Source organism: Vigna umbellata, chromosome 1 (genome assembly GCF_029865625.1).
Source record: "Vigna umbellata cultivar VRB3 chromosome 1, Vumbellata_1.0, whole genome shotgun sequence".
Taxonomy (NCBI): domain Eukaryota; kingdom Viridiplantae; phylum Streptophyta; class Magnoliopsida; order Fabales; family Fabaceae; genus Vigna; species Vigna umbellata.
In genome coordinates this window covers 12501466-12785802 of record NC_142165.1, presented here as the reverse complement: position 1 = coordinate 12785802, position 284337 = coordinate 12501466, and the positions used below count along the sequence as shown (strand labels likewise).

General features: G+C 31.9%; 35 protein-coding genes, 3 long non-coding RNA genes and 2 pseudogenes across 58 annotated transcripts in view; 16 read left to right on the top strand and 24 right to left on the bottom strand.

Annotated features, from left to right (window-relative positions):
- LOC124822203 (uncharacterized) overlaps nt 1-440 on the bottom strand; it is a 5233-nt gene extending 4793 nt beyond the window's left edge. Inside the window, exon 1 of the long non-coding RNA XR_007027526.2 lies at nt 293-440. This is a non-coding gene — a long non-coding RNA (uncharacterized LOC124822203). The remainder of the gene's footprint in view (nt 1-292) is intronic.
- Nucleotides 441-5075: 4635 nt separating this feature from the next.
- On the top strand, nt 5076-13740 carry LOC124832903 (uncharacterized). Of its 3 annotated transcripts, none has more exons than XR_015781095.1 (4): nt 5076-5261; nt 5363-6599; nt 10289-13274; nt 13487-13740. XR_015781095.1 is itself a non-coding variant. In XM_088095583.1 (3 exons), the coding sequence occupies exons 1-3, from the start codon at nt 5230-5232 to the stop codon at nt 13160-13162; spliced, it is 4143 nt and encodes a 1380-aa protein (XP_087951709.1). In that variant the 5' UTR covers nt 5076-5229; the 3' UTR covers nt 13163-13636. The 3 variants fall into 3 exon arrangements, 1 of the variants encoding a protein (XP_087951709.1); XR_015781089.1 differs by having other exon boundaries at nt 13371-13636; XM_088095583.1 differs by having other exon boundaries at nt 10289-13636.
- Nucleotides 13741-14666: 926 nt separating this feature from the next.
- LOC124832892 (HVA22-like protein f) lies at nt 14667-16513 on the bottom strand. 2 transcript variants are annotated; one of them, XM_088095584.1, is made up of 5 exons: nt 16251-16513; nt 15697-15723; nt 15366-15488; nt 15033-15282; nt 14667-14928 (listed from the first exon to the last, which is right to left on the bottom strand). In XM_088095584.1, the coding sequence occupies exons 1-5, from the start codon at nt 16391-16393 to the stop codon at nt 14902-14904; spliced, it is 570 nt and encodes a 189-aa protein (XP_087951710.1). In that variant the 5' UTR covers nt 16394-16513; the 3' UTR covers nt 14667-14901. The 2 variants fall into 2 exon arrangements, with proteins under 2 accessions (XP_087951710.1, XP_047163174.2); XM_047307218.2 differs by lacking the exon at nt 16251-16513 and adding an exon at nt 15904-16182.
- A 1138-nt stretch (nt 16514-17651) lies between these two features.
- On the bottom strand, nt 17652-22397 carry LOC148204680 (uncharacterized). Of its 6 annotated transcripts, none has more exons than XR_015783167.1 (5): nt 22071-22397; nt 21349-21483; nt 19659-19744; nt 19407-19543; nt 17652-19329 (listed from the first exon to the last, which is right to left on the bottom strand). It is a non-coding gene; the product is annotated as an uncharacterized LOC148204680 (long non-coding RNA). The 6 variants fall into 6 exon arrangements; XR_015783162.1 differs by having other exon boundaries at nt 18203-19329; nt 19426-19543; XR_015783200.1 differs by adding an exon at nt 19847-20290 and having other exon boundaries at nt 18215-19329; nt 19426-19744.
- Nucleotides 22398-27139: 4742 nt separating this feature from the next.
- On the top strand, nt 27140-33301 carry LOC124832909 (agamous-like MADS-box protein MADS1). Of its 4 annotated transcripts, none has more exons than XM_088095568.1 (9): nt 27140-27661; nt 27940-28189; nt 30113-30194; nt 30916-30977; nt 31058-31157; nt 31330-31371; nt 31665-31706; nt 31804-31970; nt 33033-33301. In XM_088095568.1, the coding sequence occupies exons 2-9, from the start codon at nt 27960-27962 to the stop codon at nt 33034-33036; spliced, it is 729 nt and encodes a 242-aa protein (XP_087951694.1). In that variant the 5' UTR covers nt 27140-27661; nt 27940-27959; the 3' UTR covers nt 33037-33301. The 4 variants fall into 4 exon arrangements, with proteins under 4 accessions (XP_087951694.1, XP_047163201.1, XP_087951703.1 ...); XM_047307245.2 differs by having other exon boundaries at nt 27933-28189; XM_088095577.1 differs by lacking the exon at nt 33033-33301 and having other exon boundaries at nt 27450-27661; nt 31804-31974.
- A 1073-nt stretch (nt 33302-34374) lies between these two features.
- On the bottom strand, nt 34375-36958 carry LOC148204679 (uncharacterized). Its single transcript, XR_015783655.1, has 3 exons — nt 36403-36958; nt 36208-36294; nt 34375-34636 (listed from the first exon to the last, which is right to left on the bottom strand). It is a non-coding gene; the product is annotated as an uncharacterized LOC148204679 (long non-coding RNA).
- Nucleotides 36959-37446: 488 nt separating this feature from the next.
- Nucleotides 37447-43024, bottom strand: LOC148204678 (putative galacturonosyltransferase 15). Its single transcript, XM_088095559.1, has 6 exons — nt 42548-43024; nt 41369-41412; nt 40097-40246; nt 38996-39577; nt 38318-38620; nt 37447-38140 (listed from the first exon to the last, which is right to left on the bottom strand). Exons 1-6 carry the CDS (start codon nt 42750-42752, stop codon nt 37841-37843), a joined length of 1584 nt encoding a protein of 527 aa, XP_087951685.1. The 5' UTR covers nt 42753-43024; the 3' UTR covers nt 37447-37840.
- An 11767-nt stretch (nt 43025-54791) lies between these two features.
- LOC124832904 (uncharacterized) lies at nt 54792-56489 on the top strand. Of its 2 annotated transcripts, none has more exons than XM_047307235.2 (2): nt 54792-54943; nt 55086-56489. In XM_047307235.2, exon 2 carries the CDS (start codon nt 55087-55089, stop codon nt 56131-56133), a length of 1047 nt encoding a protein of 348 aa, XP_047163191.1. In that variant the 5' UTR covers nt 54792-54943; nt 55086; the 3' UTR covers nt 56134-56489. The 2 variants fall into 2 exon arrangements, with proteins under 2 accessions (XP_047163191.1, XP_087951676.1); XM_088095550.1 differs by having other exon boundaries at nt 54810-55010.
- Nucleotides 56490-58011: 1522 nt separating this feature from the next.
- LOC124832901 (uncharacterized) lies at nt 58012-60315 on the bottom strand. Its single transcript, XM_047307231.2, has 3 exons — nt 59736-60315; nt 58650-59523; nt 58012-58559 (listed from the first exon to the last, which is right to left on the bottom strand). Exons 1-3 carry the CDS (start codon nt 59920-59922, stop codon nt 58229-58231), a joined length of 1392 nt encoding a protein of 463 aa, XP_047163187.1. The 5' UTR covers nt 59923-60315; the 3' UTR covers nt 58012-58228.
- Nucleotides 60316-62173: 1858 nt separating this feature from the next.
- LOC124832906 (11,12-secotaxane synthase) lies at nt 62174-65690 on the top strand. Its single transcript, XM_088102254.1, has 4 exons — nt 62174-63672; nt 63799-64953; nt 65064-65251; nt 65353-65690. The coding sequence occupies exons 2-4, from the start codon at nt 64002-64004 to the stop codon at nt 65647-65649; spliced, it is 1437 nt and encodes a 478-aa protein (XP_087958380.1). The 5' UTR covers nt 62174-63672; nt 63799-64001; the 3' UTR covers nt 65650-65690.
- Nucleotides 65691-73090: 7400 nt separating this feature from the next.
- Nucleotides 73091-75485, top strand: LOC148204677 (uncharacterized). Of its 2 annotated transcripts, none has more exons than XM_088095529.1 (4): nt 73091-73360; nt 73631-74343; nt 74445-74537; nt 75310-75485. In XM_088095529.1, exons 1-3 carry the CDS (start codon nt 73264-73266, stop codon nt 74529-74531), a joined length of 897 nt encoding a protein of 298 aa, XP_087951655.1. In that variant the 5' UTR covers nt 73091-73263; the 3' UTR covers nt 74532-74537; nt 75310-75485. The 2 variants fall into 2 exon arrangements, with proteins under 2 accessions (XP_087951655.1, XP_087951660.1); XM_088095534.1 differs by lacking the exon at nt 73091-73360 and adding an exon at nt 73384-73543.
- A 2184-nt stretch (nt 75486-77669) lies between these two features.
- On the bottom strand, nt 77670-79245 carry LOC124832900 (uncharacterized). The gene is made up of 2 exons (XM_047307230.2): nt 79085-79245; nt 77670-78863 (listed from the first exon to the last, which is right to left on the bottom strand). Exon 2 carries the CDS (start codon nt 78853-78855, stop codon nt 77917-77919), a length of 939 nt encoding a protein of 312 aa, XP_047163186.2. The 5' UTR covers nt 78856-78863; nt 79085-79245; the 3' UTR covers nt 77670-77916.
- A 3007-nt stretch (nt 79246-82252) lies between these two features.
- On the bottom strand, nt 82253-83126 carry LOC148204676 (uncharacterized). The gene has a single exon (XM_088102025.1). The coding sequence runs from the start codon at nt 82947-82949 to the stop codon at nt 82515-82517; it is 435 nt and encodes a 144-aa protein (XP_087958151.1). The 5' UTR covers nt 82950-83126; the 3' UTR covers nt 82253-82514.
- A 3744-nt stretch (nt 83127-86870) lies between these two features.
- Nucleotides 86871-92666, bottom strand: LOC124832899 (mitogen-activated protein kinase 20). The gene is made up of 10 exons (XM_047307226.2): nt 92217-92666; nt 90753-91161; nt 90259-90386; nt 90091-90150; nt 89657-89806; nt 89397-89552; nt 88983-89194; nt 88752-88853; nt 87645-87802; nt 86871-87558 (listed from the first exon to the last, which is right to left on the bottom strand). Exons 1-10 carry the CDS (start codon nt 92238-92240, stop codon nt 87122-87124), a joined length of 1836 nt encoding a protein of 611 aa, XP_047163182.2. The 5' UTR covers nt 92241-92666; the 3' UTR covers nt 86871-87121.
- Nucleotides 92667-95966: 3300 nt separating this feature from the next.
- Nucleotides 95967-101212, bottom strand: LOC148204675 (uncharacterized). Its single transcript, XM_088095508.1, has 16 exons — nt 101097-101212; nt 100930-100980; nt 100460-100635; nt 100207-100284; nt 100004-100115; nt 99132-99216; nt 98993-99044; nt 98858-98919; nt 98664-98779; nt 98459-98580; nt 98151-98219; nt 97933-97990; nt 97643-97716; nt 97262-97310; nt 97003-97082; nt 95967-96725 (listed from the first exon to the last, which is right to left on the bottom strand). The coding sequence occupies exons 1-16, from the start codon at nt 101149-101151 to the stop codon at nt 96663-96665; spliced, it is 1302 nt and encodes a 433-aa protein (XP_087951634.1). The 5' UTR covers nt 101152-101212; the 3' UTR covers nt 95967-96662.
- Nucleotides 101213-109275: 8063 nt separating this feature from the next.
- LOC148204674 (glycerol-3-phosphate acyltransferase 1-like) lies at nt 109276-112281 on the top strand. The gene is made up of 2 exons (XM_088101458.1): nt 109276-110780; nt 111184-112281. The coding sequence occupies exons 1-2, from the start codon at nt 110049-110051 to the stop codon at nt 112069-112071; spliced, it is 1620 nt and encodes a 539-aa protein (XP_087957584.1). The 5' UTR covers nt 109276-110048; the 3' UTR covers nt 112072-112281.
- Nucleotides 112282-115570: 3289 nt separating this feature from the next.
- LOC148204673 (uncharacterized) lies at nt 115571-119179 on the bottom strand. Its single transcript, XM_088101328.1, has 4 exons — nt 118740-119179; nt 117201-117704; nt 116279-116309; nt 115571-116121 (listed from the first exon to the last, which is right to left on the bottom strand). The coding sequence occupies exons 1-4, from the start codon at nt 118798-118800 to the stop codon at nt 115947-115949; spliced, it is 771 nt and encodes a 256-aa protein (XP_087957454.1). The 5' UTR covers nt 118801-119179; the 3' UTR covers nt 115571-115946.
- A 2568-nt stretch (nt 119180-121747) lies between these two features.
- LOC124832896 (pentatricopeptide repeat-containing protein At2g42920, chloroplastic pseudogene) lies at nt 121748-123947 on the top strand (annotated as a pseudogene). Its single transcript, XR_015781059.1, has 2 exons — nt 121748-121764; nt 121860-123947. The product of XR_015781059.1 is annotated as a pentatricopeptide repeat-containing protein At2g42920, chloroplastic pseudogene (transcript).
- A 143-nt stretch (nt 123948-124090) lies between these two features.
- On the bottom strand, nt 124091-125344 carry LOC148204672 (AT-hook motif nuclear-localized protein 16 pseudogene; annotated as a pseudogene).
- Nucleotides 125345-127697: 2353 nt separating this feature from the next.
- On the bottom strand, nt 127698-133108 carry LOC124832894 (uncharacterized). Of its 3 annotated transcripts, none has more exons than XR_007028389.2 (5): nt 132813-133108; nt 131972-132171; nt 129788-130272; nt 128315-129613; nt 127698-128213 (listed from the first exon to the last, which is right to left on the bottom strand). XR_007028389.2 is itself a non-coding variant. In XM_047307220.2 (5 exons), the coding sequence occupies exons 1-4, from the start codon at nt 132988-132990 to the stop codon at nt 129577-129579; spliced, it is 900 nt and encodes a 299-aa protein (XP_047163176.2). In that variant the 5' UTR covers nt 132991-133108; the 3' UTR covers nt 127698-128213; nt 129540-129576. The 3 variants fall into 3 exon arrangements, 2 of the variants coding, with proteins under 2 accessions (XP_047163176.2, XP_047163177.2); XM_047307220.2 differs by having other exon boundaries at nt 129540-129613; XM_047307221.2 differs by having other exon boundaries at nt 127698-129613; nt 129788-130266; nt 132813-133103.
- A 5112-nt stretch (nt 133109-138220) lies between these two features.
- On the top strand, nt 138221-140647 carry LOC124832893 (WRKY transcription factor 71-like). The gene is made up of 3 exons (XM_088095473.1): nt 138221-138897; nt 139390-139530; nt 139897-140647. Exons 1-3 carry the CDS (start codon nt 138437-138439, stop codon nt 140291-140293), a joined length of 999 nt encoding a protein of 332 aa, XP_087951599.1. The 5' UTR covers nt 138221-138436; the 3' UTR covers nt 140294-140647.
- Nucleotides 140648-148100: 7453 nt separating this feature from the next.
- Nucleotides 148101-152853, bottom strand: LOC148204671 (putative receptor-like protein kinase At2g42960). Its single transcript, XM_088095457.1, has 8 exons — nt 152358-152853; nt 151160-151956; nt 150966-151070; nt 150722-150844; nt 149913-150083; nt 149700-149829; nt 149381-149590; nt 148101-148598 (listed from the first exon to the last, which is right to left on the bottom strand). Exons 2-8 carry the CDS (start codon nt 151822-151824, stop codon nt 148485-148487), a joined length of 1518 nt encoding a protein of 505 aa, XP_087951583.1. The 5' UTR covers nt 151825-151956; nt 152358-152853; the 3' UTR covers nt 148101-148484.
- A 1765-nt stretch (nt 152854-154618) lies between these two features.
- LOC124824379 (cellulose synthase-like protein D4) lies at nt 154619-158371 on the bottom strand. The gene is made up of 5 exons (XM_047296809.2): nt 157914-158371; nt 157389-157778; nt 156498-157302; nt 155656-156416; nt 154619-155582 (listed from the first exon to the last, which is right to left on the bottom strand). Exons 1-5 carry the CDS (start codon nt 158369-158371, stop codon nt 154619-154621), a joined length of 3378 nt encoding a protein of 1125 aa, XP_047152765.2.
- A 2246-nt stretch (nt 158372-160617) lies between these two features.
- Nucleotides 160618-161277, top strand: LOC148204670 (uncharacterized). Its single transcript, XM_088095465.1, has one exon. The coding sequence runs from the start codon at nt 160976-160978 to the stop codon at nt 161159-161161; it is 186 nt and encodes a 61-aa protein (XP_087951591.1). The 5' UTR covers nt 160618-160975; the 3' UTR covers nt 161162-161277.
- A 4943-nt stretch (nt 161278-166220) lies between these two features.
- Nucleotides 166221-171107, top strand: LOC148204669 (conserved oligomeric Golgi complex subunit 5-like). Its single transcript, XM_088095447.1, has 3 exons — nt 166221-167388; nt 168636-169109; nt 169779-171107. Exons 1-3 carry the CDS (start codon nt 166303-166305, stop codon nt 170715-170717), a joined length of 2499 nt encoding a protein of 832 aa, XP_087951573.1. The 5' UTR covers nt 166221-166302; the 3' UTR covers nt 170718-171107.
- Nucleotides 171108-173572: 2465 nt separating this feature from the next.
- LOC124832905 (putative galacturonosyltransferase 15) lies at nt 173573-179150 on the bottom strand. The gene is made up of 6 exons (XM_047307238.2): nt 178674-179150; nt 177495-177538; nt 176223-176372; nt 175122-175703; nt 174444-174746; nt 173573-174266 (listed from the first exon to the last, which is right to left on the bottom strand). Exons 1-6 carry the CDS (start codon nt 178876-178878, stop codon nt 173967-173969), a joined length of 1584 nt encoding a protein of 527 aa, XP_047163194.2. The 5' UTR covers nt 178879-179150; the 3' UTR covers nt 173573-173966.
- Nucleotides 179151-190918: 11768 nt separating this feature from the next.
- Nucleotides 190919-192616, top strand: LOC148204668 (uncharacterized). Of its 2 annotated transcripts, none has more exons than XM_088095427.1 (2): nt 190919-191070; nt 191213-192616. In XM_088095427.1, the coding sequence occupies exon 2, from the start codon at nt 191214-191216 to the stop codon at nt 192258-192260; it is 1047 nt and encodes a 348-aa protein (XP_087951553.1). In that variant the 5' UTR covers nt 190919-191070; nt 191213; the 3' UTR covers nt 192261-192616. The 2 variants fall into 2 exon arrangements, with proteins under 2 accessions (XP_087951553.1, XP_087951559.1); XM_088095433.1 differs by having other exon boundaries at nt 190937-191137.
- A 1521-nt stretch (nt 192617-194137) lies between these two features.
- Nucleotides 194138-196441, bottom strand: LOC148204667 (uncharacterized). The gene is made up of 3 exons (XM_088095422.1): nt 195862-196441; nt 194776-195649; nt 194138-194685 (listed from the first exon to the last, which is right to left on the bottom strand). The coding sequence occupies exons 1-3, from the start codon at nt 196046-196048 to the stop codon at nt 194355-194357; spliced, it is 1392 nt and encodes a 463-aa protein (XP_087951548.1). The 5' UTR covers nt 196049-196441; the 3' UTR covers nt 194138-194354.
- A 1875-nt stretch (nt 196442-198316) lies between these two features.
- LOC148204666 (11,12-secotaxane synthase-like) lies at nt 198317-202005 on the top strand. The gene is made up of 4 exons (XM_088095420.1): nt 198317-199811; nt 199938-201092; nt 201203-201390; nt 201492-202005. The coding sequence occupies exons 2-4, from the start codon at nt 200141-200143 to the stop codon at nt 201786-201788; spliced, it is 1437 nt and encodes a 478-aa protein (XP_087951546.1). The 5' UTR covers nt 198317-199811; nt 199938-200140; the 3' UTR covers nt 201789-202005.
- A 7472-nt stretch (nt 202006-209477) lies between these two features.
- LOC124832890 (uncharacterized) lies at nt 209478-211871 on the top strand. 2 transcript variants are annotated; one of them, XM_047307214.2, is made up of 4 exons: nt 209478-209746; nt 210017-210729; nt 210831-210923; nt 211696-211871. In XM_047307214.2, exons 1-3 carry the CDS (start codon nt 209650-209652, stop codon nt 210915-210917), a joined length of 897 nt encoding a protein of 298 aa, XP_047163170.1. In that variant the 5' UTR covers nt 209478-209649; the 3' UTR covers nt 210918-210923; nt 211696-211871. The 2 variants fall into 2 exon arrangements, with proteins under 2 accessions (XP_047163170.1, XP_047163172.1); XM_047307216.2 differs by lacking the exon at nt 209478-209746 and adding an exon at nt 209770-209929.
- A 2186-nt stretch (nt 211872-214057) lies between these two features.
- On the bottom strand, nt 214058-215631 carry LOC148204665 (uncharacterized). Its single transcript, XM_088095411.1, has 2 exons — nt 215473-215631; nt 214058-215251 (listed from the first exon to the last, which is right to left on the bottom strand). The coding sequence occupies exon 2, from the start codon at nt 215241-215243 to the stop codon at nt 214305-214307; it is 939 nt and encodes a 312-aa protein (XP_087951537.1). The 5' UTR covers nt 215244-215251; nt 215473-215631; the 3' UTR covers nt 214058-214304.
- A 3016-nt stretch (nt 215632-218647) lies between these two features.
- LOC124832907 (uncharacterized) lies at nt 218648-219517 on the bottom strand. Its single transcript, XM_047307240.2, has one exon. It carries the CDS (start codon nt 219342-219344, stop codon nt 218910-218912), a length of 435 nt encoding a protein of 144 aa, XP_047163196.1. The 5' UTR covers nt 219345-219517; the 3' UTR covers nt 218648-218909.
- Nucleotides 219518-223142: 3625 nt separating this feature from the next.
- On the bottom strand, nt 223143-229045 carry LOC148204664 (mitogen-activated protein kinase 20-like). Its single transcript, XM_088095406.1, has 10 exons — nt 228596-229045; nt 227132-227540; nt 226638-226765; nt 226470-226529; nt 226036-226185; nt 225776-225931; nt 225362-225573; nt 225131-225232; nt 224036-224193; nt 223143-223949 (listed from the first exon to the last, which is right to left on the bottom strand). Exons 1-10 carry the CDS (start codon nt 228617-228619, stop codon nt 223513-223515), a joined length of 1836 nt encoding a protein of 611 aa, XP_087951532.1. The 5' UTR covers nt 228620-229045; the 3' UTR covers nt 223143-223512.
- Nucleotides 229046-232356: 3311 nt separating this feature from the next.
- Nucleotides 232357-237588, bottom strand: LOC124832908 (uncharacterized). Its single transcript, XM_047307242.2, has 16 exons — nt 237473-237588; nt 237306-237356; nt 236836-237011; nt 236581-236658; nt 236380-236491; nt 235508-235592; nt 235369-235420; nt 235234-235295; nt 235040-235155; nt 234835-234956; nt 234509-234577; nt 234291-234348; nt 234005-234078; nt 233624-233672; nt 233365-233444; nt 232357-233087 (listed from the first exon to the last, which is right to left on the bottom strand). The coding sequence occupies exons 1-16, from the start codon at nt 237525-237527 to the stop codon at nt 233025-233027; spliced, it is 1302 nt and encodes a 433-aa protein (XP_047163198.2). The 5' UTR covers nt 237528-237588; the 3' UTR covers nt 232357-233024.
- Nucleotides 237589-246368: 8780 nt separating this feature from the next.
- Nucleotides 246369-248688, top strand: LOC124832911 (glycerol-3-phosphate acyltransferase 1). The gene is made up of 2 exons (XM_047307246.2): nt 246369-247188; nt 247592-248688. Exons 1-2 carry the CDS (start codon nt 246457-246459, stop codon nt 248477-248479), a joined length of 1620 nt encoding a protein of 539 aa, XP_047163202.2. The 5' UTR covers nt 246369-246456; the 3' UTR covers nt 248480-248688.
- A 3296-nt stretch (nt 248689-251984) lies between these two features.
- Nucleotides 251985-255608, bottom strand: LOC124832891 (uncharacterized). The gene is made up of 4 exons (XM_047307217.2): nt 255154-255608; nt 253615-254118; nt 252693-252723; nt 251985-252535 (listed from the first exon to the last, which is right to left on the bottom strand). Exons 1-4 carry the CDS (start codon nt 255212-255214, stop codon nt 252361-252363), a joined length of 771 nt encoding a protein of 256 aa, XP_047163173.1. The 5' UTR covers nt 255215-255608; the 3' UTR covers nt 251985-252360.
- Nucleotides 255609-258775: 3167 nt separating this feature from the next.
- On the top strand, nt 258776-260893 carry LOC124832897 (pentatricopeptide repeat-containing protein At2g42920, chloroplastic-like). Its single transcript, XM_047307224.2, has one exon. It carries the CDS (start codon nt 258873-258875, stop codon nt 260469-260471), a length of 1599 nt encoding a protein of 532 aa, XP_047163180.2. The 5' UTR covers nt 258776-258872; the 3' UTR covers nt 260472-260893.
- Nucleotides 260894-261022: 129 nt separating this feature from the next.
- On the bottom strand, nt 261023-262290 carry LOC124832898 (AT-hook motif nuclear-localized protein 16). The gene has a single exon (XM_047307225.2). It carries the CDS (start codon nt 262011-262013, stop codon nt 261267-261269), a length of 747 nt encoding a protein of 248 aa, XP_047163181.2. The 5' UTR covers nt 262014-262290; the 3' UTR covers nt 261023-261266.
- A 1969-nt stretch (nt 262291-264259) lies between these two features.
- Nucleotides 264260-269602, bottom strand: LOC148204663 (uncharacterized). Of its 3 annotated transcripts, none has more exons than XR_015781034.1 (5): nt 269291-269601; nt 268479-268678; nt 266348-266832; nt 265686-266173; nt 264260-264775 (listed from the first exon to the last, which is right to left on the bottom strand). XR_015781034.1 is itself a non-coding variant. In XM_088095395.1 (5 exons), the coding sequence occupies exons 1-4, from the start codon at nt 269466-269468 to the stop codon at nt 266137-266139; spliced, it is 900 nt and encodes a 299-aa protein (XP_087951521.1). In that variant the 5' UTR covers nt 269469-269602; the 3' UTR covers nt 264260-264775; nt 266100-266136. The 3 variants fall into 3 exon arrangements, 1 of the variants encoding a protein (XP_087951521.1); XR_015781035.1 differs by having other exon boundaries at nt 266348-266826; nt 269291-269594; XM_088095395.1 differs by having other exon boundaries at nt 266100-266173; nt 269291-269602.
- A 5124-nt stretch (nt 269603-274726) lies between these two features.
- LOC148204662 (WRKY transcription factor 71-like) lies at nt 274727-277731 on the top strand. The gene is made up of 3 exons (XM_088095392.1): nt 274727-275394; nt 275887-276027; nt 276398-277731. Exons 1-3 carry the CDS (start codon nt 274934-274936, stop codon nt 276792-276794), a joined length of 999 nt encoding a protein of 332 aa, XP_087951518.1. The 5' UTR covers nt 274727-274933; the 3' UTR covers nt 276795-277731.
- Nucleotides 277732-284337: the final 6606 nt, after the last annotated feature.

Sequence of the window (284337 nt, the reverse complement as noted above, 5' to 3'; positions counted from 1 at the left end):
CCAGAAAAAAGAAAAAGAAAAAGTGCTGAGCTAGAACTGCAAATCCATATTTTTTTATCACCAAGTCCATACTCCATCAGAATATTAAATTATATTTATTTTTCCTTACAGAAACAGCAGAATGATCCCTTGATTATGGATTGGGGGCAGCAGGTATCATAACAAAAATTAAGAACTAATATATATTATCATATCAATAATCTTATTATGGTAAAGAAATAGAAAAACATAAAATCGAAAATGTAAGACCTTGCAACCTAGAAATTTAAATATTAGTATTATATGCACATACCTAAATATAGAGAGCTTTGAGGAGGAAGATTGAGAGTGAAGAGAGACAGAAACAGAGAAAGAGAGAGGTAAGATAAGAGCTGAAAATTGGAATTGGAATTAGAAAGCATGATGCAAAGGAAAGGAAACCAAAGTGTGAGATTAGATTAGAAAATACTAGAGAAAGAGAAAGGGTGAGAGAATAATGTGTGCACTAAACGACAAGAATAGAATTATGATTAGTGGGTGGGTCCTACGTTGTTGTCGTTTTGTTTGATCGCATGCATCTATGTTATTTTCAGTCACTTCCTCCATCATTGTGCCACATCTCCAACCCATTTTCTTCACAGTAATTATATTCTAATTTTCATTTTTTCTATTTTTAATCCACTACACTATTATAACCTAAAAATTATATATATAAAAACTAATAAATGTATCTTATACGTATTATAAATAAAAGTATATTTTTTATATTGTTAATACATGGTAATTTATAACTGAATGATAATATATATTAATTACTTGTACTCAATCAATTAAAATAAATTGGACTAACTGTAACATGACTTCCATTACTATTAACTTTTTTTATTACAATAATTATCAATAAAATTAAAGGAGAATATATCTTCAAAATCATAAAAAGTTTTTTTTTCATACCTTCTTATTACATAAAATAAAAAGTATTCATACTAATAATACAATATTATTAACTATATATATACACATTAATCTTATTGAATGATATAACAGTACCATATACAATAATAGTAGTAACACGAGACTCTCTGTGCTAATAATGCATGTCCATAATAGAAATAAAATTCTGAGACAGGATTTTTTTGTATGATTGATTAAGATTAAATTAATTATTAGTATGTATGGTTTCTCGTTTTAAATATGATTTGAAGAATTTAGTTATAGGGGAAAATTGTAAATACATTGTTAGAACGTATATTTCTTCCATATTAAAATCAAATGTTATTTTCTTTTATATTTTTCACAAAGTAATGTCATAAGATATAACTTTTAAATAGACTTAAAAGTTTCTCATGCATGTTGTTAATAAATAATAAACATATTACTGTAAAAAGATCTTCAATGTTTGTATTAAAAAACATTAATTTTTAATTTTCACAAATTTTGCTTAAATTTTAGCTGATATAATATATTTAATTAACTCATTTATTCTGAACGAACATAATATAGGAGTATATAAGAATAGTAGTTTAACAGAAGTATGTATAATTTGATGTATGATGTTTTTGTTAATTATGTATATTAAGATAAAAGATAAAGATGGTGCGATGGAGAAGTTGGTAATTTGCAGCGTACGTTACTTTAAAGTTTAAATAACAAAAACCTCCTAAAGTCAAAATGATGCGTGCTGTAACTGTGCGTGTGTTTTAGTGGACCCGTCTCATATTCTAACCACGATCACACGCCACATACCGCGTCATTCTCACGCGCTTCTTCTCCTTCCATGTCCATCTACTGTCACTTCAACACACCTGCATAGTTGAAAAATAATAATAAAATTAAACAGCAGCATCATTATATTAATCTCTCCGTTTTTTTATTTGTCTATTTTGTCCTTATTTTTATTACATTATGTACTATTATAAATTAGAAGAACCTTTGATTTCTTTTTTATATCATTTTTCACGTAAATTTTTTGAAATAACATATTTATTTATGTATTTCAAATTTTAAATGTCAATTTTTAATTAATTTTTTAATATTTTTTGTCAATTAAGTATTTAAAATGTTTATATTGTTCAATTAAATTTTTATTAGTTCTTTTTATAAATTGACGGGATTATTAAATTATTAAAAACATAACATTTTGTATTTAATATAAAAAATTTTATCATCATCATGTTATTAATGTAATATAATAAGTAGTTTTAATATTTTGATCAAATATGTTAGATATCAAAGAATTATAGTTATTATCTAGATCAATAGTGATAACATCTAATATTTTTAATAAATATTTCTTACGCTGTGTTTGCATGAACAGATTTTACTGTTTATGCGAATTTGCAAGCGAGAAATAGATTACGTTGTGCTGTTCGTTTGAGCGGATAAGAAGGAATCAACGACGATGAATTTGCGGGATGCAGTCGATTTTCGTCACTCACATAAACGAATGAGATTTGCGCGGATTGTTACGGAAAAGTCATGTGTGCCCTCCACTTATTACATGATTTATGTGCAACGTATTTTGATGTATGTGCAACCATTGGTTTTGGTTTTGATTTTGCAGGTTTGTAGACTGAGAGGAAGAATGACGTTGTGTAGTGTTGATGGCATGAAGAAGCAGCTGAATCCGCGTGTGTGAGAGCCGCAGAAGATGATGAACAGTAGGAAGAGGGTGGCGTAACCTGTTACAGCAAAGTCGTAACCGGTTACAGCGCTATGTTCATTTGGCTGGCACATGTGTAATCGGTTACGCAAACGGGTAACCGGTTAGAGGGCTATGGGGGCATGTTATATTATAAGTAGGGGCATTTTGGTAATCTTTTACTTTTACCAATTAAACTATTTTTTTAAATCTATCACATCAATCAAATCCTACACTAATTCTCACAAACTTTAGTTCCAAATCCACTCTCAATTACCCAGAAATCCACTAAAAAAAATAACTACAAAATTACTCTCAAATCCACCCAAATCATCTCCCCCAAATCATCACCCCAATTAATTCCAAAAGAACAAAGCCTTAGTGTGATGTTATAAAAATTGTTAAATAGTATGATCATTTTGTTATTCAATAATTTCTTTATTAAATTAATACAATGATTATTTGTTTTTTATATTAATTGTACTATTGGTTTAAATTAATTATATAATTTTATATTATTTTAATATATATAAATAATAAATAAAAGAATAGTTATATAATTCAGTTTAAAAAGAAAAATTACAAAAATTTAACTAAAAATATAAAATTTTACACATTTAAAAATACTTTTCAATAAATAGTAATTTAAAAATATTTAAATTTATAAAAAAACTTGTAGCATAGTTAAAATAATATTATTTTATTTTATTTTAGCATTTAATTATGTTAATAATTGAGCAGTGAGAGAATGAAAGCACAGTGATGTGACAATGCTAAATTTTTACATAGTTTTGAGAGACTACACACAAATTTTATTGTTCGAAAGTTTTTTGTGCATTTGAAGCAAACAACGTGTTCAATTTTGGTTCAGAAGCGTCCAAATAATATAATTTATAGTTTCATTCTAAAATGATCCTTACATGAGAAAAATATTTAAAAAGAGTTAGGTTAATTAATTGTAAAATAAACACTTCACTCTTTCATAATATACACATACAATAAATAACATAAGTTTTCATTAAAAATAACTAATCTATAATAGATTTCATGATACTTGATTGTACCATTAAGAATCATTATTTCAATAATATATAAAAGAAAAAACATAGTCAATAAGAAAAACACATTTGCTTTGTTATGGACTCAACTAAGTATTTTTTTCAATTACTATAGTTTAAGAATTCAGAATTTGTTTTTATTTTAAATTTAAATATATTTTAGTCTTAAACTTAAAAAGTAAATAAATATTATTTTTTTATTAAAAATATTATATTTGTTAATTTTTAAAATTTGGTGATGAAAATGTATATAAAATTTATTACAAAGACAATTTTTAATTATATGTCAAAATTTAAAGATTAAAAAAATATGTTATATATATATATATATATATATATATATATATATTATAACACATAAGTGATAATATGGATGCTTGAAAATAATAAAAGAGAAAATGTTTTGTAGGTGTAGGATATAATTACTCAGTGGAATGACGTGACAATGCAAATTCTCTTGTTATTTAGAGAAGACAAACAACTTTACAGTCAGGGTAGATTGATTTACTTTTCAAAATCAACTGGTAACACATTAATATACAACATTTATCATGTGAACATGCAAAATTAACCATGTAACATTTATTATCCTTGTCCTGTTCAAAAAGATTTATGTTTTAATTTATTTTCACCTTATTTCATTAATCTTCAACAAATTAACTTTTATTAATCTACTACGTTTTATCTTCTTATTTATCGTATTTATGTCATTTTCTTTTTACTCACTTGGAATATCAATTTATTTTTATTATTTATTTATTTATTTCATATTATTTAAGTGAACCTCAAAAACCAGAAAAGAAAACATGATGGAATGAAGGTAAAAAGCGCGTGGACAGGTAGTGGGTGATAGCATATGGTGGTTTGTCTGTGCTCTTACAGCAGAATCTTTGTTTCATACGAGTGAGTACACGAGCGTGGCCATATAACACAACAGATCATACAACAAATCTAGCATTAACATTTAACAAATACCATACCCTATATATACTATTATATGCTCATTATACAATACACACATCCCCTTTAATTATACTATCATTAACATAGATTAAAATAAAACTAAAATACATTAGGAACCAGCAAGGCACCAACACATGACCTAATTAATTCAATGATGAAAAAAACATGCATGGAATGAAAAAAAAAACAAAGGGAAAGAGTTGATTAGCAATAATAAAATATTTAACAAGCACCAACGTTAAACATTAATCATAAGATTAATAATAATAATACTATTATTATTATTATTATTAGGAGTGTTAATTAATAATTAATAAAATATTCTTTCACCTTCGCTTCCTCTGTATCTGTCGTCACTTTAGAGCCCTCCCTCTCTCTCATACGTCCCTTTCAGTCATAAATTAGGGAAAAGCAAACAGACAGCTACACACAACACACACACTCTTCCATTCCTCCTTCTTCCCTAGCAAAAGGTTAATTACTCTTTACCCTCTCTCTCTCTCTCCTCTCTCATCTAATCATAATAATATGTTCTTCGCTTCTCTTTCTTCTTCTTCTTCGTAGAGGAACTCTCTCTGGTCACTGATCATGGCGGCTACGTTTGATAGATTCTCCATAAGGTATCTCTATCTAATAACCAGTGTTCTGTTTTCTTGATTTTGTTTATTTTTACTTATATATTGTAGTGAGCTTTGTTATTGCTTTGGATTCGGTGTTGCAGGGACTACACAACTAAGATGAGGTCGGTCGATGTTTTCAAGTGCTGGCCGTTTTCATCCACTGTCTCACGTGACGCATCGCGTGAGGAGCTTCAGTCCTGGCTTCCTCCGATGACGCTGTGCCCTAGATCCGACGATTTAAACGACCACACGCAAAATCAGGACGATCCGCCTTCGCCTGAGGAAGTTTCTGGAACCGATGACGAGGGTGACGCGGATTGCAGCGAAGAGGACTCCGAAGAATCTGCGCCTCCTTCTCACGCTGCCGATTACAACAACGAGGATGAGAAATTGGAGATGGTTTGTCCAGTTTGCCGCGAATTTAACGCTGCTACGCTCACGGCCGTGAATGCGCACATCGACGGATGCCTCGCGCAGACGGTGAGAGAGGAGCAACGTCGCCACATGAGGATAATGAATTTGAAGTCGTCGTCGTCCTCCTCTATATCGAAGTCGAAGGCGCCGAAGAAGCGTTCCATAGCGGAGATTTTCAAGGTAGAAGAGCAGCAGCAACAACAGCCACCACAGCTGCAGCCGCCGCCACCGCAAATCGAGAGCGTGTTGAAGTTCTGGCCGTTCCGAGAGGATGTGGCGGACGAGGTTTCGAATACCGTTTCTAAGTTCGAGTGGCTCTCTCGGCGCCTCGAGGCGCTGAGATCCACGCGCGGAAGTGGCGAGTCGTCGAAATCGGACCGAAGAGATTCCGCCGAAGAGGAGGAGGAGAAGTTGGAGATGGTGTGTCCTGTTTGCCGCGATTTTAACGCAGCCACCGTAACGGCGGTGAACGCGCACATCGACGGTTGTTTGGCGCAGGCCGTTAGGGAGGAACGACGGCAGATGAGAAGGACCGTTAATTGCAAGTCCAAACCTAAGGCTCCGAAGAAGCGTTCGATCGCGGAGATTCTCACGGTCGCACCGCCGATCGAAGCAGGCAAAAGCAAAGGGATTCAGGTTAAGGAAAACGAAGAGAAATCCGATTATCGCTGTGAGGATTCAGCTTGTGCTCCTGCTCCTTCCGCTTCTACGGCTGCTCCAGTTGTTTCGGTAATTAAGAATAGGAAGAGTACGAACAAGAATAGGAAAAAGAAAAAGATGAAGAAGGCGAAGAAGAAGAAAAGCAAGGTGGAGAAGTACGGTGAGAGTGGCGTGTTATTCGTAAACAATGAGAAGAAGACGGTTCTGAGCAAGAAGAAGAAGAAAAAGAGTAATGTCTTCAACAATGGACCAACTGGGAGGAAGGTATGTAGACTGTGTCTCATAAAATACAACTCAGTCTTTCGTTATTTGCTGTGTTTCCGCGATTTGCAGTTAATTCCGGGCAGAATCCCTGAAATTTGCGCATAAAATATTACCCAACACTGTAGATTTTGTGTAGATGTAGTTGCTTATGCCATGCGATTATGCTTTTGCTTACTCTATATCTTGCTTTTTCTGCATAAAATTACCGCTGAAAAAGCTGATAAGAGAGAGCTTGACATTTGTCGTCGAAAGTGAGTTTGTGTTTTTTTAATTTAGTACTTCAGCGAAATACGCGGCAAGTAAAAGTTGGGAAAGGGGAGTTATGAAAAACGAAAATTAAGACAAGTGCCTTCGTGAGCGGAAGGAATTCAGATGGTGGTGAAGACTGCAAGAATGTTGCTCCAGCTGTAAGGTGTATGTGTGTTTGTGGTGTGTATAATCAGTACAAGGTACCCTAGCTAGAAGGGGCCACTCATGGGTTACGAGGTAGAAGAGGTGAGCCTAATGATGAGGGATTTTTCTAGCCCCGTCACTATTAACTAATAATTTGGGGGGGGGGAATTATCATATGGGCCATGGGTAGATCAACAGATTCTCATCTCTTGTGGCTAGTTTTTCGGACTTGGAGGTTTATACACAGCTTACAGCTGGATGTATTTTGGCTAGTGGGAGATCTGCAAGTAGAGGTCCAGAATTTGTTAGATCATTTATTGGGTGTCAGAAGTTTATATATAGTGATTTAGATTGATGAATGTTTGCATTTGCAACTCCAGATGGGCGTGTATCATCAGAAAAAGAATACTCTGACTTGGTTTGATATAGTTCATATCGCATGGGCATATTTGTGACGTATTAGTGAACTAGAGGGTGGTAATTTATGGTATAGTGCTTTGGACTATCTGTTCTCTTGTAAGACACCTGATCATATTCAAGAATTGTTGGTCTTTGGGTAGAATAACTTCGATGTAATCGGTCAATAAAAGTTCGTGAGTAGTGTTGTTTTGTACATATTTATGTGCAGACAGTTTTGAGATACCCAATCAAACCAATGTGAATGTGTCAGAACCCAACCTATAGGAAGTATATAAAACCATGAGAGGACCGGAACTAATGTCGGTTAATTGTAATTGTGGCCGAAATTTGAAAGTGGAAGTAATGAAACATATATGTTATCCTTATTATATCTATAATAATGGCATCTAAGGATATTGTTTTGAATAACATCTAGATTAATCTAATTAAATGTTTTATTTTCCAAAATATTCTCGAACTCTGGTTCTACAATCATAATATTTTTTCCCCGCCTGTCATTTTTTTATGATTCGGCGTTGAGATTCTACGGGAATTTCATGTTTGGAATGGTGATATGTGATCTGCAGAGGTGTATCATATGCGTATTTCAGCAGTGAACAATTTTACGTAGCAGTTTTATATTTATGTTAAAAAAAAAGTATTTAAGCACCATGATTGATGCATTCACTTTGAATTGTCCATCCCTCCCCTTTTAATATAATTCATTTTAGAGAAAAGTATTACTTAATGTCCTAAATTTTAATAAAATTAAAATAAGTGACTTTAGGAATATTTTATTTAACCTTCTTTATAATTGTGGCTCTTCTCATTTTAAAAGATTTATTATTCTCTGTACTTTAAATTCCTTTCTAAACGAATTAGGAAATCATCATAAAAACTATTTTACAATAATAATTTACACAACATGGTGACATTTTAATTTACGAATCTGTAACAATTGTTTGTCAACAATATTTTCTACATCGATGCATGTGTTTTTCGTTAGCTTCTGCTTCGTATAAATAATGATAAGGATGTATATGCTGTTAGATAGAAGGACAATTTTCTCTTGGATATTAGTTTTAGAAATAATCTTTTTTGACATCAAAACAAAAGTTTCCCTACATGATTCCTCGAAGTGGAATTGTACAAGGGAGAAAATTTGTGACAAAATATAGGGTTTCATCATTACAATTTTCGTTTATCTTAACATGAGGTGTAATCGGGAACCAAGGTAGAAAATTTGTTATTAGAACTTTAGAAGGGTACTCCATTATGAAAAAAAAGGAACTTACGAAGGTACTGAACTGAAAACTTTTTCGTCTTACAATATAGGATATTTAATATCTTACTATTAGTATTATAGTATATAATTATTTTTACGGCCCAGCTTTCAGTTACACCTAGATTTTTTTTTTAATATTTGTACGAATTGTTGAATGTTTGTTTAACATTCTGTTTCTAAAGGAAAAATCAATTTTAGGATTACTACATAAAAAACTTTAATTTATTTTATTGTTAATAAATGAGATTTTAAATTGAAGTTTTCATGCATTCTTCTTGTTGGTATTCCTATAAATGGTTACTGGATTTTGATTTTTAGTTATTTCATGTACATTGAATCGTTAAAGCTTAAGAAAATGATAGTGTATTTGTACGAGAATATATAAAGCTCAGATAATCTACGAGCATTTTCTGAGATGTATTAGTAACAAAAGTTGGGTTGTTTTCCCTAGTACTTAAGTGTATCATATGGCTACTAAAACATATGATCTAAACATTTATTATATATACATATACAGATTTATATGTTTCGGTCTTCCGAATTTTGATACTAATGGAATCGAATTCAAGAATTTTGTTTTGAAGTTCTCGTGTAATTTTTTATCATGATAAAATAAGGATAAAGTTTAGGTCTTAATTCAATTGTTCCAATCTTCTAAGCTTCTACTCGAAGTTTTCGCGGTACACGGAGGAACTTTATAATTGATCTTAACGGATTTCAATTTTCAGACATTTTGACATATTTCTAAGTGAATGACGGGGCAGTTAAAATCCCAGTTAAATTGTTATTCAAATGACACTAGAGTCTTTTATTCAATATAATGATTTTTTCCCACTTAATAATCAAAGTGTTTGTTTATCTAGAAGTATGAATCATGATTTTATAATTAATGCTGGAAATATAGCTGTGTAGTTTCCCTGAAATTTTTTCAATGATGGAATTGTTCTTTCGTATTAAATCTACTTTTACTTGACCATATTTCCATCTGAAAATGTCTCTGCCTTTTTATATTATGCAGTCACAAGGTATAGGCATGAGCGAGTTTCCTTAATCTTTTACAAAAGCTATTTTATGACGGACAAACTAAGAATTAGAAAAAAAAAAATGAAAAACCAATGCTCCGAGTAATGGTATCATGGTTCTGGACTGTTTAACTCCTTTCTGATTTGCCGGTTGGAATTGTTAAGAGTATATGAAATGCTGGTGTTGTATATGGACAGTTTATGAAACAGACCTGTTGACATCACAAGCATGAAATGCTGTTGTAATCTTATTTATTTTCTTTTTCATTCATTGGCATAGCTGTATCCTGATATAAAAAATTGCATATAATTTGTTAGCAAATCTATTGTGCTTTTTATTATTATTATTTTCTTTGGAGGGTGACAGTGTCATTTTATTTATTGCTGGAAACTCCTTCATAAAAAATGATAAAAGCTACAGAATGTATTATTATATTCTAGTTTTTGTATGGGATTGGAGATATTCAGTGAATTCTCTTTGGCAACAAGTATTTCATATTTTGTATTTCAAAACTTAATCATCTTATTCAGATACCATTATAATAGGACATGCACAATTTTGTTAATTTTGCGACTCTTGTCTATATCAGGGTGATGCTTACGAGCGCATGGTGCAAAATGTAGCAAATAGTTCCAGAAAACTACAAGGTACAGTTGGTAATAAAATGGTTCCGCTACATGGGGTTGATCCTTCTATTGATAGAAAGAAATTGGGCTTAAATTGTATATCGGTAGAAAAGAAGCAACACGTTAAAATTTTTGACTCAGTTGGAAAGCAACAAAAGGCCATATCTCCTGTTCATGGAAGTATTCTTAAGAGCCACTTTAAACATGTTTCTGGAAAGACATCAGGTGTCAGTAACATTCGAAATGGTCCTGAAAAAAGCCATTATAATGATGAAGAGCCAACCTCTGACAGACATGTTAAATTCTCTGGTAAAGATGATATACTTGGTCCAAAAAAGACAACTTCATTTGATGAAGCCATGTTCAACATATCTTCAGATGCGCTGGCTTCTTCAGTAGTAAAGGAGAAATCCTCTGGAAGTGATGAAGAAACTGCGAGTATGGAGCCAAATAGAAATTATGGCCATGTTCATGTTAATATAGACAGAGACAAGAGAGAGGAGGAGGTTTGCCCTATAGTTGAAAGTAAACAGTTTTCTAACACTCTGGAACAAGATACCGTACAAAGCTGCTTGAAGCCATGTACTGATCAAGATAAGTCAAATCACTTAGAAGAGAAGTCAGAATTGTTGACAAAGGTGGCAGTTTGTGACAATAATAATTCACACTTTTTTTGTGGAAGCAACAGAACTACCCTGCATTGTTCTCCGTATACAGAAATTTCTGGTCCTCTTTCTGCAGTTCATGAAGAGCAGATGTCTGGTATAAATACACAAGCATGTGAATTTGGATCTTTCGACTACAGTGGAAAGTTGGACCATTTCGATGATCCCCAGGTTGATTTTGTTGATTCAAATGCCAATACGAAGACATTTCTGGAGCCTTCGTCATCTTATTCTGCTTCATATAATGCAAATGAAAAACCAGAATCTCCATTGCAAGCTTGTGGAGATAATGATAATAGTGATGAGGCCTCGGGTGACAGACAGTTTTCTCGCATGTTTTCTGCAGATATGATTGATAACTCATTCCCCTTTACAGGCTGGGATAAAGGAGGTGTGAAAAATTCCTGTTTGGATCCCAGTTTTTTTGGTTTGCCCCTCAATTCTCATGGTGAGCTTATCAATTTCAGTTCAAGTGTAAACTTAGGGATGAACCAGCCAGAGACATCAACTGCAGTACGTGGTTCTTTAAGTGGTTTACCCATTAGCAATATTCTTCACCAAGGTAACCTGGAAAATTTATGCGCAAATGAGAGTCATGTTCAGAAGACATTTACAAGAGATGGTCTTAATCCATTTCCACACCATCCAACCAGATTATTCGTTACTGAGTTACAAAGTAGAGAGAGAGAAGATATCCACCAACCTAATTCAGATACGAGTTATCTCCCACCTCTTAATTCAAAGCCGAACCTTGAGAAAAACGCATTCATTGAAAAGAATCAATCCGACCAAGTACGGAATCACAGTGGAAATGGGGCGATTTCTCTGAAAGAAGGTTCAGATCATATCTCACTAACTTCCAGCCAACCAACAATGAGGTTGATGGGTAAGGATGTTCCAATTGGTAGAAGCAGCCAAGAGATGCAACAATTTGCCGGAGATGTTTGGACAGATGAGCAATCCAGAAGAAGGAATTATTCTGAATATGCAGCTTTGGAGCACTCTTTGTTGGGAAGAAGTTCTAAGCAGGATTGGGTATCTGGTTCACCTTTACAAATATCTGCTGACGGTGTATTGCAATCAGCCAAAATTCAAAGCAATCAAGCACTACAAAGCACCATGTTGATGCCCGGTACAGACTCTGGATTTTCTCGACAGTTTATTGATCTGCAAAGGAATCCTGTATCTCAAAATGGAAGTGTTGAAGTCAACAGAAATGCAAGTTCTTTTTTCAATCCCGTTACTCCAAAGTCTACATTGTATGCAGTATTTAATGGGGCATCAGACGATTTTCCAGAGCAATTTATACATGGAGCTAAACCTCTAGGATTGAGCTCTCAATCGGTGGTACTACCTACTCCTGGCAATTTTAGACACTCCACTAGTTTAAACAATGGTGAGCTGAACGACGGGAATAAAAATCCCCTTGTTACCAAATCAGCCTTCGGATTTCCTTTCTTGCAGCCAACTGTCGCTGAACAGACCAAAACATCTTGGTTTGAAAGGCCTTACAGAAGTTCACCATCGTGGTTGTCAAGCTCAACAGATGAAATGCTTCCAGGGTCCTTCTCTCAGCAATTTTCAGGCACAAGTAGTCAAAGTTTTTCTCAAAATCTGTGGGGAAATAATTTCACTACGCAATCCGTGAATCATTCACCTGAACTTCGCTTCCCTTCTAATCATCTGACTTCTTTGCGTCCCATGCAGACTACTCCTCTTTCTCCAGCATCAATTGTTCGACCTTTACATGTTCCGGCTACACCTTCTACCATAAATAGTGGCAACAGAAATATAAACCATGTCTCTGACAGATTGAAGTTGGATGAACATCATCCGTGTACGAATGCCAGGAAGAGACCCACAGCCGTGGCTAATCTTGATGATTCCAGAAAACCTACCAAGTTACCGAATATACAGGTGCAAGAAAACTTCTGTAGTGTGACTAGGTTGACTGGTGAAAAGTCAAGCGTGGAATTGCAACGGAACACAAGAGCACCCGAACTGGATCCACAAATGGGTAGTGCTAGGAGTAAGTGTTGTCAGCGTGAGGCACAAAATCTAAATCCTTCAAGGTATCCTGCTGTGAATTCTTTTAAACTGGACGGCATGGTAACATCAGGTCCTGTCCGACTTGGTCCTAAAAGAGCTAAGCACATCCTAAAATCCTCTTGAAATGTGGATCATGATGACAAGCTATTCTGCCATATTCTCACTTGCAATTACTGACAGTGATAGTGATGTAGAAATTCAGAGAAAAATTGACAAAAGTATACTGATTTTAGGTGTAAGTCACGTCATTTTATCATATCTGTTTTTCCTCCTCCATAGTATATATCCATTTGAGAACATAACAGGAATGTATATGTATCAATATTGCTAGGTTGCTGAAGCCAGTGGAAAATTGATATATAATTCCATCCAGCTCTCAATTTTGAAGTTTTATGCCTTTTACAGAATTTTGTCACCAAAGCTGATGCGTTCCATATCTATTTTCAGTCAGGTATTCCACATGGTATCTGTTCAATGACTATGGCAAAGATGTGCTTATTTTTTATACAGAAGAAAGGAAAGAAAGATTTGGGGGCTAGAATAAGAGAATAATAGTTCATCTCTCTTACCTATTCAATAAAACTTTAATTTGGGGCTTATTTGTTCCCTAACCATCTGATACTAACTCATTGATTTGAACTGGCACAATGTTACTGAAAAATAATTCTATTACCTTTGCTTTAAATATTTTTCACTAAAAACTTCTCAAATTTTATTTCAAGCTGCTTTGGATCTGAAATAAGTTAATCACAAGAACTTGTCTTTGGTGGAAAAATAATTTTAGTTTGCTTTCCTGTCTTAAGTTGTGAGAGAATTTAAACTGAATTGTGTTTTGTAATCCTTAAAATATGTTAAAAATAAATCAAGTTCACTTACTCAATCCAAATTCAAACGGATTTCGTATTCATGTGAGTCGAAACGAGCTAATGATGTGTCAGATGTTCTTTAATTGCTGCTACACCAGCAATTATTATATTATTAATGCAACACGAAATAAAAAATAAAAATTTATAAAAGTTCAACGGAAAAGTTAGTGGGCAAATTATGGCAGTCGATCCTCGTGTCTGATTCTTTGTCGTATAGATCATACTTCTCCAAGTATTCTATCAGTCAACTTGTATCTTAAACTGAAGCATTACTGAGCTGGAAGTCATGCTAATAACCGACGGTACCTTTATAGGAGGGCGTGAAGTTGTTACGATTTAGAATGTACACATATACTGAAGACTCTAGAATAATTACCAGTGCATGATTTTATGTTTCAATTTCTATTTTCTGCCTCACAAATAGCATTTGGTTGAAAACTTTGATTCAGAACAGTATTAGTTACTGTTCAAAGCGCTGAAGGAAAAAGGTTGAACTAGTTTATTTTATTACAAGATTGGGTTTCAGCCACTTCAGTCTATGATAATCATTATGACGTCGCTTTGTTTGAAGATAAGTATTACCCACTATCAAATCATTTTATATATGGTTTATGCGATCGCCAAGCTTTATCACGATCGCTTATATATGTTTGTGACTGTTGCAGCAGTCATCCCAATTAAGCATGAGTTTCTGGGTATGAGTCTTGCAGAAAGAGCTTCGGAGAAAACTGATTATAAATAGTAGAATTCTATTCAAAGGATTGAAAGAAAAAAACTTACTTAATTTAACCATATACTTTTTTGCTCTTACGTGCATTTTTTAAACCATGGAAAGGTACATATAAAATTTATATCAAGCTTACAATTGCTGTCATTTAATTAAACTATAATTGTGAGACTCCGTCTCCATCATGTTGAAAATGTACACTGGAAGAAGTATCGTTTGGAGCATGTTTACGTTCTTTTCATTCCAAAACCGGTCAAATCGATACTCACTCAGCGCTTTTTCGCTTCTTTTTCAGCCTGCACATATAAAAGTTGAAAACAAAATTGTCAAAAACACAGACAGACGAGCTTTATAATGAAGCAATTCAGTTTTAGCACCACAGGTATATATATATATATACCGCTCTGATTACTCTCTCAAAAGCTTCAGGGCCATGTCTATCGATATAGCGTTCAACTGCTTTCCTTGCATCGAAGGTCATCATGTGAAGGACCTTCTTGTACTCCTCAGGATAATTGGAACTTCTGTAGCTTCCAATATTCTTTATGTATTGCCTCACATATTTTTCATATATGTAAGCCGCTCCATTGAACATTGGCAGCACCAACCAGATGCAAAACACAAGCTTCAGGTATCCCCAAATTGGAAACCTTCATTTATATTAATTAACATCAAATTACTGTGACTCTGTCTACATATAGTTTAATCTCACGTGAAATCAACTTTAACGTACCAACATAGGATCCTATGAGTGGAAAGCTCAAAGAGAGTCAAGAAGGAGTATAAAACCCAATACGTTAGCCATTGTTGATCATCTAAGGTTGAAGGACTTTCAATCGCCTTCATTGATGCATATCTATGATAGTTACTCGAAGCCAACAGGTTAATGATTAGTCTTATGGTGAAAATAATCTGCATGCATGGCACTGCGTAGGATGCTTGTTTTCTTTCTAAATAATTGTTAATTAATCAATAAGAGCCATGAGGAGGTGTGAAAATGAAAATGATACATACACACACACACATATATATATAATCGCATGATATGGCATATAGTTACTTACAGAGGATAAAGAAGCATCACACCAGGCCTGGCATGCAGAAAACAAAAAACTCACTGTTATCACGGGAAAAACATAAAATGGAAAAACAATATTTACAGTGTGTTTTTGCAGAATACATATTCTGGTGAATATGTTTCTGTAATATCAGAGGTATTGTATGAAACATTCCGATAAGCAAATAATTATAATAAAGAGAGATTTGATCACCCTATTATTGTGTCCAAATGTCTTGCCATTGTTCCAAGGACCATGATGATGCAGAATTTTAGGAAGGAATAAGATTAAATAAATTGTAATGAGAGATATAGGTGAGTTGTGCTGTGGATGCATGCAATAGTGTTTGGTGATGTGTATATATTTATATATGTGTGTGTGTGTGTGGTGTAGCAGACGAATGAAAGAAGCAAGGAATGCTTGTGGGATGATTCAAAAATCTTCTTTTCTGTGAAGAGAGGAAAGAGAGAATAAAGATGAAGGTTATAAGGATGGAAAAAGTTTTGGGTTTCACGTGGTTTTGTGAATATTCGAGAGTTAGGATTAGCCGTATACCTTACCTTTTGAAGTGTAAGCTTTTTGTGGCATTAAATGTTGAAGAGGATGATGATAGAGTATGCGGAGGAAGGTGCCTACACCTTTCAATAGGTTTTTCCAGACTCAGTAGAGTTGCGTAAAAAGTACTACGGCCTTTGGTATACATGAATAGGACAAAATAGTCCCACACCTATCAAATTCAATTCATTTCAAACCCTACATTAATAAGTTTAGGGTCCCAAGAGAATCTTCTTCTTTTTCTTTCCTATTTTTCTTAGAGATTCTCAAACAAGGTTTTTGTCTGTGTATATATGAATTTAATTATGTACTTTTCAATAACTATTCAAATTTCACCACTATCGTTATTCCAAAAATATTTTTATTTTATCTTCTCTAATAATGGAAAGTGAGAAATGAGAGGTAACATCTTGACCGTAAAAATATGAGAGATGGTTTGTAATATTTTTGCATTAATTTAAAAAGGTTAAGATAACTCTTTTTTCCGATTATTTTTGTTATGCTTCTAACTTCTTGTTGTTTGGTAGAGAAAAGAGAAAATAAAAAAAATAAGGAAATAAATAAAAAAATAAAGGAAAAATTAAAGGGTTTTGTTTAAGAGCAATAGAAAAAAAAAAGAGAAATAATATACTCAATATCACCGATTTTAAATTAATTATTCTCTTAGTCGATCATAGCAAACATTACCAACTGGTTTCCACCCGCCTAAAATCATTTTCAATTACATATCAAACAAAGGCCTTACATTTTGCGAATGTTGAATTTCTTTATGTTTGTTAAATTGATTTTATTAAAAACATTTAAGTTTATAAGCATTGCCATTGACATAATTTAAAAACTAATTAATACATAAGAAAATTGCTTTGTTTAAATTTAATATAATTTGAAATATAAATAAGTACTATAGTATTGTATGTGCGTGAATTTTAATAGTTAAATAAATTAAATTCATATTATACCCAAAACCTTGTTTAATAGCGTAAGAAGAGTATTGAACTTTTGTTATACATGACCCAATACGTAATCACGTTATCGATAATAACAAAGATGAAAAGAGAAAGAAGTTAACGACCTTGAAATTTCATGTTCGAATAACATTAATTCGATAATGGTAATTTTTGTCCCTTCATAGGGTTTACCTTTTTTAATGTTGTTCGAGCATAAAACTTCAAGGCACTTAACTTCGCATAAAATCAGGATCCAGACAATATACTATCTTTCCTTGCTTCACTTTTTCATTGGAATGTGGATGCACATCACCTTTTTAGCCCTCAATCATCAACTACCTTCAGAACCATCCTCGTCTGTATGAAGGTCTGTTGCTGCTGCAAAATGGACACAGATTCTTTCCTCAGTCATGCATCTATTCACCAGAATTTTGCATAACAAGGTTCTTTACATCTTTAAGGCGCCGCTTGAACAGATTGTACTGTTCAGAGGCGAATGCGAGCGAGTATTTGAAAAGCAAGTGGTGTTCGGATGAGAGGAAATGCGAGTGTTGGTGAAAACGGATTTGCGGGATGCGATGCTTTTTCATCGCCCGCCAAAGTGAAGAGATTTGGAGGGATTGTTGGTGAAATGTCATAAGTACCCTGAAGCTATTAAACAATTCCTTGTGTGTATATCAGCTTAACGTATGCGGAAAAGTACAGAACCGATTCAAACAAGTTTAAAGTAAAAAAACGTGAAGAAGAACAGTGGGCTTACGCTTTTACTAGGGCTACTGTAGATTCACGAAGAAGGAGTTGATGGCATGAAGAAGAATGGGTTTACTGGAAGTGTGTGTTCGAAGGTGAAGAAGACGATGAACAGTGCTGTTGGAAACAAAAAAATGAAAGTGTATTCAGTTCCATAGATGGAGTACTCGGTTCCAGAGGTTCGACCCATTGATGCATGACATGTATCTTGTTCCATATCTGGAGTATTAGGTTCCACATTTTCGAACAATTCATAGACGAGGTGTATCCGGTTCCAGCCGCAAGAGTATTCGGTTCCCCCTTCGTTTCCCTTCAGATTACACCTCCGTATTCAGTTCCAATAAGACGAATTTGGTTCCATCTTTGTGTGGCGTCAGTTGGAGGCGGTGTTAAAAGTTCAATGATGATGACGACGCCATCAGAGGGAAGCTTGGCATGGAGGTGGAGGCCGCCTGAAGTGCAAGGAACATGGACAATGCAGACAGGCTAAGCTAGAGAAGCTCCAATCCACCATTGCAGGCATTGTAGGGAGCTCCATTCCATGGTTGTTGAAGCAGTGAAGGAAGCTGGAGAAGGAGACGCTGGAGAAAGAGAGGACCCTGGACAATGCAGAGAATAGTGAATGATCTCCTGTGCATGGTACCTCCGCGCCTGTAATCTTCAGTTCCTTCGTCCTCCGAACCGTAATCATTCACCTCACTCCGGTCCTCCGCCATTGAAGAACCTTCAAACACAAACCCGCTATGAGAAGGCGACGGAAGAAGAAAGAAATCAAGGAAGACAAATAGGAAAATTTCAACGAAGATGAATGGATTTGAACATTGAAGAGAAATATTGGGGTGAGAAGGAGGCGATAGAGGGCCTTGAATTCGGTGAAAGGTGAATGTGGAAAATCAGGGTTTTTGAGTTGGTTTTGTTGCCGGGAAAACAACATAAGAACTAGAAAGGGAATTCATACATAAGCTACGTTGTTTTCAAATAAAATAAAACTAAGATAAATGCTTATTTTTTATGTTTTTCATCCCTTAAGTATCAGTGATTTTTGGTTTTAGTCTCTACTCAAAACTTTGATGGCTTAGTCCTCATAGTATTGAAACATGTAATATTAATCCTTAAAAATGAACGGCGTCAACTTTTTATTGATTTGGCAAACGACGAGGCCACGTCTTCTTCTTAAGTATTTGCCACGTTGCTTCTTCATCATCTCAGTTGGGGGCAAAGCTGGGTTCTTCTTCTGGCTAGCAGGATGCAACCTTGTAAGCCCCATTCCTCCTTCTCTAGAAAACTTGACGAAGCTCACAAACCTCGACTTGTCCATGAACGAACCTCGACATTACTTTGCTTGATGAGTCTCCAACATTGTTTGCGGAGTTTCTCATACTGCTTTCTGTGTATAAAGATATGGAATAAAATTAAATTGATGTTAACACCCTTCCCAAGAAGGAAAAAATCCAAACAATATACATTTTAAGTCTAACAGTACATGATGGATTGAGCACAAGCAATAAAATGAATCAAACATTTGAAGATAGAACTTGCATTCCCAACTATTTTGAGTTCTTATAACATCTCTTTCACCCTTGGTGCTGCCTAAGTCATACCTGCATGTTTAAAGTATAATCAATAGTTGTATAAATTTTATCTGAATAAATTTCAAATATATACATGATGAAAAAGTATAATCAAGGAACTTATTTCCACCATCACAGAATTTACCATCTTCTGTAAACAAGGATTTCCATTGATGAGATGACAAAGCGTGTTTTCTTCTCCTTTGTGACCATGGTGATTTAAGCCGACCCCTAAAACACGGGGTAATTAATTACTACTTGCAGGTTAGAGAATAAAGGATAAGGAGCCAATTAATCATGAAAGTAACGAAAGTTGCAAAAAAATGCACGTACAATTGTATCCCAAAAAATAAAAAGCACAAAGAGACATTCTTCCACAAGTAAACAACAGTACACTAGCATGAAAGACAACTTCTACAAGTAGTTGTGTCGGTGCAGGGGAGCTTGCGAGATGAAGGCGAGGCGAAGAGGCTTAGGCGATTTAGGGTTCGTCGCAACACTCGCGATTTGGGATTTTGCTTGGCCGTGGTTCTCGATTGGTCGGAGCGAACTCATTGTTCCGACACGGTGCGATTTAGGATTGAGGTTGCTCGCGTTTTCTATATTTGTCTGAGTTTCAGGTGATTCTGGGAATGCCATGGATGACTCGCAAGGAAGAAAAATGGGCTCGGCTGTTTGATTCTTTGCAGGTGAAGAATGGAGATGCTTGCTTGATCTGCGACTTGGGCTGTTGCGCGATTGGGGTGATGGTGCACGAGAAGCGAAACCGTGATTGTTCTGCCGAAGAAGATGAACGAAGTTCAAGCACAAGCAACGTGACAGAGGGTGAAGAGGCAAGTTGACATAAGACGTGGCCTTGCCGTTTGCCAGATCAATAAAAAGTTGATGTCATCCATTTTTAAGGACTAATATTACATGTTTCAATACTATGAAGACTAAAAGCCATTAAAGTTTTGAGTAGGGACTAAAACCAAAAATCAGTGATACTTAAGAGACGAAAAACATATTTAACATTTTTTTATAACTACAGGTTATAGTTAATTTTTTTAATATATAAATTATATTCAATTAAATTTTATAAAATAATAAATTTATGATAAATAGTGTATAATATATTCAAATTTTATTTTAAGTTTTGATATTTTAAAAGATTATAAAATAATAAATCTATTTTACTACATTATAATTTTTTAAATTTTTATAAAATAATTTAAATAATTATTTATAATTTGGTCTTTTTATACAAATTTTAAAATTTAAATATAACAATGATAAATAACATTTTTTATAACTTTAATAACTAGGGACATTTTGGTAATCTTTAATTTCTACTAATTATATAAATTTTTTTAATTAGTCACATCAATCAAATTCTATACTGATTCTCACACATTTTACTTTCAAATTCATTCTCAATTACCCACAAAATCCACTAAAAAAACAACAAACAACAAATAAATTAATGAGAATCCATTCAAATCAATGCAAGCGCAACAAAGCATAAATGACCAAGTTTAGTTAAGATAAAAGAATAACTGACACAACGTTGAAAATAGGACAAAATCTTAGATATATTGTACTGCTTTATTATATTGCTTTGTGTTATTCTTCTATCAGAACTGAAGCTTCATTTGGGGTAATATGCATAATTCTTCAATCCAAATCTTTCATTATGCAGATCAATGAACTGAAACTCCAGTTCTAATTAGATGATAACAAATACAACCATAACATTGTCCTCAGAACTAAGGAATTATAAGCAGGGTTTGTCCTCAGAAGTATCATTAATAAACACAAGTTTGCAACCATAACATTGTCATAACTCATACACTCACCTGGATAAGAAATTGGATGATGTTATTTCATGTCATCATAACGAACCGGAGAAGCTATTGCTCAATCAACCAAACATAGAACGACCCACTAGTTTGGTTTTCAACGAGTAAACCAAAGCAAGTTAATTACTTCACCTGAAAAATTCAGCTCATCCATCATCGATATGAAAAAAATGGTACTAACCTAAACCAACCTACACTGCTGAATATAACATATTCTGCAGCTTTTTAATTACAATAAAAATGTTAAGAGGAAGTAACCGTGACATGAATGCATACTTAGGGCATCCCAGTTACAGACCTTAATGTACAAAATTTAAGGTCTTCAGGTTTGCCTTTGCAAAACTCAATTTGCAGACATAAAGAACCAACAACGTTTACCTTTTTTCATTTTTTAACATTTTCATTTTTAATTCTTTTTAAGAAAAATAACTTTTAAAAGTGAAAAACAAAATAAAAATATGGAAAATATTTCAACAAAATAAGTCTGAAAGGGGCAAACTACAAGAACTAAGAGTGTCAGAAATCAGTAACAATCAAAGGAAAAATGTAGTTAGTTCTGTAAACTGTTGAAGCATTCTTTTGCTTGATCTAGCAGTGCATGGTACAATAATTTGGTGAAGAGGGAAATAACAATGTAAATCAGCCATGGTAAAATGCATGCTTATTACCCTAAAATGACTCTAAAATAAGAGAGAAAGCAACAGAAATTACTTTAATACCTAAAATTTGGAAGCTTTTATGAAAACTCATGAGGAAAAACCGGTGATGAGGTAGAATAAAAATGAGTAAAGGTGAAGGCACACGAGAGAAGATCTAGAAGTTAGAATTGCAGCCATGGTTGAAACTTGGAGCGTTTCTCGTCGACCCAAAACGCAACACGAAGAGCCACCAATAATGGAAAAGAAAGTTTGGAACAATGTGAAGAAGAAGAAAAAGAAATCACAGTCACAGTGACAACCAATGAAGAGGAAAGCGCAGTGAAGAACGAAGAACAGGAGCGAAGCTAACGAAATATGCCCATAACATTATTGGGCCGATTCAATCAACCATGGAGGCCCGTTAAAACCAGCGGTTTATTTATAGTTAGTTTTAACTTAAGATTCTGTTGTTAGTTAGGTTAAACAATTTTTTCGTACAACATTGATAATAGTTTGTATAATGATACATAGTAACGACTTTTTTAATTGTTTTAAGTAAATACTATATTTTTTAATGTTGTGTATTACTGATTCTGATCATCAACAGTAATAATAACACAGCATTGTTATTTGTTATGAGAATATATATTTCAACTATATATTTGTGTAACTTTCACACAACAAAATAATAAATAAGAAGAAAAGAGAGAAAATTAATGTAATTAACAAAAAAGAAATTAAAAAAAAATGCTGTTAAAATGTTCTGGGATCATATAGAGTAAAATGTTAGAAGAAATATCATTAGCAACTTCATATATTAAATTATAACGTGTTTAATATTATAATAACTATTAGTGGCTTTGAATAGTTTATGAGGTTAAAAATTATCATCGTACACCAAAATAGTTTTATAATATTTTGTATAAATTAATTCGTTAAAAATAAGATAATATAAATGGAAAATAGTAAACATAAAGGGTTATATATATGCACACATATGACTAAAACATAAAACAAAACATTCGTAATTCTTAAACTAGAATGAAAGAATTATATTTGAGATGTAAATAACATAAATCAAACACGTCATTGCATGATAAGATTTGTTTTATCTAAATCACACCATCATGGTTTTGTGTGTATAGAGAGATGTTCTTTCTGTATTGAAAGTGAAAAAATACTATTAGATTAGTTGTGAAAAGAAAAATGAGTAAAAAATGTTTGGTGAGGAAGTGAAAAAAGAAGTGACATTGAGTTTCCTTTTATGATTGGAACAAAGAAAAAGAAGGAAGAATTAGGGTTTGAATGTTGGAAGTATAGGAAACTAATAGTGAGGTGAATGAATTGGAAGGAAATGAAAAAGTAATAGAGTGATGTTTGGTGGTACCTACACAGTACACAGAGAATGATTCCCATGCTAGACTCTGAAAATTTCATGGTCTCCATTTATGGAAGGATGATCATAGCATCTTCTTCAACTCCTCACGTATTTTGCAGTGCTGGTCCCTCACCTAATCAATAACTATAATTTCCATTTTGACTTATGCTCCACTGTGAATCAACTATATATCATCATCACAATATTGCTGCTCTGCATTGTGTGGTCCTACGTTATGCATTAATTGCTATCACTATTTCACTCTCAATTACCAACTTAAATCATTTAGGGCAATTCAAAGACAAAAACTGGAGTAAAACAACCTTTTTCTTACCTTTTACCACCCTGGTTTTGTTTTCTGGACATGACAAAGCACATATACATTCTCATTTTAACATTACCAATACATGTATAAGGATAATACAAATTTTATATTATAAAATGACCTTCTAAGGTTTAGCTAAGTCTATGAAAACATATTTTAGTTGTTATTAATTGTACTGTGAGTTTAAATTTTACATTGAATAGTTAATGGTTTATTTTAATAACTAATTTCATCACATATCATTATTGAGCTACATGTACATTCTAACAAATTTCATGTTCAAGTATGATATATATTTTGAATTTTTTATTCGTACTTCTTCTATATATTGAAAGTTTTTTTTTCACTAAAAAAGTAGTATTTCCTCTACGTTTTCGCAGCTTGTTTACAAATAACGCTAAATATTAAAGACGATACATAATTCTTAATATTAATTTTCTGATTCATCTGAGACTATTTCGATAGATGAGGATAGAAAGAAACATTCTCGTTGTAACTTAGTGATGGGAGTTTTTTTATAATGTAGGGAATTTAACTGCAGAGTTAGATATTTTATATTGAGTGCAAGTGAGTGACATTAACTACATAAAAAAATACTATAAATTAATGATTTTAGTTGAAAGTGATACTATTTATCTAGGGATGGATTCATTGGATTTAGATATCGATTCTGATAATTTAAGATGTTTATGAATTATATATTTTACACGAAACACTTGAATCTTAAGAGGAATTTCTAAAATGGAGAGAACTTACAAATATGGACAGAATGGTTTGAGTCAAATTACAGAAATAATATGATGCTTCGCAAGCAAAATTAACAACGAGCATCATTGTTCAAAGCAAGAACATTAATTTTCATACATGACAGATTTTAAGAATTCTTGTTTGCGCGTCCGTGCTTGTTTCAATCTTTGTTCCTAAGATCACATTCTTCGCTTTGTCCCATGAAAAAAGAAAAAGTCCTTCTTTTTTTTCTTATGTATAAGTAATTTTCCTTGTCGTTTTCGTAGAAAATATTCTCCAAGTTTGATAGTGTTACATTTAGCCATACATAGAGAAAATGACTTATTTAACCAAGCATTTGTAATTTGTATAATGGTGATATAAATACATGGAAGGAACTTTAATCAGCTGGCATGTGATGGATCAGACATTGTCAAGGAGAAGATGATTGTATGCCCCAATTTCAGACACTATGATTAGGAGTAGGTATGAAGGAATAATTGCACTTATCAATGGCTTATCATCAAACCCTTTTCCATCTTTGAACAACGTTGTCCTTAAAGAAGAAACTTCAAGGATTCTATTTTTTTTTTCATGATTTTTGGTCGCCTTAGGACATAGAACATGACCTTAATTAATATTTTCATTAAATTTCTCCCAATAGAATTTGAGTGTGATATAAGGCTCAAAACAACGGTGAAAATAACTTGGCTGTAATGGTTATGGTTTACTCACACACATAGTCAAATGTTAGAAATATAATCATGTGAGTGTAAATCTTACATTATATAAAAATGACAAATTATATATCATATAAAATAAATAAAAGATTCACATAAAAATCTCATCACCAATACGAAGATGCTAAAAGAATTTATATGGAATTATAACTAGCAATTTATGTTTGAAAGAATGAATATGCAACTAATTTTATCTTTTACGTTACTAGCTAGTTAGTGTATATTAAAAGAATGAAAATGCAACTAATTTTGTCTCTCGTTCATTTAATATACTAATTCATATATTTTCTTATGACGTTTGATTAAATAAAAATGAACCAAGTTTATTTACAATTTGTTATTTATATTTTTAATTTCAGAAATCAATTTAATTTATCGTTGTAATTTTATTTACTATTTCAATGATAGTTCATTTTATTAATTTTTAAAATTACTTGTGATAATATATTATAATTTTTCTTAGTGTATAAACAAAGATTTCATTAGAATTTAATGAATATTGTTGGAAAGAGACATTTAAATTTTTTAAATTTGATTTTTTTTGTTTTCTTTTCCTAATTTTATTTTAAAATATTTTAAACTTTATCAATTTTGTTTTATGATTTTTGTATAAATTTAATAAATATTTTGGTTTCATGAAATTTTATTTAGTACTGTAATTTGAAATGTATGTCATTATAATTTCTTTCTAAATATTCGATATTGAAGAAACCAGAATACATCCTTTGATATTAAATATTTTTTAATATTATGTTTTTTGTAAGAAATATTTATTATTTTCCAAAAATTAATTAATTGATATTGTAAGTTTATACTCGTTATGAGACAAAAAATTTATATATTCATTAGGTTTATGGAGATGAATTTTTTTCTTTAGGAATAGATATATATGAAATAGAGAAACTTGTCTTCGTCTTGCGTCCCTCCTCACCCACTCTCCATTCTCTTTTCGACATTCATTAGTGAAACTGGGTTTGATCTTGAATCGATTACATGTATTTGACATTATCTTCTTCCTCCTTTGCAGGAAGTTCCTAAAACTAATTTAGAATATATAAGTGAGTGTAAATCTTATCTTACAAGCTAATTTTGTATAATTAACTTAGACTAAAAAAAATCACTTTTTAACCTAGTAGGTTACAATGTGATCCTCATATATGGTTTCACAGTATTTTGTACTATCTGAGGCGTGGTCTCCTCCTACATCGATGCTCCATCATTGAAGCTTTTGTTCTTCACTGTTTCTACGAATGTATCTCTCTTGTGAATTTCAGTAATCTTTTATTTCAATTTCAATTCTTTTTTTCTTTTACTCGAAAACGGATGGTGGTGACTTTTTGTTCTTCCATGGTCTGGTTGAGGTATTAAAGGATGGGCGATGAGTAGCAAAAAGAGCTTCCGGATGGTTAAGAAAGTAGTGGTGGTGATGGAGGGTGTCTTTTCATCTTTCTAGTGGTTTGACCGTCAAACTAATGCCATATTATTTAAATTATTACATATATAACATGTTTTTATTTATTTCACGTGAATATTTTTATTTATTTCATATGGAAGGGTATCAAAACTTATTTTTAAAGTCACGTTCAATTAATAAATAGAGGAACCATTTTTAAAGTGGTGATATAAAAGAATAATACTAAAATTCACAAAAAATAGAAGTGTGTAGCATAATTAAATGTTGAATTAAGTGTTCACATAATCAATATCATTGACTATAACCATACTACTATAATTGTAGAAGACTTTACTTTGATTTAAAAACTGCCGTTATTCTTTGTCGATTCTAAATCATGTTTTCATCTCTTGTGTGTATAAAAGAAGAAAAAGACACAATCAAACTCTGATAATTATATACATGAATATGACAACATGGGAAGTTTCAAGGATTACAAATTCATATTTTGTAATTTTAATATGATTAAATTCACATAATCATATTTATATAATCTCTCGGGTTGTTGATATAAACCGATCCCTTAAGATGTTAAAGCAGGAACTGAGAAAAGAGGTTTGAAGTAGAAGAGAAAGAGAGTGGATTCTATGTGGATAAAATGCCAAAACTCAAAATCCAAGAAGCAACCTGAAGCCATGCCTAAAAAATCAAAGGGTTGTAAGTTTTTGCGTGCAAACTTACGTTGACGTCCCTCTCATAGGCCATGAATAATGAAAGCCCACCTCATACAAAGTCACTTTCAAAAAGACACTTTCATTGTCCCCCTTCACCTTTTTCCCATACATACATCAACAAATATGAAAGCTTCATACATTGAACATCAGACTTAACAGCTGAATCCCAGGCCAAACCCTTCTCTTCTCAACCTCCTTTTTCTTTTTATTCTCCAAACATCACACATATCCCTTCACCAAATTACTATTTTCAGTGCTCTCAATCAGTTCCACCGTCTATTTTCACTCCATAAATACCTTTCTCCTAGGCCAACCCACTTCCATATTTTGCATCCTTTTTCTCTTCACCATAAATACTGCTATTCTCATTGCATAGGTACAACACCTACCCATCATCTACTTACAAACACACCCTTTCTTTCTCTCCGTTCTCTCTTTCATTATTATATAATATGTTCGTCTTAGGGACAACAAGCTTAATATCATAGTGTGTGTATATGTTCAGTACAAATCATCAAGCTTAATGACCATTTCTTTCGAAGCTTCTTTGGTTATCCTAAAAGATTTCATCCATTCTTGAAGTGACCCAAAGGGAAAAATATCTACTTTTGGTGTTTTATGTTTTCTTTTCTGACTATATTTTGTAGTGGGTAGGTTGTTGCGGCGAGAGAGATATGGAGTTTCCGAACGAAGCAATATCAGAAGGGTGTTCTCAGAAGAAAAGTGGAAGAGGGAAAATAGAGATCAAGCGGATCGAGAACACCACCAATCGGCAAGTTACCTTCTGCAAACGTCGCAACGGGTTGCTCAAGAAGGCTTATGAATTGTCTGTTCTCTGTGATGCCGAAGTTGCTCTCGTTGTCTTCTCAAGCCGTGGACGCCTTTATGAGTATGCAAACAACAGGTTCAAATTCTTTCAAACATCTTCCTCTCTGTCACTCTCATTTCATATATCATAACAATCTTCACACAACTATTTTAAAACATTTTCTTTTCTTTTCTTTTCTAGTGTTACACACACACACACACACACATATATATATATATATTCATTCCTTAAACAGGAGTCAGTATTTTCAGAAATTACTCTCTAAGTCTTCCCTGAGATATCTACCATTCTGTCTAGATCTTGTATACTCGTTGCTCTTTTTCCCTGTTTAGAAGGGTGCAGATCTGTTTAAGCAATAGAAATAGAGACATTGAAGTGAAACTATATAAAGTAGCATATATATTTATATATGTGTATACATGTATATCAGAAGAAGAGAAAGCTTTATTTAGGGTTATAAAGATTTGCAGGCGAGGGATCTTAGCTTCCTTGTGTATGTTCTCATTCAATGACCATGCTGTGATAAGCTTTACCAATCTCTCTCTCTCTCTCTTTCATTGATTTCTCTCTCTACTTGTCAACCATCAAATCTTAAAAGGGTCTTCTGCACAAAGCTGTCACGCACTCAATGAAGCCTTCTTGTTTTTCTTGCTGTCGTGTCTATCTTTGACTCTTCCTTAATATCAGTACTTGTTCAACTTATTTGTCAATGTATAGTGATATAACACGAGCACCTCATCCAAATGGGAGCTAGGGTTTTCGACTTTTTCACTCTTTGGTCACACCTCAACCACTTCAATTCGTTTTCACGTATGAAAGAAGTTCGATTCTAGTTACATGATCGCATTACATGGTTGTGCAAAAACTGCAAATCCAGGTTATCTTCCAACTAAATACCTTTTGGGGAGGAAAAGAGGCTTTTTAAAAAGAGATCACTTATTCGCACGGTACATTTATATGTGATATCATTCATCTTGTGTTTTAGCATCTCTTTTTTTCTTTAACATCTTTGATTGTATATCTTTTTATTTATACAATTTCTTTTGGTAAATGCAGTTTCTCTTTTAAACATACCCTTTTTTATTTCCATACAATATCAAATAAGATATTAGGGTCTCCATTGGTTGTTATACGTGCATTTTTAGTGTATAACGTTTTTCAATATCTTGAAAAGTCTGAATAAAGTTTTCATCATGAATTGGTTGTCGACAAAGTAAATGAATTTAAAGCAATAAGTATTTCTAGAGATTCGTGGAAGTCAGAATTTGTTTCCCATTTTAGTAAATTTTGTCCTTTACATAAATAGAGGAAAGTATTCTCTGGTTAGGGTTTTCCACCCCATATGGTGGTATTATCAATGTCCATCGGCAAGAGTATTGTCTACGGTTTTCCATCTTCATCTCCATTGATCTTTTATTTTCATCCTTATCTGTATTTCTAAAAGAATGTAGAATCTTTGAAAGAAGAACAAAAGGATTTAATGTGAAAGAGGTTACATATCAGAGTGATTATATATTATTCTGATTTCTTTACCCTAAATAGCTAAAAGTAACGTTATGATAACAGATTCTAAGAATGGCTAAAGGTTAATCACTTCTCTCTTTCCCATTTATTTGTATTGTTTTCATCTTTTTGTGGAATAAAGCTTAGCATTCCTCACGTCAATTCTATACCCAACTCTTTCCATTATGAGTTTTGGACTCTTCAATTAAAGGGAAAGATAAACTTTCACCTACTGATGCAACCATCTACCTCTTCCTGCATATTCCGCATTATCTCTAACTATGGTTATACAAGTTAAGCAGTTTGTGTTTGAACTTTAGTGGGATATGTTACACGTTTAATGGGATATTATAAGATTAAACCTTTTTCCAATTCGAGATCAGAGCTCTTTGACCTAAAAGTTTAATGTCGATAGAAGATGAGTTCATAATTTATTTGTAAAACACAGATAAATTTATCAACTTTTTATGCTTCTGTTTGTTGTATTGTTTGCAGTGTTAGAGGAACTATCGATAGGTACAAGAAAGCATGCGCTGCTTCCTCAAATGCAGAATCTGTCTCTGAAGCTAATACACAGGTAAATTTCATTAGTGAACAAATCAAAGAAAACTAAGAAAATGCTTTCTCTCTCTCTCTCTCTCTCTCTCTCTATATATATATAGTTAGGGTAATTTTTGGTTCAAAAATTGTTTATTGTTTTAAAATATGGCAAGTTTTCTTTATACAAAATATTTATAACTTTCTATGGAGATTAGATATTCTAAAACTTAAATATATTAACCCTTTATGTCAACAGTATCTCGGATTATATGATTAGGGACTTGTTAGATCTATATAAATCTTAGGATTTACAAAAATTGATATATTTAATAAAGAGTAATTTAAATAGTAAAAAAGATGACAAAAAGAGACACGATTGAATAAAATGTACTACATAGTTTCTTAAAACAAAAACCAATTTAGAAACAAAATAGACAATCTCAGTATTTTCTTTTCTTTTCTTTTCTTTCCTACAAGACCTTCTGCTTCTAGTAACAAACATGATTTGTGTTTGAATTTGGGATTTCTTTTTTGTGTGTGAATAATGTAGTCTTTGGTAAAAAGAATCTGTTTGAGTTTGGTGACTTAATTCTCATCATCTTGAGTGATAAATTCACTGGTTCTTTGTTTCTCTTAAGAAAATTAACGATATTAACTATTAAGTGTTCTGGTTAAATCTTATAAATTTTTTCTATCACCATGTTGTTATATATATGTTGTAACCTCTTGACAAACATTACACTATTTATGAATATCAGTTTTATCAGCAAGAATCATCCAAGTTAAAAAGACAAATCAGAGACATTCAGAATCTAAACAGGTCAGCTTCTTCTCTTGAAAAGTTTTCCAACAAGTCTCTCGCGAAAAGATCACCGGAATTTCTTGCTTAATTAATTCCAGGCACATCCTTGGTGAAGCTCTTAGTTCTCTAAGTCTGAAGGAATTAAAGAATCTTGAGAGTAGATTGGAGAAAGGTTTGAGCAGAGTCAGATCCAGAAAGGTATTATAAGAGAATTAAGCCACTAAACATAATTAGTAAAAAACTATAGCAACTTATACAGACAATTTAAGTTAGTATCTTGAATAAAACTATATATGCATTATTTTTCTTCCAAGTTAGAATTCTCTGTATGTATATTCCTTTGAACTGACATACACTCGACTTCTTTCAGCATGAGACATTGTTTGCGGATATCGAATTCATGCAAAAGCGGGTACGTATACTCATCCTTCCTTCAATGCATGCTATATATGAGTTTCTGCTTTGCTTTCTTCATTATTTAGACATATACTTATATATATATATAGTATCTGAAGAAAATGAATATATACAACAATATTGAACATGATTGTGTAACTCTAGTGACAGGACCAAGAATATGAAACTGAAGCCGAATAATCCTGAAAACTAACTTAAAATTTGATAGATTAATACAAACTTTACCGAAATTATGTCTGATATTTGTACATGGTCGACCTCTTCTAACATATGCATGAAAAAACGCAGGAAATAGAGCTGCAAAACCACAATAATTTTCTGCGAGCTAAGGTCTCTCATCATTCTCCAAGACTTTTTCTCGTTGTATATATAGATAGATATAGATATAATGTAACTAAGAATACATGGTTGGTGTGATGATTGGTAGATAGCTGAACACGATAGAGAAGAAGAACAACAGCAACATATGACAGGAAATGTGTGCGAGTCCTTACCAGCTTCACAGTCATATGACAGGAATTTCTTCCCTGTAAACCTCATAGATTCCAGTCATCATCAATACTCACGTCAAGACCACACTGCTCTTCAACTTGTGTAAGCACATTATTCATCTTCATCACAAGTTAATTGTTTTTTAATGCATCGATGCATCCATGATCAAATTTTTACACAGCAAGGTAAAGCAGCAATGAACATTTTGTCAATCTTTGTATAAGCTTTTTAATTCATGTCATCCATACACTCTATTATCAGAAAAATAAATCAGTAGTAAGTAATGTATTGTAAAGTCCTCTGTGTTGTTTTCTTTTCTTTTTTTTCAGTCCTTATATATATATCATTAAAACTAGCTGTGAAGTGAATGTTTTCAGTCTCAAAGTATATACTTTTGTTATATTTACACACTTATTTTATCAAACAGCTCAATTATAATTTTACTTCAATTTTTTTGCTTTTCTTCTTTTCTTCTATTCCTCTCCTTTTTTTTCTCTTAAATCCCAAATTTGAGGGGCCTCTTTAGATTTTATTTTATTTTTTTTATGACTTTAGGGTTTATTTACATAAATTATTTATGAATATAATGAAATTAACATTTTCATAATATATAAGGCATAAACTAATTTATAGAACTTTTCTTATAAAATTTTTATAAATTCTTATTTTTGAATTGATTATAAGAAATTCATTAAATAGAATCTGAATTAGAAATAATGAATATTTAGTTGTTGAATAATTTAACTTGTAAACTATTTTTTTAAAATTAAGGATTGTTAGTTTTGAAATTATGTTTTATTTCCATATATAACTGGTCATTAAACCAGTCTCTAAAATTAATAGTCAAGTTAGTGACTATTAATTTTTTATAAACATTTTTTCGCGTTATGTGTAAACTGATTTCAATCTATAGAAAAATATTACGGATTTTATTTATGTAATCTCTCCTACAAACCATATATATATCATCGATTTTTAGAAATGTGATAAACTCACTTACACAAAACTATAGTTTATAAGTAAAATTAATATTAATTTATATATTATAATTTAATCTTATTTTTGTTATTAAATTTGTATGTAATTGGTTTCCATGAATCTGATTATAGAAGTTGTGCATTATTTTCTAACAGTTTCTCCCTTGATTTTGACCTTTGGATGCAGCTGATAACCCTATTTAAAATTATGGCATAGCCTTTCTATGATTTGGAAGTGGTGTGGGATACATATCCCTAAGTCTCCTGAAGGGTGCCCTTCGAATTTCCTCTGCTAAACTTCTTCCCATGAAAACTTTAAGAAATTAAAGCAAGAATCACCATTTGTACTAATACATCATATGTTATATATATATATATATATGATATTGTCTGTGTATCTTCCAATATGTATAATTTCCATACATTCAGTCCTACCATATTAATTTGTGTTGTATCTTTGGTTGGCCCTACTATATACTATAAATTTAATGAAAAAATTTGTGGAGTGCACATAACTAATCAAATATCACGTGAAAGGGAAACAAAAAAATATCAATTTCTTTTTCCTTTATGTACATTGGGAAAACTAATTTTCGTAAATTGTCGAAAAAGTAGGGATGTGAAGAAATATTATTTGTTTAATTTGTACAACTAAAAAAGGTTAAAAGATAAATTTGAATGTAACAAACAAGAAAAATTAATTTGACGAACTCTAAAAACAATACACTCACCTATCTTACAATTTAATTTAGTAATATAATAATGTGAATTTGAATTTTAAGTTAAAAAGTAAAGAAAATTTAATTAAAACATTCTTGATTTGAATTGACAAGTGTTTTTTGTTTCACGGATGTCATCTTTCCTTTATGAATATATAAAGGCAAAAATAAAAATTGATGTAAAGTGTGAAGGGAGGTGTAGATAGCATGGGCCGGAATGAATTTGACACCTAAGTATTACAGATTGGGCTTTATTTGGGCCTAATATTTTATCAAACCCAAAACTCTCTCACCCGTAAGACCAGCTCCAAAGTCAAAACACAAACTAAGGCAGAGTAATCCGAAAAGTGTGTTTTGTTCAAAAAGCAGCTATAACGAGATATTGTTTAGGAACAATAATTAGTCATTTAAATTAATTATTTACCGTAAATTTGTAAATTTTACTCTAAAAGAATTTTATAAAAGATCACTCATAAAATAAATATGTTGGGGGATTTTGTATGATGGCATTGGATCATATTCATTGAAACTCCGAAATAGTTGATCTTATAGGATTATCTTTATAACATCATTGAACCTGTATAAATCAACTTTAGGATTCAGTTGTATATGTTTCTAAAATATCATAAGATCATTAAAAAGATACTATATATGTAACCTAGTTAGTTTATAGTGTTAAAGAAAAAAAAAAGGTTGAGAAAATGTTTGGTTATTATAATATAATTTCCTTATTTATATTTGTAACATCCCAAAAATACAGTAATAAACCATATAATAGAATTAATTACATTTAATAATATATCAGTTCAATCTTACACTAAAACGATGCATACATACGGCCGAACGGCCTTACATAGTGCTACAAACTAAACTGTATAAGATAAGCAATATTTGACCGAACATTTTACAAAACCAACATCGAACGGTCATACAAAACGAAAGAAAAAGGTGATCGAACGACCACCTTACTAAATAACTAAAACTACTAACCGAACGTCCTACTGTTCGGTCTTCACTTCTACCTCTACCAAATTCTCTTCTTCCAACGCCTCTTCCAGCAGCGCGTCTCCTTCTGCTCACATCCACACGGATGATCATTGCAACGACAAGACGAACGTACAAGACGAGACAACACAAGGAAAACACAGGGTAAGCTTATGTAATTTAATTCAAGTATAAACATACACTTCAAGCAATCAAACGCACAAGGCAAATCCAGTGTACGTAACATATAATTCCTAATACTAGACTGACTGTCCGGACTGTATGAAGTCTGTGTAGCTACGACGTTCGTGCACCCGGGTGATGTAGTAACTGAAATACTCTCATCAGCTGCCACCCGAGGTTAGTCCTATCTGTCCAAAGTACCCCTAAGGACTAGGACCTCCTGCCGTTCCCACACATGACCTACCATCCTCTACGTGAGGACGAGTACTCACGGAACATCAGGATGAATCGACAGCTTAGCATTACCACAGTCATACTTTACAAATTTCAAATATTCACTCATGAGTTGTTCCTCCCCGGAACACTCGTTCAAAATCCAACATTTTCAATCCATAACACATTCTTAATCATTCTTAACTTCATCTCTCATTATCAATTTTTCTCAAATTCATCTTTCATTAGTAATAAGTTAAATCTCATCTTTGTTCAAAGATTCTTACGGATACTCGATACCGAACGTTCGATCCTCACTCAGAACGAGGATGAACACTTGGAACGAGACCGAGAGGTCTCCAGTTCTAGAATAAAATAAGACTGAGAGGGTCACTAATGGATTATGGAAAGAAACCGAAATCAACTGCATATCGCAAGAATGACTAAACCGTACGTTACTTAAAAAGTGAGTCAATTAGATGAACTGACCCTTAAGAGTTCTAACCGAACGCTGAAAAATACTTAGTTTATTTAAATTTTACATCAATAAATCTGTATGCCAGTCAATGACCGAGCACGATAGAGAAGAAAGTTCTTATTGAAGTTGGACGAACGTCATTTTCGTAAAGATAGATTGTAAGAGAAACGAGTACGAATGCTCAGTGTAAGACCGAGCGCTACTCCGTACGAGCATTTGGGGTGAGACCAAACACTTACTTAGAACAAACACTTGGTATAATGCCAAACGTTATTAAGCTTATAGAAAATGGGTTTGATTAATATAGTCATATACTATTTGAGTGGGGTTTACGAATAATCAAGATATACAAATACATATATTTACCACATTCAGGTTCATCACCGAATACTCAGATGCAACTACGCTTGGCCGAACGCTCAAGCCCAGTACTATCACAAGAAGACGCTCGTCCTCAATTAGAATTCTTTCCAAATGAAAGAATTCAATTTCAAAAGAGTCTACTAGAAACACCGAACGGTCAAAGACCGTTCAATGACGAACGTATATTATCATAGGAAATTTCATATTCAGGAGTCATTTATCTTCAAGTCATTTCTCATTACATAATTTCATAACTTTATAAAATTCATATCATAATCAATTTGCCTACTTCGTATAATCCATATCAACATTCATACAATCCAAACATATCAATCATCATGCATTATTTTCATTTCAGTCCATTAACAATCGTTCATTCAACATAATACACATACAGATTAAATTAAATAAGCTTCCCTTACCTCTGAGCGTGAACGATCGTCCTAGAGACAGGATACGCTTCGTCTGACTACAGATCTTTGTACCCTGACGTTCCACAACTCTTCAAACTAACCAAACAGCCAAAAACCAATAGTGGTTCAGACAAGGTAACAACATGCAACCGATACTTGGTTTGCATGTACCAGAGAACGGACGGCTAAAGATGGGAAACTTACCAGTTCAGAACTCGAAGCTGTTCGGTTCAGAATGAAGCTCAGGGCGCCGGAAACGACGCTTCCACGGTGCCTGAATGGTGATCGGAGAAAAGAAACGGTAAGATTTCTTAGAGAGAAGGGAGAGTTTTCTAGTGAGAAGGGAGAGTTTTCTAGTGAGAAGGAGGAGAATTTGAAAAGATCAGAGTTTGGAGGAGAAGATGCATGCAGAGAGTGGGACGTGATTTTTCTAAAAACTCAGTTTTGCTTAAGACGAACGTCCGCTCATCTGCTGACACCTGCATTTCACTATCTGATTTTCGAATCCTCGTTGCTTGACACCTGGCGTCCGTTCAGAGGGGTTTTGGGTGCGTTTTAATGAGCCTAACGGGAGTGGCTTTGGGTGCGTTTAACGAGGCCTGACAATATTTAATTAAACTTAAATATTGTATTTAAAGTTTAATTATTTTTTGAATACATAAATGTATCTTTTTTTTCTTTCATTTCTTATAGTAATTTTTTTTTATATTTTTAGTTCATCTATTATTATGATAAAAATATATGTACTTTAATACTTTAAAAAAACATATACTTATCATTCATTTTAATAATATAATAGTATATTAATACTTTAAATTAAAAAATTAGAAAATATAATTAAAACATACATATATTGAGTGTAAAGTGGTTGGTTTTTATTGATACTTAAAATATGGCTTGAATGTTGAAATGTAAAATGATTGATTGTGATACATTTTAAGGTTATCATGTTATATATTAATTTTATGTGTTATTAAAGTGAGAATTACTTGTTATTCTAATGGTTTGTCGAGTATTTACACCATTATCATATATTTTAATCCCTTTTAACGTTTAAATAGGATAAGATTCATCCTTTTCAGCTTTTCACAATTACGCTGGAAATAGATAATATCTAAAATGGTTTAAAGATCAAGCCCAAATAATTAATGTAGAAAATATTTTTTTTAATAAAGTGTAAGGAATTTGAGAACCCTTGCTATAAACTTAAAAGCCAAGAAAGAAACTTAAAATCCAACAGGATACAAATGCTGTCTACTAAGACGATTAATATCATAATTTTATAAAGAAATTACATTTCATACTTAACTGCTGTAGCTTCTTCTGGCAGAGTATTTTCATGTATAGAATAATTAAGCTATTTGTATATGTATGGACGATTATATATATGCATGAATGCATGTTACAGGGACTGAAGGCAAAACCTTCTTCTCTCTTTTTTCATGCATTATTCATCATTAGAATTTTTCATCTCGTGAGACTTTTTTATTTTTTTCAGATTTTTCATAAAATTATAATTTCTTATCTATATTTTTTTTTTAAAATTACAGAAAAATATTAGTAAAAAAGTCCCACAACTATGAAAAGTTCTGATAATGATTATTGGTGGTATCTGAAGATGAACTTTGGATCTGTAATTTCTTCACTCTATAATGCTACATTTCCTAATAAAGTTATGGGAGAAATTTACGTATCTATTCCATAAAGTTCGAACCTGAGGTAAACCAATTTCGAGCCAGGGCTTTGCTGGGCCATTGAAATGAACAACAGAAGCACCTTCAACTCTCTCTAAGCTATTGCTCATTTCTTCTTCTGATCGATACTCATAACCCAAATCAGTGACCAGCCATAATGAATCTATGGGCTGCACTTCACCCTCAAAAGCAATCAAAGCAGGTCCAACAACTCCAGGATTCCACAATGTCAACCCAGACTTCACGTTCTGCAACAAACCAAATCGTATGCATGTAGTTTAATATCATAATCACAAAATTAACAGAACTAAACAGCACCCTTCATGATATAATGAATTTAATGAATATCTAAAGCACAATATTTCTTTCTCTCTCTCAAACATTTATGAATGCAATCATACATGAACGCCTCGTACAATACTTACAAGCTTCAACCAGTAATGATAAGTCTCAGTAATATCGGATCTCCTCCAAGCTTCAAGATCAAATATATTCACGCCAAAGAGCCATGCACACTTGTCACCATCAAAGTTGGATGATATGATAGGATGCGAAAAGTTCAAGAAGTTGACGTATTTGTTTCCACGGCAGCAGCTATTCTCACACCATGACTTGAACACGGAACCACTCACTTTGCCATTAAGATCTAGTTCCCACAAAAAAGATATGTCCTTCTGTACTACAACATCATCGTCCACCAGTACAACCTTGTTTAGATCTGGAAACAGCTGTGACGGACCACAAAAATCACGAAACATGTCAAGTTCTTACTAAGTCCTTAAGACAGCACAAAAACCTTGACACTGCTGCAATTACGGTCGCTGACATTTTTTAAAACCTTGACATTTTTTGCCTTGGTCCATAAAATTCACATTATGAAACAGTCATGAATAATCACTGAACATTTGTTTTGTTTAATCTCTAAAATCATAGGAAAGGTTTTATATTGAGGTAACAGTGATCTCATATCATTCCTTAATATATTGCAGATATTTGTGGTGGCAGACGCCACAAAACCCTTGAAACGCTGACACCATTTTCAAAATCCTCGATGTTAGGGCTAGCAAGAAAAAATAAGAAAGAAAAGATAACTAATTAGTTACCTCAGGGACATAGAGACGGAGTTGATTCAACGAGGAAAGGCTGCTTGGCATTAAAGCTTCTAAATATCTGTTATCCTCTTCATTGTGCTCAAGCTCCTTCTTTTTATAGTTGTTGTAGTAGTGCTTCCAAATTAAATCATTAGTTTCCAGCATCTCTGTGACACCATCATTCACTTCTTTAGACCAATCATATTGGTGTAAGCCCCTAACCTCAATAACTGCTGAATTAATAGAGTTGATGGCAAACCAGGTGTGCATCGGAGTATAAGTTTTCTTGTCGGTGACAACGTGAAAGACTAATCTTCCAGGGTTGGCTGAGTTTTCAAGGGTGGAAGCTACAACAACTGAAGCTGCAAGGACGTTGTCTGTGAGGAGAACTATGTGGTGAAGTGTAGGGTCAACAAGGCGAGAGACATGTAGAGGAGAAGGTAGACGAGATCTGGCCATGGCATTTACAGTGTATTCTTCAGCCAACTTCAGACAAAGACAGTGCAAACCTTTGGGAACTCCCTGCGACGCTATATACCAATTAAGTGACTCCTTCTTTCTAGCTGATTGCACCTCACGTTCCATCTCTGATAGCTACGTATACATATCAACATAATCAGTGACATTTCTAAGTGTTATATTAGTTAAATTAGTAAGTATTTGTATAATTTTACTTGTTTTTAAAGTTCTCTGTCAAACGTACTTATAAGAATATGATTCCGCTTCCCAAATAATTTAAGACCTAGCATAGCTCAGATGGATTTTGCCATTCATAGTTGTAAACAACGTTGTGTTCAACACAACAGTAGCAGTACAGTACAAGCTGCATGGCAGTCCATAATTGAAGGAAGAATTACATATAGAATAATAGTTAATAAATGACAAATGTAAAAGCTAAAGATATTTTCTAAACACTGATTTTTGTCTCACCCCTAAGGTTTCTTAACCTATATTCGATATATCGAAAATTTTCAAAAGAGCTATGAACTCGATGTTTATATTATTTTTAGTCCATTGCAAACTACCTTCTGGTGGATCAAAAATTATGGAACAGTGAATGATACGTAGTTATCTTAAGAAGAAGTGGCTAAAATAAAGTGGATATTTGTGTACCGTGGCTTTGGTCTTGAAAGCAAATGCCTTAAGGTCTTGTTTGGACGCCAACACTTTGACAAGCTCGTTAAATGACTGTGTTCCTCCTTCATTTGCCTTATTACCATCATTTGCCTCTATTAGTGCTCTGGTCAGCTCTTCTCTCAGTTTCTTCATGCATGTATATACACACAGTATCATCGTAAAAACGGGAATGAAAGTCACGGGAATGTAAAATATGAGTTCTCATTACTCATTATTTGTCCATGCATACATTTTTTTTTACTATAAAAATTTAAATGCATTATAAACTTCACTTATTTACAACATGTTATTATAAATAAAAGCATTCCTCTTCTTTTATCAAAGTGTTTAAGTTTTTCCAGTCAGCTTTATAAAATATTGAGATAGCAAAACTGTTTTATAAGGATGTAAAAAGCAAGTACCTGGGTGATACTTTTAATATTTGAATTTACGTCTAATAACATACCATCTTAAAAATTAACACCGTAAAATTTAATTTTACGTTACAAAGAAATTATGAAGATTTGATATTTTATTTAATATTTTCTAAGCATGGCAATCTAAAAATTAAAAAAGTTCTAAGGACAACGGAAATGGAAAAGTACTTATTATTATCAAAATACATCTCTGAATCTTTGTAACCAAATTTCTGAAGTTTAATTTATTGAAATTTTGTATCAAACAATGGATTACAGTTGTTTTGTTGTGACCTATAATTATCATTTGAAGTCTCTCTTCCAATATCTTATCTTGCCTTATTAATTTTAATTAATGTCATTACCATATTTGAACGCCCCGCGAATGCCTATGGCGGAGATTCTGAATCTTTCACGTTCTTGTTTATAGTGCTCGTATTAAAATCCAATACTAACATGTTATAATGTTTACTCTTCCTTCAATATAATTAGACTTCAATATAACATTAACTAAATAATTCACACACTTAATTATATATATGTATCTATATTAATAAAATAATATAGCAAAATTAATTATTCAAATCATATTAGGAATTATTCATGACTGCACATTTTAATAAATACGAAAGTTAAAAACTTGAAGAAAATAACAAATATATATTTTAGTGTCCTGATGATTTCATAAAAATAAAACATAAAATATTAATTTCAACATTATCCAGCTCACCCTAAAACGAATTAATGATAATAATTTATTAAAATAGGTTATTCAAACAATACGTGTTTATCGAAATAGTGATATGATACAAAATGTCCATCAGAAAGGATTAAAATTATAGATTGGCTCTACCAGATTGTCGTCACCTCCGCCGAAAAATGTCGATCCCACGCAATCTGTGACAATTACAATGGTCACAAATGTGAGCTCATTTTAAAGATGATTTTATCTTTAATCGTTCAAGGTTTTTTTTTTTTGTCGTTGAAAGATAGAAGAATGGAGGAGACTTTGAAAACTGTGTGCGTCAACTTTCGTTTTATATAAACTGATAAAAATAAATACATAATATGATACATTTATAAAGTAGATTGTAATTAATTTGATTCCAATCGAATACTTTTTGGTATTTTGGAAATTAGAAATGGTAAGACATTATGACCTAAAATATAAAAATCAATTATTGATTTAGATTTAATACTGATTAAGAATTATTACACATTAATAATTTACAATATTATTAATAGTTAAAAGATAAATCTAAATTGCACTTAATATTATAATGATTATATTCTTTCATTAAAATTAGAGTTTTACCTGACTGACATATATTAACCTTTAAAATCAATTTTTATTATTTCTTATTGAGGAATAGTACCAAAAGCATTTATAACGCTATTCCAAAATATTAAAGATATCCATATACATGAAACTTAAACTATTATTTTCACTTTTTTTAGTAAAAGAAACATAACATTTTAAAATGCAAAACGTATTTAAATAATACTATCATTTGAAAATATAATAACTGATTTAAAGTTTCGACATTTTTAATTTTTATATTTTCGTATTTAAACTGTGTACAAAATTTTTTTTTATCTAATTAAATTGAAACAAAAAATGTGAATGCATGTGTTTAAAAGCTCCAATTATACAAAACATATTCAATGCATTAAAAAATATACTTCTCATTAAATAATTCATTTAAAAAAGTTTCCAAATAATATTATTAAAGAAATCATCAACAGAATTTTAAAAATGGTAAATTAAAAACATTATGTTTGACGAAGAGGAGAAATGGAGAAGAAAAATAAAATAGTAAATTTATGCATTTATTATCTTGAAAATAAGTTGAAAGAAGAGGTCTTCTCCATCATCATATGGTGCGGTAGGTCGTTACAGATTCGGTGGGACTTTTTTCAACACTCAAATTCATATGTACTTTACTTGTCCCACAATTAGGTTAACCGTTAAAAAAAAAGCAGATATAATTCAAAATTATGAGCGAAAATTGAAAAGGAGTCGGAAATTTACCAAAGGTGGAGCACGCCGCAGAAGATTCCACCACCAAAACAGCTACTCTCACAAAGCCCAGCAGCAACACAATTCCGAGAGCCACCACCGTCCGGTAGGAAACCCGGCGACCGACGATGGTGTCGGCAGGAGCAGATGTCTTTGCGGCGGATTTGGTAACAGCGACAACTCTTTTTATCTCCTTCGCAGATACATAGAACTTCATCTTCCGAATTCCATTCGTCTCTACCGAACTTTTTTCTTAGTTCCTCCAATATCAAATCAGCACCAGATCTGAGCCACTTACACTCACAAGGAGATGTGCGTGTTGCATTCGCATGATTTCAGGGTTTCGATCGTTTTTTCTGTGAGGACGACGAAAAGAGGATATTGAATCGAATCGAATAGAAATGAAACGAGGTTGAGTTCTTAGGGCGATAAGAGAATAGTTGTAGTTGCAGACAAAAGAGCTAGAAAGCGAGTGGAAAATGCGAAAATCAAAGTCGCGGGAAATGATTATATTGCAGAGACAAGTTGGTGTTTGAGGGGATTTACAAACTCACTTTTGCCACTGCTTTTCTCCTTATTTACTATTTTGACACTCCTTCACCGACACCTCTATTACGTGCTGTGGCCACGAATTCTTTCTTTCAAATCTTTTTCCTATTACCACTATTTTCATTTTCTGTATTTCTCGATTAATAAATTATTATATTTTTATTTTATAATAATTCCTCTTATTTTCCATGTAACAAATGATAGTACGATGCCAAAAGCTGTTTACTAACTTCAATTAAATTTAACCATTTTCTTGTTACAAGAAACTCCCAAATCCTTAGATTAATTTGCAAATATTCAATAAAAATCAATATTTTTTATTTAGATTATAATTTATTCGCTTACAATTTTCATTAAAATTTCCAAATGATACAGTATGCTAAATGTAAACTTGTAATACTGTATTTTGGAAATCCAATGAATAGTTGACAAATAAGTACTGTCACTGTACCACTTTAACTTCTTTATCATTTTCGAAACTAATGTTGACAGGTCGGTGATTCTATCTGAAAGCTCCACGTGTTGTTCCATTTTTCAATGTAGAATTGTGCTCTTGTAAATCATGGCAGTATTATTGAATTGTATGAGCGGAGTGCAATAACGCGCATGACTGAATAAGGGTTGAAAACGATCATAAGCAAAATTTAAGTGCTAAATATTTTTATTTTATTTTAGAATAATTATTAGTTATTACTAAAAGATTAATACAGTAAATAAATGTAGGACATTTCCATAAATTACGAAGGTTTTAAACTACAAATTTTAATATTTTTTTCATAAGTAATACCTATCTTAGAAAAAGTAGCCAAATTTATATTCAGAAAATATAATACATATTTATAATAGTAAACAACATTTTAAATTTCTGGTATGTAAAGAAATATTTTAAACTAGTTGGAAATTTTATAATTAATTGAAGTTGCTAATTGACTGTCAAGAGCTGGACAACTTGGCATGGATTTTATCAATGTTCTAGTAATTAACAATTGAGTTTTGGATGGAGATATGAGAAGGAAGGAATCTACCCCTTAGTGGTTTAATTATGATTAAATTAGTAATACTTAAATAACAGTGAACAAAAATAAAATAATATCTATAATTTGTAATATTAAAGAATAACTCATAATACTTGAATTTAATAACACATAATGACATTTATTTCCACATATAACTAATATAATATCGGATTAGAATTGTTTCAATCATTGTGATTTTGTGTTTTTAATTTTAAGAAAATTATATAGAAAGGTTTTTTTGGGTAAACAGGTCCAAACAATATTAGCCAACTAATTAATTATAAAATTAGTTCTATGACAGTTTTTCTGTAAAACGATGAGTAAATGAACTGGTTTGATAATGAGTTTCTGTTTGAATCAGTCTAATCCGACTATTTATTTTTTAATATATATAATAATAATAATAATACAAAAACGTGATTATTTCGTTTTGTTTAAACATTCGTAAAACTATCCTTTAAGGTAGTAGTACTGTTTTCATCTTTTCACATATAAAACTATTTAAAAAATCCGAAATTTATAAAACTGTTACAGGATAAATTAATGCATTAAAATTAAAAACATAAATAAGGTTGATAAAACAAGCCTAACTTAAGGAATTAATCACATATGATTCAAAGTCTGATTTCAAAAATAATTAACTAAATAAAAATAAGCTAATAACAAGTTGATTCATTTACTCTTTATACATTAATTGAGAGTTTCACGAGAAAAATTGCAGACAAAATTGTTGTGCATTTGCAGGCATGATGGCAAAAAGGAGAAAACAAAACTTACAAACTGAGATTGAAAGAGAAGAATAACAGACACAGCGCTATGAGAAGATAGATGAAAAGTATTTTGATTAATGTGAAAAAAAACAATACAAAGATATAGGCGTTAATGCCTATTTTTACAGAGAAAAAGAGAAAAACAGAAAAAAAATAAACAGTTACACATAACAATAAGTAGTTGGTTAGGGATGATGATCAGGAAACCGAGCGTTGGAATGAGGAACCGAGTGGTGAAAGATGGAACCAAGCAGTGGAGATGAAGAGCCGAGTGGTGAAAGATGAAACCGAACGGTGATGAAGAACTGAGTGGTGGAAGATGGAATCGAGCGGTGATGAATGAAGAGCAAGTGGTGAAAGACGGAAGCATGAATGAGACTGAGCGGTAATGAGTATGATGGAGACCGAGCGATCGATAATTAAGTTGAGACCGAACAGTAATGAGTATGATGGAGACCGAACAATCAATAATTAAGTTTTTGAATTCTGAAAGAGTTTATCTTCTATAGTAAACAAATGTCGAATTGATAGAATTGTTTAGTTATTTTTTAAAGTGCTTAATTGTTATTTTGTAGTGTTTTAATCAATTTCATAAAATAATGTTAGATTTTTGTCTGCTTTTATCAATCTTTATTTATTTTAATTATACATGTTATGAATGTAGGAGACACAAACAAAATTGTTTCAAGTAGTATTAAAATTTTTAAATAAATAATAATGTTATAAACAAGTTGTAGTTTTTTTAATGTCAATTAGATGAAAATATTAATCTATAAACCTAACCTAGAGTAAGGTTAAAAAATATAAATATATATATATAGAAAATAGACTGGAATATGAAATAATTTTAACTTAGGATGAGACCAAACTGGGCAAACATAACATCAATTTTATGGGCACCTCTCATACCTATATTTTATCTAATTATAGTAATATTGATCTAAGTTAATGATGATTTGCGTGTGAAATATCAGTAACTTGTTATTGAACGCAAACTTAGAAAACAAATAGTGACTGTAGGTTGGATCTTACTACACTGGGGTTTTATCCCAACCAAAAAAATTATTACTAGTAATGCGTGTTTAGCCAAATTTTGAAAAAACGTAGAGTTCTAAAACTTACGGTAAGTGGTAGTGGTTGTATACTTAGAAAACTAGATAGTGCTGCAAAATCAACCCAAATATAACACTGCATTTTGTAATATGTAAAAACAAGAGGAAGAAAAACAAATGTACATAAAAAAAAAAAAAAAAAAAAAGCGTGCTATTCTTTTTTGCGTGATTTATCTTCTTCCTTTTTTTTAATGTTTTAATTACAATAAACAACAAATAAAGTTATATAAAATAAAAATGAAGGTTATTCTATATATGTAGAATTAGGTATATGGTTTGAGTTAAAAGATGGTTCATTTTATCTGCAAAAAGGTTGTAATTGACTGAAATGCTAGTTCATTTAAAAACAAATATATTTTATCTATATTTATTTAATTTGTTTAACATGAGAGTTTACGATTCGGGTATGTGGTTTACTTTTGGTAGAAATATAAGATAAAGTTAAAAGTTTTATATTAAGTAAACGTCAAAAAGTTAAATAATATATAAAAATAAATACATTTTCTTATATAAATAATTCATACCTTATAAGTGATAAATCTTCTAATTTATTCTAATAAAAAATTTCAACTCAATATCAAACTTGATGGTTTATCTTAAATGATAGTATGTCTCAATAAAAAAAAATTCCAAATCCTTACCGATTCATGCAACAATTACTTGTTTCAAATATTTAATGTGTGACTGAGATTACTGAATATTTGGATAATTACTACTTGGACTTCATAACATAGGGAGTGATTTGAATATTTATATTTTTTTTATGTGGAAGATAAGGATATTGAGTAATTTGTGTTGGAGTTTTTTTTTTTTGTCTTTCTCAATTAATTAGTATATTTTTAAAAAAATATGAATTGAATGTATGACTTGATGTAGTTTATTTTACCCAACTAATGTATTAGATATAAATTTAAGTTTTGGAAATCAGTATATATTTATTTAGTAGGTTAAACAAAAAATTAAGTGTGCTAAGTTTATGTTTGAGACCTAATTTATGTTATCTTTCAATTTAAATAAGGCTGTATAATTCCCTCTTTCACTCTACCCCAAAACAATATATCAATGTGAGAAGAAATGGGTTAAAAAATATTACTTCTGACACGTGGGCTTGTGATTTAGAGAATTCAAACCAAATTTTTTGGTTCATGAAAAAGTAAATAAAAAAAATACAACTAAATTTTAGTTTTGCTCAATCTTCTATTTTTACTGCTTTTTTATTATTCTCAAAACTTCCAAAACTTAGAATATAACAAAATTATTCTCAAAACTTCCAAAACTTAGAATATAACAAAATTATTCTCAAAACATACAATATTTAATTTTTAAAATTCAAAGTATGAAAATAGTTTCGAGTTTAGTTATGTTAGGTGGATCATGGTGGATTGAGGTTTCAGAGATGAACACATTACACTACAAAAATAATGATGTGATGTAACATGGGTTTATTTCCGGCGGTTTTAAGAATCTCTTGAAAATTCTAGTGGTTTTATTAAAAACTCCAGATAAATTAAAAATATTTCCTTTTATTAAAAAACACCTCTCTACTTGCTGCAATTTAATAAACCATCTTAAATATTTATATCGTCTAAATTGTGACACATATGGGAAAATAATTATAAAAAAATTGATTTTATAGAAATAAGTAAGTTATTATTAAGTGAAAAAACTAACATTGTGCTCGTAAAAGGTGATTTTACTGTTGATAAAAACCGTGTGAGATCTGTGTAGTTCATTTCAGCATGTGTCATGAGGATGGAGCAACGAAGAATTGAAGGATACCATGTTTTTGGGTCACCCGCGAAAGGTTTGGATTTTGAGTGATTTATGTCAAAATGTCACGTTTGTCTTCTATTATTTCTAAAATGACCAAGGGTATTTGATTTCAACGACACGTATTTGGTTCTATTACAAGAGTATTCGATTCTAGTTGCACATGTTCGGTTTTATACTTAACGTTCCAAATAATTATATTAAAAAAATATTTTGATAATCTTTAATTTTTATCAATAAATTATTATTATTTATTTGTTTCATTAGTCAAGTATTAAATTTTACAAACTTTATTTTTAAATTTATTTTCACTCACCTTCAAATTTTTTAAAAAATTAATAATTAATTTATTCTTAAATCTCTTCAAATTCACCTGTTCTCTTTTTGAAATCCATTATATAATATGAACACAAAAAAAAAAATAAAATGAGAGATGTTTGTTGACGAGACAAAAAGCTAATTACAAGTGATATGTGAAGTAATTGAAACAATGTATAACAATCTCCACCAACTTTAAGATTGTGTTCGCATCAGATTGTACTATTCAAGAGGAAAAACTAGGACGGATTTGCGAGATAACTGCGTTCGTTTCAGCCGATATACGAAGATGAATTTAAGTTGATTTGTGAGATATGCACATTTTCATCACCCCGCTAATACATTCAAATTTGCAGTAATTTTGATTGAAATCTCAACTTAAAATACCACATTAAAATGTAAGCAGATCAATTCCGAAGGCCAGAGATAATGGCCGGGAGAAGGTTGGTATATGGTGATTGGAGGTTGATGGTTGTTATCATGTTAAAGATGAAGACGAAGAGTTATTGAAGATGAAGAAGATAAAAAAACAAAGCTCGAAGGAGTTGAAGAAGAATTGTATTCAATTTTGAGGGTGTTGATTTGTGTTCCCATCTTTTAGCATTCAGCTTCAGTAAACAGAACAAATGCAACTGATAATTTTGAGGGTGTTAATTCGGTTCCATTAAACTCCTTAATCGATTCTCATGGTAATTTATTCAATTCCAACCTCTCCACGCTTTCTCCACTTGTTGACGTGTGTCCATGCAACAACCCAACTTTTCTCCATTTCCTTCTTATTTCTATTCTTAAAAACAACTTTTTACTTTATTTCTCTTTTACTTCCATCTAATACTTTATTTCTCTTTTACTTCCATCATATATATATTTTTTCAATGTATATTTTACTTCAAATAATAATAATAATACTAATAATAATAATACAATTTTTTTCATTTTAAAAATTAATTTTTATTTTTTATCATTTTATAATAATTTTTACAATTATATATAATATTAATAATTATCATTTTATATTATTTATAGGTTTAATAGGTTCGGAGGTCCCTATATTTGTGGGTTTCGTTTCAATTGGGTCCTCCAATTTTGAAAGTGATCAATTTGGTCCCTAATTTAACAAAATTGAGTCAATAATACCCTTTCCGTTAAATGCAATGGACGACATTAACGTTTTAAACATGTGGTATGTTGAAGTATCCTTCAAATAAAACTGTGCAACCTGCAAATAAAAGGATGCCTCAACATGCTACATGTTTAAAAAGTTAACGTCGTCCATTACATTTAACGGAAAGGGTATTATTGACTCAATTTTGTTAAATTAGGGACCAAATTGATCACTTTCAAAATTGGAGGACCCAATTGAAACGAACCCACAAATATAAGGACCTCCGAACCTATTAAACCTTATTTATACTACTAAAAATACTTTAATAATATTCAATTTTTATCAATTAAATTATTTTTTTTATCTCGATCAAAACTTACACTAATTTTCATAAATTTTATTTCTAAATTCACTTTCACTGTTTGTTTTCTCTTAAATTCATTTTTCAAAAGAAAAACAGCCTGAAGTGTAAATGTAAAGAAACTCTTAAACTTACTTAACTTGTGTTTCTGAGTGATATGATAGCCAAGCATTGATGTAATATTTGCGTCAAATTGCGTATATCATATTAACACTTCTCCAATTGGTAGGTTGAGTAAGTACTTTCAGTATCTTATTAATTCTTTATTTAAAATAATTTAATGCCTTATAAATATTTTTTCTCTATTTCATTTTTTTGGACCAGTGAGGTTGTTATGAAAATTCTCTACCATAATGAAACACCACCATAGTCAAGATCATCGCACAAAGTTAAAAAGCATTTTCTCACTTTCTCCTGTTCAATATGAATTAGAGTAACAGTTATTTAATCTGAAAAAAAAATAATTATTTAATACTCTTTTCATTATTTATTAAATATTTATTTAAAAATATTTGAGTATTTTAAAATTTACGGTATTCTCATGATATTCACAAATATTTTAAAAAATATATTTTACAAAATTTTAAAATAAAATATAAATAAAATAACTTTAAAATATAAAATATAATATAAATTAAATATAAATTTAATTTTAATTTTAATTTTTTAATAATAAATATCTGTCATATGCAAATATTATAATAATACATATACTCGATTCGTTTATAAATAAAGATTAAAATAATCATATACTCGATTGGTTTATAAATAAAGATTAAAAGAGTCATTATTCATACGTAATAAATATTTATAAATATCAATTATATTTATAAACATAAGTATTTTTATATTCTTAATCAAAATCATTGTATGCATTTGATTTTTACATGTCTGGATCAATAATCACACATATAATTTTGATGAATACGAAAATTCATCACTACTAAGATAACATTATTATTTATCATGGACACGATTGATTTGACGAGTACAATGGATGTTATATATATATATATATTATGTAAAAGAAAAAGAAAACAGTCAATTCACAATAATTTTTAAGAATTTTTATTTTATATCACTTACGTTGACAACTTACTTTAACGAATATTTTAGTCATTAAAAAAATTAATTTTTATATTTATAAAATAAGGGAAATTTTGAAAGATAAAATAATGAAGATAAAATGTGTATAAAAATATGTTGGGTGGCAAAATAGTAGTATCCAGTTTATAAAATAAGCAGAAATTTCTTATTTGTTTTAGTACTGTGTAATAGATGTGGCTCATATCAGAAAAAAAATAGAGAAAGAAGGAAGAAAATTGAGCTTATTTTTAATGAATGAAAACTTTAAACTCGATCTTAAAATTTTCAGACTTTTAAGCTTATTAACGAGATAGTTAATACACATTAGAAGTCTTTATTTTTTCCGTAAAGATATAAGTTAGTCAATTAGTTTAGTTTACTAAGTTTATTTTTTAATAAATTATTGATTTTAAAAGTATGTAAATGTTTCTTTTAAGTTTTAATAGATTAATAAATGATTTTTACTAGATGAACTAACATGAATATTAATTTTTTTATATGTTAAATTATTTGATTGAAGTTTAATCTGTAAATATTTATGATTTAAGGTATAATCTTATTATGTATTTTCATATTTCAAATAACATATAGAAAATTGTAAATTTTGTAGTCTGTTTTGACATATATCTACTTGTAGACTGATGAGCTATCGTTGTCTGTGGCTTCATCCGATGATGTTATATTACGTCACCATTTCAATGATTTGTCAGGCATTATTTATTGGCTGAGAAATTTTATTTTATACAATTTATTTATAAAATAAGATAGATATTTAAATAGTTGTAGTAATTTTTTAAAAATAATATTACTACTTTTAGATTTTTGTGAGTAAATAAATAGTGGAAGTAGTTCACTCTGCCTATGGAACTAGTATTCTGTCTCAAGAATGAGAATGTAATTGGAAGGAAGAATAAAAAAATGGAAATGGCTTTTTATAGTTTGAGAAAAAAGAAAAATATGAAAAAGAGGAACGTGATGGAGGACAGAAAGTCAAAAGGCAAAATTTGTGGAGTAAAGGATGCACATGATTGAGGTTTTTTCGTCTTTGGTTATTCTCTTGAGTAAGCATAGAACATGCCACTTTCCGCTGTGCCACCGCTGGCCCACTAAACGGTTAAGTAGTCTCTGTCTCCACACTCCACTACATTTTTATTTTTTATTTTTTATGGCTTAATACTCTTTTTGTTCCGTGAAAAAAGAATGATTCAAAGTGATTCTATTTTTTTAAAAGTTCGAAGCGATCCTAACTTGTAAAAAATCGGGTCAAGTTAATCATTTTTTTGTTACGACTTCAAATTTTTAATGGTGCAGATGCCCTCTGGACTGGACAAAACATAACGAGATGTTCACTTTTTGTGATTGCATGGCACTATGAGGGTGAATGAGGTGTAAAATAAAAAATTGGACAAAAAAAATATATTGTGTGACAATGTACTGGGACAAGTTAAAAAAAGAGGGGTTAGGGTTACAATGAAATTGCGATTTGTGATTAAACATTATGGTGATCATGGGTAAACACTGATCTCCCTCAGGAACTCTTTTGGTTAGAGAATTTGATCGCTTGATGTCAGAAATCAAATTCAAAAACTCTATGCCTGAAAAGAAGTGGCCAACAACAATTAGTAGGAAAACCCAACTGGCATTGGATGTTGTTAAGGCTTCCATTCAAAGGAGTTTTGAGACTATTTATATTCAGGAGTAAACAACTCTCCACTCAATTTGCTTCTTTGTCTTGCTGAAGTCAGATTCTCTGTTCTGCGTTCCAAATAAAAATCCCTCATGCATTTTTGAGTTATTCATTTCTGTAATGTTAATTTCATTTCTTTAGAGAATTATTAATTATTAATCTATGTATGGAGTTACTTTTCACAAAATCTTCCAAATTTTGAAATACCACAAATCTATCAAAAAATTTCACTTATATGAGAAGTGGAGGAGTTTAATTTTCGTGTCAGAAAAAAGTGGTCAAGAAACTTTTTATGGTAAACCAATCGTTGGGATAACTATTCCTTGGTATTCATCTTCAAATAACTAGTTAGGTTATTTTCAGTGCCAATGACCAAACACAACCATCACAAACACTACCAAGTACCCAATCCCATCTGTCATCACAGCCACCAAGTCCCCAATCACCACCACCATGGGACGAACGTGAAGATCCTTTGCCTCATATATTAGAACACGAAGAACACCCTTGGGAAGAAGTCATTCCTATCTCGCCAGAAACACTTTCCTCACCTCAAGGACCAAGTTCAACGAACCCAGTCCCTAACCCCTCTTTTTTTAACTTCAGTCATAAAACTACCACGTAATCTATATTTTTTTTTTCACAATTTTAACCTCATAGTGCCACACAATCACATAAACTGGACACGTCATTATGTTTTGTCCAGGGGGCAATTGCGCCGTTACATTTTTGACGCCGTAAGCAAAAAGGATTAACTTTACCCGTTTTTTTTACAAGTTGAGGTAATTTTTAACATTTTTTAAAAAATATGATCAGTATGAACATTCTCTCTCTTTCGAAGGACCAAAAGAAGTATTAAGTCTTTTTGTATTTATTTTGAGTTAGATATAAAATCTCAAAATAATTTTAAATATATTTTGAATTATCTAAAATATATTTTTTAATAACAAGAGGAGATGTCATGTCCATGGAAAAAAAAAAGAAAGAAGGAGGGAGAAAGGATGTCACCCGAGGAGAGGAAGAAGGGGAAAGAAAAATGCCCCAATGATAGAGGAAGAGAAGGCGAAAGATGAGATGAAGCATAGGGTGGGTTGAAGATGAAGACATTAACATATTATTACGATAGATTTTCTGAAACTGAATTTAATATTAGTATATTATTAAATTATTATTTTTTAATTGAATTTGGTTATAATTGTTACTTAAAAGAATTTGTTATATTATGTTTTCTTTTTATTTTTTAGTCATATTTATATATATGGCTTGTAATACATTTAATTTAGTTAAGTCTTTCTAATTCGATAAATATAAATTTTATCACATAAAGATGATATTTTCCTTTTTTATTATGAGATCAAAATTATATAGTGACTTTCACACTAATTTTTCAATTTTTTTTTGTAATAAAAGGGAAAGATGATAAAGGGAAAGATAACAAAGTTAAAGCTTTTAATGCACGAGGGTAAAAGTGAGATTTTAAAAGTTAGGAAATGCAGAAAGAGAAAAAGGTGGGTGCAGGAAGAAATGGCCATACATGTATCAAATGTGCAAGCTGGGTCCACGGATGGCATGTTCCGCAGAATAACTATTTCACATTAGCATATTTTAATAAATTCTGTGTATAAAATGGTGGTTTTAAATTTAAAATTCAATGTCAGGTTCATTTGAGATGTTTTAAATAAATTAAGCCTGTTGTTTTTGCGTAATCAGTTATTTATTACTGTTCATTTTGTGAACTATTTTCTAAAATGTTATAAATAACTGTTTTGGTGAACTATTTTTCTATTTTCCGGTTAGAGTGGCGAACTACAAAATATACAATACAGACATTTTTTTTCTTTTATTATTTTAAAAATTAAAAATTAATTATTAAATAACAATTGCTTTATAAATTCATATAACAGTTTAAGATGAACGCTTATGGGTAAGAATATTTGGGTTTGTTTCTGAAATATATAAATCACACTTAAAATTTTTTGGAAGCTTTAAATAAATGTTTTACTTATTGAAATACTAAGTTTCCTTAGTTTTGAATTTTTTTGGCACTAATAATAGTGGACTAAAAAAAAGTATAATAAATACTTACAAAAAAGATTATAAATTTTACATTGTAAATCAAGAAATTTCAACTAAAAAATTACTATGTGAAGCGAAAAGTTATATTTTATTGTTCTCATTTTAAATAATAAAAACACCATTAGATAGTTGTTATTTTCTCTAACTCAATTAAAAATACTTACAATTTAATCAAACATTTAAAATATTTAAATTTTGTGTTATAATTTTAAAATATTGTAAAAATAAAACAAAATAAATAAAAAATTGTAACGATCCAAGACGTCTTTAGATCTCGTGGACAACTCCGATCTCGTCGCCTTTCTCTGACGTTAATTTTTGTTTTTTATTATTCATTTTGTCTCTTCACTGACGTGGATCCGCTGCAGTTAGCCGATAAGTGCAGGGTAAGCAGTTAAATCTCTGACCGTCAATTTTCTATATCTATTTTATTTAAGTTCTATGACCCTGAGTGCAAATAACACAACATTTCTGCTATTCACCTAATGGATTTACGTTGCGCTTGGAAATTCAACAATTGCAGTTTATAGACTGTGGAGTTTCATGGTAGAATTCCATGTGAGTATGTGTTCGACACTGTAGTCTTATTTGAATGATGCAATTGATTCTGAATCGACCCTTCACGGTTTTTCAACTTCTCTCAATTAATTTTTGTAAATTTTTTATTTTTTCCACCCTTTAATGTCATCCCTTCTTGCAGCATGTTGAAGCGTGGATACAAACCAGTGCCATGGACTGGCGCTCTCAATTGCCGGGTCTCTGTTTTTCTCATGTTTCTTACATTAATGCTGGTTTTCTTTTTAGTATTTCATAATGATAGTGATGGTGCCAATCCCAGTTTAACTTATGAACGTCCTAATAAAAAAGAGAATAGCTTTGACTCGTTGGTGCATTTGCATCCTACAAAAGAGTTCCGGAATGGAACTGATTTGATATGGCAAGTGCCAGAATCACCTAAAGGTGTTCTCTTTCTGGCTCATGGATGCGATGGCAGGGCCCTCAACTTTTGGGATAAGTCCCCTGAATGCCCTGATTGCATTGGTTTACCTGAAGAAAGGTTGCTTGTACTCCATGGCCTTGCCCAAGGTTTTGCTGTTATTACAATTTCAAGTGCTCAGAGATGTTGGACTTTTGGCAAAGAGGTGTTGGTTGTTAAAAACATTATAGAATGGTGGACTGGTAGAAGGAAGCTTGAGAAGCTTCCCCTTGTGGCTTTGGGTGCTTCTTCTGGAGGGTATTTTGTTTCAGTGCTTGCCACTGCTATGAAGTTTAGTAGTATCGTGATCATGATTGCGGAGGGGATGTTTGAGCAAATTGATATTAGAGGGGACTACCCACCTACCCTTTTTGTTCACATGCCCAAAGATCTTTACAGGCAGCAGAAAATTGATGAGTATGTAGAGGTTCTAAAAGATAGAGGGATTGATGTTGGTGTTGTTGAATGTATAGAATTCCCGTTGTCACCCAATACTTTAGCCGATAGAATTCCAGGGCTTGATCTGCCTCTTTCTAGAAAGATATTCGAGTTATTTCAGGAAAAGGGCTTTATTGATAAAAATGGTTACATGAAAAAAGATGGGCGTAAAATCAAATGGAAAAAGGCTCTTGAGGAGAAGAAAACTCTTGTGCTGGATAATAATCTGGTCTCTCATGTCCAAGAGGAGCTAAACCTTGCATTTGCTTACCATGAGATGACTAGCTTGCATTCCGACCAAATTTTTAAATGGTTTGAATCTCACAGGAGCTGATCAAAACTTTCCTGCACTGAAACCACTTGAATATGATGTAGCTATCCTTCTTCTCAATTTCTTTTTCTGAAATTCAATCAGAGATCCATTGACTTCATGTAGAAACTGTTACAGTGGTTTCTTATCAGATACCAAGTCTCAAGGGCTGAACTTTCTTCATGGGTGTGGGACATGTGAAAGGTATGACTCTGAACCTTTTCACCAATCCCTTTGCGCTTTAGCAAGCAGTATGCTGAATGTTATCCTAGATTTGGTTAAAATTGTAATATTTCTACCATTTTTCTTGAGATTTGAGGCACCAATCCTGGTTTAATCTTTGAAATTTGAATACTCTAGTGGAGTTGCGTTTTATATTACCCTTGTGGCTGTCAAATTATGAGCCTGACCTTGCACGCTTGACTACTAGACTTATTTATCCTGTGATCTAAACCCAAGTTGACATCTATAACCGGTGAAAAATGTGGAAATATTTGTACGATGCATTTATAATGCCAAAGGCTAACATAATGTTGAATAAGAAAGGAAGTTAATTTAATTGAAACAAATTCTGCAGGAGTGCTTATAATTTTTTCGAACGATGAGGGGTGGAAAGGAGAAAAATTATACGAGATAGTAAAGGATGACATTGTTGGAATTTGAATGTTTAGAAAGGTCAGCCAAAACGAATGGAATCAGGGAGACTCCTTTCACTCCTCTCTGTTCCTACGCTTCCTTTTACCCTCCAAGTTGACAGGGAGGGGGAGAGGATGGAACAGATTATAGTTATCTTTTGCTTTAAATCCAAAGGTTTAAGGTTTTTGAAATAAGGGAGCACGGGACTATGAACTGAAACTTTCTTCCCTTTTATCAGTTAACATCCAAATTCTTGTCATGATCTAGTGCTGCTGTTGTTCCTGCAAGTGGAGGTTCTAAGCTCAAGAATGCTCCCGAAAAACGGCAGTTATGTCGCTCAAAGTACAATCTAACTTCTCAAGTTTTCAGTTCATTCGGATAAACTAATATAAATGTTTTGCAAAAAGTACAATCTAACTTCTCAAGTTTTTTTTCTCCTCATCGCCCAAAACGTATTTAACTCTTACTGTTTCATACATGGATTTTTGAATTAAAGTAGAAAACGATGCATGATTTTTTTATTGCTTATTATCAAGACAAGTGTGTTTAGGTATATGTACACAAGCAATTTTCAATTCTTACGAACTACTCTAATGTAGTAGAGGTGTTTTAAGATCTCAGTTATTATCTTTATCAATATTTGGTAAGTTGCAGTAACGTGTAGGGTTTTGCCTGTATGTTTGTGTTTTACAACTATAATGAATCTTTTTACATTACACTGGGAAGACTACCCTCCTTTTATAGTCTTTACCTACCAATGCAATTGTTTTGGACCATTTTCACAGCCTTGTACACTTCTCGTTGAGGCACTTAAAAGGCATTAATTAGAGCCCACATGACGCCTTAATACTTCCTCTGCCACTATAACTCATCATTCCCAATTCACATAGGGGCACCCCTGCTATCATCTTGGTCCATCTGTTGTCTTTGTTTTTTTATATTATATTGGCAACAAATCCATTCTCCCTTGCTCTTCACTAGGAAACAATTCTAGAAAAATTCAAACTTTATATTGTGGACCTTGGTTATGTTTGTAAAACTCCTTAAATCGATCTTTTAACTTGAATGCAATTCATGTTGCATGAAGAATCAACATATCTAGTATAGGCCTAGTTCTAGATTAAACTTTATGGATAATCAGTATCCTTTATATATTATGCATAAAACAATCGTCAGTTTTTATTTGATGAATAATATCGCAATTATGATTTTATCTTCCGTTTCAGCGGAGTTGATGAGATTGTTATATAATGAAAATAATCTGACTTAATAAAAACTTATCATTTTATCATATATAGTGAAAAGAAGTAACGATATATATTACTTTTATTACAAAATAAGGAACCATAAAGGCTAACATAAACTTGAAAAGTAAAACGATATCCATCCTACCCATGATAAGAACCTAAATAGCACACTCTTTGAAGTCTTGGATATTACATTCTTAACAAAAGAAACTGACACACAAACCAAATTGACTGTATCATGTTCGAGGCTTCATTCGCCCCTCATTGGCCATCCTGAAGAGGTTGGCTTGTGCTGCTGCATCCTTGTTTGAGCGAAGAGATGCTACAAAACTGTCTCTGACTTGCTGAGTTGTGTAAGGGAACCTGTTGTTCACCAAGGAGTTAAGAAAGGAAGCTGTCCCTTCTCTGTAGAGTGCTCCTATTCCATCAGTTCTGGTGTTGGAAAGTGCTTGTGGCAAGCTGAGACTGGCACCAAAAGCTGGCACGTTAGAGACACCGAATGCATTGCCTAAGGTTCCCCACCAGCCTAGCAATCCCCAGATGATTCCTGGGTGAGTACTCCAGTAGCTGCAATTTAGAGGACAATCAATTGGTTACTTAACAGTATCTGTATGTCAATATGATAGTTTACCGTGCAATGTAATGAAGGGAACTTACTTGCATGTACCAGTGAAAGGAGTTGGCGAAGGAAGGTAAGGGGGTGTGGAGGGGATAGTGGGGGAGCCTGGGTCAATAGGGACCGAAGGTGGGCTCACAGTGATTGGGGGGCTACCACCTCCATAAGTTGGTGGTGAGTTGTAGTACCCACCACCTCCTGAGGGAGGATTTGATGGTGTTGAAGGGGTTGATGGTGTCGTTGGGACTGAGGGCGTTGGAGTAGAGGGTTCTTGTGGTGGAGTTCCACAATTGCTACCATCAGGTGGCGAGGGGGTTGGATTGTAACTTCCACCACCCTCAGGTGGCGATGGGTTTGGATCATAGCTTCCACCTCCTGGGGGAGTTGATGGGGTTGGATTGTAATATCCACCGCCTGAGGGTGGTGATGGGTTTGGGTCATAGCTTCCACCACCAGGGGGAGTTGATGGAGTTGGAGTGTAACTTCCACCATCAGGGGGAGTTGATGGGGTTGGATTGTAACTTCCACCGCCAGGAGGAGTTGATGGGGTTGGATTGTAACTTCCACTTCCACCACCGTCTGAGGGTGGTGATGGGGTTGGGTCATAGCTTCCACCACCTGGAGGAGTTGATGGAGTTGGATTGTAACTTCCATCACCACCTGGGGGAGTTGATGGGGTTGGATTGTAACTTCCACCACCTGAGGGTGGTGATGGAGTTGGATCATAGCTTCCACCACCTGGGGGAGTGCATGGGGTTGGAGTGGAACTTCCTCCATGTGATGGGGATCCATGATGTGATGGGGATCCATGATGTGATGGAGTTCCATGATGAGAGGGTGATCCATGATGATGAGAATGCGGTGTGCTTCCATGACCACTGCCTCCAGAGCCATGAGATGGAGAGCAGTATGAACCTTCAAGAAGTAAAAGCAACGTATAATATTAGATTAGAAAGTTAAACTTCAAAGAGGTATCTTTATGAGCTTCTGATCATTTCATACTTTCAAATTTGAATAATGACCTACTGTAGCTATCAAGGAAAGTTGAAGAGCTCGTTAATGTTATATATCTTTATATATTTTGCACAAACGATGAAACAAAAAGTATTATTCGGTTAGAGAATTACACAGAGAAGAATTTGATGAATCTGTGGGAGAACCTCCTTCTGCATGTGGACGTGAAGAGTGGTTGTTCTTCTGGTCCTCAACGGGGGTAGTGGAACACATCACAGGGATGACAAGGTTCTGGGAAAGCATCCCAACTAGCAATGTGAAGATAGTGATAGAAGTAGGACTGTGTTTTTCCCTACCCATTATCACTGACTGCTTAGAACACTCTGAGAAAGAAGAGAAGGGAAGGTTTGAGTGTGGAGAGGGGAGTGAAGTAGGAATGCTATATAAGATGGTTCACAGAGTGGAGTAAATATTAGCAGGTGGAGGAGTATGAGAGTTAGTTGATGTTTTGCAGGTGCATTTACTCCATATTTACTACTACTTCATGCAATAATGCCTGAATTTTCTAAAATAGCTTTAAACGCTGGACGTGAATTCAGTTCAACACGTACCCCTATGATGTGCACTCTCTCTTAACTACGGCATTCTTTCTTGTCGATCACGAGCTTCTGCTGGATTCAACTGAAATTACTCATTAGCTTGGTGAGTGTATTTGGCATATAATGCTACAAATCACATCCAAGCTTGCTGTAACTTACCAATTTTCCTCCCTTTTCTTCTTTCTTTATGTCTTATTTCTTGTACTTTATCTCTCTAATAGATGTATAAAGTAGGAAAGTAAAGATACATTTATTGCTGATTTTTACTAAGATAAGTTAATCCAAATCAATGATGAATATGTGATACATTATTTCATTTTATTTTTTCACTTTACATAGATACCTAGCTTAGAGAAGTAGTTTTGTTGGATGCATGTTTGACTCAGTATTCACGGTGGTTACTGTTCACTATTCTGTTTCCATGTCAAGCACATAAATGGTAATGAATACCGGTATAGTGATATTTATTAAAATGTATGTGTATTTATGTTATTATCATTTTGCACACCAGCATAAAATTCCTATTTAACTTAGCCAATTGAAGAATTCAAAGGATAAAAAGAAATCCAAATATGTAAAACTAGAAGTGAGTCATTTCGAACTAAATGAGAATGGCAGAGGGTAGGTGAGTTTACTAAAATATGTGGGGAGAGTAGTGAATACGAGTGCCCTTTTCCTTTTTTTTTGCCGGTAAGATTACAAGCTGTCCTCACATTTTCATGAATGTATTATTAATCAAACATAGTATTAATTTCCACATTACATACTTATGATATTGTAACACAGTTGTGATTGTAAGACATTCCATTTTCATGGTATTTTGCTGCAGAGGAAATACGTGTATATACATAACTATTGTGTATTACAAGTACTTAAAAAATAACAATGACCTTATGTTATATAATAACATAAGGTTTGTGTGGGATGTTGAAAGTGTATATATATATATCTGTAAACCTGCATTAGAAGCTGTCAACAGCTAAAAAGATAAGTACTTGCAGACAGTTAAAGAAAAATTCAACTGGTTATACAAACATAAATGTGTAGCATATATGAGCAAAACGAGTTGACTATGTAGGCAAAGATACAAGCGAGAAAGCTGTTGTTAATTGTAAGGAAGTGAAGTGGTTATCGATGTTGTAACTGGAAAGTCTATCATCAATAGGGTTGTTAAGTTTTCATGGACCGTTACTGTTTTGGAAAAGGTGGTTCGGTCCCTTTTGAGATCATTCGTTACCATGGAAGAACTAGGCAAGTCTTTTTATGGAGAGAAGCTAATTTTTTTAATTTTAGATAGTTTTTTTCTACCTTTTTTTTTTTAAATTTTATCCTTGCTTATTTTATTGCTATTCAACTTGAAAAATACCTCTACCTAGCCATTTTTACTGGTTAGAAAAACGATGGAGTCAAGTCTAGTCTAGTTCACTTTGTCATGTCTTGAAAATCATAAAATTTTTATTTTTGACTCAGGAAACAGTACCTTTTTTTTAACTAAATATTCATGAAGCATAAACCTCTTTATATCAGTATAGTATAGTAGGGTTGTACATAGTTCGGTTTTTCGAAAAATTCAATCTAACTACTTCACCATTAAAGATTTAGCTGAGAGTGAACTTTTTCCTATAGAAATTATTTATTTCATTTGTTTTTCTCAAATTACTCAGTATTTTGATTTAGTTTAGTTTACTTTTAGTTTGTTCCCTTCGTGCATAGTTTAATTACAAACAAATTTTAGCATTTTACAAAATTTATACATATATATATATATATATATATATATATATATATATATATATATATATATATATATATATATATATTCAGTCAAGCTAATTCTGTCAATCAAGATGAATTTGGATTATAAATTCAAGATTCTTTGTAATGTTTATGAGATATGACTATCTTCAAATTTCTTTTTATCAGTATCACGATCTTCAATGTTTTGGACGAATTGATACATTATACATGTAGTTGTTTGAAAACTAGTATTCATTATTCTATTATACTTTTACTTTAAGAATAGGTAGATATTCATATAGAAACTCATTATGTACATTTTAATCAAACGAGAGCCTTGTACATTTTAATAATTTATTTTTTAATTATATTTAGTGGAAGATAAAGAGATAAAAGAAAAAAAAACTAAAGTAATTTTAAGGTAAATATTGACTAAATTTTGATACGTAATACTTTCAAAGAATTAATGTTAATTTAAGAGAAGAAATAAAGTTTATTCTAGTTGACAAATACGAAGATTCAATTAAATAAAATTTAAATGTAAATATCAAATTACTAATTAAATTTTCTTTTTCGGACTATTTTTTAAGAGATCCATTGGAAGTAGATACTTCGATTTCTCTACTTTTGTTTTCATCTGTTAACCATCTGTTTGTCACATTGGTTTTTCTTCAGTTATTATTTTTTTTTTGTGTAATTGTACTGTGAAAGTGTGGTATATAATTTGTGAAAGAAAAATGATTCTTTAATACATTTATATATTTATATTTATTTGACACTACCTTACTTTTTATTTTATTTTATTTCGAAAAAATATAAATTTTTTATGACTATTTTATCTTATAATTTGTGTGAAATGAAGTAGAAGTGTTTTACATACCCTTGCTATTTGTGAAAAGATAATATTGGTGATTTGTATTCTGAGTAGGAACAGGTTTGATAAAGAAAGTGTTGGGGGCATTGAATGCAACAGTCTAAGGTGTCTGAGTGCATCACATGCAAACAATGTCCTTCACATAAACGCTGTTGCTTTCTTCCAAGTCCTCAGTCTCAATCCATTGGCAGCATTTTCGGTGGTTATCATGTAAGATGTTGACATACAATCCTTAAATTTCAATGGAAGCCAGCTCAACGTTTCATCACTAAGCCATTTTTGCTTTTGCTTCTATTAGTGAAACCACCATAGCTCCATAATTATCTTAATATCAATTTAAGTCAAACAACAATTATCTGGTGTCATTAAGCAAATGCAAATCTTGCTATAAATGTAAACGCAATATTTCTTCTAAAAGAACAACAGTGTCTATTACAATTCATTCACAGCTTGTGTTTGTTTCTTTTACACATGCAACCATGAACCTTCTCTGCTAAACATTCCCCAACAACCAATTAAATTCGCAAAGTCCAGCTTTCTAACGTGAGAAAATTATGCTGATTTAATTTAAACCACCTCCAAAAACTTTGTTTAAGATAATTCATGGCTTAGGCGGTTCCAAACAACATTATCTCCAACATGATCAGCCTACCTTTCTAATTACTTTAAAAAGATATTGTAAAGTAGAGATTTAAAGATGGTGATCTGACCCATCATCACACATTAATCAGTATTTACATTGCTGCAATGATCAGCAATCATCATGACTAAAACACGATGCAAAGTCACATAAAATAACGAGACTTCACCAGATTTTCAGGGATTCTTGGTTAACTACAAAGCTTCTAGCGTTGACCGGGAAGAGAAAAGTACTCTTTTTTTCTACAATAAATTTCTCAGGTATGTAATGATGATTACGTGTCATTCTTCTGGAACAATTAATGAATCTATCACTAGTTCAAGGATTCAACTTTGTATTTCTTTTCACAATAGTATTGTTTTTCGCTTTTCTGTTAATTTGACCAGGATCACAGGCTTGCATATGAGAATTTTATGTGGAAGGAATTGACTTTAAGGATGATCAAGATTATAATTATCATAAATTTCATTTGGGTTTGACTTACTCCACATATTACAGATTCCTATATATATAAAGATGTGCTGAACTAAACAATCAGTATTCGAGTTTACAAAAATATATACGAGTTCAGAATTATCAAATCCTTACAATGTTCGGGGACATTATCTATTTTATTTTGTGGGGTTTGTTTCCCCTACTACTTTTTCTAGTTTCTTTCATTTTCTTGAGGCACGAGCAATGCTGCAAAGACAAAAGAAAGCTGCCACCAGGGGAAATGGGGTTTCCACTGATAGGGGAGACCATGGAATTCTTCAATGCTCAGAGGAGAAACAAGTTATTTGAAGAGTTTTTTCATCCTCGAATTCTGAAACATGGGAAGATCTTCAGAACAAGGATCATGGGGTCTCCAACTGTGGTTGTCAATGGAGCTGAGGCCAATAAATTCTTACTGTCCAACGAGTTCAAGTTGGTGAAAAGCTCTTGGCCTTCTTCATCGGTTGAGCTCATGGGAAGGGACTCTATAATGGAGAAAGATGGTGAAAGGCACCGGTTCCTCCGTGGTGTCATTGCCACAAGCCTTGGTTATGCTGGACTTGAGCTACTGGTTCCAAGATTATGCAACTCTGTTCAGTTTCATTTAGCTACAAACTGGAAGGGCCAAGAGAATATCAGTATTCACCGTTCAACAAAAGTCCTCACTTTTAGCATAGTGTTTGAGTGTTTGTTGGGAATCAAAGTGGAGCCAGGTATGTTAGATACCTTTGAAAGAGTGTTGGAAGGAGTGTTTTCCCCAGCTGTTATGTTTCCAGGTTCTAAATTTTGGAGGGCAAAGAAGGCCAGGGTGGAGATAGAAAAGATGTTGCTCAAAGTGGTGAGAGAGAAGAGAAAGGAAATGGAAGGAAGCTCAGAAAGAGAACAAGATGGAATGCTGCTGTCCAATTTGGTATGTGGGATGATCCAAGGGGAGATAAGTGAAAAAGAAGTCATAGACAATGTGGTGTTACTAGTTTTTGCAGCTCATGATACCACTTCTTTTGCTGTTGCCATGACATTCAAAATGTTGTCTCAGCATCCTGATTGCTATGGAAAAATTCTTCAAGGTAAACTAATATCAACAACATATTTAAAACAGTGCTTAGTTTTTATGACTGTACCTTCTAAATAATCAAAAAAAGTTTATTATTGAAAAAGTACACTTAATTTTATGCAGAACATGTTGCCATAATGAGCAACAAAAACCGGGGTGAGAATCTGACAATGGAGGATATAAAAAAGATGAAGTATACATGGCAAGTTGCGAGAGAAAGCATGAGATTGTTCCCTCCTATCTTTGGTTCTTTCAGAAAGGCTGTTACTGATATTGAATATGAAGGATTCGTGATTCCTAGAGGATGGAAGGTGAATACTACTTTCTTCTTTCATTCTAATACATTTTGAATCCATGCACATGGATACATTGTGAACTGAATCATATAATTGGTTTTCTTGGTTCTTCTCAGATGCTATGGACAACATACGGGACACATTACAACGAAGAATATTTCAAGGATCCTATGAATTTCAACCCAAGTAGGTTTGAGGAGGGAGTACCCCAATATGCATATGTTCCCTTTGGAGGAGGACCAAGAGTTTGTGCAGGGTACCAATTAGCCAAGTTAAACATCCTCGTATTTGTGCACTATGTTGTGACACAATACGAGTGGTTCTTACTCCATCCAGATGAACCTGTGACAATGGATCCCTTGCCTTTCCCTTCCCTCGGAATGCCCATCAGAATTTCTCCCAAACATGCATAAAAGCAACCTCAAAATGAATTTGTTTTGCCATACAAAAAGTGTTCAACCATTCACATTTGTTTCGGTTGGTTTCTGAGTTCAAGGTTAAGTCTTTTCGCGCAGATTATACTCTTCAAGCTTAAGTCTCAATATGATCCTATTCTTATATAGTTCGGTTTACTCGGATGTCACCTAAAAAAATATTTCAAAGCTCAAATCAACGTTTGTTTGAATATTCTGACAATAAATTATAATAAAAGTATTAAACTATCTTAGTGTTAAACTTGACTTTTCGTGATGGATTTCTAATTAAAGCTGCACAATTATGATATATGATAGTAACCGTTTAGAATCATGGTATATGATACTAACTTAGTTTAGGTTTAATCTAATTACTTTTAATAGTTTATCTTGTTTATAGTTTGACTGAGTGTTTCGTTGTTAACTGGTCTATCGTTCCATCCCTAATTAACCAACAACCAACGGTCATATATATAGTACAACATTATTAATAAGGCAATAGTTAATGTTACGTTGCCGTCCAATGTTATCCTTGAACTGAGGCGTTTGCACATGTTACTTGGATATGGATCAAGTTCTCGATCCCATTTAGAAGAATATTGAGCTCAACATAAAATATGAACACGAGCAGCATCTTTCGAATATACTAGATGAGCACAGATACATAATGTTATATGGTAAACACATATCCATTGAAGATCACAGATCGTGAAAAGATATTGGGGTTACCATTTCTACATTTCCAAGTATCTGGTTGACAGAAAAATTGCTGCGAGTGCTAAAACACATTATTTGTTGTTATATATGTTTCTTTTAAATTATTAAATTCTGAATCTTTTGAAGCCTTCTAATTAATGTTTAATTAAACAAGTTATAAATTGAACATAAAACTAAGTGGGCACGATCATTTATTATTATTATAATACGTGCTAGAGTGTTCCAATGACGCTGTTTATAACAGACAAACTCACATGGTCTTTCACATATACTATATAGGAATGCGTAATTAATTGCCTTGAAAAAGCAACCAATTTAGACAACTAAAATGGATTTGCATTTCAAAAGATAATGCACTGATGTTATATAGTTTAGAATGAATCTAGCTTCTAGGCAGGTGAAGATCCTCACTTATTTCCATCATCAAGTATTAAATATCAAAACATAATAAGAAGATATGTTGATCATCAAGTATGATGAACATATATATCTTCACTTATAAAAATATCTTCACTTTAATAAAATCTTCATAATAAAAGCAATGATAACATGAACTTATTTTTAAAAATATCATATTATATTTGTAAGTAAAATAACTTTCTTCTTCTTTTTCATTTTTGGACCTTCTTTTCATTTTTAAAACCTACAGAAACCCTCCCTGTTTTTGTGAATGATACACACGAAATTAAAACCTTCGTTTTTTTAATGGATAAAAAAATTCGTTATTACATATGTTGACCATTTTACATATTCAATCTCCTCTATTTCTTTAGAAAGACATTATAAAACTCCCTTTTACTGTAAACACATACCAATAATAAGGCCTAACTTTGAAAAGATTAATATTTAAACGATAAATATTTTAAGATGAAATTAAATAATAGAGGAAATAATTGTAATAATCAGACGATAGAAAATACTATGTAAAATGTTTACCAAATACGATATTTGTATATAATGAGATCAAATTTATAAACAGAGATACTATTAATTTTAAAGAAAATAAATAATTTATATATTATATATAATACTTATTTTGATTTTTTATTAGTTTTGTTCAAAGTGGTTCTCCTATCTATGAGTTGTTCAAAATAGTTTCATCTTTTGTAAAAATAGTTTTAATTTAGTCATTTTGGCTGACTACGTTTAAAAACGCTAAAGGTGTAATGTCGACCTCAGCCAATTTTGAATGACATATACAGTTTTGCAATATGTGGCAACATTAGTCCAATTGACGTGACAATTTTCCTGTTTTTGGGTTGTTCGATTTATGCGATTTGGGTTTGAACATTGGAGTTTTTTGTGTTTTGTGGTTCTTGTAGGTTGAATCGTGAATAGGAGGCGTGATAGTGGTTAGGGTTTCCTTTGTGTTTGAATTTGTAGGTCTATTTGTAGTTGCAGGTAGCTCGATGATGGTGACGGCACAATTTAAGAGTTTTGTTGTCGTGGATTTCATGGTGGAAGAGGATGTTTGCATGAGAATGGTGTTGCTCGAAGGTTAAAGGAGAATAATGGTTCGTGGTGGTGCTCGCGAGGTTCTTGTGAGTGCAATTTGGCTTTTGATGAAGGAGAAAGTCGCAAGATTGATTCACAAATTTGTGGGTTCTCATGGTTGACGATGAAGGTTTCTGAAATTGGGGATTTGGTTTCTGATGGAGGATAAAGTCGCGAGATTAATTCGCGAATTTGAGGGTTCTCATAGTTGACGATGAAGGTTTCTAGAAATTAGGAATTTAAAGTTTCTGGAAACTGGAGATTTAGGGTTTGCTGTATGTTATGGAGGATTCGTGGTTGATGGAGGAAGGAAGGAGCTCTCATGTCACGTATTGTAAAACTGGACATGTCATTTAAAATTGTGTGAACATTATGCGGTTAGCGTTTTAAACGTCGTCAACAAAAAAAGATCAAATTGAATATTTTATAAAAAATGGGACCACTTTAAACAAAACTAACAAATAAGAAATATATATGATTTTGTAAATTAGAAGAAATTTTATAAAATAAATATTTTTTATGTAATCAAATAGAAATAGAAGTTAATTATCATGTCTACACACTAATGTATTAGAAAAAGAACACTATAAAACTTATGTATATTAAACTATAAAGCGTCGTCACCAGTAAAAAAGAAAGGAGAACACACTGATATTTCAAAAAATTATTTATACACAAAATAAATTGATCAAAATAAAAGAAAATCATTCCTAAAATATTCAATAAACGTGCATGTGTTAAATAAAAAAAAATATTACTTTTGATGGTCACAGAAATATCCTTCTGAGGTGTTCGCACTGTGGAAGAAGGGTTTGCATAGAAAAAGTGAAGGAAACGAGGTTGTCGACAAAATAAAATGCAATAGAACGTTAGACCTCTAACGACCGACGCCATATAATCATTAGACGTGGGACACCTCTAACGATAAATGTTTAATTAGCTCAAAAACTCATTTCGCACTTAAATTTTTTTTATTTTTTAACATCATTAAACGTCGAACTTGACTTTCATTCTAATTGGTCATAAATACTAAGTACGTCTTTTTAATTCATGTTTTTAATGACTCAGACATTTATTTGAAATATACATCAAAATATATAGAATATGATGTCGGACAGGTGAACCACCGATGTCAAACAACTATATTACGTTAGATTTGCATATTACCAACATCAAATAATTGATTTTGTTTACCAAAATTTAATCAATCATTCTTAATATTAGCTTAGTCATCTGACATTAAACGCATAAAGTTGAAGGCAAGTTTCGCACCAGTGAAAAAATGGAGATAATCCTAACACTAAAAGCATATGTTACATTACCCTTTTAATCATGTCTACTGTTCCATCAAAAGAAACAAATGTGCTCCCAACACTTTCAACTTTCTTTTGGAATGAAAAGACAGTTAACAGTTCCACGAGCCCCAATAAATTTTACTGAATAAGTCACTCCATTAAATTATCTATACATATATATAAGTTAAGTATAATTTGAGTTAAAATATTATCTTTATACATTTTTAAATTTTAAAATGAAATTATGTGAAAATTTAAGATAAAAATAAATTTTAATTTCACGTAAAAATTTAACTAAATGAAATATACCCATCGAAATTAATGCTTCAATTATCAAATATTAATAGGTCAAATTACCTTAACCTTTATAAATATACCGTATTAATTATTGATTATTAGGTTTGATTTCCTAAAAATATACTGATAATTAATCAATGGACTTCGAATACCACAAACATATTTAACTTGAACATCGGATTTTTCTGCAAGTCAATGGACTTGAATGTCACCATCTCTATAAATAATACAACTTATGTGAAAGTTACAATCATCATTTTCTATATTAATAAAATATAAATTTTTTTATAAAACATACTTAACTTCAACTTCGAATTCTTTTACAAATTAACAATTCATTAAAGTGAATCACATTATAAAATAAGATTAAAAAAAAATAAAACAAAACAAGAAAGAACGTCCATACCAATTCAATCGAAACATTAAAAAAAAATATGTATAATTATAAAAAGTAAAGATGAGAAGCCCCACCTGCATGTGAGGAAAGGAAGGACATACATTATGAAAAAGTGAGATTTGAAAAGCAGTACATGTAAAAATAGCATGGAGATGAAAATCAGAATCGTAGAAAGCAAGTGATATTACTACCTTGTTTGCAGTCGATGTGGGTCTGGGGAGTTTTCTGATATACTTTTGACTAAATGCACTGTACTGCATACTCTGATATCTTCCAGACTTGTCAGTTTTCTCTGATACCATTGTCTGCATAGTTGACACTTGCCACCAGCTGGGAGCACTGTATCTAACACCTACCATTGCACAATAACTACTTCACTCTCTAAATTTATATTATATATATCTTTTCTCCTTCCACCGTCAAACTCCCTCAGGGTCACCATCATGCTGCATTCATTTCAAATGGGGACACAAGGAAACAACAACAAGAAGAATTGCTTAGATTTATATCTAGTATATAATTATAATTGATTTCATTAATACGATAATATAAAAAATTAAATCAATTAAATAATATGATTATTACTATAGGACCATCAATTAAATTTCAGTAAGAATAAAAATGAACTAAAATTGCAAAATAAGTGATTATTTTATAATATTAGAAATTATACTAAATAAATTATTAAAATTTAGAGTTTTTTATTTCAATAACTAACTTAAATTATGTATACTTTTTTTCATATACCAATTTTAAAAAATGATAAAAAAATTTACAAATAAAAATGGAAGAAATACATTGAGTTGACAAATATAAAAAATAAATAAAACTTTAAACTAATTTGCACTACAATAATTAAATATTTAAGTAAATCATATTCTGTTTAAAATAACTTGAATTGTATGATGAAAAATATAAATTTACGTTCTAAAAATATTTAAGTAAATGTAAGTACCGGAAAATTAATGTATAAAAAAGAACTATATTTATATTAATGTATAAAATAATTATATTTATTAAAGACATAATTATGTGAGTTTTCATTATATAATTAATTAATTAGGCAATTCTTACGTGAAAAATATCCTATTCAAATTAAACCTCCCAAATTTATATACTAAAGGAAGAAGAGTGGAAGTAAGGGAAGAAGAAGAAGGGTGAAAAGGATGCACTGGTGGAGGAAGAAGATGAAAAAAAAACAAAACAAGGGCAAAAATGTCTTTTAAAATGGGTCATGGAGGTGAGGCAGAAATGTATGGAGTTACAGGAAGAAGTTACCTTTTTTAGCTTCAACGTGTTTTGGGCTTTAACTTGTTTGTTAAGAGGGAGCTATCTAAAGCCCAAATTATTTTTCTTAAAAAATTTGGGCTTTTTTGGTGATTTCAAAGTTTTTTAAATTCGTAGCTGAATGACATGAATTTATGAAATCTGGTTTATGTCTGTGTTTATTATAGTTAATTAAGTTGTAGTTTATTTTCTTGCATCTAATATAAGCTGCATTTGTTAATGCCGTAGCTGGTATTTGAGATGAAAACCATACATTTACTTTTATCAATCATCTATTCAAACAACTTAATTTAGTGAGTGTCACTTTAGAATTATGATTTCTATAACTTCTTACACTTGATTTGTAGAGAAAAAATAATGAAAATTTAGAGAAATAGTTTATATAATAATGAAATTATGATAGAATACAAAATGAAATTGTAACAACACATCGGTGGATCTTTTCATTATTTTTATTAAAATTATATCTTTAAAGAAAACTATATATCTTACAAAATTTAATTACTTTACGATATCATTCAATACGAGTTAATATAAGAATTTTGTGAGCTACTTTCTTCCTAAATTGTTTTTTGTAGAAGATATATTTTTGAAAAAAAAAGTTAATTTCTCTATACAGTAATTGTTGTACTCACGTATACAGTTGTGGAAATAAAATTGTCTATTAATAATATTCGGTATAACTGAAGACATAAAATTATATATTATATTAGATGATTATACAAATTATTTCCAATAAGAAACTAATAAAAATCAACTCTAAAAATTCGATATTGACATTCAGATTGTTTGAGGAAATAAATTTAGTTTTTATTTTGCTTTATGTTATATATGTTGTGTAAATATAAACTGGTTTATTATGTATATGATCTTCTGTAAATATAAACTATTTGTTACTTGTTTTATATGTATAAAACATATTAAATCTGTATGATGTGTAATATATAATAAATTTGAAAATACTTTTTATTCTATTTTACATATTATGTAGTTTGTAAATATAGACTATTTGTTGAAATCTTTAGTTTATTTTTTCCCATTAATTTGTAATGTGCTGAAGACTAATTATAACCATTTATTAGCAAAATATTTCAATACTTACAAGTTACAAAAAATAATTATGATTGACATAGACAACAAAAGGTGCTCTCGTATTTTTGTATTAATACTTCTTCTTTCATATTTTTTTTCATTTCTTAATTTTAAAGAAAAATATTTAAGATATAAACTGGGATAAAAAATATATTTAAAATATAGTTTAAATAAAATGACATAATATATGCATATATATATTTGACTTTATAAAATTTAAATAATTTACAGGACAATCTATAAGTTTTAAAAATTAATATTTTATAAATTAATAACTAAGGTTTTTTTTTCTAGTTAGTAATCGGTCTATAAAACCTGTTTTAAATATTGCATTATTTTTCAAAATTTTTAAAAATAATGGAAGTTTTAAAATATTATAAAAATAAATAAATTGTGTTTCCTTTCGACTTTAATTAAAATTAAAAAAATTATAATAAAATCGAATCAAATTGACAATTTAACACAATGTATATCAAATTATCAACATTTTAATTATAATTTAAAAACAATTATATCACGCTTAAGTCGTATCAAATTCATACCATTTGATTTGAGTGATTCAAAATTCATGTCAAAATATTATAAGATTAACTGTATTACGATACATTTTTATATTTATTTGACATATAGATAAAATAGTTATAAATGTAAAGTTTTGTATTTTTAAAAAAAAGTAAAAAAAAAATAGAATCAAAGTAAAAAAAAATTTGTGCATATGAAAATATCATTTTTCATATTACAATTTGTTTTGGACCATTTTTATAATTCTTTTTGAAAATGATGATTTTTTGATTTTGCCAAAGCTGTTGAAGTACTTGGTAGTTTCATTGAACAGTGATGATGGTAGTGGTAAGCCTCATCATCACTTGAGCTCCCTCCATGAGCGTTTCAATTCAATTTAAAGGCACTTTTTTTCTTTATAATGAGTAAACAGAAGAAGCAGAGAAAGGGAAATCACATACCATTTTCATTGCCATTGACACCACCAATCTTCATCCACCATTCTCTGCTCTCTGCAACAACCAGTCAGCATCTATGCCTTCTTTTTCAAGAAGAAAGACAAAACAACCAAAGAAACACAAAACTTGGACCATTCTCAACCACCATTCTTCTCCTCCTCATCAAATCCAAGGTACTCACTCACTCTTCTCTCTCCATCTATCTACCATCCCCACCTACTTCTCTTCTTTTTCTCCATCTCTTCTCTCTACATTCTTCTTGGTTTTCCTGTGTTTTTTCTGCTTACTTTTCTTTTTGTTTTTCATTCAATAACAATTAACATTATACTGGTTTAGGCTACTCATGCAACATAAAGGTTTTATGGCACCCATTTGCTAAGCTATTGTATCTTTTCTAGTATTTGAGGAGGATAGTTATAAAGCTTCGTTCTTTTTGCCTGCAGGGGAAGCTGTTTCGGCAAACAACACCGAGAAAATGGAAGGATTTGTGAATGGAACAATACAAGAGAACCATAAAGCACAATCACAATCTTTGAGTGAAAATAAGGAGGTGGCCGTTGAAGTTGATGATTCCCAAGATGGTGATATTGTCATCACTCATGAAGAGGAAGCACCGCAAAATGAGGAGAATAAGATGCTGGTTGAGTCAGGCAAAGTTGAAGAGACACGAGAGGATGTTTCGGAATCAGTAGTGTCTGAGACTTTTGAGCCTGATACTGTGAAAGATGCTCATGTGGAGAACACAGTGGAATCAGACACTGTTATGTTAGAATTTAATGAAGATTTTGAATCTGATCCAGATGGGGTTAAGGAAACAGACTTGTATCCTTCAGTTTCGAGGAATGAAGGATTGAGAGAGACTGAAGTTGCAGAAGAGGAGAAGAATGTCGTGTTTCATGCTGTAGGTGAGGAAGCAAATGATGTTTGTGGTGAGTCTTCTTTAGTGGAAACTTCGGAGACAAGTGTTCCAAAATCATGTGAGAGTGACAAGGTTACTCCAACCATAATTGAAAAATCATTGGATTTGAAGCAAAGTTTGGAAGAGAAAGTAGAGGAATCATCAGGTGGTCTAGAAGAGTCATCCTATGAAAGTGCCAAGGAATCATTTCAACCATCACCTAGTGTTGTTCCTGATGCTGAAAGCAATGAAAATCAGGTAGGTGATTTACACTTTATGATAGTTTCATACAGACATAGCAAGTGTGCTTGGTTATGCAGTTGTCTTTGTTATTTCATATTATTTTTTTGCTGTGACAGACCACTGTCCCTATGGCTCAAAGGGAATTCTCCTCTTGGAAAAGTTGCTGTGGACTCATTGAGATTATGAGGGGTGGTCATAGATAATTCAAGGTCAGTAAACCTCAATCAGATAATTCAAAGGGCTCATATGAACCTTAATTCAAAAATGTATACCTAATGAAAGTATTTCACTATATTATTATACATTACATTTCCCCTTTTTTAAGACTGTGTTGCCCACTAAAGAGAACAGTCTGGTTGGCATCAGAATCTTTTCTTGCTTTTTGTCTTGTTAAGTTTCAATAGCTTATGGAAATAGTAATACTTTAGAGCTGTTGTGCTTTATTGGATCCAAGCATAAAGGTTTATTTTGATATATTTTTTTATTACATTAAAATTAAAAGTTATATACATAGAGGGACCTAGTTTATTAGTTTAGATGATATTTAAAAACAATTGTATTTAGATGTTAAAACTAAATTTTATATATAGCATACTCTTGTGTATTAATTTGTCGTGAGTACCTAGACAATAATAAGTTGTCACACAAATGAAGACTTGAGGTTGAGTGTTGAACTGAAGTAGATGAATATAACAATAGTACATCTGAAAACAAGTCAAAATAGAACTATGCTATATTGATTTCAACAACAGTATATACTCATGGATGCTCATCAAGAATCAACAGCCTTAGACAGAGATTGGTTTGGTAAACTTATGATTCTTTTTGTGAACTTAGTATGCAATCAATCATTTTAGGAATTACTTTTAGCATGATTTTTATGATCATTCTTATAAAAAATGAACAAATCTAATAGTACTAACTGATAATGTAAAATAGTTTTTGACTATTATAGTTTGAAGCATTTTGAATTTTTTACAGGGAGGAGTCATTGCACATTCTTCGAGGGGCATCATCTTCTATTTCTTCTCTGCTTTCCTGCTTCGTTTCATTTCAAAAACGACAAACAGATGCTACATTTCAGTTGTGGCATTTTGTGGAGTTCCATTAACAACAATTTATTATCTCACATTATATTAAAAATTACTTTCTGTCCATTTTTACATTTTCTTTGATTTTGTGGTATTTTACACTGAGCAGTTTCACGCCTTTCTTTCTTTTGTTGAGTCGATTGTTTTCTTCCATGTACTGACATATTAAACACTTTATGCAATTGCGTTTTTATAATCATTAAATAAAGATTTATAACCTAATAACTATTACTAAACCCAAACCCAACCAAATTAATTTTAACTTGCCATCGCATGTTTTAAGATTCGGTCAATTTACAAAATAATTGGTGGAACATTTTAAAAATTATACTCGAATAATTCATGAATAATTATAATTTACACTACACTATTTATCAAAGTAATCCATCTTAACTTTCGGCTATAAAATTTTTATGATTTTAATTTTTTTAATAAATCTTAATCAATAATAAAAATGAGTGTATTGAAAATGTACTGCTGGCATTTTTTTTCACAATTTTTAATACGTACGAATCGTGTGGATACATATGTAAAGATCATTGCACGTGCATGGGTTAGCTTACTAATTTTAAAGTAAAAAAGGAAAATTTTGGTGGTTACAATGGGGTTTTATACCATCAATAAAATTTTCAACTTGAGCTAGTTTAGTGATTTAAAATTAAACTACACAAATATAGTTCAAAAGCTCCATGTTGGCGTTAATAATTTATGTTGGGCTCGTATAAAATTGAAATTAGAATATTTATAATCCAATAAAAAAAAAGTAATCTATCTAACGTAACCATTTAATTTTGTTAGAAATAACACTTTTTAGATAAATAAGTCAGATAAAAGGAAATAAATAAAATAAACAGCTAAGAGGGGTGTATTTGGACAAATAAAAATGAGAAGAAAATACTTTATACTACTCAGGTCGAGTAAAAGATAGACTTTAAAATAATAAATTTTTAAAAAATTAACAAAATATAACTTTTACCTTCCGAATTTTTATCAACATATTTTTTGTTGTAATAAATTTATCTGATTCTTAGAAAAGTAAAATTGAAAAGAGTCATTTCCCTCATATTATTGTCTGTGAAACGGATACAAATATCTCTCTCCTTTCAATTTCGCCGTCAAATAGAGTATAAAAGAATATTTTCATGTTGTTGCTCTATTTCTCTGTATCTATTTTCAGCCACCTAAACGCGATGCAAGTGTGAAAGGTGGTCTTAGTGATAAGATTTATCCTGGCCTGGTACTGGGCCCAAAAATTAAAGGCTGATACTACCTAACCTACAATTCTCTCCGCTTACCACACACTCACCAATTCAAAACGGAAAATCATCATTCTACTTATCATGTAATTTAGAGTAGCTTTGTTTCCATTTTCATTCCTTTTGGTAAAATGACTATTTAAAAAGAACCGTAAACCTAAGAAGCGTGTTCTAAAAACTAATGACTTGATTTTTGGTGCAGTTTTCTGGGGTATAGAATCTTACACATCAGAATCAAATTAAAAGATAGATAATACAAATAATTGGCGCATTGGATTTAGGTTAAAAAAGACACAAAATTCATTGTGCCTCACTGCAGAAACCAAGATAAATTGCAACAAACATGTTACCGACACAAAATTTGGCCTCCTAAAGAACTCCTTCAAAAGTATCTAAAAGTATCTATCTAACGACACTGTTCGACATTCATATTAAAACTAACAAAATGGACTATTGTGTCTCTTTAACTTAAAGCAAATGGTTTGATAGTACTATTCAAACTAATAGAAAATATTAAAGGGTGGATTGAAAGGGAGCAATCCAAGCCAACGCTTTCGTACCCCCAAACAAGTCAACTACAATTGAAAAAACTTTCAACTAAATCCGAACTTCTTCGGAATACAATCGCCACAAATGGGGTATAAGCAATGAAAAAAAAGGAACAAGACCAGAAAGAGAAAAACTCTCTCTGAGCACATTGCAGTGACTTCTCCAAAGTCATCAAACCCAACCAAAATGACACCAAGCAAGACAAAAAGGCAATTGGGCAACAGCACAAACAAATCAGTGTTATCATTTAATCCTAAAAGATCATATGATTCACCAGGTGGGTTCTACATTCAAAGACATGCTGTGAGAATCACTGTGGAAAAGACAAATTACAGAGAAATCAACTTCAGAAACTGCCGAAACTGCCGAGTGCTGCCTTAAACTGCCAGCACTACCGAATGCCTATCCTCCAAACAAATAAGGTGAAACTAAACACAGAAACATCTAATATCAATTTTGAAACCTATTTATTAAATGCAACACACAGTGGTTCGATCCTCGTGAAAGGAAACTAACAATCAAACAAGTATGCCAACTTCAACGTACATAAAAATTTCACAGGCTTCAAAAATAAAAGCCAGAGAAGAAGAGTTATTTTATGAGAAACAAAATTGCAGCATATCTGTGACTAAAGGGCTGGTAAATCTAACCTCTACAACCTCCTCTTCCAATCGATGATTGGTCATATGAAATCACTTCCGTTTCCCATAGCACACATAGATTACGGCAGCCGCCGCAACAACAGCTCCTGTAGACCCTGCTGCCACCACCGGCCACTGCAACTTCAATCCTTTCCCTTCATCATGTATGCCATTTAAACCTCTATCAATATTCTCAACAGTCTTAACCGCCTTCTCATTTAGCGATAAAATCACCCTCTCAGCTTCCTTTGCTTCCTCACGCAATTGAAGAATACTTGATTCCAAAGCCGCTACTTTCTCCTCAGATTCTTTAAGTGCCTCCTCCAACCTTAGTTTCTGCTTAACCGACTCCTCCAACTCAGATTTTTTCTCAGCAGTAACCTTCTCCAATTCCACCAACTTCTGTTTGAAACCATTGATCTCCTTCTCCTTTTCATCAACCTTATCTCTCATCTCCTCCTCGAACCTAATCCTCTTGTTCCTTTCCTCAATTTCCTTGGTTTCCAGAACTCCAATCTTCCTCTCCAAATCCCTAACCCTAACCTCACCCTCTGCCTTTACCTTCTTCAAAGCTGTCAGTTCCTTCTCCAGAGACTCAACCAACGACTCCTTCTCCCCTAAATCCTTCCTCAATTCAGAAGCATCCGCCCTCGCCTCCTCCGTCGCAGTCATCTCCGATATCAAATCGTGCTGTAGCTTCGCCACGTCCGTCTCCAGGTCCGCTGCCCTCGCCGCGATAACCTCGGCCGCCTTCACCGCGTCGCGCGACTGCACCACCTCTCGCTGCATCTCCTCGATCTTCTCGCTATTCACCGCGCCATCTCTTCGCAAAATGTCAAGCTCCGCCGTCAGCTTCTTGATCTCCTCCTTCCTCGAGGCGTTCTCGTTCACCAATTCATCGCGTTCGCGTTGCAACACTTCAATCTTCGTCGCCGATTCCTCACCGTACTGATAATCTACGCCGCCGTTGGCAACACCGTCATCCGCCATGGCTGATTCTGCAAAACAAAGAAAAATAGCACGCTGTCAGTTCATCAACTAAGTAAGCCAGAAATCAAAGTCGAGAATGAACACGCTGTTTCTTGCCAATAATTTGAAAAATAATGAAAAATAAACTGTAAAAAGTAACTTATGAATCGAATTATACAAGCAACTAAACAAAATTAGCAATATATAAATACATATAAACATATTATTGCGGATGTGTAAAGGACAGTACGAAGCGAGTGAAGGCGTTTAGAGAGTGTGCGGTAGTGTCAGCGAGAACGGAAGATGAATTTTCCAGAAAAAAATGGAGATGATTTTCCGTAAAAGGGAAAGAAGAGGTTTGTGTTTAGCGAACGATATGTGACTAGGGTTTTGAGTAGTGTATGTGAAAAATATCTTTAACTTTACCATTTTCTTTTCACCTTTTCTGATGGAAAAGGCAGAAGAACACAGAAAGTAAGAGATCAGAATCATCAACCAACGGTTCAGATTTTAGGTTGTATTCCGGTTCTGGTGCGCCAGCGTGTCAAATTGCATCGGTGTAACAATATACTTTTTCTTACAACAAAAATTATAGATTGAAAATTTATTAAAAAACATAAAAATGTGTATGCCTTTTCTACTCTCTAACTTTTTTTTATTCGGAATAAATTCTAACTAAAGTTTGAACTATCATGTCATGTATCAATCAATAGATAAAACTAAAAATAACATACACAAACCAAATAATCGTAACTTGTAGTCACTTGAAAAAGAAAAGGAAGAAAAATATAATATGTTGCCATAATATAATATTAAATTGCTATGATAAACACAACTATGATATGTCAATTATAACTTCGTAAAAGTTAATAAGAAATATTTCGTTATTGTTTTCTATATTAATATATTTATAATTGCAATATAACTTTTAGTAATTTTTATTTCAATAATTATTATAATATCAAGCTTTTCAGAAAAAAAATTTATTTTTTACTGTCTGAAAAAAGTAGATATACCAGCGCCTACAAGTTGTGTTTTCACATGTAAAAGTGTAATTTACATTTTATATTTTTGGACACATTTTAATTAATTGCAAAACATATTAAAAAAAGTTCGTTAATATTCATCATTTTATTAATGGTAGAAATATGGTATTCATCATTGTCTTGAATAAACGGTACAAACATACTATTCATCATTTTATCAAAACGGGAATTTTAAACAGTGTTGACGGGTGGCAATAGTAATCTTCTCAGTCCTTTACTTCTCTGCAACTATTTTATTCCAGCCCAATAGGCCCAAGCCACAAATTATCCAACGTGTCTATTGCGTAAGATTGAAATTATTTGGTTTGCTTTATAATCTAAATCTCCATCATTTTTGTTAAAACGGAACTGTCAATTATTTTTCTTAAATACAACCATTTTTTGTTTTAATTATTACTTTTACCTGTTAATTTCACGTTTAAGAAACAAACCTAACTAACGTAATGTTTAATTTTATTGTTAACAATAAACAAAAATTATAACATTTTTTTAATAATGTGAACTTTAATATTTTAATTTGAATATAAATTATTTTAGTTACCATTAAATGTAAAATTATTTTTTAAATATCAAATAATTGTTAATTCATCTTTTTTTTCAATCATGATGTTAACTTTTGGTCAAGATTCGTCAAAAGAAAACATTGACTTATATTTGTAAGACTTTTTTCACAGGTTAAAAATTTCCCAATTATCATTGGAAAAAAATTATAGTTAATATTATGTGTGAATTTTTCTAGTTAACACTAACAAAAGAAATTTATAGTTACATATATGTGTACATGATAACTAAACCATTACTAACTAACATTAATTGAAAAAAAATCAATTATCACATCTGAAAAAAAACCCTAACTAACATGAAACAAGAAATAACATTGATTAAAAAACTTTAGTAATATAAATTACAAAACTAATCAACATTAATCAAAAGTAATAATTCTGAAAATGTTTTGATCTTAATTAAGTTGAAGAAAACCAAATCAAAATTGAATGAAGAAGAAAATAAGAATTTAAAAAAAAAAGCATAAATTTCATAATAATATAAAGAATTCCAAATTCTTGATTTTTTAGATAGAATTTAATGTCCTAATTTTAAGTAATTCAATTACTATGTCAAAATTGTATAATTTTAATTTCTGCTAAATTTGCTTACTATAGTTAATCTATTTTCAGTCCATAATTATGAAAATTTACTCCAGTGGATGAAGTGACACCGACACTCATATAAGTGATACGGGAACGCTAATCTCCTAGAATTTCGTACATGAAACAATCTTCATTATATATATCAATGTGATCTTTGGTTAATATATTATGCAGATGAGATAAAGTTGCATGATCTGTCTTGATGGCGATGCAGCATTTATGCATGGTTTCTGTGTAGTGATGGATACACATTGTAGTTGTGCACATGCCCAATAAGGCTTTTCATGATTCTCGAAAAAATTGTGGTGGCTGTGACTGTGATTGTGACTGCTCCAGGAAGTTGGCAATTGGAGAATGCAGATGAATGTGTTGGATCTCCAAAACAGTACACAGATTGCAGTGCAAGTGCCTGTAACTGTATTCTCAGAGCACCCTTGGTTTTATCTCATTATTACCATCACCTCAATTCCAACTTGTTTTTCTTTCATAGGACATCACATTCTTAAATTTAAGGAAACAATGATTTTGTTGGAATCTTGCTGCAGATGTACACGAGAACAAAATCACTGCTTGAAAACGTTTTGTTGGTTTGAGAGAGTTGTGATTATATTTGGTGTTCCATGTTTGAAAGAAAGATGGAAGGAAAGAATTAAGAGAGTTAAGAGTGATGATAATGGATGGTTGCTTTTAGCTTAAATCATGGAAGATGATCCTGAGGCATGTGAAATTTAAAAGCATTGAATTCAAGTGGGGTGGTCTCTTTTTTGTGTATACCGCATTGTAAGTGTAAGTTATTGTGGTAGTAATGGCTAACTGCCAAAAAAGTCAAAGAACCCTATTCCAAAATCCCCAAACCAAAGTTTTCACAAGAGAAAGTGACCAATGCCAACATGTGTATGTGCCATGTTACTTTAAAAACCTCTGATCTCATCCAGATTTTAAGACCAAATAGGACTGGCCCACTGGACCGAGATGAACAAAAAAAACCTGTCACACATAGCCCACGTACATCCACCACAGACACACCATAATGTCATACACTTCCACCCACTCTACCTTCACTCCAGATCATCATCATCATCGTCATCCAACACCTTAAGATTCCTACAACACTTCCCCAAAATCAATTCTCTAACACTAATCTGCGGCGTAACATTATCAACTTTCAGGATATATATATATATATATAGATATAGATAATAAAGTCATCAGCAAAAGAACACAGTGAGAAATTGAGAACTTCGAAATAAAAAATAAAAAAATGAAAATCTAAGAACATGGGAGACATTTTCCTTGATCCCAACCTCCAAAAGTACAGCCAAGAACAGAAAAATTAAAAGTAAAAAGAAAAAGAAAAAAATATCTAACTAAAGGGTCTGTGGGAAAAACCAAAAGATCCTAACCTAGGCTGCTGCTTCCATAATCCATCATGCAGCAGCTTCATCACCGTGGATTATTGATTCATTCATTCATTTTGACGATGATATCAACCTCCAAACTTTGTCTTCTCCTTCTCCAACTTCTCAAAGAAACCAGTGAGAGCCCTCAAGGCTTTGACTTGGTACTGCAAGGCCAGAATATAGCCAGCAGTTTCATCAAAGAGTTTGTCCACCCCTAATGACTCCCCACCAGGCACAATCCTCTGCAAAGTGTGAATCTTCCTCTCTATCTCTTCTCTGTCATCAACGTCACCACCATCTTCGTCTTCTTCTTTTTCCTTCTCCTCATCTTCATCACCTTCCTTGGCAGGCTCTTTCGCAGTGAGTTCCTTCCTACACCGCCTCCTGCTGTGGCGGAAAACATGCAAAGATTTGTGAGAGGAGACGGCGGAGTTGGCCTGGTCGTCTGAAGGTTTTCTGAGGAATGTGGGTATGATAGTGTGCTTTGGGGTGTTATCTTCTTGTTCCATGGATGATGACATGTAGAAGTAGTAGCAGTGGTGGTGACAGTAGCAGTAGTAGCAGTAGTAATGTGATGTGTGTGTAAGAGGGTTAAGAGAGAGATAGAGAGAGAGAGAGAGAGGAGAAGAGAAGAAAGATTAATGTGTGAGGGAGTTATATGAGAGGTGAGGTTGTCTTGTGGTGGCTGCAAACAAGGGAGGGTGGGAGGGAGAAAGATGTTAAATTATTGTTGAGCTCTAGAAATGTCAATGCCAACGAAGCTGGCCCCACTGGTTTTGGCCTCACAACACAAGAAGAAGAAGCCCCCAAGTTTTGGATTGGGGCAATGAGGTGGCCTTCACGCTCCACACCAACACCCTCTTCCACCTCATCAATTTTTTACCTTCTCTTCATGCAGTAACCACACTTCTACGCTATCAGTTTTTACCATTTAGTATTATGTTACATTTTCATTGCTTATTGTCTTTGTTTTCTTCCGAGGATCATAGAACAGATGAAATATTTAAGGTTGATTATAACATGTTAAACACATGCATGATGGTAATAGTCTATGAAGTGTGTGTTGGCATTGGAAAGAGAGGATTCTTAGCTAGTAAGATTGAAATGAGGTAAAGGTGAAAGTATAAAGTTTACAAGTGTGACTGAAAATGCAACCCCGTTGAGGAGTGGAGATGTGAGAGCATAAAAAATGGTCCCACAGGACACAAAACAAAGGGAAGAAAGCACATGTGCTCACATGAATTCCTTGAACCTAACACCCACCCATGTGCCTCTCCACTCTCTTCTCTTCTCTTTCATATGCCATATGATCTGCATCACCACCCTTCGCATGACTGCCACGTGTTTTCTTTCCAGTGACCCCACCTTGAGCCCCACAAAACCCCCTTCTAACCCTTTTAGGCCAAATTAATCATGCACAATGCTACAATCATATCAATCCCAACCCATATTAAACTAACAACTTGTCATTTGAGGGAAATCAAACACTCTGCTTAGCTAATTCAGGACAACTTGGTTCTGTGGATAAACAAGTTAATTGAACATGACTACAGTATTTTATTAAATGATTGATTATGTCGCATCCATAACAATAAATGCCTGTAAAAAAAATCAGTAATACGAACGAAAGCTATCAACTGCCTTGAATGACAGTTTTTTTTTTTTCTCATAAAGAAAGTTTTCCAGATGGTAAATTTGACGGTCAGAACACAGATAAAAATTGAGCCATCATATGATGTACAAGCCAAAAGAAAATCATTATTTGATGGTGAGTAAAGGATAAAGAAAAAAATAAAAGTGAACGGTGCTTAAAGCTGGTGATGTTTGTGAGAAAGTAATTTATACAGATTTTGAAGGCAGTAGCTTTTTAACATTTGCAATTACATTTGATTATTTGAACACAAGGGGTATTACTTACTAGTAGGGGTGGATTAAAAGATTTAGAAATGTTGTAATTTTGATTGGGAGAGAGTGAAAAGAAAAGATGATTGATGCATGTATGTATGAGTGTTTGTTAATATGGTGGTGATTGGTGTTGCAGCTTTAGTGAGGGTTCCGTAATTAGTGATGGATGGTGTGGCCCTGAGAGAGTGTGGTGGAGAATCAGAGAGGGGAGGTGGTGGTGTTTCCAAGAAGGAAACCAATCGGCGGATTGGGTCATTGGGATTGTATGAGAGATTTGGTTGTGTTGGGCATATGGGACTCCATGTGCTCAGACCCACTCGGATCCCTCTGTTCTTGTCACATTCACACACTACACTACTCTTTTTATTTAATGCCACACAATTTTTTCAATCCTTCATTATTTTTCTTTTTTGCTTCCGGGAGGTAAGGTAATGGGGTCCGTACCACCATTTCTTGTACGAAATTTCAATGAAATTGTTACACAGGGCCTTGGCATGTATATCATTGATGAGAGAGCTATTGTAATTCAATATCATACATCTAATCTAACTCCAAAACATGTGTGGACATCCTACCTGAGTTTTGTTTCTGCTCACCATTTGCAACAGACCCTGTTTCCCGGTTATTTATTCATCCTCCTCTCTCTTCTTTTGGACATATTACTATCTTCAAAATCATCTTACTGTGCAAACAAACGAAACTCTCACATGGTAGGCCTCTATGGCTACCTATTGACACATTTCCATTATTCCCCCTACAAGCTAATGACCACACAAATATTAACCACATTCAACTTAAGAGCAAAACTTGTACATATTTCTTTTGCTGCTATTTTTATATCAAAATCAGAATTCCATTTTAATAGTTTCTGTGATCCTTTAATGCATACATTTGGTGTACAGCTTTAGTTTAGTGGATGTTTCTTTGTTTTTTGTTTACTTATTTAACTGTGGTGTGAATGATGATAGCCAAATAGTGAATTAAACATCTTTAGTTAAAGAAAATTCTGTGAATAGGAGTGACTAGGCAGGCATGGCATCACAGAAGGTTGTAACAAGAAAAAGGGAAGTTTTTGTCATCCATTTTAGGGTGTGTAGGTGAATGAAAGAAGATATCAGTGGAGAAAAACTTATTGCAACAATATCAGCAATGAGGTTTAGAAAAAGAAAAATAAATGCTTGCAGCTGGTGAGGAATATTCATGGAGGGAGGGAGGAATGAGGATTTTCTCAACCTGTTTATAACTTAATGGTCAGCACATGAACTGACTCAGACTTTTATTGGTGAGCCCCGCCTTGTTTGCAGTTGCATATGCAGTAAATGCCAAACAATAAACAAGCGACCAAATCATTCAAATGCATTATCTCAACTCTCTTTCAAATTCAAATTTACCTCATTTTCTAGGACATTCTCGTCCAATGCTTTTAATCCATCACTTAAATGAATGATTAATGTAAATCAACCAACCATGTTTTACATTCAGAGCCCTGCAATTTTTCTTGTTTCTTTATCTTCAATTCTATTTTGTGGGCTGCAATGCAACATTACAGTGACAGGAGTGATCCACCAGGTTTTGTGATAGGATAGTAACTAGTCACAAGTTTCTTTGCATCACACTTTCCACCCTTACCGATTTAACTATTCTGAAGTAAGAAGAAGGAAAAAAGGAAGAGTTATAAGTGGATGTACATTCTGAAAGCTAGCCTCCACATAAAGTTAATCTTATCCTGTGTAGGTAGCTAATAGATAGAGCTTCCAAAAGGTAGCTGCAGTAACTTCCTCCACATGGAAGGGCAATGTGGCTCCAAGAGGCTAAAGGTGGCCACATGTTTGTTCATATTTTCAAAACCATATGAAATACAGTGATGTCGCATTCAATCAAATGCTAAGACTATTTGTTCGAGGGATTCCATTTGAATAAAAACCAGTGGTAGCAAAACACATTCTTTTAACATTTTCCTGACTAAAAATTATTACTTAATTTACTTGGATCACCACCTATCTATAATTTCAACTAAATTTTTCCATATAAAGTATATTCAAAATATGAAAGTAATCTGAACCATTGATCTAAAATCACTTGGCATATTAATCTGAAGCATATGATCCAGAGTTACATCTTAAAAAAGGGTATGTTACGGGTATTTCTCTTTCAATAAAATAAAGACATGTCTGTTTCTTTTAGTAACATAAAAAAACAAAAATAGAAGCAAATCATGCAAACATCAAACCTACTTTCAAGGATGAATAGTTATTATGAGTAGGTGAGCAAAATTCAATAGGAATTTGAGCCATTGATAATGTTTTAAATGGAATCCAGTTGTTTAAGAAAGTTGTGAGGAATATGTTTTTATAATGGCCAAAGGGGATTAAACCACTATGGTTAAACAATGAATCTCCTTTATATCCCGTGAGCATAACACGCATAAAACAAATAGCGATTTTATCATTTTTACAAGTACATGTACCAGTCTGATTTATTTATTTATGTCAATTTGCAAAATAGGCATTGCAGGAAATCTAAAAAGGAAAAATATGTAGGGAAAAGGTTGTGTGGATTGAATTACAAGATAGAACTCAATTTCAATTGTTCAGTTTATTGATAACTGAAACCAATGTTTACAAGGTTTGACAAGAGAAAGCTGGTTCTTTCTGGGAAAGTAGCACTAACTCAATCATCTTACACAAAGCACCACCAGAGACTACTACTTCTCCACTGTAAAGAAACTTCTCTTGTGCTCGACAAGGATTGCTCCACCTGGCCAAACTATTCACAAGCCAACATTCTTCTAGAACAACCTTGTAATACCATACTGTACTGGTCCAACCTTTCTATGAGCAGTTGTACTAATCCCACCATATTGATGAGCTTTTGTTTGCAGCAACTTTGTATCAATGGCTATTCGGTCATCCTGCTCTATCTTGTTCACTCCTGCTCGTGTCATGAAAAAGGGGTTGGAATCAATATTTATTGCTATTTCTGGTGCTATTTGGCCATTCACACAACATTGCTGTGCAAGTTTTGATTGTAAAGATACACACTTCTCAGCTTCTGTTGCTGACCTTTCTTGTTTCCCAGAGGTTAATCTTTGATAATGATTCGTTGGGGGAGTAGGTTGAGAAGGAGGAACAGAACCTCTCATAAATGTCCTCGGCTCGTATGAACCCTTGACAACACTTGCATACTCGTATGGAATAACCGGCCCAACAACTTTACCAGGTTTCGCTGAAAACAAGAATGTTTGCTAGCTGATTACTGACAATGCTCATAAACTTGACAAAGCACGATGATATATGATAACAATGACATACCATGTGAAAATTTTTGCAGACCCTGAATGGACCTTGGCACAGGATTTTCTGTATCCCTGGAATTATTGCTGTATTCCTCAGTTGTTTGCCTGATTTTGCTGGAAGCAATATTTGATTGCTCTTTTGTGGGTACTGTATTTGAATGTATAATTGTTGACCTGTCGATAATTCCAAAAGGAAAATAAGGAAATCAAACAAGAAAAATTTAGTGTGATGTAATCTAATTAAGTTCCCCATTAATGACACTAAATTATGGCTCAGATAAATATCAATAACAGGTTTGAAATAATTGAGTGCATTTGCAACTCGTGCACGTCACTTCATCGACGATATAGTCAACAACATCTTACATTAATGCATCTTAGAAAAATGTATAGTAATTCCCTATGATCTAAAACCAACACCAAATTCACCGATTTAATTGAAAAATCAGTAAATCCGTCTTGCGTCCAGTCCAAATATACCACTAAATCAGCCATAAGACAAATCAGTCAATGAGCAAGAAAATCAATGAGAAAAAGCCAAAAAACAGTTCCCAATGAACCTATAAAAAATACTTAACAGACACCTTTTTTACTTCTAAGAAAAATGAAAAAAAAAAAGGTTCAAATATTAATCATCATTTTTTAATTATAAATGTCAAATTGATACTGTTGTTAATAGACATTGCTGTTTAATGTTGAAATTTAGACACAAGTATAATGATATATTTGATTTGGACTTTTTTATAAAATGCCGTTTCACCTTTAGCTTTTAGCCTTATAAAATTAAGATATCAGGTTTCTTCAATATATTTTATGCATTTATGATATTATTATTTAATACCTTGACCAGTCAAGTTTTAAACAGTGATAGCATCTATGCACATGGAAGATGAAATTAGAACAGGTATCGCGTCAAAACCAGTTGTCTGTATGTGTCAGTTCCTATTTGCACATAGCATAATTTTCTTAAGCATCTCATATAGACATCAGTGTATTCAACAATCATCATAGAATATTCAATCCTGTGTTAAATATAATATAATCAAGAGAACTTTTTTCCAACAACGCATGATAATAATAAATGACAATTAAAATCCAATGAGTTACTACATTAACGAATTACCTGGGAAGTGATACATGCTTTCTTTCAGGTGGCAGAACTGGACTACTTTTGCCACCAGTTTCCTCAAGATGAGTAAATTGCTTCTTGAATTGATCAACAGCACTGTGAAGAATAAGCACCAATTACGATAAGGAGAAGAATAATAGGGTAGAACGTGAAATATATATATATATATATTAAGGAAAATAAGATAACCAGTTGAAGAATGAACCGAAAACAAATAATAAAAACCTTGGGTAAAGAAAATTAGTTCTCTCTGTTCCATTCATGTAGTCTTTCAATAGTTGAGGATGATACTCTAGAATCTCACGAAAGATTAACTCTCCAATTTCTTCCTTTGTGACTCTTCTCCTTTCGAATTCAAACTCCATTTTGGTAATAGGCTGGCATGATGGCTCCCTCTCAACTTTCGCAAGTCCCTTGAAGTAAGGATCAGCTAATGCCTGAAAATGCCAAATCCTTCAAAATTCTTGAGCAAGAAAATCACAAATTATTGCACACAATGAAACTGCTGTGTGATTGATTACACATTTCTATTTGTCCAAACTCCAAAAGAAAAAGCGTAAGTTCTAGAAAAAGTTACTAATGTAACTAGAATAATTTTTCAACTCACACAAACAAAGCATAGAGAACAATATAACAAACCTCTTCAGCAGTTGGCCGGTCTTTTGGATCAAAGGCGAGTAACTTTTCAAGTAGTCGTAGGGCTAAAGGATCTGCATTAGGAAACTTTTGTGCAAATGGTATAGGCTGTTTTTTCCTCATACTAGTCAGGTATCTCCGTGCCTTATCATTGCGTACCTGCATCCAACACAAAGATTCAAAATTGTCACAAAAAAAATGATGTTGGAAAAATGAAGTTAAGCAAATGCTGACAGTTTCCCTCTACAGAGAAAAATAATTACCCGAGATATTGTATCAAGCGATGGCGTACCAAGCAGATCTGTCATCAGATCCAACTGATGCACAACATTTTTTCCAGGAAAAAGAGGCTTTCCTATCAATACTTCAGCAAAGATGCAACCTATACTCCAAATATCAATTGCTGGAGTATACTGCATTCAATACCTTAGTGTTAACCCACCAGAAGACACAAAACTAACAGAAACTAGAAACCAGTGGATTAATAATTAATAATAAATAACAGATTGGTCTTGGGTCTTACTTTTAGCTATTGAGGGGAAAGAACATAACAGAAAGCATGTATCATGTGTTGATATGAAATTTCTACACAAAACTATTGAGCATGAATTAGGGTATGGAGATTCAAGACTATGCAGAATTTGGTTCTCTTCTTTTATATTCAAGACTATACAAAAGAATCTTGAAAAAGTCATACCCTTGAGTAAAAGGATCCACAGAGCTCCGGTGCTCTATACCACCTTGTAGCAACATAATCCTATAGAAATAATATATTAAGTAAGCAAGAAAAACATCAGCCATCTGTTATCTAGCAAACCTGTAAAATGGGTGTGAAACAAACAGAGGAAATTTTATGATGGAATACCGTCCAAAATACAGTTGTTGGCGTGTCACTAAAAGCAACTCTAGCTAACCCAAAATCACATATTTTAAGTTTACAGTTTGCATTGGCTAATATATTCTTTGGCTTCAAGTCTCGATGATAGACATTTGCTGCAATGTGTTGATAAATATTAGATCAGCATTAATACTGGCATTGAAGTCAGCAAAATTAAGTTGATTAATACACAGTAAAATATATAAAAAAAGGAAAATGAATAAGTAAAACATTTTGGTCAAACCACACAAGTTTAAGGAAATCCAGCCACGAGGTAAAAACAAAGTCAACAGCAACAGTTAGAAAAAAAAAACTGATATACATAATGCTGACATCTGCGTAAAGAGAAATGCAAAGGAATGATGCAATTTCAGTCACATTCCATTCAAGTGCTGAAAACAAGGTATAGCTATTATTAGCAACACAATGTGCATTCTAATAAGATATTGATAAACAAGTAAGTATCAGATATTGAAAAATACCAGTGTGAATATACTTCAGTGCTCGAAGCAACTGGTACAGAAAAAATTGATAGTGCTCTTTTGTTAAGTCATCATTGGCTTTAATGACTTGATGCAGATCAGACTCCATTAGCTCAAAAACGACATAAATATCCTTAAAGTCCCTCCTCGAAGGTGGCAACATAACATGCTTAATTTCAACAATATCAGGATGTCGAAGAAGTCTAAGCAACTTTATCTCACGGAGAATACGTGCAGTATCAGATACATGCTCGAAGATATCATGAATCTTTTTAATTGCTACTTTCTCGCCAGTATGAGTGTCTATAGCTGAACAAACAACACCATAACTGCCTTTCCCAATGACTTCTTGAATTTTGTACCTGTTGGCATCGCCATAATCGGAGAAAAATTCCATCTCCATTGAACACTGTTGCAAAGATATAAAAGTAATCCACATAGGAAAATCAGGCATGCCCAAATTTGGTCATCTACAAACGTTAATAAATCAAGCTAAAGCAACAAACCGGAAATAGGTTTTCAAAGTAGATAAATTGAAATTAAAATAATAAATAAACATTCTTTGCTATATCTCAGAATCCATGATCCATCCATAAGTTCAATACACATTAAACAAACAAAATTGCGTGTGCCATATAATTTACATTATGGAACTAACTCGGTATTGAAGAATCATAGACTCAGATTGGAAACTATATTTTCAGTAATTTGGTCATGTCAGCAACGTAGATTGGACTAACACAAGCAAAATAACAAACAATAAACAAAAAAACACATTGTCACCATAAACAGCGTCACTCCCCGTCCCCAGCTTGTTCCAGCCAAAAGGAGAAAATATAGCGCTTAAAACCATAAACACATCACAATTCTTAGACTATAACTTTTCTCTTCCCCAATTAACCATTTGTTGTCATTCACCGACGTTTATTTGGGAGAGTCAATCTCGTACAATGCACCTAACGCGTGCGAAACACATCTCAGAAGACGTAGAAACAAAGAAAAGCAAAAGGGTGGGTTGATTGAGATGGAAGATCAACCCCAGGAATGCAATCTAGCAAGTAAAAAGAAGAACCACGCAAAATTCATGAACATATTAGAGTACTGCAGAAATGGTGAAAAAAAATAAAGACCCTGTCAACCAAACGTCACGTGGGGGAGAGAAATTATGTCACTGGTGGACTAAATATAAGAGAGCTAACTAACATCATAAGAAGGCCCCATGGAAGAAACTTGGCAGAGCCTCGCTACCACGCCTAGACTTAAGTAATCTAAAATTCTGAGAAGTAACCCACCAACACAGAAGGAGACAAAATTTTAGTTTTATCATTCATTACTCTGCTTAGATACAAAAAGGGCACCCTCATCATTCATTCAGGGACAGAGAAAGACTTGAAAAAAGCAATACTTTTAGTGAAGCAACTAATAAGAGTAAAGCATAATGAAGAAAACAAACAACAAATCCACCTTTTTTCTGTGATCTTGCTGCATTCTGAGACAAGAGCCACTACAAATTAAGCCACCAATAGGAAAGACATAGAAAGGTAAGGTTCAATTTTGACATAAAACAAAAGCCAAGCACATTTACCCCCCCTACCCCAGCTCCTTCAACCCACACAGAATCCAAATACAACCCCACCTCCAATCCCAACACCAAACTGGCACATGAAGCGACGTAGATCTAACTCAGAGACAAAACTCACCCATCTCTCTCTCACCCCACACTCAGATCCCAGAGGAGCTTCTTCAACCAAAAGCGCGTTTGAGGAAGCTAAAACGAGTGGCCCGGAAGAGGAGTACACCGACACAAGGAGAAAGAGTGAAAATTTTGAAAGGCTTCGTTGTTGGAATGAGTTGTTTGTTGAGTTGTATGAGAGGGTGGCTCTTCTCTCTCTCTGCTTCGCATTCGCTTGTGAGATACGGATATGGTATGATTCTTATTATACCCAAGTGGCGTATTTGATATTTAGAGAGAATATGGAGGGTGTTTTCGTAAATTCAGGTTCCTAAAACCTGGTTACGAAGTAAGATGGCAGATACTGTTCTGGAATTACCTGTCTGTCTCCTCTCCAACTTACATGGCATAGGGAATGTGCCAAACACGTGTCACCTTCCAAAATATTAATCTCACAATTTTCATTTTCAAAGATATAATATTTTTTTTTATTTACATGGTTTTATTTTTTTGATATTTTTCACAACTTACAATTCAAAATGTATATCTTTTTTCCAAATAACCCTTAAATATTTATAAATAAATAAAACGTCTTCAAAATAAATTTTTTCTTCTACATTTATCTTTCATTTTAAACATATTATACTTATTATTATTACTATTAAAATATAATGTAATTCTTAAATATATGAACTGAATTGCATTTTAATAATAATGTATATAAACTAAATTTCATTTTAGTGACAACGTGTAAGAATCTATCTGAAATAAGGGACAAGTATAAATAATTAAAATTATTTTTAGAGACATTATTTTAATTTATTAAAATTCCAAAACTAGATTAAAATTTGTGTACAATTTTAAGATTCAACTTTACCATTTACTAATTTATTAGTGTAAAATCACGCAGAACAAATAATAACCATTCTTAAACCAAGATTAAAAATGATTCGATGTTAAAAGTAAAAGTACATATAATAAAAATATTAAGAAATAATCATCATAACAAATATAGTGATATTCTTTATAATCAGGGAAAGTATCTCGTTGATTTAGTCATGTTAGTTTAATATATTATATTTATCATTTACTTCCATAAGAACAAAATTACAAACATTTGTCTAGCCATATACTATCATGCTATTATTAGCTACAAACGTCAAACTAATGATCACACTAATAATATTAAAAGTGACCCCAAATAGTTAATAATACCCACGACATTAATAATCTCACAGAAATGTATAATTAAAATCCAACTCTATTAATCCATTTCAATTAGATGTTAATTAGGTCTTATAAGATTAATTAGTTATTCAATTAAAAAAATTAAAGTTAATTTTCTTTTATTCAAAAGATATATATATATATATATATATATATAACCTCTAAATAAATCATGTGAAATATGGATGAGACTTGCTTTAGACAGATCCCAAGACATTCATCGAACATAATAAAAGATCACATCAAAAATGTTGTCTTATACATTAATTAACTTTAACCTTTTTTCTATTAAAGCTGTGCATCACAAATAGTGCACATTTAGCAATTAATTAATATATTCGTATAAACTTTAACCTTTCTTTTACTTTACACTTACTTTACTTCCACAACAATACCAGACATTCTAATTAACCACAGGATTTAGCAACACATCCAACAGAGACAGAGTAAATCGTTTTCAAAATCAAAACAATGATATATCCACTGCAAATTCAGACATTTACTATTCAATAAATCAAATTCTTCTTAATTTTCATCAGTGTGTATCGATATCATCTTCGAGATCTCGTTAGTGTAATATCTTTGAAAATGAATTTTTCGATTTAACATAATTTAACAAATACTTTGGAAAGTAAGTTTTATATCTATTCTTAGTTGTCTTAGAATTGAAAAATATATATTTAGTTTTGTTCTATGTAAGATATATTAAAACTTGTCTTTAATCTCCCAAAGGATCACGTTCTATATTTAAAATACATGCTGAAAATATATACCATTTATATATGTAAATTGTTATCCTTTTAAAAACTATTGGTTACACTATGCTATAAAGGACTTAGCATTTTACATAACATGTATAATCTTAGTTATAAAAATAAAACATTCAATAGTTTTCCACTTTGCTATAAGAAGTAAATTTAGTGATGGAATTGAATACATTAGTGTTTTCTCTTACTTTAATTTAGTGTAAATTTAAGCAATATTAAAGTGGGGAACATCATGAGCATGCTTACATGACACGTGTAAGGCATATTTCACGCTTACGCTATATGGATTCATGAGTCATGCATCAACATATGGTTTCATAAAACTATAATTATTTTAATTCAAAAAGTCTTATTATCATTCTAGAAATATAGTGTTGCAGATTATTGGCATTTTAAATTAAAATAAAATGTAACAAAAGACATCACAGGAATCTACTAACCTGGGTGTTAGGTTGCATGAAAGGTTGTCCATAACCTCCAAAATGGACATTTTATCTGCACTGAAAACGCATTCTTGACAACATTGCCTCCAAAAAGAAAGAAAGAAAACAATAATATAATAATTAAGGGTTAAATGGATTGAAGGTTATGCAAAGTGACGTAACAACAACAGTAAAATAGTATTAATAAATCCAGGTTGCGTTTTTTAATTCAGACAACAAGGAACCAGAATTTAGCAATTCGAGATTTGGATTTAAAAATTCTTTATAATAAATACATTCTATATTTTAAAAGTAAACTTCTTTGGATTTTCTTAAATAATGTTAAAATAAACAATCAATATACACATACTGACAAAAAAATCTTGTATTACCCAATAAAATATTGACTCAACAGAACATTAATTTATTTAAAATTAAGAAAATGGAGAAAGAAAGGATTGTGGCGTGGCACAATAATGAAACACAAGAATTTTGGCATCCCGATACGTTATTACTTTTAATTTTGTAAGTTTTATAATTTTCTAAAAGTTATTTATAGTTCATTCCATATTAATTAATATTTAAATTATTTCATTAGTTTCAATTTGAAGCAGCTGTTTAGTAAAATTGATTATAATAAACTATAGAGTATTAGATTTTATTTGGTAGACCAAAAAAGAGAAACCTAATTTGGATGATGAAGGATCGAGGTTTAGAATAGTGATTCACGTATTTGACCTTCCCTTAAGTTAGGTGTCTAAATACAGGTAGGCGTATTTTAGTAGAAGAATAAACGTAGAGGTATAAATAGGCAGCAAGAATATTCTATTAGGAGCAGAGCAGATGTGGGACCTTCTCACTGTCGGTTGCATTGCACCTACCTACCCGTGCTTGCTATCTCTCTATTGCAAAGGATATCTATCTTATTTCCATCTTCTGTTTTTCTTTTCTTATTCATCTATCAAACTTCACGTAAGTTTAAGGATTCTTACCATGTTTCACCCTTTCCATATTCTGCATTCAAATCTCATATCATGATTGAACAACCCTTCTCACTAATTATCCGAACCTAAACGCCGCTTTAGTGGCCATTCACAACTGAAAAAAATTGTAGTTTGGACCTGTGTAAAAATTCATAACCAGGTAAAGTTTCCTTTAAATATATTATCAAGTTACATTCATAATAGCCGAGACCGTCAATTGGAATTGTACAACAGATTGCTGTATGAAACCATAACTTTCAATTTCAGTACAATCATTGTAAGAAAAACTATAACTGTAAAATGTCTGAGATACATTACCATCTGCCGACTTTTTCCCTTAATTGCTACGTAATGTGGAACAATCTAGCAGATTCAGCAGTGAGTAATTACAATCATTTTTTAGATGTCACGACAACACCTTGCATGGTCATTGTACCAGAATTTCTGGAAAGATAATTTCAGTTTCACTCACCGTACAGAAGTGTTGTGATCATGCTAATGAATTTTTCCTTCATAATTCAATACCTGGGAAACTATATAATAAATCACTTGTAATCCTTCACAAGACGATACATTAAAATTACTGCTAATTTCCATTTACTGGCAGAAATATCTTTTACGTAACACGGGCCATCCAAAATTTTATACAGTGGATGAATGGAAAGGTTCAAATTAATTGCCTTTCTCTCACCAGAAGAACGGTTGCAGTTGTATTAAAATACAAGAGTTAAAATGCTTCTTTATAATTCAACAGTACCATGAACATTCCATCTTTTGATTGTGTCCATTAATGTGACCTCGAGACAGCTCTATCTAACCAATATGAAGCATACGTGGCTTTACCAACCAAGGGAATTCTTTGACTGCTGCAATTTTACGTTATACGAATTTTCTATCTCTTCCTGCAGTATTCATTATTTAAAATAGTTAAGCTATGTATACTTGAATGCTGAATCTGTAATAATACGGTATCAAGTTAGTAAGATAAACAGCATCAACACAAATGTTTTTGATGAATTTGAGTTGTAATGCCACAAAAAATACGTATAAACAAACAGAAAATGAGTCACCGTTCCAAGCATTCCCTTATTACTCCCTTTCAAATATATATTCCAAATGGTTAATAATAATGGCATTGAGGTTAACTTAATGCAGTTCGGTGCAGTGGTGAAAATATACCTTGCAGGCTTTTAATAAAGGCTGTAAGAATGACGATCTGAAGAGCGTAATGGCATGTCCAAGCGAAGTTCTATTCAATTCTGACATCAAACAAGGTATTAAACCACTTTCAATTGTACTGGAATCCAAGTTGCAATTAGCATTAGAGGGAGCATATTAATGTACATAACCTGAACTCGAAGAGTCCAAGACACACTGTGACGGCAATGTGAAGATTTTACAAAAGGAAATTTCGATTGTTCGAGTGTAATTAACTTACCACCATCAACATCAGATCTTGAGCCTTCGTAATTAAGCTCTTCTATCAGCTGCAATGTCACATACAACTAAAAATATTAAGCAAGATCCAGACACGAAAAGTGTTCAGAAAAAAATTTTATGGTACAAAACTACAAATGCAATGGTGAAATACAGGCATATATTTTATGCCCCCACTTTAGCCATGTCAAAAGGTGATATTTCCTTTTTCCACATGAAAATGTGTTGGAAAAGGGAGCGAGTTTCACTATGCATGTCCCAAATACTGTTAAGTAATATATAGGAACTTCCCTCATGAAAAATACGCAAATAACTGAACCAGTGGAAAGTTTTCCCCTCCCTTGAATGCAGGTAAGAAAATTGCATTGCAGAATAAGTTTACCTGTGAAAGGGTGGGCACTGTAGTAGGATCAAATTCGTCGCACCGATTTGGATCAATTGGGACACAAACACGACCTACAACGAAGAAGAATACCATGTAATGCTAAACAATCAAAGTGAATTCGATCAAACAATTTATACCGGGAGAGAGCTTTATAGTTCAACTTTTCTCTTTAAAATCAGAAGGCAAAACCATATGATTATAATGTCATCGGTGAAAATCCCAAGCCTCAAATAAAAAATTCAATTTATTGTCAATAAAAATTGTGCATAAACATATTAGACACTGACCTGTTTTAGGATGTACACAGAATGGTGCCTTGAGCAAATGATTCATATGTTTAGAAACCTATAACACAAACAGTCTTAATGAACAACCTGAACTTAAAATTAGCCAAAAGGTGTTATTGGTAATACAGAGACATTGCTGGGCACTTAGACTACAGAAACGGTACTATTATGAAAGATAAAGAGTATATGGGAAAAAGGGAAGCAGTTGATCGACAAACCTCCATATCAAGCCTCGGATATGTAAAGGAGAACACAATCTCTTCAACACATCGGCGCAGCCCTTGGGCCTTCATAAAGTATTACGGAAACAATAAATCATATGCTTGTTCCATAAAATTCCGCATCATTGCATACAATTTACAATCAACTTTAAATGAATAAAAGAAGCATGTAACAACTGTAGGAGGTCACACCAAGAATTTCAAGACCAATATGGCTCTAGAGTTTCATGCTCTTTCGATTTTTAAAATGTTGGTACAAATATTGAAGACAGCAGACTGCATTTCCTAAAAGGAAGCTTACATACCTTATGTTTTCCAGATTGCAGCAACTGTTTGAGTTGTTCCCATCGAACAACATTGATGTCTTCTTTTGTACTAGAAGACCGCCTACTATCGTGCCATCTCCCCCGAAGTTCAGAAGCAATAGCTGCAAAAGGTAAACCGCCTAAGATAGTAGCAGGAAATAAAGTAACAAGGTTCATATGAAGGAAGGACAGGAAAAGAAAGTACATTCATCAGGAATCATGCTTAGAATTTTCTCATATCTCTCCTCAGTAGCAAGTAAATTTTGTCCGGTAAGCAGACTTTTCTCGAAATAGTCTTTGAGAACGTTAGTGTATGATGTCCTGGAATAATAAAATACAGGTTAGCATACAAAATAAGAGATCTGGTTCAAAAGGTTAAGCATTCGTATAAAGACTTACGCCAAGAAAGGATGAAGGGCAGCACCCGTCAAAGAAACCTTCTTATGACTATTTTCATTGCCCTGGACAGCATATATGAAATCAACAAACACTTCCACATGTATTCGAAATCCACTTGTCATCAGTATACTTTACCTTGTAGACACGAAAATAGTCAGCAATAGCACCTCTCTGCTCATTAGACAGCCTGTATGAGAAAAGGTGGTGTTTGAATTTATGACTGTACACGATCACAGGTAGACAAAGGATAACTTTTGATTGTTCAGTGCCTCACCTTCTTGCCTTCCCATCACAGACCCAGCAATGAACACCTCTGCGTCCACTGTATACCCAGAGAACGTGCTTGAAACCAAAGTCATCTGAAACAGTAGCCCCAAAGCAAAAGTCAACAAAAGTTACTAATAAAGCACATGCTCCCAAATAGCGCCCACTAGATTTGTACAATAACTAAGTAGGCTCAAAGTTGCAGCTTGCAAAGCTAGTGTATATAAATTTAGTGCATGTTAGATATTCTATATCCCTCGGAGTATTTTGACTATTTTCGTATAACGAAGAAAGTCTGAACTCAAAGGACAAAATGAGCTAGGAAAAGAAAATCGCAATCTTTGATACGAAGATTAACACAATGAAAGATCAGAAGTGGCATGAGAACAAATACAAAAGAGATGCTTGATGAACCTCAAAACATGCAATCAGTGTGATTAACATCCAATAGTACGAAATATCTCTGAGTGACCCACTTAAGAACCGAGACTCCTCTAACAAGGTATATGAGGCATTGTCGAAGTCATACATTCCTCAGCAATAAAGATGTCAGTTAATTAAGATGTTGAAATAATGAAATGTACAAGACACAGCCTAGACTATAGCCACTCTCATAAACTTTCAAGTAGAAATTATGTCTCTTCCTGCTTCGGCAAAAAGAAACCTATTATGCTTAGAGATGACCACCCCAGTAAGTTAAGTCACCTGGTGATTATGAGGCAAACTTTTGTTATCTGATAGGATTTCCACCTGGTGATTTACACCCATTCCATGGTCTTTGTATGTTAAGATATGTACTGCTATCTAATTATTTCAATGCAATGAATATACATGGCAAATTTGCAATGTCTCTCTAGTATGATATAAGATGCATACTAGTACCTCTCAAGGCAGTATCAATCACTTTGATTGCTATAGTCATTAACGGCCAGCAAACCAAACAAACGTCAGCACCAGAGCAGCAGTATCTAACATCATCATAGTCTGTCATATCCTACAGAGGCCCAAAAAATAAAGGGTGTCAAACGTGAAGAAGACCACAATAGCTAAAGGCTTCACTTGGAGACTCAGAGAAAAAATCTTACTATATCGAAAATCAATTCCCTCTCAACTGGGGCAAAGACATTATTTTCACTCTGCGCATAGGCATACCTTTTTGCAGGCTGAACCAAACAAAACACAGAACAGAATACGTGAGTGAATAAAAGCTACATCTTATCATCACAAAAGGATTGACGAAGAAAATAACACCATTGTAATTCCTGCATGAATTATAAGAACTTGTTGCCTAACAATGGAGTCTAGCTAGTGAGGGTCTGGAGAAGGAGGGCACATTACATCAACAGAGTAGACAGGCCCGATATCTATCTTAACAGGGGACTTCTCTTTGACTGAATTTTCGAGCTCATGTGCATTGTTGAAAGATTGGAAACGCAGATAAATATCATCCACCAGAGTGAAGGAAAACTCTCTCCGTCCCATATAGGATTGATCACAACCAGGGTGCTTCGCATCTACAAACAATCCCCACAAAAATGTAAAATCTAAATTAAAAGCAAAGTTAATTGTGTCCCAAGTCACTAAATTAGGAGATGTTCACTTTGTCCATTTATAAAAATTACACAAAGAGACGGATTTCAGAAAAGAACAAGGACAACAAAGTCTAGCATATTTCTATAAACAAGGAACAGAAACTGATATGATTATTTTAGAGAGATTAACGACGGATATCAATTTATTGGTGGGACTAGAAACACATTAGAATTAAGAATGTACACTCTTTAGAAACAAAGATTTGGCGATATTACCGTTGCCATAAGACACCCATCTACATAAATCGGCAAAAGGAAACAGCTTTCCTGGGGAAACGAGAAGAGGAAACGTTGAAGAGAAGTCAAACCCAGTACAAACCAATACAAATTATGATACTTTGATACGGAGAATAAAGGAACAGAAAAAACGGGAAGTAACGAACCGTAATATAGCTTAAGGTGATTGAGATTTAAATCGGGTTCTTGTTGTGGGATCATTTGCTTTGCGACCGAAACTGTGAAGTGGAAAGAAGAATTGGATTTGCGAAATGGGAAATCGAGGAATGCAGGAGTACAAGGGAAATGGCGGGAAGATAAAGATATATCTAGCGGGAAACTCAGGCCCTAATGGGCCAGTCCTATTCGGCCCATTCGACTTTGATTGCTATAGTCATTAACGACCAGCAAACCAATTGAAAAAAAGTAATTGAAAGATGATTCAAATAATTTAATTTGAATTCATGTTCTTTTTTAATTATAATTGTTTTACCTTTTTGGATTTTATTTAAAAATTTCATCATATAAAATAATAATAAAAAACAGTTTTACTGCTTCCATACAAATATTTTAACAAATTAAAAATTAAGAAAACATAAATTCTATAAATTTATAAAAAAATATCTACACAATTATATATATATATATATATATATATATATAAAAGAGATTTTATTTTTAGTGTCATATTTTCTTTCCAATTTTACCTTTAAATAATTTTTATAAAATCTAACCGTTTTTTTCTTGGCTGTTTTTAAATTTATTATTTTTTCAAATTAAAAATTACCTATAAAATTATAAAAAATATTTATTTAATAAATTTTATAATATAACACTATCAATAATAATTTTATTATTTTTTATTATTATAAAATAAATATCTTAAATTATGTTAAGTTTAAATAGTTACTTATTTATTTATTTATAAAAAAATCAATGTTTAAACCAAGTTCATTATATCTTAACAACACGACATAATTACATATTTTTTGTAAAATTATATTTGCATGTGTTAAATATGTTTTTAATCTATTACTTTTCACTAAAAATTAATATTTCCATTTAATTTTAGACAATTTAATCTCTTCCTTTTTAAAAGTAAATGTGAATTTAATCATTTTAAAATGTCAAATCAATTTAATAAAATTTAGATAAAAAATTAAATTCACATTTTTTTAATTTGAATACTAAATTGAATCAAAACTTCAAAAAAAAATTAATTTTAATTTTTATCAAAAATTAAATAATAAAAATATATTTAATTTTTTTTATAATAAAAAAAACATAATCGTAAAATAAACTTTTTACTTGGTTATCAGACAGTAAACAATTTTCTACTTAGGTAAAAATTACCATACATTCAAATTATCCGATGAAGGGATGATAGAATCGTAATTAGTTGTTTGAGAGAAACTTTCTAAAAATATATAATACATTTTACAATGAGGTATGTGGAATGAATTTTCCAAATAAGATGTGTCATGGAATATTTATTATTTTTGCAATGCATTGCCTTTCTTTTACTTTCTCAGTTAGTAAAAAAATCTAGTAATAAATATTTTAGCTAAAGTTAACCGATTATTTTTCAAAAGAAACAAATTTGAGTTTTTTTAGGAATCATCTTACATGATTTTTAGTCTTTGTAAGATTACTAGTATAATTTAATTACTCTTAACAGAGAGAGTGATATACTAAGGACAAATAGACTTTTATTCAATTTTAATTATTTAATGGATAGAACATGTTGCACTTTTAAAACGTGTAAAATTTGATTTTAACTCCTCTACAAAAATTGGACCATTTTTGTTTTTATAATTTTCGGTCACAAAACCCACTTAAAACTCGACTAATTGTGTTTAGATATTTTTGGAGCCAATTGTCTCCTTCAGTATTACAAAACTTAGTTAGATAGATATAGATAGACAGACAGGTACATATATGTATATGAACGAAGGTATGTATGTACATGTATATACATGTATATATACTCAAATTAGCTTCTCATAATGAAAGAGGTAATGGAGGCACAATTAGCTCTTCGAAAGTTTTTTCAGTGATTGCAATGCATAAATTATTTAAACGCGATAAATCCATTTCTATCTTTTTGAAAATTCCAAATATTATGACCAACACAAACTTTATTGTATTACGTATTTTGCGCATAAATCCTTAATTTCCTAATTCTGCCATAACAAATATTAGAAAGTAACATAGAAGAGAGAAGAGATAAAACTTAAAAAAGAGAGAAAAGAGAAAAACTAAAACTTACGCGCCACGGTGAAAAGAGTGTATAATTTGCAAAGAAATTATTGAAAAAAAAAACTATATGAATATGCAGTGTACGTATAGATATATATACGTGTACATACATGACGTATGCGGTGAAAAGAGTGTATAATTTGCAAATAAATTATTAAAAAAAACAAAAAAAATAAAACTATATGAATATGCAGTGTACGTATAGTATATATACGTGTACATACATTACGTATCATATATGTACGTATGTATGTATACGTGTCTATATATTCCGTTGATTCAATAAAAGAGTGGAAAAGGAAAAAAGTTTGGGACGAAGAATAATGTCCCATCTCTGGCTCAGTTTCTTTCAGTGGAAAGAATAGTTACTAATGAAAATAGAAGTAACCAAAGTCTCATTTTGAATTTGCATTGGCCGAAACCAATATTGCATAAGAAATTCACTATTCATCAATGGCACCATTGTTCCCTCACTCCATAAGTTCAGATAGAAAAAACACAAAAATAAAACACGCTAACAACAAAGGGTTTGGTTCACTCAGAGTTATTTTCATGCATGCTAATATATTGCATAGCTATCTTCCATCTTTTTAAAAAAAATTAAAAGTAATATTAAAATGACAGGCACCTTTCTTTACTTGTTTTGAGGTTGTTGGTAGAAAATCTATGTTGTCTTAAACTTCTTGCATATTCTTTTCCACCAAGATGCTTTCTTTCTTGAAAGAAACTAATTTTTGTTTGAAAAGATCTCTCTTTCGAGTTACTTTAAAAAATATTGTGTTTTTATTACTTCTCCAGAAAAAAAAAATTATGATATTTTTTAGTTTTATTTTTGTTACATTATATATTATAAGAATAAATAATATATATTTTTAAATATTTTTAACATTAAACTTCAATGTTTAGATTGGTATCTTATATTTTTAAAATACTGTATTAAGAGAATTTAAAATATAACATTTTACATTACTTTGAATTTTAATGAAAACTATAAATATTACAAAAAAACATAATTGTAAAAATATGATAAAAAAATATTGTGCTACGTATTTTGTTTATAAATCTTAAATTTTCTAATTCTGACTGTATTCGAATCTGCATTTGCTTCTTTCATATTCTGATTTGCACAGGTTTCTGCCATGTTATTGAGATTACGTGAGAAGTGAGAAGAAATGAAATTTAGAAAGTAATATATAAGAGACAATAAATGAAACTTAGAAAGTAACATAGAAGAGAGAAAAACTAAAACTTACTCCACAAGATGAAAAGAGTGTATAGTTTACATTTGAAGAAATGATTGAAAATAACAAAAGGAAAACTATATATGAATGCACAGTATATGTAGAGGTGTGTATATGTGTACATACATGACATATCATATATGTTCGTATATATTCATACGTACGTACATATATGTTTATATACGTACGTACATGTATGTATACATATATATACATCTATATACATATATGTACACATATAAAAATGTACATACATATACGTACATTCACGTACATATGTGTAATAGATTTTGTAGACTTTAATTTTGATACAAAGGATAAAGACAAGGTATGTATATGTATGTACGTACGTACATGTATATATACAAGGATGTATGTATATGTACGTAAGAATATGTATATATACTCAAATTAGCTACTCACAATGAGTGAGGTGATGTTCGAGAGTTTTGTTTTAGGTAGTGATTGGAATGCACAAATTACCTAAATGCGGTAAATCAAATTCTATTTTTTTGAAAATTCCAAGTACTGTGGCCAAGACAAACATTATTGCGCTACATACTATATGCATAAATCTTGAATTTCCTAATTTTGTCATATTCAGATATGCATTTGCTTTTTCCATGTTCAAATCTGCATTTGTTTCTGCCATGTTACTGAATTTACAGTCAGTGAGAAGAGAGAAGAAATGAGACTTAAAAAGTAATTAAGAAGATAAAAGAAATGAAACTTAGAGAGAAAAGAAGAACGGAAACTTACTTGACGCAATGAAAAGAGTGTATAGTTTGTGTTTGAAGAAATGATTGAAAAGAACAAAAGGAAACTATATATGAATGTGCAGTGTACGTATATGTATGTATATGTGTACATACACGACGTATCATATATGTACGTATATATACGTACATATATGTTTATATATATACGTATATGTATGTATACACATGTACATACATATATATACATATATGTACGTATTTTAATGTCTAAGAGACACGTGAAACAATTCATATGAACATTGCCCAACTTTGTATGGAAGGAGACACAATACATTTTTTGTTCATTCTCTGTTGAATGATGAGGAGTTAACATGGGAAGATTTGCAAAAAGAGATGTTGGAGAGATATGGAGGAACGAGGAAGAAAAGGAAGTGTTTATGATTAGTTGGCTTCTCTGAAGCAAATATGAAGGATTATATTATAAGTTTTGAATATTTAACTGCCCAGGTACCACGAGTGAATGAAAAACCATTTTTCTCGTACTTTAATCCTGGCTTGAAGGACGAAATTCGTGCAAGGATGCGAAACTTGCATGGTGCAAATCCTTTCTCATGGGAAATAATGATGAATGTGGCCTGTGCCATTGATGTGGATGTGTCAAGGAAAAATAGAGTGTGACAGGGAAGGAGTGAGCCACGTGGGGATGGTAGAACCCAATTGAGAAATTGACACATCTTTAGTGTGATGGGTAAAACAGGCCTAAGGCAGAATGAGGGTAACTGGGGAGGAATGAAGGAATATATATATATATATACACACACACAATTACACAAACTTAAATCAAAATGAAGGAATATATATATACAATTACGCAAACTTATTTTAAATGAAAAATAACGATAACATTTACGACTTTACGTATTATAGAATACATTAACTAAAATGTTTAGGAAGTATAAAGAGGAAACTATACTTAGACCGAACACTTACTTAGTAGCACACCAAGAGAAAATCGATCGGTCATTAACTGAAATTCTCCACAGAAGAATAATCCAGTCCAGACCGAATACCCAAGGATAACCGAACGGTCAATAAATGACTCTCGGTTGACAACACAGAATTACGCAATATACTGCAGACTTTAAAAATCAAAATCATATCTCAAACCATTTCCTCATCATTTAAAACTCATACATTCATACCGCCAAACATGCATTAATAACCATGCTTCATATTCATCCAACGATCAACAACCATTCAATCATCCAAACAAAGAATTATAATCAAATTATATAAGCTTCCCTTACCTCTAAGCGTAGCCGGACGTTCACAGTTTGTAGAGAATCGTTCACCACCAAAATTCTTAGAAGTGTGTTCAGAATGAGATGATAACTCATGCAACCATAAACTTGGTTTGCATGTACCAGAAAACACAGTGTTATGAGAGTGGTGAACTTACCAACTCAAACCAGCAACTTGATCGATGTAAAAGAAAGCTCTTGACACCAGGAAGACTTAAAAGTGATCTGATTGTTGATCAGGAGAAGGAAAATGTGAGAATTCTTAGAGAGAAGTAGGGGATTTGTAGAGAGAAGGAGGAGAGAATGAAAACTCATAAGGTTGAAGATGAAGGGTGCATGCAGAAAAGTGGCACGAAATTTGAAAGTTTAAGTTTTACTCCTACCGTCAAAACCGATCGTCCAATCTGCATCACACACATGTCTTCCACTTTCTGAATTTCAGTCCCCCTTGTACTTACACATGTAATCCACTAAGTTGGGGTTTTAAAGGTTCTGACATCTTATCTTTTTAATCATCGATTCCAGAATCATCTACATTTATATATAAGTTATCGTATAACAACACGAGTTATACAATCATCGTACAAACACAAACAAATAAGATGAACTATCATACTGAAGAACATTCAAAATTAAGATATATATATATATTTAAATTTTATAGCAATCAATTATGATACACTATATAAATGCCCATGTTTTTTAAATAGAAAATTAAGAAACTAGTTTAAGGTTTAATTCTTCATTACTAATGGTTGAATTAGTTGTAATAAATAAAAATTAAATAATTTAATATTATAATACAAAAAATGATAATTTGATGCTATTTTTAACATTCAAAATAAATATACAAATCTAAATAGCATGTATTATAATAATCATGGAATAAATTTATTTACAAAATACAAAAACTGAAAAACTAATATAATATATAATCATAGGAAAATAAGAAAGAAATTGATATATATGACTAAATATATATTTTACCATTAAATATAATTCATTTAAATTTATAAATTTGTTAAATATATATATTTCTTAGAATAAATTAAATTTGTTTTTTTAAATCACGTTTTGAAAAGTTTAATCCATCAGTTTGACCGTTTTTGACTGGGTTTGTTTCCAAACTTGTTCTTTGACTGGTCAAATCAACTAGTTTGATCCAATTTTCAAAACTATAATAAATACGATTATTATTCAAAATTTAAAGTTTTATTCAATTTTTAAATTTTAAAGTTGAAAATTCACAGTAATAAAAAATTATAATAATTACAACACAATTTGTCTATTGAATTATTAACTTATTCTTTTAAACCCAAGTATTTATAATTAGTTTAAATTTGCAAATTATAAATATGTTTAATATTTTGTTTTTTTTAATAACATATGTATGTTATCTACTATTTACTATTATTTCCTTTTTTTATTTTTGAAAAAAAAATAATGATATTTGCTTTCTCGCATTTCTCTAGTATGTTATTAATTATATTATATTAGTCTGATTTTATATTTATAAGGTATTGAGTAAAAAACTTGTCTGTCACACAATTACATGAATAATGGGAGAAGTAAAAAGACGAATAACAGACTTAATTATTTTTTTTTCATGTTATGGGAAAGCAATTTGTTATTTGTTTTTATTATTTCTGAATTTATGACATTTTCTTATTTATATACTATCCTTACATATATATATATATATATATATATATATATATATATATATATATATATATAAGTATTAAAATTATGACAATAAGACAAAGACATACGTAAACATTTATTAACTAAACACTTTAACTATTCAAATTGTTTAAGAAAAAAATTGAATTACATTACACGTTTAATGTTAAGATGTTAATGTTCAAATGTTTCAATTAAATAACAAAATAGATTTTACTTTGATTTAACTTTAGTTATATAAATTTTAATAACCAGAAAATAATATTGTAATGAATAAAAAATTATAAAATGATTCATTAAAATCACGTATAAGTTGTTCATTGAAAATAATTATATATTATTATATATAAAAATATTTGGTTTTAAATACCAATATAAGACAAAATTAACTAATATAAAATCAAATTATGTTTAATATCAGATAAATTTTAAAGATACGAAAAGTAATCCTTTATTATACAAAAATATTTAGATTTAAATACCCGCCTTTTTAAGGGATCGCGACATCTATCTTCTAACAAAAGTCAATTACAATGACCAATTCTACTTAAACATATATAAAATATTACTTGCATTTTTATTCTTTATTTGTTACTTCGACTAAATAAATCACAATTATTTACATTACATTTTTAAAAGTATTTTATTTTTCACATATAACTTTGCAAATCAATTATCTATCTTTTAATTGAATAAAAAGTATTAAAATTAATCCAACAAAATACAAATTCTTATTGGCTTACAAATAATGTTAAGAAACTTGTGTCATTGATGTAAGAAAGAGAAAACAGAAATGAGAAGAAGCAGCCATAGATACGTGAATCTTCTTAACCTTTCCATACAATCTACGTGCATTGAACAGCAATATCAAATGATTGAGGCTTCACCAAACCAAAAAACGAGGGTGACATGAATTGCTGTTCTAACCTTCACAGACAAAAACAAGTTCCACAAGCTTTTCAAACGTTTTGTACCAAATGCATGTCATTACATTTTCAATAGTAACTTTGCTGTTTTACCTACTATGCATGTTTTCTAGTAATCACACAAACACATATGCATGCTTCTCATTTCTCTACTACAACCATGATCACAGCATTGCTGTCATAAATATGACTTCATTTAATTTGAAGTTCAAATGAACGGTAGTTGGAAAATTAAAATCAAATCCTGTAACTGTTCATAGCATTGGGAATGCAATGCATAGGTAGTACAGAGCATAACATAACAAAGTCAAACGTTAATAAAACATCTCAGAAATGAAAAGGTGGTGATAATATATAAATAGAACTAGGAGTCAACGACAGGTTTTAATGAGAGAAGCAATTGCAATTTGACTACCGATGATTCTGTAATTGGTTTTGGAAAGTCAAATGATTCGAAGATGTGGGTGATCTAACTTGCTATTGGATTGTGGGAAGAGAAAAAGAAATGGAAATTTTGGAAGGAAATTTGTTTGACCAAAGGGATAATTCACACACATTCCAACGGCATTTAAAATTAGTGGCACACCGTGTGCTTGTGGAAAGATTTCAAAGAGATACCAAAAGCTCTCCATGGCGGTCACCAACATTTTAACCTACCTACTGTATTTATGTCAGGAGTAGCCAAGCTAAATATTATCTGGCACCATGTACAGAGCACTTGCAAGATGATATAAGCCAATACTATAAACGGCAACAAAAAGAAAAATAAAAAGGGAAGGTGAAGTTAATGCCAGCAGCGTGGTTAACCAAATGCTACAGTCAAAACTTCATCATGCACCCTTTTAATGACTCTATAAATATTCCCTGCTCATCCGCTCTTCATCACCGATAAACACTCTGACTCTTCTTCTTCTTCCTCTTTCATTTATTGTTCTTGCCTCCTTTTCTCCTTCTGAAACACATCTTAATCAACCAGTGTGAAAAAAGAGCATGGAGTTTCCAATGATGCTGCTGAGGCTTGCAGAGTGGGTGCTGTACCAGCTGCTTGCCAACTCTTACTATAGAGCAGCAAGAAAAATGAAAAGTTATGGGTTTCATTTCGGGTATTTGTCATCCAAACCACCCCCTCAACCTTCCTCTTTCCCTAGTGTTGTCAAATATGATTTTGAGAGTAGAGAGTCACAGACACTTGTGGCTTGTGACATTCATAGAGTCCTTTTGAGGTCCCATTCTTTCTTTCCTTATTTCATGCTTGTTGCCTTTGAAGGTGGCAGCATTTTCAGAGCATTCCTCTTGCTTTTGTCTTGTCCTGTGCTGTGGATTTTGAACCATGAGCTAAGGCTTAAGGTCATGACATTCATCACCTTTTGTGGGCTAAGAACAAATGTTATGGATAGTATATCAAGGGCGGTTTTACCCAAGTTTTATTTGGAGAATCTCAACCTTCGTGCTTACGAGGTTCTGGCCTCAGCAGGGTCTAAAGTTGTCTTCACGAGTGTGCCTAGAGTTATGGTGGAAAGGTTTCTTAAGGAGTATTTGAGCGTTGATGCTGTTGTAGGCACAGAGTTGCACACCGTTGGTTGCTACTTCAGTGGTTTGCTTTCTGGTTCTGGTTTACTTGTGAAGCACAGAGCACTGAAGGATTATTTTGGAGACACAAAACCTGATATTGGGGTTGGAAGTTCTGCTGTTCACGATCATCTTTTCCTCTCCCTTTGCAAGGTAAGTCTGAGGTTTACTCCTCTGTTTAATGACCCCAGTTACTGTTTAACTCTTGCGTGTTCAGCCCTCTTAAGGGCCTTACAAATCATAACAAAGAAGAAGACCATTTAAATTAAAAAGCAAATTTTGTCAAGTTTCATTGGCACAAAATACTGTAAATCTATTGCACTGATGTCAAGGTTTTGAATTGCAGTCACCATCACTATTTGTCACTGTAGATACAGCTAGGATTGTGACGATTGCGTTACATCAAAGGCAAAAAATTCCTTAGCATTGTGACCAAAGTCACTATCACAAACTGTTTTCATAATCTTGATACAGATTATAATTCAGTGGACACGTTTTTATCAAGTCTGTCTCAATGCATTAATAGTGTCTAATTTCAGCTACATGGACAATGCAGGAAGCATATGTGGTGAACAATGAAGAGAGCAAGAACAACTTTAGCTCAGTGATGCCAAGGGAAAAATATCCAAAGCCCTTAATATTTCATGATGGAAGACTAGCATTCCTGCCTACACCCTCAGCAGCTCTGTGTATGTTCATGTGGCTTCCATTTGGAATTCTTTTAGCCATTTATAGGATCCTTCTAGGCATTGTACTTCCTTATGGATGGGCATTATCATTAGGGGTTTGGAGTGGCTTAAATCTCCAAATCAAAGGGATTCTCCCTGAAAAGTCAGAGCAAAAGCAAGGGGTCCTCTATGTTTGCACTCACAGGACTCTTCTTGATCCTGTTTTCCTAAGCACATGTTTGGCAAAGCCTTTGACTGCAGTGACATACAGCTTGAGTAAGGTGTCTGAGTTGATAGCCCCTATAAGGACAGTGAGACTAACAAGGGACAGAAAAAAAGATGGTGAAACAATGGAAAGGCTTCTGAGAGAAGGGGATTTGGTGGTGTGTCCTGAAGGAACAACTTGTAGGGAACCATATTTACTGAGGTTCAGCTCACTTTTTGCAGAATTGGCTGATGAGATTGTGCCTGTTGCTATCAATACTCATGTGAGCATGTTCTATGGGACCACTGCAAGCGGGTTGAAATGCTTGGACCCTATTTTCTTTCTCATGAATCCAAGGCCTAGCTGTTACATTCAGGTTCTTGGAAAACTTCCCAGAGAACTTACATGTGCAGGAGGAAGATCAAGCTGTGAAGTCGCAAACTTTATACAGAAACAGTTAGCCGATGCTTTGGGATTTGAGTGCACCACACTCACGAGGAGGGATAAGTACATGATGCTGGCAGGGAATGAAGGGATTGTCCAACAAGACAAGAGGACAACAAAATGCTAATCACGATGTGGGACTTGGGTTACCACTAATCTTTTCTGATTTCATCTTGTACACTTTTTCTTTGTTGCCTAATTTATGTTTTTCTTTTGGTTAGATATTATAATTATGATTGTGAAATATGATACTGCATGATTTAAAAGTAAACTTAGATTGCAAATACAACATAAACACAAACATTATTGTGACCAAAATAATACATATTAATTAATGTGTTAAACATTTAAAACTTGTTTAGATTAATTCTCAATCAGTATTCAATATTCAACATTTATTTAAATAGACTTATTACTTTAAGGATGTGATTGCTTTGGAGAGAAAATGACATTTAGACTGTCAAATTTTTATTTAAAATAAAACTCATCTTCTAACAAAATATTATTACTGGGTAAATGAATCAAAATATTAAACAATCAAAACTATCATTAAAAAAAGTTTGAAGATACTAAAAAGTAAATATTTTACACATGAATACATATTTTTTAATCTTGAAGTGGTTATTGTATGTCTGAGTGCATAATAAAGTTGTACAAATAATCATTTGTTTAATATACATATAATATGTGGGGTTACAATTTCCTATGTAAACTTCTTTTCCTTGTTATCATTATCATTGGAAAACTCAGGCAAATATATGTATATGATGCTGACAGGTAGGTAGCCACATTAATTTTAATTATTCAAGAATTACACAAAGGATTTATGTAAATTACTTGGACAGGATTCAATATCATACACTAATAAGGTAATCCTTCATTACCATATTATAAATATTGCAAAATATTTTTCTAGATTCGAAATGGTAAAAAACAATTATTTAACATTTCTTTGTAAACAAACCGACAAGTTTGATTTGATACGGAATGCGGTCAAACATAATATATGAATAAGTGTTTATAAAATACAATAATTAATAATTTAGTTTTGGTAAGCTATTTTTGAGTTTTCCGAAAACTACCAACCTACCTAACAAAACTAACTTTTGCTGTAGACTTTAAATATGAATACAACGTTGTTGTTTCCATGCTATGGGTCACACGAATTAATGTTGTACTCGTGGTCAAGAGTTAATACTGTACTTTAACTAAAGTATCTTAAAAATGCATACAAAAATTATGATAGGGTTGTAAACTTTGATAGTGACGATTTTTTTAATAAAATTAAAATATAATTACGTATTTCTTTTCCATGAAACTATTATAAGGAAATTTCTTACCAGTGTTTGATATCTTTTTTTGGAAAACACCATGGATAAACATAAACGAGGGAAATCTACCTACCCATCTAAATTTTAAGAGTTTTAGAGCAGTGATTTTTTTTACAACAATTTTTAAGTTACTGCTATATTATTAATTTATTATATAATAATAACTTTCTTGCATATTTTAAAAAAAACTAAGGTGTTTTTAAACGCATGTATTTGTCATATAATAGTATTAACCATACTGCAACTACTACACGCATTAAATTCAACTCATACAGTTAATTTTTGTAACTCTCTGTATTTGGAAAATTCAGATAATTTTTTTCTTTGCGATAAATAATATAAATAACTTTTTAATTAAATTGAGATCATTTGTTGAAGATCAAATTTGTAATTTGATATTACTGGTGTCTCAATCAAAGCATGTATTTGTTTTGATCAGAAAACTACTTTTCAAATTGAATAACTTTTCAAAGAATTGTATGGACGTAATTAGATGAAGGAGTTTTATGTGACTTAGTCTCCAATGAGAAAAAATGATAATATAGAGAAAATCATAGGATTTCAGATTTACTATCACATAACTAAATTGAGTTTCTACGTAACTTTGTTGTAGCGACATGATTTGTGATGTCAATAACTTATGACATTAAAAGTAACTAATGGATTGAAAATTAAGCACTTAATTTTTTTATAGATATTATTTAATAAACAAATTAAAATTATCCATTAGAACATTTGAAATATTGTTTAGAATACTAGCTTATTTTATTTTATATAACTCTTTTGTTTATCAATTGTAACGATGATGTCATAAGGGGTGATGATCTTGCATAGAGACCTTTTCAAAATAAATAAGTTAAAAAGATAAAATATAATTACATATTCATGTTTTATTTATTTCATTTCTTGAAGTTATATATATATATATATATATATATATATATATATATATATATATATATATATATAATTGTCATCAAACCGAATGGTCATTTTATATAACAATTACACCGTCAACTTACGTTAAAGAATGATTATTATTAGGTGGATCGTAATTAAATTGTTGCTAATCCGAAATATATTATAAGATATATAAATATAAGTTTGAGGTAATAAGGTAGATAATAACATTTAATATATTAACTGCTAGAACTATTAAATTTTTATTGACTTTGATATTGGAGTGACTTTTTCAAGTAACTTTCAAATTTTAGCGAATGAACAACTACGACGAATGACTAGTTAAAAACAAGCTTTCAAACCGTCTAAATATTCACAATATAGTGACACATTAATCTCAATTAACGAATCTATATATATATTTGGTCTTTTTTCTTGTGAAGTTTAAACTTTTAGAAAAAATTGTAAATGTATTTGTGTACGATAAAGTTGAGATGTTTGTTAATTAATGTAATTATTAAAAAAATATATTGATTATACAAGATAACTAAAAGCAGGACATGTATTTTATTATAACATTTTTTATTCTTATTTTGAGAGAGGTGTTTATGAATGTAAAATTTAATTTCTAAATATAAAAGAAAAGCACAATAATAATTATTTCGCGGCAAAAAAGGGAGGGCGAATTGATAATTCTAAAGTCTACTCCATTTCTAATCAATATTTAAACCTAGCTTGGACGTGAAATTATAATACACCATGAATTTAATTTTTTTTATAATAACTATTTTCAAATATACTACACCGATAAGAAGTATATTTAACTTAATATATTTATATATACTCTAAACATAATCTTATTTTAATTTTTTCCCCTCTGCAAATGACATAGATGGTCATTGACATGTGTTTCTAGAAGGTGGTTGTTCAGGTCACTACTCGTGAAGGTAAAGAGGGTTGTTGGTTGTTTTGTGTAGTGACTGAAAAAGTTAACCACTGCAGTGGTTAGAATATGGCATTGCACTGTTTATCCTCTTCCTTCTCTGCATGCAGTTCAATTTGTGGGAATTCACCAAACTCATCCACAAGCATCAATTTTAATTATTGTTATGGCTACAAAGTTGTATGCCACAAACACTATGAGTAGGGGACCTATGCCTTCTGGGATATCAGTACATGGCATGTGAACAAATTCCTATGGTCAGAACCAAAGTTCACACCCTCCACTATGCACACTGTTTAATCAATCTGTGTAAAACAATCCATTAAGGAAAAAAACAAAGCTATTTTAGTTGTCCAAATTGTTCTGTCATGCTGATATTTTATATATACGTAATCATTACTCTTTGCTTTTCAAGTTTCTAATTTATCTGTAAAGAAAACATACCAGAAAAATGTTTGTCTTTGACTGTGTCACTGTGTAGATAAGACTTTTGAGTTTTTGACAGCAAAATCTGATCCTGATCTATAAGATTAAACAGATAAGCCAACTTCAAAGATATGTTTTTTTTTTTCTTCTTAATTCTAACAGTTCAACAGAGAAATGTGAACAACACAGAAAGTTAAATAAAAAAGTATGTACAGCAAGAAATGTATATCTCTACAAATGTCCATCATCTTAAGTTGCCTTTTCTCTGTACCATGTTTTTCTACCATTTATGCGCTGTTGATGGCCATGCAGCTACTATTTGCTTTTTGTGTCTCCCAAAAAGCCTGTAAAAGGGCAAAATTTGTTTGCTCAGAGCAGCAGTACATCCAACTCCCAACCATTTTAGAGATAATTTCTTTCCAAAGATGAAACTATCCACAGAATGACACAAATATCTGCAAAGCTATTTAATGTGTCAGATGATGCAGCAGAGGTAGAGGGGTTTGTGGGCACTGGCACTGAACCAAACACGTTTGCTCCGTTTGAGTTTGTTGTGTTCAACACTGATGTACTAGTGCTGCAGTTTCAAACACCAAGTTAGTAACTGTATGATAATATTTTCTCTTCCAACTGTGCTAGCAACATAATGAATAACAAATGAAACTATATCTGCATACTAAAAAGAATAAATAAATGAAAGTATATATAATTATATGTGAGCAAGGAAGGGCCACCTAGTGAATGGATATTGACATGCCCCAGTACCTGCAAAACAAGTAAATGCATTCATCAAATGTTCTCAACAACCAAATAATACTGAGGTTTATAGCGTGTTGTGCGCTGGAAATAAAACAAAAAATGTCCATCATCTTTAAATGTACATGATTTGTGCAGTACTAGATGAAGGTGTTGCAAGGTGGATACGTGAGAGGTGGGAGTGATTATAATAAATCTATAATTGGTTAAATATGATTAAAAATAATCATTTTTCCTAGCCAATTAGTTCATGTACTTTGTCCAAAACATGATGTTACTTCATTTTGAATTCACAGTTGAATATGCACATTTAATGAAAAAATTGTGATAAACAGCAATACTTAGCTTATGTTTTTTTTATAACAGTTGTTTATGCACATTTAATGAAACAATAAATCTTTGTGACAATACATAAAGGAGGCTTTGAAGAAGCTGCTTCGAAAAAAGTTGAAAAAAAGCTTGACTTTTGCATCACTCAAATGGTTTTAGCTCATGCATCCCCAACCTGAAGTCACAGTCTACAATCTATTGAAAGAACCAATAAAATAAGTTTCTTCTTTTTCTAGTCTGTTCAAAATGAAACCGAAAATCATGAACAGGGATGTGCCTGATTACCAACCTAAGTGACCGACCCTACAATCCTACATGTCTGTGAATCAATTTGGCAAACACTTCATCTACAAACTTTCTGGTCTCCTTTCCTTCTATAATAATACTATCATTTACCTGTAAAGTTCACCTTTTTATGTTGGAAACAAAATATATTCAAGGGTAATTTTTATTTCAACTTTTAATTTACCCAACAGCTTGGCCATACCTCAGGACTTGTTTTAAAATTAAAATGCATGTAACATGATTGAAAAGATTCACAAGGAGAGTCATAGCAGCAAAAAGGCTTACTTGGGTTAGTGCTAATGATGACAGCAGTTCCACCAAAATTGCAGCTATTTGGAACAGGATTCTTTTGATAGTACTTATTGAAGGCATAAGAAGCATGGTCTCTGATGGAATTTGGGTTGTAGCAGCTTCCACCAGGTTGAATTGCAGAGCAATCAGCACCACCATAGCCACAGGCATAGTCCAATGCAACTTGCAAGGTAGTTTGTGAGGCAGTTGGGCTAGCAATGCACCAGCTTGCACCTGAAGACAACGGGGAATTCACGGTGGTTGGCGTGGTAAAAGGGAATGTGGAGGGTGGAGAGACAGTGTCTGGATTTGAATTGGGATTGAGGAATGGAGATGTTGAAACGGTAGGGTTGGTGGGAATTAAGTTGGGAATGGTAGGAATGGGAGTGGTAATATCCCTCTGAACTGTAGAAATTGAGACAGTGAATTCTTGTTTCCCTTGGTCATGTCCTAGTACATTCACATGTCCAGGTACTTCCTTCACTGTCCTACTTGAACCTGTGTTTGAAATGACAATCGAGTTACTTTTGTTCTGTACTACTTTGTCTAAAGCATGTGAACACAGAAATCAAACATACATTTGAAATCAGTTTAAGCCTTTTCTGTTTGAGGAGCAAAAAAGTATAGCTGGATTCAAATTTTGCCTATAAGGCCAATGCATTTATTTACCCAGTATGGAAAACAAACCTGTCTGTCATGCTATTCATCAGAAAAGTTGTGGAATTTTTTATTCAAACAAGCCAGTGGTTATATTTAGGCCCTTAAATCTCTCTGTTAATTCAAAAGGCAACAACTTGGAATAGGGCATCTATGTGGGCAGTTAAGGACAGGTAGGGTATCCTATGTACAGAGAGGCACACAGAAGTCAATGCAGTTGGGCCCTTTGTATCTTTCCAAGAAACGGTGGAACGGGAGAAAGGTTGGATGCAACTGTCCTGTGTGAAATCCCAGAAAAAAATGAGCAAGAAAAGGACTCGTTTAAATTTTTCTATGGTGTGCGTGGCTCTATAATTGCTGGAACAGGCATTTAATGGAATAATACAAGAGACAATATTTTGATCCAGGGAAATTATTATCCACAGAAAAGTTGGAAACTGAATTAGTGAACTAGATTCCAACAGAAAGAAGCCAGGATGGAGTAATCAAGGAGAAAAAGTGATCTGCACCGAATCAGTCAACATGTATATCCATACTGATACTGGTTGAACTGAAAAACAAGAAGAGAATAAAGCAATAGAAATACCAAACTTGAGAGAAAGAAAAGTGCTTTGTGGTTTCAGAATTCAAAACATGTTCAAGGGGTCCAAAAGAATATTAAAGAGAAAAGCACAGCATAGTGCAAAAGATAAAGAATAAGAAATTGAAAACAGAACGAAAATGAGAGCCAAAGACAGTGAGAAGCAAGAAACAATATCTTAAAACGGAAGCAACCGAGCTACATTTTCGAATAGAACCATCAAAGCTTAACCAAAAACAGAATGAGAGAGAAGACAGAAGAACTATAGAACAAACCAGATAAAGGGGATTGATTACCTGAACAGAGTAATTGACACAGCAGGAGAGATATTGCACAGTAAAACACAGTTCTTTGCATATTTGATTTTACTGTTCAGCTTCTTCTCTAGCACCTGCTCGCCAATGTAGCTCCCCAGTTATAGCAGTTGTTCCTTTGAACGAATGAAAGAGAAAGGAAGATATGATGAAAGATGGTAAATGGTCTGTAGAAGTAAAAAGGGAAAATGTTTGTTGTGTGGGCTAATGATGCAAGTAAAAGTATATATAATAGTGGAAGAGTATGTGTGGTTGTTAGAGACAAAGGAGTGGATTTAAGAAAGAAAAGAGGGTGTGTTTGGTGAGGGAGAGAGTTAAGAGAAGGAGAAAAAAGGTGGAGAAGAAGAAGAAGGTTGAAAACGAAGTAAAGGAAGAATTGTTTGGAATAGACTATGTTTGTGGGTTTGTAAGTGATGATTGTAATGATGGGGCTTATGTGGCTTTCTCTTTTTCTATTCTACTCCTTTTTACTGTTGTGTATCACTTATTCTAATCCTTCTTCTTCTTATACTAATCTTTTTCTCCTTTATTCTTATCAGAATATAAAATCTGACAATATTGGTAGTGGTTTATTTTGTAATTTGCATTTTGCTTTTCTCTCTTGTCTTGACACTGTGTTCCTGCATGAAGGGAAAATTAAGAAAAGGATTGGTTTGAGTTGTGATGTTTTTGTTTGCAACGAAGGTTGTTGTTTGAGTGTGAGTTCTACGTGGAGGAGGGAAAGTGTATAACTTATTATTACTGCCATTTGATTGTACTATCAGCTTTTTTTTCATCATTTTGTGCTTTAACTGATTCCATATTTGTTGTAAAGAACGGTGGGCATGATGTTGCAGCCCAACCCATGTCCCATGTTAGTCCATCACCATAAAAGTCTAAAACTTTCTTCAAGTGAAAACTATTTCTGTCTCAGTCACTGAATTCCCACTACAAATTAGTTGTGTGACACAAACTTAGCCAACGTTATTTGCAATATTTGTTAATTTTACCACAATGAAATAGATATATTTTTTTAGGCTTAAATGTTTACTTCGTCTCCATTTTAAGAGGTGAATTTTTATTTAGTACCTAATTTTAAAAATGAAGACATTGGATCCCTATGTTATGAAAAATATATGAATAAGGTCCACAAAGAAAGAACAAGTTCAATAAATCATCAAAGAAAAAAATGAACAAAAGATAGAAAAAGCTAGACAGCAGAAAAGATAAGAGAAAAAATACGGCCACATCAGCATGGACTTAACATTGTTGCTGTCAACTTAACAGACAAGACCTTATTCATACACTTTTCATAAAATCGGGACCTAATATTTTTATTTTTAAAACCGAATATTAAACAAAAATTTACGTGTTAACATGATAATGAAATAAGCATTTAACCCTATTTTTTTAAATCAGATTACAGGACGGAGAAGTTATAGACGTTGATGTGGGTGGAAATCAAAGTGATTTGACAAAATGGCCTAAAAAGTTAGCATGGAGGATGCCCTATGCCGCCAGACTTTGTTCACACAACATCGCAACCATAGTTTGTTAAGCTACTTTAACACAAATTATGGCATTAAATTGGGTTGCAATGTTAAAGTTAGTTGAAGGGACATGATCAACTAAAAGACAAATAAACTTATCATGTCAATATTATTCTAACTTCATTTATGGATAATACTCTATCTTTTTAATTGGGTATAAAAATTTGGGGGAGAATATATATATATTTACTATCATCTCGTACTAATCTTTTCGTCTTCATTTAAATTATTAAAATATCTATAATTTATAAAATAATATAGTAAAAACATACGTGTATATATATTTTAACATCTTTTCATTTATTAAGTAATATAAAAAAATATTCTTTATTTTTTTATTGTTTATTTTATTTGAAAACTACTTTTAGTTTGTTAAAATAATTTTTATTATCTGAATAGGTAGTCAAAAAATGTTTTCTTATATTTCTAACATATTTTTCATTTTGTCATATTTTTAATTATATATTTGTTTATTTTATCTAATTATGTATATTGTTTATAAGACACATATTTAATTTTTTTTTAATATTTTTATTTTTTGTTTATTCTTTATATAATTATTTTATTTTCTAATTCATTATTATGAATGTAATTATATCACTATACTTGTATAAAAAAATTATTTATTATAATATAATAATTTAATGTCATTTTATGAGTCTTGTTTATTATCTTTCAACATATATTAAAGCTCAAAAAATAAAGAATTCATGTTAAATTTTAATTATTATTAGTTTATTTTTTGTTTTTTTTGTGTGCGGTGTATTTTAATTTTCATTAGTATGTATGTAAAAATGATTTCATTAAAATTTAAAAAATGAGAGAAAAAGGACATTTAAGATATTTTTAAATTTAAATATTTGTTTTTTTTAACTTTTTAAGTATATTTTTAAATTTTATCAACAACTTTGTTTCATTAATGTTTGAAAATTTAATAAATATTTTGGTTCTTCAAAATTTTATTGATATTTTAATTTGAAATATAAATAATTATAATTTTTTTTTTCCTAAATATTAGTTGTACAAAGTTCAAATTAGCAACTCTAATGGACGTGTTCTTATTGAATAATGAAGAGGCTTTTTTAACGTTGTTTCAAATAAATAAGATAATATTGTTTTGGTTTCTAATATATAAATTGTTTTTTTTTCATTTAAGGAAATATAGTATATATAGTTTTGGTTTTTATAAATAACGATAAAAGTGTGAATTCTTTTTAAATTTAAAGGAAATTATTTTTAAGAATAAAAAACAAATATATTTCTCTTTACAGAATTTGAATTAACTTAAAATAACATTATAGTCATTGAAGGTCTACTGATATGGATTGGTTTAATAGATTAAAGAATTATGCTACTATCTCTTGCTCACCCAAAAGAAACACTTTGTTATGAATCTGAGAAAATCTGCGCACATATATTATTTGATGGAGCCCTTGCAGATATTTCTCATGTTCTTCTGACACGGTGTCTCAGTAACGGTAATGTTAGCATTTTTTTCTCAATTTTTATTTTAATTGATACATTTTGATTGTTAATTTAATTATGAATAGTTAATTACATTATCTTTTTGTAGAAATTAAGGGTCCGTGTCATCGTCATCATCATCTTCTTCTGTTTCAGAGTGTGGTGGTGACCACACAATGTCAACTCTGTGTTCTGCACTTCCACCGTCATCATCACCCTCCATAGCAAACTTCATCTCTGACCACCCATGCCTCACCATGCTCCAAAACCAATGCTTCAACATGAAAGACCTCCAAAAGATACACCCCCACATCATCAAAACTGGCCTTGCTCTTGACCACATTGCTGCAAGCCGTGTTCTCACTTTCTGTGCCTCTTCATATGGTGACATCAATTATGCTTACTTGGTCTTCACCAGGATTCCAAACCCAAATCTTTATTGTTGGAACACAATCATCAGAGGCTTCTCTCGGAGCCCGACCCCTCAGTTTGCAATTTCTCTTTTTGTTGATATGTTGTATTCTGCTGTTGAACCCCAACGGCTCACTTACCCTTCTGTTTTCAAGGCTTATGCTCAATTGGGTGCTGGCCATGATGGAGCTCAGCTTCATGGAAGGGTTGTAAAATTGGGTCTTGAAAAAGACCAGTTTATTAGTAATACTATCTTGCACATGTATGCTAATAGTGGGCTGATGAGTGAGGCTAGAAGGGTGTTTGATGAACTTTTGGAACTTGACGTGGTAGCTTGCAATTCGATGATTATGGGGCTTGCTAAGTGTGGGGAAGTTGATAAATCTAGGAGGCTGTTTGATAATATGCCTACAAGAACAGCAGTTACTTGGAATTGTATGATTAGTGGATATGTAAGGAATGGGAGGCTAATGGAGGCATTGGAGCTTTTCCGCAAGATGCAGGAAGAAAGGGTTGAGCCTAGTGAATTTACAATGGTGAGCTTGTTAAGTGCTTGTGCCCATTTAGGAGCACTTCAACATGGGGAATGGGTTCATGATTATATAAGGAGGTGTAATTTTGAGTTGAATGTCATTGTTCTCACTGCAATAATTGATATGTACTGCAAGTGTGGATCTATTGAAAAGGCTATTGAAGTGTTTGAGGCATCACCCACAAGAGGATTATCGTGTTGGAACTCCATCATAATAGGACTAGCCATGAATGGTCATGAGAGAGAAGCCATTGAGTACTTCTCTAAGCTTGAATCCTCAAATTTAAAGCCAGACTGTGTCAGTTTCGTTGGTGTTTTAACTGCTTGCAAATATCTAGGAGCAGTAGAAAAAGCAAGGGACTATTTTACCCTCATGATCGATAAGTATGAGATTGAGCCATCAATAAAACACTACACTTGCATGGTCGAAGTGCTTGGTCATGCTGCGCTCCTAGAAGAAGCAGAAGAACTAATAAAGGGTATCTCTATAGAGGCAGATTTTATTATATGGGGATCTTTGCTTTCATCTTGTAGGAAGCATGGGAATGTAGAAATTGCAAAACGAGCTGCACAAAGAGTTTTTGAGTTAAATCCGAGGGAAGCCAGTGGCTATTTACTTATGTCCAATGTTCAGGCTGCATCCAACCAATTTGAAGAGGCATTGGAGCACAGAATTTTGATGAAGGAAAGATTAGTAGAGAAGGAACCAGGATGCAGTTCAATAGAACTACATGGAGAGGTTCATGAGTTCTTGGCAGGGGGAAGCCTACACCCCAAAGTTCGAGAAATTTACTCTCTACTGAATAACTCTGGTTTTGCACTTCAAGATTGAATATCTCCGAAGTGATGAATTTGTGAAATTTAAAAACCAAGCTGTATGCAAGGAAATAGCTTTGATGCAAAGAAGAGTTACAATACAATGTATGAGAATCTCACAATCGAACCGAACATCCAGTTTGCTTGTCAATACCCGGGGATTTATAGTTTGATCAGGGGCAAAAAGTGCCTATATTTCATTATTGTTATACTATGTCTTCCCAAATTATTCCAGTCATATTTGGTTATTTTGATTACAATAGTGATTTGTTTTTTCTTCAGCAATTAGAATACCGGTGTCTGTTAGTACTTGTACAAATTTGAATATAGGTCTGTCTGCAACGCTGACCTAAGCATAAGGTGATCCGAATCCTTATTTTAGGTCTCCAGAAAAAGGAAAGTTATTCAGTATTAATACTTATTCAACTTTTACTGTTACCTGGTTTAGTCTAGTGGTATCTAAAGTAATTTTTTTTTTCGTTGGTGATGGGGGTTTGAACCTGCTAGACTTGCTAGTCTTAATTTCTGTGCTTCATGCATGTTTTTGCTTCGAAGTTCTGAAACCAAATTCAGCAGTAAAAAGTATTAACTCTGAAAAGTAGATCTTATTGTATTGAAAATCATAACACTCACTAATCTGCTAAAATAATTGTATTGTTAATACAGTAGAAGAAGCATTAAGCATATGATCTTGTTAAGCACCATCAAGCTTAGAAGACCCCTTGCTTGTACAAGATCCTGAAAATATAATACCTACACTACGGTGCATTGTATGGATGTAAGACAACAACTGACCAAGAGTGTGGTAGGTTTCAGGTTTTTGACAAGTTCCGCCCTGGTGCCCAAGAGTATATCTCTTGGGGCATTGTACCATTCATGAGCAGGTTCTGTGGCATTGCATACAAGTCAGAGATGTCAAGATGGTGGGTGCGTCCATTTTGGTAATGCTGATTCTGCATTGCAGCAGAGAGTTCATCATCTTCCAAAGGCAGACGATCGAAAGTAGCATGCATGAATGATGCAGCCATGATTACAAGAGGGCCTGAGGCAATCAAAGCACCAACCACAGCACCTCCCACAACTTGCCCTTGAGCACCTGCCAAGTAAATTGTGAGGCCTGTGATCCCTGGAGGGGCTGGTGGGGGAAGGATTGACCCCAGCAGGGACAGAATCTCAAACCTACCATGAAGGGTCACAATGGCACCGGATGACCCTGGTTGGCGCAGTGTTACATTTGTTACACAGCCTGTTCCATTGAGTATATAAAGGCCACGTTGCTTTCTCCTTGCAAAGTTCAATAAACATTCATTCACATCACAGCCTGAACTCACTTCCATGGCATGAGCCTTCAGTGCATTGGCGCTTTCTCTGGTGACAATTATTGGTGGTTTAGGCTTGTTTTTTGAGCCGGCTGGCCGTCCACGTGGCCGCCTTAAGGTGTCCCCCTCTGCTGCAGAAGAAACAGGTGAAACTGCTTTTGGGACTTTTGGAGTTATTACAGTGACATCAATGCCAGACATGTTTGAGTTCCCCTTGTCTTGTTCTTGCTTTCTATCCATTTCACCAAACAGAAGCACTTTGAGGCAAATGTGAAGTAACAAAGAGGAAATCGCTCTCTTCTGCTTCATAGAAAAGCTTAAGTAGTCGAATTATGAGAATAAATTTTATAGGACCCCAAAAGAATGATTGTTTTGTAGGAAGGAGTTAAGTAATACCAACCAACAAAAAATTGTTGTTTTATGCATTACTCTGCCTAATTCTGACTAACTTGGCTCATGTCAATTGCCTTCCTCAACAGATATATCTTGCCATATATATAATTATTACACTTTACTTCTCAATCTTACCCACCTACACCATCTTTCTCGCATATGACTGTGCTTTTTCTTTATCAAACTCTCTACACTTTTTCTGTTACGTAGCAGAACACTAGAAGCATGGTTGGAAGCTTGCAAGTATAGTCTGTTTTTAAAATATATCTGACAAAAATTACTCCAAAAACTAGTCGCTAGATAATAGCTGATATATGCGTAGCATTGGATAGTTATAAGTTGTAAAATTAGTTTATTAAATTACAAATTTTGATACGATAATTAGTTGAAGTAACTTATAAATATAAAATAGGTTTAATAGGTTCGGAAGTCCCTATATTTGCAGGTTCGTTTCACTTGGGTCCTCCAATTTTAGAAGTGATCAATTAGGTCCCTAATTTAACAAAATTGAGTCAATAATACCCTTTCCGTTAAATGCAAGGGAATCTGAATGCAAATTAAACAGGTGGCATGCTGAGACATCATTTTATTTGCAGGTGGCAGAGTTTGAGCTTAATACGTGACAATTTCTGCAATTTTTAATTTGCATTCAGATTCCCTTGCATTTAACGGAAAGGGTATTATTGACTCAATTTTGTTAAATTAGGGACCTAATTGATTACTTTTAAAATTGGAGGACACAAGTGAAACGAACCCGCAAATATAGGGACCTCTGAACCTATTAAACCTATAAAATAATAATAAACTCATACTGCAGCGTTCCATAAGCAAAGGGTGCCAAACATCGTTTTATGATGTCAAAGTTGTTCACTCTGTAGATTTTTTTTTAGTTGACATGAATGTATGGTTCTAGATTGTCTCTGTAATTACCCTGTTAGGTGATACTGAAATACGATATGATGAAATGTAAACAAAATGTCAAAAAAATAAGAGACTTTCAAATTTGGCATTTCTTTTACTGTTCTTTTAATGTAAATTAAATTAATAGACATTGATTTTATGTTTTAAAATATATTAACATCGATGTATATTTTAATGTTCAGTAAAGGACAATATCTAAAATCTAACACTCGACTCGAGTTTTCCAGGTCTGTGAAATATTTTTTCATATGAATCTATAATAGCCCTTTTTATTGTTTAACATTGATGAGTTTTTGCCCTTTGAAGTCGTGGAGCGGTATGAACACCTTAGCTAGCAATAAATACTTCAGTAGAATATTATAATATGTTTTTTTTAGTAGCATGAAAAGTTAAATGTGAAATAAAAGCAATTATTTTCAAACATGTTTTAGAATAAGGTAATGAAAAAAATTGGAAACAAATAAAGATATAATAAAAAGTTTCCTTAAAAATATTTTTCTAATAACTTATATTTAAATACATGGGTATCGGCTTTCTCATTCCACTATAACAATTTTTGGAAATTATTTTCCTATTTCAGGTTTCCAATCACCAAAGAGTTGACAAGAGAGATTATTTACGCATAGAATTTTCTCATAATTGAAGAAAATTTCAAAATTTGGGATATTCAATATCGTTTCTGAACTTGATTTCTTAGCATAAAAAAATCATAGAAAAAAAATGGAGACGTCACAATCTAAGATATCATATTAATAAACTAATAAAGATCCGTTAGATTTTAATCTTTAATAATAACTTGTGTCTTAAGACAAGAAAATCCTCTCTTAATAAATTTGGTTGATATAATAACTATAAAAGTGTTTACATTTATATATGATTTATAATCTAAGTATCACAAAAGAAGATCCAAAAACATTGGGTATGTAACAGACGTGAAAATTTAATTATTGCATACACGAACTCCTTGTCCAAATAGTTTGGAAAAATAAATAAAACTTTACAAAATATCTTTTAAAAGCTAAAACCTATTTTGCAAGTGTGTTCCAAGCCTTAGATCTTCCCTTTGAGTTCCAAGTTTCATGGAACAAGAGTTTAAAAAAAAATTGTTCTTTTAAGTTTTCAGTAATTCACCTTGTCATAAATTCTTTAAATTTTAAGAATTCCTTCCAAAGTTCTTCTTCTATTGAATTAAAAGATAGTTCTCGATCAATAATAACCTTGTTTGATCTACCTTTCCTTATCATTTTCACTTGTATAAATATAAGTCAATATTTTCAACCATATAAGTCCAGGCCCATTTTTGAAAAAAAAAAGAATGAATAGAATACTTGGAGTTCTTAGCTAAATCCTGTTTTAGTCACGTAGTAAATAGTAATAAATTGGATTGATTAGAAGTAATGATAAATTAACAAAGGCCAATCATGAGTAGATCAGTTTACTTGAACATTTTCTAGTTGTTTTTCCTTTACAACAGTTATAAAGAGCATGACCGGTACAGAAATCAAAGATCCTCGTAATCTCGTATCGGGACATGTGCATATATAGTTTACCACCGTTTCCAAGAAGAACTATTTTATTTTAAATCAAGAAAATATCATGCAGTTCAAACCTCTTTCACTGTTGTCACAACACTCACTGTAAATTTGCATCATCTTAGTTAAAATTCCTTTCTCATCTCTCTCATCGTCATATGATTTCACCCTCATCAGTCGTAAGTAACCACAACAGCAGAATAATAACCTTATGAACTATATGTAGCTGAAAATGGAAAATGAACTCAATTCAAATTCCAACTGTTTGGTCTTCATGATTAATAGTGACATAATTCCAATATGGTTGGTTGACAATGGCTTCGGACTATATATGTTGCAATATAGAAAATGAAGTCTTAAACCCATCAAAACGACTTGGCATGCATGTCAAGATTACTCTTGCTGACCTCATGGGAACTGTGTAATTCAAACATCTCTTCTAAAAGGCCAGAACAGTATACGAGACTTCCACTACTGTAGAGTGTACCATGTTTGCAATCTCATCCTGTGAATGGAGCGACTGTTTCTGGTACTGAAACCTGAGACAATCATCAGCCCACAAAGATAACTTTGGTGTTAGCTCATCCCTCATTATTATTTGGTCAAAAACTAAAAGTGTGTGATGCACGTCATGACCAACCATTTGAAATCAGTTGTCCATACGCATGAAATACGGATACTCAGTGAATAGAAGCATTTCCTTTACTTGCACCAACACTTGTGAAAATTGAAAAGCATAATATCGCGGGTGCCCCATTATTACTCTTACTTTGTAATCCTAGTTCTATTGGTTTCCTGATGTGATGTCATACCTCAATGTAAAAGAATACACAATTTGGAATTTTGTGGTACTCCGTTCTGAATAATATTTGACAATTTTCTTGCATCAAAAGGTACTCGGAGATGGGAGAAAAAGGGACTGTACATCTGAATGACTACCATTAAACATCTTGGATTTGGTAGGTTTGTGTGCAAGTTAATTAGTGATAATAGTTAAGCATGCCATACTTCAAACTAATATGTTTTAAATATCATGAAAGGGACATTTCAGATGCAAGAAAACTGCTGAAGGTGCTAGCATAATTAGTACATTAGTTCACAGAAATTTGTGCAGTCTAGTTATGAATACGTTTTTTGTTCTGTACATTTTCTGCAATTGAAAGGTTTTGGTTACAATTCTATAAAGCAATTAGTTTAAAACTCGTGGTGACAACAACGCCTTTTTTAACAATTCGGGTATGCAAATTTAGGATTGTAGGATTCATCACGATAATAGTCTTCGAAAATCAGCAGCTAAAACAATAGCAGTAATACCAAAACAAATGGTTCGGTCAGTTAGTGATTAATAAATGAGTTAATTTGTCATCTATTCATAGCAGTTGACAAGTGATTAAAAGAATAATTTACCAAAACATATATATACATGTGTATGTGTGTGTATGTACGTACTTATATGTAACTGTCTCATTAGACTCATATATGACATCACTAGGTTGCCAACTCCTGCAAGGTAAGTGATGCTGCATTACCTTACACAACATTTCATGGAATCCTCCAAAAATACTTCATTATTACGTTCATTTATGAGACAGATTAAGGTTAGAAAAGTTTGAAACAATGGACAAGAAACTACACTACGCTATTCTTAGTTCCTTACTCCTTTGGAAAATTTCTCAATCTGCTGTTCCTCCATGATCAATCATATGATCGCAATTTGGAAAGAATAATGCTAAATGAAGATAACAACACCTCTTCATTTTAATAAACTAATAACAAGCATCTCGGATGTACCTTTCCTGTTTCCACATTAACTGATACAAGAAAAATTTTGCAAACCTTTTTCTTCCAATGAAGTTAGTTCTGACCTGGATGTAGAAGATGTGTTAAGCAAAACAAAATTTGTCAGATCCTCAGTTCTGCCTCCTTGGTTCTTCTAATTCTGAGATTGAAAATTGAAAAGATGTTGCATTACTTTTCTTCATTATTTTCTTGTAATACGAATATTCATAATAATTCAAAATCACTAGATAGAACCTCCTCTAAATTGATTTTCATAGTTAAATCTCCATAGGAGACAATAAGAATTACGCTTTGATAGATCAAAGAGTTGTACCTCTTCCTAATTCCATGGATGGTCTCAAGGAGTTCGATTGTTTGTTGCAACCTGGAATTATTTGGTCTCTCTTCATTAACAAGTAGCAAGGTTGAGACGTTCAAAACAGTAACTAGTTCAGCTTCAATTTCACTGAGCTTTTTGTCTATCCGTTCCATGAAATCCTCATACGAGGATATTTCTGACAAGTTTCTGGCTATACTGTCTTCATTTGAAATTCCTACACTAACGGATTCCTGAAGATTCTGAATCTCCTTAACATCCAGTGAATTTCCTTCACTTTCGATAGACAGTTGCACATCTTGAATATTGTCGAAGTCCATCGTTTCAGGATCTAAGTTATGTCTTGTCGTACTGAAATCATTTTGAACTTCCTCCTTTGGAGCAACAATTCGAACTGGACTTGAAGCATCTTTTGTTATGTCTTCAATGTTCACATTAACATTTCCAATTAGCTGACTTTCTTTCAAAGATATTGCCTGAAACTACCATAGGTTTCTTTCATTATCCAGTTAATAAAAAAATCAACATTTTAAGTAAAAGCAACATTCACAAGAGATCAAGAGAAAGAATAAACATTATAAAAGGACGCAAACCAAAAAAATAATTTGAAATACATGAGTTATTCAGCAATAACAGTCTGAGTTGACAGGTAAAGTTATGCTTATCAGTCAGTACTAGCGCATACAATAATATAGATTTAAGAAAAGAAATTGAGACCATCACTAAAGGTAATCACTATTTATTTAGTTTTTAATTTTTCTTGCATAAAGGTTATAAGTAATCTACTACATGGTCTAAAAATCCTAATTACCAAATGAGAATATATGAAACCCAGTTACATGATTTATCATCTTATGAGTTTTGTAGCAATGTTATACTTTAATGTATTTTGAACTAGTAAATAAATGCAATTGTACAAACTATACAACTCTACACAAACATTACATCGGACTTTCCTGTGGAACTCTCCATTTTCAGACTAAGAAAAACCACAGAAAAAAATATGCTTTTCAATAATTTCGTGACAGGTAAATTCAAAAGCAGTCTGGTTTTTTTGCAATATTGAAGTCAATGTCACCCCATCCATCCACTGTTTTCCTAGAGACTGATAATTTTCACATGGTGCATACTATATATGAGAAGTTAAGTTAGTGGCAAATAAGGCAGGGGACAGGCACTGAACTGACGGAAGGAACTCGCTTTTCATCATCACCTTCGATAAAAGAGAAATTTTTAAAGGGTTCACCGGAGAGATACAAACACCAATATGAACCCAATGATATAAGGGATTGACACCACTCTCTACTCAAAACCTTAAGACAATGAGTTAATGGGTCTTTCATCTTTATATAGTGCTCTACTTTCTCTTTTCTATCAAATGTGAAACTTGTACTCATACTTAAATTCCCAACACATACGAGAATGACATACACTGGGACAACTAGTGTTCAAAATATAGGATAGAACACCACCTTTGATATATATATATATATATATATATATATATATATATATATATATATATATATATATATATATATATAACCAACGTGAGAAAAATCTCAATTAAGAATTAAGATTTATATAATTCACACCATAAAAACAAATTTGTTACAGTTTCCAGTAATGACATCTTTCAAAATAGAATTCTAAATAAGAAACATGTACCTTAACAGTTAAAATAACCAGTTAAGTCTTGTGGAAAACTAGCCTAAAAATACGAGTCATGCATTACTTATAATGCAAGTTATTCTTTTCTAATTTCTTTTTTAGTTTTCTTTTATTATAGTAGCATATAGCCTATAATAGGTGTCGACTCATTTCTTTACTCATACTCAAGCCATGTTCGATAAGTGTCATGTCCAAAAAGTGCACGATCAGGCGACAGCGTATTCTACATAGATAGCGGTGCATCCTAGGTCCACAGTCCCTTCTGCAGATGCTCATGCCTGTACTTGCAAGCAATAAACAACTTTTGCGAAAACACTTGAAATAAATCCCTCCTTCAAACATACTGGCCATGCATTACATTACGAATCTAACACTCTGATGATATGAACAATTCATAACTTACATAACAAAGGTGTTCTCCCTCAAATGTATTGATATTTATGATCATGATGCCATCATTTCAAAATGAAAATAGAAACTAAGACTGCAGGACAAATGAACTGACTTTACCTCACTTAACTTTGCGGAAAGCTCATCAAGCAATTCAATGCGTCTTTTAGACTTGTCCAAAGCCTGCAACACCTTCTTCCTCTGAAAAAGCATTTCCCTTGCATAATTTTCCTCCCCCTTTTGAATGCTTATAACTGCCTGTTTTTGAAGCTTCTCTGCAGCTTCTGACAACCGCAGAAGCCTCAATCTAGCATTAGTTGCTGTTAACCACAACATATAAGTTTTGTATTAGAAAAATACTAATCACTCATTCAATTTCCCTTTCATCCAATTTCCTCTTCTTTTTTGTTTCTCTTCCTTTTTCACCACATCCCTATCTGTTACTTTGTCTTCCTATTTCTCTCTTTTTTCCATCCCAAATACACCCCATTTTGGGGTGCGCTTTCATAATCACTCATTAAATTAGAATAATCGTCCTCAAACTATTGGCCCGTCGCATAAACAGTTGCTAAAGTAATAAAATTGTTTAAGCAGACTCTGAAGTATTGAATATCCATCATTTCATTGCCTAAGTTGATGTATTTCAGTACAGTTCAGAAACCAATTTGGAGAAAAAATTTCGATATTTAAGGACTACACAACATTATTTTGATAACCTCTTGAGCTACCCAAACAATTTTTCTTACAAGAGTAGTACTTCAAGGTCCAATTGATGCACCAAACCCAGTGGATAGCTTTTTCAGTTAGATTTCCTTAGGTCAGAATTGTAATGAAAAAGTGAAAAACTAAAACTTTAATCATACTCAGGGGCCTGACTGTAAAGGGTGTTTTTCAGAAAACATAAATCAGAATGAAAGTGGCAATAGCATGAAGAAAAACAATTTGAAATTGGTAGGGTTACCCTTGGCTCTGGTGGTGTCAGCCTCAGCATGAAGATGATCAATTTGAGAACGCAGTTGCTCTGTGTTGATGACAGCTGTAGAAGCAGAAGAAGAAGATGATGAAGATGCGCAGCACGTGGGCCTCCATGAAGGAACAGCCATGGCCATAGTTGTCACTCTAACACAGTACATTATCATCCCTTTCTCTCTTCCAATCTGCAACCTTACGCTTACCAACAATTTCTCATAACCAATTAGACAATTCGTAAGGACAATGCCAAATTCAATATTTAGCCACTAATTGTTTCTAATGACTGATTAGCGAAATCTATTTTGATAAGAAATTATGTAGAAAGCAAAATAAACAGGAATAAACTCTGAGATCCAAAAATAATGTGCATCTTCACTTCTTATTCAAAATCCAAAAAAAGGAGAAGACATTTTCTAATTCAAACATAAATATAATAAAATATTAATGTATCTAGTCAATTAAGAAAAAAATATAATCAGTTATTTTTAATGTAAATGATTTTTGATATAACTATAATTATATTTGTTATCATAAAAATATAAAAATAAAAATAATTAAAATAATAGATAAAATAAAATTTATTAATTTTATAATTTCATCTATTAAAAATAATTATTCATCATTTATATTTATAAAAACATTCACAAATTTTTTTCTTTTTTATATTTTTCACCTATTCGTCTTTAATTCAATCAAGTTCACTTTTACCTCATTCACTTATTTTCATTCTTCCAAATCCATTTACAATATTTATTTTCATTCTCCCAACTCCATTTACACTATACTTAAAAGCACATATTAAGAGTGGTGCCTAATAAACCTCTGAATTTATTTTATTAATTATTAATATTGTTTCTTCTTGTCAGGATAAATAAAGAATGTTAAGCAATTCAATATATGTAAAGGTTATTATTATAAAATAAAAGTTCATAAAGTGCAAAATAATCTTGATAAAACATCTCAAATTTTAAACAAATTTGGTATTAATTTTTATCTTTTTTTTCAAATTTTTATTATTATTTTATTGGAAAATAACTATTTATTTAAATTAGACAAAAAGCAACGATTATATTTAACTAAAATCTAAAATGTAAATCTTTATACAAATGACAAAATCTAAGTTAGCGACTTGAATACTCTTGATAAAATAATCAGTATGAAAATATGATTGAATTTACTAAAAAATACCAAATATATTTATAAAGTGTATGGTCATATGAAATTTGTTATAAAATAAAAAATAATAAAAAGTTACCATGTATATAAATATATATAATAAATCAGCATTATAAAGTTTATGAGTCATATGAAATATGTTATAAACTAAAAAATAATATAAAGTTACCATATATATAAATATGTATAATAAATCATAATAATATTAATATATTATTTAATCAAATTAACCATATATTTAGTTATTGTGTGATATAAAATGATCTTTTTAACAGTAATAAAGCTATCTATATTTAACTATATATTTTGTAAATATAGAATAATTATAATAATAAAACAAATATATTTAACACTTTTTAGTTTTAGTATGTCAATTTAATTTTTGGTGCATAATAACATTTGATCCTTACTTTTGAAAAGAAAATTTAAAAGAGATGAAAAAGAAAATATTTCTTTTAAAAAATATGTATGTTTTTTTATTTTGATTTAATAGAGAGTAATAAAGTTAAATATATTTTTAGTATTTAAAACTAAATTTTAAAGCTAAATTAACATAATAATTTTAATTTAAAAATTTTAATTTGTTTACGTATTAAATGATGTTTTAAATTAGTATTTAAAATAAAAATATCAAATAGAATAAATAATTTAAATGTAATCTAAAATATAATTTAATAAAATAAAAAATTTCACGTAATTAGATTAAAGGAAAATTTTATTTATTTATTTTCAAAATTTAAAAATAAAAATATATCAACTTTTAACCTAAAGACAAATTTTAATTGTATGTATAAATATAAAAACTAAAAATGTATTTAAAATCTAATATTTATATTAAGTTTTAGGTCATAGTGATGTTTAGGCTAATGAGGTAATAATAAAAATGTCTAATACCCTTTTGTTGAGAAAGAAATATTGGAAGCAAAAGAACAGAAAAGATTTCAAATCTAGATACAGGGAAGAGAATCATATCCTATAAAGATTTGTTGCTTTTAGGAGGAATTGAAGGAAAACATTGAAGATGATACATACAATGATATAAGTTAACATTGTACCACTGAATGAATGTGAGCAAGTCCAATCCAACCAAAAGCACTCAATTATGTCAACAATTTCATGCTCTCTGTCAAACAAACAACCCTAATCATCAACCCAGCAAATCCTCCTTCCCATCCAATTTCTTGTCAACAAAACTAATATATTTTATCAATTATTTAAATAATTCATAAATAACCAAACACCATATCATTACAGCTAGAAAATACTTTCATTTTATTTAAACTCTTCGTCTTTTTAACATAATATATATTTGTGAAGGTAAAATAATTCATTCGATCCAATCCAATCCGACTCGAATTGATCTCTTAGTAAATTAATTTAATAAATTAATAATTTCAAATATTATCCAATTCATTATAAGTTGGTGAAAAATGAATTGATAAACTAACTTACTTAATGTAAGTTTTTCAGATTTAAATAAATTTAATTTAAAATAATGTTAAATTTTAAAGAATATATATATATAATACAATTCAAATATTATCTAAAATTATTTTAAACTTTAAATATAAACACAAAAACTAAATTAATGGGTTAATAAACCAACCTGAATTACCACATATCAACACGAAGAATTAACTTCTTAGTGAATCGATTCAAAATTTAATTATATCAAAATTTCAATTTTTTTATTTAACTCAATTAGGGTTTTGACTCTCAGATTATAACCAGCTATATATATATATATCACAAGATTAAAGTAGTGTTTTTCAAATGATATTAATTAACTAAAGTAGTTAAACTAAGAATTGCAGCATGTAATAAATGCAATACATGATCACGCAAGTCAAGTCAAGGGAATGACCATGATTCTTAACTTTAGTTTTCAACAATTTTTTTTCTTTAAATCTAATGAACACGTACGCTTTATATTTAACTAAAAGTATTCGAATTTGTTTTTAAATTTTATATATTTAAGATTTGTGAGGACAAGTAAAATAATTTTTAATATATAAATAAATAGAAATCTCGCTTTATAATCAACTTTAAGAATTAAATTTAAATTTTATTTATTTTTATATAAATGATGTAAGAACTATTTAAAGTTTAAATAAAAATTGTTATTTCTATTTACTATTTGATCGTTACTTGAATAAACATGAAAGGGTGAATGTAATAAAAAATTCAAGATAAAATTAATTTATAATTTATAAATAAATATAAATTTTATCTTAAAGTTTCATCTTATCACTTTTTTGTAGAGATAAATTAAATTTAAAATTGAGCTCTTGATATAACATTTATTAATTATAATTTTTTATAAAAATGAATTATTTATATAATAATAATAATGAGAATATGGAAGAAAATAACGAAGAGAAGGTGGGTTTAGTGGTATGATGGTTGAATGGGCGGTGGTGATTGTCGAGTTTGCACCAACCCACCGATCAAAAAGTCTTTGTTTTACCAACCTTTTTTCTCAATGCCAAATATCACTTCTCACATTCATTACCCATTCTCTCTCTTAAGGGATCAAACCACCTCTTTGTCTCTCCCCATTCCTACAAAACCCTACCTTTTCAACCCTAATTTTAACTTTACTTCAATGCTACAATTAAATACCAATTTCAATTACAAAATCTATCAAACTCTAATTTAAAAGCTATTTTCTCTATATTTTTGTTTTTTAACTACATCAAAATCACTTTTAATCAAACATTTATTATTTAACTATGTTTTTTTTTTCATTAACATTATTACAAACGAAACTCTATTTAAGAAAACAAAGTTTAACTAATTCGTAGATACTACATGTTTCATGAAATCACATTAGCTAGGGTTTGATACATACGATTTTGACCATCTAATTTGCGTGATTTTGATTGATGTGAATGTGATAGTGTAAGCACATGAGCATATGATAAGGCATCAAAAGGGAATGTGACGTCAAAACCCACTCACCATCATCAACCCATACATAGATGCCCATAGACATAGGCGTGATCAGGAACAGCACTAGTTTTTTTTTTTTTTTTTTCAATTTTTTGCATTATTTAATTTTCATTTTTTATAATATCCAATTTTCATTTTTATTATGCATTTTTCTATTGAAATACTCAGAGGAAGATGAAGAAGAATCATAAATAGCAGAGAACGAATATCTCGTACGTGCCACTCTGCGGTCAAACGCCGGTGCCCAAACCGCGACACGTGTAAGATAAACCTAAAAAATTACACAAGCAAAATGCTTGTAGTCGGAATTTTTGACTAATCACACTACCTTCTTAACAACGTGATAACGACCCTTCTCAAAAAAATAAATATATTTAACAAACACATTAATCGCAATTTTGTTTATACATTAATCTCTTTAATAATACAATACCACGAAACAAAATATCTATGATATAATTAATTATGGGGTTATTTTGCACAAACGCATGATCCCTCACATAATCGATCACATACGATCCTACCAAACCACATACGTGGAGCTCAAAGGAACACACAAAGTAAATTTGAGGTCAATGTTTGAAATTATTTTTTCTTCTCAAAACATTACAAAAGCAAGCCAAAACCTTGTTAGCATTATTCTTGTATTGTTCTTAACATCTAATATCTTATATTATATAAAAGAGAAACCTCTCGGCATGCAAGTATTATTCAACTTGTTATTTTCATTGTCCTTGATTAGATTCAAAACGATTAAATAAAAGGGAGTGCTTTAAATTAAATGAGAAGTCACCATCAACTATGTATAAACATATAAACATATATAGGTAATAAATCTTTCAACCAACTGACTAATAATTATCGAATCAATTGGCTTTTAAAGATTAAAATATTGCCTCATGCTGATTTTTTTATTTTATTTTTGTATTTCTTTTAAAATATGTCAAATTGCTGGATGTAAGAACAGGAAAAAAATAGAGGGACTTGGTATGTTTAAGATTTGAAATGGAAACTAAAGGTGATGAGACGACAACTTTATCGTTCTCTTCGTAAGACAAAAAAAATGTATAAAAGATAATTGATGTAAAATATGAATAGATGTTGAGTGAGAATATACGATGTACTACTATTGGATCAAGAAATCACGCCACATGCAGAAGCAGGTATAAGAATTAATTATAATATATTTTTTGTATTGAAAAAGAAAAAATTGATTATTTGGTTTAGAAAAAAATGAACCACACACTGACTTTAGAAAGATTAAGATAGAGAAACACTCCCCAATTAGCTCCAAACACTAAAGTGAGGGTGCAAAAGTAGAAGGAATAAAAGCAAAGAAGAAAAACAAAGTTCTAAGCCAAAAGCTCCCTTTCCCATAACAAGCAACCACATGGAATTTAAGTCTTAGCTCAAATATCATTCTCAAAGCTACCTTTATTTTTTTTCCTCTTGGCCCTCTTCTTCTTCTCCATTCTTCTCTCTTCCATGGCGAATGAGAAGGATAGTTTTTATGACCCTTTTCATTACAACCACCACGAACACCAACTCAACCACTCTTCAAACTTTCCATTCTTTAGGGATAACAACTCTACACCAATTGCCTCACAAAACTTTCAAGGGTTTGATCATCATCATCATAATCCTTCTCATCAACGCACCACTTTCACTGACTGCTTACATGGTTCCATGGATTACAACACCCTCTCCAGAGCCTTTGACTTGTCTTGCTCATCATCTGAAGTGCTCTCTTCCATTGATGAAAACCCCAAGAAGCCTAGTGCAGGAGACTCCGCAGGGATCAGTGGAAACCAGTCAACACCCAATTCATCGGTTTCCTCGTCTTCCAATGAAGCCGAAGCACTCATAGAAGAAGACTCCACCAAAAGCCAGAAGAAAGATAAACAGCCAAAAGGGTGCGAAGACGAAGAAGAAAAGCCTAAGAAAGAGTAGGTTTGATTAGTTTTTTCTTCTTTTGCCCCTATTCCTTTTTTATTTCCGATAGATCAATGAAGGGGAGAAGGTTTTTTTGTCCCGTACAGTTTATCTTTTTCTTCCTTTCAACACACGAATAGGATCTGAATAATTAATATCTCTTATTTTGTAGAGGTACATAGAATTTTGAATTTCTTCTCTGAATTACTATTTACTAATGCGATTATATTATCACTCCGCGTCTTTTCAGTTGTTCATGACTTTTTGTGTTTCTTATGAAATGAATTTGGTCAATCAATCTTGTCTGTTATACTATATATATACAGTGCCGTACGTGAATGCTATATATTATCATGTAGGTTTTGTGTGTGACTAAAATGGAGAAATAGTGTGGAACAATCATGGGAACTTAACCCTAAAATAATTGCTATCGGTTTGGTGAGTTACTTGAGGCACATAGATATATATGTTGCGTTGAATTTGACTGATATTTTGGAGCGTTTCAGGAACAAGCCTAAAAAGAAAGAGAAAAAGCCAAGAGAGCCTCGTTTTGCCTTCTTGACTAAAAGTGAGATAGACAACCTTGAAGATGGATACAGATGGAGAAAATATGGACAGAAAGCAGTCAAGAACAGTCCCTACCCAAGGTTCATTATTTTCCAATTTTGAAATTTCTTATCTACGTGGGGCATTATAATCGTTTCAAACCAAAAATGATGAAGCCTTGTTTTTTCTATAGCCGAAAAAAATGATTAAGAGTTGTTGAATTTCTGCACCAAAATCATCATATGTGTATTGAAACACAAAGTATTTCGTTTCCTTTGTTATTGTCATATATATATACACATCGATGTAATGATTCATATCTTTGTCATATTAAGGCTTCGTAACGGCTTGTTTCTTGTAATCTACTATCTAATGATGAAGTTGGAGACACGACATGCAGTACTATATATATGATCATGATATTGTATGAATGTTGAATCTGACAAGACTGGTTATTTGTAATGCAGGAGCTACTATAGATGCACCAGTCAGAAGTGCAGCGTAAAGAAAAGGGTGGAAAGATCATTCCAAGATCCATCAATTGTGATCACAACATATGAAGGGCAACACAACCATCACTGTCCAGCAACACTAAGGGGCAGTGCTGCCACCATGTTGTCAGCACCTCCTTTTTTTGGTTCCTCTTACATGGGCTCAAGCTTACCTCAAGATTTTCTTGCTCAGTTTCTTCCAAGTTATACCCAAAATGATCATCAAAATCCAATGTTCAGCCAAAACCTTTCCAACAATCTCCATCTCCAGCCGCAACAACAACATCAGCAGCACCAGTTCCAACTCCCTCGTGACTATGGTTTGCTGCAAGACCTGCTGCCATCATCATTCCCAGGCAAACAAGAGCCTTGAACTTACAAAAAACTTGGTGCATGTTTGGATTTATTTATTTCAGAAAAAATACTAGTTTTATATTTCACCACTATAAAAATTGAAGTTACAGTAACGGGTGACCTTTTGTACGTTTCAAACACTATCCGTTAGTAAAAGAAAAGCAGTATTTTCTGTGATATTCTTTTAAGAAAAACCATTATTTTTTCACGATAAACAAAATCAAACATGCACTAACCAAATGTTGCAGTGTACACTGTCTATACGTGTATGTAGTAAGTATAGTGGCTTCTTTTTACTTGATTACTTATATCTCTGGTGATCTCTTTATGATGTATGAAGAATATTTGTATGGAAATGGAAGACAGGTCTATATATGGTAGTTGCCGAAGATCTAATTAAGAGCATTAAATGAGTATTTTAGAAACTGTGAATTTGTGCACATGACATTGATCTTGATTACTCTTAAGTACATAGTTTGGTGAATTTTGTCAAAAATGTCAGAGATGGACGGTGTGTTTTTCATTAGAGTACTTTGCAAGTTGCAAGTATAAAGGAGACGATGAAGGATTGAAAAGACGTATCATACATGTATGAATGATCTTTATCAGTGAAAGGTATTGACAGGACTTGGTGATGGTTTCTTGGATCACTAACACAAAGGGTGGTCAAGAACAGTATGGTGAGGATTAGTAACACCATGGCATGACAACGTAGTATGCTCGTAATTTTTTGTATTGCAGTTCTTATATATTCAAATGATGGGGGAATTAACCAAGAACATGTACTTGAGTATATAAGGTTGTTTTAAGGGAGCCGCGTGTGTATATATATAGATAGAGATATAGATATAAACATATATTGCGGCGTTTCAGTTATAGTGTATATGTGCTAGCGTGTGTAAGTATACTTTATGTTGTGGACAAATACCTAACTTTTTAAGATTGATGTGATCTTGAGTTAGTAGTGTTATTCGTTCTTCTTTTTCTTTTGTGGTGAAACCAAATCTAAGAATCGATATAGATGATTCAAATGCAAGCTTAAATTAATTAGCTATCCGAAAATGATATTTTTAGGCTTATAGAAAATTTTTCCATCTATTTGACATTACATTTTTTGCTTTTTATTATTTTTCTTCTTCTTAAAAATATAAGTTTGTTTTTTATGATATTTTAATTTTATAATATATATCAAATGAATATAAATATATGTTATTCTATTATTATTCTTAATTATGAATATATTTTTCACTGTAAAGTTAAAATTGTCTTTTTTTCTTTGAGAAAAATAGACAAATTGTCAGATAATAAATCAGTGTTTTTTGTTTTTTTATTTAAGAAAACAAAGCAGTGGTGTCAGATACAGCAGTCTTGCTTCTATGAAATCCATGGGGTTTAAATATAGAAAGGATTTGAAGGTTTTATTTATCCATTCGTAATTTCCCTCAAAGAAACTATTTTTAATCTAAAATTATGGTGAAAGGTACACACTGTTTCATTCCTTTACAAATGCTAATTGGAAGCAGGGTTTCCTCTCATCTTAATCTTTCAGAAAAGGATGCAAAATTTTTTATTTCAATTAATATACTGCATCTAATTTTTTTTTCATTTTATAAAAAAACCAAACATTATGATGTAAATTCATTGCACTTACAAATTATAGACATAGTTGAACACTTTGACATATATTTTAAAATAAATATTATAATATCCTAAGAATTAGATAAATTATAATATCTTTTTCGCCCTCTTTTCAACATTTGATTTAAGATATATATGTATATGTCATACTAATGTTATGTTTTATTACAGTTATGTGTTATATATTATGACATAATTTATAAAAACTTATGGGTCTCTACACTTGTGTGATATTATTACTTTTGGCTTGTGTTGTGTGTGTACTTTGTAGGTTATATACTAATATTATCTTTTTAGTTTGATTAGATCCTCATTTGTTATTCAACATTTATTTGAACTAATTTAAGTCATAACTAACTAATTTGCTTTGTGTATACATTCTTTAATTATTTTTGTCCTTCGTATGAGCCTTTGATTATAAGTTTTGATCACAATTTATCAATAACTTCTTTTACATCTGGGTGTTTTTTTAATACTCTTATAAACAAGGATCGAGTACGAATTTATATTATTGGTGAATACGATCATATTGATTGGAGCCTTAGAAATTAATCAGTTTTGTATTTTAATTTTAAGACTATGATTATAGTAATTTTCATCGAGGATTGTCGTATGATTTCATGAGAGAAGACTGATTTTGTGATTGAAACATTGGTTCAGATGATGTATATCTTTGAAAAAAAATATTAATTGCGAATACCATAGAATAGAGTTAAAAATTAATGCAGAGTAAGTGGCTTATTTGGGAAATTAAAACTTAGTTAAGACGTTAATTCTGCGACATTTACATATTAACTTTTAAATCGTTATAAACATAAATTCATTTGTTTTATTTTTCTTTTCTTTCTTTGCCATTCTCACAAACTTATAGCATTTTTTTAATTTTTTTTTTCTTTATCCATTCCATATACTATTATTTCAACAAGTAGTTTGTGGGTAATTTTTATAAACCGAGATTATTAAAGTTAAATTGTATAAGTGTAATTAGTATTGCGTTTGAAAAATAATTCAGAGTAGACTTTACTGTTTATAATACTCTTACGTTTCTGAAGAATAGTTGTCTCATAAAGCATAATTGTACTCTTCATTAGAGAAACATAATAATGTTTAATTGTTGATTAGGATGGCCACACATCCAAGTTGGGAGTTTTATGAAATCAAGCAATATTTCACTGTATCTTCATAAAATATTCAGTTGTTAAAATTTAAAAATACATTATTAAAAAATCTTTAATCAGTAGTAATTTTTTAAGAAGTTAATTCTTCCACTTAAAAAAATATATGCTATCGGTTCTATACATAAATTAAGAAAAATTTATTGTATAAAGAACAGTCATTTCAAAATAAAAATATAAAGTTTCAACTTAAATAAAATTTATTTTAAACATAATTAAATAAAAATTAAAGAAACAAAAATATAAGTTTCTCTTAAAATTTCTCAACAATGTATAAGATTCTCAAAGCTGACATGTATGGAAATCACAAGAAGCATATAACAAGGTAATTTAAGAAACTCTTATAAAAAGATGCTATTGCTCATATCTTATTTTTTATTTTGTTGTCTTTCTAAACTATTTAAAAGTTAAATATATCAAAAATTGCACTGTAAAATTAAAAAAGGATATATTTTATTGACACATTTTAATTTTCTGTTTAATACTCACAATTTTCTGCTAATTTTACTTTAGACTACCAAATTCTTAATAGGGAAATTTGTCACATGTTATATGGCACACAAAGTCAAAACAGGTGAAGCTAATAGGGTTGACTAGGGCTCTTTCAATGTTCAAAACATTATATAATCACTAAATAAAAAAAATATAAATTTACTGTTAATTAATTTTAAAAAAAAATTAAATAACTTTGGCTCTTTTGGATAATTGATGACTTTGAGGAAACGAGGGAAAACAGTAATTGTTAAAAAATTCTAATTGAGCAGAAGACAAATAAAAAGTGACAAAACATATTTTCTTTTTGATGGTAAAGATGATCAGAAAGGTTTTGTAGATGGCAGAAGTCATAATCATAATTTCCATAAAATCGGTTTACCATAATTAACGGAAGTAATTAACAAACTGTTTTTAGCATCCAAATTCCAAACTGTCTTAATTAATTTCATGAATGAATCATTGAGTGCCTCCATTATTGATTCATTGTTTGCTCTGCCGCCATAGAAGCTTTTTAATAAGCTTCACCTTTCTCTCGACAAAACTTGAACCCTTAACAGTTTCTTTGTCTCCTGTTTCTGCTTTTAGTTTATTCTAATTCTATCAAACATTACAACAACAACAAAAATTACATTAATTACACCATCATTTCCTCTTTTTTTTTTTTTTAAATCTTTACACTATCTTCTTTTATCAATGTTTTCTAATGTTTACAGATGGAAAACCTTCAAAGATTCTAATATTGCACAAAACCCTACTGATTAGTGTAATTGATTATAAATTTTAAATTTATTTCCAATCATAATTTTAAAAACTCAAGATCAATCTACCCACTATCTCACCTGAAATGTTGAGTTAATTTATAATTGTACGAGATAACTCTTTTAATCAAGATATTTAGACAAGAATATCATTGATTGATAATTAATATTTTTTCTTTCAAATGATATTACGCTCATCCCACAATGAATTTAGTTTTACTTTTTAATTCTAAATTTATTTATATTCCCAAATTTTAATGAAATGTTAATATATATATATATATATATATATATATATATATATATATATATATGTATATATATATATATATAAAAGATAATTTTAATTATATTTTTCCAAAAAAAAAATATTTTCATTAACTAATTTTTTTAACTAATGCATGTATATACATAGCACCCTTGTCTACGTTTTCTATTAAATTTTACTGATATCTTCAAAACCCTATTTCATTTACACTACTGTTATCCATGAACCCTAATTTCACTCTTTGAGAAATAACCATCCGTGAACCCTAATTTGTAAAGAGTGACAAACAACTGAGACTAAAAAGATGGTTAGAAAAGAAAACAAATAACAGTTGACATGGATTAAGATAGCATTGTATTGTCTTGATTATGAAAAAGATTTGTCAAAATTATCAATTAGAAGTAGAATTAGACATAGAAATTTAGTTTAGAGAATGAAGTTAGTGTTCTTACACCATTGTTCTTTTCCATGTTCCCAATGGCCATGAACAATTACAATTCACTGATACTGAAAAGTTTAATGAATCACAACTTGTCCAACTTGTCAACATTATCAGTCCTTCGTTTGTCTACACATTCGGATACAAACAAATATAAAGTTGTTACCCAATAAAAGTTTGAGTGATATGCAAGCAATATCTTATATATAATAAAGAAAATGTTTCTTTAATGCAGAACAGTTAAAACTTATCATGTTTTAAGCTTGTGTCAGAAATCTCTATAAAAAATAAAGAGTACATCAAATAATTTTCTTAATACACAGCTTATTTCAAATTCTATATGCAGTAGCTTCTGTACAATACACTGGATACGGACGTGATTGTGTGTATGGATGTCTTTCCAAACACACATGAAACACTGCATTAATGTAGCAAGAGAGAAGATGCTGGTGTGTACAAGAAGTTTTGAAGAAATATAAACAATCTCACAATCTTTCTTTTCAATCTGAATCGATTTTGTGGTTAAAAAGTGACAGATACTTGTAGGAATGAACTTGTTTTGTCTTTTTAGCAAATTCCAATCTCAAAGCAATGACCTAAAATGGTAATAGTTGCCATCTGATTCCAACTACATAATCAATGTGGCTCGAACTGCTAAATGTTAAGATCACGTTTGGAAATCTGTTGGTGAGTGGTGTGTATATATATATATATATATATATATATATATATATATATATATAATATAAAAGCAGATAAAATTGTGTGAAAAGTCATTTAAATCAAAGTGTCGTTTGTATAATCAGAGTTACATTTAATCAATCTGCATTGGATAAAAGATATCTATTTGTTATTATGGGCTTATATTCTACCGATCAGGTATGGTGATGTATGGTGACAAACTGACTTGACAAGATCGAGTGCTAGGTGTGTAGTGGAGAGCTTCACAGCCACTCAATTCCGACAACAGTTAAGTGAAATTAAAGCGTAATTAATATTATAACGGTTATTGGTGACTGATTAAGACAGATATTAATGATCATTAAGAGGTAAATTAATTGGTCAGATTCTTATAAACTCTATAAATAGAGATTTAATTTTGAGGTAATGTTTATGTTTGGATAATCACATTACTTTAGACCTTTAGAGAAAATTTCTGACTTGAGTCTCAGAGTGTTCTGCCAGTCACCCCCAACCAATTGGTCACACAAAGCGAGGAGCGAAATAAATTTTCGACAGAAACAGCAACATCACATACGTTATCCTCGTCGCAAAAACACTATTAAATTTTACTCTTTATTTATCTTATAATAAAATCATCCAAATATAAATCACATCACCTTAAATCAATTTTAACCAAAATTAATTATGTTAAGTTGATCCAAACACACAAAAACATATGCTTTGTTTGGGGAAAAAACTGTGATTGGTTCATAAAAAATGTAAAGTAAAAAGATAAGTGTAAGTTTTTAGCAAAAAAAGTGAATATGATGAATACAGGTCAACATAAGTGATATATGAAATAGGTGCAGTAAATAACACGTTTGTAAAGGGAAGGAAGTAGAAGTCAAAAGCTGTGGCAATATGGGCCAAGTTGCCCCATTCCCCATGGAGCATGTAAAGTGATGGCAGAGAAAGATTGTTATTGATTATTGATGGAAGCAAGAACCCTAGATGCTAGAGAAGCTGTCCCTGAAAATAGGTCTACTTTATCAGAATAATGAATTATTATGTATTCCACTTTCACCGTTTGAAGCCTTCAACTTGAATCATTTCTTTGACTGTCTGCCCAATAAGTGCTTCCTCAAGAAACTCCAATCTATGCATTCTTTTTCCCTTGGGGTGAGAAATGTGACAATCAGTCAGGCTTCAAATAACAGATCAAAGTTAAAAGTTTTTCCCTTTCTCGTAGTTTCACTAACATCCACTGTACAAATTTTACAATTTAAGATTCCTTCATGACACTGCCATCAATGGGACAGAAATTCTGTTGAAGAGAATCAAAAGGTAATCATAACTAGCTTAGCCATTCACAATTTTAGTGCATGAACCAACAGTGCAAAAGTGAGGGAAAATCTTATTCATACTGGGGTACTGTGCCATTCGGTGGTGGCATCTTCAAATGAACACTTCACTCTGTAGAAATGAAACAATCTGAGTGCCCTTTTCTTGTCAGATCTTTTGTGCAAGTTGGGATTTGAACCACAGATATATGACATTGCTTTCCCTACACGTATAAGCACTTTTGTTGACTGTAGAATAAGGAGGAATCAGATTGTTGAGAAAATAACACAGTTAAGTCAGAGTGCTGCTGCATGAGAACATTTGCAAAACTTATTTAACTTCTTCTATGAACCGTATCATACATGACCATATAAGTTTCAAAAGCTTCAAACATTGTAGTTTTTAAAAATCTTAATAAAACGCATATGTTTGTAACTTTTCGAATAAATTATATTAAACACCTCTGCATTGTTGTGAAATTGTATAGATTTCTTATATTTCCTTAAACATTTACATCACTTGAAAACAAAAGTATGACATTTCTAAACAATTAACAAGGTTATATAATGTATAAAAGATATTTGTATAATATTTTTCAAACATTTAAAAGAAATAGTGTAGAAAGACAGAAGAAAACAGAAAAAACAAAAACTGTATAATCTCGCAAAAAGTTCAAAAGTAGTTATTATAATTTGCGCTACCTTTTTAGCAAGTTCCCTTAAGAAATAAACTCTCTGATGTTAAGAGCAAGTTGTTTAAGAAAAAACTATTCTTACACGTAAGTTCTACACTGTCACCACTTTGCTGAAAATCATCAGTACAATACTGAATAATATCTTTCACCAAAACATCATGTTTTTTTTTACCACTGCAAGATTATTTTATTAGAATGAAGATATAAAATGACAATAATTGAGTCTACTGTAAAATTGAATAAAAACTGATTTTTATCTAAAAATATCAATGAACTCGTTCAAGATGCTTGAAAAATATATAATCATCAACTGATTAATGTTATATTGAAGCTAAAAGAAAAATGACAAGGAAAATGAAGCCAAATATTCGTTTCCTTTTCACTATAGCCACTCTTCAGCAGCATGCGACCATGTCAAGGGAATTAAAATAAAATAAATGAACAATCATGCAAGAAGACAGACCCCACATACATCTGTACAACACTAACACTCACCACCTATGTTCATTCAATCCTCTTTGCAAGGCTACTGTGTCATATCATCAATGGCAACATTCAATTTAAAACAAAAAACAAAACCTTCATTATCCAAAACAGGCTCTCTCTGATCTGATTCTATCCTCAGATGCATCAAAATTTTCTTGGGGGCACATAGTTGGAGATACGTGGTATAGATAAGTTACTATAACGTGTACAACGGGAATTGTACATTCAAGCTAAGCCATGGAGTTGTCAATTCCTATCCTTGAGTTGTTTCAGTATGCCCCATCCTTTCAGCATCAGATGGACCCGAAATATCCTTCACAGTTTCAATTTCCATGTTGACAGTGCCACTCTTTCTGTTTCTTCTATCCTGAAAGTGATTATATCAATCTTACATTTTGATGTTTTTTCAACATATATACTTAATATTCCAGATATAAGCACCAAAAAACTTGCTTTAAAATGAGGACCTGGCTCTTTATATACTACAATGCATCACAATTCCATGTATGTAGAATGGTATCTTCCCAATTTATGGCATAAATCATGCTTTCTTTTGTTGTCTTTTAGCTAATGAAGTAAAACTTGAGGAAGTATGTAGGCTGAAGAATACCAAAAAAAATTTGGGTTTTATGTGTTTTTAGTCCTTGCGAAATTGACAAACTTTGATATAGTCCTCCAGAGAAAAAATATCAGATTTATTACTTGTAAATTTTTAAAAACTTTGAAAGTTGTCCTTATCAGCAGTTATTGATGATGAAACGTGCATCTAAATGTCATATTACATGTCAACCTAGAATGATCATTAACATGATGCTTATGCCCATCACAAATACAAGATAATGTAGACCTTCTGAAAAAAATTAAATTTACAGGAATCATAAATAAATTTTTTACAAGGGCCAAAACCAAAATTTGTCAAAAAAGTGACCAAAAACATATTTTACCCCTAATTTCCCCCAAGAGTTTTCATTCAATATTGTATTTCTTTTAGTTGATGGAAGAATAGCCAACACATGCTTGAAGGAAATAATGTTAAGGATGCCCACAAGGTTAAAAGGTTGCAAAATGTGATAAAAAAACAATGAGACTCAAACTCAGCATCAATTAAACAACAGAACTTGTATGAAATGACAGAGTATAGAAGGGAACCTCTCGGTATGGATATTCATCAGCTTCGAGCATTCTCACAACTTGACTCATTTTGGGCCTCTTGTCAGCATCAGGATCAATACATCTAAGTGCAACCAGAAGAGTGCGCTTCAAAGCACGCAAAGGTGGTTTAACTTCAAGGTTTGAGTCCACTACTTCTTCAGCCCTTCTTGTTCCTACCATCATTTTGAGCCATTCAACTAGATTAACCTGCCATAATGAGGATGAACAATATCTAATCACTATTAAGGATCATCACCTTCCAGTAGAAAGCATGGTTAGAACTAGCAAGCTAGCAGAGTTCATAAGGATTAGGAACCTCATTGGCAGGACGAGCATAGTCTACAGGGTCCCTTCCAGTAACTGCTTCCAGCAAGAGGACACCAAAGCTGTAAATGTCACTCTTCTCATTTAACAAACCACTGTTCGCGTATTCTGGGGCCACATAACTGTAATCCACAACAGAAGTGAGTTTCCAGTAGTATGGATCCTTAAGTGTTAAATAAGGGATAATGAAATTTTCTGTATATACCCAAACGTTCCCATTACTCTTGTGGTTATGTAACTTTCTCCCGAATCCAAAAGTTTGGCCAAGCCAAAATCAGAAACCTTTGCATTGAATTCATCATCAATCAATATGTTGCTAGACTTTATGTCCCGATGAATAACCTTTGGTTCTATTGCTTCATGTAAATAAGCAAGCCTGCCACCAGTAACAGTATAATAGAGGGGTTCATCAGCATGACAAGGTCCACTGTTGAAACTTCCACAAACATAAATCTGTAACTAAGTAAAATGTTAAAACTAAAGTAGGTCAGATAATAACTAAGACTATGTTTGAACTGATTGAAGGAATGAAATCCATTCCATCCAAAACTTCTCCTTATCTCCTCCCCCAATATGGGAGTGTGAAACCAGTTTTTCTAATTCAATATCATTTCCTCAGAAAAGATTCTAACAATGCAATGGTATTTCATTCTATTTCATCTCACTCTGTTCCAAATATCAATAGATATCCAAATATAGCCAAAGATTAGAGAGTTTACTCAGTGGTCCCATGGGCAGCGAGCTCTTATTGTTGTTTAATCTAAAAACCTAATGGGCTTAGATATTTCAACATGCTGCAAACTATATGAAAATATAAAGTCAATAGCATAATACTATCAAGAAACAGATAAACAGACCATTAAATATATTTTGACATTCTCAAAATACAAATAGTAATAGCATTAATTAAAGGTACACACACAGCATTTTACAATCAAATCTCACAGATGAGAGACTTATGATAATCACTCAGATGAGTTCGCAAAGACTGTACAAATTGCACACTGAACTTACGCTTTGGCTGTGCCAAGTATAACTTTCAAGCGGGCCTCCCAAGTAAGTGTCCCATGTTGGTGCATGTCTCCATGTAACCACTGTTCTAAGTTACCATTGTTCACATATTCATACACAAGCAGCCTGAATTTCATTTGGGAAGTACATTCATTATAACACAAAGAGACATAACATTGAGAAAAGCTTCGGTTCAAATTTTGAACCAAGGAGAACATAACTGTCACAAATCCAAGAAAAAAATTACCTATGAACTCCCTCTACACAATATCCGAGAAGGCGTACGAGATGCTTATGTCTAACATGTCCTATAGCCTCCACTTCAACTCTGAATTCTTTCTCAGCCTGTCCCCTATGAATTCAATGTAGAAATAATTACACAAGTACATGAAGTGTCAGGAAAAATTAAAGAGTACATCAATGATCAATAAATATCCTTACAAGTTGTTAAGAAGTTTCTTCACTGCCACCTCAATTCCATTAATCAGTATTCCCTTGTAAACAACCCCATATCCACCCTCACCAATAATGTTCTCAGCTGAGAATCGTTTGGTTGCCATTTCCAGATCTCTGAGTGTAAACCAGTGGCCCCACCCAAGATGAGAAAATTCAGGCAAGCCAACTAATGGAGAGGCAGTAGCCAACCCTCCATGTGACAATGTGGATTGTTTCTTAACATTCCCAGAGCTTCCTTCTTCAGCTGACATTGAACTAAATCCTCTCTCATGATGATAAATTGAGCTGCACTGACTGATATTATCAGGATCCCCAGATTTGCTGTTACCCAAATGAACTGATATATTATCTGAATTTTTATCACTTGTCATGTTATGAACAGGCATAAGCACATTTTCTGGTTGGACATGAGAACTCTGCACTCCAACCTTGTCAACGTCGATATCTTTTGAGACATTTGGTATTTGGGATACAGAATACTTGTCCAAAGATCTCTTAGACTTTCTCCGAAACATCACCCATATTGACAATATACAAAGAATAAGCACTATAAATGCACCAACACCTACTCCAATCAAAACCCATCGTCTCAACCCCAAAAATGGAGTCTTCTTTGTCAATTCCCCTTTCAAAGAACTGTTGGATGACATAATTGGTTGCACCAAGTCAATCAATAGCGTCCCCACAAATTCTTCAGCTGGTAGAACCAAGACATTCCCACCCAAGTACAGGATTCAAGTTAAGTACTCCATTCCCCTTACTCGAGGCTTTGAAACACACATCTGAACATTCCAATTTACAACCAACATTTCAGGTCTTAAACAGTGCCATGAACAAAAAGCCAGAGTTTCAACAAATCACTAATGCAATGTTTATCACGATTTAAGATAATCTCGAACTACAAAGTTTCCCGTAAACTATCTCAGGCTTCATTAGCAATGGCATACAAAATAAACAGAATCATACATAATTCAGCAGTTTCAAAACCAATATTAGAAGGACATATTGAGTAATTTCATAGTTCATTTGGAAAGCAAAATAACCGGTTGAATGTTGATTATGAACACAATTTCTAATGAAAAGAAAAGGAAACCAGGAAAGAATCACTTATGATCCAAGCAAACAAAAGAGAAAGTGAAATGTATATTATCCAAAAAGTGGTTAACAAAGACAAAGCATTTACCTTTGTAGTGATCCAAGGTAGCTAAACTCCTGAATCTTCTACCCAAAGAAGCAACAGGTTTCACACCTCATTTTGAACCGACAAGAGACTCAATGTGCAAAAAATGCCTGAGGCTGAGCAACACACATACCCTACAGCAGAATCCAGATGCAGCAAAAGATGAAGTGGCACACTAATAGGTAAAAAGTGGGGCCATATTTCAAAAAAAAAAAAAGGACTCAGCGGTAAGATATTAAGAAGAGAAACCGGAAGGGAATGGCAGACAAAAATCTTATTTTGATAGGAAAAATACAGAGTTTGAGAGAGTGGGCAACTGTCACTACTAATTTTGGAGAGGAGAAAGAGTAAATGCAGTGAAATGGTTGGTGGGTGTTGTGTCTGAGGGCAGGACCAGAACAAGCTGGAAAGGAAGCTTGGTTTGCAATGAAGGAAAGCAGAGGGGGAGAGAGAACAGTAAAGGGAAAGCAAATGTGAAATGAATAGGTATGTGTATGATACACTGTTTATGGATGGCTGGTAGAAAGAAGGTTAAAATCTCTTTTTCCTCTAATTCTATAAAAATTCTATTTAGTTTTTTAATTTTTAAAAATATTTAATTACATTATTCCTTTGTTAGATTTCTGTTAAATTTAAACATTTTAAAAAATAAAATTACTTTTATAAAAAGTAAAGAAAAAAAAGATTTTAGCTTAGAAAGAAAATAAGAAAATAAAAACTGTAATGAGTAAGGAAGAAAGGTAAAGTAAAGTGAAGAGGGAGAGTGAGAGAGAGAGGAGAGAGAGAGGAGAGAGAGAAGGACCAACAACCTCAATCCAACATAACAGAGGGAGCTAAGCTAAGCACCAAATCTAGGCTTCCTCTGATGTCATGTCTGCTCACCAAACTGTCCTATTTGTGTGAAAAGGAAAAATCTTACGCAAATTTTGAAACTTGGCTTGGCACCATTCTACCATGCTTCCCCTTCTCATGCTAATTCAATTTGCTTTGGGTTTTGGTTTTTGGACATATCCCTAGAATTTTTAATAAATATTTTTCTTTTTTATAATTCTCTCATATCATAAAGCATTATGATGAAAAGGTGAATTCCTTACCACCCATCTAAAATTTGGGTGAATATGAGAGAAGTGATTTTTTCAATGAGAGAAAATCACAAGCTCCACTAAAATATTAAGCATTTTCTTTCTTAGTAAGATTATGGGTTTTGAGGGTTGAAAAAAGCCACCAATGGAGAAAGAAATGGATACTTTGATTCCAAGCATATTTTTTTTATTATTAAAGATAATCCAGACAAAACCTTTGCACTTTTCCACACCTTTTCAAAATAATAATTACCATTTTGTATTGTGTGTTATTACGAGTTTTAAATTACTATCGGTTCAAACTGTTGTTAAAGTATTATTTTGTATCCACATTTGCATGATCTTACTTCATGAAGTCCAAATTCACAGTCAACAGATTTTCTATACTTTTATTTGTAAGCTAATAAATATAAAATATTGAAATGTATAAAATTGACAATGAGAATTGAAAATGAGTTATTCAGTTGCGCCTTTTTACTCTAGGAAGTTGGTTTGATAGCGGGCCGAATATGTAATGGGCCCAATCACCCTATTTCTGTAAGCCCATTTCTGTAAGTAAAGTTAGCATTTACTGCTTCAAGAAAATACACACAAAAAAATGTTTGATTACTTCATCGGTGTCGAATTGCTCGTCTAGCAAGAAATTTATCATATTGAAATGAAATATTAATAGCACTAAACAGAGAAGTGATACATGTATTAACATAACAGAATTTATAACAATAATTCTCAACCAAATACAATAATGAAAATTTCAATATATACAAAAATAATTTTCACACAGATTTTGTGAATTTTTAAATTTCATTATACAATTTTAAAATTTGACCTTTCACAATTTAAATACTATTACATGTATACATGTTTTAATCGAAAATAATAACTTTTAATGTTTTATGTAAGAAAATATAATTGAAAAGGCGAAATAAGTGAGATGAACATGAATTACATGAAGATGAATTAAAAACTAATTGGAATAGTATTGTTTTCTTGCCATATACAAGGACTCTAATTAACCTTTTTAAAATAATTCTAGAGCTAATTTTGTTTTCCTATTTATGTACGTAATAAGAAGGAACTAAATTACAGAGAAATTACATATGTTAAAAAAAAAACTAAAAACACCTACATTGCTTGCATGCATGCAGTATTATTGTGATGCATGAGGCATACGTGGGTTTTTCATGGAAATTGAAAGTCTCCTCCAACACCTTGTCCATCGCTACCTTGGGGAGGATTAATGGCAACCCAAAGCAGAGAGAGTGTGATTGCAATGAGACCAGACCACACATAGACGATGGTGGGTGTCTTGCCTCTCCTTCCCATCAACCCTTTTGCAAAAGGGTAGAGATGAGCAAGCACCCAAAAACTGAAGAATGCTCCTCCGATGAACTTGCTCCATTGTGGGTTTGCACTGTAAATGGTTCTAGAAAACGACACTACAATGCCGATGATGTTCATCATAGCAATCACAATGGGTGGAACCATCAAGGAGCTCCATTTCACTATGTACAAATCTGCGTATATGTCTTCATCATCATCTCCTGCTGACTTAGTTGTCAGAGTGAAGGAAATCTCAATCCCTGCAAGCACCTTGAGGAGTCCTTGCACCACAGCAGCCAAGTGAGCACTGGTTCCAGAAATAAGCCAAAACTGTTCATTTCTCCACCATTGCTCTAACTCCACACCGGACCATCTAACCTCAAGAACAGCCAATGCCACCAAGCATACCGTGATGAGGAGCAGGTAGACTAAGAAGGCGATGCTGAGAGTTTGGACGATGAAGAATCCTGAGAATAAAGAGAGCGCTGGGAGGAAGCAATACACAACGAGAAATAGGGAGGTGAAGGGGTAGATTCCGACATTGAGGTATGCCAGACGTTGGAGAATCTTAAGGCGCTTACTGGCAAGGAAAGCGTTGTTCTTTGAGAAGAAGATTTCCACAGAGCCTGTGGCCCATCTCAGCACCTGGTGCAGTCGATCAGTCAGGTTAATCGGTGCTGATCCGCGGAATGCATCTCGCTTTGTTATGCAGTATACTGAACGCCATCCGCGGTTGTGCATGCGGTACCCTGTCACCACATCTTCTGTCACAGACCCATAAATCCAACCCACTCTGTCTCCCCATTCTGTCTTGTCCTCGTACCTGTACATACAATTTCAGTAATTAAATGTCATGGTTTCATCGAAATTGCAAACAAAGTTTGTTTGTTACGAACCAACAAGAAATGACAGATACAGCTTCGGCTACAGTAGTTGCATCCAGTGGCTGGCGAGGGGCCCTAAGGACACCGGGTGGGCGTCCATACTTGATCGCGGGGTGATCTGCTAAAGGACGACCTTGGAACTCTGCAACAGGTATGCTCTCAGACAACATGGTTGAATTACCAAACCTCTTAGGTAATAAGTTCACATCCAGATTTGAATCAAACTCGCTAGCATCCAAGGCCGGTGTTTCAGAGTCTTCACCATTCTTAACATCTTTCTTTTCGTCCATCTTGTCAACCATTGGAGGGTCGAATGCGTATAGAGCAAACCTCCTGAACATGCATCCGGTTCCCACGTACATAGGACCTTGAAGACCATCGAGGGCTCGCATGTTTCCGTCGAAAAACACGGTGTTGTGATTGGCATAGCGATCTGAGGGGTCGATGCCTTCGAATCTCTGAGGAAACTGGATGTAGCATATGTCCTCGCCACCTCTATCCATCATGAAGCACATACCTTCTCGCACTGCCTTGCAGTTGTAGATGTAATGGTCACAGTCGAGGTTGAGAATGAACGGTCCGTTCGACAAAATTGCAGAAGCTCGAACCAATGCATTCATGGCACCGGCTTTCTTATTGTGATCGTAACCAGGACGTTTCTCTCGAGAAACATACACAAACATTGGCAGCCTTGTATCTACTTCGGAGAAGTCTACAATCTTGTCATCTGCACTTCCCAACAGTGGATCGGGACTCGGTGGCTTTAACATCACCTGTATTCAGCATTGCATGTACGTGCAAATTAAGCTAAACAATATGCAAATGGCAGTGTATCAAAATGAAATGTGTGGTACCTGAAGTATTCCTGCATGATCACCTTTAGAGTGTTCACTAGAAGGATTTGCCCAAGTACCAGGCCAGTGGGTGCCATCAGCCATCCACGTGGCTTTTAACACTTTGACAGTGTCGGTAGGGTCAGCCCCACTCTCCTTCATATGTTTCATCATCTTCATCTCCTCTCTCGCATTAAAGGCATCAGATCTTCTCCTGATGGAATCTGGAAGGCCATTTATGCGTACCTTGAACTCGTCATACTCCCTCTTTACTCTTCTTCTGTCTTTCACAAAATCTGTTCTGCTTTTGTTCTTGGTGGGGTCAACTTTCAAGCTGAAGTAACTATCTGGATTTCTCGGCTCAATTTTGTGTTTTCGACAAAAGGGAACCCATAAATCGGCAAAACTAGCAGCCTCAGCCATGGCTTCAAAAGTCAACAGAGCACCTCCATCATCGGAAATGTAACATGCAAGCTTCTCGACAGGATAATCAACCGCTAAAATGGAAAGAATGGTATTAGCAGTTGTAAGAGGTGGCTCCTTCTCAGGATCTGCAGTGGACACAAAGAGGTCCAGACCAGGTAGATCAGATCTCCCTGTTGGGTTTGATGGGGATGGACTATCAAACTTTTCAAAAAGGACAGCAAGATCAGTGGAACGATTCACAGGACATAGCTTGGGAACTTGATCTAGAATCCATGAAAAGCCAAACCATATTTCACAAGTAATTGACATGAGCCACAACCATATTGCATCATTATTTGGATGTGTCACTCTCCAGTGTAAAAAGAACCCCAACACTACTAATCGAACAGCGATAAGACACCTGTAGATAAATGCACATTCAATAATGATTATAGAGATCAGAGGGACATGGATTTTGGTTCATCACTATAAATCAATATAATTAACCTGTAAGGACTCATAATGCTTGACGGAATTGGTGTTATACGGCTCAAAGGTTTCCACGGCTTCTCGTGATCAAGCATTCCTGCCTTTACCGCTTCATCACCATCTTCATCGAACTCATCTTGAGGCCAATAAGCATTACCAACTCCGTAAGTACCATGAGTCTCGAACAACCACTTATTATGATCAAATTCTCCATTCTGATTTCTTTTCATAACCGACATGTTTGAATTTTTTGAACCGTTCGGTGCTGGTAATGATGCCAATGTCCCATTGGTAGGATAATCATGGAGGTCTTCCTCGTACTCCCCCACTTTATACGGCTCCTTGCAACCGGGACACAAACCAGATTCTTTTTGTGCATCTATGAAGCAGTCTCTACAAATCTTGAACCTATAAATACGAGTCATTATCATTAGTCTGTCTTAATTGCTCAATTATGTAATACGTCAAAAAGTAACACGTGCATGCATGCATGCATAATAATGAATCATGAATTTCCTGACGCATGTACATATACATACATACCTACACTCACATGGAGTGATATCGCTTCCTCTTTCATCCCTCATGACCCTGCCATCACAAATTGAACATGCAGAGCCTTTGGAGCCTGCCATTTGAGGATGAGTTACTTCAGAATCGATTACCTTATCCATAAGATGTGCTCTGGTTACACTGTTGAATCCCCCGGTGAATAAAGAATTGGAAACATACTGTTCTTCGGCTTTCATTGCAATAGATGTGTCCATGGGTTGATTGTCAGGGGTGGGAGGTATATGAACGGTGTAGTTCATATAATCCCCTGATAAGTCTGAGGACATGTCAATGTCATCTTTTGACAGACTCACGTATCTCCCACTTGAAGTTCTTCTTGCAAATTTAACAGATGGTCCACCGGAAGTACTTCCTACTTGAGGACCACCAGATAATCCTCCACTGTTTCGTAATGATTTCTTCGAAGGTTGCCTATTTAGTGAAGACATTGTTCTAAATTCATATACCTTAAAATTACACCTATCTATAATGTAACAAATTTCATCAAATTAACAAAATCTAGCCCATTATCCATTTTTCATGGACAAATAACTCCATAATCATTCACCAAGAGAAACAACTATTAGATGCTAAACATGTTAATTACAGCTACAATTAAGGATAAGAATAAATTGAGATTTGTCAAAGTATAGAATGTCAGAAAAAAGGAAGAAGATTTATGGTGTTCAGACCAAGTCCATCAAACTATCCTATATTCGGCCTTCTCATTTCCGAAATTATAGAAATCTGTTGCTCTCTGTCTCTCTTCAACATATACAATGTTTGGTTTTACAATGTTTCTAATTATGTTCGATCTTCAAAACTTCCTATTTTAAGTCCTTCTTTTTGTTGAAATTTTATTTTAATTTTTTTTTGTTTATTTTTATACTATCCAAGTATTTATATAACATCAAAATCATTCAATCCTATGGAAAAATAATTACTTTTTTATGTTATGATTTCATTTATTGTAAGAACCTAACGTACCCAATTAGAGTTATCCTACTTAAATAAATTATTATAATTTATTTAATTTAATATAAAAGTATGACTTATTCTGTTCAAATCATGCTATAAAATTCAAAGAAAAAAAATGGAAAATCTTATGAGAAAAATATATTTACAACCAAATTCTACAAGAATACAAACAACCTTTTATGGAACAGTCTTCCCAAAAGGTTTGTATGACATTATATTTTCCTTTTTTTTTAAACCTATAAATTTACACTAGCCGTTATGCCATTGTAAATTGACATATACATGATTGGAGAAACCAAACAAACAAAAAAAGAATGTAGTTTGATAAACCAAACAAACAACCATTGGTTAGATTTCCAAAAAGAAAAAGGAAAACAGCTATTGCTAAATTTAATAAAATAACAAGTGGACATGAAGGGGCCACACCAAAAGTGATATAAGGAACCAATGAAATAATGTCAATTTTTTCAAGAGACTTTGAATGAGAAAAATGCTGAAAATACAAGTAAAAATGACTAGATAGATGAAGTATTGGACAAGGTAGAAATGTTATCCAACACATAACATGTATATCAGATACTGGTGTTTTTATGAAAACAACATTAATGTCATCTACTGCTACTTCTGATAACAACTACTCAAATCTTCTTGTACTTTACATGGAGAACAAAAGAGAATTATTCCATTCAATTATAATTTCAATGCAAAAGAAAATATACGTGAGATGGAAAGTGAATATATAATATGCAAGATACTGGATTTAATTTTAATGGATTATTCTTTTAATCTCTTTTATATTCAGTTAATTGTGTATTATTAATTTTAAACAGATTTAAATAACTGTTTTTTTTTAATTATTCATTCAATGACATGATGATATATAAGGAACTGATTGTAAATATGTTTGCACCCAAGTCAATTGAAATGAAACTCAGAAGATATTTCATGTAGATATTTTAAGATTTTCATGAAGAAAAAGACATTTCGGAAGTTTATTCTTTTCAAATATAGATATTTTATGAAAACATCACTATCTCGATATAATATATTTATTTACTAATTAACAGACAACGAGAATATAGAAGAGTTAATAAAAATACTTTATGATTTTAATGGATGGTTTTAACTTGTTTCAATATATCTTTAATATGATTTATATAAGTTTTTTTTATTTATTGCTATAAATTTCACAGTTATATTTATGACATAAACTATTACAAGAAATTTTGGTATGAGTTTCAAGTTAATGTCAAATTATAATCACATTAGGAGGTAATTCCAATTTAAGAATGATTTAATCCATGGTTTTAATTATTTTTTTTGTTGATTTTTTTTATCGAAGAGAGACAATTAAAATAAACTAAGGTCATGTCTTGTCATGTATTTCATAATGCAGTGCACGACACCAACCGTGAAACATGTGCTCCACGCAACCTAAATAAATCCATCAATAAACTGTGAAATCGTTTATTCATCAACATGATATAAATAATATCTATGCAAATAAAAATAAAAATTCTAGTAACAAAATTCTCATCAATTTATTTTTTCAGTTTTACTTAAATTAAATAATACATTCATAAAATAGTGTATGCTTTCTGTTCCAGTTTTACCTTGAAATACTGTTTGAAAAGGTATTAATTTGCAACTATTAAATTAAAATAAACTATTTTAATCATATTTTACTATTATAAGTACGTGTTTTTTAATTTTAATCATGATTGAATATTTTTGTTATTATTACGTACTTATAAAATTTATATTTCTTATCTTATCTAAATGTTATCCCGTATTTGAGACGAAGATATATCAATTTTCTGGCATATCTATATTTCAAGATCACAACGGAAACTAAAAACGGGAAGAAAACCATGATTGAGACCAAAGCTTCAAAGAAGAAGAATTAAGAAATGTGAGAAAAGCAGAGTTTAATTTACTTACTTTTATAGATGGGACAGCAAAAACATCCTTGTCGTTGAAGCATCCTAAGCATCCCACCCTGTCCCAATATTCTATAAAATGTAAACCACTGCATATTCTCTGTATCCAACTAAAACAGAGAGAGTCAAAGTTTGATGGAAGAGAAGAGGAAGAGCAAGTTATGGCTGAAGAAGGTGTCATGGCGGTTTCGGTGGAAACCTCAGAAGCTTCAAACGACCATTGTAGACACTGTCGTTTTCAAGATACTCTCTGTGGCTGAAGCTGTCGTGCTTGTCTCCACCCTCTGTTTCTTCTACCTCTGCTGTGGCTGCAACTTCTAATTCATGGTTCAGTCCAAAAGCTTCATTCTGTTTTACTTCTTTTGCTTCTTCTAATGAATATTTATAGGAACGATTAACAAAATATTATTATTATTATTATAATTTTTATTATTTAATTCATTGTTTATTGTTACTGTTTTACTTTAATTGTATTAACAGATTTATGATCAATAACAGAATATGAACAGAAACTAAACTTTTCAGGAAATCCTTTATGCTCTGTTATCTCACAGATTCAATCTTTTCTTTTTAACCAACTTAAAGTTTCTTCTTCTCAGAGTAGTAATTTCTTCTTCTCAAGAGGGCACTTTCTTCGACTTTTCTCTTGCTCTGTTTTATAATTTGAAGGGCTAAGTTTAACTCCAATTTTTTTAAATTTTTTACTAAAAATATATTGTTTTATTTTATTAATAAAATTTTATATCCACACATACATATTACTATTCTGGATTTTAAGTTTTTAGTTTGAGATGAATAACATGAAGAACCTAACCTGTGTGTTCTGATGAACAAATCCCTCTACCATTATATTTTTCTAGGATAATAAATAGTAATTATGTCACAATCGTGTTTGATATATTGATATTATTATCTATTTATATTTATATGGTAATACGTACTTAAAGATATTTTCCATAATTACATTTGTAAGAAAATGTACAAATTCAGATGAGTTAAACCTAAAATACTTAGTTTATTATCCATAAATTATTTATTTAGAAAAATAAAAACACGAGACGGATCAATTATTCAAATATTCTAGTATTTCAGTAAATAAAGTTAAATTATAATTTATAAAAAGAAATATATCCAGTGATAGTATTCATTAGAGATTTTTGGAGTTAGATAAACAAGACTTTTAAGCATAAATATTATTTACACTTGTTTGTGTTGCATAGAATTATAAAAAAACATTTTTAAAGTAGACAGAATAAAATAAAACTCTACAAAGTAAAAAAAACACACGAAAATTATAAAGATAATCGTTAGTTCATACTTATTTTATTCAAAAATAAGATTTTACTTTTGTTCACACAATTTTTATTTTTTATTTATAATATAGTTATAATCAAGTGATTTTTTTAACAATAACCGTTTCATTTTAATTAAAACTCAATTACAATTAATATCTGAAAAATAAATAATAAACTAAAATCTATTTTTTAGATTATTTTTATAAGTTTAAATGTCAATAAATTTTATTTTTAATAGCTTAGTATATTTCACTTATAAAAGTTAAAGTAATTAATACAACGTAAATTGTTTGATGGATTTATAATGCAACATATGATGCAAATAAAAAAAAATTATATATATATATATATATATATATTATATATATATATATATGTATGTATGTCAAATACTAAGTAAATATAATAAATTCTAAAATAAAAAATATAAAGTAAATAATTTTAGTTTTGTTTTTCAAATTTAAGTTTAGGTTTTCTATTAGTGTAATGATTTAAATGTTATTTAAAAGGTATATTACTTTTACTTAATCATAAAAGAGACATAATGGTTTATATGTGACATATTTATCTTCGTTATATTTTCAACAGATGCAAAAATCTATATTTAGCCTTTTTTATTAGATTTATTAACACTTCATCCTGTAATGAATATTGTTTATGTCCTAACTTTATTTTGTTATTTATATTTCTTTTATATTTGTCAATTGAATATAAAATTTGTATTCTTCTCCTTACTTTATAATATTCATATTATAATTTTTGTTATATTTGAATATATCAATTCATTGTGTGATTATTTTTTCTGTATATTATTTGTTATTTATTGAAAATATATATGTAAATTATTATTTTACCTTGTGGTTTTAAATGTTATTTTACTTTCTTTTTTCTTAAAAAGATAATTAAATTTATTAAACGATGCATTTCACATATATTAATTATATGAGTCTAAGAATATTATTAGAAAAGTTTATTCATACACTAATTAGATGAATTTCTTCGTACATAAGACAAAACTGACAATATATATTACACAAGTTTGTTCATATATAAATTATACGAGTCTATCAATACATATTAGACGAGTCTGTCCATTCGTTGATAACAAGTTTTGTAATATATATTAAACGAGTTTGTATGAACGTTGATCATATGACTTTGTCCATACATTGACTAAAAGAGTCTAACAAGAGACACTAAAGTAATATGTTTATATACTAATTAGACAATTCTATCAATATACATTAAACAAATTATCTAAGTATATTAAAACACATTAAACTAGTTTGTTCCCTCTCTAATTAAATGAGTTTGACATACATATAAGAGTGAATCTTCCTACACCTCCCTCACCTCATCCTGCACCCCCAAATTTACCTATTTACCCTTCATTTAATAAAAAAGTCAAAACGGTAATTAATAAATTAAATTTTTTTAACCCCAACCATTTTTCTAACTCTCAACCATAAGCACAAAAATATTCCTTCTTTATAAACCTTGAGGTCCCTTAGGTGCACTGGTTTTTCACTGTAGCAAGTAATTTATGGTCTAGTACATTGTAATTGGAATTGGATTGAATTGTAAGATTTGGAGATACAGCAGCGTGACGGCAGGAGGAAGAGGAAGAGGAAGAAGACTCTACGCCGGCGAAGATACGCAACCGCACTTCGAGGTGCGGAAAGACTCTGCCGCACTTCGAAGTGCGTTTTTAATTTAGGGTACCGCACTTTGAAGTGCGTTGATATCTTTTTAATGCTTTCAATTATACAATTTTAGTCCCACCTTCTTTGAAACAACTTTCTTAATATATATATTTTATTTATATTATATGCACATATGCACTCCTCTCATTATAAACTTTTTCTATATCACATATCCTCTTATGGAGGAGTTTATCCATGTAAATTTAACCAATTGCCAAAATTTTTTTTCAAAACAAAAAAAAAAAACAAAGAACTCATAACCGGATTAATTTTATATAATTATGAGATAATAATTATTAGTTAAAAATATTTTACTAAAATATCTTTATAGTATTTTTTTTCTGAGAATTAAAGAATAAATGAGATCCATATTCTCACAGAAAAAAAAAATGTTTATCGGTGCTGTGGGTACAGTAAAAAATTGGACAAAGATATACTAGTGATGTCACAGAAAGAAGAAACTAACTTTATAAAGTCGCACTTCCAACTGCGGCTCTGATCCTTGCCGCACTTCCAAATGCGGGGTGCACCTCCAGCGAACCGCACTTCCAACTGCGGCTCTGATCCTTGCCGCACTTCCAAATGCGGCGTGCACCTCCAGCGAGCCGCACTTCCAACTGCGGCTCTGATCCTTGCCGCACTTCCAACAGCGGCGTGCACCTCCAGCGAGCTCCGATCCAATCACGACCCACGAACCCAATCACGAACCACGAACCCAACCAAGCACATAACAGGAAACAAATATATTACATTGATGGAAGCTACTAACCTGGACGCCAGCGAGGAACGCGAGCAAAGCAGCGGATGCCAGAGACAGAGGACAGAGAGAAAAAGAGGGAGGAAGGAGGGGGTGTAGATCTAGGGTTTTACTGAGATGCGGCAGGGAGTGAGATGCGGCAGGGGAAGAAGAAGATGAGTTAAATAGGGTTTCAAATTTTATTAACCTTTTTAAACAATTCTTTTTCTCTCTCCTCGTTGACTGTCAAAGGGCACATTTGGAATTATAATTTTTTTTGGAGGTGCAGGATGAGGGTGGTGAGGTGCAGGGAGAATGACTCTACATATAATACGAGCCTCAATATACATTGATTAGACGAGTTTAGTTATACACATTATACGAGTATATTCATGTAATGATTAGACAAGTCTTTTCATACATTAATTATGCAAATACAACATAGAAAATTACATGAGTCTAACAATACTCATTAGATAAAACTGTCTATACACTAATTAGACAATAATAACCAAAAATATTAGAAAAGTCATTTCATACGTTGATTAGACGAGTATAACAAAAAAATATAAAACAATTATATGGATATATTGATTAGATGAATAAAGCAAAACACATTATATGAGTTTGTCGATATATTAATTACACGATTCTAACAATACACATTAGACGGATCACTAATATATTGATTACACGACTCAATCAGTATACACTAGACAAGTATTTTTACAAATAAAGATAAGTATGTTAATGCATTGATTAAATGAAACTTGCAATACACATTAATTTGAATATATTCATACACTGATTATATGAGTATAACTAAAAACATTAAACAAGTTTAACCATATATATTAGAGGAGTATGTTCATATATTAATTAAACAGGTATAATAAAAGATATTAGATAAGTCATTCCATATATTGAATAGATGCCTGAGTCCATCAATACATTGAGTATATGAGTCTAAGAATACATATTAGAATGTTGTGTCTATACACTAATATAACGAATTTTGCAACACAGAGTTTGTAAATACATGGATTAAACAAGTCTAACAATATATAGTATACAAGTTTATTGATTCACATATTAGACGAATTTATATACATAAGACAATTTTATCCATTATCTAATTAGACAAGCCTTACCATATATATTAGACTGATTTGTTCATATATCAATTAAATTAATTTAACAATACACATTGGTCAAATTTTTTCATATACTACTTAGACGGATTTAACAACACATATCGAGTTTGTCAATACATTAATTAGACAAATATTTTAATACACATTATATCAACTTATTCATGAACTAATTTATACTTTTATAAATTCTACTTTATATATCTTTACATGTCCTTTATACTTGTAAACAGTAAATTTTGTAAATTTTATACTTTTCATATGTTTATGTTTAATGGTATGATTCTTGTAAAATTTACTATTTATATTTTTACAAACATATTAAATTTATAAATCTATAAATCATTTTAACATTGATTCAACTTAAAATTTAATTATAGACTTAAAATATTTAATATTTTCTCCTTAACATCTAACTTACTTTTAATAAACACGTCTATATATAAAATTACTATACGTAAAAAAAAATTAGAAGGAATCAATTAAGAAGAAGTTATACCAAGAAAAGAGAGACAAACTAACTTCATAGTGTGTGCAGTGTAGTGAACAAGAGGGCCTTCTTCACTCGCAAAACAAAATGGCAATGGCGTCACCAGCGGCGGCAAGGTCGCCGGTATCCGCCACCGCATCTCCTATGCAACGCCTCTCCACCTTCAAGAATCCCTCCACCGGCGCCGCAAGCGTTACCAACCCGACATCCTCGGCCCTCGACTCTCTCGCCTCGGATCCCATCTTCTCCGCTTTCTTATCCCCGTCCTTCTCCTCCACCTCATTTTCCTCCGCTGCCCTCTCCTCCGGCTCCCCGGCCTCCACCGCCGAGAAGCTCCACCACGCGATCCGCCTCCTCGAGAACCAGCTTCGCTCGGAGGTTCTCTCTCGGCACAACGACCTCCTCTCGCAGCTCTCATCTCTCCACCACGCCGATCACGCTCTCTCCACCCTCCGATCCGCGCTATCCTCTCTCCAGTCCTCCGTCCGCCGCCTCCGTTCTGAGCTCTCCGACCCGCACCGCTCCGTCGCCGCCAAAACCGCCCAGCTCTCCAACCTCCACCTCACAACAGAGCTCCTCCAGCATTCCATCCGCGCCCTCCGCCTGTCCAAGAAACTCCGCGATCTCATGGCCGCCGAGCCCGAAAAACTCGATCTCGCCAAGGCCGCGCAGCTGCACTACGAGATCTTGAGCCTGTGTGATGAGTACGACCTTGGCGGCATCGACGCCGTCGACGAAGAGCTTGATTGGGTTAGGAAGACCGGAGATTTGCTTCGGAGCGAGGCGATGAAGGTTCTGGAACGCGGAATGGAAGGGTTGAACCAGGCCGAGGTTGGAACAGGGTTGCAGGTTTTCTACAATCTCGGAGAATTGAAGGTCACTGTGGAGCAGGTGGTGAATAAGTACAAGGGTTTGGGTGCTAAGAGTGTGAGTGTGGCGTTGGATATGAAGGCTGTTACGGGTGGAAGTGGATATGGTCCCGGTGGGATTAGAGGTTCTGGAACGCCCCACATTGGAGGAGGGGCTAAGGCTAGAGAGGCTCTGTGGCATAGGTTGGGGAATTGCATGGATCAGTTGCATTCTATAGCTGTTGCTGTGTGGCACTTGCAGAGGGTGCTCTCCAAGAAACGGGATCCATTTAGCCATGTTTTGTTGCTTGATGAGGTCATTCAGGTGAGGTACATTGGTTATTGTTTTTTGCTGTATCGGAAGGAAATTATGTCGTTGCTTGGATTCATATATGCCCATCTGTATCCACGGCACTAACACTAGAAATGATTGTTTGTTCTCTGAATGCCAAAGTTTGATATGTAGATGATAGGTACTATTTTGTGATTCTTTGGTATAATCAATTTACCAATATAATATAGTTGTGTAGCAAACACCCTTGGCTTGCACAATATGGTGAGCCAAATCTTTTTGTTTGAATTGAAGCTTGGAACTTGTAGAAATTGTTAGCTCAAACAGGTTGCTTTTCTTACATCTGATTTGGTCAGTATTGTATTCGAAACAATTTTTGTGTGTGCTTCTCCGGCTAAAAGCAGCGGATTATGATAGAAGTTTGAATTAAGTCAACAATTGTTCATTTCTGTATGTATATGTTCAGTTTTATTCCGAAGAAACTGACATGGCAAGATCGGTGAATATGTTGCACTGATGTAAGGCAATAACTTTATTCTTCATTTTTTTTCTCTCAGTCAATAATTTTCTGTGAAATACAAATCGGTGCCAGTCTTCCAAATCTTTCCTATTTTTTGGTCTTCTGTTTCCCCTGCTATGCTGTAAAGTGAAGCATATGTTAACATATGCCAGGGGGTAACTATACTGTACTACCAATATATAACTTAAGAGGAAGTAAAGAGATCAAGCTTGATTGATTGATGTTTTTGTACTTCTGTACAATTATGTGAATATGCTTCCGGCTTTATGCAACAATATATTGTCAGAGACCTTCTCTCTTTAAATGACCTGTATAGGATGCAGGGTAGAGAAATGGTAAAATTACATGCCTGGGCATTATCGTCTGATGCATTAACCCCACTAAATGGATATGGATTGCATTGAATTGGATGAGATGAGATTTACTGGCAGTCTTTTCAAAATATACCCCTCTGTATGTATTCAGAGTGAAATAAGGTGATCAATATTTTAGATGTACAAATAAGGTGATTTGATTTTTTTTAATGAGGTATTTTATCCTAGGTTTGAAATTTTTTTCTATCTTATACCATGTAAAAATAAACAGATCTAATGGACTTCCTAGTTCCTGGCGCTCAGTCTTCATTATTTATTTTACTTTACAGTATTGAGTTCTTACTGAGGAATATTGATCATACTTATTCCGGCTGATATTGTTCACACTTCCTAATTTTGTATTGGATATTTTTTCTCATTTTCTAATGGTGACTGCTGCTGCATAGGAAGGTGATCCCATGCTAACAGAACGTGTGTGGGAGGCCATTACTAAGGCGTTTGCAAGCCAAATGAAGTCTGCTTTCACCGCTTCAAGTTTTGTTAAAGAGATTTTTACAATGGGATATCCGAAACTTTACTCCATGATAGAGAATCTACTTGAAAGAATTTCACATGACACAGATGTTAAAGGAGTATTACCAGCTATCAATTCGTCTGGGAAGGAGCAGATAATTTCAGCTATTGAAATATTCCAGAATGCATTTTTGGCTCATTGCTTGAGTCGCCTTTCAGACCTAGTGAATTCTGTATTTCCAATGTCTAGCCGTGGCAGTGTTCCCTCCAAGGAACAAATATCAAGGATTATAACACGCATTCAGGAAGAGATAGAAGCTGTTCAGGTGGATGCACGTTTAACTCTTCTTGTTTTGCGTGAAGTTGGCAAGGTTTTAATTCTTCTTGCAGAACGGTCTGAATACCAGGTAAACAGATATGACATTATTGTATCAAAGGTGTTGTATGCTGTTTGTTATATTTTTAAGCACTACATTAATTGGTTCAGAAAAGAATTTGATGCTGTCTAGCTCATGGGTTTTCAGGAAGACCACCAACTTTAGCTGTTGCAAAACTTACATTTTTGGAATAAAGAATATCTTTACAAGGAAATTATGGGTACACAGAAAAAAGGAAAATCAATTTGGCTGCATGCATATATTATACTAATATTAATGAATTGCTAACTGCATGGATATATTATATTGGTCTTGTGCTGTATCATATTCAATTTGTACTATTGTAGTTATCAGCAACCGTTCAAGTACTGAACTTACATGCTCATTTTTCTTTTTTTGGTTAAATAATTAGTAATTTGGCTAGACGTATGCAATATTTTGCTGATATTACTACCTGAAAGTGTTATCACTGGTCATGATATGGTGAGACGTAATGACTGATGATAGGTATTAAACTACCTAAAAAGTGCTGATGCTGTATGTTTTCTCTGCAGCTTAAAGACTCCTCTTCCCTTTCATTGTGTATGAGTCCTGCAATATTTAGAATTCGGAAGTTTATATTATTCAAGAGAAGGATGAAGCCTACGATATAAGCAAAATTAATTACTAATACTTAAATCATTTTCATTGTTATGGCAGATATCCACTGGTCCTGAATCACGTCAAGTAAGTGGCCCCGCTACACCGGCACAGCTCAAGAACTTTACATTGTGTCAGCATCTTCAAGATGTTCATACACGAATATCATCCATGCTTAAAGGAATGCCTAGTATTGCTGCAGATGTGTTGTCTGCTTCATTAGGTGCATTATATGGTGTTGCCTGTGATTCTGTAACATCTTTATTCCAGGCAATGTTGGACCGTCTTGAGTCTTGCATACTGCAAATACATGATCAGAACTTTGGAGCGCATGGAATGGATGCTGCTATGGACAACAATGCATCACCTTATATGGAGGAGCTCCAGAAGTGTATTCTTCACTTTCGCAGTGAGTTTCTATCAAGGTTGTTGCCTTCAAGAAATTCTGTAGCTCCCGGAACAGAAAACATATCCACCAGGCTTGTCCAGAGTATGGCTTCACGGGTTCTAGTATTCTTCATCCGACATGCTTCCCTTGTCAGACCGCTTTCAGAATCAGGCAAGTTGAGGATGGCTAGGGATATGGCTGAATTGGAGCTAGCTGTGGGCCAAAATTTGTTCCCTGTTGAGCAACTTGGTGCACCATATCGAGCACTAAGAGCATTTCGTCCACTTATTTTCTTGGAAACTGCCCATCTTGCATCGTCTCCTCTTCTTCAAGATCTGCCACCGAATGTCATACTACATCATCTGTATACCCGTGCTCCTGAAGAATTGCAATCACCAATGCAAAGAAACAAACTAACTCCATTGCAGTATTCGTTGTGGCTAGATTCTCAATGGGAGGATCAAATCTGGAAGGGCATCAAAGCAACACTTGATGATTATGCTACAAATGTAAGGAGCAGAGGAGATAAGGAGTTTAGCCCTGTTTATCCTCTCATGCTTCAACTGGGTTCCTCTTTGGTTGAAAAGGATCAGACTTCCTCAAAGTCTTGATACAGTAAATAATTTGTAGTCTAGCAAATTCAACCACATCAGCGACTTCCCATATGTGCTTCTTGAGAGTTCTTGAAAGGGTTTTGTTGTGGAAACACGATCAAGAGGCTGCCAGTTCTGCTAACAAGCATGAGGTAGAAGCGTTCAAGTGATTTGTAGTTTTTTTTTCCTTTCCTTTTTTCATTTCTTTTTCTTTTTTTTTTTTTTATTTTTTTTTTATTTTTTTTTTATAAATGGAATTACTATTGTTGGTTAATCTCCATTTTCCTGATTAATTGTTGTTATATGCAATGTAGAGAAATATAGATTTTTGATGGAAGATAAAAACAAGTGCTGTTGTATACTCCTCGTGATTAATGGACATGTAATATATTCTTTTATCATTCTTTACCTAGGTTTGCGAATCTCTCCACCTATAGTCTAAACTATAGATCTAATTATTTATCAATTTATTTTTCTGAATGGAGGCGATGAAAAAACACAGGACCAAGTAATGTAAGGATAAAGGATTGGATGGTGGTGAAGAACCTTCGAGCTTATTTTTCAACGAAAAATGCATTCTAACGATTTAAGATTATTAGACTGAGTTTTATTTCGCAACAATGTTATGAGAAAGAAAAGACAGTTTTAGTAAGTGATATCAATTCAATCACATGCCATTCACCTTACAACATAAAGAGGTTTCTTTAATTATTATCAGGAATTCTGTTCTCACGATGGAGTAAAATAAATTAATTGAAGTCCATTTCTTTCGTGACAGAAATCGATGTTGTTCCTAAATGACCCAAGGAATATCAAACTCCAGAAAGCTCAATTGTTGTGCCTTAGAGGAACCAATTAAAGGTTACAACAGGCCCAGTTGAGCAAATCTCCCATACTTCTACTTCTGTTTAAAAGCTTTAAAACATGGCATATAAAGACTTCAAAGCAAATAAAATGAAGCACAGTGAAACTAAAATCTTTTTAAAGTAATGTACATAATCCATTATCAAACTTGGCTTTCTTGTGCTANTCAGTGTAAGACCGAGCGCTACTCCGTACGAGCATTTGGGGTGAGACCAAACACTTACTTAGAACAAACACTTGGTATAATGCCAAACGTTATTAAGCTTATAGAAAATGGGTTTGATTAATATAGTCATATACTATTTGAGTGGGGTTTACGAATAATCAAGATATACAAATACATATATTTACCACATTCAGGTTCATCACCGAATACTCAGATGCAACTACGCTTGGCCGAACGCTCAAGCCCAGTACTATCACAAGAAGACGCTCGTCCTCAATTAGAATTCTTTCCAAATGAAAGAATTCAATTTCAAAAGAGTCTACTAGAAACACCGAACGGTCAAAGACCGTTCAATGACGAACGTATATTATCATAGGAAATTTCATATTCAGGAGTCATTTATCTTCAAGTCATTTCTCATTACATAATTTCATAACTTTATAAAATTCATATCATAATCAATTTGCCTACTTCGTATAATCCATATCAACATTCATACAATCCAAACATATCAATCATCATGCATTATTTTCATTTCAGTCCATTAACAATCGTTCATTCAACATAATACACATACAGATTAAATTAAATAAGCTTCCCTTACCTCTGAGCGTGAACGATCGTCCTAGAGACAGGATACGCTTCGTCTGACTACAGATCTTTGTACCCTGACGTTCCACAACTCTTCAAACTAACCAAACAGCCAAAAACCAATAGTGGTTCAGACAAGGTAACAACATGCAACCGATACTTGGTTTGCATGTACCAGAGAACGGACGGCTAAAGATGGGAAACTTACCAGTTCAGAACTCGAAGCTGTTCGGTTCAGAATGAAGCTCAGGGCGCCGGAAACGACGCTTCCACGGTGCCTGAATGGTGATCGGAGAAAAGAAACGGTAAGATTTCTTAGAGAGAAGGGAGAGTTTTCTAGTGAGAAGGGAGAGTTTTCTAGTGAGAAGGAGGAGAATTTGAAAAGATCAGAGTTTGGAGGAGAAGATGCATGCAGAGAGTGGGACGTGATTTTTCTAAAAACTCAGTTTTGCTTAAGACGAACGTCCGCTCATCTGCTGACACCTGCATTTCACTATCTGATTTTCGAATCCTCGTTGCTTGACACCTGGCGTCCGTTCAGAGGGGTTTTGGGTGCGTTTTAATGAGCCTAACGGGAGTGGCTTTGGGTGCGTTTAACGAGGCCTGACAATATTTAATTAAACTTAAATATTGTATTTAAAGTTTAATTATTTTTTGAATACATAAATGTATCTTTTTTTTCTTTCATTTCTTATAGTAATTTTTTTTTATATTTTTAGTTCATCTATTATTATGATAAAAATATATGTACTTTAATACTTTAAAAAAACATATACTTATCATTCATTTTAATAATATAATAGTATATTAATACTTTAAATTAAAAAATTAGAAAATATAATTAAAACATACATATATTGAGTGTAAAGTGGTTGGTTTTTATTGATACTTAAAATATGGCTTGAATGTTGAAATGTAAAATGATTGATTGTGATACATTTTAAGGTTATCATGTTATATATTAATTTTATGTGTTATTAAAGTGAGAATTACTTGTTATTCTAATGGTTTGTCGAGTATTTACACCATTATCATATATTTTAATCCCTTTTAACGTTTAAATAGGATAAGATTCATCCTTTTCAGCTTTTCACAATTACGCTGGAAATAGATAATATCTAAAATGGTTTAAAGATCAAGCCCAAATAATTAATGTAGAAAATATTTTTTTTAATAAAGTGTAAGGAATTTGAGAACCCTTGCTATAAACTTAAAAGCCAAGAAAGAAACTTAAAATCCAACAGGATACAAATGCTGTCTACTAAGACGATTAATATCATAATTTTATAAAGAAATTACATTTCATACTTAACTGCTGTAGCTTCTTCTGGCAGAGTATTTTCATGTATAGAATAATTAAGCTATTTGTATATGTATGGACGATTATATATATGCATGAATGCATGTTACAGGGACTGAAGGCAAAACCTTCTTCTCTCTTTTTTCATGCATTATTCATCATTAGAATTTTTCATCTCGTGAGACTTTTTTATTTTTTTCAGATTTTTCATAAAATTATAATTTCTTATCTATATTTTTTTTTTAAAATTACAGAAAAATATTAGTAAAAAAGTCCCACAACTATGAAAAGTTCTGATAATGATTATTGGTGGTATCTGAAGATGAACTTTGGATCTGTAATTTCTTCACTCTATAATGCTACATTTCCTAATAAAGTTATGGGAGAAATTTACGTATCTATTCCATAAAGTTCGAACCTGAGGTAAACCAATTTCGAGCCAGGGCTTTGCTGGGCCATTGAAATGAACAACAGAAGCACCTTCAACTCTCTCTAAGCTATTGCTCATTTCTTCTTCTGATCGATACTCATAACCCAAATCAGTGACCAGCCATAATGAATCTATGGGCTGCACTTCACCCTCAAAAGCAATCAAAGCAGGTCCAACAACTCCAGGATTCCACAATGTCAACCCAGACTTCACGTTCTGCAACAAACCAAATCGTATGCATGTAGTTTAATATCATAATCACAAAATTAACAGAACTAAACAGCACCCTTCATGATATAATGAATTTAATGAATATCTAAAGCACAATATTTCTTTCTCTCTCTCAAACATTTATGAATGCAATCATACATGAACGCCTCGTACAATACTTACAAGCTTCAACCAGTAATGATAAGTCTCAGTAATATCGGATCTCCTCCAAGCTTCAAGATCAAATATATTCACGCCAAAGAGCCATGCACACTTGTCACCATCAAAGTTGGATGATATGATAGGATGCGAAAAGTTCAAGAAGTTGACGTATTTGTTTCCACGGCAGCAGCTATTCTCACACCATGACTTGAACACGGAACCACTCACTTTGCCATTAAGATCTAGTTCCCACAAAAAAGATATGTCCTTCTGTACTACAACATCATCGTCCACCAGTACAACCTTGTTTAGATCTGGAAACAGCTGTGACGGACCACAAAAATCACGAAACATGTCAAGTTCTTACTAAGTCCTTAAGACAGCACAAAAACCTTGACACTGCTGCAATTACGGTCGCTGACATTTTTTAAAACCTTGACATTTTTTGCCTTGGTCCATAAAATTCACATTATGAAACAGTCATGAATAATCACTGAACATTTGTTTTGTTTAATCTCTAAAATCATAGGAAAGGTTTTATATTGAGGTAACAGTGATCTCATATCATTCCTTAATATATTGCAGATATTTGTGGTGGCAGACGCCACAAAACCCTTGAAACGCTGACACCATTTTCAAAATCCTCGATGTTAGGGCTAGCAAGAAAAAATAAGAAAGAAAAGATAACTAATTAGTTACCTCAGGGACATAGAGACGGAGTTGATTCAACGAGGAAAGGCTGCTTGGCATTAAAGCTTCTAAATATCTGTTATCCTCTTCATTGTGCTCAAGCTCCTTCTTTTTATAGTTGTTGTAGTAGTGCTTCCAAATTAAATCATTAGTTTCCAGCATCTCTGTGACACCATCATTCACTTCTTTAGACCAATCATATTGGTGTAAGCCCCTAACCTCAATAACTGCTGAATTAATAGAGTTGATGGCAAACCAGGTGTGCATCGGAGTATAAGTTTTCTTGTCGGTGACAACGTGAAAGACTAATCTTCCAGGGTTGGCTGAGTTTTCAAGGGTGGAAGCTACAACAACTGAAGCTGCAAGGACGTTGTCTGTGAGGAGAACTATGTGGTGAAGTGTAGGGTCAACAAGGCGAGAGACATGTAGAGGAGAAGGTAGACGAGATCTGGCCATGGCATTTACAGTGTATTCTTCAGCCAACTTCAGACAAAGACAGTGCAAACCTTTGGGAACTCCCTGCGACGCTATATACCAATTAAGTGACTCCTTCTTTCTAGCTGATTGCACCTCACGTTCCATCTCTGATAGCTACGTATACATATCAACATAATCAGTGACATTTCTAAGTGTTATATTAGTTAAATTAGTAAGTATTTGTATAATTTTACTTGTTTTTAAAGTTCTCTGTCAAACGTACTTATAAGAATATGATTCCGCTTCCCAAATAATTTAAGACCTAGCATAGCTCAGATGGATTTTGCCATTCATAGTTGTAAACAACGTTGTGTTCAACACAACAGTAGCAGTACAGTACAAGCTGCATGGCAGTCCATAATTGAAGGAAGAATTACATATAGAATAATAGTTAATAAATGACAAATGTAAAAGCTAAAGATATTTTCTAAACACTGATTTTTGTCTCACCCCTAAGGTTTCTTAACCTATATTCGATATATCGAAAATTTTCAAAAGAGCTATGAACTCGATGTTTATATTATTTTTAGTCCATTGCAAACTACCTTCTGGTGGATCAAAAATTATGGAACAGTGAATGATACGTAGTTATCTTAAGAAGAAGTGGCTAAAATAAAGTGGATATTTGTGTACCGTGGCTTTGGTCTTGAAAGCAAATGCCTTAAGGTCTTGTTTGGACGCCAACACTTTGACAAGCTCGTTAAATGACTGTGTTCCTCCTTCATTTGCCTTATTACCATCATTTGCCTCTATTAGTGCTCTGGTCAGCTCTTCTCTCAGTTTCTTCATGCATGTATATACACACAGTATCATCGTAAAAACGGGAATGAAAGTCACGGGAATGTAAAATATGAGTTCTCATTACTCATTATTTGTCCATGCATACATTTTTTTTTACTATAAAAATTTAAATGCATTATAAACTTCACTTATTTACAACATGTTATTATAAATAAAAGCATTCCTCTTCTTTTATCAAAGTGTTTAAGTTTTTCCAGTCAGCTTTATAAAATATTGAGATAGCAAAACTGTTTTATAAGGATGTAAAAAGCAAGTACCTGGGTGATACTTTTAATATTTGAATTTACGTCTAATAACATACCATCTTAAAAATTAACACCGTAAAATTTAATTTTACGTTACAAAGAAATTATGAAGATTTGATATTTTATTTAATATTTTCTAAGCATGGCAATCTAAAAATTAAAAAAGTTCTAAGGACAACGGAAATGGAAAAGTACTTATTATTATCAAAATACATCTCTGAATCTTTGTAACCAAATTTCTGAAGTTTAATTTATTGAAATTTTGTATCAAACAATGGATTACAGTTGTTTTGTTGTGACCTATAATTATCATTTGAAGTCTCTCTTCCAATATCTTATCTTGCCTTATTAATTTTAATTAATGTCATTACCATATTTGAACGCCCCGCGAATGCCTATGGCGGAGATTCTGAATCTTTCACGTTCTTGTTTATAGTGCTCGTATTAAAATCCAATACTAACATGTTATAATGTTTACTCTTCCTTCAATATAATTAGACTTCAATATAACATTAACTAAATAATTCACACACTTAATTATATATATGTATCTATATTAATAAAATAATATAGCAAAATTAATTATTCAAATCATATTAGGAATTATTCATGACTGCACATTTTAATAAATACGAAAGTTAAAAACTTGAAGAAAATAACAAATATATATTTTAGTGTCCTGATGATTTCATAAAAATAAAACATAAAATATTAATTTCAACATTATCCAGCTCACCCTAAAACGAATTAATGATAATAATTTATTAAAATAGGTTATTCAAACAATACGTGTTTATCGAAATAGTGATATGATACAAAATGTCCATCAGAAAGGATTAAAATTATAGATTGGCTCTACCAGATTGTCGTCACCTCCGCCGAAAAATGTCGATCCCACGCAATCTGTGACAATTACAATGGTCACAAATGTGAGCTCATTTTAAAGATGATTTTATCTTTAATCGTTCAAGGTTTTTTTTTTTTGTCGTTGAAAGATAGAAGAATGGAGGAGACTTTGAAAACTGTGTGCGTCAACTTTCGTTTTATATAAACTGATAAAAATAAATACATAATATGATACATTTATAAAGTAGATTGTAATTAATTTGATTCCAATCGAATACTTTTTGGTATTTTGGAAATTAGAAATGGTAAGACATTATGACCTAAAATATAAAAATCAATTATTGATTTAGATTTAATACTGATTAAGAATTATTACACATTAATAATTTACAATATTATTAATAGTTAAAAGATAAATCTAAATTGCACTTAATATTATAATGATTATATTCTTTCATTAAAATTAGAGTTTTACCTGACTGACATATATTAACCTTTAAAATCAATTTTTATTATTTCTTATTGAGGAATAGTACCAAAAGCATTTATAACGCTATTCCAAAATATTAAAGATATCCATATACATGAAACTTAAACTATTATTTTCACTTTTTTTAGTAAAAGAAACATAACATTTTAAAATGCAAAACGTATTTAAATAATACTATCATTTGAAAATATAATAACTGATTTAAAGTTTCGACATTTTTAATTTTTATATTTTCGTATTTAAACTGTGTACAAAATTTTTTTTTATCTAATTAAATTGAAACAAAAAATGTGAATGCATGTGTTTAAAAGCTCCAATTATACAAAACATATTCAATGCATTAAAAAATATACTTCTCATTAAATAATTCATTTAAAAAAGTTTCCAAATAATATTATTAAAGAAATCATCAACAGAATTTTAAAAATGGTAAATTAAAAACATTATGTTTGACGAAGAGGAGAAATGGAGAAGAAAAATAAAATAGTAAATTTATGCATTTATTATCTTGAAAATAAGTTGAAAGAAGAGGTCTTCTCCATCATCATATGGTGCGGTAGGTCGTTACAGATTCGGTGGGACTTTTTTCAACACTCAAATTCATATGTACTTTACTTGTCCCACAATTAGGTTAACCGTTAAAAAAAAAGCAGATATAATTCAAAATTATGAGCGAAAATTGAAAAGGAGTCGGAAATTTACCAAAGGTGGAGCACGCCGCAGAAGATTCCACCACCAAAACAGCTACTCTCACAAAGCCCAGCAGCAACACAATTCCGAGAGCCACCACCGTCCGGTAGGAAACCCGGCGACCGACGATGGTGTCGGCAGGAGCAGATGTCTTTGCGGCGGATTTGGTAACAGCGACAACTCTTTTTATCTCCTTCGCAGATACATAGAACTTCATCTTCCGAATTCCATTCGTCTCTACCGAACTTTTTTCTTAGTTCCTCCAATATCAAATCAGCACCAGATCTGAGCCACTTACACTCACAAGGAGATGTGCGTGTTGCATTCGCATGATTTCAGGGTTTCGATCGTTTTTTCTGTGAGGACGACGAAAAGAGGATATTGAATCGAATCGAATAGAAATGAAACGAGGTTGAGTTCTTAGGGCGATAAGAGAATAGTTGTAGTTGCAGACAAAAGAGCTAGAAAGCGAGTGGAAAATGCGAAAATCAAAGTCGCGGGAAATGATTATATTGCAGAGACAAGTTGGTGTTTGAGGGGATTTACAAACTCACTTTTGCCACTGCTTTTCTCCTTATTTACTATTTTGACACTCCTTCACCGACACCTCTATTACGTGCTGTGGCCACGAATTCTTTCTTTCAAATCTTTTTCCTATTACCACTATTTTCATTTTCTGTATTTCTCGATTAATAAATTATTATATTTTTATTTTATAATAATTCCTCTTATTTTCCATGTAACAAATGATAGTACGATGCCAAAAGCTGTTTACTAACTTCAATTAAATTTAACCATTTTCTTGTTACAAGAAACTCCCAAATCCTTAGATTAATTTGCAAATATTCAATAAAAATCAATATTTTTTATTTAGATTATAATTTATTCGCTTACAATTTTCATTAAAATTTCCAAATGATACAGTATGCTAAATGTAAACTTGTAATACTGTATTTTGGAAATCCAATGAATAGTTGACAAATAAGTACTGTCACTGTACCACTTTAACTTCTTTATCATTTTCGAAACTAATGTTGACAGGTCGGTGATTCTATCTGAAAGCTCCACGTGTTGTTCCATTTTTCAATGTAGAATTGTGCTCTTGTAAATCATGGCAGTATTATTGAATTGTATGAGCGGAGTGCAATAACGCGCATGACTGAATAAGGGTTGAAAACGATCATAAGCAAAATTTAAGTGCTAAATATTTTTATTTTATTTTAGAATAATTATTAGTTATTACTAAAAGATTAATACAGTAAATAAATGTAGGACATTTCCATAAATTACGAAGGTTTTAAACTACAAATTTTAATATTTTTTTCATAAGTAATACCTATCTTAGAAAAAGTAGCCAAATTTATATTCAGAAAATATAATACATATTTATAATAGTAAACAACATTTTAAATTTCTGGTATGTAAAGAAATATTTTAAACTAGTTGGAAATTTTATAATTAATTGAAGTTGCTAATTGACTGTCAAGAGCTGGACAACTTGGCATGGATTTTATCAATGTTCTAGTAATTAACAATTGAGTTTTGGATGGAGATATGAGAAGGAAGGAATCTACCCCTTAGTGGTTTAATTATGATTAAATTAGTAATACTTAAATAACAGTGAACAAAAATAAAATAATATCTATAATTTGTAATATTAAAGAATAACTCATAATACTTGAATTTAATAACACATAATGACATTTATTTCCACATATAACTAATATAATATCGGATTAGAATTGTTTCAATCATTGTGATTTTGTGTTTTTAATTTTAAGAAAATTATATAGAAAGGTTTTTTTGGGTAAACAGGTCCAAACAATATTAGCCAACTAATTAATTATAAAATTAGTTCTATGACAGTTTTTCTGTAAAACGATGAGTAAATGAACTGGTTTGATAATGAGTTTCTGTTTGAATCAGTCTAATCCGACTATTTATTTTTTAATATATATAATAATAATAATAATACAAAAACGTGATTATTTCGTTTTGTTTAAACATTCGTAAAACTATCCTTTAAGGTAGTAGTACTGTTTTCATCTTTTCACATATAAAACTATTTAAAAAATCCGAAATTTATAAAACTGTTACAGGATAAATTAATGCATTAAAATTAAAAACATAAATAAGGTTGATAAAACAAGCCTAACTTAAGGAATTAATCACATATGATTCAAAGTCTGATTTCAAAAATAATTAACTAAATAAAAATAAGCTAATAACAAGTTGATTCATTTACTCTTTATACATTAATTGAGAGTTTCACGAGAAAAATTGCAGACAAAATTGTTGTGCATTTGCAGGCATGATGGCAAAAAGGAGAAAACAAAACTTACAAACTGAGATTGAAAGAGAAGAATAACAGACACAGCGCTATGAGAAGATAGATGAAAAGTATTTTGATTAATGTGAAAAAAAACAATACAAAGATATAGGCGTTAATGCCTATTTTTACAGAGAAAAAGAGAAAAACAGAAAAAAAATAAACAGTTACACATAACAATAAGTAGTTGGTTAGGGATGATGATCAGGAAACCGAGCGTTGGAATGAGGAACCGAGTGGTGAAAGATGGAACCAAGCAGTGGAGATGAAGAGCCGAGTGGTGAAAGATGAAACCGAACGGTGATGAAGAACTGAGTGGTGGAAGATGGAATCGAGCGGTGATGAATGAAGAGCAAGTGGTGAAAGACGGAAGCATGAATGAGACTGAGCGGTAATGAGTATGATGGAGACCGAGCGATCGATAATTAAGTTGAGACCGAACAGTAATGAGTATGATGGAGACCGAACAATCAATAATTAAGTTTTTGAATTCTGAAAGAGTTTATCTTCTATAGTAAACAAATGTCGAATTGATAGAATTGTTTAGTTATTTTTTAAAGTGCTTAATTGTTATTTTGTAGTGTTTTAATCAATTTCATAAAATAATGTTAGATTTTTGTCTGCTTTTATCAATCTTTATTTATTTTAATTATACATGTTATGAATGTAGGAGACACAAACAAAATTGTTTCAAGTAGTATTAAAATTTTTAAATAAATAATAATGTTATAAACAAGTTGTAGTTTTTTTAATGTCAATTAGATGAAAATATTAATCTATAAACCTAACCTAGAGTAAGGTTAAAAAATATAAATATATATATATAGAAAATAGACTGGAATATGAAATAATTTTAACTTAGGATGAGACCAAACTGGGCAAACATAACATCAATTTTATGGGCACCTCTCATACCTATATTTTATCTAATTATAGTAATATTGATCTAAGTTAATGATGATTTGCGTGTGAAATATCAGTAACTTGTTATTGAACGCAAACTTAGAAAACAAATAGTGACTGTAGGTTGGATCTTACTACACTGGGGTTTTATCCCAACCAAAAAAATTATTACTAGTAATGCGTGTTTAGCCAAATTTTGAAAAAACGTAGAGTTCTAAAACTTACGGTAAGTGGTAGTGGTTGTATACTTAGAAAACTAGATAGTGCTGCAAAATCAACCCAAATATAACACTGCATTTTGTAATATGTAAAAACAAGAGGAAGAAAAACAAATGTACATAAAAAAAAAAAAAAAAAAAAAGCGTGCTATTCTTTTTTGCGTGATTTATCTTCTTCCTTTTTTTTAATGTTTTAATTACAATAAACAACAAATAAAGTTATATAAAATAAAAATGAAGGTTATTCTATATATGTAGAATTAGGTATATGGTTTGAGTTAAAAGATGGTTCATTTTATCTGCAAAAAGGTTGTAATTGACTGAAATGCTAGTTCATTTAAAAACAAATATATTTTATCTATATTTATTTAATTTGTTTAACATGAGAGTTTACGATTCGGGTATGTGGTTTACTTTTGGTAGAAATATAAGATAAAGTTAAAAGTTTTATATTAAGTAAACGTCAAAAAGTTAAATAATATATAAAAATAAATACATTTTCTTATATAAATAATTCATACCTTATAAGTGATAAATCTTCTAATTTATTCTAATAAAAAATTTCAACTCAATATCAAACTTGATGGTTTATCTTAAATGATAGTATGTCTCAATAAAAAAAAATTCCAAATCCTTACCGATTCATGCAACAATTACTTGTTTCAAATATTTAATGTGTGACTGAGATTACTGAATATTTGGATAATTACTACTTGGACTTCATAACATAGGGAGTGATTTGAATATTTATATTTTTTTTATGTGGAAGATAAGGATATTGAGTAATTTGTGTTGGAGTTTTTTTTTTTTGTCTTTCTCAATTAATTAGTATATTTTTAAAAAAATATGAATTGAATGTATGACTTGATGTAGTTTATTTTACCCAACTAATGTATTAGATATAAATTTAAGTTTTGGAAATCAGTATATATTTATTTAGTAGGTTAAACAAAAAATTAAGTGTGCTAAGTTTATGTTTGAGACCTAATTTATGTTATCTTTCAATTTAAATAAGGCTGTATAATTCCCTCTTTCACTCTACCCCAAAACAATATATCAATGTGAGAAGAAATGGGTTAAAAAATATTACTTCTGACACGTGGGCTTGTGATTTAGAGAATTCAAACCAAATTTTTTGGTTCATGAAAAAGTAAATAAAAAAAATACAACTAAATTTTAGTTTTGCTCAATCTTCTATTTTTACTGCTTTTTTATTATTCTCAAAACTTCCAAAACTTAGAATATAACAAAATTATTCTCAAAACTTCCAAAACTTAGAATATAACAAAATTATTCTCAAAACATACAATATTTAATTTTTAAAATTCAAAGTATGAAAATAGTTTCGAGTTTAGTTATGTTAGGTGGATCATGGTGGATTGAGGTTTCAGAGATGAACACATTACACTACAAAAATAATGATGTGATGTAACATGGGTTTATTTCCGGCGGTTTTAAGAATCTCTTGAAAATTCTAGTGGTTTTATTAAAAACTCCAGATAAATTAAAAATATTTCCTTTTATTAAAAAACACCTCTCTACTTGCTGCAATTTAATAAACCATCTTAAATATTTATATCGTCTAAATTGTGACACATATGGGAAAATAATTATAAAAAAATTGATTTTATAGAAATAAGTAAGTTATTATTAAGTGAAAAAACTAACATTGTGCTCGTAAAAGGTGATTTTACTGTTGATAAAAACCGTGTGAGATCTGTGTAGTTCATTTCAGCATGTGTCATGAGGATGGAGCAACGAAGAATTGAAGGATACCATGTTTTTGGGTCACCCGCGAAAGGTTTGGATTTTGAGTGATTTATGTCAAAATGTCACGTTTGTCTTCTATTATTTCTAAAATGACCAAGGGTATTTGATTTCAACGACACGTATTTGGTTCTATTACAAGAGTATTCGATTCTAGTTGCACATGTTCGGTTTTATACTTAACGTTCCAAATAATTATATTAAAAAAATATTTTGATAATCTTTAATTTTTATCAATAAATTATTATTATTTATTTGTTTCATTAGTCAAGTATTAAATTTTACAAACTTTATTTTTAAATTTATTTTCACTCACCTTCAAATTTTTTAAAAAATTAATAATTAATTTATTCTTAAATCTCTTCAAATTCACCTGTTCTCTTTTTGAAATCCATTATATAATATGAACACAAAAAAAAAAATAAAATGAGAGATGTTTGTTGACGAGACAAAAAGCTAATTACAAGTGATATGTGAAGTAATTGAAACAATGTATAACAATCTCCACCAACTTTAAGATTGTGTTCGCATCAGATTGTACTATTCAAGAGGAAAAACTAGGACGGATTTGCGAGATAACTGCGTTCGTTTCAGCCGATATACGAAGATGAATTTAAGTTGATTTGTGAGATATGCACATTTTCATCACCCCGCTAATACATTCAAATTTGCAGTAATTTTGATTGAAATCTCAACTTAAAATACCACATTAAAATGTAAGCAGATCAATTCCGAAGGCCAGAGATAATGGCCGGGAGAAGGTTGGTATATGGTGATTGGAGGTTGATGGTTGTTATCATGTTAAAGATGAAGACGAAGAGTTATTGAAGATGAAGAAGATAAAAAAACAAAGCTCGAAGGAGTTGAAGAAGAATTGTATTCAATTTTGAGGGTGTTGATTTGTGTTCCCATCTTTTAGCATTCAGCTTCAGTAAACAGAACAAATGCAACTGATAATTTTGAGGGTGTTAATTCGGTTCCATTAAACTCCTTAATCGATTCTCATGGTAATTTATTCAATTCCAACCTCTCCACGCTTTCTCCACTTGTTGACGTGTGTCCATGCAACAACCCAACTTTTCTCCATTTCCTTCTTATTTCTATTCTTAAAAACAACTTTTTACTTTATTTCTCTTTTACTTCCATCTAATACTTTATTTCTCTTTTACTTCCATCATATATATATTTTTTCAATGTATATTTTACTTCAAATAATAATAATAATACTAATAATAATAATACAATTTTTTTCATTTTAAAAATTAATTTTTATTTTTTATCATTTTATAATAATTTTTACAATTATATATAATATTAATAATTATCATTTTATATTATTTATAGGTTTAATAGGTTCGGAGGTCCCTATATTTGTGGGTTTCGTTTCAATTGGGTCCTCCAATTTTGAAAGTGATCAATTTGGTCCCTAATTTAACAAAATTGAGTCAATAATACCCTTTCCGTTAAATGCAATGGACGACATTAACGTTTTAAACATGTGGTATGTTGAAGTATCCTTCAAATAAAACTGTGCAACCTGCAAATAAAAGGATGCCTCAACATGCTACATGTTTAAAAAGTTAACGTCGTCCATTACATTTAACGGAAAGGGTATTATTGACTCAATTTTGTTAAATTAGGGACCAAATTGATCACTTTCAAAATTGGAGGACCCAATTGAAACGAACCCACAAATATAAGGACCTCCGAACCTATTAAACCTTATTTATACTACTAAAAATACTTTAATAATATTCAATTTTTATCAATTAAATTATTTTTTTTATCTCGATCAAAACTTACACTAATTTTCATAAATTTTATTTCTAAATTCACTTTCACTGTTTGTTTTCTCTTAAATTCATTTTTCAAAAGAAAAACAGCCTGAAGTGTAAATGTAAAGAAACTCTTAAACTTACTTAACTTGTGTTTCTGAGTGATATGATAGCCAAGCATTGATGTAATATTTGCGTCAAATTGCGTATATCATATTAACACTTCTCCAATTGGTAGGTTGAGTAAGTACTTTCAGTATCTTATTAATTCTTTATTTAAAATAATTTAATGCCTTATAAATATTTTTTCTCTATTTCATTTTTTTGGACCAGTGAGGTTGTTATGAAAATTCTCTACCATAATGAAACACCACCATAGTCAAGATCATCGCACAAAGTTAAAAAGCATTTTCTCACTTTCTCCTGTTCAATATGAATTAGAGTAACAGTTATTTAATCTGAAAAAAAAATAATTATTTAATACTCTTTTCATTATTTATTAAATATTTATTTAAAAATATTTGAGTATTTTAAAATTTACGGTATTCTCATGATATTCACAAATATTTTAAAAAATATATTTTACAAAATTTTAAAATAAAATATAAATAAAATAACTTTAAAATATAAAATATAATATAAATTAAATATAAATTTAATTTTAATTTTAATTTTTTAATAATAAATATCTGTCATATGCAAATATTATAATAATACATATACTCGATTCGTTTATAAATAAAGATTAAAATAATCATATACTCGATTGGTTTATAAATAAAGATTAAAAGAGTCATTATTCATACGTAATAAATATTTATAAATATCAATTATATTTATAAACATAAGTATTTTTATATTCTTAATCAAAATCATTGTATGCATTTGATTTTTACATGTCTGGATCAATAATCACACATATAATTTTGATGAATACGAAAATTCATCACTACTAAGATAACATTATTATTTATCATGGACACGATTGATTTGACGAGTACAATGGATGTTATATATATATATATATTATGTAAAAGAAAAAGAAAACAGTCAATTCACAATAATTTTTTAAGAATTTTTATTTTATATCACTTACGTTGACAACTTACTTTAACGAATATTTTAGTCATTAAAAAAATTAATTTTTATATTTATAAAATAAGGGAAATTTTGAAAGATAAAATAATGAAGATAAAATGTGTATAAAAATATGTTGGGTGGCAAAATAGTAGTATCCAGTTTATAAAATAAGCAGAAATTTCTTATTTGTTTTAGTACTGTGTAATAGATGTGGCTCATATCAGAAAAAAAATAGAGAAAGAAGGAAGAAAATTGAGCTTATTTTTAATGAATGAAAACTTTAAACTCGATCTTAAAATTTTCAGACTTTTAAGCTTATTAACGAGATAGTTAATACACATTAGAAGTCTTTATTTTTTCCGTAAAGATATAAGTTAGTCAATTAGTTTAGTTTACTAAGTTTATTTTTTAATAAATTATTGATTTTAAAAGTATGTAAATGTTTCTTTTAAGTTTTAATAGATTAATAAATGATTTTTACTAGATGAACTAACATGAATATTAATTTTTTTATATGTTAAATTATTTGATTGAAGTTTAATCTGTAAATATTTATGATTTAAGGTATAATCTTATTATGTATTTTCATATTTCAAATAACATATAGAAAATTGTAAATTTTGTAGTCTGTTTTGACATATATCTACTTGTAGACTGATGAGCTATCGTTGTCTGTGGCTTCATCCGATGATGTTATATTACGTCACCATTTCAATGATTTGTCAGGCATTATTTATTGGCTGAGAAATTTTATTTTATACAATTTATTTATAAAATAAGATAGATATTTAAATAGTTGTAGTAATTTTTTAAAAATAATATTACTACTTTTAGATTTTTGTGAGTAAATAAATAGTGGAAGTAGTTCACTCTGCCTATGGAACTAGTATTCTGTCTCAAGAATGAGAATGTAATTGGAAGGAAGAATAAAAAAATGGAAATGGCTTTTTATAGTTTGAGAAAAAAGAAAAATATGAAAAAGAGGAACGTGATGGAGGACAGAAAGTCAAAAGGCAAAATTTGTGGAGTAAAGGATGCACATGATTGAGGTTTTTTCGTCTTTGGTTATTCTCTTGAGTAAGCATAGAACATGCCACTTTCCGCTGTGCCACCGCTGGCCCACTAAACGGTTAAGTAGTCTCTGTCTCCACACTCCACTACATTTTTATTTTTTATTTTTTATGGCTTAATACTCTTTTTGTTCCGTGAAAAAAGAATGATTCAAAGTGATTCTATTTTTTTAAAAGTTCGAAGCGATCCTAACTTGTAAAAAATCGGGTCAAGTTAATCATTTTTTTGTTACGACTTCAAATTTTTAATGGTGCAGATGCCCTCTGGACTGGACAAAACATAACGAGATGTTCACTTTTTGTGATTGCATGGCACTATGAGGGTGAATGAGGTGTAAAATAAAAAATTGGACAAAAAAAATATATTGTGTGACAATGTACTGGGACAAGTTAAAAAAAGAGGGGTTAGGGTTACAATGAAATTGCGATTTGTGATTAAACATTATGGTGATCATGGGTAAACACTGATCTCCCTCAGGAACTCTTTTGGTTAGAGAATTTGATCGCTTGATGTCAGAAATCAAATTCAAAAACTCTATGCCTGAAAAGAAGTGGCCAACAACAATTAGTAGGAAAACCCAACTGGCATTGGATGTTGTTAAGGCTTCCATTCAAAGGAGTTTTGAGACTATTTATATTCAGGAGTAAACAACTCTCCACTCAATTTGCTTCTTTGTCTTGCTGAAGTCAGATTCTCTGTTCTGCGTTCCAAATAAAAATCCCTCATGCATTTTTGAGTTATTCATTTCTGTAATGTTAATTTCATTTCTTTAGAGAATTATTAATTATTAATCTATGTATGGAGTTACTTTTCACAAAATCTTCCAAATTTTGAAATACCACAAATCTATCAAAAAATTTCACTTATATGAGAAGTGGAGGAGTTTAATTTTCGTGTCAGAAAAAAGTGGTCAAGAAACTTTTTATGGTAAACCAATCGTTGGGATAACTATTCCTTGGTATTCATCTTCAAATAACTAGTTAGGTTATTTTCAGTGCCAATGACCAAACACAACCATCACAAACACTACCAAGTACCCAATCCCATCTGTCATCACAGCCACCAAGTCCCCAATCACCACCACCATGGGACGAACGTGAAGATCCTTTGCCTCATATATTAGAACACGAAGAACACCCTTGGGAAGAAGTCATTCCTATCTCGCCAGAAACACTTTCCTCACCTCAAGGACCAAGTTCAACGAACCCAGTCCCTAACCCCTCTTTTTTTAACTTCAGTCATAAAACTACCACGTAATCTATATTTTTTTTTTCACAATTTTAACCTCATAGTGCCACACAATCACATAAACTGGACACGTCATTATGTTTTGTCCAGGGGGCAATTGCGCCGTTACATTTTTGACGCCGTAAGCAAAAAGGATTAACTTTACCCGTTTTTTTTACAAGTTGAGGTAATTTTTAACATTTTTTAAAAAATATGATCAGTATGAACATTCTCTCTCTTTCGAAGGACCAAAAGAAGTATTAAGTCTTTTTGTATTTATTTTGAGTTAGATATAAAATCTCAAAATAATTTTAAATATATTTTGAATTATCTAAAATATATTTTTTAATAACAAGAGGAGATGTCATGTCCATGGAAAAAAAAAAGAAAGAAGGAGGGAGAAAGGATGTCACCCGAGGAGAGGAAGAAGGGGAAAGAAAAATGCCCCAATGATAGAGGAAGAGAAGGCGAAAGATGAGATGAAGCATAGGGTGGGTTGAAGATGAAGACATTAACATATTATTACGATAGATTTTCTGAAACTGAATTTAATATTAGTATATTATTAAATTATTATTTTTTAATTGAATTTGGTTATAATTGTTACTTAAAAGAATTTGTTATATTATGTTTTCTTTTTATTTTTTAGTCATATTTATATATATGGCTTGTAATACATTTAATTTAGTTAAGTCTTTCTAATTCGATAAATATAAATTTTATCACATAAAGATGATATTTTCCTTTTTTATTATGAGATCAAAATTATATAGTGACTTTCACACTAATTTTTCAATTTTTTTTTGTAATAAAAGGGAAAGATGATAAAGGGAAAGATAACAAAGTTAAAGCTTTTAATGCACGAGGGTAAAAGTGAGATTTTAAAAGTTAGGAAATGCAGAAAGAGAAAAAGGTGGGTGCAGGAAGAAATGGCCATACATGTATCAAATGTGCAAGCTGGGTCCACGGATGGCATGTTCCGCAGAATAACTATTTCACATTAGCATATTTTAATAAATTCTGTGTATAAAATGGTGGTTTTAAATTTAAAATTCAATGTCAGGTTCATTTGAGATGTTTTAAATAAATTAAGCCTGTTGTTTTTGCGTAATCAGTTATTTATTACTGTTCATTTTGTGAACTATTTTCTAAAATGTTATAAATAACTGTTTTGGTGAACTATTTTTCTATTTTCCGGTTAGAGTGGCGAACTACAAAATATACAATACAGACATTTTTTTTCTTTTATTATTTTAAAAATTAAAAATTAATTATTAAATAACAATTGCTTTATAAATTCATATAACAGTTTAAGATGAACGCTTATGGGTAAGAATATTTGGGTTTGTTTCTGAAATATATAAATCACACTTAAAATTTTTTGGAAGCTTTAAATAAATGTTTTACTTATTGAAATACTAAGTTTCCTTAGTTTTGAATTTTTTTGGCACTAATAATAGTGGACTAAAAAAAAGTATAATAAATACTTACAAAAAAGATTATAAATTTTACATTGTAAATCAAGAAATTTCAACTAAAAAATTACTATGTGAAGCGAAAAGTTATATTTTATTGTTCTCATTTTAAATAATAAAAACACCATTAGATAGTTGTTATTTTCTCTAACTCAATTAAAAATACTTACAATTTAATCAAACATTTAAAATATTTAAATTTTGTGTTATAATTTTAAAATATTGTAAAAATAAAACAAAATAAATAAAAAATTGTAACGATCCAAGACGTCTTTAGATCTCGTGGACAACTCCGATCTCGTCGCCTTTCTCTGACGTTAATTTTTGTTTTTTATTATTCATTTTGTCTCTTCACTGACGTGGATCCGCTGCAGTTAGCCGATAAGTGCAGGGTAAGCAGTTAAATCTCTGACCGTCAATTTTCTATATCTATTTTATTTAAGTTCTATGACCCTGAGTGCAAATAACACAACATTTCTGCTATTCACCTAATGGATTTACGTTGCGCTTGGAAATTCAACAATTGCAGTTTATAGACTGTGGAGTTTCATGGTAGAATTCCATGTGAGTATGTGTTCGACACTGTAGTCTTATTTGAATGATGCAATTGATTCTGAATCGACCCTTCACGGTTTTTCAACTTCTCTCAATTAATTTTTGTAAATTTTTTATTTTTTCCACCCTTTAATGTCATCCCTTCTTGCAGCATGTTGAAGCGTGGATACAAACCAGTGCCATGGACTGGCGCTCTCAATTGCCGGGTCTCTGTTTTTCTCATGTTTCTTACATTAATGCTGGTTTTCTTTTTAGTATTTCATAATGATAGTGATGGTGCCAATCCCAGTTTAACTTATGAACGTCCTAATAAAAAAGAGAATAGCTTTGACTCGTTGGTGCATTTGCATCCTACAAAAGAGTTCCGGAATGGAACTGATTTGATATGGCAAGTGCCAGAATCACCTAAAGGTGTTCTCTTTCTGGCTCATGGATGCGATGGCAGGGCCCTCAACTTTTGGGATAAGTCCCCTGAATGCCCTGATTGCATTGGTTTACCTGAAGAAAGGTTGCTTGTACTCCATGGCCTTGCCCAAGGTTTTGCTGTTATTACAATTTCAAGTGCTCAGAGATGTTGGACTTTTGGCAAAGAGGTGTTGGTTGTTAAAAACATTATAGAATGGTGGACTGGTAGAAGGAAGCTTGAGAAGCTTCCCCTTGTGGCTTTGGGTGCTTCTTCTGGAGGGTATTTTGTTTCAGTGCTTGCCACTGCTATGAAGTTTAGTAGTATCGTGATCATGATTGCGGAGGGGATGTTTGAGCAAATTGATATTAGAGGGGACTACCCACCTACCCTTTTTGTTCACATGCCCAAAGATCTTTACAGGCAGCAGAAAATTGATGAGTATGTAGAGGTTCTAAAAGATAGAGGGATTGATGTTGGTGTTGTTGAATGTATAGAATTCCCGTTGTCACCCAATACTTTAGCCGATAGAATTCCAGGGCTTGATCTGCCTCTTTCTAGAAAGATATTCGAGTTATTTCAGGAAAAGGGCTTTATTGATAAAAATGGTTACATGAAAAAAGATGGGCGTAAAATCAAATGGAAAAAGGCTCTTGAGGAGAAGAAAACTCTTGTGCTGGATAATAATCTGGTCTCTCATGTCCAAGAGGAGCTAAACCTTGCATTTGCTTACCATGAGATGACTAGCTTGCATTCCGACCAAATTTTTAAATGGTTTGAATCTCACAGGAGCTGATCAAAACTTTCCTGCACTGAAACCACTTGAATATGATGTAGCTATCCTTCTTCTCAATTTCTTTTTCTGAAATTCAATCAGAGATCCATTGACTTCATGTAGAAACTGTTACAGTGGTTTCTTATCAGATACCAAGTCTCAAGGGCTGAACTTTCTTCATGGGTGTGGGACATGTGAAAGGTATGACTCTGAACCTTTTCACCAATCCCTTTGCGCTTTAGCAAGCAGTATGCTGAATGTTATCCTAGATTTGGTTAAAATTGTAATATTTCTACCATTTTTCTTGAGATTTGAGGCACCAATCCTGGTTTAATCTTTGAAATTTGAATACTCTAGTGGAGTTGCGTTTTATATTACCCTTGTGGCTGTCAAATTATGAGCCTGACCTTGCACGCTTGACTACTAGACTTATTTATCCTGTGATCTAAACCCAAGTTGACATCTATAACCGGTGAAAAATGTGGAAATATTTGTACGATGCATTTATAATGCCAAAGGCTAACATAATGTTGAATAAGAAAGGAAGTTAATTTAATTGAAACAAATTCTGCAGGAGTGCTTATAATTTTTTCGAACGATGAGGGGTGGAAAGGAGAAAAATTATACGAGATAGTAAAGGATGACATTGTTGGAATTTGAATGTTTAGAAAGGTCAGCCAAAACGAATGGAATCAGGGAGACTCCTTTCACTCCTCTCTGTTCCTACGCTTCCTTTTACCCTCCAAGTTGACAGGGAGGGGGAGAGGATGGAACAGATTATAGTTATCTTTTGCTTTAAATCCAAAGGTTTAAGGTTTTTGAAATAAGGGAGCACGGGACTATGAACTGAAACTTTCTTCCCTTTTATCAGTTAACATCCAAATTCTTGTCATGATCTAGTGCTGCTGTTGTTCCTGCAAGTGGAGGTTCTAAGCTCAAGAATGCTCCCGAAAAACGGCAGTTATGTCGCTCAAAGTACAATCTAACTTCTCAAGTTTTCAGTTCATTCGGATAAACTAATATAAATGTTTTGCAAAAAGTACAATCTAACTTCTCAAGTTTTTTTTCTCCTCATCGCCCAAAACGTATTTAACTCTTACTGTTTCATACATGGATTTTTGAATTAAAGTAGAAAACGATGCATGATTTTTTTATTGCTTATTATCAAGACAAGTGTGTTTAGGTATATGTACACAAGCAATTTTCAATTCTTACGAACTACTCTAATGTAGTAGAGGTGTTTTAAGATCTCAGTTATTATCTTTATCAATATTTGGTAAGTTGCAGTAACGTGTAGGGTTTTGCCTGTATGTTTGTGTTTTACAACTATAATGAATCTTTTTACATTACACTGGGAAGACTACCCTCCTTTTATAGTCTTTACCTACCAATGCAATTGTTTTGGACCATTTTCACAGCCTTGTACACTTCTCGTTGAGGCACTTAAAAGGCATTAATTAGAGCCCACATGACGCCTTAATACTTCCTCTGCCACTATAACTCATCATTCCCAATTCACATAGGGGCACCCCTGCTATCATCTTGGTCCATCTGTTGTCTTTGTTTTTTTATATTTATTGGCAACAAATCCATTCTCCCTTGCTCTTCACTAGGAAACAATTCTAGAAAAATTCAAACTTTATATTGTGGACCTTGGTTATGTTTGTAAAACTCCTTAAATCGATCTTTTAACTTGAATGCAATTCATGTTGCATGAAGAATCAACATATCTAGTATAGGCCTAGTTCTAGATTAAACTTTATGGATAATCAGTATCCTTTATATATTATGCATAAAACAATCGTCAGTTTTTATTTGATGAATAATATCGCAATTATGATTTTATCTTCCGTTTCAGCGGAGTTGATGAGATTGTTATATAATGAAAATAATCTGACTTAATAAAAACTTATCATTTTATCATATATAGTGAAAAGAAGTAACGATATATATTACTTTTATTACAAAATAAGGAACCATAAAGGCTAACATAAACTTGAAAAGTAAAACGATATCCATCCTACCCATGATAAGAACCTAAATAGCACACTCTTTGAAGTCTTGGATATTACATTCTTAACAAAAGAAACTGACACACAAACCAAATTGACTGTATCATGTTCGAGGCTTCATTCGCCCCTCATTGGCCATCCTGAAGAGGTTGGCTTGTGCTGCTGCATCCTTGTTTGAGCGAAGAGATGCTACAAAACTGTCTCTGACTTGCTGAGTTGTGTAAGGGAACCTGTTGTTCACCAAGGAGTTAAGAAAGGAAGCTGTCCCTTCTCTGTAGAGTGCTCCTATTCCATCAGTTCTGGTGTTGGAAAGTGCTTGTGGCAAGCTGAGACTGGCACCAAAAGCTGGCACGTTAGAGACACCGAATGCATTGCCTAAGGTTCCCCACCAGCCTAGCAATCCCCAGATGATTCCTGGGTGAGTACTCCAGTAGCTGCAATTTAGAGGACAATCAATTGGTTACTTAACAGTATCTGTATGTCAATATGATAGTTTACCGTGCAATGTAATGAAGGGAACTTACTTGCATGTACCAGTGAAAGGAGTTGGCGAAGGAAGGTAAGGGGGTGTGGAGGGGATAGTGGGGGAGCCTGGGTCAATAGGGACCGAAGGTGGGCTCACAGTGATTGGGGGGCTACCACCTCCATAAGTTGGTGGTGAGTTGTAGTACCCACCACCTCCTGAGGGAGGATTTGATGGTGTTGAAGGGGTTGATGGTGTCGTTGGGACTGAGGGCGTTGGAGTAGAGGGTTCTTGTGGTGGAGTTCCACAATTGCTACCATCAGGTGGCGAGGGGGTTGGATTGTAACTTCCACCACCCTCAGGTGGCGATGGGTTTGGATCATAGCTTCCACCTCCTGGGGGAGTTGATGGGGTTGGATTGTAATATCCACCGCCTGAGGGTGGTGATGGGTTTGGGTCATAGCTTCCACCACCAGGGGGAGTTGATGGAGTTGGAGTGTAACTTCCACCATCAGGGGGAGTTGATGGGGTTGGATTGTAACTTCCACCGCCAGGAGGAGTTGATGGGGTTGGATTGTAACTTCCACTTCCACCACCGTCTGAGGGTGGTGATGGGGTTGGGTCATAGCTTCCACCACCTGGAGGAGTTGATGGAGTTGGATTGTAACTTCCATCACCACCTGGGGGAGTTGATGGGGTTGGATTGTAACTTCCACCACCTGAGGGTGGTGATGGAGTTGGATCATAGCTTCCACCACCTGGGGGAGTGCATGGGGTTGGAGTGGAACTTCCTCCATGTGATGGGGATCCATGATGTGATGGGGATCCATGATGTGATGGAGTTCCATGATGAGAGGGTGATCCATGATGATGAGAATGCGGTGTGCTTCCATGACCACTGCCTCCAGAGCCATGAGATGGAGAGCAGTATGAACCTTCAAGAAGTAAAAGCAACGTATAATATTAGATTAGAAAGTTAAACTTCAAAGAGGTATCTTTATGAGCTTCTGATCATTTCATACTTTCAAATTTGAATAATGACCTACTGTAGCTATCAAGGAAAGTTGAAGAGCTCGTTAATGTTATATATCTTTATATATTTTGCACAAACGATGAAACAAAAAGTATTATTCGGTTAGAGAATTACACAGAGAAGAATTTGATGAATCTGTGGGAGAACCTCCTTCTGCATGTGGACGTGAAGAGTGGTTGTTCTTCTGGTCCTCAACGGGGGTAGTGGAACACATCACAGGGATGACAAGGTTCTGGGAAAGCATCCCAACTAGCAATGTGAAGATAGTGATAGAAGTAGGACTGTGTTTTTCCCTACCCATTATCACTGACTGCTTAGAACACTCTGAGAAAGAAGAGAAGGGAAGGTTTGAGTGTGGAGAGGGGAGTGAAGTAGGAATGCTATATAAGATGGTTCACAGAGTGGAGTAAATATTAGCAGGTGGAGGAGTATGAGAGTTAGTTGATGTTTTGCAGGTGCATTTACTCCATATTTACTACTACTTCATGCAATAATGCCTGAATTTTCTAAAATAGCTTTAAACGCTGGACGTGAATTCAGTTCAACACGTACCCCTATGATGTGCACTCTCTCTTAACTACGGCATTCTTTCTTGTCGATCACGAGCTTCTGCTGGATTCAACTGAAATTACTCATTAGCTTGGTGAGTGTATTTGGCATATAATGCTACAAATCACATCCAAGCTTGCTGTAACTTACCAATTTTCCTCCCTTTTCTTCTTTCTTTATGTCTTATTTCTTGTACTTTATCTCTCTAATAGATGTATAAAGTAGGAAAGTAAAGATACATTTATTGCTGATTTTTACTAAGATAAGTTAATCCAAATCAATGATGAATATGTGATACATTATTTCATTTTATTTTTTCACTTTACATAGATACCTAGCTTAGAGAAGTAGTTTTGTTGGATGCATGTTTGACTCAGTATTCACGGTGGTTACTGTTCACTATTCTGTTTCCATGTCAAGCACATAAATGGTAATGAATACCGGTATAGTGATATTTATTAAAATGTATGTGTATTTATGTTATTATCATTTTGCACACCAGCATAAAATTCCTATTTAACTTAGCCAATTGAAGAATTCAAAGGATAAAAAGAAATCCAAATATGTAAAACTAGAAGTGAGTCATTTCGAACTAAATGAGAATGGCAGAGGGTAGGTGAGTTTACTAAAATATGTGGGGAGAGTAGTGAATACGAGTGCCCTTTTCCTTTTTTTTTGCCGGTAAGATTACAAGCTGTCCTCACATTTTCATGAATGTATTATTAATCAAACATAGTATTAATTTCCACATTACATACTTATGATATTGTAACACAGTTGTGATTGTAAGACATTCCATTTTCATGGTATTTTGCTGCAGAGGAAATACGTGTATATACATAACTATTGTGTATTACAAGTACTTAAAAAATAACAATGACCTTATGTTATATAATAACATAAGGTTTGTGTGGGATGTTGAAAGTGTATATATATATATATCTGTAAACCTGCATTAGAAGCTGTCAACAGCTAAAAAGATAAGTACTTGCAGACAGTTAAAGAAAAATTCAACTGGTTATACAAACATAAATGTGTAGCATATATGAGCAAAACGAGTTGACTATGTAGGCAAAGATACAAGCGAGAAAGCTGTTGTTAATTGTAAGGAAGTGAAGTGGTTATCGATGTTGTAACTGGAAAGTCTATCATCAATAGGGTTGTTAAGTTTTCATGGACCGTTACTGTTTTGGAAAAGGTGGTTCGGTCCCTTTTGAGATCATTCGTTACCATGGAAGAACTAGGCAAGTCTTTTTATGGAGAGAAGCTAATTTTTTTAATTTTAGATAGTTTTTTTCTACCTTTTTTTTTTTTAAATTTTATCCTTGCTTATTTTATTGCTATTCAACTTGAAAAATACCTCTACCTAGCCATTTTTACTGGTTAGAAAAACGATGGAGTCAAGTCTAGTCTAGTTCACTTTGTCATGTCTTGAAAATCATAAAATTTTTATTTTTGACTCAGGAAACAGTACCTTTTTTTTAACTAAATATTCATGAAGCATAAACCTCTTTATATCAGTATAGTATAGTAGGGTTGTACATAGTTCGGTTTTTCGAAAAATTCAATCTAACTACTTCACCATTAAAGATTTAGCTGAGAGTGAACTTTTTCCTATAGAAATTATTTATTTCATTTGTTTTTCTCAAATTACTCAGTATTTTGATTTAGTTTAGTTTACTTTTAGTTTGTTCCCTTCGTGCATAGTTTAATTACAAACAAATTTTAGCATTTTACAAAATTTATACATATATATATATATATATATATATATATATATATATATATATATATATATATATATATATATATATATATATATATTCAGTCAAGCTAATTCTGTCAATCAAGATGAATTTGGATTATAAATTCAAGATTCTTTGTAATGTTTATGAGATATGACTATCTTCAAATTTCTTTTTATCAGTATCACGATCTTCAATGTTTTGGACGAATTGATACATTATACATGTAGTTGTTTGAAAACTAGTATTCATTATTCTATTATACTTTTACTTTAAGAATAGGTAGATATTCATATAGAAACTCATTATGTACATTTTAATCAAACGAGAGCCTTGTACATTTTAATAATTTATTTTTTAATTATATTTAGTGGAAGATAAAGAGATAAAAGAAAAAAAAACTAAAGTAATTTTAAGGTAAATATTGACTAAATTTTGATACGTAATACTTTCAAAGAATTAATGTTAATTTAAGAGAAGAAATAAAGTTTATTCTAGTTGACAAATACGAAGATTCAATTAAATAAAATTTAAATGTAAATATCAAATTACTAATTAAATTTTCTTTTTCGGACTATTTTTTAAGAGATCCATTGGAAGTAGATACTTCGATTTCTCTACTTTTGTTTTCATCTGTTAACCATCTGTTTGTCACATTGGTTTTTCTTCAGTTATTATTTTTTTTTTGTGTAATTGTACTGTGAAAGTGTGGTATATAATTTGTGAAAGAAAAATGATTCTTTAATACATTTATATATTTATATTTATTTGACACTACCTTACTTTTTATTTTATTTTATTTCGAAAAAATATAAATTTTTTATGACTATTTTATCTTATAATTTGTGTGAAATGAAGTAGAAGTGTTTTACATACCCTTGCTATTTGTGAAAAGATAATATTGGTGATTTGTATTCTGAGTAGGAACAGGTTTGATAAAGAAAGTGTTGGGGGCATTGAATGCAACAGTCTAAGGTGTCTGAGTGCATCACATGCAAACAATGTCCTTCACATAAACGCTGTTGCTTTCTTCCAAGTCCTCAGTCTCAATCCATTGGCAGCATTTTCGGTGGTTATCATGTAAGATGTTGACATACAATCCTTAAATTTCAATGGAAGCCAGCTCAACGTTTCATCACTAAGCCATTTTTGCTTTTGCTTCTATTAGTGAAACCACCATAGCTCCATAATTATCTTAATATCAATTTAAGTCAAACAACAATTATCTGGTGTCATTAAGCAAATGCAAATCTTGCTATAAATGTAAACGCAATATTTCTTCTAAAAGAACAACAGTGTCTATTACAATTCATTCACAGCTTGTGTTTGTTTCTTTTACACATGCAACCATGAACCTTCTCTGCTAAACATTCCCCAACAACCAATTAAATTCGCAAAGTCCAGCTTTCTAACGTGAGAAAATTATGCTGATTTAATTTAAACCACCTCCAAAAACTTTGTTTAAGATAATTCATGGCTTAGGCGGTTCCAAACAACATTATCTCCAACATGATCAGCCTACCTTTCTAATTACTTTAAAAAGATATTGTAAAGTAGAGATTTAAAGATGGTGATCTGACCCATCATCACACATTAATCAGTATTTACATTGCTGCAATGATCAGCAATCATCATGACTAAAACACGATGCAAAGTCACATAAAATAACGAGACTTCACCAGATTTTCAGGGATTCTTGGTTAACTACAAAGCTTCTAGCGTTGACCGGGAAGAGAAAAGTACTCTTTTTTTCTACAATAAATTTCTCAGGTATGTAATGATGATTACGTGTCATTCTTCTGGAACAATTAATGAATCTATCACTAGTTCAAGGATTCAACTTTGTATTTCTTTTCACAATAGTATTGTTTTTCGCTTTTCTGTTAATTTGACCAGGATCACAGGCTTGCATATGAGAATTTTATGTGGAAGGAATTGACTTTAAGGATGATCAAGATTATAATTATCATAAATTTCATTTGGGTTTGACTTACTCCACATATTACAGATTCCTATATATATAAAGATGTGCTGAACTAAACAATCAGTATTCGAGTTTACAAAAATATATACGAGTTCAGAATTATCAAATCCTTACAATGTTCGGGGACATTATCTATTTTATTTTGTGGGGTTTGTTTCCCCTACTACTTTTTCTAGTTTCTTTCATTTTCTTGAGGCACGAGCAATGCTGCAAAGACAAAAGAAAGCTGCCACCAGGGGAAATGGGGTTTCCACTGATAGGGGAGACCATGGAATTCTTCAATGCTCAGAGGAGAAACAAGTTATTTGAAGAGTTTTTTCATCCTCGAATTCTGAAACATGGGAAGATCTTCAGAACAAGGATCATGGGGTCTCCAACTGTGGTTGTCAATGGAGCTGAGGCCAATAAATTCTTACTGTCCAACGAGTTCAAGTTGGTGAAAAGCTCTTGGCCTTCTTCATCGGTTGAGCTCATGGGAAGGGACTCTATAATGGAGAAAGATGGTGAAAGGCACCGGTTCCTCCGTGGTGTCATTGCCACAAGCCTTGGTTATGCTGGACTTGAGCTACTGGTTCCAAGATTATGCAACTCTGTTCAGTTTCATTTAGCTACAAACTGGAAGGGCCAAGAGAATATCAGTATTCACCGTTCAACAAAAGTCCTCACTTTTAGCATAGTGTTTGAGTGTTTGTTGGGAATCAAAGTGGAGCCAGGTATGTTAGATACCTTTGAAAGAGTGTTGGAAGGAGTGTTTTCCCCAGCTGTTATGTTTCCAGGTTCTAAATTTTGGAGGGCAAAGAAGGCCAGGGTGGAGATAGAAAAGATGTTGCTCAAAGTGGTGAGAGAGAAGAGAAAGGAAATGGAAGGAAGCTCAGAAAGAGAACAAGATGGAATGCTGCTGTCCAATTTGGTATGTGGGATGATCCAAGGGGAGATAAGTGAAAAAGAAGTCATAGACAATGTGGTGTTACTAGTTTTTGCAGCTCATGATACCACTTCTTTTGCTGTTGCCATGACATTCAAAATGTTGTCTCAGCATCCTGATTGCTATGGAAAAATTCTTCAAGGTAAACTAATATCAACAACATATTTAAAACAGTGCTTAGTTTTTATGACTGTACCTTCTAAATAATCAAAAAAAGTTTATTATTGAAAAAGTACACTTAATTTTATGCAGAACATGTTGCCATAATGAGCAACAAAAACCGGGGTGAGAATCTGACAATGGAGGATATAAAAAAGATGAAGTATACATGGCAAGTTGCGAGAGAAAGCATGAGATTGTTCCCTCCTATCTTTGGTTCTTTCAGAAAGGCTGTTACTGATATTGAATATGAAGGATTCGTGATTCCTAGAGGATGGAAGGTGAATACTACTTTCTTCTTTCATTCTAATACATTTTGAATCCATGCACATGGATACATTGTGAACTGAATCATATAATTGGTTTTCTTGGTTCTTCTCAGATGCTATGGACAACATACGGGACACATTACAACGAAGAATATTTCAAGGATCCTATGAATTTCAACCCAAGTAGGTTTGAGGAGGGAGTACCCCAATATGCATATGTTCCCTTTGGAGGAGGACCAAGAGTTTGTGCAGGGTACCAATTAGCCAAGTTAAACATCCTCGTATTTGTGCACTATGTTGTGACACAATACGAGTGGTTCTTACTCCATCCAGATGAACCTGTGACAATGGATCCCTTGCCTTTCCCTTCCCTCGGAATGCCCATCAGAATTTCTCCCAAACATGCATAAAAGCAACCTCAAAATGAATTTGTTTTGCCATACAAAAAGTGTTCAACCCATTCACATTTGTTTCGGTTGGTTTCTGAGTTCAAGGTTAAGTCTTTTCGCGCAGATTATACTCTTCAAGCTTAAGTCTCAATATGATCCTATTCTTATATAGTTCGGTTTACTCGGATGTCACCTAAAAAAATATTTCAAAGCTCAAATCAACGTTTGTTTGAATATTCTGACAATAAATTATAATAAAAGTATTAAACTATCTTAGTGTTAAACTTGACTTTTCGTGATGGATTTCTAATTAAAGCTGCACAATTATGATATATGATAGTAACCCAGTTTAGAATCATGGTATATGATACTAACTTAGTTTAGGTTTAATCTAATTACTTTTAATAGTTTATCTTGTTTATAGTTTGACTGAGTGTTTCGTTGTTAACTGGTCTATCGTTCCATCCCTAATTAACCAACAACCAACCGGTCATATATATAGTACAACATTATTAATAAGGCAATAGTTAATGTTACGTTGCCGTCCAATGTTATCCTTGAACTGAGGCGTTTGCACATGTTACTTGGATATGGATCAAGTTCTCGATCCCATTTAGAAGAATATTGAGCTCAACATAAAATATGAACACGAGCAGCATCTTTCGAATATACTAGATGAGCACAGATACATAATGTTATATGGTAAACACATATCCATTGAAGATCACAGATCGTGAAAAGATATTGGGGTTACCATTTCTACATTTCCAAGTATCTGGTTGACAGAAAAATTGCTGCGAGTGCTAAAACACATTATTTGTTGTTATATATGTTTCTTTTAAATTATTAAATTCTGAATCTTTTGAAGCCTTCTAATTAATGTTTAATTAAACAAGTTATAAATTGAACATAAAACTAAGTGGGCACGATCATTTATTATTATTATAATACGTGCTAGAGTGTTCCAATGACGCTGTTTATAACAGACAAACTCACATGGTCTTTCACATATACTATATAGGAATGCGTAATTAATTGCCTTGAAAAAGCAACCAATTTAGACAACTAAAATGGATTTGCATTTCAAAAGATAATGCACTGATGTTATATAGTTTAGAATGAATCTAGCTTCTAGGCAGGTGAAGATCCTCACTTATTTCCATCATCAAGTATTAAATATCAAAACATAATAAGAAGATATTTGTTGATCATCAAGTATGATGAACATATATATCTTCACTTATAAAAATATCTTCACTTTAATAAAATCTTCATAATAAAAGCAATGATAATGAACTTATTTTTAAAAATATCATATTATATTTGTAAGTAAAATAACTTTCTTCTTCTTTTTCATTTTTGGACCTTCTTTTCATTTTTAAAACCTACAGAAACCCTCCCTGTTTTTGTGAATGATACACGCGAAATTAAAACCTTCGTTTTTTTAATGGATAAAAAAAAATTCGTTATTACATATGTTGACCATTTTACATATTCAATCTCCTCTATTTCTTTAAACATTATAAAAACTTTCTTTAGAAAGACATTATAAAACTCCCTTTTACTGTAAACACATACCAATAATAAGGCCCTAACTTTGAAAAGATTAATATTTAAACGATAAATATTTTAAGATGAAATTAAATAATAGAGGAAATAATTGTAATAATCAGACGATAGAAAATACTATGTAAAATGTTTACCAAATACGATATTTGTATATAATAATGAGATCAAATTTATAAACAGAGATACTATTAATTTTAAAGAAAATAAATAATTTATATATATATATATATAATACTTATTTTGATTTTTTATTAGTTTTGTTCAAAGTGGTTCTCCTATCTATGAGTTGTTCAAAATAGTTTCATCTTTTGTAAAAATAGTTTAATTTAGTCATTTTGGCTGACGACGTTTAAAAACGCTAAAGGTGTAATGTCGACCTCAGCCAATTTTGAATGATATATACAGTTTTGCAATACGTGGCAACATCAGTCCAATTGACGTGACAATTTTCCTATTTTTGGATTGTTCGATTTATGCAATTTGGGTTTGAACATTGGAGTTTTTTGTGTTTTGTGGTTTCTTGTAGGTTGAATCGTGAATAGGAGGCGTGATAGTGGTTAGGGTTTTCTCTGTGTTTGAATTTGTAGGTCTATTTGTAGTTGCAGGTAGCTCGATGATGGTGGCGGCACAATTTAATAGTTTTGTCGTCGTGGATTTCATGGTGGAAGAGGGTGTTTGCATGAGAATGGTGTTGCTCGAAGGTTAAAGGAGAATAATGGTTCGTGGTGGTGTTCGCGAGGTTCTTGTGAGTGCAATTTGGCTTTTGATGAAGGAGAAAGTCGCAAGATTGATTCACACATTTGTGGGTTCTCATGGTTGACGATGAAGGTTTCTAGAAATTGGGGATTTGGTTTCTGATGGAGGATAAAGTCACGAGATTGATTCGCAAATTTGAGGGTTCTCATAGTTGATGACGAAGGTTTTTAGAAATTAGGAATTTAAGGTTTCTGGAAATTGGAGATTTAGGGTTTGGTGTATGTTATGGAGGATCCGTGGTTGATGGAAGAACGAAGGAGCTCTCATGCCACGTATTGTAAAACTGGACATGTCATTTAAAATTGGTGTGAACATTACGCGGTTAGCGTTTTAAACGTCGTCAATAAAAAAAGACCAAATTGAATATTTTTACAAAAAATGGGACCACTTTAAACAAAACTAACAAATAAGAAATATATATGATTTTGTAAATTGGAAGAAATTTTATAAAATAAATATTTTTTCATGTAATCAAATAGAAATAGAAGTTAATTACCATGTCTACACACTAATGTATTAGAAAAAGAACACCATAAAGCTTATGTATATTAAACTATAAACCGTCGTCACCAGTAAAAAAGAAAGGAGAACACACTGATATTTTAAAAAATTATTTATACACAAAATAAATTGGTGAAAATAAAAGAAAATCATTCCTAAAATATTCAATAAACGTGCATGTCTTAAATAAAAAAAATATTACTTTTGATGGTCACAGAAATATCCTTCTGAGGTGTTCGCACTGTGGAAGAAGGGTTTGCATAGAAAAAGTGAAGGAAACGAGGTTGTCGACAAAATAAAATGCAATAGAACGTTAGACCTCTAACGACCGACGCCATATAATCATTAGACGTGGGACACCTCTAACGATAAATGTTTAATTAGCTCAAAAACTCATTTCGCACTTAAATTTTTTTTATTTTTTAACATCATTAAACGTCGAACTTGACTTTCATTCTAATTGGTCATAAATACTAAGTACGTCTTTTTAATTCATGTTTTTAATGACTCAGACATTTATTTGAAATATACATCAAAATATATAGAATATGATGTCGGACAGGTGAACCACCGATGTCAAACAACTATATTACGTTAGATTTGCATATTACCAACATCAAATAATTGATTTTGTTTACCAAAATGTAATCAATCATTCTTAATATTAGCTCTCTAGTCATCTGACATTAAACGCATAAAGTTGAAGGCAAGTTTCGCACCAGTGAAAAAATGGAGATAATCCTACAAATCATTACTCCCATTTTCTTCCATTTTTTCTTAAATTCACGTATCCAAACATGAAAAATCTGCTTATATCAATTTGTGATAATCTCTCTCAAAAATATGTGATTGAATAATTTATAGTTACTCAAAGCAAGCTTATACATGATAATTCACAGAATGTTCAAACCCGAAACTTACTAAAAGCTTATGTTGCATTACCCTTTTAATCATGTCTACTGTTCCATCAAAAGAAACAAATGTGCTCCCAACACTTTCAACTTTCTTTTGGAATGAAAAGACAGTTAACAGTTCCACGAGCCCCAATAAATTTTACTGAATAAGTCACTCCATTAAATTATCTATACATATATATAAGTTAAGTATAATTTGAGTTAAAATATTATCTTTATACATTTTTAAATTTTAAAATGAAATTATGTGAAAATTTAAGATAAAAATAAATTTTAATTTCACGTAAAAATTTAACTAAATGAAATATACCCATCGAAATTAATGCTTCAATTATCAAATATTAATAGGTCAAATTACCTTAACCTTTATAAATATACCGTATTAATTATTGATTATTAGGTTTGATTTCCTAAAAATATACTGATAATTAATCAATAGACTTCGAATACCACAAACATATTTAACTTGAACATCGGATTTTTCTGCAAGTCAATGGACTTGAATGTCACCATCTCTATAAATAATACAACTTATGTGAAAGTTACAATCATCATTTTTTATATTAATAAAATATAAATTTTTTTATAAAACATACTTAACTTCAACTTCGAATTCTTTTACAAATTAACAATTCATTAAAGTGAATCACATTATAAAATAAGATTAAAAATAAAAATAAAACAAAACAAGAAAGAACGTCCATACCAATTCAATCGAAACATTAAAAAAAAAATATGTATAATTATAAAAAGTAAAGATGAGAAGCCCCACCTGCATGTGAGGAAAGGAAGGACATACATTATGAAAAAGTGAGATTTGAAAAGCAGTACATGTAAAAATAGCATGGAGATGAAAATCAGAATCGTAGAAAGCAAGTGATATTACTACCTTGTTTGCAGTCGATGTGGGTCTGGGGAGTTTTCTGATATACTTTTGACTAAATGCACTGTACTGCATACTCTGATATCTTCCAGACTTGTCAGTTTTCTCTGATACCATTGTCTGCATAGTTGACACTTGCCACCAGCTGGGAGCACTGTATCTAACACCTACCATTGCACAATAACTACTTCACTCTCTAAATTTTTATTATATATATCTTTTCTCCTTCCACCGTCAAACTCCCTGAGGCTCACCATCATGCTGCATTCATTTCAAATGGGGACACAAGGAAACAACAACAAGAAGAATTGCTTAGATTTATATCAAGTATATAATTATAATTGATTTCATTAATACGATAATATAAAAAATTAAATCAATTAAATAATACGATTATTACTATAGGACCATCAATTAAATTTCAGTAAGAATAAAAATGAACTAAAATTGCAAAATAAGTGATTATTTTATAATATTAGAAATTATACTAAATAAATTATTAAAATTTAGAGTTTAATTTATTTCAATAACTAACTTAAATTATGTATACTTTTTTTCATATACCAATTTTAAAAAATGATAAAAAAATTTACAAATAAAAATGGAAGAAATACATTGAGTTGACAAATATAAAAAATAAATAAAACTTTAAACTAATTTGCACTACAATAATTAAATATTTAAGTAAATCATATTCTGTTTAAAATAACTTGAATTGTATGATGAAAAATATAAATTTACGTTCTAAAAATATTTAAGTAAATGTAAGTACCGGAAAATTAATGTATAAAAAAGAACTATATTTATATTAATGTATAAAATAATTATATTTATTAAATACATAATTATGTGAGTTTTCATTATATAATTAATTAATTAGGCAATTCTTACGTGAAAAATATCCTATTCAAATTAAACCTCCCAAATTGTTATACTAAAGGAAGAAGAGTGGAAGTAAGGGAAGAAGAAGAAGGGTGAAAAGGATGCACTGGTGGAGGAAGAAGATGAAAAAAAAAACAAAACAAGGGCAAAAATGTCTTTTAAAATGGGTCATGGAGGTGAGGCAGAAATGTATGGAGTTACAGGAAGAAGTTACCTTTTTTTAGCTTCAACGTGTTTTGGGCTTTAACTTGTTTGTTAAGAGGGAGCTATCTAAAGCCCAAATTATTTTTCTTAAAAAATTTGGGCTTTTTTGGTGATTTCAAAGTTTTTTAAATTCGTAGCTGAATGACATGAATTTATGAAATCTGGTTTATGTCTGTGTTTATTATAGTTAATTAAGTTGTAGTTTATTTTCTTGCATCTAATATAAGCTGCATTTGTTAATGCCGTAGCTGGTATTTGAGATGAAAACCATACATTTACTTTTATCAATCATCTATTCAAACAACTTAATTTAGTGAGTGTCACTTTAGAATTATGATTTCTATAACTTCTTACACTTGATTTGTAGAGAAAAAATAATGAAAATTTAGAGAAATAGTTTATATAATAATGAAATTATGATAGAATACAAAATGAAATTGTAACAACACATCGGTGGATCTTTTCATTATTTTTATTAAAATTATATCTTTAAAGAAAACTATATAGCTTACAAAATTTAATTACTTTACGATATCATTCAATACGAGTTAATATAAGAATTTTGTGAGCTACTTTCTTCCTAAATTGTTTTTTGTAGAAGATATATTTTTGAAAAAAAAAGTTAATTTCTCTATACAGTAATTGTTGTACTCACGTATACAGTTGTGGAAATAAAATTGTCTATTAATAATATTCGGTATAACTGAAGACATAAAATTATATATTATATTAGATGATTATACAAATTATTTCCAATAAGAAACTAATAAAAATCAACTCTAAAAATTCGATATTGACATTCAGATTGTTTGAGGAAATAAATTTAGTTTTTATTTTGCTTTATGTTATATATGTTGTGTAAATATAAACTGGTTTATTATGTATATGATCTTCTGTAAATATAAACTATTTGTTACTTGTTTTATATGTGTATAAAACATATTAAATCTGTATGGTATGTGTAATATATAATAAATTTGAAAATACTTTTTATTCTATTTTACATATTATGTAGTTTGTAAATATAGACTATTTGTTGAAATCTTTAGTTTATTTTTTCCCATTAATTTGTAATGTGCTGAAGACTAATTATAACCATTTATTAGCAAAATATTTCAATACTTACAAGTTACAAAAAATAATTATGATTGACATAGACAAACAAAAGGTGCTCTCGTATTTTTGTATTAATACTTCTTCTTTCATATTTTTTTTCATTTCTTAATTTTAAAGAAAAATATTTAAGATATAAACTGGGATAAAAAATAATTTTAAAATATAGTTTAAATAAAATGACATAATATATGCATATATATATATATATATATATATATATATATTTGACTTTTAAAAAATTTAAATAATTTACAGGACAATCTATAAGTTTTAAAAATTAATATTTTATAAATTAATAACTAAGGTTTTTTTTTCTAGTTAGTAATCGGTCTATAAAACCTGTTTTAAATATTGCATTATTTTTCAAAATTTTTAAAAATAATGGAAGTTTTAAAATATTATAAAAATAAATAAATTGTGTTTCCTTTCGACTTTAATTAAAATTAAAAAAATTATAATAAAATCGAATCAAATTGACAATTTAACACAATGTATATCAAATTATCAACATTTTAATTATAATTTAAAAACAATTATATCACGCTTAAGTCGTATCAAATTCATACCATTTGATTTGAGTGATTCAAAATTCATGTCAAAATATTATAAGATTAACTGTATTACGATACATTTTTATATTTATTTGACATATAGATAAAATAGTTATAAATGTAAAGTTTTGTATTTTTAAAAAAAAGTAAAAAAAAAATAGAATCAAAGTAAAAAAATTTGTGCATATGAAAATATCATTTTTCATATTACAATTTGTTTTGGACCATTTTTATAATTCTTTTTGAAAATGATGATTTTTTGATTTTGCCAAAGCTGTTGAAGTACTTGGTAGTTTCATTGAACAGTGATGATGGTAGTGGTAAGCCTCATCATCACTTGAGCTCCCTCCATGAGCGTTTCAATTCAATTTAAAGGCACTTTTTTTCTTTATAATGAGTAAACAGAAGAAGCAGAGAAAGGGAAATCACATACCATTTTCATTGCCATTGACACCACCAATCTTCATCCACCATTCTCTGCTCTCTGCAACAACCAGTCAGCATCTATGCCTTCTTTTTCAAGAAGAAAGACAAAACAACCAAAGAAACACAAAACTTGGACCATTCTCAACCACCATTCTTCTCCTCCTCATCAAATCCAAGGTACTCACTCACTCTTCTCTCTCCATCTATCTACCATCCCCACCTACTTCTCTTCTTTTTCTCCATCTCTTCTCTCTACATTCTTCTTGGTTTTCCTGTGTTTTTTCTGCTTACTTTTCTTTTTGTTTTTCATTCAATAACAATTAACATTATACTGGTTTAGGCTACTCATGCAACATAAAGGTTTTATGGCACCCATTTGCTAAGCTATTGTATCTTTTCTAGTATTTGAGGAGGATAGTTATAAAGCTTCGTTCTTTTTGCCTGCAGGGGAAGCTGTTTCGGCAAACAACACCGAGAAAATGGAAGGATTTGTGAATGGAACAATACAAGAGAACCATAAAGCACAATCACAATCTTTGAGTGAAAATAAGGAGGTGGCCGTTGAAGTTGATGATTCCCAAGATGGTGATATTGTCATCACTCATGAAGAGGAAGCACCGCAAAATGAGGAGAATAAGATGCTGGTTGAGTCAGGCAAAGTTGAAGAGACACGAGAGGATGTTTCGGAATCAGTAGTGTCTGAGACTTTTGAGCCTGATACTGTGAAAGATGCTCATGTGGAGAACACAGTGGAATCAGACACTGTTATGTTAGAATTTAATGAAGATTTTGAATCTGATCCAGATGGGGTTAAGGAAACAGACTTGTATCCTTCAGTTTCGAGGAATGAAGGATTGAGAGAGACTGAAGTTGCAGAAGAGGAGAAGAATGTCGTGTTTCATGCTGTAGGTGAGGAAGCAAATGATGTTTGTGGTGAGTCTTCTTTAGTGGAAACTTCGGAGACAAGTGTTCCAAAATCATGTGAGAGTGACAAGGTTACTCCAACCATAATTGAAAAATCATTGGATTTGAAGCAAAGTTTGGAAGAGAAAGTAGAGGAATCATCAGGTGGTCTAGAAGAGTCATCCTATGAAAGTGCCAAGGAATCATTTCAACCATCACCTAGTGTTGTTCCTGATGCTGAAAGCAATGAAAATCAGGTAGGTGATTTACACTTTATGATAGTTTCATACAGACATAGCAAGTGTGCTTGGTTATGCAGTTGTCTTTGTTATTTCATATTATTTTTTTGCTGGGACAGACCACTGTCCCTATGGCTCAAAGGGAATTCTCCTCTTGGAAAAGTTGCTGTGGACTCATTGAGATTATGAGGGGTGGTCATAGATAATTCAAGGTCAGTAAACCTCAATCAGATAATTCAAAGGGCTCATATGAACCTTAATTCAAAAATGTATACCTAATGAAAGTATTTCACTATATTATTATACATTACATTTCCCCTTTTTTAAGACTGTGTTGCCCACTAAAGAGAACAGTCTGGTTGGCATCAGAATCTTTTCTTGCTTTTTGTCTTGTTAAGTTTCAATAGCTTATGGAAATAGTAATACTTTAGAGCTGTTGTGCTTTATTGGATCCAAGCATAAAGGTTTATTTTGATATATTTTTTTATTACATTAAAATTAAAAGTTATATACATAGAGGGACCTAGTTTATTAGTTTAGATGATATTTAAAAACAATTGTATTTAGATGTTAAAACTAAATTTTATATATAGCATACTCTTGTGTATTAATTTGTCGTGAGTACCTAGACAATAATAAGTTGTCACACAAATGAAGACTTGAGGTTGAGTGTTGAACTGAAGTAGATGAATATAACAATAGTACATCTGAAAACAAGTCAAAATAGAACTATGCTATATTGATTTCAACAACAGTATATACTCATGGATGCTCATCAAGAATCAACAGCCTTAGACAGAGATTGGTTTGGTAAACTTATGATTCTTTTTGTGAACTTAGTATGCAATCAATCATTTTAGGAATTACTTTTAGCATGATTTTTATGATCATTCTTATAAAAAATGAACAAATCTAATAGTACTAACTGATAATGTAAAATAGTTTTTGACTATTATAGTTTGAAGCATTTTGAATTTTTTACAGGGAGGAGTCATTGCACATTCTTCGAGGGGCATCATCTTCTATTTCTTCTCTGCTTTCCTGCTTCGTTTCATTTCAAAAACGACAAACAGATGCTACATTTCAGTTGTGGCATTTTGTGGAGTTCCATTAACAACAATTTATTATCTCACATTATATTAAAAATTACTTTCTGTCCATTTTTACATTTTCTTTGATTTTGTGGTATTTTACACTGAGCAGTTTCACGCCTTTCTTTCTTTTGTTGAGTCGATTGTTTTCTTCCATGTACTGACATATTAAACACTTTATGCAATTGCGTTTTTATAATCATTAAATAAAGATTTATAACCTAATAACTATTACTAAACCCAAACCCAACCAAATTAATTTTAACTTGCCATCGCATGTTTTAAGATTCGGTCAATTTACAAAATAATTGGTGGAACATTTTAAAAATTATACTCGAATAATTCATGAATAATTATAAATTTACACTACACTATTTATCAAAGTAATCCATCTTAACTTTCGGCTATAAAATTTTTATGATTTTAATTTTTTTAATAAATCTTAATCAATAATAAAAATGAGTGTATTGAAAATGTACTGCTGGCATTTTTTTTCACAATTTTTAATACGTACGAATCGTGTGGATACATATGTAAAGATCATTGCACGTGCATGGGTTAGCTTACTAATTTTAAAGTAAAAAAGGAAAATTTTGGTGGTTACAATGGGGTTTTATACCATCAATAAAATTTTCAACTTGAGCTAGTTTAGTGATTTAAAATTAAACTACACAAATATAGTTCAAAAGCTCCATGTTGGCGTTAATAATTTATGTTGGGCTCGTATAAAATTGAAATTAGAATATTTATAATCCAATAAAAAAAAAGTAATCTATCTAACGTAACCATTTAATTTTGTTAGAAATAACACTTTTTAGATAAATAAGTCAGATAAAAGGAAATAAATAAAATAAACAGCTAAGAGGGGTGTATTTGGACAAATAAAAATGAGAAGAAAATACTTTATACTACTCAGGTCGAGTAAAAGATAGACTTTAAAATAATAAATTTTTAAAAAATTAACAAAATATAACTTTTTACCTTCCGAATTTTTATCAACATATTTTTTGTTGTAATAAATTTATCTGATTCTTAGAAAAGTAAAATTGAAAAGAGTCATTTCCCTCATATTATTGTCTGTGAAACGGATACAAATATCTCTCTCCTTTCAATTTCGCCGTCAAATAGAGTATAAAAGAATATTTTCATGTTGTTGCTCTATTTCTCTGTATCTATTTTCAGCCACCTAAACGCGATGCAAGTGTGAAAGGTGGTCTTAGTGATAAGATTTATCCTGGCCTGGTACTGGGCCCAAAAATTAAAGGCTGATACTACCTAACCTACAATTCTCTCCGCTTACCACACACTCACCAATTCAAAACGGAAAATCATCATTCTACTTATCATGTAATTTAGAGTAGCTTTGTTTCCATTTTCATTCCTTTTGGTAAAATGACTATTTAAAAAGAACCGTAAACCTAAGAAGCGTGTTCTAAAAACTAATGACTTGATTTTTGGTGCAGTTTTCTGGGGTATAGAATCTTACACATCAGAATCAAATTAAAAGATAGATAATACAAATAATTGGCGCATTGGATTTAGGTTAAAAAAGACACAAAATTCATTGTGCCTCACTGCAGAAACCAAGATAAATTGCAACAAACATGTTACCGACACAGAATTTGGCCTCCTAAAGAACTCCTTCAAAAGTATCTAAAAGTATCTATCTAACGACACTGTTCGACATTCATATTAAAACTAACAAAATGGACTATTGTGTCTCTTTAACTTAAAGCAAATGGTTTGATAGTACTATTCAAACTAATAGAAAATATTAAAGGGTGGATTGAAAGGGAGCAATCCAAGCCAACGCTTTCGTACCCCCAAACAAGTCAACTACAATTGAAAAAACTTTCAACTAAATCCGAACTTCTTCGGAATACAATCGCCACAAATGGGGTATAAGCAATGAAAAAAAAGGAACAAGACCAGAAAGAGAAAAACTCTCTCTGAGCACATTGCAGTGACTTCTCCAAAGTCATCAAACCCAACCAAAATGACACCAAGCAAGACAAAAAGGCAATTGGGCAACAGCACAAACAAATCAGTGTTATCATTTAATCCTAAAAGATCATATGATTCACCAGGTGGGTTCTACATTCAAAGACATGCTGTGAGAATCACTGTGGAAAAGACAAATTACAGAGAAATCAACTTCAGAAACTGCCGAAACTGCCGAGTGCTGCCTTAAACTGCCAGCACTACCGAATGCCTATCCTCCAAACAAATAAGGTGAAACTAAACACAGAAACATCTAATATCAATTTTGAAACCTATTTATTAAATGCAACACACAGTGGTTCGATCCTCGTGAAAGGAAACTAACAATCAAACAAGTATGCCAACTTCAACGTACATAAAAATTTCACAGGCTTCAAAAATAAAAGCCAGAGAAGAAGAGTTATTTTATGAGAAACAAAATTGCAGCATATCTGTGACTAAAGGGCTGGTAAATCTAACCTCTACAACCTCCTCTTCCAATCGATGATTGGTCATATGAAATCACTTCCGTTTCCCATAGCACACATAGATTACGGCAGCCGCCGCAACAACAGCTCCTGTAGACCCTGCTGCCACCACCGGCCACTGCAACTTCAATCCTTTCCCTTCATCATGTATGCCATTTAAACCTCTATCAATATTCTCAACAGTCTTAACCGCCTTCTCATTTAGCGATAAAATCACCCTCTCAGCTTCCTTTGCTTCCTCACGCAATTGAAGAATACTTGATTCCAAAGCCGCTACTTTCTCCTCAGATTCTTTAAGTGCCTCCTCCAACCTTAGTTTCTGCTTAACCGACTCCTCCAACTCAGATTTTTTCTCAGCAGTAACCTTCTCCAATTCCACCAACTTCTGTTTGAAACCATTGATCTCCTTCTCCTTTTCATCAACCTTATCTCTCATCTCCTCCTCGAACCTAATCCTCTTGTTCCTTTCCTCAATTTCCTTGGTTTCCAGAACTCCAATCTTCCTCTCCAAATCCCTAACCCTAACCTCACCCTCTGCCTTTACCTTCTTCAAAGCTGTCAGTTCCTTCTCCAGAGACTCAACCAACGACTCCTTCTCCCCTAAATCCTTCCTCAATTCAGAAGCATCCGCCCTCGCCTCCTCCGTCGCAGTCATCTCCGATATCAAATCGTGCTGTAGCTTCGCCACGTCCGTCTCCAGGTCCGCTGCCCTCGCCGCGATAACCTCGGCCGCCTTCACCGCGTCGCGCGACTGCACCACCTCTCGCTGCATCTCCTCGATCTTCTCGCTATTCACCGCGCCATCTCTTCGCAAAATGTCAAGCTCCGCCGTCAGCTTCTTGATCTCCTCCTTCCTCGAGGCGTTCTCGTTCACCAATTCATCGCGTTCGCGTTGCAACACTTCAATCTTCGTCGCCGATTCCTCACCGTACTGATAATCTACGCCGCCGTTGGCAACGCCGTCATCCGCCATGGCTGATTCTGCAAAACAAAGAAAAATAGCACGCTGTCAGCTCATCAACTAAGTAAGCCAGAAATCAAAGTCGAGAATGAACACGCTGTTTCTTGCCAATAATTTGAAAAATAATGAAAAATAAACTGTAAAAAGTAACTTATGAATCGAATTATACAAGCAACTAAACAAAATTAGCAATATATAAATACATATAAACATATTATTGCGGATGTGTAAAGGACAGTACGAAGCGAGTGAAGGCGTTTAGAGAGTGTGCGGTAGTGTCAGCGAGAACGGAAGATGAATTTTCCAGAAAAAAATGGAGATGATTTTCCGTAAAAGGGAAAGAAGAGGTTTGTGTTTAGGGAACGATATGTGACTAGGGTTTTGAGTAGTGTATGTGAAAAATATCTTTAACTTTACCATTTTCTTTTCACCTTTTCTGATGGAAAAGGCAGAAGAACACAGAAAGTAAGAGATCAGAATCATCAACCAACGGTTCAGATTTTAGGTTGTATTCCGGTTCTGGTGCGCCAGCGTGTCAAATTGCATCGGTGTAACAATATACTTTTTCTTACAACAAAAAATTATAGATTGAAAATTTATTAAAAAACATAAAAATGTGTATGCCTTTTCTACTCTCTAACTTTTTTTTATTCGGAATAAATTCTAACTAAAGTTTGAACTATCATGTCATGTATCAATCAATAGATAAAACTAAAAATAACATACAAAAACCAAATAATCGTAACTTGTAGTCACTTGAAAAAGAAAAGGAAGAAAAATATAATATGTTGCCATAATATAATATTAAATTGCTATGATAAACACAACTATGATATGTCAATTATAACTTCGTAAAAGTTAATAAGAAATATTTCGTCATTGTTTTCTATATTAATATATTTATAATTGTAATATAACTTTTAGTAATTTTTATTTCAATAATTATTATAATATCAAGCTTTTCAGAAAAAAAAATTATTTTTTACTGTCTGAAAAAAGTAGATATACTAGCGCCTACAAGTTGTGTTTTCACATGTAAACGTGTACTTTACATTTTATATTTTTGGACACATTTTAATTAATTGCAAAATATATTAAAAAAAGTTCGTTAATATTCATGATTTTATTAATGGTAGAAATATGGTATTCATCATTGTCTTGAATAAACGGTACAAACATACTATTCATCATTTTATCAAAACGGGAATTTTAAACAGTGTTGACGGGTGGCAATAGTAATCTTCTCAGTCCTTTACTTCTCTGCAACTATTTTATTCCAGCCCAATAGGCCCAAGCCACAAATTATCCAACGTGTCTATTGCGTAAGATTGAAATTATTTGGTTTGCTTTATAATCTAAATCTCCATCATTATTGTTAAAACGGAACTGTCAATTATTTTTCTTAAATACAACCATTTTTTGTTTTAATTATTACTTTTACCTGTTAATTTCACGTTTAAGAAACAAACCTAACTAACGTAATGTTTAATTTTATTGTTAACAATAAACAAAAATTATAACATTTTTTTAATAATGTGAACTTTAATATTTTTTAATTTGAATATAAATTATTTTAGTTACCATTAAATGTAAAATTATTTTTTAAATATCAAATAATTGTTAATTCATCTTTTTTTTTCAATCATGATGTTAACTTTTGGTCAAGATTCGTCAAAAGAAAAAATTGACTTATATTTGTAAGACTTTTTTCACAGGTTAAAAATTTCCCAATTATCATTGGAAAAAAATTATAGTTAATATTATGTGTGAATTTTTCTAGTTAACACTAACAAAAGAAATTTATAGTTACATATATGTGTACATGATAACTAAACCATTACTAACTAACATTAATTGAAAAAAAATCAATTATCACATCTGAAAAAAAAAACCCTAACTAACATGAAACAAGAAATAACATTGATTAAAAAACTTTAGTAATATAAATTACAAAACTAATCAACATTAATCAAAAGTAATAATTCTGAAAATGTTTTGATCTTAATTAAGTTGAAGAAAACCAAATCAAAATTGAACGAAGAAGAAAATAAGAATTTAAAAAAAAAGCATAAATTTCATAATAATATAAAGAATTCCAAATTCTTAATTTTTTAGATAGAATTTAATGTCCTAATTTTAAGTAATTCAATTACTATGTCAAAATTGTATAATTTTAATTTCTGCTAAATTTGCTTACTATAGTTAATCTATTTTCAGTCCATAATTATGAAAATTTACTCCAGTGGATGAAGTGACACCGACACTCATATAAGTGATACGGGAACGCTAATCTCCTAGAATTTCGTACATGAAACAATCTTCATTATATATATCAATGTGATCTTTCGTTAATATATTATGCAGATGAGATAAAGTTGCATGATCTGTCTTGATGGCGATGCAGCATTTATGCATGGTTTCTGTGTACTGATGGATACACATTGTAGTTGTGCACATGCCCAATAAGGCTTTTCATGATTCTCGAAAAAATTGTGGTGGCTGTGACTGTGATTGTGACTGCTCCAGGAAGTTGGCAATTGGAGAATGCAGATGAATGTGTTGGATCTCCAAAACAGTACACAGATTGCAGTGCAAGTGCCTGTAACTGTATTCTCAGAGCACCCTTGGTTTTATCTCATTATTACCATCACCTCAATTCCAACTTGTTTTTCTTTCATAGGACATCACATTCTTAAATTTAAGGAAACAATGATTTTGTTGGAATCTTGCTGCAGATGTACACGAGAACAAAATCACTGCTTGAAAACGTTTTGTTGGTTTGAGAGAGTTGTGATTATATTTGGTGTTCCATGTTTGAAAGAAAGATGGAAGGAAAGAATTAAGAGAGTTAAGAGTGATGATAATGGATGGTTGCTTTTAGCTTAAATCATGGAAGATGATCCTGAGGCATGTGAAATTTAAAAGCATTGAATTCAAGTGGGGTGCTCTCTTTTTTGTGTATACCGCATTGTAAGTGTAAGTTATTGTGGTAGTAATGGCTAACTGCCAAAAAAGTCAAAGAACCCTATTCCAAAATCCCCAAACCAAAGTTTTCACAAGAGAAAGTGACCAATGCCAACATGTGTATGTGCCATGTTACTTTAAAAACCTCTGATCTCATCCAGATTTTAAGACCAAATAGGACTGGCCCACTGGACCGAGATGAACAAAAAAAACCTGTCACACATAGCCCACGTACATCCACCACAGACACACCATAATGTCATACACTTCCACCCACTCTACCTTCACTCCAGATCATCATCATCATCGTCATCCAACACCTTAAGATTCCTACAACACTTCCCCAAAATCAATTCTCTAACACTAATCTGCGGCGTAACATTATCAACTTTCAGGATATATATATATATAGATATAGATATAAATAATAAAGTCATCAGCAAAAGAACACAGTGAGAAATTGAGAACTTCGAAATAAAAAATAAAAAAATGAAAATCTAAGAACATGGGAGACATTTTCCTTGATCCCAACCTCCAAAAGTACAGCCAAGAACAGAAAAATTAAAAGTAAAAAGAAAAAGAAAAAAATATCTAACTAAAGGGTCTGTGGGAAAAACCAAAAGATCCTAACCTAGGCTGCTGCTTCCATAATCCATCATGCAGCAGCTTCATCACCGTGGATTATTGATTCATTCATTCATTTTGACGATGATATCAACCTCCAAACTTTGTCTTCTCCTTCTCCAACTTCTCAAAGAAACCAGTGAGAGCCCTCAAGGCTTTGACTTGGTACTGCAAGGCCAGAATATAGCCAGCAGTTTCATCAAAGAGTTTGTCCACCCCTAATGACTCCCCACCAGGCACAATCCTCTGCAAAGTGTGAATCTTCCTCTCTATCTCTTCTCTGTCATCAACGTCACCACCATCTTCGTCTTCTTCTTTTTCCTTCTCCTCGTCTTCATCACCTTCCTTGGCAGGCTCTTTCGCAGTGAGTTCCTTCCTACACCGCCTCCTGCTGTGGCGGAAAACATGCAAAGATTTGTGAGAGGAGACGGCGGAGTTGGCCTGGTCGTCTGAAGGTTTTCTGAGGAATGTGGGTATGATAGTGTGCTTTGGGGTGTTATCTTCTTGTTCCATGGATGATGACATGTAGAAGTAGTAGCAGTGGTGGTGACAGTAGCAGTAGTAGCAGTAGTAATGTGATGTGTGTGTAAGAGGGTTAAGAGAGAGATAGAGAGAGAGAGAGAGGAGAAGAGAAGAAAGATTAATGTGTGAGGGAGTTATATGAGAGGTGAGGTTGTCTTGTGGTGGCTGCAAACAAGGGAGGGTGGGAGGGAGAAAGATGTTAAATTATTGTTGAGCTCTAGAAATGTCAATGCCAACGAAGCTGGCCCCACTGGTTTTGGCCTCACAACACAAGAAGAAGAAGCCCCCAAGTTTTGGATTGGGGCAATGAGGTGGCCTTCACGCTCCACACCAACACCCTCTTCCACCTCATCAATTTTTTACCTCCTCTTCATGCAGTAACCACACTTCTATGCTATCAGTTTTTACCATTTAGTATTATGTTACATTTTCATTGCTTATTGTCTTTGTTTTCTTCCGAGGATCATAGAACAGATGAAATATTTAAGGTTGATTATAACATGTTAAACACATGCATGATGGTAATAGTCTATGAAGTGTGTGTTGGCATTGGAAAGAGAGGATTCTTAGCTAGTAAGATTGAAATGAGGTAAAGGTGAAAGTATAAAGTTTACAAGTGTGACTGAAAATGCAACCCCGTTGAGGAGTGGAGATGTGAGAGCATAAAAAATGGTCCCACAGGACACAAAACAAAGGGAAGAAAGCACATGTGCTCACATGAATTCCTTGAACCTAACACCCACCCATGTGCCTCTCCACTCTCTTCTCTTCTCTTTCATATGCCATATGATCTGCATCACCACCCTTCGCATGACTGCCACGTGTTTTCTTTCCAGTGACCCCACCTTGAGCCCCACAAAACCCCCTTCTAACCCTTTTAGGCCAAATTAATCATGCACAATGCTACAATCATATCAATCCCAACCCATATTAAACTAACAACTTGTCATTTGAGGGAAATCAAACACTCTGCTTAGCTAATTCAGGACAACTTGGTTCTGTGGATAAACAAGTTAATTGAACATGACTACAGTATTTTATTAAATGATTGATTATGTCGCATCCATAACAATAAATGCCTGTAAAAAAAATCAGTAATACGAACGAAAGCTATCAACTGCCTTGAATGACAGTTTTTTTTTTCTCATAAAGAAAGTTTTCCAGATGGTAAATTTGACGGTCAGAACACAGATAAAAATTGAGCCATCATATGATGTACAAGCCAAAAGAAAATCACTATTTGATGGTGAGTAAAGGATAAAGAAAAAAATAAAAGTGAACGGTGCTTAAAGCTGGTGATGTTTGTGAGAAAGTAATTTATACAGATTTTGAAGGCAGTAGCTTTTTAACATTTGCAATTACATTTGATTATTTGAACACAAAGGGTATTACTTACTAGTAGGGGTGGATTAAAAGATTTAGAAATGTTGTAATTTTGATTGGGAGAGAGTGAAAAGAAAAGATGATTGATGCATGTATGTATGAGTGTTTGTTAATATGGTGGTGATTGGTGTTGCAGCTTTAGTGAGGGTTCCGTAATTAGTGATGGATGGTGTGGCCCTGAGAGAGTGTGGTGGAGGATCAGAGAGGGGAGGTGGTGGTGTTTCCAAGAAGGAAACCAATCGGCGGATTGGGTCATTGGGATTGTATGAGAGATTTGGTTGTGTTGGGCATATGGGACTCCATGTGCTCAGACCCACTCGGATCCCTCTGTTCTTGTCACATTCACACACTACACTACTCTTTTTATTTAATGCCACACAATTTTTTCAATCCTTCATTATTTTTCTTTTTTGCTTCCGGGAGGTAAGGTAATGGGGTCCGTACCACCATTTCTTGTACGAAATTTCAATGAAATTGTTACACAGGGCCTTGGCATGTATATCATTGATGAGAGAGCTATTGTAATTCAATATCATACATCTAATCTAACTCCAAAACATGTGTGGACATCCTACCTGAGTTTTGTTTCTGCTCACCATTTGCAACAGACCCTGTTTCCCGGTTATTTATTCATCCTCCTCTCTCTTCTTTTGGACATATTACTATCTTCAAAATCATCTTACTGTGCAAACAAACGAAACTCTCACATGGTAGGCCTCTATGGCTACCTATTGACACATTTCCATTATTCCCCCTACAAGCTAATGACCACACAAATATTAACCACATTCAACTTAAGAGCAAAACTTGTACATATTTCTTTTGCTGCTATTTTTATATCAAAATCAGAATTCCATTTTAATAGTTTCTGTGATCCTTTAATGCATACATTTGGTGTACAGCTTTAGTTTAGTGGATGTTTCTTTGTTTTTTGTTTACTTATTTAACTGTGGTGTGAATGATGATAGCCAAATAGTGAATTAAACATCTTTAGTTAAAGAAAATTCTGTGAATAGGAGTGACTAGGCAGGCATGGCATCACAGAAGGTTGTAACAAGAAAAAGGGAAGTTTTTGTCATCCATTTTAGGGTGTGTAGGTGAATGAAAGAAGATATCAGTGGAGAAAAACTTATTGCAACAATATCAGCAATGAGGTTTAGAAAAAGAAAAATAAATGCTTGCAGCTGGTGAGGAATATTCATGGAGGGAGGGAGGAATGAGGATTTTCTCAACCTGTTTATAACTTAATGGTCAGCACATGAACTGACTCAGACTTTTATTGGTGAGCCCCGCCTTGTTTGCAGTTGCATATGCAGTAAATGCCAAACAATAAACAAGCGACCAAATCATTCAAATGCATTATCTCAACTCTCTTTCAAATTCAAATTTACCTCATTTTCTAGGACATTCTCGTCCAATGCTTTTAATCCATCACTTAAATGAATGATTAATGTAAATCAACCAACCATGTTTTACATTCAGAGCCCTGCAATTTTTCTTGTTTCTTTATCTTCAATTCTATTTTGTGGGCTGCAATGCAACATTACAGTGACAGGAGTGATCCACCAGGTTTTGTGATAGGATAGTAACTAGTCACAAGTTTCTTTGCATCACACTTTCCACCCTTACCGATTTAACTATTCTGAAGTAAGAAGAAGGAAAAAAGGAAGAGTTATAAGTGGATGTACATTCTGAAAGCTAGCCTCCACATAAAGTTAATCTTATCCTGTGTAGGTAGCTAATAGATAGAGCTTCCAAAAGGTAGCTGCAGTAACTTCCTCCACATGGAAGGGCAATGTGGCTCCAAGAGGCTAAAGGTGGCCACATGTTTGTTCATATTTTCAAAACCATATGAAATACAGTGATGTCGCATTCAATCAAATGCTAAGACTATTTGTTCGAGGGATTCCATTTGAATAAAAACCAGTGGTAGCAAAACACATTCTTTTAACATTTTCCTGACTAAAAATTATTACTTAATTTACTTGGATCACCACCTATCTATAATTTCAACTAAATTTTTCCATATAAAGTATATTCAAAATATGAAAGTAATCTGAACCATTGATCTAAAATCACTTGGCATATTAATCTGAAGCATATGATCCAGAGTTACATCTTAAAAAAGGGTATGTTACGGGTATTTCTCTTTCAATAAAATAAAGACATGTCTGTTTCTTTTAGTAACATAAAAAAACAAAAATAGAAGCAAATCATGCAAACATCAAACCTACTTTCAAGGATGAATAGTTATTATGAGTAGGTGAGCAAAATTCAATAGGAATTTGAGCCATTGATAATGTTTTAAATGGAATCCAGTTGTTTAAGAAAGTTGTGAGGAATATGTTTTTATAATGGCCAAAGGGGATTAAACCACTATGGTTAAACAATGAATCTCCTTTATATCCCGTGAGCATAACACGCATAAAACAAATAGCAATTTTATCATTTTTACAAGTACATGTACCAGTCTGATTTATTTATTTATGTCAATTTGCAAAATAGGCATTGCAGGAAATCTAAAAAGGAAAAATATGTAGGGAAAAGGTTGTGTGGATTGAATTACAAGATAGAACTCAATTTCAATTGTTCAGTTTATTGATAACTGAAACCAATGTTTACAAGGTTTGACAAGAGAAAGCTGGTTCTTTCTGGGAAAGTAGCACTAACTCAATCATCTTACACAAAGCACCACCAGAGACTACTACTTCTCCACTGTAAAGAAACTTCTCTTGTGCTCGACAAGGATTGCTCCACCTGGCCAAACTATTCACAAGCCAACATTCTTCTAGAACAACCTTGTAATACCATACTGTACTGGTCCAACCTTTCTATGAGCAGTTGTACTAATCCCACCATATTGATGAGCTTTTGTTTGCAGCAACTTTGTATCAATGGCTATTCGGTCATCCTGCTCTATCTTGTTCACTCCTGCTCGTGTCATGAAAAAGGGGTTGGAATCAATATTTATTGCTATTTCTGGTGCTATTTGGCCATTCACACAACATTGCTGTGCAAGTTTTGATTGTAAAGATACACACTTCTCAGCTTCTGTTGCTGACCTTTCTTGTTTCCCAGAGGTTAATCTTTGATAATGATTCGTTGGGGGAGTAGGTTGAGAAGGAGGAACAGAACCTCTCATAAATGTCCTCGGCTCGTATGAACCCTTGACAACACTTGCATACTCGTATGGAATAACCGGCCCAACAACTTTACCAGGTTTCGCTGAAAACAAGAATGTTTGCTAGCTGATTACTGACAATGCTCATAAACTTGACAAAGCACGATGATATATGATAACAATGACATACCATGTGAAAATTTTTGCAGACCCTGAATGGACCTTGGCACAGGATTTTCTGTATCCCTGGAATTATTGCTGTATTCCTCAGTTGTTTGCCTGATTTTGCTGGAAGCAATATTTGATTGCTCTTTTGTGGGTACTGTATTTGAATGTATAATTGTTGACCTGTCGATAATTCCAAAAGGAAAATAAGGAAATCAAACAAGAAAAATTTAGTGTGATGTAATCTAATTAAGTTCCCCATTAATAACACTAAATTATGGCTCAGATAAATATCAATAACAGGTTTGAAATAATTGAGTGCATTTGCAACTCGTGCACGTCACTTCATCGACGATATAGTCAACAACATCTTACATTAATGCATCTTAGAAAAATGTATAGTAATTCCCTATGATCTAAAACCAACACCAAATTCACCGATTTAATTGAAAAATCAGTAAATCCGTCTTGCGTCCAGTCCAAATATACCACTAAATCAGACATAAGACAAATCAGTCAATGAGCAAGAAAATCAATGAGAAAAAGCCAAAAAACAGTTCCCAGTGAACCTATAAAAAATACTTAACAGACACCTTTTTTACTTCTAAGAAAAATGAAAAAAAAAAGGTTCAAATATTAATCATCATTTTTTAATTATAAATGTCAAATTGATACTGTTGTTAATAGACATTGCTGTTTAATGTTGAAATTTAGACACAAGTATAATGATATATTTGATTTGGACTTTTTTTATAAAATGCCGTTTCAACTTTAGCTTTTAGCCTTATAAAATTAAGATATCATGTTTCTTCAATATATTTTATGCATTTATTATATTATTATTTAATAGCTTGACCAGTCAAGTTTTAAACAGTGATAGCATCTATGCACATGGAAGATGAAATTAGAACAGGTATCGCGTCAAAACCAGTTGTCTGTATGTGTCAGTTCCTATTTGCACATAGCATAATTTTCTTAAGCATCTCATATAGACATTAGTGTATTCAACAATCATCATAGAATATTCAATCCTGTGTAATCAAGAGAACTTTTTTCCAACAACGCATGATAATAATAAATGACAATTAAAATCCAATGAGTTACTACATTAACGAATTACCTGGGAAGTGATACATGCTTTCTTTCAGGTGGCAGAACTGGACTACTTTTGCCACCAGTTTCCTCAAGATGAGTAAATTGCTTCTTGAATTGATCAACAGCACTGTGAAGAATAAGCACCAATTACGATAAGGAGAAGAATAATAGGGTAGAACGTGAAATATATATATATATATATTAAGGAAAATAAGATAACCAGTTGAAGAATGAACCGAAAACAAATAATAAAAACCTTGGGTAAAGAAAATTAGTTCTCTCTGTTCCATTCATGTAGTCTTTCAATAGTTGAGGATGATACTCTAGAATCTCACGAAAGATTAACTCTCCAATTTCTTCCTTTGTGACTCTTCTCCTTTCGAATTCAAACTCCATTTTTGTAATAGGCTGGCATGATGGCTCCCTCTCAACTTTCGCAAGTCCCTTGAAGTAAGGATCAGCTAATGCCTGAAAATGCCAAATCCTTCAAAATTCTTGAGCAAGAAAATCACAAATTATTGCACACAATGAAACTGCTGTGTGATTGATTACACATTTCTATTTGTCCAAACTCCAAAAGAAAAAGCGTAAGTTCTAGAAACAGTTACTAATGTAACTAGAATAATTTTTCAACTCACACAAACAAAGCATAGAGAACAATATAACAAACCTCTTCAGCAGTTGGCCGGTCTTTTGGATCAAAGGCGAGTAACTTTTCAAGTAGTCGTAGGGCTAAAGGATCTGCATTAGGAAACTTTTGTGCAAATGGTATAGGCTGTTTTTTCCTCATACTAGTCAGGTATCTCCGTGCCTTATCATTGCGTACCTGCATCCAACACAAAGATTCAAAATTGTCGCCAAAAGAATGATGTTGGAAAATTGAATTTAAGCAAATGCTGACAGTTTCCCTCTACAGAGAAAAATAATTACCCGAGATATTGTATCAAGCGATGGCGTACCAAGCAGATCTGTCATTAGATCCAACTGATGCACAACATTTTTTCCAGGAAAAAGAGGCTTTCCTATCAATACTTCAGCAAAGATGCAACCTATACTCCAAATATCAATTGCTGGAGTATACTGCATTAAATACCTTAGCGTTAACCCACCAGAAGACACAAAACTAACAGAAACTAGAAACCAGTGGATTAATAATTAATAATAAATAACAGATTGGTCTTGGGTCTTACTTTTAGCTATTGAGGGGAAAGAACATAACAGAAAGCATGTATCATGTGTTGATATGAAATTTCTACACAAAACTATTGAGCATGAATTAGGGTATGGAGATTCAAGACTATGCAGAATTTGGTTCTCTTCTTTTATATTCAAGACTATACAAAAGAATCTTGAAAAAGTCATACCCGTGAGTAAAAGGATCCACAGAGCTCCGGTGCTCTATACCACCTTGTAGCAACATAATCCTATAGAAATAATATATTAAGTAAGCAAGAAAAACATCAGCCATCTGTTATCTAGCAAAGCTGTAAAATGGGTGTGAAACAAACAGAGGAAATTTTATGATGGAATACCGTCCAAAATACAGTTGTTGGCGTGTCACTAAAAGCAACTCTAGCTAACCCAAAATCACATATTTTAAGTTTACAGTTTGCATTGGCTAATATATTCTTTGGCTTCAAGTCTCGATGATAGACATTTGCTGCAATGTGTTGATAAATATTAGATCAGCATTAATACTGGCATTGAAGTCAGCAAAATTAAGTTGATTAATACACAGTAAAATATATAAAAAAAGGAAAATGAATAAGTAAAACATTTTGGTCAAACCACATAAGTTTAAGGAAATCCAGCCACGAGGTAAAAACAAAGTCAACAGCAACAGTTAGAAAAAAAAAACTGATATACATAATGCTGACATCTGCGTAAAGAGAAATGCAAAGGAATGATGCAATTTCAGTCACATTCCATTCAAGTGCTGAAAACAAGGTATAGCTATTATTAGCAACACAATGTGCATTCTAATAAGATATTGATAAACAAGTAAGTATCAGATATTGAAAAATACCAGTGTGAATATACTTCAGTGCTCGAAGTAACTGGTACAGAAAAAATTGATAGTGCTCTTTTGTTAAGTCATCATTGGCTTTAATGACTTGATGCAGATCAGACTCCATTAGCTCAAAAACGACATAAATATCCTTAAAGTCCCTCCTCGAAGGTGGCAACATAACATGCTTAATTTCAACAATATCAGGATGTCGAAGAAGTCTAAGCAACTTTATCTCACGGAGAATACGTGCAGTATCAGATACATGCTCGAAGATATCATGTATCTTTTTAATTGCTACTTTCTCGCCAGTATGAGTGTCTATAGCTGAACAAACAACACCATAACTGCCTTTCCCAATGACTTCTTGAATTTTGTACCTGTTGGCATCGCCATAATCGGAGAAAAATTCCATCTCCATTGAACCCTGTTGCAAAGATATAAAAGTAATCCACATAGGAAAATCAGGCATGCCCAAATTTGGTCATCTACAAACGTTAATAAATCAAGCTAAAGCAACAAATTGGAAATAAGTTTTCAAAGTAGATAAATTGAAATTAAAATAATAAATAAACATTCTTTGCTATATCTCAGAATCCATGATCCATCCATAAGTTCAATACACATTAAACAAACAAAATTGCGTGTGCCATATAATTTACATTATGGAACTAACTCGGTATTGAAGAATCATAGACTCAGATTGGAAACTATATTTTCAGTAATTTGGTCATGTCAGCAACGTAGATTGGACTAACACAAGCAAAATAACAAACAATAAACAAAAAAACACATTGTCACCATAAACAGCGTCACTCCCCGTCCCCAGCTTGTTCCAGCCAAAAGGAGAAAATATAGCGCTTAAAACCATAAACACATCACAATTCTTAGACTATAACTTTTCTCTTCCCCAATTAACCATTTGTTGTCATTCACCGACGTTTATTTGGGAGAGTCAATCTCGTACAATGCACCTAACGCGTGCGAAACACATCTCAGAAGACGTAGAAACAAAGAAAAGCAAAAGGGTGGGTTGATTGAGATGGAAGATCAACCCCAGGAATGCAATCTAGCAAGTAAAAAGAAGAACCACGCAAAATTCATGAACATATTAGAGTACTGCAGAAATGGTGAAAAAAAATAAAGACCCTGTCAACCAAACGTCACGTGGGGGAGAGAAATTATGTCACTGGTGGACTAAATATAAGAGAGCTAACTAACATCATAAGAAGGCCCCATGGAAGAAACATGGCAGAGCCTCGCTACCTCGCCTAGACTTAAGTAATCTAAAATTCTGAGAAGTAACCCACCAACACAGAAGGAGACAAAATTTTAGTTTTATCATTCATTACTCTGCTTAGATACAAAAAGGGCACCCTCATCATTCATTCAGGGACAGAGAAAGACTTGAAAAAAGCAATACTTTTAGTGAAGCAACTAATAAGAGTAAAGCATAATGAAGAAAACAAACAACAAATCCACCTTTTTTCTGTGATCTTGCTGCATTCTGAGACAAGAGCCACTACAAATTAAGCCACCAATAGGAAAGACATAGAAAGGTAAGGTTCAATTTTGACATAAAACAAAAGCCAAGCACATTTACCCCCCCTACCCCAGCTCCTTCAACCCACACAGAATCCAAATACAACCCCACCTCCAATCCCAACACCAAACTGGCACATGAAGCGACGTAGATCTAACTCAGAGACAAAACTCACCCATCTCTCTCTCACCCCACACTCAGATCCCAGAGGAGCTTCTTCAACCAAAAGCGCGTTTGAGGAAGCTAAAACGAGTGGCCCGGAAGAGGAGTACACCGACACAAGGAGAAAGAGTGAAAATTTTGAAAGGCTTCGTTGTTGGAATGAGTTGTTTGTTGAGTTGTATGAGAGGGTGGCTCTTCTCTCTCTCTGCTTCGCATTCGCTTGTGAGATACGGATATGGTATGATTCTTATTATACCCAAGTGGCGTATTTGATATTTAGAGAGAATATGGAGGGTGTTTTCGTAAATTCAGGTTCCTAAAACCTGGTTACGAAGTAAGATGGCAGATACTGTTCTGGAATTACCTGTCTGTCTCCTCTCCAACTTACATGGCATAGGGAATGTGCCAAACACGTGTCACCTTCCAAAATATTAATCTCACAATTTTCATTTTCAAAGATATAATATTTTTATTTATTTACATGGTTTTATTTTTTTGATATTTTTCACAACTTACAATTCAAAATGTCTTTTTTCCAAATAACCCTTAAATATTTATAAATAAATAAAACGTCTTCAAAATAATTTTTTCTTCTACATTTATCTTTCATTTTAAACATATTATACTTATTATTATTACTATTAAAATATAATGTAATTCTTAAATATATGAACTGAATTGCATTTTAATAATAATGTATATAAACTAAATTTCATTTTAGTGACAACGTGTAAGAATCTATCTGAAATAAGGGACAAGTATAAATAATTAAAATTATTTTTAGAGACTTTATTTTAATTTATTAAAATTTGTGTACAATTTTAAGATTCAAGTTTACCACTTTACTAATTTATTGGTGTAAATTCTTAAACCAAGATTAAAAATGATATGATGTTAAAAGTAAAAGAACACATAATAAAAATATTAAGAAATAATCATCCATAACAAATATAGTGATATTGTTTAGAATTAGGGAAAGTGTCTCATTCATTTAGCATGTTAGTTTAATGTTATATTTATCATTTATTTCCATAAGAACAAAATTACAAACATTTGTCTAGCCATATACTATCATGCTATTATTAGCTACAAACGTCAAACTAATGATCACAATAATAATATTAAAAGTGACCCCAAATAGTTAATAATACCCACGACATTAATAATCTCACAAAAATGTATAATTAAAATTCAACTCTATTAATCCATTCCAAATAGATGTGAATTAGGTCTTATAAGATTAATTAGTTATTCAATTAAAAAAATTAAAGTTAATTTTCTTTTATTCAAAAGATATATATATATATATATATATATATATATATATATATATATATATATATATATATATATAACCTCTAAATAAATCATGTGAAATATGGATGAGACTTGCTTTAGACAGATCCCAAGACATTCATCGAACATAATAAAAGATCACATCAAAAATGTTGTCTTATACATTAATTAACTTTAACCTTTTTTCTATTAAAGCTGTGCATCACAAATAGTGCACATTTAGCAATTAATTAATATATTCGTATAAACTTTAACCTTTCTTTTACTTTACACTTACTTTACTTCCACAACAATACCAGACATTCTAATTAACCACAGGATTTAGCAACACATCCAACAGAGACAGAGTAAATCGTTTTCAAAATCAAAACAATGATATATCCACTGCAAATTCAGACATTTACTATTCAATAAATCAAATTCTTCTTAATTTTCATCAGTGTGTATCGATATCATCTTCGAGATCTCGTTAGTGTAATATCTTTGAAAATGAATTTTTCGATTTAACATAATTTAACAAATACTTTGGGAAGTAAGTTTTATATCTATTCTTAGTTGTCTTAGAATTGAAAAATATATATTTAGTTTTGTTCTATGTAAGATATATTAAAACTTGTCTTTAATATCCCAAAGGATCACATTCTATATTTAAAATACATGCTGAAAATATATACCATTTATATATGTAAATTGTTATCCTTTTAAAAATTATTGGTTACACTATGCTATAAAGGACTTAGCATTTTACATAACATGTATAATCTTAGTTATAAAAAAATAAAACATTCAATAGTTTTCCACTTTGCTATAAGAAGTAAATTTAGTGATGGAATTGAATACATTAGTGTTTTCCCTTACTTTAATTTAGTGTAAATTTTAGCAATATTAAAGTGGGGAACAACATGAGCATGCTTACATGACACGTGTAAGGCATATTTCACGCTTACGCTATATGGATTCATGAGTCATGCATCAACATATGGTTTCATAAAACTATAATTATTTTAATTCAAAAAGTCTTATTATCATTCTAGAAATATAGTGTTGCAGATTATTGGCATTTTAAATTAAAATAAAATGTAACAAAAGACATCACAGGAATCTACTAACCTGGGTGTTAGGTTGCATGAAAGGTTGTCCATAACCTCCAAAATGGACATTTTATCTGCACTGAAAACGCATTCTTGACAACATTGCCTCCAAAAAGAAAGAAAGAAAACAATAATATAATAATTAAGGGTTAAATGGATTGAAGGTTATGCAAAGTGACGTAACAACAACAGTAAAATAGTATTAATAAATCCAGGTTGCGTTTTTTAATTCAGACAACAAGGAACCAGAATTTAGCAATTCGAGATTTGGATTTAAAAATTCTTTATAATAAATACATTATATTTTTTAAAAGTAAACTTCTTTGGATTTTCTTAAATAATAATGTTAAAATAAACAATCACTGACAAAAAAATCTTGTATTACCCAATAAAATATTGACTCAACAGAACATTAATTTATTTAAATTTAAGAAAATGGAGAAAGAAAGGATTGTGACGTGGCACAATAATGAAACACAAGAATTTTGGCATCCCGATACGTTATTACTTTTAATTTTGTAAGTTTTATAATTTTCTAAGTTATTTATAGTTCATTCCATATTAATTAATATTTAAATTATTTCATTAGTTTCAATTTGAAGCAGCTGTTTAGTAAAATTGATTATAATAAACTATAGAGTATTAGATTTTATGGAAAATTATTGGTAGACCAAAAAAGAGAAACCTAATTTGGATGATGAAGGATCGAGGTTTAGAATAGTGATTCACGTATTTGACCTTCCCTTAAGTTAGGTGTCTAAATACAGGTAGGCGTATTTTAGTAGAAGAATAAACGTCGAGGTATAAATAGGCAGCAAGAATATTCTATTAGGAGCAGAGCAGATGTGGGACCTTCTCACTGTCGGTTGCATTGCACCTACCTACCCGTGCTTACTATCTCTCTATTGCAAAGGATATCTATCTTATTTCCATCTTCTGTTTTTCTTTTCTTATTCATCTATCAAACTTCACGTAAGTTTAAGGATTCTTACCATGTTTCACCCTTTCCATATTCTGCATTCAAATCTCATCATGATTGAACAACCCTTCTCACTAATTATCTGAACCTAAACGCCGCTTTAGTGGCCATTCACAACTGAAAAAAATTGTAGTTTGGACCTGTGTAAAAATTCATACCAGGTAAAGTTTCCTTTAAATATATTATCAAGTTACATTCATAATAACCGAGACCGTCAATTGGAATTGTACAACAGATTGCTGTATGAAACCATAACTTTCAATTTCAGTACAATCATTGTAAGAAAAACTATCACTGTAAAATGTCTGAGATACATTACCATCTGCCGACTTTTTCCCTTAATTGCTACGTAATGTGGAACAATATAGCAGATTCAGCAGTGAGTAATTACAATCATTTTTTAGATGTCACGACAACACCTTGCATGGTCATTGTACCAGAATTTCTGGAAAGATAATTTCAGTTTCACTCACCGTACAGAAGTGTTGTGATCATGCTAATGAATTTTTCCTTCATAATTCAATACCTGGGAAACTATATAATAAATCACTTGTAATCCTTCACAAGACGATACATTAAAATTACTGCTAATTTCCATTTACTGGCAGAAATATCTTTTACGTAACACGGGCCATCCAAAATTTTATACAGTGGATGAATGGAAAGGTTCAATTTAATTGCCTTTCTCTCCCCAGAAGAACGGTTGCAGTTGTATTAAAATACAAGAGTTAAAATGCTTCTTTATAATTCAACAGTACCATGAACATTCCATCTTTTGATTGTGTCCATTAATGTGACCTCGAGACAGCTCTATCTAACCAATATGAAGCATAGGTGGCTTTACCAACCAAGGGAATTCTTTGACTGCTGCAATTTTACGTTATACGAATTTTCTATCTCTTCCTGCAGTATTCATTATTTAAAATAGTTAAGCTATGTATACTTGAATGCTGAATCTGTAATAATACGGTATCAAGTTAGTAAGATAAACAGCATCAACACAAATGTTTTTGATGAATTTGAGTTGTAATGCCACAAAAAATACGTATAAACAAACAGAAAATGAGTCACCGTTCCAAGCATTCCCTTATTACTCCCTTTCAAATATATATTCCAAATGGTTAATAATAATGGCATTGAGGTTAACTTAATGCAGTTCGGTGCAGTGGTGAAAATATACCTTGCAGGCTTTTAATAAAGGCTGTAAGAATGACGATCTGAAGAGCGTAATGGCATGTCCAAGCGAAGTTCTATTCAATTCTGACATCAAACAAGGTATTAAACCACTTTCAATTGTACTGGAATCCAAGTTGCAATTAGCATTAGAGGGAGCATATTAATGTACATAACCTGAACTCGAAGAGTCCAAGACACACTGTGACGGCAATGTGAAGATTTTACAAAAGGAAATTTCGATTGTTCGAGTGTAATTAACTTACCACCATCAACATCAGATCTTGAGCCTTCGTAATTAAGCTCTTCTATCAGCTGCAATGTCACATACAACTAAAAATATTAAGCAAGATCCAGACACGAAAAGTGTTCAGAAAAAAAATTTATGGTACAAAACTACAAATGCAATGGTGAAATACAGGCATATATTTTATGCCCCCACTTTAGCCATGTCAAAAGGTGATATTTCCTTTTTCCACATGAAAATGTGTTGGAAAAGGGAGCGAGTTTCACTATGCATGTCCCAAATACTGTTAAGTAATATATAGGAACTTCCCTCATGAAAAATACGCAAATAACTGAACCAGTGGAAAGTTTTCCCCTCCCTTGAATGCAGGTAAGAAAATTGCATTGCAGAATAAGTTTACCTGTGAAAGGGTGGGCACTGTAGTAGGATCAAATTCGTCGCACCGATTTGGATCAATTGGGACACAAACACGACCTACAACGAAGAAGAATACCATGTAATGCTAAACAATCAAAGTGAATTCGATCAAACAATACCGGGAGAGAGCTTTATAGTTCAACTTTTCTCTTTAAAATCAGAAGGCAAAACCATATGATTATAATGTCATCGGTGAAAATCCCAAGCCTCAAATAAAAAATTCAATTTATTGTCAATAAAAATTGTGCATAAACATATTAGACACTGACCTGTTTTAGGATGTACACAGAATGGTGCCTTGAGCAAATGATTCATATGTTTAGAAACCTATAACACAAACAGTCTTAATGAACAACCTGAACTTAAAATTAGCCAAAAGGTGTTATTGGTAATACAGAGACATTGCCGGGCACTTAGACTACAGAAACGGTACTATTATGAAAGATAAAGAGTATATGGGAAAAAGGGAAGCAGTTGATCGACAAACCTCCATATCAAGCCTCGGATATGTAAAGGAGAACACAATCTCTTCAACACATCGGCGCAGCCCTTGGGCCTTCATAAAGTATTACGGAAACATTAATAATAAATGGAAACAATAAATCATATGCTTGTTCCATAAAATTCCGCATCATTGCATACAATTTACAATCAACTTTAAATGAATAAAAGAAGCATGTAACAACTGTAGGAGGTCACACCAAGAATTTCAAGACAATATGGCTCTAGAGTTTCATGCTCTTTCGATTTTTAAAATGTTGGTACAAATATTGAAGACCGCAGACTGCATTTCCTAAAAGGAAGCTTACATACCTTATGTTTTCCAGATTGCAGCAACTGTTTGAGTTGTTCCCATCGAACAACATTGATGTCTTCTTTTGTACTAGAAGACCGCCTACTATCGTGCCATCTCCCCCGAAGTTCAGAAGCAATAGCTGCAAAAGGTAAACCGCCTAAGATAGTAGCAGGAAATAAAGTAACAAGGTTCATATGAAGGAAGGACAGGAAAAAAAAGTACATTCATCAGGAATCATGCTTAGAATTTTCTCATATCTCTCCTCAGTAGCAAGTAAATTTTGTCCGGTAAGCAGACTTTTCTCGAAATAGTCTTTGAGAACGTTAGTGTATGATGTCCTGGAATAATAAAATACAGGTTAGGATACAAAATAAGAGATCTGGTTCGAAAGGTTAAGCATTCGTATAAAGACTTACGCCAAGAAAGGATGAAGGGCAGCACCCGTCAAAGAAACCTTCTTATGACTATTTTCATTGCCCTGGACAGCATATATGAAATCAACAAACACTTCCACATGTATTCGAAATCCACTTGTCATCAGTATACTTTACCTTGTAGACACGAAAATAGTCAGCAATAGCACCTCTCTGCTCATTAGACAGCCTGTATGAGAAAAGGTGGTGTTTGAATTTATGACTGTACACGATCACAGGTAGACAAAGGATAACTTTTGATTGTTCAGTGCCTCACCTTCTTGCCTTCCCATCACAGACCCAGCAATGAACACCTCTGCGTCCACTGTATACCCAGAGAACGTGCTTGAAACCAAAGTCATCTGAAACAGTAGCCCCAAAGCAAAAGTCAACAAAAGTTACTAATAAAGCACATGCTCCCAAATAACGCCCACTAGATTTGTACAATAACTAAGTAGGCTCAAAGTTGCAGCTTGCAAAGCTAGTGTATATAAATTTAGTGCATGTTAGATATTCTATATCCCTCGGAGTATTTTGACTATTTTCGTATAACGAAGAAAGTCTGAACTCAAAGGACAAAATGAGCTAGGAAAAGAAAATCGCAATCTTTGATACGAAGATTAACACAATGAAAGATCAGAAGTGGCATGAGAACAAATACAAAAGAGATGCTTGATGAACCTCAAAACATGCAATCAGTGTGATTAACATCCAATAGTACGAAATATCGCTGAGTGACCCACTTAAGAACCGAGACTCCTCTAACAAGGTATATGAGGCATTGTCGAAGTCATACATTCCTCAGCAATAAAGATGTCAGTTAATTAAGATGTTGAAATAATGAAATGTACAAGACACAGCCTAGACTATAGCCACTCTCATAAACTTTCAAGTAGAAATTATGTCTCTTCCTGCTTCGGCAAAAAGAAACCTATTATGCTTAGAGATGACCACCCCAGTAAGTTAAGTCACCTGGTGATTATGAGGCAAACTTTTGTAATCTGATAGGATTTCCACCTGGTGATTTACACCCATTCCATGGTCTTTGTATGTTAAGATATGTACTGCTATCTAATTATTTCAATGCAATGAATATACATGGCAAATTTGCAATGTCTCTCTAGTATGATATAAGATGCATACTAGTACCTCTCAAGGCAGTATCAATCACTTTGATTGCTATAGTCATTAACGGCCAGCAAACCAAACAAACGTCAGCACCAGAGCAGCAGTATCTAACATCATCATAGTCTGTCATATCCTACAGAGGCCCAAAAAATAAAGGGTGTCAAACGTGAAGAAGACCACAATAGCTAAAGGCTTCACTTGGAGACTCAGAAAAAATCTTACTATATCGAAAATCAATTCCCTCTCAACTGGGGCAAAGACATTATTTTCACTCTGCGCATAGGCATACCTTTTTGCAGGCTGAACCAAACAAAACACAAAGAACAGAATACGTGAGTGAATAAAAGCTACATCTTATCATCACAAAAGGATTGACGAAGAAAATAACACCATTGTAATTCCTGCATGAATTATAAGAACTTGTTGCCTAACAATGGAGTCTAGCTAGTGAGGGTCTGGAGAAGGAGGGCACATTACATCAACAGAGTAGACAGGCCCGATATCTATCTTAACAGGGGACTTCTCTTTGACTGAATTTTCGAGCTCATGTGCATTGTTGAAAGATTGGAAACGCAGATAAATATCATCCACCAGAGTGAAGGAAAACTCTCTCCGTCCCATATAGGATTGATCACAACCAGGGTGCTTCGCATCTACAAACAATCCCCACAAAAATGTAAAATCTAAATTAAAAGCAAAGTTAATTGTGTCCCAAGTCACTAAATTAGGAGATGTTCACTTTGTCCATTTATAAAAATTACACAAAGAGACGGATTTCAGAAAAGAACAAGGACAACAAAGTCTAGCATATTTCTATAAACAAGGAACAGAAACTGATATGATTATTTTAGAGAGATTAACGACGGATATCAATTTATTGGTGGGACTAGAAACACATTAGAATTAAGAATGTACACTCTTTAGAAACAAAGATTTGGCGATATTACCGTTGCCATAAGACACCCATCTACATAAATCGGCAAAAGGAAACAGCTTTCCTGAGGAAACGAGAAGAGGAAACGTTGAAGAGAAGTCAAACCCAGTACAAACCAATACAAATTATGATACTTTGATACGGAGAATAAAGGAACAGAAAAAACGGGAAGTAACGAACCGTAATATAGCTTAAGGTGATTGAGATTTAAATCGGGTTCTTGTTGTGGGATCATTTGCTTTGCGACCGAAACTGTGAAGTGGAAAGAAGAATTGGATTTGCGAAATGGGAAATCGAGGAATGCAGGAGTACAAGGGAAATGGCGGGAAGATAAAGATATATCTAGCGGGAAAATCAGGCCCTAATGGGCCTACTCCTATTCGGCCCATTCGACTTTGATTGCTATAATAGTCATTAACGACCAGCAAACCAATTGAAAAAAAGTAATTGAAAGATATTCAATTAATTTAATTTGAATTCATGTTCTTTTTCAATTATAATTGTTTTACCTTTTTGGATTTTATTTAAAAATTTCATCATATAAAATAATAATAAAAAACAGTTTTACTGCTTCCATACAAATATTTTAACAAATTAAAAATTAAGAAAACATAAATTCTATAAATTTATAAAAAAATATCTACACAATTATATATATATATATATATATATATATATATACACACACACACACACATAAGAGATTTTATTTTTAGTGTCATATTTTCTTTCCAATTTTACCTTTAAATAATTTTTATAAAATCTAACCGTTTTTTTCTTGGCTGTTTTTAAATTTTATTATTTTTTCAAATTAAAAATTACCTATAAAATTATAAAAAATATTTATTTAATAAATTTTATAATATAACACTATCAATAATAATTTTATTATTTTATTATTATTATAAAATAAATATCTTAAATTATGTTAAGTTTAAATAGTTACTTATTTATTTATTTATAAAAAAATCAATGTTTAAACCAATGAAGTTCATTATATCTTAACAACACGACATAATCACATATTTTTTGTAAAATTATATTTGCATGTGTTAAATATGTTTTTAATCTATTACTTTTCACTAAAAATTAATTTTTCCATTTAATTTTAGACAATTTAATCTCTACCTTTTTAAAAGTAAACGTGAATTTAATCATTTTAAAATGTCAAATCAATTTAATAAAATTTAGATAAAAAATTAAATTCACATTTTTTTTAATTTGAATACTAAATTGAATCAAAACTTCAAAAAAAATTAATTTTTATCAAAAATTAAATAATAAAAATATATTTAATTTTTTTTATAATAAAAAAAACATAATCGTAAAATAAACTTTTTACTTGGTTATCAGACAGTAAACAATTTTCTACTTAGGTAAAAATTACCATACATTCAAATTATCCGATGAAGGGATGATAGAATCGTAATTAGTTGTTTGAGAGAAACTTTCTAAAAATATATAATACATTTTAGAATGAGGTATGTGGAATGAATTTTCCAAATAAGATGTGTCACGGGATATTTATTTCTTTTTTTTTGCAATGCATTGCCTTTCTTTTCCTTTCTCAGTTAGTAAAAAAATCTAGTAATAAATATTTTAGCTAAAGTTAACCGATTATTTTTCAAAAGAAACAAATTTGATTTTTTTAGGAATCATCTAACATGATTTTTAGTCTTTGTAAGATTACTAGTATAATTTAATTACTCTTAACAGGGAGTGATATGCTAAGGACAAATAGACTTTTATTCAATTTTAATTATTTAATGGGTAGAAAAACGTGTAAAATTTGATTTTAATTCCTCTACAAAAATTGGACCATTTTTGTTTTTATAATTTTCGGTCACAAAACCCACTTAAAACTCGACTAATTGTGTTTAGATATTTTTGGAGCCAATTGTCTCCTTCAGTATTACAAAACTTAGCGCATTTTCTGTTTTAAGTTGCTAGATGTAATATATATATATATATATATATATATATATATATATATATATATATATATATATATATATATATATATATATATATATATATATATACTCAAATTAGCTGCTCACACAATAAAGGAGGTAATGGAGGCACAATTAGTTCCTCGGAAGTTTTGTTATAGATAGTGATTGCAATGCATAAATTATTTAAACGCGATAAATTCATTTCTATCTTTTTGAAAATTCCAAATATTGTGAACAACACAAACTTTATTGTGTTACGTATTGAGCATAAATCCTTAATTTCCTAATTCTGCCATGTTTAGATCTTTATTTGCTTTTCCTATGTTTGAATTTGCATTTGTTTTTCTCATGTTACAGTGAAAAGGAAGAAGAAACAAATATTAGAAAGTAACATAGAAGAGATGAAACTTAGAAAATAGAGAAAAGAGAAGAACTAATACTTACGCGGTGAAAAGAGTGTATAATTTGCAAAGAAATTATTGAAGAAAATAAAAAAAAAACTGAATGAATATGCCGTGTACGTATAGGTATATATACGTGTACGTATAGGTATATATAGGTGTATGTCGTGTACGTCATGTACGTATATGTTCATATGTATGTATACGTGTCTATATATATATTCCGTTGATTCAATAAAAGAGTTGAAAAGGAAAAAAAGTTTGGGATGAAGAATAATGTCCCATCTCTAGCTCAGTTTCTTTCAGTGGAAAGAATAGTTATTAATGAAAATAGAAGTAATCAAAGCCTCATTTTGAGTTTGCATTGGCCGAAATATTGCATAAGAAATTCACTGTTCATCAATGACACCATTGTTCCCTCACTCCATAAGTACAGATAAAAAAACACAAAAATAAAGCACGCTAACAACAAAGGGTTTTTGGTTCACTCAGGGTTATTTTCATGCATGCTAATATATTGCATAGCTATGTTCCATCTTTTTAAAAGAAATTAAAAGTAATATTAAAATGACAGGCACCTTTCTTTAGTTGTTTTGAGGTTGTTGGTAGAAAATCTATGTTAGTCTTTCACTTCTTGCATATTCTTTTTCTTTCTTAAAACAAACTAATTTTTGTTTGAAAAGATCTCTCTTTCGAGTTCCTTTAAAAAATATTGTGTTTTTATTAGAAAAAAAATTATTATATTTTTTAGTTTTATTTTTATTACATGATATATTATAAGAATAAATAATATATATTTTTAAATAATTTTAACATTAAACTTCAATGTTTAGATTGGTATCTTATATTTTTAAAATTAAAATATAACATTTTACATTACTTTGAATTTTAATGAAAACTATGAATATTACAAAAACATATAATTGTAAAAATATGATAAAAAAATATTGTGCTACGTATTTTGTGTATAAATCTTAAATTTCCTAATTCTGACTATATTCGAATCTGCATTTGTTTCTTTCATATTCTGATTTGCATAGGTTTCTGCCATGTTATTGAGATTACGTGAGAAGAGAGAAGAAATGAAATTTAGAAAGTAATATATAAGAGACAATAAATGAAACTTAGAAAGTAACATAGAGGAGAGAAAAACTAAAACTTACTCCACAAAATGAAAAGAGTGTATAGTTTACATTTGAAGAAATGATTGAAAAGAAAAAAGGAAAATTATATATGAATGTGCAGTGTACGTAAAGGTGTGTATATGTGTACATACATGACATATCATATATGTTCATACGTACGTACATATATGTTTATATACGTACGTACATGTATGTATACATATATACATACATATACATCTATACACATATAAAAATGTACATACATATACATACATTCACTTACATATGTGTAATAGATTTTGTAGACTTTAATTTTGATACAAAGGATAAAGACAAGGTATGTATATGTATGTATGTACGTACATGTATATATACAAGGATGTATGTATATGTACGTACGAATATGTATATATACTCAAATTAGCTACTCACAATGAGTGAGGTGATGTTCGAGAGTTTTGTTTTAGGTAGTGATTTGAATGCACAAATTACCTAAATGCGGTAAATCAATTTCTATTTTTTTGAAAATTCCAAGTATTGTGGCCAAGACAAACATTATTGCGCTACATACTATATGCATAAATCTTGAATTTCCTAATTTTGTCATATTCAGATATACATTTGCTTCTTCCATGTTCAAATCTGCATTTGTTTCTGTCATGTTACTGAATTTACAGTCAATGAGAAGAGAGAAGAAATGAGACTTAAAAAGTAATTAAGAAGATAGAAGAAATGAAACTTAGAGAAAAGAAGAACTGAAACTTACTCAACGCAATGAAAAGAGTGTATAGTTTGAGTTTGAAGAAATGATTGAAAAGAACAAAAGGAAACTATATATGAATGTGCAGTGTACGTATATGTATGTATATGTGTACATACACGACGTATCATATATGTACGTATATGTTCATACATATGTATACGTACATATATGTTTATATATATATATGTATACATATGTACATATATATATATATATATACATATATGTACGTATTTTAATGTCTAAGAGACACGTGAAACAATTCATATGAACATTGCCCAACTTTATATGGAAGGAGACACAATACATTTTTTTTTCATTCTCTGTTGAATGATGAGGAGTTAACATGGGAAGATTTGCAAAAAGAGATGTTGGAGAGATATGGAGGAACGGGGAAGGAAAGGAAGTGTTTATGATTAGTTAGCTTCTCTGAAGCAAACAGGAAGTATGAAGGATTATATTATAAGTTTTGAATATTTAACTGCCAGGTACCACGAGTGAATGACAAACCGTTTTTCTCGTACTTTAATCCTGGCTTGAAGGAAGAAATTCGTGCAAGGATGCGAAACTTGCATGGTGCAAATCCTTTCTCTTGGGAAATAATGATGAATGTGGCCTGTGCCATTGATGTGGAGATGTCAAGGAAAAACAGAGTGTGACAGGGAAGGAGTGAGCCACGTGGGGATGGTAGAACCCAATTGAGAAATTGACACATCTTTAGTGTGATGGGTAAAACAGACCTAAGGCAGAATGAGGGTAATTGGGGAGGAATGAAGGAATATATATATACAATTACGCAAACTTAAATCAAAATGAAGGAATATATATATATATATATATATATATATATATACACACACACACACAATTACGCAAACTTATTTTAAATGAAAAATAACGATAACATCTACGACTTTATGTATTATAGAATACATTAACTAAACTGTTTAGGAAGTATAAAGAGGAAACTATACTTAGACCAAACACTTACTTAGTAGCACACCAAGAGAAAACCGATCGGTCATTAACTGAAATTTTCCACAGAAGAAGAATCCAGTCCAGATCGAATACCCAAGGATAACCGAACGGTCAATAAATGACTCTCGGTTGACAACACAGAATTACGCAATATATTGCAGACTTTAAAAATCAAAATCATATCTCAAACCATTTCCTCATCATTTAAAACTCATACATTCATACCGCCAAACATGCATTAATAACCATGCTTCATATTCATCCAACGATCAACAACCATTCAATCATCCAAACAAAGAATTATAATCAAATTATATAAGCTTCCCTTACCTCTAAGCGTAGCCGGACGTTCACGGTTTGCAGAGAATCGTTCACCACCAAAATTCTTAGAAGTGTGTTCAGAATGAGATGATAACTCATGCACCAGAAACTTGGTTTGCATGTACCAGAAAACACAATGTTGTGAGAGTGATGAACTTACCAACTCAAACCAGCAACTTGATCGATGTAAAAGAAAGCTCTTGACACCAGGAAGACTTAAAAGTGATCTGATTGTTGATCAGGAGAAGGAAAAGGTGAGAATTCTTAGAGAGAAGTAGGGGATTTGTAGAGAGAAGGAGGAGAGAAGGAGGAGAGAATGAAAACTCAGAAGGTTGAAGACGAAGGGTGCATGCAGAAAAGTGGCACGAAATTTGAAAGTTTAAGTTTTACTCCTACCGTCAAAATCGATCGTCCAATCTGCATCACACACATGTCTTCCACTTTCTGAATTTCAGTCCCCCTTGTACTTACACATGTAATCCACTAAGTTGGGGTTTTAAAGGGTCTGACATCTTCTCTTTTTAATCATTAATTCCAAAATCATCTACATTTATATATAAGTTTTCATATAACAACACGAGTTATACAATCATCGCACAAACACAAACAAATAAGATGGACTATCATACACAAAAACATTCAAAATTAAGATATATATATTTAAATTTTATAGCAATCAATTATGATACACTATATAAATGCCCATGTTTTTTAAATAGAAAATTAAGAAACTAGTTTAAGGTTTAATTCTTCAATAGTTACTAATGGTTGAATTAGTTGTAATAAATAAAAATTAAATAATTTAATATTATAATACAAAAAAATGATAATTTGATGCTATTTTTAACATTCAAAATAAATATACAAATCTAAATAGCATGTATTATAATAATCATGGAATAAATTTATTTACAAAATACAAAAACTGAAAAACTAATATAATATATAATCATAGGAAAATAAGAAAGAAATTGATATATATGACTAAATATATATTTTACCATTAAATATAATTCATTTAAATTTATAAATTTGTTAAATATATATATTTTTTAGAATAAATTAAATTTGTTTTTTTAAATCACGTTTTGAAAAGTTTAATCCATCAGTTTGACCGTTTTTGACTGGGTTTGTTTCCAAACTTGTTCTTTGACTGGTCAAATCAACTAGTTTGATCCAATTTTCAAAACTATAATAAATACGATTATTATTCAAAATTTAAAGTTTTATTCAATTTTTAAATTTTAAAGTTGAAAATTCACAGTAATAAAAAATTATAATAATTACAACACAATTTGTCTATTGAATTATTAACTTATTCTTTTAAACCTAAGTATTTATAATTAGTTTAAATTTGAAAATTATAAATATGTTTAATATTTTGTTTTTTTTAATAACATATGTTATCTACTATTTACTATTATTTCCTTTTTTTATTTTTGAAAAAAAAAATAATGATATTTGCTTTCTCGCATTTCTCTAGTATGTTATTAATTATATTATATTAGTCTGATATTATATTTATAAGGTATTGAGTAAAAAACTTGTCTGTCACACAATTACATGAATAATGGGAGAAGTAAAAAGACGAATAACAGACTTCAATTTTTTTTTTCATGTTATGGGAAAGCAATTTGTTATTTGTTTTTATTATTTCTGAATTTATGATATTTTCTTATTTATATACTATCCTTATATATATATATATATATATATATATATATATATATATATATATATATATATATATAAGTATTAAAATTATGACAATAAGACAAAGACATACGTAAACATTTATTAACTAAACACTTTAACTATTCAAATTGTTTAAGAAAAAAATTGAATTACATTACACGTTTAATGTTAAGATGTTAATGTTCAAATGTTTCAATTAAATAACAAAATAGATTTTACTTTGATTTAACTTTAGTTATATAAATTTTAATAACCAGAAAATAATATTGTAATGATTAAAAAATTATAAATTGATTCATTAAAATCACGTATATAAGTTGTTCATTGAAAATAATTATATATTATTATAGATAAAAATATTTGGTTTTAAATACCAATATAAGACAAAATTAACTAATATAAAATCAAATTATGTTTAATTAATATCAGATAAATTTTAAAGATACGAAAAGTAATCCTTTATTATACAAAAATATTTAGATTTAAATACCCGCCATTTTAAGGGATCGCGACATCTATCTTCTAACAAAAGTCAATTACAATGACCAATTCTACTTAAACATATATAAAATATTACTTGCATTTTTATTCTTTATTTGTTACTTCGACTAAATAAATCACAATTATTTACATTACATTTTTAAAAGTATTTTATTTTTCACATATAACTTTGCAAATCAATTATCTATCTTTTAATTGAATAAAAAGTATTAAAATTAATCCAACAAAATACAAATTCTTATTGGCTTACAAATAATGTTAAGAAACTTGTGTCATTGATGTAAGAAAGAGAAAACAGAAATGAGAAGAAGCAGCCATAGATACGTGAATCTTCTTAACCTTTCCATACAATCTACGTGCATTGAACAGCAATATCAAATGATTGAGGCTTCACCAAACCAAAAAACGAGGGTGACATGAATTGCTGTTCTAACCTTCACACACAAAAACAAGTTCCACAAGCTTTTCAAACGTTTTGTACCAAATGCATGTCATTACATTTTCAATAGTAACTTTGCTGTTTTACCTACTATGCATGTTTTCTAGTAATCACACAAACACATATGCATGCTTCTCATTTCTCTACTACAACCATGATCACAGCATTGCTGTCATAAATATGACTTCATTTAATTTGAAGTTCAAATGAACGGTAGTTGGAAAATTAAAATCAAATCCTGTAACTGTTCGTAGCATTGGGAATGCAATGCATAGGTAGTACATAGCATAACATAACAAAGTCAAACGTTAATAAAACATCTCAGAAATGAAAAGGTGGTGATAATATATAAATAGAACTAGGAGTCAACGACAGGTTTTAATGAGAGAAGCAATTGCAATTTGACTACCGATGATTCTGTAATTGGTTTTGGAAAGTCAAATGATTCGAAGATGTGGGTGATCTAACTTGCTATTGGATTGTGGGAAGAGAAAAAGAAATGGAAATTTTGGAAGGAAATTTGTTTGACCAAAGGGATAATTCACACACATTCCAACGGCATTTAAAATTAGTGGCACACCGTGTGCTTGTGGAAAGATTTCAAAGAGATACCAAAAGCTCTCCATGGCGGTCACCAACATTTTAACCTACCTACTGTATTTATGTCAGGAGTAGCCAAGCTAAATATTATCTGGCACCATGTACAGAGCACTTGCAAGATGATATAAGCCAATACTATAAACGGCAACAAAAAGAAAAATAAAAAGGGAAGGTGAAGTTAATGCCAGCAGCGTGGTTAACCAAATGCTACAGTCAAAATTTCATCATGCACCCTTTTAATGACTCTATAAATATTCCCTGCTTATCCGCTCTTCATCACCGATAAACACTCTGACTCTTCTTCTTCTTCCTCTTTCATTTATTGTTCTTGCCTCCTTTTCTCCTTCTGAAACACATCTTCATCAACCAGTGTGAAAAAAGAGCATGGAGTTTCCAATGATGCTGCTGAGGCTTGCAGAGTGGGTGCTGTACCAGCTGCTTGCCAACTCTTACTATAGAGCAGCAAGAAAAATGAAAAGTTATGGGTTTCATTTCGGGTATTTGTCATCCAAACCACCCCCTCAACCTTCCTCTTTCCCTAGTGTTGTCAAATATGATTTTGAGAGTAGAGAGTCACAGACACTTGTGGCTTGTGACATTCATAGAGTCCTTTTGAGGTCCCATTCTTTCTTTCCTTATTTCATGCTTGTTGCCTTTGAAGGTGGCAGCATTTTCAGAGCATTCCTCTTGCTTTTGTCTTGTCCTGTGCTGTGGATTTTGAACCGTGAGCTAAGGCTTAAGGTCATGACATTCATCACCTTTTGTGGGCTAAGAACAAATGTTATGGATAGTATATCAAGGGCGGTTTTACCCAAGTTTTATTTGGAGAATCTCAACCTTCGTGCTTACGAGGTTCTGGCCTCAGCAGGGTCTAAAGTTGTCTTCACGAGTGTGCCTAGAGTTATGGTGGAAGGGTTTCTTAAGGAGTATTTGAGCGTTGATGCTGTTGTAGGCACAGAGTTGCACACCGTTGGTTGCTACTTCAGTGGTTTGCTTTCTGGTTCTGGTTTACTTGTGAAGCACAGAGCACTGAAGGATTATTTTGGAGACACAAAACCTGATATTGGGGTTGGAAGTTCTGCTGTTCACGATCATCTTTTCCTCTCCCTTTGCAAGGTAAGTCTGAGGTTTACTCCTCTGTTTAATGACCCCAGTTACTGTTTAACTCTTGCGTGTTCAGCGCTCTTAAGGGCCTTACAAATCATAACAAAGAAGAAGACCATTTAAATTAAAAAGCAAATTTTGTCAAGTTTCATTGGCACAAAATATTGTAAATCTATTGCACTGATGTCAAGGTTTTGAATTGCAGTCACCATCACTATTTGTCACTGTAGATACAGCTAGGATTGTGATGATTGCGTTACATCAAAGGCAAAAAATTCCTTAGCATTGTGACCAAAGTCACTATCACAAACTGTTTTCATAATCTTGATACAGATTATAATTCAGTGGACACGTTTTTATCAGGTCTGTCTCAATGCATTCATAGTGTCTAATTTCAGCTACATGGACAATGCAGGAAGCATATGTGGTGAACAATGAAGAGAGCAAGAACAACTTTAGCTCAGTGATGCCAAGGGAAAAATATCCAAAGCCCTTAATATTTCATGATGGAAGACTAGCATTCCTGCCTACACCCTCAGCAGCTCTGTGTATGTTCATGTGGCTTCCATTTGGAATTCTTTTGGCCATTTATAGGATCCTTCTAGGCATTGTACTTCCTTATGGATGGGCATTATCATTAGGGGTTTGGAGTGGCTTAAATCTCCAAATCAAAGGGATTCTCCCTGAAAAGTCAGAGCAAAAGCAAGGGGTCCTCTATGTTTGCACTCACAGGACTCTTCTTGATCCTGTTTTCCTAAGCACATGTTTGGCAAAGCCTTTGACTGCAGTGACATACAGCTTGAGTAAGGTGTCTGAGTTGATAGCCCCTATAAGGACAGTGAGACTAACAAGGGACAGAAAAAAAGATGGTGAAACAATGGAAAGGCTTCTGAGAGAAGGGGATTTGGTGGTGTGTCCTGAAGGAACAACTTGTAGGGAACCATATTTACTGAGGTTCAGCTCACTTTTTGCAGAATTGGCTGATGAGATTGTGCCTGTTGCTATCAATACTCATGTGAGCATGTTCTATGGGACCACTGCAAGCGGGTTGAAATGCTTGGACCCTATTTTCTTTCTCATGAATCCAAGGCCTAGCTGTTACATTCAGGTTCTTGGAAAACTTCCCAGAGAACTTACATGTGCAGGAGGAAGATCAAGCTGTGAAGTCGCAAACTTTATACAGAAACAGTTAGCCGATGCTTTGGGATTTGAGTGCACCACACTCACGAGGAGGGATAAGTACATGATGCTGGCAGGGAATGAAGGGATTGTCCAACAAGACAAGAGGACAACAAAATGCTAATCACGATGTGGGACTTGGGTTACCACTAATCTTTTCTGATTTCATCTTGTACACTTTTTCTTTGTTGCCTAATTTATGTTTTTCTTTTGGTTAGATATTATAATTATGATTGTGAAATATGATACTGCATGATTTAAAAGTAAACTTAGATTGCAAATACAACATAAACACAAACATTATTGTGACCAAAATAATACATATTAATTAATGTGTTAAACATTTAAAACTTGTTTAGATTAATTCTCAATCAGTATTCAATATTCAACATTTATTTAAATAGACTTATTACTTTAAGGATGTGATTGCTTTGGAGAGAAAATGACATTTAGACTGTCAAATTTTTATTTAAAATAAAACTCATCTTCTAACAAAATATTATTACTGGGTAAATGAATCAAAATATTAAACAATCAAAACTATCATTAAAAAAAGTTTGAAGATACTAAAAAGTAAATATTTTACACATGAATACATATTTTTTAATCTTGAAGTGGTTATTGTATGTCTGAGTGCATAATAAAGTTGTACAAATAATCATTTGTTTAATATACATATAATATGTGGGGTTACAATTTCCTATGTAAACTTCTTTTCCTTGTTATCATTATCATTGGAAAACTCAGGCAAATATATGTATATGATGCTGACAGGTAGGTAGCCACATTAATTTTAATTATTCAAGAATTACACAAAGGATTTATGTAAATTACTTGGACAGGATTCAATATCATACACTAATAAGGTAATCCTTCATTACCATATTATAAATATTGCAAAATATTTTTCTAGATTCGAAATGGTAAAAAACAATTATTTAACATTTCTTTGTAAACAAACCGACAAGTTTGATTTGATACGGAATGCGGTCAAACATAATATATGAATAAGTGTTTATAAAATACAATAATTAATAATTTAGTTTTGGTAAGCTATTTTTGAGTTTTCCGAAAACTACCAACCTACCTAACAAAACTAACTTTTGCTGTAGACTTTAAATATGAATACAACGTTGTTGTTTCCATGCTATGGGTCACACGAATTAATGTTGTACTCGTGGTCAAGAGTTAATACTGTACTTTAACTAAAGTATCTTAAAAATGCATACAAAAATTATGATAGGGTTGTAAACTTTGATAGTGACGATTTTTTTAATAAAATTAAAATATAATTACGTATTTCTTTTCCATGAAACTATTATAAGGAAATTTCTTACCAGTGTTTGATATCTTTTTTTGGAAAACACCATGGATAAACATAAACGAGGGAAATCTACCTACCCATCTAAATTTTAAGAGTTTTAGAGCAGTGATTTTTTTTACAACAATTTTTAAGTTACTGCTATATTATTAATTTATTATATAATAATAACTTTCTTGCATATTTTAAAAAAAACTAAGGTGTTTTTAAACGCATGTATTTGTCATATAATAGTATTAACCATACTGCAACTACTACACGCATTAAATTCAACTCATACAGTTAATTTTTGTAACTCTCTGTATTTGGAAAATTCAGATAATTTTTTTCTTTGCGATAAATAATATAAATAACTTTTTAATTAAATTGAGATCATTTGTTGAAGATCAAATTTGTAATTTGATATTACTGGTGTCTCAATCAAAGCATGTATTTGTTTTGATCAGAAAACTACTTTTCAAATTGAATAACTTTTCAAAGAATTGTATGGACGTAATTAGATGAAGGAGTTTTATGTGACTTAGTCTCCAATGAGAAAAAATGATAATATAGAGAAAATCATAGGATTTCAGATTTACTATCACATAACTAAATTGAGTTTCTACGTAACTTTGTTGTAGCGACATGATTTGTGATGTCAATAACTTATGACATTAAAAGTAACTAATGGATTGAAAATTAAGCACTTAATTTTTTTATAGATATTATTTAATAAACAAATTAAAATTATCCATTAGAACATTTGAAATATTGTTTAGAATACTAGCTTATTTTATTTTATATAACTCTTTTGTTTATCAATTGTAACGATGATGTCATAAGGGGTGATGATCTTGCATAGAGACCTTTTCAAAATAAATAAGTTAAAAAGATAAAATATAATTACATATTCATGTTTTATTTATTTCATTTCTTGAAGTTATATATATATATATATATATATATATATATATATATATATATATATATATATATATATATAATTGTCATCAAACCGAATGGTCATTTTATATAACAATTACACCGTCAACTTACGTTAAAGAATGATTATTATTAGGTGGATCGTAATTAAATTATTGCTAATCCGAAATATATTATAAGATATATAAATATAAGTTTGAGGTAATAAGGTAGATAATAACATTTAATATATTAACTGCTAGAACTATTAAATTTTTATTGACTTTGATATTGGAGTGACTTTTTCAAGTAACTTTCAAATTTTAGCGAATGAACAACTACGACGAATGACTAGTTAAAAACAAGCTTTCAAACCGTCTAAATATTCACAATATAGTGACACATTAATCTCAATTAACGAATCTATATATATATTTGGTCTTTTTTCTTGTGAAGTTTAAACTTTTAGAAAAAATTGTAAATGTATTTGTGTACGATAAAGTTGAGATGTTTGTTAATTAATGTAATTATTAAAAAAATATATTGATTATACAAGATAACTAAAAGCAGGACATGTATTTTATTATAACATTTTTTATTCTTATTTTGAGAGAGGTGTTTATGAATGTAAAATTTAATTTCTAAATATAAAAGAAAAGCACAATAATAATTATTTCGCGGCAAAAAAGGGAGGGCGAATTGATAATTCTAAAGTCTACTCCATTTCTAATCAATATTTAAACCTAGCTTGGACGTGAAATTATAATACACCATGAATTTAATTTTTTTTATAATAACTATTTTCAAATATACTACACCGATAAGAAGTATATTTAACTTAATATATTTATATATACTCTAAACATAATCTTATTTTAATTTTTTCCCCTCTGCAAATGACATAGATGGTCATTGACATGTGTTTCTAGAAGGTGGTTGTTCAGGTCACTACTCGTGAAGGTAAAGAGGGTTGTTGGTTGTTTTGTGTAGTGACTGAAAAAGTTAACCACTGCAGTGGTTAGAATATGGCATTGCACTGTTTATCCTCTTCCTTCTCTGCATGCAGTTCAATTTGTGGGAATTCACCAAACTCATCCACAAGCATCAATTTTAATTATTGTTATGGCTACAAAGTTGTATGCCACAAACACTATGAGTAGGGGACCTATGCCTTCTGGGATATCAGTACATGGCATGTGAACAAATTCCTATGGTCAGAACCAAAGTTCACACCCTCCACTATGCACACTGTTTAATCAATCTGTGTAAAACAATCCATTAAGGAAAAAAACAAAGCTATTTTAGTTGTCCAAATTGTTCTGTCATGCTGATATTTTATATATACGTAATCATTACTCTTTGCTTTTCAAGTTTCTAATTTATCTGTAAAGAAAACATACCAGAAAAATGTTTGTCTTTGACTGTGTCACTGTGTAGATAAGACTTTTGAGTTTTTGACAGCAAAATCTGATCCTGATCTATAAGATTAAACAGATAAGCCAACTTCAAAGATATGTTTTTTTTTTTCTTCTTAATTCTAACAGTTCAACAGAGAAATGTGAACAACACAGAAAGTTAAATAAAAAAGTATGTACAGCAAGAAATGTATATCTCTACAAATGTCCATCATCTTAAGTTGCCTTTTCTCTGTACCATGTTTTTCTACCATTTATGCGCTGTTGATGGCCATGCAGCTACTATTTGCTTTTTGTGTCTCCCAAAAAGCCTGTAAAAGGGCAAAATTTGTTTGCTCAGAGCAGCAGTACATCCAACTCCCAACCATTTTAGAGATAATTTCTTTCCAAAGATGAAACTATCCACAGAATGACACAAATATCTGCAAAGCTATTTAATGTGTCAGATGATGCAGCAGAGGTAGAGGGGTTTGTGGGCACTGGCACTGAACCAAACACGTTTGCTCCGTTTGAGTTTGTTGTGTTCAACACTGATGTACTAGTGCTGCAGTTTCAAACACCAAGTTAGTAACTGTATGATAATATTTTCTCTTCCAACTGTGCTAGCAACATAATGAATAACAAATGAAACTATATCTGCATACTAAAAAGAATAAATAAATGAAAGTATATATAATTATATGTGAGCAAGGAAGGGCCACCTAGTGAATGGATATTGACATGCCCCAGTACCTGCAAAACAAGTAAATGCATTCATCAAATGTTCTCAACAACCAAATAATACTGAGGTTTATAGCGTGTTGTGCGCTGGAAATAAAACAAAAAATGTCCATCATCTTTAAATGTACATGATTTGTGCAGTACTAGATGAAGGTGTTGCAAGGTGGATACGTGAGAGGTGGGAGTGATTATAATAAATCTATAATTGGTTAAATATGATTAAAAATAATCATTTTTCCTAGCCAATTAGTTCATGTACTTTGTCCAAAACATGATGTTACTTCATTTTGAATTCACAGTTGAATATGCACATTTAATGAAAAAATTGTGATAAACAGCAATACTTAGCTTATGTTTTTTTTATAACAGTTGTTTATGCACATTTAATGAAACAATAAATCTTTGTGACAATACATAAAGGAGGCTTTGAAGAAGCTGCTTCGAAAAAAGTTGAAAAAAAGCTTGACTTTTGCATCACTCAAATGGTTTTAGCTCATGCATCCCCAACCTGAAGTCACAGTCTACAATCTATTGAAAGAACCAATAAAATAAGTTTCTTCTTTTTCTAGTCTGTTCAAAATGAAACCGAAAATCATGAACAGGGATGTGCCTGATTACCAACCTAAGTGACCGACCCTACAATCCTACATGTCTGTGAATCAATTTGGCAAACACTTCATCTACAAACTTTCTGGTCTCCTTTCCTTCTATAATAATACTATCATTTACCTGTAAAGTTCACCTTTTTATGTTGGAAACAAAATATATTCAAGGGTAATTTTTATTTCAACTTTTAATTTACCCAACAGCTTGGCCATACCTCAGGACTTGTTTTAAAATTAAAATGCATGTAACATGATTGAAAAGATTCACAAGGAGAGTCATAGCAGCAAAAAGGCTTACTTGGGTTAGTGCTAATGATGACAGCAGTTCCACCAAAATTGCAGCTATTTGGAACAGGATTCTTTTGATAGTACTTATTGAAGGCATAAGAAGCATGGTCTCTGATGGAATTTGGGTTGTAGCAGCTTCCACCAGGTTGAATTGCAGAGCAATCAGCACCACCATAGCCACAGGCATAGTCCAATGCAACTTGCAAGGTAGTTTGTGAGGCAGTTGGGCTAGCAATGCACCAGCTTGCACCTGAAGACAACGGGGAATTCACGGTGGTTGGCGTGGTAAAAGGGAATGTGGAGGGTGGAGAGACAGTGTCTGGATTTGAATTGGGATTGAGGAATGGAGATGTTGAAACGGTAGGGTTGGTGGGAATTAAGTTGGGAATGGTAGGAATGGGAGTGGTAATATCCCTCTGAACTGTAGAAATTGAGACAGTGAATTCTTGTTTCCCTTGGTCATGTCCTAGTACATTCACATGTCCAGGTACTTCCTTCACTGTCCTACTTGAACCTGTGTTTGAAATGACAATCGAGTTACTTTTGTTCTGTACTACTTTGTCTAAAGCATGTGAACACAGAAATCAAACATACATTTGAAATCAGTTTAAGCCTTTTCTGTTTGAGGAGCAAAAAAGTATAGCTGGATTCAAATTTTGCCTATAAGGCCAATGCATTTATTTACCCAGTATGGAAAACAAACCTGTCTGTCATGCTATTCATCAGAAAAGTTGTGGAATTTTTTATTCAAACAAGCCAGTGGTTATATTTAGGCCCTTAAATCTCTCTGTTAATTCAAAAGGCAACAACTTGGAATAGGGCATCTATGTGGGCAGTTAAGGACAGGTAGGGTATCCTATGTACAGAGAGGCACACAGAAGTCAATGCAGTTGGGCCCTTTGTATCTTTCCAAGAAACGGTGGAACGGGAGAAAGGTTGGATGCAACTGTCCTGTGTGAAATCCCAGAAAAAAATGAGCAAGAAAAGGACTCGTTTAAATTTTTCTATGGTGTGCGTGGCTCTATAATTGCTGGAACAGGCATTTAATGGAATAATACAAGAGACAATATTTTGATCCAGGGAAATTATTATCCACAGAAAAGTTGGAAACTGAATTAGTGAACTAGATTCCAACAGAAAGAAGCCAGGATGGAGTAATCAAGGAGAAAAAGTGATCTGCACCGAATCAGTCAACATGTATATCCATACTGATACTGGTTGAACTGAAAAACAAGAAGAGAATAAAGCAATAGAAATACCAAACTTGAGAGAAAGAAAAGTGCTTTGTGGTTTCAGAATTCAAAACATGTTCAAGGGGTCCAAAAGAATATTAAAGAGAAAAGCACAGCATAGTGCAAAAGATAAAGAATAAGAAATTGAAAACAGAACGAAAATGAGAGCCAAAGACAGTGAGAAGCAAGAAACAATATCTTAAAACGGAAGCAACCGAGCTACATTTTCGAATAGAACCATCAAAGCTTAACCAAAAACAGAATGAGAGAGAAGACAGAAGAACTATAGAACAAACCAGATAAAGGGGATTGATTACCTGAACAGAGTAATTGACACAGCAGGAGAGATATTGCACAGTAAAACACAGTTCTTTGCATATTTGATTTTACTGTTCAGCTTCTTCTCTAGCACCTGCTCGCCAATGTAGCTCCCCAGTTATAGCAGTTGTTCCTTTGAACGAATGAAAGAGAAAGGAAGATATGATGAAAGATGGTAAATGGTCTGTAGAAGTAAAAAGGGAAAATGTTTGTTGTGTGGGCTAATGATGCAAGTAAAAGTATATATAATAGTGGAAGAGTATGTGTGGTTGTTAGAGACAAAGGAGTGGATTTAAGAAAGAAAAGAGGGTGTGTTTGGTGAGGGAGAGAGTTAAGAGAAGGAGAAAAAAGGTGGAGAAGAAGAAGAAGGTTGAAAACGAAGTAAAGGAAGAATTGTTTGGAATAGACTATGTTTGTGGGTTTGTAAGTGATGATTGTAATGATGGGGCTTATGTGGCTTTCTCTTTTTCTATTCTACTCTTTTTTACTGTTGTGTATCACTTATTCTAATCCTTCTTCTTCTTATACTAATCTTTTTCTCCTTTATTCTCATCAGAATATAAAATCTGACAATATTGGTAGTGGTTTATTTTGTAATTTGCATTTTGCTTTTCTCTCTTGTCTTGACACTGTGTTCCTGCATGAAGGGAAAATTAAGAAAAGGATTGGTTTGAGTTGTGATGTTTTTGTTTGCAACGAAGGTTGTTGTTTGAGTGTGAGTTCTACGTGGAGGAGGGAAAGTGTATAACTTATTATTACTGCCATTTGATTGTACTATCAGCTTTTTTTTCATCATTTTGTGCTTTAACTGATTCCATATTTGTTGTAAAGAACGGTGGGCATGATGTTGCAGCCCAACCCATGTCCCATGTTAGTCCATCACCATAAAAGTCTAAAACTTTCTTCAAGTGAAAACTATTTCTGTCTCAGTCACTGAATTCCCACTACAAATTAGTTGTGTGACACAAACTTAGCCAACGTTATTTGCAATATTTGTTAATTTTACCACAATGAAATAGATATATTTTTTTAGGCTTAAATGTTTACTTCGTCTCCATTTTAAGAGGTGAATTTTTGTTTAGTACCTAATTTTAAAAATGAAGACATTGGATCCCTATGTTATGAAAAATATATGAATAAGGTCCACAAAGAAAGAACAAGTTCAATAAATCATCAAAGAAAAAAATGAACAAAAGATAGAAAAAGCTAGACAGCAGAAAAGATAAGAGAAAAAGTACGGCCACATCAGCATGGACTTAACATTGTTGCTGTCAACTTAACAGACAGGACCTTATTCATACACTTTTCATAAAATCGGGACCTAATGTTTTTATTTTTAAAACCGAATATTAAACAAAAATTTACGTGTTAACATGAGAATGAAATAAGCACTTAACCCTATTTTTTTAAATCAGATTACAGGACGGAGAAGTTATAGACGTTGATGTGGGTGGAAATCAAAGTGATTTGACAAAATGGCCTAAAAAGTTAGCATGGAGGATGCCCTATGCCGCCAGACTTTGTTCACACAACATCGCAACCATAGTTTGTTAAGCTACTTTAACACAAATTATGGCATTAAATTGGGTTGCAATGTTAAAGTTAGTTGAAGGGACATGATCAACTAAAAGACAAATAAACTTATCATGTCAATATTATTCTAACTTCATTTATGGATAATACTCTATCTTTTTAATTGGGTATAAAAATTTGGGGGAGAATATATATATATTTACTATCATCTCGTACTAATCTTTTCGTCTTCATTTAAATTATTAAAATATCTATAATTTATAAAATAATATAGTAAAAACATACGTGTATATATATTTTAACATCTTTTCATTTATTAAGTAATATAAAAAAATATTCTTTATTTTTTTATTGTTTATTTTATTTGAAAACTACTTTTAGTTTGTTAAAATAATTTTTATTATCTGAATAGGTAGTCAAAAAATGTTTTCTTATATTTCTAACATATTTTTCATTTTGTCATATTTTTAATTATATATTTGTTTATTTTATCTAATTATGTATATTGTTTATAAGACACATATTTAATTTTTTTTTAATATTTTTATTTTTTGTTTATTCTTTATATAATTATTTTATTTTCTAATTCATTATTATGAATGTAATTATATCACTATACTTGTATAAAAAAATTATTTATTATAATATAATAATTTAATGTCATTTTATGAGTCTTGTTTATTATCTTTCAACATATATTAAAGCTCAAAAATAAAGAATTCGTGTTAAATTTTAATTATTATTAGTTTATTTTTTGTTTTTTTGTGTGCGGTGTATTTTAATTTTCATTAGTATGTATGTAAAAATGATTTCATTAAAATTTAAAAAATGAGAGAAAAAGGACATTTAAGATATTTTTAAATTTAAGTATTTGTTTTTTTTAACTTTTTAAGTATATTTTTAAATTTGATCAACAACTTTGTTTCATTAATGTTTGAAAATTTAATAAATATTTTGGTTCTTCAAAATTTTATTGATATTTTAATTTGAAATATATATAATTATAATTTTTTTTCAAATATTTAATATTGAAGAAAATAAAAATACGTCCTTTAGATATCAAAATATATATATATATATATATATATATATATATATATATATAACACATCGGAATTGAGTTCAAGTTGGATATGAAAATGATTTTTTTTAAATGAGTATAAGATACAAAAACCCGTCCTATTCCATCCATTATCATCCTATCATATTTTTTATTTAGTTGTACAAAGTTCAAATTAGCAACTCTAATGGATGTGTTCTTATTGAATAAGGGTTAAATATGTTTTTAGTCCCTAAACTATTGACCGTTATTGACCGTTTCTGGTTTTCGTCCCTCTTCCAAAGTAAGGTACAATTTAGTCCTCAATCTTTAAAAAACGTTCGTTTTAGTCGAAAAAACGAACGTTTTGAGGACTAAAACGAGGACTAAAAACAAAATTTTGAGGACTAAAACGAAAGTTTTTCTAAAGAATGAGGACCAAATTGTACCTTAGGGACGAAAACCAGAAACGGCCAATAGTTTAGGAACTAAAAACATATTTAACCCATTGAATAATGAAGATGCTTTTAACGTTGTTTCAAATAAATTCTTCATGAAAGACTAGATATGTTTTTATTAGCTTTCGTAAATAAGATAATATTGTTTTGGTTTCTAATATATAATTTTTTTTTCATTTAAGGAAATATAGTATATATAGTTTTGGTTTTTATAAATAACGATAAAAGTGTGAATTCTTTTTAAATTTAAAGGAAATTATTTTTAAGAATAAAAAACAAATATATTTCTCTTTACAGAATTTGAATTAACTTAAAATAACATTATAGTCATTGAAGGTCTACTGATATGGATTGGTCTAATAGATTAAAGAATTATGCTACTATCTCTTGCTCACCCAAAAGAAACACTTTGTTATGAATCTGAGAAAATCTGCGCACATATATTATTTGATGGAGCCCTTGCAGATATTTCTCATGTTCTTCTGACACGGTGTCTCAGTAACGGTAATGTTAGCATTTTTTTTTTCTCAATTTTTATTTTAATTGATACATTTTGATTGTTAATTTAATTATGAATAGTTAATTACATTATCTTTTTGTAGAAATTAAGGTGTATACCGATAAACATTGGTCCGTGTCATCGTCATCATCATCTTCTTCTGTTTCAGAGTGTGGTGGTGACCACACAATGTCAACTCTGTGTTCTGCACTTCCACCGTCATCGTCACCCTCCATAGCAAACTTCATCTCTGACCACCCATGCCTCACCATGCTCCAAAACCAATGCTTCAACATGAAAGACCTCCAAAAGATACACCCCCACATCATCAAAACTGGCCTTGCTCTTGACCACATTGCTGCAAGCCGTGTTCTCACTTTCTGTGCCTCTTCATATGGTGACATCAATTATGCTTACTTGGTCTTCACCAGGATTCCAAACCCAAATCTTTATTGTTGGAACACAATCATCAGAGGCTTCTCTCGGAGCCCGACCCCTCAGTTTGCAATTTCTCTTTTTGTTGATATGTTGTATTCTTCTGTTGAACCCCAACGGCTCACTTACCCTTCTGTTTTCAAGGCTTATGCTCAATTGGGTGCTGGCCATGATGGAGCTCAGCTTCATGGAAGGGTTGTAAAATTGGGTCTTGAAAAAGACCAATTTATTAGTAATACTATCTTGCACATGTATGCTAATAGTGGGCTGATGAGTGAGGCTAGAAGAGTGTTTGATGAACTTTTGGAACTTGACGTGGTAGCTTGCAATTCGATGATTATGGGGCTTGCTAAGTGTGGGGAAGTTGATAAATCTAGGAGGCTGTTTGATAATATGCCTACAAGAACAGCAGTTACTTGGAATTGTATGATTAGTGGATATGTAAGGAATGGGAGGCTAATGGAGGCATTGGAGCTTTTCCGCAAGATGCAGGAAGAAAGGGTTGAGCCTAGTGAATTTACAATGGTGAGCTTGTTAAGTGCTTGTGCTCATTTGGGAGCACTTCGACATGGGGAATGGGTTCATGATTATATAAGGAGGTGTAATTTTGAGTTGAATGTCATTGTTCTCACTGCAATAATTGACATGTACTGCAAGTGTGGATCTATTGAAAAGGCTATTGAAGTGTTTGAGGCATCACCCACAAGAGGATTATCGTGTTGGAACTCCATCATAATAGGACTAGCCATGAATGGTCACGAGAGAGAAGCCATCGAGTACTTCTCTAAGCTTGAATCCTCAAATTTAAAGCCAGACTGTGTCAGTTTCGTTGGTGTTTTAACTGCTTGCAAATATCTAGGAGCAGTAGAAAAAGCAAGGGACTATTTTACCCTCATGATCGATAAGTATGAGATTGAGCCATCAATAAAACACTACACTTGCATGGTCGAAGTGCTTGGTCATGCTGCGCTCCTAGAAGAAGCAGAAGAACTAATAAAGGGTATCTCTATAGAGGCAGATTTTATTATATGGGGATCTTTGCTTTCATCTTGTAGGAAGCATGGGAATGTAGAAATTGCAAAACGAGCTGCACAAAGAGTTTTTGAGTTAAATCCGAGGGAAGCCAGTGGCTATTTACTTATGTCCAATGTTCAGGCTGCATCCAACCAATTTGAAGAGGCATTGGAGCACAGAATTTTGATGAAGGAAAGATTAGTAGAGAAGGAACCCGGATGCAGTTCAATAGAACTACATGGAGAGGTTCATGAGTTCTTGGCAGGGGGAAGCCTACACCCCAAAGTTCGAGAAATTTACTCTCTACTGAATAACTCTGGTTTTGCACTTCAAGATTGAATATCTCCGAAGTGATGAATTTGTGAAATTTAAAAACCAAGCTGTATGCAAGGAAATAGCTTTGATGCAAAGAAGAGTTACAATACAATGTATGAGAATCTCACAATCGAACCGAACATCCAGTTTGCTTGTCAATACCCGGGGATTTATAGTTTGATCAGGGGAAAAAAGTGCCTATATTTCATTATTGTTATACTATGTCTTCCCAAATTATTCCAGTCATATTTGGTTATTTTGATTACAATAGTGATTTGTTTTTTCTTCAGCAATTAGAATACCGGTGTCTGTTAGTACTTGTACAAATTTGAATATAGGTCTGTCTGCAACGCTGACCTAAGCATAAGGTGATCCGAATCCTTATTTTAGGTCTCCAGAAAAAGGAAAGTTATTCAGTATTAATACTTATTCAACTTTTACTGTTACCTGGTTTAGTCTAGTGGTATCTAAAGTAATTTTTTTTTCCGTTGGTGATGGGGGTTTGAACCTGCTAGACTTGCAAATCTTAATTTCTGTGCTTCATGCATGTTTTTGCTTCGAAGTTCTGAAACCAAATTCAGCAGTAAAAAGTATTAACTCTGAAAAGTAGATCTTATTGTATTGAAAATCATAACACTCACTAATCTGCTAAAATAATTGTATTGTTAAACAGTAGAAGAAGCATTAAGCATATGATCTTGTTAAGCACCATCAAGCTTAGAAGACCCCTTGCTTGTACAAGATCCTGAAAATATAATACCTACACTACGGTGCATTGTATGGATGTAAGACAACAACTGACCAAGAGTGTGGTAGGTTTCAGGTTTTTGACAAGTTCCGCCCTGGTGCCCAAGAGTATATCTCTTGGGGCATTGTACCATTCATGAGCAGGTTCTGTGGCATTGCATACAAGTCAGAGATGTCAAGATGGTGGGTGCGTCCATTTTGGTAATGCTGATTCTGCATTGCAGCAGAGAGTTCATCATCTTCCAAAGGCAGACGATCGAAAGTAGCATGCATGAATGATGCAGCCATGATTACAAGAGGGCCTGAAGCAATCAAAGCACCAACCACAGCACCTCCCACAACTTGCCCTTGAGCACCTGCCAAGTAAATTGTGAGGCCTGTGATCCCTGGAGGGGCTGGTGGGGGAAGGATTGACCCCAGCAGGGACAGAATCTCAAACCTACCATGAAGGGTCACAATGGCACCAGATGACCCTGGTTGGCGCAGTGTTACATTTGTTACACAGCCTGTTCCATTGAGTATATAAAGGCCACGTTGCTTTCTCCTTGCAAAGTTCAATAAACATTCATTCACATCACAGCCTGAACTCACTTCCATGGCATGAGCCTTCAGTGCATTGGCACTTTCTCTGGTGACAATTATTGGTGGTTTAGGCTTGTTTTTTGAGCCGGCTGGCCGTCCACGTGGCCGCCTTAAGGTGTCCCCCTCTGCTGCAGAAGAAACAGGTGAAACTGCTTTTGGGACTTTTGGAGTTATTACAGTGACATCAATGCCAGACATGTTTGAGTTCCCCTTGTCTTGTTCTTGCTTTCTATCCATTTCACCAAACAGAGGACACTTTGAGGCAAATGTGAAATAACAAAGAGGAAATCGCTCTCTTCTGCTTCATAGAAAAGCTTAAGTAGTGGAATTATGAGAATAAATTTTATAGGACCCCAAAAGAATGATTGTTTTGTAGGAAGGAGTTAAGTAATACCAACCAACAAAAAATTGTTGTTTTATGCATTACTCTGCCTAATTCTGACTAACTTGGCTCATGTCAATTGCCTTCCTCAACAGATATATCTTGCCATATATATAATTATTACACTTTACTTCTCAATCTTACCCACCTACACCATCTTTCTCGCATATGACTGTGCTTTTTCTTTATCAAACTCTCTACACTTTTTCTGTTACGTAGCAGAACACTAGAAGCATGGTTGGAAGCTTGCAAGTATAGTCTGTTTTTAAAATATATCTGACAAAAATTACTCCAAAAACTAGTCGCTAGATAATAGCTGATATATGCGTAGCATTGGATAGTTATAAGTTGTAAAATTAGTTTATTAAATTACAAATTTTGATACGATAATTAGTTGAAGTAACTTATAAATATAAAATAATAATAAACTCAAACTGCAGCGTTCCATAAGCAAAGGGTGCCAAACATCGTTTTATGATGTCAAAGTTGTTCACTCTGTAGATTTTTTTTAGTTGACATGAATGTATGGTTCTAGATTGTCTCTGTAATTACCCTGTTAGGTGATACTGAAATACGATATGATGAAATGTAAACAAAATGTCAAAAAAATAAGAGACTTTCAAATTTGGAATTTCTTTTACTGTTCTTTTAATGTAAATTAAATTAATAGACATTGATTTTATGTTTTAAAATATATTAACATCGATGTATATTTTAATGTTCAGCAAAGGACAATATCTAAAATCTAACACTCGACTCGAGTTTTCCAGGTCTGTGAAATATTTTTTCATATGAATCTATAATAGCCCTTTTTATTGTTTAACATTGATGAGTTTTTGCCCTTTGAAGTTGTGGAGCAATATGAACACCTTAGCTAGCAATAAATACTTCAGTAGAATATTATAATATGTTTTTTTTAGTAGCATGAAAAGTTAAATGTGAAATAAAAGCAATTATTTTCAAACACGTTTTAGAATAAGGTAATGAAAAAAATTGGAAACAAATAAAGATATAATAAAAAGTTTCCTTAAAAATATTTTTCTAATAACTTATATTTAAAGCATACATGGGTATCGGCTTTCTCATTCCACTATAACAACTTTTAGAAATTATTTTCCTGTTTCAGGTTTCCAATCACCAAAGAGTTGACAAGAGAGATTATTTACGCATAGAATTTTCTCATAATTGAAGAAAATTTCAAAATTTGGGATATTCAATATCGTTTCTGAACTTGATTTCTTAGCATAAAAAAATCATAGAAAAAAAATAGAGACGTCACAATCTAATATATCATATTAATAAACTAATAAAGATCCGTTAGATTTTAATCTTTAATAATAACTTGTGTCTTAAGACAAGAAAATCCTCTCTTAATAAATTTGGTTGATATAATAACTATAAAAGTGTTTACATTTATCTATGATTTATAATCTAAGTATCACAAAAGAAGATCCAAAAACATTGGGTATGTAACAGACGTGAAAATTTAATTATTGCATACACGAACTCCTTGTCCAAATAGTTTGGAAAAACAAATAAAACTTTACAAAATATCTTTTAAAAGCTAAAACCTATTTTGCAAGTGTGTTCCAAGCCTTAGATCTTCCCTTTGAGTTCCAAGTTTCATGGAACAAGAGTTTAAAAAAAAATTGTTCTTTTAAGTTTTCAGTAATTCACCTTGTCATAAATTTTTTAAATTTTAAGAATTCCTTCCAAAGTTCTTCTTCTATTGAATTAAAAGATAGTTCTCGATCAATAATAACCTTGTTTGATCTACCTTTCCTTATCATTTTCACTTGTATAAATATAAGTCAATATTTTCAACCATATAAGTCCAGGCCCATTTTTGAAAAAAAAAAGAATGAATAGAATACTTGGAGTTCTTAGCTAAATCCTGTTTTAGTCACGTAGTAAATAGTAATAAATTGGATTGATTAGAAGTAATGATAAATTAACAAAGGCCAATCATGAGTAGATCAGTTTACTTGAACATTTTCTAGTTGTTTTTCCTTTACAACAGTTATAAAGAGCATGACCGGTACAGAAATCAAAGATCCTCGTAATCTCGTATCGGGACATGTGCATATATAGTTTACCACCGTTTCCAAGAAGAACTATTTTATTTTAAATCAAGAAAATATCATGCAGTTCAAACCTCTTTCACTGTTGTCACAACACTCACTGTAAATTTGCATCATCTTAGTTAAAATTCCTTTCTCATCTCTCTCATCGTCATATGATTTCACCCTCATCAGTCGTAAGTAACCACAACAGCAGAATAATAACCTTATGAACTATATGTAGCTGAAAATGGAAAATGAACTCAATTCAAATTCCAACTGTTTGGTCTTCATGATTAATAGTGACATAATTCCAATATGGTTGGTTGACAATGGCTTCGGACTATATATGTTGCAATATAGAAAATGAAGTCTTAAACCCATCAAAACGACTTGGCATGCATGTCAAGATTACTCTTGCTGACCTCATGGGAACTGTGTAATTCAAACATCTCTTCTAAAAGGCCAGAACAGTATACGAGACTTCCACTACTGTAGAGTGTACCATGTTTGCAATCTCATCCTGTGAATGGAGCGACTGTTTCTGGTACTGAAACCTGAGACAATCATCAGCCCACAAAGATAACTTTGGTGTTAGCTCATCCCTCATTATTATTTGGTCAAAAACTAAAAGTGTGTGATGCACGTCATGACCAACCATTTGAAATCAGTTGTCCATACGCATGAAATACGGATACTCAGTGAATAGAAGCATTTCCTTTACTTGCACCAACACTTGTGAAAATTGAAAAGCATAATATCGCGGGTGCCCCATTATTACTCTTACTTTGTAATCCTAGTTCTATTGGTTTCCTGATGTGATGTCATACCTCAATGTAAAAGAATACACAATTTGGAATTTTGTGGTACTCCGTTCTGAATAATATTTGACAATTTTCTTGCATCAAAAGGTACTCGGAGATGGGAGAAAAAGGGACTGTACATCTGAATGACTACCATTAAACATCTTGGATTTGGTAGGTTTGTGTGCAAGTTAATTAGTGATAATAGTTAAGCATGCCATACTTCAAACTAAAATGTTTTAAATATCATGAAAGGGACATTTCAGATGCAAGAAAACTGCTGAAGGTGCTAGCATAATTAGTACATTAGTTCACAGAAATTTGTGCAGTCTAGTTATGAATACGTTTTTTGTTCTGTACATTTTCTGCAATTGAAAGGTTTTGGTTACAATTCTATAAAGCAATTAGTTTAAAACTCGTGGTGACAACAACGCCTTTTTTAACAATTCGGGTATGCAAATTTAGGATTGTAGGATTCATCACGATAATAGTCTTCGAAAATCAGCAGCTAAAACAATAGCAGTAATACCAAAACAAATGGTTCGGTCAGTTAGTGATTAATAAATGAGTTAATTTGTCATCTATTCATAGCAGTTGACAAGTGATTAAAAGAATAATTTACCAAAACATATATATACATGTGTATGTGTGTGTATGTACGTACTTATATGTAACTGTCTCATTAGACTCATATGACATCACTAGGTTGCCAACTCCTGCAAGGTAAGTGATGCTGCATTACCTTACACAACATTTCATGGAATCCTCCAAAAATACTTCATTATTACGTTCATTTATGAGACAGATTAAGGTTAGAAAAGTTTGAAACAATGGACAAGAAACTACACTACGCTATTCTTAGTTCCTTACTCCTTTGGAAAATTTCTCAATCTGCTGTTCCTCCATGATCAATCATATGATCGCAATTTGGAAAGAATAATGCTAAATGAAGATAACAACACCTCTTCATTTTAATAAACTAATAACAAGCATCTCGGATGTACCTTTCCTGTTTCCACATTAACTGATACAAGAAAAATTTTGCAAACCTTTTTCTTCCAATGAAGTTAGTTCTGACCTGGATGTAGAAGATGTGTTAAGCAAAACAAAATTTATCAGATCCTCAGTTCTGCCTCCTTGGTTCTTCTAATTCTGAGATTGAAAATTGAAAAGATGTTGCATTACTTTTCTTCATTATTTTCTTGTAATACGAATATTCATAATAATTCAAAATCACTAGATAGAACCTCCTCTAAATTGATTTTCATAGTTAAATCTCCATAGGAGACAATAAGAATTACGCTTTGATAGATCAAAGAGTTGTACCTCTTCCTAATTCCATGGATGGTCTCAAGGAGTTCGATTGTTTGTTGCAACCTGGAATTATTTGGTCTCTCTTCATTAACAAGTAGCAAGGTTGAGACGTTCAAAACAGTAACTAGTTCAGCTTCAATTTCACTGAGCTTTTTGTCTATCCGTTCCATGAAATCCTCATACGAGGATATTTCTGACAAGTTTCTGGCTATACTGTCTTCATTTGAAATTCCTACACTAACGGATTCCTGAAGATTCTGAATCTCCTTAACATCCAGTGAATTTCCTTCACTTTCGATAGACAGTTGCACATCTTGAATATTGTCGAAGTCCATCGTTTCAGGATCTAAGTTATGTCTTGTCGTACTGAAATCATTTTGAACTTCCTCCTTTGGAGCAACAATTCGAACTGGACTTGAAGCATCTTTTGTTATGTCTTCAATGTTCACATTAACATTTCCAATTAGCTGACTTTCTTTCAAAGATATTGCCTGAAACTACCATAGGTTTCTTTCATTATCCAGTTAATAAAAAAATCAACATTTTAAGTAAAAGCAACATTCACAAGAGATCAAGAGAAAGAATAAACATTATAAAAGGACGCAAACCAAAAAAATAATTTGAAATACATGAGTTATTCAGCAATAACAGTCTGAGTTGACAGGTAAAGTTATGCTTATCAGTCAGTACTAGAGCATACAATAATATAGATTTAAGAAAAGAAATTGAGACCATCACTAAAGGTAATCACTATTTATTTAGTTTTTAATTTTTCTTGCATAAAGGTTATAAGTAATCTACTACATGGTCTAAAAATCCTAATTACCAAATGAGAATATATGAAACCCAGTTACATGATTTATCATCTTATGAGTTTTGTAGCAATGTTATACTTTAATGTATTTTGAACTAGTAAATAAATGCACTTGTACAAACTATACAACTCTACACAAACATTACATCGGACTTTCCTGTGGAACTCTCCATTTTCAGACTAAGAAAAACCACAGAAAAAAATATGCTTTTCAATAATTTCGTGACAGGTAAATTCAAAAGCAGTCTGGTTTTTTTGCAATATTGAAGTCAATGTCACCCAATCCATCCACTGTTTTCCTAGAGACTGATAATTTTCACATGGTGCATACTATATATGAGAAGTTAAGTTAGTGGCAAATAAGGCAGGGGACAGGCACTGAACTGACGAAAGGAACTCGCTTTTCATCATCACCTTCGATAAAAGAAAATTTTTTAAAGGATTCACCGGAGAGATACAAACACCAATATGAACCCAATGATATAAGGGATTGACACCACTCTCTACTCCAAACCTTAAGACAATGAGTTAATGGGTCTTTCATTTTTATATAGTGCTTTACTTTCTCTTTTCTATCCAATGGAAAACTTGTATTCGTACTTGAATTCCCAACACATACGAGAATGACATACACTGGGACAACTGATGTTCAAAATATAGGATAGAACACCACCTTTGATATATATATATAACCAACGTGAGAAAAATCTCAATTAAGAATTAAGATTTATATAATTCACACTATAAAAACAAATTTGTTACAGTTTTCCAGTAATGACATCTTTCAAAATAGAATTCTAAATAAGAAACATGTACCTTAACAGTTAAAATAACCAGTCAAGTCTTGTGGAAAACTAGCCTAAAAATACGAGTCATGCATTACTTATAATGCAAGTTATTCTTTTCTAATTTCTTTTTTAGTTTTATTTTATTATAGTAGCATATAGCCTATAATAGGTGTCGACTCATTTCTTTACTCATACTCAAGCCATGTTCGATAAGTGTCATGTCCAAAAAGTGCACGATCAGGCGACAGCGTATTCTACATAGATAGCGGTGCATCCTAGGTCCACAGTCCCTTCTGCAGATGCTCATGCCTGTACTTGCAAGCAATAAACAACTTTTGCGAAAACACTTGAAATAAATCCCTCCTTCAAACATACTGGCCATGCATTACATTACGAATCTAACACTCTGATGATATGAACAATTCATAACTTACATAACAAAGGTGTTCTCCCTCAAATGTATTGATATTTATGATCATGATGCCATCATTTCAAAATGAAAATAGAAACTAAGACTGCAGGACAAATGAACTGACTTTACCTCACTTAACTTTGCGGAAAGCTCATCAAGCAATTCAATGCGTCTTTTAGACTTGTCCAAAGCCTGCAACACCTTCTTCCTCTGAAAAAGCATTTCCCTTGCATAATTTTCCTCCCCCTTTTGAATGCTTATAACTGCCTGTTTTTGAAGCTTCTCTGCAGCTTCTGACAACCGCAGAAGCCTCAATCTAGCATTAGTTGCTGTTAACCACAACATATAAGTTTTGTATTAGAAAAATACTAATCACTCATTCAATTTCCCTTTCATCCAATTTCCTCTTCTTTTTTGTTTCTCTTCCTTTTTCACCACATCCCTATCTGTTACTTTGTCTTCCTATTTCTCTCTCTTTTTTTCATCCCAAATACACCCCATTTTGGGGTGCGCTTTCATAATCACTCATTAAATTAGAATAATCGTCCTCAAACTATTGGCCCGTGGCATAAACAGTTCCTAAAGTAATAAAATTGTTTAAGCAGACTCTGAAGTATTGAATATCCATCATTTCATTGCCTAAGTTGATGTATTTCAGTACAGTTCAGAAACCAATTTGGAGAAAAAATTTCGATATTTAAGGACTACACAACATTATTTTGATAACCTCTTGAGCTACCCAAGGTCCAATTGATGCACGAACCCAGTGGACAGCTTTTTCAGTTAGATTTCCTTAGGTCAGAATTGTAATGAAAAAGTGAAAAATTAAAACTTTAATCATACTCAGGGGCCTGACTGTAAAGGGTGTTTTTCAGAAAACATAAATCAGAATGAAAGTGGCAATAGCATGAAGAAAAACAATTTGAAATTGGTAGGGTTACCCTTGGCTCTGGTGGTGTCAGCCTCAGCATGAAGATGATCAATTTGAGAACGCAGTTGCTCTGTGTTGATGACAGCTGTAGAAGCAGAAGAAGAAGATGATGAAGATGCGCAGCACGTGGGCCTCCATGAAGGAACAGCCATGGCCATAGTTGTCACTCTAACACAGTACATTATCATCCCTTTCTCTCTTCCAATCTGCAACCTTATGCTTACAAACAATTTCTCATAACCAATTAGACAATTCGTAAGGACAATGCCAAATTCAATATTTAGCCACTAATTGTTTCTAATGACTGATTAGCGAAATCTATTTTGATAAGAAATTATGTAGAAAGCAAAATAAACAGGAATAAACTCTGAGATCCAAAAATAATGTGCATCTTCACTTCTTATTCAAAATCCAAAAAAAGGAGAAGACATTTTCTAATTCAAACATAAATATAAAAAATATTAATGTATCTAGTCAATTAAAAAAAATATAATCAGTTATTTTTAATGTAAATGATTTTTGATATAACTATAATTATATTTGTTATCATAAAAATAAAAATAATTAAAATAATAGATAAAATAAAATTTATTAATTTTATAATTTCATCTATTAAAATAATCATTCATCATTTATATTTATAAAAACATTCACAAATTTTTTTCTTTTTTATATTTTTCACCTATTGGTCTTTAATTCAATCAAGTTTCCTTTTACCTCATTCACTTATTTTCATTCTCCCAAATCCATTTACAATATTTATTTTCATCCTTCCAAATCCATTTACAATATTTATTTTCATTCTCCCAACTCCATTTACAGTATACTTAAAAGCACATATGGTGCCTAATAAACCTCTGAATTTATTTTATTAATTATTAATATTGTTTCTTCTTGTCAGGATAAATAAAGAATGTTAAGCAATTCAATATATGTAAAGGTTTTTATTATAAAATAAAAGTTCATAAAGTGTAAAATAATCTTGATAAAACATCTCAAATTTTAAACAAATTTGGTATTAATTTTTATCCTTTTTTTTCTTATTTTTATTATTATTTTATTGGAAAATAACTATTTATTTAAATTAGACAAAAAGCAACGATTATATTTAACTAAAATCTAAAATGTAAATCTTTATACAAATGACAAAATCTAAGTTAGCGACTTGAATACTCTTGATAAAATAATCAGTATGAAAATATGATTGAATTTACTAAAAAATACCAAATATATTTATAAAGTGTATGGTCATATGAAATTTGTTATAAAATAAAAAATAATAAAAAGTTACCATGTATATAAATATATATAATAAATCAGCATTATAAAGTTTATGAGTCATATGAAATATGTTATAAACTAAAAAATAATATAAAGTTACCATATATATAAATATGTATAATAAATCATAATAATATTAATATATTATTTAATCAAATTAACCATATATTTAGTTATTGTGTGATATAAAATGATCTTTTTAACAGTAATAAAGCTATCTATATTTAACTATATATTTTGTAAATATAGAATAATTATAATAATAAAACAAATATATTTAACACTTTTTAGTTTTAGTATGTCAATTTAATTTTTGGTGCATAATAACATTTGATCCTTACTTTTAAAAAGAAAATTTAAAAGAGATGAAAAAGAAAATATTTCTTTTAAAAAATATGTATGTTTTTTTATTTTGATTTAATAGAGAGTAATAAAGTTAAATATATTTTTAGTATTTAAAACTAAATTGTAAAGCTAAATTAACATAATAATTTTAATTTAAAAATTTTAATTTGTTTACGTATTAAATGATGTTTTAAATTAGTATTTAAAATAAAATATCAAATAGAATAAATAATTTAAACGTAGTCTAAAATATAATTTAATAAAATAAAAAAATTTCATGTAATTAGATTAAAGGAAAATTTTATTTATTTATTTTCAAAATTTAAAAATAAAAATATATTAACTTTTAACCTAAAGACAAATTTTAATTGTATGTATAAATATAAAAACTAAAAATGTATTTAAAATCTAATATTTATATTAAGTTTTAGGTCATAGTGATGTTTAGGCTAATGAGGTAATAATAAAAATGTCTAATACCCTTTTGTTGAGAAAGAAATATTGGAAGCAAAAGAACACAAAAGATTTCAAATCTAGATACAGGAAAGAGAATCATATCCTATAAAGATTTGTTGCTTTTAGGAGGAATTGAAGGAAAACATTGAAGATGATACATACAATGATATAAGTTAACATTGTACCACTGAATGAATGTGAGCAAGTCCAATCCAACCAAAAGCACTCAATTATGTCAACAATTTCATGCTCTCTGTCAAACAAACAACCCTAATCATCAACCCAGCAAATCCTCCTTCCCATCCAATTTCTTGTCAACAAAACTAATATATTTTATCAATTATTTAAATAATTCATAAATAACCAAACACCATATCATTACAGCTAGAAAATACTTTCATTTTATTTAAACTCTTCGTCTTTTTAACATAATATATATTTGTGAAGGTAAAATAATTCATTCGATCCAATCCAATCCGACTCGAATTGATCTCTTAGTAAATTAATTTAATAAATTAATAATTTCAAATATTATCCAATTCATTATAAGTTGGTGAAAAATGAATTGATAAACTAACTTACTTAATGTAAGTTTTTCAGATTTAAATAAATTTAATTTAAAATAATGTTAAATTTTAAAGAATATATATATATAATACAATTCAAATATTATCTAAAATTATTTTAAACTTTAAATATAAACACAAAAACTAAATTAATGGGTTAATAAACCAACCTGAATTACCACATATCAACACGAAGAATTAACTTCTTAGTGAATCGATTCAAAATTTAATTATATCAAAATTTCAATTTTTTTATTTAACTCAATTAGGGTTTTGACTCTCAGATTATAACCAGCTATATATATATATATATATCACAAGATTAAAGTAGTGTTTTTCAAATGATATTAATTAACTAAAGTAGTTAAACTAAGAATTGCAGCATGTAATAAATGCAATACATGATCACGCAAGTCAAGTCAAGGGAATGACCATGATTCTTAACTTTAGTTTTCAACAATTTTTTTTCTTTAAATCTAATGAACACGTACGCTTTATATTTAACTAAAAGTATTCGAATTTGTTTTTAAATTTTATATATTTAAGATTTGTGAGGACAAGTAAAATAATTTTTAATATATAAATAAATAGAAATCTCGCTTTATAATCAACTTTAAGAATTAAATTTAAATTTTATTTATTTTTATATAAATGATGTAAGAACTATTTAAAGTTTAAATAAAAATTGTTATTTCTATTTACTATTTGATCGTTACGTGAATAAACATGAAAGGGTGAATGTAATAAAAAATTCAAGATAAAATTAATTTATAATTTATAAATAAATATAAATTTTATCTTAAAGTTTCATCTTATCACTTTTTTGTAGAGATAAATTAAATTTAAAATTGAGCTCTTGATATAACATTTATTAATTATAATTTTTTATAAAAATGAATTATTTATATAATAATAATAATGAGAATATGGAAGAAAATAACGAAGAGAAGGTGGGTTTAGTGGTATGATGGTTGAATGGGCGGTGGTGATTGTCGAGTTTGCACCAACCCACCGATCAAAAAGTCTTTGTTTTACCAACCTTTTTTCTCAATGCCAAATATCACTTCTCACATTCATTACCCATTCTCTCTCTTAAGGGATCAAACCACCTCTTTGTCTCTCCCCATTCCTACAAAACCCTACCTTTTCAACCCTAATTTTAACTTTACTTCAATGCTACAATTAAATACCAATTTCAATTACAAAATCTATCAAACTCTAATTTAAAAGCTATTTTCTCTATATTTTTGTTTTTTAACTACATCAAAATCACTTTTAATCAAACATTTATTATTTAACTATGTTTTTTTTTTCATTAACATTATTACAAACGAAACTCTATTTAAGAAAACAAAGTTTAACTAATTCGTAGATACTACATGTTTCATGAAATCACATTAGCTAGGGTTTGATACATACGATTTTGACCATCTAATTTGCGTGATTTTGATTGATGTGAATGTGATAGTGTAAGCACATGAGCATATGATAAGGCATCAAAAGGGAATGTGACGTCAAAACCCACTCACCATCATCAACCCATACATAGATGCCCATAGACATAGGCGTGATCAGGAACAGCACTAGTTTTTTTTTTTTTTTTTTCAATTTTTTGCATTATTTAATTTTCATTTTTTATAATATCCAATTTTCATTTTTATTATGCATTTTTCTATTGAAATACTCAGAGGAAGATGAAGAAGAATCATAAATAGCAGAGAACGAATATCTCGTACGTGCCACTCTGCGGTCAAACGCCGGTGCCCAAACCGCGACACGTGTAAGATAAACCTAAAAAATTACACAAGCAAAATGCTTGTAGTCGGAATTTTTGACTAATCACACTACCTTCTTAACAACGTGATAACGACCCTTCTCAAAAAAATAAATATATTTAACAAACACATTAATCGCAATTTTGTTTATACATTAATCTCTTTAATAATACAATACCACGAAACAAAATATCTATGATATAATTAATTATGGGGTTATTTTGCACAAACGCATGATCCCTCACATAATCGATCACATACGATCCTACCAAACCACATACGTGGAGCTCAAAGGAACACACAAAGTAAATTTGAGGTCAATGTTTGAAATTATTTTTTCTTCTCAAAACATTACAAAAGCAAGCCAAAACCTTGTTAGCATTATTCTTGTATTGTTCTTAACATCTAATATCTTATATTATATAAAAGAGAAACCTCTCGGCATGCAAGTATTATTCAACTTGTTATTTTCATTGTCCTTGATTAGATTCAAAACGATTAAATAAAAGGGAGTGCTTTAAATTAAATGAGAAGTCACCATCAACTATGTATAAACATATAAACATATATAGGTAATAAATCTTTCAACCAACTGACTAATAATTATCGAATCAATTGGCTTTTAAAGATTAAAATATTGCCTCATGCTGATTTTTTTATTTTATTTTTGTATTTCTTTTAAAATATGTCAAATTGCTGGATGTAAGAACAGGAAAAAAATAGAGGGACTTGGTATGTTTAAGATTTGAAATGGAAACTAAAGGTGATGAGACGACAACTTTATCGTTCTCTTCGTAAGACAAAAAAAATGTATAAAAGATAATTGATGTAAAATATGAATAGATGTTGAGTGAGAATATACGATGTACTACTATTGGATCAAGAAATCACGCCACATGCAGAAGCAGGTATAAGAATTAATTATAATATATTTTTTGTATTGAAAAAGAAAAAATTGATTATTTGGTTTAGAAAAAAATGAACCACACACTGACTTTAGAAAGATTAAGATAGAGAAACACTCCCCAATTAGCTCCAAACACTAAAGTGAGGGTGCAAAAGTAGAAGGAATAAAAGCAAAGAAGAAAAACAAAGTTCTAAGCCAAAAGCTCCCTTTCCCATAACAAGCAACCACATGGAATTTAAGTCTTAGCTCAAATATCATTCTCAAAGCTACCTTTATTTTTTTTCCTCTTGGCCCTCTTCTTCTTCTCCATTCTTCTCTCTTCCATGGCGAATGAGAAGGATAGTTTTTATGACCCTTTTCATTACAACCACCACGAACACCAACTCAACCACTCTTCAAACTTTCCATTCTTTAGGGATAACAACTCTACACCAATTGCCTCACAAAACTTTCAAGGGTTTGATCATCATCATCATAATCCTTCTCATCAACGCACCACTTTCACTGACTGCTTACATGGTTCCATGGATTACAACACCCTCTCCAGAGCCTTTGACATGTCTTGCTCATCATCTGAAGTGCTCTCTTCCATTGATGAAAACCCCAAGAAGCCTGGTGCAGGAGACTCCGCAGGGATCAGTGGAAACCAGTCAACACCCAATTCATCGGTTTCCTCGTCTTCCAATGAAGCCGAAGCACTCATAGAAGAAGACTCCACCAAAAGCCAGAAGAAAGATAAACAGCCAAAAGGGTGCGAAGACGAAGAAGAAAAGCCTAAGAAAGAGTAGGTTTGATTAGTTTTTTCTTCTTTTGCCCCTATTCCTTTTTTATTTCCGATAGATCAATGAAGGGGAGAAGGTTTTTTTGTCCCCTACAGTTTATCTTTTTCTTCCTTTCAACACACGAATAGGATCTGAATAATTAATATCTCTTATTTTGTAGAGGTACATAGAATTTTGAATTTCTTCTCTGAATTACTATTTACTAATGCGATTATATTATCACTCCGCGTCTTTTCAGTTGTTCATGACTTTTTGTGTTTCTTATGAAATGAATTTGGTCAATCAATCTTGTCTGTTATACTATATATATACAGTGCCGTACGTGAATGCTATATATTATCATGTAGGTTTTGTGTGTGACTAAAATGGAGAAATAGTGTGGAACAATCATGGGAACTTAACCCTAAAATAATTGCTATCGGTTTGGTGAGTTACTTGAGGCACATAGATATATATGTTGCGTTGAATTTGACTGATATTTTGGAGCGTTTCAGGAACAAGCCTAAAAAGAAAGAGAAAAAGCCAAGAGAGCCTCGTTTTGCCTTCTTGACTAAAAGTGAGATAGACAACCTTGAAGATGGATACAGATGGAGAAAATATGGACAGAAAGCAGTCAAGAACAGTCCCTACCCAAGGTTCATTATTTTCCAATTTTGAAATTTCTTATCTACCTACGTGGGGCATTATTATCGTTTCAAACCAAAAATGATGAAGCCTTGTTTTTTCTATAGCCGAAAAGAATGATTAAGAGTTGTTGAATTTCTGCACCAAAATCATCATATGTGTATTGAAACACAAAGTATTTCGTTTCCTTTGTTATTGTCATATATATATACACATCGATGTAATGATTCATATCTTTGTCATATTAAGGCTTCGTAACGGCTTGTTTCTTGTAATCTACTATCTAATGATGAAGTTGGAGACACGACATGCAGTACTATATATATGATCATGATATTGTATGAATGTTGAATCTGACAAGACTGGTTATTTGTAATGCAGGAGCTACTATAGATGCACCAGTCAGAAGTGCAGCGTAAAGAAAAGGGTGGAAAGATCATTCCAAGATCCATCAATTGTGATCACAACATATGAAGGGCAACACAACCATCACTGTCCAGCAACACTAAGGGGCAGTGCTGCCACCATGTTGTCAGCACCTCCTTTTTTTGGTTCCTCTTACATGGGCTCAAGCTTACCTCAAGATTTTCTTGCTCAGTTTCTTCCAAGTTATACCCAAAATGATCATCAAAATCCAATGTTCAACCAAAACCTTTCCAACAATCTCCATCTCCAGCCGCAACAACAACATCAGCAGCACCAGTTCCAACTCCCTCGTGACTATGGTTTGCTGCAAGACCTGCTGCCATCATCATTCCCAGGCAAACAAGAGCCTTGAACTTACAAAAAACTTGGTGCATGTTTTGATTTATTTATTTCAGAAAAAATACTAGTTTTATATTTCACCACTAAAAAAATTGAAGTTACAGTAACGGGTGACCTTTTGTACGTTTCAAACACTATCCGTTAGTAAAAGAAAAGCAGTATTTTCTGTGATATTCTTTTAAGAAAAACCATTATTTTTTCACGATAAACAAAATCAAACATGCACTAACCAAATGTTGCAGTGTACACTGTCTATACGTGTATGTAGTAAGTATAGTGGCTTCTTCTTTTTACTTGATTACTTATATCTCTGGTGATCTCTTTAAGTGATGTATGAAGAATATTTGTATGGAAATGGAAGACAGGTCTATATATGGTAGTTGCCGAAGATCTAATTAAGAGCATTAAATGAGTATTTTAGAAATTGTGAATTTGTGCACATGACATTGATCTTGATTACTCTTAAGTACATAGTTTGGTGAATTTTGTCAAAAATGTCAGAGATGGACGGTGTGTTTTTCATTAGAGTACTTTGCAAGTTGCAAGTATAAAGGAGACGATGAAGGATTGAAAAGACGTATCATACATGTATGAATGATCTTTATCAGTGAAAGGTATTGACAGGACTTGGTGATGGTTTCTTGGATCGCTAACACAAAGGGTGGTCAAGAACAGTATGGTGAGGATTAGTAACACCATGGCATGACAACGTAGTATGCTCGTAATTTTTTGTATTGCAGTTCTTTTATATTCAAATGATGGGGGAATTAACCAAGAACATGTACTTGAGTATATAAGGTTGTTTTAAGGGAGCCGCCTGTGTATATATATAGATAGAGATATAGATATAAACATATATTGCGGCGTTTCAGTTATAGTGTATATGTGCTAGCGTGTGTAAGTATACTTTATGTTGTGGACAAATACCTAACTTTTTAAGATTGATGTGATCTTGAGTTAGTAGTGTTATTCATTCTTCTTTTTCTTTTGTGGTGAAACCAAATCTAAGAATCAATATAGATGATTCAAATGCAAGCTTAAATTAATTAGCTATCCGAAAATGATATTTTTAGGCTTATAGAAATTTTTTCCATCTATTTGACATTACATTTTTTGCTTTTTATTATTTTTCTTCTTCTTAAAAATATATATAAGTTTGTTTTTTATGATATTTTAATTTTATAATATATATCAAATGAATATAAATATATGTTATTCTATTATTATTCTTAATTATGAATATATTTTTCACTGTAAAGTTAAAATTGTCTTTTTTTCTTTGAGAAAAATAGACAAATTGTCAGATAATAAATCAGTGTTTTTTGTTTTTTTATTTAAGAAAACAAAGCAGTGGTGTCAGATGCAGCAGTCTTGCTTCTATGAAATCCATGGGGTTTAAATATAGAAAGGATTTGAAGGTTTTATTTATCCATTCGTAATTTCCCTCAAAGAAACTATTTTTAATCTAAAATTATGGTGAAAGGTACACACTGTTTCATTCCTTTACAAATGCTAATTGGAAGCAGGGTTTCCTCTCATATTAATCTTTCAGAAAAGGATGCAAAAATTATTTCAATTAATATACTGCATCCAATTTTTTTTTCATTTTATAAAAAAACCAAACATTATGATGTAAATTCATTGCACTTACAAATTATAGACATATTTGAACACTTTGACATATATTTTAAAATAAATATTATAATATCCTAAGAATTAGATAAATTATAATATCTTTTTCGCCCTCTTTCCAACATTTGATTTAAGATATATATGTATATGTCATACTAATGTTATGTTTTATTACAGTTATGTGTTATATATTATGACATAATTTATAAACACTTATGGGGTCTCTACACTTGTGTGATATTATTACTTTTGGCTTGTGTTGTGTGTGTACTTTGTAGGTTATATACTAATATTATCTTTTTAGTTTGATTAGATCCTCATTTGTTATTCAACATTTATTTGAACTAACTTAAGTCATAATTAACTAATTTGCTTTGTGTATACATTCTTTAATTATTTTGTCCTTCATATGAGCCTTTGATTATAAGCTTTGATCACAATTTATCAATATCTTCTTTTACATCTGGGTGTTTTTTTTATACTCTTATAAACAAGGATTGAGTACGAATTTATATTATTGGTGAATACGATCATATTGATTGGAGCCTTAGAAATTAATCAGTTTTGTATTTTAGATTCAAAACTATGATTATATAGTAATTTTCATCGAGGATTGTCGTATGATTTCATGAGAGAAGACTGATTTTGTGATTGAAACATTGGTTCAGATGATGTATATCTTTGAAAAAAAAATATTAATTGCGAATACCATAGAATAGAGTTAAAAATTAATGCAGAGTAAGTGGCTTATTTGGGAAATTAAAACTTAGTTAAGATGTGCGTTAATGCTGCGACATTTACCTATTAACTTTTAAATCGTTATAAACATAAATTCATTTATTTTATTTTTCTTTTCTTTCTTTGTCATTCTCACAAACTTATAGCATTTTTTTAATTTTTTTTTCTTTATCCATTCTCTATACTATTATTTCAACAAGTAGTTTGTGGGTAATTTTTATAAACCGATTATTAAAGTTAAATTGTATAAGTGTAATTAGTATTGCGTTTGAAAAATAATTCAGAGTAGACTTTACTGTTTATAATACTCTTACGTTTCTGAAGAATAGTTGTCTCATAAAGCATAATTGTACTCTTCATTAGAGAAACATAATAATGTTTAATTGTTGATTAGGATGGCCACACATCCAAGTTGGGAGTTTTATGAAATCAAGCAATATTTCACTGTATCTTCATAAAATATTCAGTTGTTAAAATTTAAAAATACATTATTAAAAAATCTTTAATCAGTAGTAATTTTTTAAGAAGTTAATTCTTCCACTTAAAAAAATATATGCTATCGGTTCTATACATAAATTAAGAAAAATTTCTTGTATAAAGAACAGTCATTTCAAAATAAAAATATAAAGTTTCAACTTAAATAAAATTTATTTTAAACATAATTAAATAAAAATTAAAGAAACAAAAATATAAGTTTCTCTTAAAATTTCTCAACAATGTATAAGATTCTCAAAGCTGACATGTATGGAAATCACAAGAAGCATATAACAAGGAAATTTAGGAAACTCTTATAAACAAGATGCTATTGCTCATATCTTATTTTTTATTTTTTTTGTCTTTCTAAACTATTTAAAAGTTAAATATATCAAAAATTGCACTGTAAAATTAAAAAGGATATATTTTATTGACACATTTTAATTTTCTGTTTAATACTCACAATTTTCTGCTAATTTTACTTTAGACTACCAAATTCTTAATAGGGAAATTTGTCACATGTTATATGGCACACAAAGTCAAAACAGGTGAAGCTAATAGGGTTGACTAGGGCTATTTCAATGTTCAAAACATTATATAATCACTAAATAAAAAAAATATAAATTTACTGTTAATTAATTTTAAAAAAAAATTAAATAACTTTGGCTCTTTTGGATAATTGATGACTTTGAGGAAACGAGGGAAAACAGTAATTGTTAAAAAATTCTAATTGAGCAGAAGACAAATAAAAAGTGACAAAACATATTTTCTTTTTGATGGTAAAGATGATCAGAAAGGTTTTGTAGATGGCAGAAGTCATAATCATAATTTCCATAAAATCGGTTTACCATAATTAACGGAAGTAATTAACAAACTGTTTTTAGCATCCAAATTCCAAACTGTCTTAATTAATTTCATGAATGAATCATTGAGTGCCTCCATTATTGATTCATTGTTTGCTCTGCCGCCATAGAAGCTTTTTAATAAGCTTCACCTTTCTCTCGACAAAACTTGAACCCTTAACAGTTTCTTTGTCTCCTGTTTCTGCTTTTAGTTTATTCTAATTCTATCAAACATTACAACAACAACAAAAATTACATTAATTACACCATCATTTCCTCTCTTTTTTTAAATCTTTACACTATCTTCTTTTATCAATGTTTTCTAATGTTTACAGATAGAAAACCTTCAAAGATTCTAATATTGCACAAAACCCTACTGATTAGTGTAATTGATTATAAATTTTAAATTTATTTCCAATCATAATTTTAAAAAATCAAGATCAATATACCCACTATCTCACCTGAAATGTTGAGTTCATTTATAATTGTACGAGATAACTCTTTTAATCAAGATATTTAGACAAGAATATCATTGATTGATAATTAATATTTTTTCTTTCAAATGATATTACTCTCATCCCACAATGAATTTAGTTTTACTTTTTAATTCTAAATTTATTTATATTCCCAAATTTTAACGAAATGTTAATATTTTTCACAATTTATCTTCCAATAAATTCAATAAATTACATTAACTGTTTAATTCACGTTAGATAAAAATAAAAATAGTTTTTTCATAATTTATCACCAATTATATGTTTGCAACTTTAGTAATATAGTCATATTCAAATGCCTTGGTTTAATTTTTAAAGTCGATTGAAAATATGTGTTATATATATATATAAGATAATTTTAATTATATTTTTCCAAAAAAAATATTTTCATTAACTAATTTTTTTAACTAATGCATGTATATACATAGCACCCTTGTCTACGTTTTCTATTAAATTTTACTGATATCTTCAAAACCCTATTTCATTTACACTATTGTTATCCATGAACCCTAATTTCACTCTTTGAGAAAGAACCATCCGTGAACCCTAATTTGTAAAGAGTGACAAACAACTGAGACTAAAAAGATGGTTAGAAAAGAAAACAAATAACAGTTGACATGGATTAAGATAGCATTGTATTGTCTTGATTATGAAAAAGATTTGTCAATATTATCAATTAGAAGTAGAATTAGACATAGAAATTTAGTTTAGAGAATGAAGTTAGTGTTCTTACACCATTTTTCTTTTCCATGTTCCCAATGGCCATGAACAATTACAATTCACTGATACTGAAAAGATTAATGAATCACAACTTGTCCAACTTGTCAACATTATCAGTCCTTCGTTTGTCTACACATTCGGATACAAACAAATATAAAGTTGTTACCCAATAAAAGTTTGAGTGATATGCAAGCAATATCTTATATATAAAGAAAATGTTTCTTTAATGCAGAACAGTTAAAACTTATCATGTTTTAAGCTTGTGTCAGAAATCTCTATAAAAAATAAAGAGTACATCAAATAATTTTCTTAATACACAGCTTATTTCAAATTCTCTATGCAGTAGCTTCTGTACAATACACTGGATATGGACGTGATTGTGTGTATGGATGTCTTTCCAAACAAACATGAAACACTGCATTAATGTAGCAAGAGAGAAGATGCTGGTGTGTGCAAGAAGTTTTGAAGAAATATAAACAATCTCACAATCTTTCTTTTCAATCTGAATCGATTTTGTGGTTAAAAAGTGACAGATACTTGTAGGAATGAACTTGTTTTGTCTTTTTAGCAAATTCCAATCTCAAAGCAATGACCTAAAATGGTAATAGTTGCCATCTGATTCCAACTACATAATCAATGTGGCTCGAACTGCTAAATGTTAAGATCACGTTTGGAAATCTGTTGGTGAGTGGTGTATATATATATATATAAAATATAAAAGCAGATAAAATTGTGTGAAAAGTCATTTAAATCAAAGTGTCGTTTGTATAATCAGAGTTACACTTAATCAATTTGCATTCGATAAAAGATATCTATTTGTTATTATGGCTTATATTCTACCAATCGGCTATGGTGACGTAGAGCTTTGCAGCCACTCAGTTTCGATAACAGTTAAGTGGAATTAAAACGTAATTAATATTATAAATATTATAACGGTTATTGATGACTGATTAAGACAAATATTAATGATCATTAAAAGATAAATTAATTGGTCAAATTCTTATAAATTCTATAAATAAAGATTTAATTTTGAGGTACTATTTAGATAATCACATTACTTTAGACCTCTAGAGAAAACTTCTGACTTGAATCTCAGAGTGTAATCTGTCAGTCACTCCCAACCGATTGATCACACAGAACGAGAAGTGAAATAAATTTTCGACAGAAACAACAACATCACATACGTTATCCTCGTCCTATCACAGCAAAAACACTATTAAATTTTACTCTTTATTTATCTTATAATAAAATCATCCAAATATAAATCACATCACCTTAAATCAATTTTAACCAAAATTAATTATGTTAAGTTGATCCAAACACACAAACACATATGCTTTGTTTGGGGAAAAAACTGTGATTGGTTCATAAAAAATGTAAAGTAAAAAGATAAGTGTAAGTTTTTAGCAAAAAAAGTGAATATGATGAATACAGGTCAACATAAGTGATATATGAAATAGGTGCAGTAAATAACACGTTTGTAAAGGGAAGGAAGTAGAAGTCAAAAGCTGTGGCAATATGGGCCAAGTTGCCCCATTCCCCATGGAGCATGTAAAGTGATGGCAGAGAAAGATTGTTATTGATTATTGATGGAAGCAAGAACCCTAGATGCTAGAGAAGCTGTCCCTGAAAATAGGTCTACTTTATCAGAATAATGAATTATTATGTATTCCACTTTCACCGTTTGAAGCCTTCAACTTGAATCATTTCTTTGACTGTCTGCCCAATAAGTGCTTCCTCAAGAAACTCCAATCTATGCATTCTTTTTCCCTTGGGGTGAGAAATGGGACAATCAGTCAGGCTTCAAATAACAGATCAAAGTTAAAAGTTTTTCCCTTTCTCGTAGTTTCACTAACATCCACTGTACAAATTTTACAATTTAAGATTCCTTCATGACACTGCCATCAATGGGACAGAAATTCTGTTGAAGAGAATCAAAAGGTAATCATAACTGGCTTAGCCATTCACAATTTTAGTGCATGAACCAACAGTGCAAAAGTGAGGGAAAATCTTATTCATACTGGGGTACTGTGCCATTCGGTGGTGGCATCTTCAAATGAACACTTCACTCTGTAGAAATGAAACAATCTGAGTGCCCTTTTCTTGTCAGATCTTTTCTGCAAGTTGGGATTTGAACCACAGATATATGACATTGCTTTCCCTACACGTATAAGCACTTTTGTTGACTGTAGAATAAGGAGGAATCAGATTGTTGAGAAAATAACACAGTTAAGTCAGAGTGCTGCTGCATGAGAACATTTGCAAAACTTATTTAACTTCTTCTATGAACCGTATCATACATGACCATATAAGTTTCAAAAGCTTCAAACATTGTAGTTTTTAAAAATCTTAATAAAACGCATATGTTTGTAACTTTTCGAATAAATTATATTAACCACCTCTGCATTGTTGTGAAATTGTATAGATTTCTTATATTTCCTTAAACATTTACATCACTTGAAAACAAAAGTATGACATTTCTAAACAATTAACAAGGTTATATAATGTATAAAAGATATTTGTATAATATTTTTCAAACATTTAAAAGAAATAGTGTAGAAAGACAGAAGAAAACAGAAAAAACAAAAACTGTATAATCTCGCAAAAAGTTCAAAAGTAGTTATTATAATTTGCGCTACCTTTTTAGCAAGTTCCC

Bases quoted from the DNA above. Each gene is read 5' to 3' on its own strand.
- LOC124832903 (XM_088095583.1), top strand. From the start codon at position 5,230: ATGGCGGCTACGTTTGATAGATTCTCCATAAG. The intron at 5,262-5,362 runs GTATCTCTATCT...TCGGTGTTGCAG, and splicing joins TTTGATAGATTCTCCATAAG to GGACTACACAACTAAGATGA. The intron at 6,600-10,288 runs GTATGTAGACTG...TGTCTATATCAG, and splicing joins ATGGACCAACTGGGAGGAAG to GGTGATGCTTACGAGCGCAT.
- LOC124832892 (XM_088095584.1), bottom strand. From the start codon at position 16,393: ATGTATACCAAAGGCCGTAGTACTTTTTACGCAACTCTACTGAGTCTG. The intron at 15,724-16,250 runs GTAAGGTATACG...TCTGCATGCCAG, and splicing joins AAAAGCTTACACTTCAAAAG to GCCTGGTGTGATGCTTCTTT. The intron at 15,283-15,365 runs GTACGTTAAAGT...ATATAAATGAAG, and splicing joins ACTCATAGGATCCTATGTTG to GTTTCCAATTTGGGGATACC.
- LOC124832909 (XM_088095568.1), top strand. From the start codon at position 27,960: ATGGAGTTTCCGAACGAAGCAATATCAGAAGGGTGTTCTCAGAAGAAA. The intron at 30,978-31,057 runs GTCAGCTTCTTC...AATTAATTCCAG, and splicing joins GACATTCAGAATCTAAACAG to GCACATCCTTGGTGAAGCTC. The intron at 31,707-31,803 runs GTCTCTCATCAT...GATGATTGGTAG, and splicing joins ATAATTTTCTGCGAGCTAAG to ATAGCTGAACACGATAGAGA.
- LOC148204678 (XM_088095559.1), bottom strand. From the start codon at position 42,752: ATGAAGTTCTATGTATCTGCGAAGGAGATAAAAAGAGTTGTCGCTGTT. The intron at 41,413-42,547 runs GTAAATTTCCGA...TAATTGTCACAG, and splicing joins TGCGGCGTGCTCCACCTTTG to ATTGCGTGGGATCGACATTT. The intron at 39,578-40,096 runs GTACACAAATAT...ATGTATACGTAG, and splicing joins CTTTCAAGACCAAAGCCACG to CTATCAGAGATGGAACGTGA.
- LOC124832904 (XM_047307235.2), top strand. From the start codon at position 55,087: ATGTTGAAGCGTGGATACAAACCAGTGCCATGGACTGGCGCTCTCAAT.
- LOC124832901 (XM_047307231.2), bottom strand. From the start codon at position 59,922: ATGGGTAGGGAAAAACACAGTCCTACTTCTATCACTATCTTCACATTG. The intron at 59,524-59,735 runs GTAATTCTCTAA...TACTTCTTGAAG, and splicing joins TTCATCAAATTCTTCTCTGT to GTTCATACTGCTCTCCATCT. The intron at 58,560-58,649 runs GTAAGTTCCCTT...TCTAAATTGCAG, and splicing joins CCTTTCACTGGTACATGCAA to CTACTGGAGTACTCACCCAG.
- LOC124832906 (XM_088102254.1), top strand. From the start codon at position 64,002: ATGTTCGGGGACATTATCTATTTTATTTTGTGGGGTTTGTTTCCCCTA. The intron at 64,954-65,063 runs GTAAACTAATAT...AATTTTATGCAG, and splicing joins CTATGGAAAAATTCTTCAAG to AACATGTTGCCATAATGAGC. The intron at 65,252-65,352 runs GTGAATACTACT...GGTTCTTCTCAG, and splicing joins TGATTCCTAGAGGATGGAAG to ATGCTATGGACAACATACGG.
- LOC148204677 (XM_088095529.1), top strand. From the start codon at position 73,264: ATGCCTTCTTTTTCAAGAAGAAAGACAAAACAACCAAAGAAACACAAA. The intron at 73,361-73,630 runs GTACTCACTCAC...TTTTGCCTGCAG, and splicing joins TCCTCCTCATCAAATCCAAG to GGGAAGCTGTTTCGGCAAAC. The intron at 74,344-74,444 runs GTAGGTGATTTA...TTGCTGTGACAG, and splicing joins CTGAAAGCAATGAAAATCAG to ACCACTGTCCCTATGGCTCA.
- LOC124832900 (XM_047307230.2), bottom strand. From the start codon at position 78,855: ATGGCGGATGACGGTGTTGCCAACGGCGGCGTAGATTATCAGTACGGT.
- LOC148204676 (XM_088102025.1), bottom strand. From the start codon at position 82,949: ATGTCATCATCCATGGAACAAGAAGATAACACCCCAAAGCACACTATC.
- LOC124832899 (XM_047307226.2), bottom strand. From the start codon at position 92,240: ATGCAGCAAGATCACAGAAAAAAG. The intron at 89,553-89,656 runs GTAATTATTTTT...TGTTGGATGCAG, and splicing joins CGCTTGATACAATATCTCGG to GTACGCAATGATAAGGCACG. The intron at 87,559-87,644 runs GTATGTCATTGT...TCTTGTTTTCAG, and splicing joins TCTGCAAAAATTTTCACATG to CGAAACCTGGTAAAGTTGTT.
- LOC148204675 (XM_088095508.1), bottom strand. From the start codon at position 101,151: ATGATCCCACAACAAGAACCCGATTTAAATCTCAATCACCTTAAGCTA. The intron at 100,636-100,929 runs GTAATATCGCCA...GATTGTTTGTAG, and splicing joins ATGGGTGTCTTATGGCAACG to ATGCGAAGCACCCTGGTTGT. The intron at 98,920-98,992 runs GTAAAGTATACT...TATGCTGTCCAG, and splicing joins ACTATTTTCGTGTCTACAAG to GGCAATGAAAATAGTCATAA.
- LOC148204674 (XM_088101458.1), top strand. From the start codon at position 110,049: ATGGAGTTTCCAATGATGCTGCTGAGGCTTGCAGAGTGGGTGCTGTAC. The intron at 110,781-111,183 runs GTAAGTCTGAGG...TGGACAATGCAG, and splicing joins TTTTCCTCTCCCTTTGCAAG to GAAGCATATGTGGTGAACAA.
- LOC148204673 (XM_088101328.1), bottom strand. From the start codon at position 118,800: ATGCAAAGAACTGTGTTTTACTGTGCAATATCTCTCCTGCTGTGTCAA. The intron at 117,705-118,739 runs GTAATCAATCCC...TTTCAAACACAG, and splicing joins GTGTCAATTACTCTGTTCAG to GTTCAAGTAGGACAGTGAAG. The intron at 116,122-116,278 runs GTGGCCCTTCCT...TTGAAACTGCAG, and splicing joins TGTCAATATCCATTCACTAG to CACTAGTACATCAGTGTTGA.
- LOC124832894 (XM_047307220.2), bottom strand. From the start codon at position 132,990: ATGATAATGTACTGTGTTAGAGTGACAACTATGGCCATGGCTGTTCCT. The intron at 132,172-132,812 runs GTAACCCTACCA...TGTGGTTAACAG, and splicing joins TGACACCACCAGAGCCAAGG to CAACTAATGCTAGATTGAGG. The intron at 130,273-131,971 runs GTAAAGTCAGTT...AACCTATGGTAG, and splicing joins TTTCCGCAAAGTTAAGTGAG to TTTCAGGCAATATCTTTGAA.
- LOC124832893 (XM_088095473.1), top strand. From the start codon at position 138,437: ATGGCGAATGAGAAGGATAGTTTTTATGACCCTTTTCATTACAACCAC. The intron at 138,898-139,389 runs GTAGGTTTGATT...GGAGCGTTTCAG, and splicing joins GAAGAAAAGCCTAAGAAAGA to GAACAAGCCTAAAAAGAAAG. The intron at 139,531-139,896 runs GTTCATTATTTT...TTTGTAATGCAG, and splicing joins AAGAACAGTCCCTACCCAAG to GAGCTACTATAGATGCACCA.
- LOC148204671 (XM_088095457.1), bottom strand. From the start codon at position 151,824: ATGTCATCCAACAGTTCTTTGAAAGGGGAATTGACAAAGAAGACTCCA. The intron at 149,830-149,912 runs GTATATACAGAA...TGTGGATTACAG, and splicing joins AGAGTAATGGGAACGTTTGG to TTATGTGGCCCCAGAATACG. The intron at 148,599-149,380 runs GTTCCCTTCTAT...AATCACTTTCAG, and splicing joins ATGAATATCCATACCGAGAG to GATAGAAGAAACAGAAAGAG.
- LOC124824379 (XM_047296809.2), bottom strand. From the start codon at position 158,371: ATGTCTTCACTAAATAGGCAACCTTCGAAGAAATCATTACGAAACAGT. The intron at 157,779-157,913 runs GTATGTATGTAT...TCGTATTTATAG, and splicing joins ATCACTCCATGTGAGTGTAG to GTTCAAGATTTGTAGAGACT. The intron at 157,303-157,388 runs GTTAATTATATT...ATTTATCTACAG, and splicing joins AGCATTATGAGTCCTTACAG to GTGTCTTATCGCTGTTCGAT.
- LOC148204670 (XM_088095465.1), top strand. From the start codon at position 160,976: ATGGAAGAGAAGAGGAAGAGCAAGTTATGGCTGAAGAAGGTGTCATGG.
- LOC148204669 (XM_088095447.1), top strand. From the start codon at position 166,303: ATGGCAATGGCGTCACCAGCGGCGGCAAGGTCGCCGGTATCCGCCACC. The intron at 167,389-168,635 runs GTGAGGTACATT...GCTGCTGCATAG, and splicing joins TGCTTGATGAGGTCATTCAG to GAAGGTGATCCCATGCTAAC. The intron at 169,110-169,778 runs GTAAACAGATAT...TTGTTATGGCAG, and splicing joins CAGAACGGTCTGAATACCAG to ATATCCACTGGTCCTGAATC.
- LOC124832905 (XM_047307238.2), bottom strand. From the start codon at position 178,878: ATGAAGTTCTATGTATCTGCGAAGGAGATAAAAAGAGTTGTCGCTGTT. The intron at 177,539-178,673 runs GTAAATTTCCGA...TAATTGTCACAG, and splicing joins TGCGGCGTGCTCCACCTTTG to ATTGCGTGGGATCGACATTT. The intron at 174,747-175,121 runs GTAACTAATTAG...GGTCCGTCACAG, and splicing joins TCCGTCTCTATGTCCCTGAG to CTGTTTCCAGATCTAAACAA.
- LOC148204668 (XM_088095427.1), top strand. From the start codon at position 191,214: ATGTTGAAGCGTGGATACAAACCAGTGCCATGGACTGGCGCTCTCAAT.
- LOC148204667 (XM_088095422.1), bottom strand. From the start codon at position 196,048: ATGGGTAGGGAAAAACACAGTCCTACTTCTATCACTATCTTCACATTG. The intron at 195,650-195,861 runs GTAATTCTCTAA...TACTTCTTGAAG, and splicing joins TTCATCAAATTCTTCTCTGT to GTTCATACTGCTCTCCATCT. The intron at 194,686-194,775 runs GTAAGTTCCCTT...TCTAAATTGCAG, and splicing joins CCTTTCACTGGTACATGCAA to CTACTGGAGTACTCACCCAG.
- LOC148204666 (XM_088095420.1), top strand. From the start codon at position 200,141: ATGTTCGGGGACATTATCTATTTTATTTTGTGGGGTTTGTTTCCCCTA. The intron at 201,093-201,202 runs GTAAACTAATAT...AATTTTATGCAG, and splicing joins CTATGGAAAAATTCTTCAAG to AACATGTTGCCATAATGAGC. The intron at 201,391-201,491 runs GTGAATACTACT...GGTTCTTCTCAG, and splicing joins TGATTCCTAGAGGATGGAAG to ATGCTATGGACAACATACGG.
- LOC124832890 (XM_047307214.2), top strand. From the start codon at position 209,650: ATGCCTTCTTTTTCAAGAAGAAAGACAAAACAACCAAAGAAACACAAA. The intron at 209,747-210,016 runs GTACTCACTCAC...TTTTGCCTGCAG, and splicing joins TCCTCCTCATCAAATCCAAG to GGGAAGCTGTTTCGGCAAAC. The intron at 210,730-210,830 runs GTAGGTGATTTA...TTGCTGGGACAG, and splicing joins CTGAAAGCAATGAAAATCAG to ACCACTGTCCCTATGGCTCA.
- LOC148204665 (XM_088095411.1), bottom strand. From the start codon at position 215,243: ATGGCGGATGACGGCGTTGCCAACGGCGGCGTAGATTATCAGTACGGT.
- LOC124832907 (XM_047307240.2), bottom strand. From the start codon at position 219,344: ATGTCATCATCCATGGAACAAGAAGATAACACCCCAAAGCACACTATC.
- LOC148204664 (XM_088095406.1), bottom strand. From the start codon at position 228,619: ATGCAGCAAGATCACAGAAAAAAG. The intron at 226,766-227,131 runs GTATTTTTCAAT...AACACATTGCAG, and splicing joins ACTGAAGTATATTCACACTG to CAAATGTCTATCATCGAGAC. The intron at 225,574-225,775 runs GTTTGTTATATT...TGGCATTTTCAG, and splicing joins ACCGGCCAACTGCTGAAGAG to GCATTAGCTGATCCTTACTT.
- LOC124832908 (XM_047307242.2), bottom strand. From the start codon at position 237,527: ATGATCCCACAACAAGAACCCGATTTAAATCTCAATCACCTTAAGCTA. The intron at 234,578-234,834 runs GTATGTAAGCTT...TACTTTATGAAG, and splicing joins TGCAATCTGGAAAACATAAG to GCCCAAGGGCTGCGCCGATG. The intron at 234,079-234,290 runs GTCAGTGTCTAA...TCTTCGTTGTAG, and splicing joins CTGTGTACATCCTAAAACAG to GTCGTGTTTGTGTCCCAATT.
- LOC124832911 (XM_047307246.2), top strand. From the start codon at position 246,457: ATGGAGTTTCCAATGATGCTGCTGAGGCTTGCAGAGTGGGTGCTGTAC. The intron at 247,189-247,591 runs GTAAGTCTGAGG...TGGACAATGCAG, and splicing joins TTTTCCTCTCCCTTTGCAAG to GAAGCATATGTGGTGAACAA.
- LOC124832891 (XM_047307217.2), bottom strand. From the start codon at position 255,214: ATGCAAAGAACTGTGTTTTACTGTGCAATATCTCTCCTGCTGTGTCAA. The intron at 252,724-253,614 runs GTAAGCCTTTTT...CTTGTTTTGCAG, and splicing joins CATCATTAGCACTAACCCAA to GTACTGGGGCATGTCAATAT. The intron at 252,536-252,692 runs GTGGCCCTTCCT...TTGAAACTGCAG, and splicing joins TGTCAATATCCATTCACTAG to CACTAGTACATCAGTGTTGA.
- LOC124832897 (XM_047307224.2), top strand. From the start codon at position 258,873: ATGTCAACTCTGTGTTCTGCACTTCCACCGTCATCGTCACCCTCCATA.
- LOC124832898 (XM_047307225.2), bottom strand. From the start codon at position 262,013: ATGGATAGAAAGCAAGAACAAGACAAGGGGAACTCAAACATGTCTGGC.
- LOC148204663 (XM_088095395.1), bottom strand. From the start codon at position 269,468: ATGATAATGTACTGTGTTAGAGTGACAACTATGGCCATGGCTGTTCCT. The intron at 266,833-268,478 runs GTAAAGTCAGTT...AACCTATGGTAG, and splicing joins TTTCCGCAAAGTTAAGTGAG to TTTCAGGCAATATCTTTGAA. The intron at 266,174-266,347 runs GTACAACTCTTT...TTTCAATCTCAG, and splicing joins ATCCATGGAATTAGGAAGAG to AATTAGAAGAACCAAGGAGG.
- LOC148204662 (XM_088095392.1), top strand. From the start codon at position 274,934: ATGGCGAATGAGAAGGATAGTTTTTATGACCCTTTTCATTACAACCAC. The intron at 275,395-275,886 runs GTAGGTTTGATT...GGAGCGTTTCAG, and splicing joins GAAGAAAAGCCTAAGAAAGA to GAACAAGCCTAAAAAGAAAG. The intron at 276,028-276,397 runs GTTCATTATTTT...TTTGTAATGCAG, and splicing joins AAGAACAGTCCCTACCCAAG to GAGCTACTATAGATGCACCA.